Source organism: Prionailurus viverrinus, chromosome A3 (genome assembly GCF_022837055.1).
Source record: "Prionailurus viverrinus isolate Anna chromosome A3, UM_Priviv_1.0, whole genome shotgun sequence".
In the NCBI taxonomy this organism is placed as follows: Eukaryota; Metazoa; Chordata; class Mammalia; order Carnivora; family Felidae; genus Prionailurus; species Prionailurus viverrinus.
The window spans coordinates 125,558,099-125,845,694 of NC_062563.1; the positions used below are offsets into that span (position 1 = coordinate 125,558,099).

Here is a 287,596-nt window from a genome sequence, read left to right on the forward strand (position 1 = left end):
GACAGCCTTCTGCACACGCATCTTGCCTGAGTCTCCCCTGCTCCTGCGTCATCCACATCCCTGAAGCCCCGTCTTCCTGCACCATCATCCAGGGGGGGTGGGTGGTGACTGTCTGTCTCCTCCTCTCTAGGTCAGCTCTGCTGTATCCTTTCTTTTCCCCTCAGCATACTCTAAGTTTTGGGGCACATGGTCCAGTAGTTTCGCGAAAAATATTGCCTCGGAGGGATTGTGATATCACCCATCTAGAATTGTCTTTATTCTCATGCATTATTGGTCATTTGTCCTGATGGAGGGTTCTAGATTGGAGAGCATTTCCTCTACCATCTCGGCTATTCGTTCATTGTCTCCTTGTGTCCCAGTCCTGCTGATGAGACAACCAAAGCCATCCTGATTCCTTATCCTTGGCACGTGGCCTGTGGTCTGCCACCCCTTACCGCTTACAGAAGCCTGCCTAGGGCTCTGGTTGTGTGAAATGCTGCAGAGGTGTGCCTGGTGTGGGTCTGTGTTCACCTTCTCCCCGGACTCTTCTTTCTTTCTGTCACGTGACATTGGATCCCCTGGACTAATCCTCCATTGCTTGAAATCTTTGCTCTCCTACTTTCCATTTCTGTGTCTTTTTTTTCCCCCCATTCTTATTTCTAGGAAAATTCCTCAACTTTTTCTTCCAACTTTGTCCTCCAAACCTCTTTATGGCTGCTATCATGTCTTAAAACACCGACAGTGTTTTATTTTTGTTCTCGGAACATTCATTTTTAAAAGTCGTTCTAGGGTGGGGCTTGCCAAACGTGGCCTTTGTTGGAGAGAGATCTGGGTGGACCCTTTGTCGGAACATCGCCAAATATCAGTACTAAGGTTTTCCTCTTGAGCAGGCCAGACTTTTCAGAGAAGACTCTCCTAGCCTCCTGCCTAGAGGAAAAGCGGTATTGTCCAGCATTTGGGGTGCTTGGAGCAGAGGGAGTGCTGGGGGTACGGTCGCAATATGTGCAGGATCCCCCAATTTTCCCACCTTCTCTTTAGTGCCCCCAAACTGTACCTAATCCCCAGCAGGACAGGGGGAGAGGAAAGGGGTCTAGGGATCTGATTGTTCCTTAAACAACTTCCAACCAATCCCCCCGTTGTAACTCCCTCTTTCCCCTCTACCTGCAGAGGTTTCCCACCCGGCTTCTGAGCCCTCTGAGCCCTACTGGCTTGGTGGGCTTGGTGCCACCCTATCCCCACCACCGGCTGAGCAACAGCCTTTCTCTGTGGGTTGGATCAGCTACAGCTCATCGGCCAGCTTCCCAGGTCTGGCTGTGGCTATTTCCTCTTTAGTTTTCCTCACCCTTCCCCTCTCTTGCTGTTTGAGTGAGATTTGGGGGAAAAGCGAAACTAGCGTACGTTTAAGCTGACACTTTAAACTGAAACCCTTGCATATTTGTCTTACACAAGCCCCCCAGGCATGTCCTGAGCATGGGAGTTTTTCCTCCGGCCCTCTCCTCCCACACATCAACCTGCCCCCACCCCGTGTTGCTTGGAAGCTCCCCCCACCCCTCCCAGCCCCCTCCGAGGCCCTCTCCCGACCCTGGGGTCCAGGCTACACCCCCGATCCTTCTGAGCCTTCTGGCCTTCCCACTTTCCTCCCCTCGTCATCCAGACCAGATCCCTCTCGTCCCCTGAGAGAGGCCATCAGTAGGCTCCACGGTTCCAGACAGCAGAGCGCTCCCACACCCCAGGCAGCAGGGAGCTCCTGGCAGGGCTGTCCTTCCAGAGGAGCAGCGGGTGTGGGCTGACACTTGTGGGTGCCAGGCCACAGCGTCTGGGCCTGCCTGATTCCGGCACAGCTGTGGTGGCCACTGCAGGCACCTTGCTCGGGCCCCGCCCCAGCATTTGCCTCAGCTGCTGTCTGCTTCTTTCCCCGAAGGTTGCCTTTACGGCTACAAAAACCAGGCACTCCCTGGAAGTGGATGGTGGCTGATGCTCCCCAGGGCCACCCTCAACACTGAGGGATAAGTTGTTTCTGGAGAGATGCCCAGACTCTTCCTCAGCAGGATGAGGCTAAGGCATGTTCCACACATTCCCCAGAGGGTCCCCTGTGAAGCTGGGCCCCAGGTGCCTAAGGCAGTAACCAGCCCTCCCAAACCACCCCACTTCTTGGAATCACAGTCCCAATAAATTAGTTGAACCCAACTATCTTAGGCTCTGCTAATGGGGTACCCCAAACAAAGACAGCTGTGAATGGAGATATGGCAGGTAGCCCCTTATGTTAATGTTCTCCCTGGGAACCTTCCCCCAACTCCCAAACCCACATCCTGGGCCACACACAACCACTCTGCCTCTTCCTTTGCCTTCACCCCATGCTCCTCTAGTGGCCAAGTTCAGCCAGCTCCCTCTTGCCAGCCCCACCTCCTATATTTAGGCCTGCCTCATCATCTCTTTTGAGAATGGCAGCCATAGCCCCCTGACTGGGCTCTTGCCCTGACTGGTCCCCTTCAACTTTTCTGCCCCAACTGGGTCAAGTGGCTATGTGAAACTCTCCAGATTTGGGGAAATTTGTGGCAGTAGAAAACAACCCTGGATATGTATGTATGTATGTATGTTTATTTATTTTTGAGAGGGACAGCAAGTGGGGGAGGGGCAGAGAGAGAGGGAGACACAGGATCCGAAGCAGGCTCCAGGCTCCGAGCTGTCAGCACAGAGCCTGACGTGGGACTCGGACACACGAACTGTGAGATCATGACCTGAGCTGAAGCCGGATGCTTAATGGACTTGAGCCACCCAGGCGCCCCAACCCTGGATTTTTATAATGCAAAGGTGTGTCTGCCCCAGACACTTTCCACAGTCCAGCCAGGGAATGGCTCTGGCTTGGCGTGCTAACAGTATTGGGGTGTGGGGTGCAGGGAGGTAGGGCGTGGCCATGGAGGAAGCACTCGATTTTACTTCTAACCCTGGCTCTCTGCTTCTACCCTGCACCCTTCTCTGTCAGGGACAGCTGCCCCCCACCCCAGTTTCAGCACAGATCCAACCTTCTGGGGGAGCTCATGAGTTTGGAGATCCTTCCAGTCTGAGTCTACTCAGATTCATCTGGAACTTCCATGATGGATGGAGGGTCAAGAAGAGAGACAGACTGACCAGGGAAAGACAAAAATGGAGAGAAAGGAGGACCTGGAGGTGGGATGAGGGGAGGGGAGAGGAACAGGGGGATTTTGTAGCCCAGAAGAGGGGCTCAAGTGGAGACCTGGGAAGAAGCGTGAGGTGCCCATTCTCTGTGTGGAAGCAGAGGATGGTTCCCAAGTAGGTTAAGTCAGGCAGTGCTGGCTGGAGCTGAGGAGGGTCAGAGGAGGAAGGAACAAAGGTGTTCTCTGGCATAACACGGGGCTGGGAGCTAGGACACCAGGGCTCCTGTCTGGCTCTGCTGTAGGCTCACTGGGTGACCTTGGGCAAGATCTTTCCTTCTCTGGGCCTCTGAAAATGGAGGCTGGGAAAGCTCATCTTTTATTTACCCTGCATCCCTGTCCCTCCTCTGGTCCTTCCTCTCCCCTTCCTGGAGATTGCCTCCTCCAGGCAGCCTCCCTGAGCTTTTCCCACCTCTCTGGCTGATGTCCCTTCAGCCACAGCCTGGGTTCCTCTGGCATCAGGACCTCAGCCTGCTCACAGTCTGCTCTGGGGTTCTCTGTTTGGGAGGTGGGCTCTCCTGGGGCTAAGAGCCCTCTGAGGCAAGGACCTCCTCTGCTTTCTGTCCACTTTCCTCATGGGGACCCTGTAGCACTATCAGAGGCCTGTACCAGGGAGGGTGGAAGACACTAGAAGGGGCGTCTGCCCTGGGAATAAGGATGACAGGGTCTGGGGAACAGTGGGAAGTCAGCAAAGCTTCTGGTCCCTGGCTCAGATCTTGCCCAGACAGGCTTATAGACAGATACTCTCAATGTCCTGTGGTCAGTGCCAAGATATGGAAAGTACAGGTTAAAGTGGAAGCCCAGAGAAGGTGTGGCTGGCCCAGTGAAGAGTGTGGGGGAACCACAGGGGAAAGTTAGAGAAATGTCCTAGACTGAGCTGAGTCTTGAAGAACGAACAGCTCTTGGTCAGGCGGAGGGAGGGATGGAAGGGGGTGGGTGTTTCAGACAGGGCCTCTGCTGGCCCATATGGTACCTTTGTGTGAATTAGACAAAAGTGCCCCCTCTGGGCAGATGCAGCCCCCTGCATGGGCGCGGCCTGGATCTGAGCCTCAGAGTGACCTCTCAGTCAGCCATTATTCTGCCTGTCACAGTGCAGGGTGGCTTGTATATGCCACGGCTCAGAGTGATCTCTGACTGGCAGGGTAAAGAGTCCCAAAGATGTCCACGTCCTAATCCCTAAGCCCGTGAATGTGCCACTTCACAAGGTGAAAGGGACTTTGCAGATGTAATTAAATTAGGGATCTTGAGATGGGAAGATTATCCCGGATTATCCGGACTGGCCCTAAATGCAATCATAAGGATCCCTTATAAGAGGGAGGCAGGAGAGTCAGCCTTAGAGAAGATGTGATACAGAAACAGAGGTCAGAAAGGATATTGGAAGATGTTCCCCTGTTGGCTTTGAAGGTGGAAGAAGGGGCTCTGGGCCAAGGAAGGAGGTGGCATTTTGAAGTATGGAAATAGATTCCTGCTTAGAGCTTCCAGAAGGAACATCTTGATTTTAGCCTCTGAACACCCATTTTTGGACTTCTGACTTCTGAAGGATAATCCATCTGTGCTATTTTGAGCCACCATGTCTGTGGGAGTTTGTCACAGCAGCCGGAGGGGCTCAGGTGTGAGCCATGGCGTTTTGTGTCCCATGGCTGAGGGACATTGTGTCTGGAGCCCAGAGTAGGTGAGGTAGGGGACGGGGGAGGTATTCCAGGGTCACCAAGGGCCTTCTAAGTCCTAGAAAAGAGAGACACAACAGAGGGCAGAGTCCTCTCCTGCTAGCCTCATTGTTCCCTTCATGCCTCACCCAGGTGTGGGGCCACTTGAGATAAGGCACTGACTTTGGAGGAAGAGCAAATGCTGAAGAACGTTCCTGAGGGCCCAGCTGGGAAAGGGTTATTGGCTTCCTGTGTGTGCCCAGCATGTGAAAACGTTATGCACCCACGTACACAGGAGGGGTTCTAGCACGCCCTGTCTCCTCTTCAGCCTTCTTCCTCACAGAGCCAAGGGTGAGGCAGCTTGTCCTTGGCCATCAGAGGTGCCCTAGGTGTGGCCCTGTGGGGCCTATCTGATGCCAGGTCTCCAAAGGTGACTGCCCTTTGGGGCAACCAGGTCGAGGAGCCGAGGGTGGGTCTCACAGGTCTGAACCCCGGGCGGGATGCACAGCAGGTGCAGGTAACTGATTTTTCATTTACACCTGTGATCGCTGCTTGGGCGAAACCCTGCTCACTTCACCTCAAAGATGAGGATCAATCAAATTAATCACAGAGCACAGCGCCCGTGGTAGGCACACCTTGCTCCATCCACCCAACCTCACATGTGATGCCCCAGTTGCTCTGAGCCATGTCAGTTCTTGAAAAACCTCCTGCTTTTCACCTCTGCAAACATCTGGCTCTTTCTGCACCACTGATCTGCCTGGTCAACCCCTCCTGAGCCTCCTGCTTCTCACCTCTGCGAACATCTGGCTCTTTCCCCATTGCTGATCTGCCTGGTCAACCCCTCCCAAACCCTCAGGTGCCACATCCATGAACCTCCACTCCTGCAGGAAAGCCCCTCCACCTTTGCTCAGTCCCCCTGTCCCCCAACCACCTGCCACATCATGTGGAAGCGGGGCAAAATTTCCTGCCTTCCCTTCTCACGTGGCCCAGGTCTGTGGTCCCAAGGCAGCTGCAAGATGTTCCAGACTGCATATTCTCCTGCTGAATTTGATATTTGAATTTATGCATATTTCATATTTGTATTAGTAATATTATTGTACCATTCAATTCTATTTATACGTTAAATGTGAATTTCATATACAAATATGAAATTTACATATAATATTTGCATATGAAATTTATATTTATAAGATAAAGAAGGAAAGAGGAAAAAATTTTAAAGGAAATGCTGTTTCTTTTCTTCTCCTCTGCTGGCCTGGCAGAAGGGAGTTCTAGCAGAAGATTAGAGGAAAAGCTTTGTAAAGCTTAGTGGTGTGTCTTTTTTTTTTTTTTTTTTTTTTTTTCAAATTTTTTTTTTTCAACGTTTATTTATTTTTGGGACAGAGAGAGACAGAGCATGAACGGGGGAGGGGCAGAGAGAGAGGGAGACACAGAATCGGAAACAGGCTCCAGGCTCCGAGCCATCAGCCCAGAGCCTGACGCGGGGCTCGAACTCACGGACCGCAAGATCGTGACCTGGCTGAAGTCGGATGCTTAACCGACTGCGCCACCCAGGCGCCCCTAGTGGTGTGTCTTTAAGAACTAAATGTCAGATGGAAGGCAGAATTTTATTTATTTATTTATTTATTTATTTATTTATTTATTTATTTTTAAGTTTATTTTTATTTTGAGAGAGAGAGGGAGAGCGTGCACACGAGTGAAGGAGAGGCAGAGAGAAGGAGAGACGGAATCCCAAGCAGGCTCAGCGCTGCCAGTGCAGAGCCCGATGTGGGGCTCGAACCCACAATCCATGAGACCACGACCCAAGCCAAGATCAAGAGTCGGATGTTCCATGAGCCACCCAGGCACCCCTGGAAGGCCGAATTTTATTTTATTTTATTTTTAAAATTTTTTTTAATGTTTATTTATTTTTGAGACAGAGAGAGACAGAGCATGAACGAGGGAGGGTCAGAGAGAGAGGGAGACACAGGATCTGAAACAGGCTCCAGGCTCTGAGCGGTCAGCACAAAGCCTGACTCCGGGCTCAAACTCACGGACCGCGAGATCATGACCTGAGCTGAAGTAGGACGCTTAACTGACTGAGCCACCCAGGCATCCCTGGAAGGCAGAATTTTAAACGCACCTGCCCTTGACCCAACAATTCCACTTCTATGAAAGTATTCTGTAAATATATGACACTTGTTCAAGTAACGTGTTCACAGTCATTCATTGTAGCATGATGTGTAATAATGAACAGTTAGAAAAAAAGCATTATAAGCCATTAATTGGTGTTTGGTTGAACAAATTATAGTATATTCATTTAATGAAATACTATGATATTGTGCTATCATTAGCCAACAATGAGGTATCTCTACAGTGGTATGAAGTAAGCTGTAAGATATGTTGAATAAATTTTTAAAAACCCCTGTGCAGAATATTGTGCAACCATTTACATAAAAACTACATGTGTGCAATGTGTATGTGTGTGTACACATGTGCATCAGATTTGTATTATTCATAAAATGTAGTGTATCTGGAAGGTGCAAAATATGGGCAAGGATGTGTTCCTCTGCGAAGGCTCATAGTGTGGCATTAGCACCTTTTGAATCTTGTACACTAAAATGTACTAAAATAATATACTATACTAAACTAAAATATTACTAAATAATACCGAAATAATAAATACTAAAATACTATACTATAGTAAAGCATAAAAAAATTAAAAAAATAAAATAATAAACATCAAAAAAATTAAAATAAATAAAATCAAGAAGACAAAAAAAATAAAACAAAACAAAATAATGAAAGCATAAATAAAAATAATTGAAGTGCTTAGAACAGAGCCTGGCACGCAGTACTCGTGAGTGAATCTTATCTGTTGGCCTCCTTCCTCCAAGGCTGACCTGGGTACTTCTCAGTGTTGTCACTTCATTATGTCCACACCTTCACTCTGCCATTATATTAGTGTGTAATAACTGCCTAGATACATGCTTGTCTATCCAGCTAGACTAAACATGACTCCAGGGCAAGGACGATATTTTGCGCCTTATGCACCAAACAGAGACACCAGCAGATAGTAGATTGTTGAGTGAATGAATGTATTAGAGGGAAAAATGAAGGGATGGCACCCGCTCTCTAGAAGCTCATGGTTTAGTAGTGGGACAAGAGTCACACGTGACACATTTCAGTGAATACAGGCCACATATGACAATGACTCTGTGAGCCTCTAGATTTAGAAAGAGAAGGAAAGACTCCCAAAGCAGAGAAGTGATCACAGCTGCAGGGCCAGGGTCCAGGTCTGCAAAGATGGAAGTCAGAGGACAGCTGGTCTAGGACTGATGCAGCATGGAGGCTGCAGCAGAAGGACCGGATCTGGTGTGGCGGGACAATTTGGGAGAGACCCAGCCATGGCCAAGACAGCAGAGCTATACTCAGGTAGACTGCTTCTCCACCAGCCAGGCTGGGAGGTGGCTTGGCCATCCTCCCCCTTCACTACAGCTTCCATCTCAGAGCCGCGCAAGGGCATCTGAGTGGCACCTGACCCTTGCCATCTGCCTCTCTGGGCCAGCCCTCCGGCATGGAGCTGGTTAGCCAGCCTGTCCCCGTATCTTGGTCTCCAGCCCTGTGGGAACTGGGTGTTTTGTCACTTTTGGAAGCTCAGTGCTGGAGTCTGACAGCATGTATGCATCCGTTTCTATACTTGTCCTAAAAATTGGCTGGCCTGCTAGGAAAGATTATTAGTATAATTACTTGCCTTGTCATTAACCGAGACCTGACTTAACCTTGTTAGGTCTTGGGGGCGGGGAAGAAGGGGGCACCGGGCTCAGGAATACTGGCCAATCTCCCCAAAGGGAGATTGCAAATCACTCCAACACTCAGTTGCTTTAGCAAAACCACTATTTAATTCTCTCTCGTGATTCTGTGGGTTGACTGGGTTCAGTCAGCTGGTTCTTCTGCTGGTCTTGCTTGGGGGTCTCTGATGCCGGAACCTTCAGATAAAGGCTGGGGCTGGAGTCACCCGCGGGCTGAACAAAGATGCTGAGTCAGCTGGGCCTTCTTCCTCTCTACGTGGCATCTCCACACAGTCCCTTCAACAGTGTAGCCAGATATCTTACATGGTGACTCAGGGATCTCAAAAGTAAACCTTCTAAGAAAGAGGAAGTAGAAGTTGCTATTTCTCTTGAAGGCTAAGGCTGGAACTGGCTCTGAATCACTTCTGCCACATTCTGTTGAATAGTGTGTCACAGGCCAGCCTGGATTCAGTGTGGAGAGACTACCTCATGGCCTGAGTTTGAGTCATTGAAGACCATCGTTGGAAACGAGCTTACACAGCCCTGCAGAGTGATGGAGGTGATAGCTGAGGCACCAAGAGGGAAGTGAGGGGTGGTCTGTAATGACAGGGATAGATCCTGTCAACTGGGCTTAGGGAGCCTCCCGTGCTGATCTTGGCTCTCTGACATGGAAACGCTGAGACCGGACGGATCTCCTTTACACAAAGCCTCCCCACTCCAGCCACATACCCTGCCTGGGCTCGGGGCCTTGACTCCACTGCCCTCTGAACGTGACCCTTGACAGGTCACTTTAATGCACAGGCTGAAAGAAGTCTTGAGCGTGGCAGTGCGTGTCTGGCCACTGCAGGGGTTCCAGCCTCCTATACCCAACTGCTTCCTAGGTTGTTCCCCTGGGATGTTCCAAAGGTGCCTCAAATTCAGTGTCAAGAACTAATCCCCCACCTCCCTCTTCTTTTTGTTTTTTTTTTTAAGTTTATTTATCTATTTTTGAGAGAGAGACAGAGAGAGAGAGAGAGAGAGTAGGGGAGGAGCAGAGAGAGAGAGGGAGAGAGAGAATTCCAAGCAGGCTCTGCACTGTCAAGCATGGAGTCTGATGTGGGGCTTGAACTCACAAACCGTGAGATCATGATCTGAGCTGAAACCAAGAGTAGAATGCTTAACCAACTGAGCCACCCAGGCACCGCCACCCCCTTCCCCCACCTCCCTCTTCTGAGGGAAGTTTTAACTGGAGCTCCAAGGTCATTTGTCCTTATACAGGAGATGGCTCAAGGGACTCCATGTTGATTCTCTATTAGCAGAAAAGAAAAATCAAGTTCAGTCAAGTCCAGAAGTGTTCTTGATATAGTAAAATGTGGGTGACAACCATGCCTGGCTCAAGATTATCTCCTGATTAGCAAATTGGATAAATTATGTGGAAGCATTAAAAAGTGTAAAATGCTGTAATGGAGGGAGGGACTGATATTTAAGGAAGGTGTATTTGACTTCTGTTGATTTATCTGTCTAGTATTCATTCTCCACTTCTGATAACAGAGCCCCCTTTCCCCTTAAGAAACCTATTCCATGGTTTGGACAGGGCTGGCCTGTTTGAGAAGTAGATACATGCCTCAGGCATAGCCATTATCTCTGACCATTAGGATTGGCTCAGAAATGGGCATGTGAACTCAGACAAGACCAATGAGAGTCCTCCAAGCTTTTTCTGCTCAAGTTCTCGGCAAAGGTAGTCTCTATCAACTGAAGTTGCTAAGGTCAGTATGGCCTCCCATGTTGGGGGGAGAATCCATTTGGGAAATACAGAAAGACAGAGCCCTGCTGACATCACCCAAACCTCTGGATCCAACACTGCCTGAAGCCAGAACAACCCTGACTTTTCAGTTCCATGAGTCAATCAATATATTATCTTTTTTTTTAGCCTGATTCAGTGTCTCTAAAAACAAACACACACACACAAAAAACCCTCTTTACCATTCATTTTCACCATCCCATGACTTACTTGAAGACTTGGCTCAAATTCTCTTTTTCCAAGAAGCCTGCTTGAGGAACCCCATCCTGTAGTATACATGTCATTCAGATTTCATTACCTTGTACTGGTTCATCTGTAATATTATAAATGTTTTGGGGAGGGAGCATTTCTGGAACCCATGTGGTCCTCCTTCCAAGTAGCATGGAAGCTTCCAGAGGGCTGGAGTGCTTTGTGTGGGCTGAGTATCTGCATACTGGGTTCACTGCTTGGGGTGGGGTTGGCGCCTATGTGAGGACACAGGCATCTGTGTGAGGGCATGAGGACAGGTGTGGGTGTGTGCATGTGACCAGAGCAAAGGTGTTGTGCATACCTGTGTGTGTGTAAAAAGCCAGTGTGTGAGCACATACACAGAAAGACGGGCAGTGAGACTGGTTCAGGGACAAGTCCCTGCAGGGCTGGCAGGAGTGTCCCTGCTTCAGCCTCGAAGCCCAGGCACATGTGTGGCAGAGGAACCCAGAAGTGCCCTCCGTAGAGTGGCTGTGGTCTCGTGGTGTGGCCTTTGGTGGAGACTTCCTTTACCTTCATAGCTCAGCTTGGATTCTTCAACCACAGAGGCCTCAACCCTTTCATTTCTGACTCCCCAGCACCTAGCACAAGTCCCAGCATGTTGTCAGAGCCCAGGGGTTAGTGTTGAAGGAATAGATGAAGGAATGAATGCTCTGAATCCAGATGATTGCCTCCCCCTTTTTCAAGCAGCCCAGGGAGGAAGTGACACCCCTTCTCCAGTCAGGCAGGCCAGGCGGTCTGCAGGTGCTGTTCTCTGAACCCCTCACTGTGCTCTCACTCTCCTCTGGCCCTTTGCATGGCCAGGTATCCCTGCCTAAGACACACTCCTCTATCTCTCCCTCCCCTGCATGGCCTACCATCCGAGAGGTCTCAACTAGGACATAAGACACAGCTTCCCCAGAAGTCTGCCCCTGCACACGCTCACACATGCTCTTTTCATGGGGCCCCACAGCACTGGTCCTGGCATTTATGGAAGTGCTTAACACACTGCATTATGAATGCCATGTTTGAGTGCCTGGGGGCTGGGATCATGTCAGATTCTGTTTTTGTTTTATTTCCACTGCCTGGTCTCCATTTGTTCATTTACTCAACAGCTGTTTATTGAACACCCATGAATCTGCCAGGCACTGTTCTAGATGCAGGCAACATGGAGGTGAACATGACAGAGAAGTTCTCTGCTCTCATGGAGCTTCCACCTTAGTTGGGGAGGGAGAGACAACCAGCAAGCAAGCAAGCAAATGCTCAAAATGGAAACAGATCATTTCAATGAGGCTAAGTGCTATACAGGAAAGAAATCGTGGTGATGCAGCTGAGAGCTTGGAGAGCCTGGAGGGGTCAGAGAACGCCTCTTGAAGGAGGCAGTGTTTAAGCTGAGACAGGCAGAAATCTGGGGGAGAATATTCTAAGTAGAGGAAAGATCTGAAGAGCGTCCCCCAGGGTGGCATGGTGCCCTGCCACAGCAGGATGAAGGCTGATTCAAAGGAGCAGTGGGGAGAGCTGAGGTCGGAGAGGCAGGGAGAAGCCCTAATTTTGCAGAATTTCTGGCCATGGCAAGGAACCCAGGTTTTATTCAAATTACAATAGAAAAGTGACGTGACCTTATTTAAAATCTTCAAAGATCACCCTGGCTGTTGTAGAATGGCTGGTAGGGAACAAGAGGAGGCTTGGATTGGGAGACCAATCACGTGGAGGAGACTGTGGCAGTCATGGATGTGGAGAAGAAAGGACGGACTTGGACATATTGAGTTGAATTTATAGGACTTGGTGAATCTCATGTGGCTTGGAAGAAAAAGGGGGGAACCCGGGAGGCCTTCTAGTCTTGGGAGTCTGAGTGTGTGCTGGTGGCAGTTTTGAAGATGGGACAGATCAGATCAGATCAGGGTGGGGACAGAAAGCAAAAGTCTTGTTTTACCTGTGTCAATTTTGAAACGCCTGGTAGATATCCAGAAGAGATGACAAGTAGATATGAGCCTGTAGCTCAGTGGAGAGGTCAGAGTTGAAGATGCAAGTGTAGGAGGCATCGACATGCAGATGGTTTTTAAAGCCTTGATGAGATCATCCAGGTCAAGCGTGTTTAGAGAATAGAGAACAATGACCAGGCCCCAACACATGACGACATTTAGAGGTTGATTGAAACCAACATAGGGGCCTGAGATGGTCAGAGAGAGAAAGAGAGAAGAAAAGTAGGAAGATGGTTTTCCTTGAAACCAAGAGAAGAGAACGTTTCAATGAGACTGAGCCAACCATTCCGGCACTGCTGGTAGAGCCAACACATTGGCAGAGAAGTGACACAGGCTTCAACAACGTGAAGGGTGCTGGAGATCTTGACAAGGCAGTTTTAGTGGAGTGTTGATAATGGAAGCCCAACGTGGGGTGGGGGTGGGGTTATGGAGAGAATGAGGGTGAAGAAGTAAGAGCAGTGGATAGGGAGATCTTCCTAAAGAAATTTTGCTGTGCTGGAGAGCAAGCAATTGGAGCAGTAGCTACTGGAGAGAAGGGGCATCAAGGGGAAAATTTTTAAAATTTATTTTTGTTTTGATTTTTGCTTTTAAAGAGATGGGAGCTCCTAGAACATTTATGTGTGCTGATGGGAAAGATCCTGTGGAGAGGGAAAATTATGATGGAGAGGGGACGATCATAGAAAATTTCATGAGCAAAGATCTTGAGAAAGAAAGATGGGATCTATAGCTCAAGACAGAGTTGGCTTTAGACCGGAATTGGGGTGAGTAGATGGGTACAGATGCAAGTAGGCTTATAGTTTTAGTGATGGGAGAATGAAGAGATTCCTTCTAGCATTTTATACTTTCTCAGTGTAATACAGGACAGAGTGATCAGCTGAGGACTAAGTGGCATTTGAAGACAGAGAAGGTAGAGTGAAATGGCAGAGAGGTATAGGGAGGACGCCATGTTGGGCACCCATTTGAGAATTCTGTTAGTTGAGTGTGATCAGTCACCATGGTGCATGTTTCTCTCAGCCACACTCAGCCACACAGGTGCAGGCATAGAGGAAGCAGAAGTTAAAATGCATGGCTTTTGGACAACCCAGGGTTTGGGCCTGACTGAGCAGATGAAGTCTCTTCAATGTTCCCACTGATCTTGGCCTCACTGACAAAGAAGCCTATGCCGTCACTGCCAGCACCCACCATGTTCAGCACTCAAAAGAATGTCAGCCCTTCCAATGACTGGGGGAACTACCTGGGGGCGGGATAGAAGGGTGAGATCACTGTATGGAATGCTCATTCCTGCGCCCCCAACCTCCTCACCTCCCTGCTCCAGCATGACGTAGACGAATCACACCCATGTGGTGGACCCAGGAACACAAAGATAACACAGTGTGGGGCTGGGTCCTGGCCCCTGACAAACAGGCTGCCCTGGGACCCAGCCCAGCCACAAAGAACTTCTCAGAGGAGTTTTATTGGGGTGCATGTGTGTGTCTCTCTTCTTCACTGTCAGGCACCCACTTGCCTCCAGAGAAAGGGCTCCTTCATTCCTGGGGTTAGTCATCCACCCCTGCGCAAACAACGGGCCCTTTCCACAGCTTTCTCACCCACCCTGGGCCAGGGCCTAGCACAGTCGCTGGCACAGAAAGGTGCTTCATAAATTCTTATTGGATACGTGAATGAATGGACACATCAAAGCAAGCATCCATCCAAGGCAGGAAAACCCTTGCCTTTCGCCTGGTCAGATTGAGCAGCCCCTCTGTCATCTCTTCCCAGCAGTGCCGCCTGGATGAACAAGACCAGCTCTGGCAGAGCAGGAAGGTCTCCAGGTTCAAAGGAAGCGCCCCCTGAGAGGGGAGGGCAGAGAGAGTTCTCAGGGGCTGAGGAAAGAAAGAAAGCCTTTCCCTTCCCTGAGTCTAGTACAAAAGGGCCCGGTGTCACTTCAGTTCTGGACACTGTGGTGGGCATCAGCTTGACTGCCTTCTCCCATGACCTTCTGGTCATAACCCCTTGGAGGCCAGAGCAGCCTCTGGTACATAGGCCCTGGCTCCACACCAGCCATAGGGAGGCTCTCGACCTCAGGCTGAGGGCCCTTTGAGCAGAATGACCGCCTCAGCGACTACAGGGCCAGGAGGTCAGCCAGTCAGAGATCGTACCAAGAAGGAATTGTCATTTCCAGCAGGGCTCCCAGGCCTCGATCCAGCTGAAAGAATTGCTGAAGATGACCTACCCCTGGGGGTCCAAGCCTGAGGGGAGACGGGCCGTCATGACCATTCTCCTGCTCCTCTATCCGTTCCCACCTCTCCTTTGTTGCCAGGATTCTCCTGAACACCCTGGTCACCTACGTGAGAAATGGAAACCGCAAGTGGCTTTCTGGAGAAATTCCGAGCAGTCAACCTCAGGGAATACTCACCAAGCCCTCTGGGAGGGGTTCTCGACCTGGCTGGGAGCCAGGAGAAAGAGTGAAGCCAAGAGGGCTGAGGGCCCAGAAGTGGGGCAGGTGAGGGGTGTCCGCACCTGGCTCCGGGCTCCTGCTGAGGTGCTGGGCAGGAGCAGGCCTCAGCTGTTAGGGCCAGGCCCAGGGATGCTTGAGAGAGCTGGTGGCCTGGCTGTGGCTGGTGAGAAAGGAGCCACTGCAGATGTGAGGGCTGAGAGTAGAGCACACCCTGCCTAGCAGCACCCCTGCCAGGGAAATATCACTCATGAGAAGGCCTTCAAGGAGCTTCCAGGGTGGAAGCTTGCACCTTCCAAGCAAGGAGGTCCTGTGGGTGAGCCTGGCGATCCCTTCAGTAACCGTATTAGTATCCTGGGGGCAGCCGTAACAAGGCACCACAGATTCAGGCTTAAACAACAGAAATTCTTTCTCTCACACCTTTTAGCCCCATAGGAAGATAAAGGTGTTGGCAACGTAGGTTTCTCCTGAGGCCTCTCTCCTTGGTTTGCAGATGGTTGCCTTCTCACTGTGTCCTCACATGGCCTTTCCTGGTATGTCTCTCTCTTCTCACAAGCGCACCAGTCATTGGCTGAGGGCCCACCCTTATGACCTTACTTAACCTTCATCACCTCCTTAAAGGCCCTCTCTCCAAATATAGTCACGTTCTAAGGTACTGGGGGGTGAGAGCTTCAGCATATGAATTTGGGGGGTACATAGTGACTATGGGAAGACTATCGTGACTGTGACTGTGCATGTCATGGAACAATTGACTGCTGGGCCAGTTCCACATATACAGCAGGCCCACTTCCTTTGACTCACCTCATTTTTCCCAGAACCTTGGAGAAGAACAGCCATTATTGGCCCATTTGATGGACAGGCTGAAGCAGAGCAGTAAAGGGGCAGCCCTGGAGCCTCGGTGTCCTGGGTGCTCCTCGTCTACTGTCCCGTGCTTTCCAGCAAGGTCATGTCTGAAGATATCACACCACCCAGCTGGAAGAGCCTCCAGCAACCTGCGTGCTCTCTACCTGTATGATGTAGGAGGAAACTGAGGTGGCAGCCTGCTCCCTAGAGGTGAAGTGATTCATGAGGCCCATAAGATTACTAGCTGATGCCATGTCTTATCTCCTTGACTCACTTCACTCAGGCTCTGACAAGCTCAGTGATTTGCTAAGGGTCAGACAGGTCCTGGCACCCAGAGGGCAGAGCTTATCCCCAGTCCCCCTAGAGGTTCTTTGCAGGCTTCTGGAAACTCTCCTGAGTAGGTATCTCTGGGGTGGGCCATCCTACCAAGGCTCCACCCTGACAGCCTCTGCTCCTGCTCTCCAGGGGTCTTTGTACCTCCCATGCCTGAGAACTCTGTATCCCTGGGCCTCACCCTCATCCCTCCACGTGGGTGTGAGGGGGCTCAGCTCACCGGGGTGGGGGGGGCCTCCTGTGGAGGGATGAGGGCTGTGGCAGGCAAGGTCAGGTGTGAAAGGCAGCCAGGAGGCCAGAATGCCCAGTCTCCAGGACACTAGCCAGTTTGTCAGGGAAGCCATAAGAAGTGCTTCTTTGAGTTGGCCCTGCCTGGTCCCACCTAGTAAGGAAGCTTGACCATGAACAAGGGCTAAGCCCATGAACAAAGGGCTAAGGTCTTACTTTGGTTTCCTGTTGGAAAGCTTCATCTAGATACTTCCAAGGAGTTCAAGCTCTCTGGTGTCTTCCTCTGTGGCCATGGCAGATGAAAGGCCAGAGGGCAGATCTTTCCCTAACCTGGCCATGGCAGGTGAGGGGTCCCTGGGAGGAGCACCATGGCCTAGAGATCTGCTGGGTTTTGACTGTCAGCTTCTTCCAGCCAAGCAAGCACTAGAAGGTCCCCATCCGCCACTTTGGGTTTAATGGTGGCTCCAGAGGTCTTCCTGCCTGACCGTAGCAGCCTGAGTCCATCCACAACCGCCAGGTGGCTTGGGCTACTTAGGATCTCTTCTAATCAGCACCAGCATTAAGGCCCATCCTCACTGAGGCCAGCACATAGTGACCAAGAACGGTCCCTTAAAGATCCTTTCATTGACTGTGGAAAATGGAGCCAGAGAACCCACTTGCTCATGTCACGGTGCCACTGGGTTTGTCTTAATCGCTGCTGCATCCCAAGCTGACCATAGAACCTGGAAGGTGGTGGAGTTGAATCAATAAACAGATTCCCCAGACAGTTCAAATCCCCTTCTTCTGGCCCCACCCACCAGGGGTCACCATCAAGGACTTGAGATTCAGTCCATCCATCGGGGCAGGCACGTGGGGGACACCTCTCCATTATCACCAGGAGCCCACAGTGGGTTGTCTGCATGGGAAGAGACTGTAGGTCTGACCAGGGGCATTGCTGTGAGCGTTGGGCTTTTCAGGAAATAAAGAGGCATTGATTGTGTGAGACCTCTTGGCAGGTAATTGAAACTGCCTGATTCCCCTCAGACCAAACCCTGAGGTGCCCCGGGCTGTGAGCTGGCACGGTGGTTAAAGGCACTGACTGGGGCCTGGCCGGACTCCAGCAGGAGCAGCGTGGGAACGTGGCCTTCAGCCCCTGCTGGGCCCCATGTGGGGGAAGTTGGCCACCAGGTGGGGGAAGTCATCCAGGCCCGAATACCAGGGCCGTCTCTGATGGGCACTTCTGGGCAAACCAGGCTTCAGAGGGCTCCACAGCAGCTGCTGCTCCTGTGCCACTTGTCCCTCCACGTGGCTTCCTAGGACTGCCTTTTGGTGGCCTTGGGGACTCACGGGAATTCCCTCACTCCCACACAGGGATGTGGCCATGGCAGCAGGGCTGAGCAGGGTGTACCCCTCACAGGGACAACACCTGGCCCACCTGGAGGAGGCGGGGTTAGAGCAGAGCGATTCCTGTGATGGGTCGTCTGAAGACCCTGGCTGCACCAGCCTGTCCTGTGTTTCTCCACACCGTTGACCCACCAGTGACTATAAGGTGGGTACAGGGTGCCGGGGGGTGCTCACGTCTAGGGGTAATGAGTGGCTGGCCTGGCAGGCAGCGGTGGCCACAGATGGCTTGTTCTGCCGCATATTCTTGGTCTAGCCTGGCTGCTCTAGAGCCTGAGGCCGAGGCCACAGGAAACCTGCCTTTCCTGTCCAGCTCTCCTGGCCCCTGTCAGGCACCCTGGATGAAGGCAAGGCGCTCTCACCAGCTCTCACATGAACCTCTCTTGGGTTGGGTTCCCAACAAACACGATCTTGCCCAATGGGGCCCACTCACTTTTTCCTTCTTCTCTGCCTGGTTCCAAGGAAAATGGTAGACAGTCTCGGGTTTGCATGCTGGCTCTGGCTCTCCCTAACTGAGGCTTGGGGCAAAGCTATTTATTTTCTCTGAGCCTGATTTTCTCATCTGTAAAACAGAGTGGTGGTTGTGAGAATAATTTGAGAAGATATAGACAAAAACACCTGGCACATTGGGGGCTGTTCGTGGTTGATAGTTCCCACCCCCCACCTCCCAGTCCCCAGAGTCCTGAGCCCTGAGTTTGCCTGTGTCCCCTGGCCTGATCCTGCTAGATGTCACCTTGCCCAAAGCCGGGCCAGACTTCTGAAGCCCTTGCTCTTGGCCCTTTCTGTCCCCAGCGAGCTGCTCCTGTGCGCTCCTTGGGACTTACCGGGCTAAGTCTCACCTCCCAGCCTCATGCTGGCGTTGAACCTGCTTGAACGGGGCGGCCCTTCCCCTGGGCACATCTTACTTGTTCCTTCAGGCCCCTCTCTTCCTGGCTGAACCAAACCTCAGAAGGGCACCCTTCTGAGATGGCGGTTCCCTGTTACTGACTGGGGAGTGTCTGTCCTGTGCACCAGCCAGTCCCTGGGGCTTATGGGGGCGCCCCATCCACACCTGTGCTGGATATCTGCTGCTTCTCCACACCTGACCTGGCTTTGATCAACCTGACCGCAATGTCTTGCCCTCTGAGGGCTTCAGGACAATAATGCCAGCATGGTCATGCCTCCTATCAGCTGGGGTCTGAAGGGTTTCATGCCCAAGATTGCCAATAAACCCTCCCAACAACATCCAGATAAGTATTACTATTCTCACTCACAGAGGAGGAAACTGAGGCCCAGAGAGGTTAAGTGACTTTCCTGAGGTCACTCAGCTAGAAAGTGGTCAATCAGGGATTTGACCCTAAAGTCCATGCACTTTCCACTGAAGGGAGCACTTCCTGGCAGGGGGAAGGAAAGGGTGTGGAGCTATCTCATGGGCAGTCATGGGCAGAGGCTCTTCCCCTGGGGTCTGGCTATGCTGTCAAAAATAGACGGCAGCACCTCTAGCCTTGGAGGTTCATCTTCAGAAGTCCCCTCATCTTTGGGGCTTTAGTGTCTGAGGGAGACTTCCCTCCACAACTTCCCATGGTGAGGAGCCCCTCCTCCCACCCACCAAAGCCTATCAGCCTGCCTGCCTCTCTGCCTGACTCCCCTTGCCCCAGCCCCCTGTTCTGGTTCCACCCCATGCAAAGGGGACTAAAGGTGGGATGGGAGGCAACCAAGTCAGGTTATTTTATGGGCTCAGGGGCTGCCTGCCAAGGCCCAGGATGTGGCAGAAATACTTCATGGCTTCTATCTAGGAGTTTGCAAACAGATCTGGATTCATATAGTGGCTCCAACATTTCTTAGCATGACGCAATGAGAAATTTATTTTGCCTCTCTGAGCCTCTGTTTTCTCATCTGCAAAATGGGTGAATGCAAGGATTAAACACTGAAAAGAAAAGAAAAGGATTAAATACTGAGGAGAGAAGATGGCATTTGGTATTGTGCTCGGCATACAGTAAACGCTCAATAAATGGTGGTAGTTATTATTAACATTCCTCTGGATTTGGATATTCTGGGTGAAGTCATCTACTTGGCACTTTAAGAAACTTCTGGATTTCCTCTCTGTATGGAGATTTCACAGTTTGGGGGGGCTGAGATCAAGGGCCATTCACTAGATAGGGGAACCTGCTGTGGGATCAGAAAAGCCCTCAGTGGGTTGAGCATCTGTAGGGACAAGAGAGACAGTGAAATCATAGTCAGTGGCAGTAGCCCATCTCCTCCAGGGGCCTGAGCCCTGCCCTCTCCTCCATCCCTCTGCTCACTTGCAGCCTTACCCCCTGGCTCCAGTGAGCAGGACGGTCTCAGCAGCATGAGCCTTGAGGATGTGATGAAGGCAGTCTCTGCTCTGTGGTGGTTGTGGAAGGCCTCCCTGCCTCTCATTGCTCAGACCAGAAGGGGCAGGACCCAAGACACAGCAAGACCGGGAGGGAGGAGGGCCTTGGATGCTAGGGTTGGGAGGAGGCTGGGCTTTATGCAGCAGGGTCTGGGAGCTAAGGCGAGAGACCAGAAGGAAGCCAGCAGCTGGCTGGGTGAGGGAGTCATGGGGTAGGAGGTCTTTCCCCAGTCCTACAGCTTGTGCTCCATATCTTTGGAGCCACCATAACAGGGCTGCTAGACAGGATTGTGGCTGGTTACCAAGCCCGCCTGGAGGTTGGACATAGGTCCCCTGGGAGCCAGGCCCCGGCACAATTGTGCTCTCCAGCAGGAAAGTTCTCAACTGGTTTGACTTGATTTCCAGAGCTCCCTGGCTTGGGGCTGGGACCTCAGAGAGAGGGGCTGGGGAAGACAGAGCTTTTGTCTGCATAAAAAAAGCTGGTAAGGGGAGGATTTAAGAGCTGTCTACTGGTGGACAAAGTCAAGGGCCTGCAAGATTTCCAGCAAATGGACCCATCCCAGAGGTGGCCAGGCATTCCTACTCACATGCCCTGGCGGCTGTGCTGGTCACAGCATGGATACAAATTACATGTTATTAGAACAGTCCGGATGATGAAGTCACTGCAGCTCTAATCCTATTTATTTCAATGACAGCTTTGGCAGAGCAGTAAATCTTGCTGCCAACCCTGTCTCTTGTGGCCGGTTCCCCGAAGGAGCTACTGTCAGACGTGACTACAGGGAGGGGTCCTTGTCGGAGCCATAATTCATATTACCTTTTTTCTTCAAATGGAAAATTCTTCCAGGAAAGGCTGCCATGAGGTGTACTGTATTTTTAAAAGATGGCCCCTATGATATATGCCATCTTACATGCTCATTTTGACACTCCTTCTGACAAGTAGAGGTATATGTCCCCTTTCCTTGAATTTGGTTGGGATTCGATGACTGCTTTGATGGGCAGAAGTCACTGCAGAAGTCACTATGTGACTTCCAAAGCTAGGTCAGAAAAATGCCATACACTTCCACCCTATTTTCTTGGAGCTCTTGCTCTTGGAACCTAGCAGTCATGCTGTAGGCAGCCCAGGTCGCTTGGAGAGGCCACATGTGGGTGTTCTGGCCAGCAGCTCCCACTAGGTCCTAGCTGACCATCAGCATCAGCCAGACCAGCCAGGTGAGTGAAGAGATGGTCCAGATGACTGGCCCAGCCAGCATCTGACTGCAATTTCATGAAGGACCCTAAGTGAGAACCACCAGGATGAGCCCAGCCAGCCCCCAGAATTGGGACACATGATAATAAAATGATTGTACAGTTCACTCTCGAATAAGGCTGGGATTAGAGGCACTGACACCCTGTGCAGTTGAAAATATGTAGGGGCGCTTGGGTGGCTCAGTCGGTTGAGCGTCCAACTTCGGCTCAGGTCATGATCTCACGGTCTGTGAGTTCGAGCCCCACGTCGGGCTCTGTGCTGACAGCTCAGAGCCTGGAGCCTGCTTCAGATTCTGTGTCTCCCTCTCTCTCTGCCCTTCCCCCACTCATGGTCTGTCTCTCTCTGTCAAAAATAAGATAAATATTAAAAAAAAAAAATTAAAAAAAAAAAGAAAGTATATAAAGGTTTGACTCCCCCCAAACTTAACTACTAATAGCTTACTGTTGACCAGAAGCCTTACCAATAACATAACGGGTTGATTAACACATATTGCGTATGTTGTATGTATCATACAAGAAAGGAAGCTAGAGAAAAGGAAATGTTATTGAGAAAATCATAAGGAAGAGAAAATACATGAACAGTATTGTACTGTATTTATTGGAAAAATCGGTGTATAAGTGGACCCGTGCTATTCAAGTCCGTGTTGTTCAAAGGTCAAGTGTTTTAAGCCACTAAGATTTGAGGGGATTGGTTACAGAGCAATAGGTCACCAGAACACTCACGGGTGATGATAAGGGACAACCTTTGCCTCTCAGGCTTCTCTGCTATGGGAAAACGCAAGTACACTCCTCCCTCCCAAACTTTCCTTCTTAGATTCTGGAACTTTGTCATATCTGGGTGATTCAATCTTTCAAAGCAGGACTTGAGAGCGGGAATTCCAGTTTTCAAAAGCAGGAAGACTACCCTCTTACTCACTTTCCCAAGGAAGTTATTCTCTCGGGCATTTCGACTAAGAGAGGCAGTTACGATGTCCTGGAAAGATCATGACTCAAATGTCAGGTAGACCCAGTCTTCGTCTGTTCAGGATGACAGAACAAAATACCAGAGGCTGGGTGCTATAAACAATAAACATGTATTTCTCACAGCTCTGAAGGCTGGAAGTCCCAGGTCATGATGCAGGTAGGTCTGGTATCTGATGAGAGCCCACCTTCTGGTTCATAGCCAGTGCCTTCTGGCTATAACCTCACGTGGCAGCAGGGAGACTGGTTCTCTGGGGTCTCTTGCGTAAGGGCACCAATCCCAATCGTATGGGCTCTGCCCTCACGACCTAAGAATTTCCTCCAAGGTCCCACCTCCTAATATCCTACACTGGGGGGCACACAAACATTCAGACCATAGCACCCAGGTACAAATTCCAATTCTGCCACCTCCTGGCACTCTGTCCTCAAGTCAGTCACTTTACTTTGTGCTACAGGATCCTCAGCTGCAAAATAGGAAGGCCTATACCTACCTTACTGGATCAGTATGTCAGTTCGAGATTCTTTATAACCAGTCTTGCTCTGAAAAAGGATTTGAGACAGACGATGGAGATGATGTACGTAAACTGTCTTGCATTAGCAATAACTCATATTTGTCAAATGCTAAGTGCCGGGCACAGTTTTAAGCACTTTGCCCATATCGACTTATTTGATAGTTATAACAATCCAGTGAGTGAAATATTACTGTTATGTGCATTTTACAGATGGGGAGCCCCAGGCACAGAGAGACTAAGTAACTCTCCCAAGGATGCAGTTAGTAGGTAGTGGAGCAGGACTTTGTACCCAGGAAATTTGACCTTAGGGCCCACTATGCCATACTGTCTCTTGGTAAATGGTTAACTCTGGGTCAGAGGCCCTGCTGGCACGAATGTCTGGCACATCCCCTTCCTGAAAGACCCTTGTGAAGAGGTCCAGGGCTTGGACCAAAGTGATACCAGTGGTGGGATGCCTGATCCCGAGATGTGCTAGCGTGGGAGACACAGTAAGGGTGAAAATCACGTCGAGGGCCCCCCAACTGCTGTGGGGGAGAGTGACAACCAGAACACAAAGAAACAGCTAAGAGGACATTTTGCAACATCAGGACAGTAACATCCATCTAGAGACCTCGGGGGCTGAAAATCCGGGAGAGAGGCAGCCACGGGGAAGCCACTGAGACTTGCCCTTTTACTTCAGCCAGGGGACCCTCGAGTGAGTCACCTACCCTCGCCCCTCAAGTGGTGATACATTGTGCACTGTCCTAAATGAGAGTAGGTGCACAAAGTGCTCCATCACCAGAAATGGAAGCTGCCACTTTGCTTTCTAGCTAGCAGGGGATGGAATCCTTTAAGCTTCCTTACAAAAAATATAACTGTTTTGCAGGGAAACGAACTAAAAACGAATAAGGTGCTTCCTGAACTTCTTAAACAGTCATTCGAGCACCATTTAACTTTTCTTCGTGATTCAGGGTTAATCATTATGAACATCATTTCTATACTGAGATGTAACGTGACACTGGGTCAGAGGGCACTGCTTTGCCTAGGTGTGGCTCGGTGCCTTGAGCCGGATGGCCCCAGGCTGCGGGGCTTGAGTATAGTTGATCAGTCTCATCCCTCACTAAGGCTGCCAGCTGTCACTTCTCAGTGCCATCAGGATGTCAGCCCAGAGCAGTTTAACGATACTTTGATTTGTTACTCCTAATCTGTTGTGCATTTACTAACCAGATGCCTGCATTAGTTAGAAATGTTCATAAAAGCAGGGATTCCTGGGTATGAATCATGAATTTCAACAGCTCCAGGTGGGGGAGGTGTTACTGTCATTGGTGACCTGTCACTGACCCTCTTTTATTTAGTTTTAAAATTCTTGTTTTTTCCATAGAACTGTTTCTCTTCCTTCTAGCAATGGGTGTTTATTGTCACTCACAGTAACTTCAGGGCCACTACTGCTTCTATAATACCCCGCCCCCATGCAACCTTGACTCACCTCCTGACAAGCATTTTCTAAGTGCCCCCTGGACAGCCAGTGCCTGGGCAGGCACTCCGCAGGGGGTATCACTAGGGCAGCCCAAGCCATGGCCCTGCCTTCTGGGAGCTCACAGTCTGACTCAGGAGGCCAGGTCAACACACAGGAGCCGTTAGGGAACACACAGGAAGGCCAGAAGCAGGGCAGAGGCTGGCAGGCTGTGGCCCCATGTGGCCAGTATATTAGTGCAATAGGTAGTCAGGAAGGCTGCCAGGAGTTTCAGGAAAGGATATGGGGAGACCAGTGGTGACACATGCTGGATGGCTAATGCTAATTCTCAGGTTCCAAAGAATGCTGGCAGGTAGGAGGTGCAGGCCTCCAGGATCCCCTAAGAGAAATGAGGCATGGCTAGTTTGGGAAGTGTGGTTGGAGCCCTTCAGGATTATTGGCCGATGGAAAAACTGTGGGCCTGCCTTCAAAAGATTTGGGGTTGGGGCTGGGGTGAGGAGAACACCAGGAGACAAAGAGCAAGAAGGGAGGGTGCAGACAGGAGGTCAGAGTCCAGGCTGGGAGAGCCCCAGTGTGAAGGTGGCATAGGGTCTAGGAGGGGGGCAGGCAGTATCTGCCCACTGGGGAAGGGTGCCTGAGCTCTCCAGCATCCCTGGGAGGCCGGCCAGGCGGAGCTCAGACAGAGCTAGTTCAAAGCCCAAGGGAGCCTGCCGACTGGTTCTCCGGGGTTCTGGCTATGGTGTTGCGTCTCTCCAGCCTGTTGTAACAGGCGATCATCAAAGTGAAATGGAGACAGGAAGCCTCACATTTGACCACCTTGAAGTTGGTTTCAGGCGATATTAACTGAGAACGCACAAAATCTCTCCCCCACACACCCCTTGCACACACAAAACAAAAGAAGGTTTTCAGATTTACTGCGGGTCCGGAGCTCACTTGCACATGCGCGGAAGGGCCGGCAGGCCGTTGTTCCCCACTCCCCGCACCAGCAAAGCAGGTTGATTTGAGGGCAGAGGTGTCCCAGGAAATACGGTACGAAACGTCCCAAGAAAGGCCCTGGAAGGGTTTCAGAGGTGCAGAGGTGCCTTGTGGGCCCCCTGACTTTGTTGGCAGTCAGATAATCATGCCCATCCCGAGGCTGGCCTTGCCCGGACATGCCCGGCTCCCAGCCCCACAGAGCTCTGAGGGCCTACCAGACACATACCACACTTGCGGGGCAGGGTCCCGGCAGGGGTTCGGCCCTTTGCCCCAGAGACCTTAGGAGTGGAAGCAGGGGCGGCTGCACCCCTCACGCCCTTCACCTTCTCCTAAATCCTCTGGGTAGACCGTTGCACTTCCACTTTGTTCGGATGAGGCCACCCAGGCCCCGAATGGTGCAGCCATTCCTCCAGGGTCACACGGCTGCTAAGTGGCTAAGCACCGACCCACTGCTGCTTTCAGGCCCCACATGACACGCAGAGGCGGCCCGGGGTGGCATGGGCGGGGGGGGGGGGGGGGGGGGGGGGACGGGGGACACGAATCTCACCAGTTTGGAAATACACAGAAACTCCTGTGTTCCACGAGGCGACAAGATATAAAGGCCTCTGGTCATCCCACGCGTCCCCAGCTGGGCGCCATACAGGGAAGGCCCCCTCCCCAGGGTCCCTGCCGGCCAAGCCGGCCCCTTCCCAGAGGGAGGCGCCCCGGTGGCGGAAGCGCCGAGAATTCCGCGGGCGCGGGTACACGGGCCGGCCGTGGCCCCCACCGCGCGGCCGGAACGGGAACTGCGGCAGCGCGTCGCTCGCCCGCCCGCCCCCTACCCGGTCCTGCGAGGCCTTTCCACCTAGGCACAGGCCTGGCCTTCGCGGAGCATCACCGGCTGCAGCGAATCCGGCTTCCTTCCCGCGACAGCCCGCAGTCAAGTGTCAGAATGGGCAGCACAGTGACGGATGCCAAATAGGAGCAGTGACAGGAGAAGAATGTTTGGAGAATGACACCAGAGATCCGGAAAGATCCATCCCTCTGGGACAGGAGCCTTACACAGAGAGAGAAGAGAAGAATTCGGGCAAAGGTTGGAGGAGTGAGGCCCCGGGATCCAAGGCAGGGACACCTGCGGGGGAGTTGGGTGGAGGGATGGAGGGGACTTCAGCACCCCACTGAGGAACTGGGACTTTTCTTGGAGATTGTTTCTCAAGGGAAAGTGGGGTGGCACCCCTGCTTCCAGAGGCGTTTGATGATGCGCAAGGAAATCCAGAAGTCATGAAATAAACGTGACTTAGCTTTCTTGAGTTTGCAGGAGAGCACATAAATAATGGATATTTTACGGAACCTGTAATGCAAAATCCCCATGCACTTAAAGCTGAAATAGACTTCCATTCTGTTTGACTGTGGCGGGCTACTTCGGGATGTGTCCTCAGGCCCGGGGACACCATTCTGCCCACTGTGCCCTGACAGCGTGTCTGTGCAAGTGCAGGCAAAGCCCTGGGAAGTCTTGGGGGGAGAGGGGGTTGGGAAGGTTTTCTCGGCAGGAGAGGAGGTCACGTGGCATTTCACAAAGCTCACTCCTGCTGCGCCAGTAGGGGGAACGGATGGCCGCAGGGGCCTGGGGGCAGAGAGAAAGAGTCCTCAGGTCTGATTCCCTGGAGAGCATCTCATTGCTTTGCAAAAATTATCTCTAAGTCCTACCACAACTGGAAAGGGGGATTCTATTCGTTTTACAGTTTTACGGAGGAAGAAACTAAAGCTGAGAAGGACAAAGAGACCTTCCCAAGGTCATGCAGCTAGTAAGTGGCTGTCTCAGAACCACACCAGCCAGACTCCAGAAATCCCGTTGCCCAGGCCCAAAGTATCACTACTGACCATCTCCTCCTCCCTGGAAATCTCAATCAACACTGTCATGGGGTCAACCTCAGAGGTGAGGAATGCTGTGAACACACCCCAAAATCTTGTGCCTAATGTGTCCTCTTTGGTAGTTCTTCTAGTTTTCTGAAGTCCCCATCACTAGAGATTTCTCTGAGGAGGAAGGTATGGCAGGCCACTGTCTACTATGTGGAAAGAGTGATCATTAAATCTGGGGAAGCTCAGGGTTTGAGGAGGTGGCCAGGAACTTCAGAGGGAGCAGAGAGCAGAGTGCCTGTGCCCGAGCCCTCTGAGCAATGCTTCTGGGTGGCAAGGGTTGGCTCAGGGACAGTTCTATTTCTAGGAATAAGCAAGAAATCCTTCTCAACTTTCTTGTTTTAGAGGAAAGAGTGTCCCCTGCTTCTGCTCAGTGTCCAGGAGTATCCCGAACAGAAGGTAGGGCCCTCTGACAATGTCAGCCACCAGACCAGGCTCCAAGAAGTGGCCAAGCTCCAAGAGGATGGGTGAGAAACACTCTGAAAAGTGCTCAACCAACCGCTGATGACTCCCTGGAAGGCTTGCCTTCCTGCCTGGGTTGGGCCTTTGGGTCAGGATCTTACCAGGCACAGTGACCATTTGGGGACATTTCCTCTTGTCTCCTGTATACAGATCATCGTGGGGGCATGCGCCCCACCCATCTCAGGGCTATGTGTTCTTTGGCTAGCAAAGAAAGGGGAACCCAAACATCAAAGCTGGCCATTAACAAAAATGTTATGTTGTAGACTTGTACCAAGGCCCTGGCTCAAGTGTTCATATTCTTTTTTTCCAATATTTATTTATTTTGAGAGAGAGAGGGCATGCGTGCACATGACCATGCACCCACTCAAGGGAGGGGCAGAAGGAGAGGGAAAGAGAGAATTCCAAGCAGGGTCCCTGCCGCCAGGATGGAGCTTGACATGGGGCTGGATCCCACGAACTGTGAGATCATGACCTCAGCTGAAGTCAGGAATCTGACGCTTAACCGGCTGAGCCACCCAGGCTCCCCTCATGTATCCATATTCTTAATTCAGCAGTTCTCATAGCTCTCTGGGGCCCATTGAGAATCCCTAAGACCCTTTCAGGGGGTCCTGAGGTCAAACATATTTTCACAAAAACACTAAGATGTTATTTGTCTTTTTCAGTCTCATCCTTACACAAGTGTGCAGGGGAGTTCTCCAGAGCCCGTATGACATGTGACATAGCAAGAAACCAAACGCAGAAGCAAATATAAGAACCTAGCTCTCTTCTGCTGAGCCATCGTTTGCAAAAGTGCAAAACACCCTTTTTACGAACTTTTTTGTTTTAAAAAATCTAGTTTTCATTAAAATGTGTTAATATGGGTTTATTGTTGCTATTTAAAAAAATTTTTTTAATGTTTATTTATTTTTGAGAGAGGGAGACAGAGCATGAGCAGAGGAGGGGCAGAGAGAGAGGGAGACAGAATCCAAAGCAGGCTCTAGGCCCTGAGCTGTCAGCACAGAGTCCATCATGGGGCTTGAACTCACAAGCTGTGAGATCATGACCTGAGCTGAAATTGGATGCTCAACTGACTGAGCCAGCCAGGCGCCCCTATTGTCACCATTTTAAGTGAAGTAATGCATAGTTTTAAAATTCTCAGCTTTACTTTCTAATACAGTATAGATCAAAAGATACAACCCATGCCAACAACCTGGATCCTTAATCATTTCTAAGAGCGTAAAGTTGTATAGAGTGTAAAGGGACAAAACGTTCAGTCTGGCTGGAGACACTCTCACACAAGCCTGGCTGCTGCTGCCTCCACCCGCAGGGGCCGGCCACAGCCTGGCGTTTCTCCTCAGGGCACACAAGGTGGACCCACTGACCAGAAACAAGGAGAAAACCCAGGCGGGAGACCGTTGCAGGGATGATGTTGCTGCCTCCAAGACCCAGTTGACATTACACTGTAGTAACACAGGGGGGCGCCCTTACCAATCAGCAGAACTGGATGCCAGGATTACCAATAGGAGTTTTACTGACCGATTTAAACAAATTTAGTCTGTCAGCGATGATGTAATGTTTACCTCTCTTGTGTTTCCCTTGCTCAGTGTGTGCTCCAATAAATTTGCACGGCCTTCTTGTTTATCAGCTCTGCACTGGTAAATGGTGCTCTGGCCCCTCAGGAGAGCCTCAGGAAGGCATGACGTCATGCATGGGACGCTGAGCCTCCTGAAGCGGCCACTGAAACTCCAGCCTCCCGTGGAGTCCTGGTGAGGATAGAGGGATACTTTTACTATACAGAGCTCCCATAGAAGCCACAGTGCTATGGCAGCCACCACCAGTCAGGACTGACATTGGACACAGCTGAGGTCATCCCAGTTACCACAGTCTGTGGATCAGTGCATGAGGTTGCCTCCTCACCAGGCCATGGGATCCTGAGATCCTGATCCTTGTCAAGCTCTCCTACAGGACTGGCACCACTGTGCCTCGCCCCCACTGGACTTGTTGAAACTCAGCTTTTGGCATCAGGGCCAATGTGGAATTGTCCCAAGAGATCCAGAAATCCAAACCCTGGCCTGAGGGTTAGGACTCAGTGAGGATAACTGAATATGACTTTCTCCTGCCCTCAGGACCAAGATGATCCTCCTTCCCCCGCTGGACAGGCCAACAAGCTTCCCCGAAGATGCTTCCCACTGACTGGCCAATCCCAACATCCCCCTCACAACTCTGTCCCTCTGCCTCTAGGTGCTTACCCTCATTACACGGCAAGCTGAGTCAGATTTCTTAGGAAGAGTTGAGGGGAAAATTCACTGAGATATTAATATGCATTCTCCCAGTGTTTTCTTCTCCCCCTTGAAGGTACCCAAGCCCTTGGTAGAGTCTTGCCTGAGGTAACTTTGCAAAGCAGGCCTGATGGGTCTTTAATAAAAGCTCAAACTCACAGATGTCCTGCAGGGGGCATCTTTGAGTGTAGCACTGAAGAGAGATTTTTTTTTTCCCCTAGGTTTGAGGGAGACCACCATGAGACATGTGAACAAAGGACAGGCTCTATGGTGCACCTGGACCTTCTGGACCCTCCACTCTGGGCTTCCAGCTGTGCCAGATATCCCTGAACCAGGAATGTTGCACAGAAAGCACAGAGCCACCTGACTCTAAGGGTCCACGCCAGGCTGCTTCAGTCAGTAGGTGTCCAAGTGGTAAAGAGGCGGGCCTAGTGACTATGTCAGAAGGAAGCTCCAGAAGTTTCCACACGGTTCTTGTAGGGGTGTGAGAGCACTTGGGGTAGATTAAAGTTGATTTGGAAGAATTAAAGATCTATGAGTCAGTAGAGCCATTCAAACCAACGTATGTCTCAGGGCTTACTGGAGTTGAGTATACATGGGTTGGGCTCTGGGTGGAGAGGACCTTTGTTCCTAGAGTGGCCATGTCCAAGAGGATGGCCAGGCCAGAGCAGATGCTGGGTGCCCAGAGGTGGAAAGGGAAAGAAATTACCATGAATGGTTTAAACTAATGAGATTCATCTCTTGAGGATGGGAAGGGGTCCTTGTGTTCATGGCTGCCTGATATCTGACCAAGAAAGGTGGACAGAGAAGGCTGTTGGGTAGGAAGCTACTAGTGTCTGCTCATACCCGCTTCCATGTGTTCTACCTTGAGTATTTCTGAAGCCTGTTGTATATTGCTGTTTAATCTGAAAGGAAGAGAGAAAGCAAAGACCCACCTGATGTTTCTGAGTATCAAAGTTACCTCAGGAGGAGGGAGGCGCATGGCTATCCTTAAGCCAGGGGCTGATGTGTGTTGTGGCCTGCCTGCATCACTGGTGAGAAGGGCCCAGAAATCTTTCTGCCTGGGGGACAGAGAAGCCTTCTGGGAAAGCATTCAAACTTAAGCCAAAGTATGTCCTTGAGAAGAGATCACAGACACAAGTCTGAATCACTTAGAACGCCCCAGCCCTCAGACGGGAGCAACAACGGAAGGTCAGCAGAGTGCCGTCACTCCGTTTTATCCCCTTCCCAGCACCCCCATGTCCTCAACAGTTAAATTAATCCCATCGTTAAAAAAGAGTGAGCTTATAAAATATGGCTTCACCTTAGTTCTGAGTGACTGAGACTCCGGCTGGGAAACCATGGGGCAAAATGAGGCACTTTTCCTGGAGTCTTGTGCTTTTGAGGATCCCAGAGAACACAGCGCACCGGGGCCCCTCATGGAGAGCCCTGCTTACCATCGACGATGTCCTGCAGTGATGGCCATCCATCCAGCAATGTCAGGGGCCCCTGGCAACTGTGGCTGAGCCCACTGGGGTCTGACAACATAGCCCGAGTGGGTAATGGTGGTCACTCCAAGTACCTTTGTCTAGACTCGCCCCCTAGGTAATTTTAGCCTGTTCTTGGCTCACACGTACAGCACCTTTGTGAGAATTAGAAATAGGAGCCCTGTCTGGATGGAAGAATTATGAAAAGGCAGCTCTCCTCTGGTGTGTAGCAAGACTTGACAAGTGGGTCTAAGGCTGCATTTCAGCCTTTCTCCAAAGCCAGGCATTTCTGGACATTTTAACATTTTTAAAATCCAGAAAAGTATAAAGAGGAAAATAGAAATCACCCATAATCTCAATATTTCAACCCTCGGAAAACTTAATGTGGAGAGAAGTTGGATCCAGAGGGTCCTTTAAGGCTCTTCCTTTGGACGATGACGTTGAGTCTTGCTGGCCAAACCAGGGCCTGTGCTAGATGCCAGGTCTCGCTGCTCCCTCGCCAGCCTGGGGCCCTGGCCATGGTGATATACAGGCTGTGCTGAACAACACTCTTGTTTTCTCCACAGCCTTGACCCGGGAATTCGGTTTCTCTTCATAGGATTCCAGGTGTTGCGTTCCTGGGACTCACGGCCCTCTGGAAAACCATTCATTGACTCGTTCTCATTTGAGAATATTTCTGGAGCATCTTCTCTGCCACATTCTTACTCTGGAGAAAAAAAAAAAGTCACAGTTGAGTCCCTCCCCCTCTGCCCCTGTGGGCCAGCTGCTCTGACTCTTGGCAGCTGTCAGCTGTCCCTGTGCTCAGAGCCTTGTCTCCCTTTGGCCTCTCATCCCAAGATACTCAGCTGCATGCCAAAGATCTGCTCTCTGGTGAGTCCCTCTAGTAGCCATTCTTGGTACAGGGCCCCGAACATTCCTTCACTTGGGTCGACCTTTGGCAACATCCTTTATACTGTCTCAGGACCAGGCCCTGCCATGATCTGAAAGGTCCCAGCAGAGGTGCGTTTGGGTGGTTGAGTCAGCTGAGCTTCCAACTCTAGATTTCTGCTCAGGTCATGATTTCATGGTCGTGGGATCGAGCCCCAAGTCATACGCTGACAGTGTGGTGCCTACTTTGGATTCTCTCTCTCTTTGCCCCTCCCCCCCTCATTCTCTCTCTCCCTCCCTCTCTCTCTCTGTCTCAAAATAAAGGAATAAACATTAAAAAAAAAAAAAAGTCCCAGCGGATGGCAGAAAGATCGCAGTGGAAAGAAGGGAAGTGTCAGACAAAACTCTAAGGAGGAGGTAGATTTGAAGGACTGAGGTTCTCAAGAGGTAGAAACTGCAGGCGGATATTTTAGGTACAGGTGGCAGCTGAGCAGAGCAGATGGACCCTCGGGACATGCCAGGGTAGCCTGCCACCGTGTTTCTACACATGTAAACTTCGCGTGCATGCTAATGTCATACACCTGCATGCTCACATCTGTGTACAAGGGTTCTTCCTGAGGCTGAGCCCGAACAGCTTTAACAGGCAAGTGGTTCTGACACCAGAGGTGAGAGCTTCAATTAGCCTTTAGGGCAGACCCTTTCTTCTCTCCTTCCTTCCTCCCTTCCTTCCTTTTTTCCTTTCTTCCTTCTTCTCTCCCTCCCTTTTTCCCTTCACCATCAAAAAGGACCCTTGAGTCCCACGAATGTAAGATGACATTATTCTTGGGGAAAACCATCAAGTTATTCACTCATAAGGGATTGTATATGGATGTGTCTGAACTTTGTCACCAAGGCTGCTGGCAGTGTGTGCGGGTGGGGTGGGGGGGGGCACAGAAGGAATGGAGGGGACAACGGAAGCGCATAGGATTTGTGACAGCATTATCCCTCCACTGGTGTTCATTCCCGAGGAGATGGGTGTTGATGACATAGAAAATAGGAGGATGCTGCACCAGATGTTCTGTGAGTTTTTAAAAAAGATTTTCCTTCAGGAATGTGAAAATTATTTTTTTAATGTTTATTGATTTATTTAGAGAGAGAGAGAGAGAGAGAGAGTGCACAAGCAGGGGAGGGGCAGAGAGAGAGGGAGAGAGAGAATCCCAAGCGGGCTCTGCATTGTCAGTGCAGAGCCCGATGTGGGGGATCAATCCCATGAACCCTGAGATCATGACCTGATCCAAAATCAAGAGTTGGATGCTTGGGGCACCTGGGTGGCTCAGTTGGTTAAGCATCTGACTTCGGCTCAGGTCACGATCTTGAGGTCCATGAGTTTGAGCCCACATTGGGTTCTGTGCTGACAGCTGGGAGCCTAGAGCCTGCTTCAGATTGTGCCTCCGTCTCTCTGCCCCTCCTCTGCTCACTCTCTCTCTCTGTCTCTCTCTCTCTCTGAAAAATAAATAAATGTTAAAAAAAATAAAAAATAAAAAGAGTCGGATGCTTAACCGACTGAGTCACTCAGGCGTCCCAGGAATATGAAAATTCTGAATGCATTAACACTGCATACATGTTAACAGATCATTACATAGCATTATGGTTTTTTTGCTTAAAAAAAATTTTTTTTAGTTTATTTACTTTAAGAGAAAGTGAGCACAAGCAGGGGAGGAACAGAAAGAAGGAGAGACAGAATCCCAAGCAGGCTTCACGCCATCAGCGCACAGCCCCACGCGGAGCTCGAACTAGCGAACTGTGAGATCATGACCTAAGCCGAAATCAGGAGTCACTTAATTGACTGAGCCTCCCAGGTGCCCCTATGTAGCACTGAAGCAAAAGGACTGTTTCTTAAAAATAAGAATATTATAATAGTGGCATCATCAGCAAGCATAAATTAATAGTTGATGTGTTTAAATATATATTGTCAGTAAATGATATACACTTCGTGCCTCCCCGGGCTGTTCCTCTGGCATGTGCATGTGGTCACATCTGATAACCCCAAGTGGAGATGGGCTCTCAGGGTGCACACCATGAGCAGAGGGGCTGCAGTGAACACCAAAACACAACGCTCCCTGTACTACGTAAAAGACTTCACAGACTCCTTAAAACTCATCCAGGGACACCAAGTTCAGAACAGCAAAAATTAGAGGAAACTCTCTCCCATGGAAGAAACACCACAAATCATTTGAATCAAGTCCTTACAAGACAAACATGAAAAAGATGCTTGGCGATCTTGATTTTAATTTAAAAATTAAACTTCATATTAAAAAGGCAATCTTATTTGACTGCTATTGTGTGTGTCCTAGGGGAAGTGGTACACAGAGCAGGGGTTTAAACAGCCATCAGAAAAGTCCTGACTCTACCAGGATGGGACCCGTGTGACACTTCCAGCTTCCCTGACCCCATGTGACACTTCCAGTTGCAGTAAGAATTTCTGTCACCAGAGTCAATGCGGCAAAGATTTGCTGAAGGAAAAAATGTAAACAAACCCAGATCATCTGATTCCAAAGCCTGTGTTTTGGGTTGTTATTGTTGTGTGTGTGTGTTAATGTGTGTGTGTGTGTGTGTGTGTGTGTGTGTGTGTGTTTTCATTATACCACAAGTACCAAATGAGGCAGATCTTTAGTTATTTAATAACTATAATTAAATTGTTGAATTATAATAAAAGGATGTAATTTTAAAAGAAAATCATTGTGTTTGCATTCCCAGCACTGTGCTGAAGGGAAAGCTTAGAAAAAGAACCCTGTACTCTGCTCGGGGAAACGAGAGACAGAGGCAAGACAGCAAGTGGGAACAAGGACAAGGCTGCCGGTCATGAGAAAGAACCCTCTCTGCACGTCCAAGTCCTGGCCAGGAGCCCTTGATGGCTTCCTGGCACAGACTGTGGTTGGGCACCAAGTGTGTCCTTTCCCCTTACCAGGCCTGAGGGTTCTTGTTGTGCCCACCAGGGGATGAGAACAGATTCCCCAAGAGCACTTTCCAGGGCTAAATGTTGCAGGATTTTTTTTTTACCTCAATACCCAGATTCGTCCTCTTGCCGCTGGAAGAATGAGGAGAGGGACACACAGTGAGCAGCAGGCAAAGTTTATTAGAGTATAAGAAGGGAAGAATAGTAAGAAAGCTCTCTTTCCGTAGAGGGGACGTTCGAAGGTGAATACTGGGGACTATAGGCAAGGGTCCTTGTTTTATAAGGTTCTGGTGGACCCCCCTTCCCTTCCCCCTCTTTCCTTTTCAGGTCCTACGCTCATTGGCTGGATAACTCTAGATGCTGGGTTGTCTATTCCTGATTGGCCGGTTTCCATTGTATGAGGGGTGGTCTATGGCCATATCATTCCTTGTGGATTATACATTTTATGGTCTACTATTTACTTTTAGTCAGGTAGACAAATTCCTGAGGGGAACCTGAAGGGGAGTAGGTGGTGTCTCTTACGTTCCTAAGAGGGGCCTTCCGCCCGAGGGGGTTTGCTGTCGTTAAAGGCTCCCAGCATTATTTCAAAATATGTTTTTTTCCCCCACCCAGAGACCTCAGGTCCTAATCTTTCCCTCTCTGCCTGTTTTATCCTATCTTTCCCTATCATATAGATTGCATGACTGCCCAAGGGAATAGCATAAGCAAGAGCCCTGAGGCTGGATGGAGCCACGGTGAATTTCTTGTTCACCTAGGAGCCCTGCCTGCTGGGAGGATCAGATGGCAAAGGCTTCTTGGAAGGAGTTTGAACTTGGCCCTGTAGACAGTCGGAGTCGTTGTAGGTCCAATACGAAGCAGGTAGTAATACATTTAATCCAAACCATTGAAGTCTCAGTGAGGAGAGGGGAGCCTTCCTCCATCTTCCATCTTCTCAGCCTCTGCCCCGGCCCAGCACAAGCAGGGCTCACAAATGTCCACGGAGTGTGAGTTCAGCTGCACGAACATGTGAAAAAGTTCACAGACCTGGCAATTTGAGGGCTTCTGTGCACTGAGTTTCTCAGAAGGGAGAGCTTGTGGAGGGGCCGGGTTTGGGCCTCTGATGGCCCCTGGGGCTGAGTGTAAAATACAGCAGAGTTAACGGGATCATTTGGTGGTATTTCTCCGCTGTCGATACCCCTCCCATCCTCTGGTGTGTGTGTGCCGGGAGATCCAGCTTTGCTGATGCACTCAACACCAGCTTTATCTGTTCCTTATGGGACCCAGCACTGGGAGGTGGGGCAGGCCCAGGGGCTTCCCACCAGATGGCAGACAGGACCACCCACAGCCCTGAGGCACCTTCTACTAGGGAGGGCTAGGATTTGTCCTCGGGGCCACAATCTGGCAGTCCAGTCTGATCTTGGCTGGTTTCTCCTGGGCCACAGCCCACTCACCAGCTCCGGGGTTTTGAGGTGGACTGTAGAAGGGGTGGGGGTGAAGAAGCCCTCTTAGGAAGCTCAGAAGTATAGCTCAGGCACCCTTATCCCTAGGTGGGAGTGGGGCTTCTGATGACCCTGGGTCTGCCGCTGGGATCGGCCGACTTCTGGTTTGACGTCAGACTGGGTGTGGGCTCCAGTCACAGACCACCCAGCACAGGCCTCATCTGGGCTTTGCAAAATAAACAGTTTGCAACACCTGGCCACACAGAGGCCGGACCCCCTCCCGGACTCAGGCCTCCAGGGGTCCCACGACTGAAATCCAGTGCTTGGAGCCAGGCCAGGCCAGGCCAGAGGTAAACCAGACAAGGGAGGATCAGAGCCACCGCACAGATCTAACAGCCTGTTGCTCTGCCATGGGGACACAAGCCACAGACCCACCCCACCCACATCCCAGATGCCATTCTGCAGAGAGGCAGGAGGAGGGGAGAGGAAGCCTGGGTAACATCATCTGGAGGAATAATCGAAGCTACTGTACCGGAAGAAGTCTCTGGAATGGACTAAAGGCATTTTGCTTCTATTTCTGCTCAGTGGACAGTAAAGATTGGATCTACCCTTTACAAAGTTGAAACAGCTGTTTTCTCTGCAAGGCTCTGTTGTGGTGTAGACCAACTCTGGACCCTAGGCCAAATGGAGAAAGTACTGCACTAAAGTGAAGACTTAAAGTGTCAAAGGGCCTGTTGAAGCAGCCAACGGTGCTTCGAGGACAGTCTTGAGGCTGACATCCAGCGCCGCCTGCTTCTCCATCTGTCATGAAGCAGACATGAACCGTGACGCGGAGACCTTCGGAGTTTCCCTGTTCCATTGTTTTAGCGATAAGCTATCTCCCTATGGCCACAGGTCAGGGGCTGAGGACCTGGGCTCAGGACGTGCTTGGAGGTGGCGATAGCTCTGGGGACAAGGCAGTTGCATGTCGCTGTGGAGTTGCTGGAGAGCTGGAGAGGTTCCCACTGACCACGGCCGAAACCCTCCCACTCCCAAACCTCTCCCTGGGTGCATGATCCTGGACCCATTTAGGTGTCGGGCAGAATCTCTGAGAGGCGCATTTCGTCTCTTTTTCAAGGATGGAGGGCCCCTCACCAGCCACCTGGGCTTGTTTTAGGGAGGACCTTGGAGATCATGGGGTGTATCCCTCCTCCCATCAGCTGGTGAGCTCCCCCACTCAGCAGTGGCTTCTCCTCCAAACCTCCGTTCGCTTGCACTTGCGGTGCTGGTTCTATTCCATTTGCCCCCCCTTCTTAGCCCTGACTGCCCTGAGGGGCTGACATAAGGACTGCATCGCTCTTGTGATGCTTTCTGGCTTCTGTTTGGGTTTGGCCGATGGGAGGCCCCAGAAAAGATGGGAGGGCAGGAGAGAGAGAGGGCTAGGTTTCCACCCCCATCTCTACACACACTCACACACACACACACACACACACACACACACACACACCTGCCACCCACACACATCCTCCCCTGGTAACACAGTTCCCTCCCCTTGGTCCCTTCAACCTGGCACCTCACACTTCCTCTGATGCGGTTTCCAGGGTGCTAGGACGTCCCTCTGGCCCCCTTAACTCTGCTCACACCTCTGACCACAGTCCAGTCCTTTAATCTTTTCAGTGAAACCTTGTGAGCTCCTGCCAGGAAGACAGCCCCAGAGAGTTCCTCACTGCTCAGCCAACACACTAGATTCCCCAGGGCCTCTGATGGTTCTGGGAAAGTCCCGGGCTAAAAACTGGGTCTCAGCTGTTGGGCAATGATGATGCTTTCTGTTGCATTTCTCAGATTCCACTCCTTCCCCCAGCCCCTCACCTCGGGTGGTTTGGAGTAGTCTGATTATCCGAGAAGAATTGGGGGTTGCTGCCTGGGCCTGTCTGGGCCTAGCGGTCACCTTTACTTTAGAACAAGACTCTGCTAGTCACTGGGTGCCTCGGCAATACCATGGCAACCTTTCTAGGAGACAGACCCGCTGGACCTATCCTAGGACCCTGGAGAGACATGGCACCACTGTGACCACCATCAGCACCGCTATCTCGGGGACGTGACTAAAATAGCACTGGGGTCAAATCTGGGTCACATGTTGCAGAGGCTGGGGTGAACTGGGCCCCAGAACAACCAAGGGAACCCTACACCCCAGGCTCCTGCAAACTGGAAGCTGAGAGTTTGCTCACTTTCCATCTGACAAGGTTATTCTAGACCCAGCTCAGTTCTCAGACATCTGTGAGGTCTTAGTCCCTTAGCAGAATGAATCATGGATCATGCTCCCTAGGGGTTAGGGGACATCACATTGTGTGAGCTAGTGAGCTGATTCTCGTCCTCCCACCCACTGACATCCCCAACAAGAATGGGAGCTCTTCAAGGACAGACCTGGTCTCATTCACTGCTCCATGCCAGTCGAATGAAAGAATGAGGGAATGAATAGTTTCCTCTTACTAGACTAGAAGTTAAGCCATGTATTTTACTAGCCTTGTAAGGTGACAGAAGGTAGTCACTCTAGTCGTGAGCACAGCACAACATACAGAGCTGTTGAATCGCTGTGCTGCACCCGAGACTAATGTAACATTGTGTGCCAACTACACTTCATTTGGAAAAAAAACAACTAAATCATGAATAGGTCGGATCAGGCAATTCAACATTTTATAGGTAGTCACTGAGTATGGATTACAAAACATGTCTCAGTGGCTCCGTTGGTTAAGTGTCTGACCCTTGGTTTTGGCTCTGGTCATGATCTCACAGTCTGTGGGATAGAGCCCCATGTCTTGTTCCGTGCTGACAGCGTGGAGCCTGCTTGGGATTCTCTCTCTCCCTCTCTCCCTGTCTCTCTTTCTGCCCCTACCCTGCTTGCTCTCTCTCTCTCTCTCTCAAAATAAACAAACTTAAAAAAAAAAAAACAACCATGTTTCTAATTTAATTTGCCTGGGGCGAGGGAACCAGAAACATCCTAGGATTTTCAGTGATTGGGAAATATGTTCACTTCACAACATCTCCTTTGCTGAGTCTAATTAAATAGGCGGAGGAAGCCCTTAGCCTCAAGTCAGGAAGCCTCGGCTGTGAGCCAGGCTTCACGGCTTCAGCACTTGGCTCTCCCCATCTGCGGGAAATAAATGCAATCATGATGTACAGAACCCGTGAAGCTGGAGCGCCTGCCCCCATGGGGAACCTTGGCGAGGACAGCGGTCCAACTCTGTGAGTCCTAATGTCCCAAACCCCACAGGGGCTGCATGCTGGAAAGGAGTGGGGGGTCCCCCAGGAACGCCTTTGACGAAACAGCAGATGGACTGCTTGGACTTGCTTAGTGGAGTCATGAGCAGCTCTGAATTTGGAGACGGAGGATTTGGGGAGGGTGCTGGAGCTATCTGGTTTGCGAAACAAAAAGAGGGGGTTCTGGAGGCAGAGAGGGAGAAGGAAAGAGGAGCTGTTCTAGGGACAAGAATTCAGGGCAAGAACAGATTTATCTTTTCTGAGAGAGAGCAGAATATCATCTCCTCTTCCCCAGGAGACCCTCAGCACATCTACCCTGCACACCAGTGCCTTGAAACTGGATATGTGACCCAAGGGGCTCCGGGGATAAGCTGAGACTGGTCACTGGGCAGATGAAGAACATGGCTGTCCCCGAAGGCCTAGTCACACTGGACTGCCCAGGGCCGGGCTGATTTGGCAAGGAGTGGAACAGGCAGGTACAGCCCTCCCTCCACATATTCAAAGCTTGGCCCACTGGCCTCCTCCTCTCTGGAGTGTGGCTACAGGGTAGGGGGTCGGATCTTGAGTTTCCTTGTAGACACCTGGACTGGAGTTCTGCTCCAGGTACAGGAATGAGGTGCAGGATTGAGACCTAACACATATTATTCCTCCCTGGGTGCATATAGGTGGTAGAAGTTGCTATAGAAACAGAAACCAGTTTCAGAAAAAAAAAAAAAATAGAGGTAATCCAAGGTTAAGTTTTGTGGCTCTAGGAGAAGGAAGGATGAAGAAATGGGCTCATAATGGTTTAGTAAGCCAGACTATTGCTGATCTGAGCTGTAAGAAAATGGTTAATAGTATAGACTTAACTTCCGTAGGACCTGAGGAAAGACTCCTGACACTTGAATATATATCTACAATCTTTGCTCTCCTGGGAATGGTCTTACTTCAAATCAAACAATGAAGTCACACAGCATGGGGGCAACACAGAAGGGGTTATTCTGTATCCCTATCACTCTCTGTGCTCCCATTTTCTGCTAGGGATGGACAGAACCACCTCTCCGACTGTTTAACGTGCCTTTGTGATTTCTGTTCATCTGGATTATTCCTTCCCTGTGAGTGCTAAATGCTCAAGGATTTAAGAGGAGCCAGTGTGCCAGGGAAACATGAGAACTGACATTTACTGAATGCCTTCTGTGTGGCAGGAACCTTGCTGGGTAATTTGCACACACTCTGTGTATTGCTTGAGAAGATGGTGTCTTGTCTACTGTTGAATGCAAGTTTCTATGTATCAAGAACTGTAAAGGGTCTGATGTTTTATCCTACTTGCAGCATAGTGACTTAGCCTGGTACAGTTTCAGAGCTGCTGACAGAAGACACGAGCCTTTGGGATCAGAAACAATGGACTTTATCACCACGCAGCATGTAGTATGAGCTCCCTGGCTCCTTGCCCCTCATGCCCCACAAGGGTGATATGGAGGGGCCCAGGTGGATGCTGGGCATGCAGTGGGTTTCTTTCACAGCCAAGGATCCCCAGACTTAGGAAACCCCAGTGTTTTACAATGGGCTGCAAGTACCAAGTACCAAACCTGCTCAAATTTTGCTCTGAAGGGAAAAAGGTATCTATACTATACTGGACAACGAACAAATTTCTCTTCTGTTCCAGAGGGAGACACAGTCTGGATATTCCAAGGCTGTTCACTACACAAGCATCCTCGAACAGATGTCCAGAGCAAAAGCTGAACTCACAAGATCTGCAGAAGCAAGAGAGACCAATGGAGAATTGTCTCCTATGTGTATTAAATCACACTGGTTATTTTTTTCAAATCTTTCTAATTTTGTGTATGTGTGTGCTTGACACATCAACGCTACTTGATGGAGGTATGTCAAATTTGTTAATTTCTCCTTGTAAGTCTTTCATTTTTGCTATATATATTTTGAAAATATATAATTTTTTTTCACTATTTAAGTAAGTGCTCTACAGGTTTAGAATTGTTATAATTTCCTGGGAGAATTGAACATTTTGCCTTTATTTTGTGATCCTCCTTCCTCCTAATAACGTTTTTGTCTTAAAAATATAGCTTGTCTGACATCGACTTTCTTTTGGTTACTATTCCCCTGATCTATCCATTTCCTATTCTCTGATTTTCAATGTTTTCATTCCCTTATTTCTAGGTGTAGCTCATGGAAAGAGCACATAGCCGAATTTTTTACCCAAGCTGATAATCACGATCTTTTAAATGACAAATCAGGAGCAATTAAATCTATTGCACATTGGATACATTTGGACCTGTGTTTAACTCTCTTACTTTGTGCTATATGCCCCATTGTTCTGTTTTTCTCCCTGTCTCCTATCTTAGCTCTGATGGGATTTTTACATGTGCAGCACAGAGATTAGAAAGAAAATTCCGGGGTGCCTGGGTGGCTCAGTCAGTTATGTGTCTGACTTTAGCTCATGTCATGATCTTGTGAGATTCTCGTGGTTTCAAGCCCCACTTCGGGCTCTGTGCTGACAGCTCAGAGCCTGGAGCCTGCTTCAGATTCTCTCACTCTGCCCTCCCATGCTCTCACACTATCGCTCTCTCTTTCTCTTTCAAATATAAACTAACATTTAAAAAAAAAAAAAAGAAAAGAAAAGAAAATGCCAAAGGATTGCAGTAGAGGGAACTAGGCTAGAATGTTTGTCAAGAAGAAGAAAACAATACTTATTTTAATAAAACCCAACACTAAGCAGGCTAAATGACTGGTTTCCATTTGATCTATCAAAATGAGTGTTAGTCTCAAAAAATGTAATCTGTGTATTCACTGTTTTTCTTTGTAAACTAAGAAAAAGAAAAGGGAAAATTTAAGTTACAAAAACTTAGCCAGTCAGGCAACAGCTCTTTATTGAGCTTTCTGTAAAGCTCTGAGCCAAAATCTGGGAACTTCCATGTGAAAGGGGAGACAGGTGATAGACAAGGCCACCGACATGGTAATTTCTGCATGTGATAAAAACAGCAGCAAATTAAAGAGAATGATATTAGAGAGAGGGACTGGGGTCAGAGTAGAGGAAGCTACTTGAAGGGGATGGTGCCAGATGGTTTTTCCGAGCTGGGATCTGGGGGAGGGTGGAGGCGGCCTTGGGAAGGCTCAGGAGACAGTGGTAAAGTCCAGGCGCAGGAACAAGAGGAAACAGGTTGAGACTTAGGAATAAAGCTGGCCTGTTGATGGCAGAATGGTGACAGGGTGGCTAATGGAAGGGATGAGGCCAAAAGTGGTCCCAGGGCAGAACGGGATGAAGAGGGAGGGAGGTGAGATCCAGGTTATGAGGGGCTTGGAGGCCTTGGTAAGGAATTTGGATTTGAATAAGGGATGTAACATGATTTGACTTTTTTTTTGATGTTTATTTATTTTGAGAGAGGGGGGTGGGGGAGGGGCAGAGAGAAGGAGAGAGATATTCCCAAGTAGACTCCATGCTGTCAGCACAGAGCCTGACAAGAGGCTCAGTCTTACAAACTGTAAGATCATGACCTTGAAACACCCAGAGTCTAAGAGACCCCCAAAAACGAACCACCAGAGTCCAGAGTCAAAGCTAAGCAGCAAGGGTCATTTATTGCAGGTTCGAACCTGGACCTCTGCGCCCCCGTTGCCGGTGACGCCAAGAGGCCCTGAGAGAGGTTTTTACACCCCTTTTATAGACAGGTACAAACAAGTCCACAGTTACAGAGCTGCGATTGGTTGGTGTTTAAAGTTGGACACTTAACAGTATTCGATTGGTTCCTGCCTTTAGGTCAGACCACAACCGGGGGTACGGGTATCACAATGATTGATCAGGAATACACGGATGTGCCAAGCAACAATGATTGATCAGGAATACACGGATGTGCCAAGCAACAATGATTGATCAGGAGTACACGGATGTGCCAAGTAACAATGGTTGATCAAGAATATACGGATGTGCCAGGCAATAATGATTGATCAGGAATACATGGGCGCGCCAAGCAATTGTACAGAAGTGGAACAAGCTGGTTAAGCTTGGTTAGGTTTCAGTTTCCCATAACTTAAGCTTTTAAGTTTCAATTTTCTCAGGCCTCTCAACCTGAGCCAAAATCGAGTCAGACACTTACCTGACTAAGCCACCCAGGCACTCCTGATTTTTTTTTTTTTTAATTTACCATTTTGTAGAAGAAATTTTGAATAGGGTGAACAACTCATCCCAGATTGCCTTTCAGTACCCAAAGTCCCACATTCTGGGAGACCCCTCTGGCCTGAGCAAACTGGGACGACCCTAAGTGTATCATGGGTATGAATCTTCATCCACGTTCAGGTCTTCAGGAAACATTACTGTATTTCGTATAGCTCAGCCTAAATCTGCTGGAAGCCCCTTCCTTCCTGACAGGTCATTATTGAGACCCCTTCCCCTTTCAGGAGCACAAGGGAATCACTGGGCACTCAGAAAACTGGCCAAGGACCTCTAGTTATCTTGGTTACAGCAGATACCCTAACTGTTCAAGACAAGGATGGTCCCCTCGATGACTCTGTGCCCCAGCCATGGGTAAAGATTCCCTTCATTGGCACCCCAGGCTGCTAAGCTGTCTGATCTAGTTCCTTCCTTCCTAGAGTCTTGGCTGGGCTCCTCACTTCTCTCAGGAACCATACACCTCTCTCCCTTCCCGCTCTGGAAACGTCTCATGTGTGTGGCTCTGCTCCTGGATCCAGACACACTCTCTCTCCCCACAGCCTCCAGGGCATCTAGCAAAAAGCCATCTCTGATCCAGGCTCCTGCAAATACAGACACTGGCTGCTTTACAGCCTTTCTGTATTTCCAGAATCATGGAATTATAAAGTCTGCCTGCCTGCTTGAAAAATGAAATGGTGGTTGGGGGCGGCGAGAGAGTGAAACAAAGAAAAGAAATTTATAGAGAGAACTTTTCAATCCATTTTCTGCCACAGGGGAAAGCAGAGAGACTAGTGAGGACATTATTGCATATTCCAGCTGACAGAAGATGGCAGCTTGACCGGCGTGATGGCAGTGGAGGTGGAGAGAAGGGGACACTTGGAAAACCTATCTTGGAGGTGGGATCCAGAGCACGTGCTAGTGGAGGTGGGAGATGAGCAGACCAGGCGTGCAGGACCACGCGCTGAGTAGTCACTTGGGCTTGAGCGTTTGGTGTAAATAACTTCTGTTCAATTTGGAGACGAGGGGCACGTGCCCACACACCAGACAAGAATGTCTGGCAGGCACTGTGTTTCTGCCTCCAGTGGGGAAGCTCTGGCAGAAGGTATATTATTGGGCTGTCCATCTGAGGGACAGCTCTGTCACATGAGCCGCCACTGGCAGTTTCATATCTTGGAAACTCTAAGAGGCCCTGGTTATATTTGTCTTTTAGAATGAGGCACCAGACACATATAATGCAAGACTGTGAAGATACAAGCTGTACGTTTCTCAAAAATGCACAAAAATGTGCTTAAACCTCTTGGAAGAGTTCAAGAAATAGATAAGATTTGGGGCACCTGGGTAGCTCAGTCAGTTGAGCGTTTGACTTTGGCTTAGGTCATAATCTTACGGCCTGTGAGTTCGAACCCTGCGTCGGGCTCTGTGCTGACAGCTCAGAGCCTGGAGCCTGCTTTGGATTCTGTGTCTCCCTCTCTCTCTGCCCCTCCCCTGCTCATGCTCTGTCTCTCTCTCTCTCTGTCAAAAATATATAAAAATTAAAAAAAAAAAAAAAGACCTTGAAGAAAAGCTGGGAAGCATCATTTAAAAAAAAAAAAAGAAAGAAAAGAAATAGACTAGATTTTGGTTATAATTTATATTAAAAAAATACCCTTACATTTTTAAAAACCAGCTAGAGCAGTGGGACAAGCTCCTTTTTTAACTTTTTTCCATTTTGATTTTATTGGGACTTAGCAGCTGATTCTTCCCCCGGGGCCTGAGCCAGGAAATTCTGGTTTAAAAGAAACTGCAACAAAGCAAACAAAAAACTCCAAAGATCTGTTTGAAAACGTGCCCATGGGTTGACGAAGTGAGTGGCGTTTGGGGCTGAGACTCCGTTCACTGCTTGGAAAACCTCCCTCTAGGAGTGGGTGGGGAGGTCAGGGCGAGGTGGAGAAGTGGGGAACCAAGTCAGCCTAGAGTTTGGGGGAAGATGAGAGGGCGTGGAGAAGGGGACTAGGGAGGGAAAAACATGGGGAAGAGGCAGGAGGCTGGAGGAATTTGGAATCACACAGCAAACAACAGCGTGCTATTAACTACTACCATATGTTGATCATGAATTTGCAACACATGCTGGCTTTTTTTTTTCTTTTCCTTTGAAGCAAAGCCCTGTTATTATGGAGTCCAAATCTTTAAGAGCTGGAAAGGCAGAGGGTTTAGCAGTCCAGCCCGTGCAGGGATTTCCTCTGCAGGCCCCTTGTGAGGAGGGGGTATCTTTACACAGATTTGTAAGCCTAAAACGGCAGGGCAGAGTCCATTCTGTAAGCAGAAAGAGATTTCCTCTGGGTGGGGTTAAAGGCTCCTGGGACCTATGTCATCTTGCCGGTCTTCAGACCAAGGAGTGAGCAGGTCAGACTTCACTGCAAAGCAAAAAGCACTGCTCGATGCTCCTTGGCCGACCAGCCTCATCCTGGCTCCCACAAGCCTTTCCAAGCTCCAGCTACAACTTCCCAGCCCCTGGCCTGTGCCTCCACCCTGCACACTCGCACCCTGTCCACGCCACTCTGGAGCACACTCTGGCCTCCATCCCTGCCCCTCCCCCTTGTCATCACTTCTACCCTAACGTGGCTACCCCTGCATCTACGGCCCTAGAGGGGAAAGGCTGGGACATATCTCTAATCCACGCAGCTGGGATCTGAAGCTGAAGTCAAGGCTTCCTCTGCATATACGGTAGAATTTCAAAAAACGCAAAAGGCCATAGAGTGAAATGAAAACTAAGTCTCTTTCTCTTCCCTGTTCCCTGACCACACGGTGCCCTTCTTTAGAGGCCACTCCCTCCTTCCCAACACCAACGTCTTGCTTGTCCTTTAGGATATATACCAATAAATACATTGTGGGACATCCATACAATGGAATGGTACTCAGCAGCAAAAAGGAATGACCCACTGATTCAAGCAGCTACAAGGGTGAGCCATGTAAATATTATGCAGACAAAGCATGTGTAAATATTGTCTGATTCCATGTATATAAAATTCTAGAAAACACAAATTAATCTGTAGTGATGGAAAGTAAATTGGTGGTTGCCTGGGAACTGAGTTGGGGGAGCAAGGAAACATTTGGGGGTGATGAATATGTTCACTGTCTTGATTGTGATGACTGTTTCACAGATGCATACATGCATATGTCAAAACTCATCAAGTAGTACACTTTGAATATGTACAGTTACTGTATTTCTTTCTCTCTCTCTCTCTCTCTGTAGTGTTTCAACATAAAGCTATACAATCTTATCTTGGATGTCAAAAGGTATATATTAATGCTTTCTTCTTTCTCACATTTTTTCTAGAAAAATCGTAATCTTCCTCATGTAAATGAATGCTTCGGGGCGATTAGAGCACGTCACATATTCAGAAAAGCAACAGGGAAAAGCACATTAATATTCTTCCAAACCATCACCCCAAATTTATGTGGTGAAATACAACATGTAGTCCCCACACAGCTCTCCTGCTTCGTCTCCCATCTCCCAAAGGCCAGGTGAGCTACATCATACTCAACTGTCAGTTCCCCGGATACGCCAGCTGTGGTCCCTGGGACCTGCAGAGTGGGCAAAGCTGGGCCAGCTGCAGAGTCTCCAGGGCAGGACCTCACCGCTAGCCTTAAGGGCAGAGCCTGAGGATGTCCAAGGGTGATGCCCTTCCTTGCTCTGGGCTGAGCTCTCCTTGCCCGGTTCCACGCTATGGGGGGAGAAAGGTGAGTCAACGCCACAGAACAGCCTGCAAGAGACCAGGGCACTCCTCCCTGCTTGGCAGCCTGTGTCTATGCCCTTCTGCCAGGCCCAGAGAGGCCCTCGGCAGCTGCCTCAGGATAGGACTGGACACTGGGCGAGCAATCAGAAGCTCCTTTTAGGAAGCAGCCGGTCCCTCTTATGTCACCACAGGCCAGAAGCAAGAGGAATATAGCTGCCTGCTGAAGGTGAGATTTGAAGGATTCAGCACAAGCTAGCTGGTCTGGCTTCCCTTCGAGGCTGCACAGCAGAGGGCCAGGAGCCTTTTCAAAGTCTCATATTCACTGTGCTTCAGTGAGCCCTGAATACCCAAGGCCCGGGATGGTCTCAAGCAGAAGACTCCAGCAAACTTTGCTTGTCTTCTATGTAATTTTCACTGGCATCCATTGTTGCTGCAAGGGACCCCACCCCCACCCCCAACCCTGCCATTCCCCAGCCTGGCCCAGTCTTGTTTTCCCAACCCAATAGAAGGATCTTCTGGCCTCATAATGTTTCTCTTGGACTTCAGAGGGCAATATTCTCAATTTTATGAACCGTACGAAAAAGATCAACACATCCTGCCTGTCCCCTGCTCATCCAGGGACGATGTTAATGGAATCTGCATTGTTTATTACTTTTAAAAATTATAGTCCAGGTGTTTGGCAAGTTCATATTGGCAGGATAAAGAGAGAGATGCCTAAAAGCTCAGATACTGAAAACAAAAAGGCAAAGGACTCTGGGTTCTTTGGTTTCACTTGCCTAAGACTCACAATTCTGTAGACTCTCCTAATTTACAGGATTACTGTAGCTCATAGGCACAGGATCCTTGTATTCCCTGGAGACTCGCATGCTTGGTTATGCTCAGCTATTTGTCTTTATTTTGGATGTTTCAGAATAGCTGTAAAATTGAATGGTGAAGTTGGTGGAGTATTCTATTCTCAGGAAGACGTATTTAGAAGATTCTGCCATTAATAACATTAGGTAAACAACATGTACAAAGAATCCCAAGATCAAGTACATATGAGGCATCAAAGGCATCATTTTATCTTGGCCAGAACGTACCTGCGAGTAGGGGCAAATGTATTCTGCACAGGTAGGAGCTGTTTGATATGCATTGTCAAAGTTATGAGGGCCTGTACGAGAGAAACAGAGGGACCAGATTCATATTTTTCAGAAATAATCTGGAGACTACAGACCAGACCAGAGGTAACATAGGACAGTATATTAAGTCAGGGCCCAGCCAGAAAAACAGAGTAAGAAGGAAGTATATATTAAGTGATTTATTTTAAGGCATTGGCTTATGTGATTGTAGGGCCTGGCTGGGCAAATCTGAAATCTGTAGGAAAGGCCACCAGGAAGAGCAGACTAGAACTCTGGGGATGAACGGGTGATGCCATCCATAGGTAGAATTTCTTCCTTAGGGAAGCTGTGGCTTGGCTTTTAATGCTCTTCAACTGATTAAATCAGGCCCACCAGATTATCTAGGATAATCTATTTTATGTAAGGTCAACTGATTATGGACTTTAATCACAGCTATTAAATACCTTCACTGCAACACCTAGAGTGGTGTTTGAATACGTAGAAACTGTTACTCAATCAAGCTGACACAGAAAACAGCCACCACAACAGCTTCTGCCTATTGGCCTCAGGCTAAACCATGTCCATGGAATCCTGAGAAGTCTGGAGAACCAGTAGGCCAGTGGCGGCTGGAGCATTTGAGGGACAGTCCCCCTGTGTGGGTGAATGGAGGTGCCCCAGCCTGCATGGGACTTTATACCATAGGGTCCCAGGAAGATCAGAGCCTCAGGGCTGAGTGAGCTCTTAAACACCCTCATTCGAACACACTCCCTTTGTCCATTGAGAAAACCGTGACTCAGTTCAGCAAAATAGCCCAAACCAGCTAGGAAAAGAATAGAGGTCTCCCATGTGCAAGGACAGGGAAAGAATGAGAAAACAGAGAAGAGGCAGGAAGGAAGATGGCCTGACAGAGAAGGAAAGGCAAACAAGTCCTCACAGCTCAGAGCTGAGAGGGACCCTGGGGTTCCCTCATTGCACCTGTGGGGAAAATGAGGCCCAGCAGAAGGCCTAAGGTCACTCTGTGAGTTGAGGGTGGAACTGGAACTGAAGCCAGGCCTCCCGGGCCGGTGCTGGTCCCCTGCCCCCCAACCCCCTGCTGTCCTCCCAGGAAGCTGGGGGCGCTAACAGCAGCCCTAGTCACCTTCAGGCATTTGGGGTTTGCCGTTCCAGGAAGAGAAGAATCAATTCATTAATCTGGACAATTAGTTTCAGAATCAGAGGGTGTCATGGGAACAACCCCAAACTCAGCCTCCACCCTGAAAAAACATAACCACCTCTGTTCTGTGTCCACAGGTGACTCCCAGCCTCAACCATCCAGGCTGAGGGCATCAGGGAAGGGCTGGTGGCTCCGTGCAGGCCTCCTCCATCCTGGATCCCCAGTTCTCACCCCCAAAGGGACACATGGCTCAGGACAAGTGTCCCCTGGATGGCGGGGCAGGGCACCATCTTCTTGTTTCTCTCCTGCATCTTGGAGCACAGAGAGATAACTGGCTCAAAGCCAGCCAACAAACTACTGACTGAAATCTCCAGTCCTCGGGATCTCCATTCAGCATCTTGCTTGTGGGTTTCTCCCACTCTTTCTCATTCATTTCCGGCAGGCAGCCCAGCACATAGACAACGCCACAGAAGTGCCTGGAAGTGTTCTCACTGGGTGTTAGCGGGCAGATGAAAGTAGGCAGGCTTGAGAGGGCTCAATAAGGTATAATTTAGTTTCTCAAACTCTTACATTAGGGGAGAGGTATTCAAGTATGGTTTTGAGGCCTCATGCCTCAAAAAAGTCACCCAGAGAAATGCTGTGGGCCTCTGGGAGAAATGTGAGCCTTGGCTGTGCTGTGACTGCATAAACAGTGGTTATGACCATGACTAATCCAAACCCCACTCTGGGATCTGCAGAGCGTGTCAGCTCTCCCTGTGGCTCGTGAAGTCCCTGCTCAAAATGGAACCCTTTTAGAAAGGAGGAAGCTGACGCTTGCAGCAGGGGCAGAAAGCCACTGTGGGTCACATCACACTGCTGCTCGGAGACGCCCTGTGTCACCAAAGGTCACATTTCTAAATGACTAATGTTAGCACCAGATGCCAAAGCCAGGCAGAATCAGGTTTGTGGAGTTCTAAAATAGAGGCTCTTGCCAGATTAAATAGTCCTTTTATCTGTGATTCAGGGTCGATGACCCCATTTCTGGATTGTCCATCCATCGGCAAATATTTACCAAGCTGGGTTTAGCGCTAGGTGGTTTGGTATATAAAAAGATTTATAAACGTGTCCCGGCCCACGAGGAGTAGTCTAGCCGAGCTAGTAAGACAAATCACATACAGATACTGAACAGAGCCAGCCTGGGTGTGCACACAGAATGGTGCACATGAATGATGCCCCCTGGAATTGTGTGTTGTGATGGCCCTAGCCACTGTGGTCCAGGCCGGAGATCTCAAAGGAGGGGCAGATCCCATTGGGCTGGGCTGGTCAGGGAAGATGGCTGTTCAATGACAATATCCCTCCTCTTCCTTTCTTCTGCTGGCAGTCTCTGGCTGGGGCTTTTGCCAATGAGGGCGGGAGCCCGGTGACAGTCTGGCGAAGCGATGGATAAAGGAGGGCATCGGCATGACAGGCAGAGGCCCCCTGGCAAGCCATGTTCTGCATTCATGCAGATTGCCTTGGGCTCTTCCACGGCATCGAGGCCAGCCAGCTTTCAGTCTCCTCCCCTGCGGCCCCCGGCAATGCCCACCCACAGGTTTACCAGAGCCCGCTGTCCACCATGCTTATGGACGCCACTCGCTATTTCCCTTCTCTAATCAAGCATGTGATATAAGGGGCAAAAGTTAGGCATGAGCGTTCCTGAGCACCCCACCCTGTGCATTTTCAGATGGAAAGTTTCACCTAAAATTTTTACTGCAATTTTCCTATTACAGCTTGATTCTGATGGAGTTAAGTGGGACCCTTCCCCATCCCCATCCTCCTTTTTTGAAACACCAACAGGGAAGTGGAAAGGATCAAGCTGCTCTGGATCTCACTGGAAGGGGCCCTACTGAGAGACGATGACCCATTGCCTCCAAAAGACAGAAAAAAGCAGGACGTGGCGAGACTTGAAATCCCATCCTTTGAGGACAGGCTAAAGGAAATGTGTTTTATTTTCAAACCATGTGAATATATTTCCTGGTAAAATAATTACATTTGAAATTGTTCTAAGAAAAAGGGTGGTGTCATCATCACAATGATGTTGTGATGACTGGAACCGTAAGACCGAATCAGGCACCTCACAGGGCTGGTGGACACGGGGCCATGGAGGTGCACAGCAGGACCAGCACGTGACCACATCCTCTCATCAGGCTCCCAGGGACATTTACACGGGGAAGTAAGGACGATGAAGGGAAAGGCACCACTCTTTCAGAAAGCCACTCTGAACATTCATTTCCCCTTTTTTGGCCCTGCTTGGGTCTGATTGCACTCTGGTTCCCTCAGCGTTATGTGCATCTCAGTCCATTCTGCCCCCGGGTGGACGCCACCCCTTCCTCATGGTGGCAGATGATGTGTGTGTGGGTAGACTCAGCTCCACTTCTCTAGCTGATTGGTCTCCCCAAGGTCACCACTGACCTCATACGATGGCACTATCACAGCTCAGAGGAATCTGATTCCACTCCCATGATGCAAGTTTCGCAACACTGAACTTTTATGATATTACATCCACTTCTTGGATGAACCTAGAAGCAGCCAGATCACGCCCAGTTGTGTGCTCTTATTCTACAGAAAGTCTAAGATCAAATGCTAACAAATACATTGATGAAATAAGCTTCCAGGCCTTTTGTTTTCACATTTTTGATTAGGTAATACATTCACATGATTCAACAATCGAAATAATGCTCAGTGCTCAGTTAAAAGTCTTCCTCCCACCCTTGACCCTATGCTCCACCCCCTCCCAGGTTCCTACTTATTAGTTTTATATGTTTTTCCAGAATATATTTATGCAGATATACATAAACATGAATATATATTTTATCCCCCCTTAGTTAAAAGAAATGTTTTTAATGTCTATTTTTTTGAGAGAGAGAAACAGACAGAGTGTGAGTGGGGAAGGGGCAGAGAGAGAGGGAGACACAGAATCTGAAGCAGGCTCCGGGCTCTGAGCTGTCAGCACACAGCCTGACACAGGGCTCAAACCCGCGGATGGTGAGATCATGACCTGAGCTGGAGTCAGATGCTTAACAGACTCCGGATGGGGCACCCCATCCCCCACTTAGTTTTTTTGTTTACAAAAATGGTATATATACATTGTTCCGTATCTTTTTTCTAATATCTTAGAGATCTTACTGTTTCTGTTTATGTACAGAGCTTCTTCATCCTTTCCATTAAAAGGGCGCTGAGGGGCACCTGGGTGGCTTGGTCGGTTGAGCGTCCAACTTGGGCTCAGGTCATGATCTCACGGACCGTGAGTTTGAGCCCCACATTGGGCTCTGTGCTGACAGCTCAGAGCCTGGAGCCTGTTTCAGATTCTGTGTCTCCCTCTCTCTCTGCCTCTCCCCTGCTCATGCTCTGTCTCTCTCTGTCTCAAAAATAAATAAACGTTAAAAAATTTTTAAAAATTTAAAAAAATAAATAAAAGGGCACAGATTGTTTCTTAAACCAGTTTATATTGCTGACAATCTAAACTAGTTTGGATGGCCTCTAAACTTTTCCTATCACAAATACCACCACCACAATGAATAACATTGTTCATGCATCATTTCACACAGGTGCAAATGCATTTGTACTATAAATTCCTGGAAGTTGGGTTGCTAGGCCAAAAGGTGTGAAGACATTTGAAATTTGATGTCAAATTGCCTTTCACGAGGGTTGTATTGATTTATATTCCCACTAGCAACATATGAGAGGGACTAGCTTCCCATAACCTTGTCAAAAGTGTGTATTACCAGGGGGACCTGGGTGGCTCAGTAGGGTAAGTGTCCAACTTTGGCTCAGGTCATGATCTCATGGCTCGTGGGTTTGAACCCCACATTGGGCTCTGTGCTGACAGCACAGAGCCTGCTTTGGATTCTCTGTCTCTCTCTTTGCCCCTCCCCCCCAAAATAAACTAAAAAAAATAGTGTGTATTACCAAACTTTCAGATTTTTGTCAAACTATTGACTCAAAAATGGATTTTAGTTCAGTTTTTTGGGTAATTTTTAAAAAGATTTTATTTTTAAAAAGTCTCTATACCCAATGTGGGGCTCAAACTCACAACCCTGGGATCAAGAGTCATGTGTTCTACTGACTGAACCAGTCAATAGCTCAGTTGGCTAAGTGTCGGGCTCTTGATCTTGGCTTAGGTCATGACCTCATAGTTCGTGGGGTCAAGCCCCTAGTCTGGCTCTGCGCTGACAGCATAGAGCCTGTTTGGAATTCTCTCTCTTCTCTCTCTCTGCCTCTCCCCCCACTCTTGCTCCCTCCCCCCAAATAAATACACTTTTTTTAAAAAAGGAAAAAAATTGGGGCGCCTGGGTGGCTCAGTCAGTTAAGCGTCTGACTTCGGCTCAGGTCACGATCTCGCGGTCCATGAGTTCGAGCCCTGCGTCAGGCTCTGGGCTGATGGCTCGGAGCCTGGAGCCTGCTTCCGATTCTGTGTCTCCCTCTCTGTCTGCCCCTCCCCCGTTCATGCTCTGTCTCTCTCTGTCTCAAAAATAAATAAATGTTAAAAAATTTAAAAAAAAAAAAAAAAAAAAAGGAAAAAAATTGTAAGAATATACAAAGACTTCCTATATATTCTTGGTTTGGCTTTTTGGCTTTAATTTGCATTTCTTCTCCTCCTCCTTCTCTTTCTCCTCCTCCTCCTCCTCCTCCTTCTTCTTAGAGAGAGAGAGCAGGGGAGGAGCAGAGAGAGGGAGAGAGAGAGTCCCAAGCAGGCTTTGCATGGAGCTCAATCTCAGTAACTGTGAGATCATGACCTGAGCAGAAATCAAGAGTCACACATTTAACCGACTGAGCCGCCAAGGTGCCCCAGTTTGCATTTCTTCTAATTAAGAGTTAAGTTGTAAGTAAAGCCAAAGAACTGACCAATGACATCACCAACAAAACTAGGTGCAAGGTGTTCCTATGGATGTCAAAATACCAGCAGGTGGAACAAATCTGCAAGACCAGCTGTAAGACCTGCTGGTACCCATTTCCATGCAGGGGTTGGGGGGAGCAGGGTGAAGATGAGATTCTGCTGGGGCCTCTGCAAGCTGGAGGAGCCGCACTCACTAACAGACGCTCACCAAAGCTCAGCAGGCCACTCGGAGGGTAGCGCCCATACTGGGAGGGTGCTCTGCCGGCTCCAGTTTGTGGGGAAGGTTACCTACGTGTGGCCGGTAAGGTTAGATGGTGCGGCCCTATCAACCCTCAAAATTAACCAACCCAAGATCTCTCCCAAGACAAAGCCCCATGTTAAAGACAACTGTGGGGGACCCCTGGGATGCTCAGTTGGTTAAGTGTCTGACTTCGGCTTAGGTCATGATCTCATGGTTTGTGAGTTCGAGCCCCACATCAGGCTGTGTGCTGACAGCTCAGAGCCTGGAGCCTGCTTCCGATTCTGTGTCTCCCTCTCACTCTGCCCCTCCTCCACTCACACTGTCTCTCTGTCTCTCTTTCTGTCTCTCTCAAAAATAAATAAATGTTAAAAAAAATTTTTTTAAAGAGAACTGCTGGGATACTATGCAACTTGAACAGAATGGGGACAATGGGACAGAGGAAGCAGGAGGTCTGTGGAGGGGAAAACAGAGCCAGCAGGAAAGTACAAGTCCATATTTTTCAACACTTGTGATAAAAGCAAGCCTAAAGACACTGGCAAAGCACAAAAAGGAGAATGCAACAATATTTACTGTAGCACTATTGGCAACAGCAAAAAACTGGAACTAAATCCAAGAGGATCAACCATGGCACATGCACACAATGGACTGCAGGGCAGTTATAAAATGGAATGGGCAATATGTGTTTGCCCCCAGGGTGTGGTGTCCAGAAGACATGATTAACTGAAAATTTGGAGGTTGGAGGAGAGTTGCCACTATTTCGCGAATAAGTGGGGGTGATGGGAACATATGCACACGTGTGTGCTCAGATTAAGTTCTTTTTTAATTAAAATATCTATGGCAGACGGTAGAGAGTAGATGGGGACAGACATAAAAACTGGCTACCTATGAATATATTTTGTTTTGTAGATTTGACCTTGGAAACATGTCAGTTTTACTTAACTAAGAAAAAGTAAACCCAGATGAAAACACAGTCCTTAAAAGTTGAGAAAAAAAAGTTGTATGTAGTTGTGCATCCGTTGATGAGATAGTCACACAGAGAGGAATTACTTCAAGTTACTATATTATTTTTTCGAGTTTATTTATTTTTGGAGAGAGAGGGAAGGGCAATTCCCAGCAGGCTCCGTGCTGTCAGAGCAGAGCCCAATGCAGGTCTTGAACACACAAACTGCGAGATCACGACCTGAGCCAAGATCAAGAGTTGGATACTTAACCTACTGAGCCACCCAGGTGCCCCAGGTGCCCCACTTTAGGTTACTTTAATGCACAGTCATTCGACCTGTGGGGAGAGGGTAACATGCTTCAGGTTTGACTACCTGAAGGCTCTCTCTTGTGTAGCAGAAACAGAGTGGTTCTTGGATATATGATGTTGTGGGGTGAAATGTGAACCATCCAAACTTATTTACTGAAGTCCTAGCTCCCACTCTCTTAGAATGACCTGGTTTGAAAATACAGTCATTGCAGATGTAACCAGCTAAGCTAAGATTCGCTCATTAGGATGGGTCCTAATCCAAAGGACCCAGCGTCCTTACAAAAGGAAGTTTGGACACAGAGACACTCATGTAGTGAGAACACCCTGTGAAGGTGAGGGCAGGGATCAGGGTGATGCTTCTCCAGGCCAAGAAATGCCAAAGCTTGCCAGCAGATCACCAGAAGCTAGGGGAGAGGATGGAGCAGCTTCTCCTTCGCAGCCCCAGAAGGAAGCAGCCCCCTGACATCTCCATCTCGGACTTCCAGCTTCCAGAACTGTGACGATAAACTCTGTTGGTTTAGCCGCCCTGTCTGTGTGCCTTGTTACAGCAGCACTAGCAGAGTAACGCCTGTGGCTCCTCTGCTTACTTGTGTAGGCCACTTACTCGGCTAGTTTAAAATCCGATCCCAAGAGAACGAGTAGCAGCAGCCCTGCTCCCCTAAATCCATCCACAAGGAGATGTGCACCTCCCCTCCCAGGTGAGTCCCTCACCGTAGGAAGGTCTATTTGCTCGCGCTTTCTGGACTCTGCTGCTCTTGCGCCCCACGTCTTTTCATTTCCGCCTCTGTGGCTTCTGTCTATGCTCAGCAGCTCACAGAAGCCCTGATTCATATTTTGAAGGCTATGGGTGTCGGCTCTTAATTTTGCTGAACACCGAGTTCGTTGATTGGGTCATCTTTCCTGATGTTTTTTTGGGATTTAATAGAGAAGAAACAGAAAGGCACTAAACCTATATTAGCATGTTCGTACCAGAAGTCCTTAAGGTTAAAATTTAATTCCACAAGCCCAAGTAGTGATTTTAGCCAAGTACATGGAAAGTAATTTTCCCATGGTGATAATTACATAGTGCTTTTCATCTTCAGGGTACATGGGCAACACTTACCAATTACTCCTTCCTATACTCTGGAGCAATTAAAAATAGAAACCGCATATTGAATTTGGCTAACGGAGATAATTGCCAATATTAGCATACAAGAAAGACCTTGAGGGCCTGGAGATGAATAATTAAACTACGGTAGAAATGTTTCAAGGAATGACTGCCTTCCGCTTTCATCAGAGTGAAGCAATTATGGCTTCCTTAGGAAGCAAATCTTATTTCCGTTTTATAAATGAAGAAACATATTCAGACAAGAAGCTTCTTGCTCAGGCAAGCACCAATTAGCCAATAATCTAAACTGATATTAATGTGAGAACTGTATAAGTCCACAGTATTACAAATTTTGAAAATCCTGAATCCATTTTCTCCTCTGTTTAAAGAAAAAAAATGCTGATGGCAGTCCTTAGTATCCCAAAGTCTCCATTCTTAATATCAGTAGCCATTGTCCACTGTGGTGGTTAGAAGGCTTAGGTTAGTGGTTCTCAAACTTTTTGATCTCAAAACACTTTGTATTTTTTTTTTTTAAGTTTATCCATTTATGTTGAGAGATAGACACAGTGCAAGCAGGGGAGGGGCAGACAAAGAGGTAGACAGAGGATCCAAAGCAGGCTCCACACCATCAGTGCAAAGCCAGATATGGGGCTCGGACCCATGAACCGTGAGATCATGACCTGGGCTGAAATCAAGAGTCAGATGCTCAACCGACTGAGCCACCCAGGAACCCCAAAACCCTTTATATTCTTAAAAATTATTGAGGACACAAAGAGCTTTGGTTTATATGGATTATAGCTATTGACAGCTACTATATTAGAAGTTGAAGTTCAGAAAATTTCAAAATATTTATATATTCATTTAAAAATAACAATAAGTCAATTAATATGTTAACACAGACAACATTATTTTATGATAAGTATATTTTCCAAAATTTAAAAAAAGTCATGAGGAGCGTGGCATTGTTTTATATTGTGAAAGTCTCTTTAATATTTGGCTGGAATCTCACATCTGTTTCTGATTCAGTCTTTTGTGATATGTCCTTTTGGTTGAAATATATGAAGAAAATCTAGCTGCACACGGATACGTAGTTGGAAAAAGGGCTGTATTTTAATAGCCTTTTAAATAATTGTGGCTATTCTTTTATTCTACCCCCCAAATTAGAAAGCGGTTAATTCCTTAAAGGTCAGATGCAATGTAGGGCAGGAAACCACATCAGTAAATTTTCAAACTGCTACATTAAAAATGATTAGTCTTCCTTGTATTTTGATTGGTTCTTTTATTGTGCATGACTTTGTAACATTGTGCATTGGTTATCTGGGAAATGTTGGGTCATTGAGTCATGCAGCTATTCAAATATTGACAACATAAAGCAACATAAAAAAAATCACATTTGTGTATTTCACCTCAAATCTCATCAGAAAACTTTTTTTTTTTTTTAATTTTTTTTTCAATGTTTATTTATTTTTGGGACAGAGAGAGACAGAGCATGAACGGGAGAGGGGCAGAGAGAGAGGGAGACACAGAATCGGAAACAGGCTCCAGGCTCTGAGCCATCAGCCCAGAGCCTGACGCGGGGCTCGAACTCACGGACCGCGAGATCGTGACCTGGATGAAGTCGGACGCTTAACCGACTGCGCCACCCAGGCGCCCCCAGAAAACTCTTTAATTACTGTTAAGCTCACAGTGGTGGATACCAGTCTTCCAAAATTCTGATTTTAAGCCTGAAACCTCTAATTTTATCCTTGGCGACAAATACTCTAGTTAGGACAGGCTCACTTCATTCATTTCAGGAAAATGACTCTGAAATACCTACATCTGAATCTTAATATCTTCCTGTCAGTCATTCTTTCAGGTAAAAATGGTGCTCCGTGGAAAAATGAGTTCTGTTCTGAAATCCAACAGCTGCAGAAGTGCTTATGTGTTCTGCCCATTTTGTTGCACAGAATTTAAAAACAATTTTTTTTTTTACATTTATTCATTTTTGAGAGACAGAGACAGAGCACAAGTGGGGGAAGGGCAGAGAGAGAGAGGGACCCACAGAATCTGAAGCAGGCTCCAGGCTCTGGGCTGTCAGCACAGAGCCCCACGTGGGGCTCGAACTCACAAACTGTGAGATCATGACCTGAGCTGAAGTCGGATGCTTAACTGACTGAGCCACCCAGGGGCCCCATTGTTACACAGAATATTTTTAAAATGTGGCCTGGAGGGTCAACGTGACCCAGTAACTTTTTGTTCATCGTGAACATTCTGAACCCAAGCCAGCAGTTTTAAACTGCCACGGCGCAGTAGTGAGGAACACTTTGATGACCCAGCTCAGGTCAGTACTGGTGATGCTGTCTTGATTTGTGCTAAAGCTCCAGCGGGTTCCTCTACCATCGCTTGTGCACCATCAGTACAGATGTTGGCACAGCGAAAAAGGCAAATGATATTACTATGAAATTAGTTTTGAACTCAGGTCCTCTGAAAGGTTCTTGCAGGCCCCTAGGGGTCAGCGAACCACACTTTGAGAACCACTGGCTTGGAGAATTTCCCTGCGTGAACACTGAGCCCAGTCAGTATTTAAGAAATGGACATTTTGAAACAATTCCTGACATAATAATTAGGAGGACAAAGTGAGGGAGACAGAAGCAAAGGCAGATGACAGATGGACGGGTGGATGGTTGGACAGATTTCAGTCTGGTTTGGTGGTTTGACATGTTCAACATAAAACCAGTACTTCCCTATACCCAGTATCCTATCTTTCTCCCTCACTTTATGATCTTGCTTCTTGTAAATTACAGTTTATCTTTAGTGCTTCTCCTTCTCATTTTTCACTTCCGTCTATGTCCCATCACCACCGCTACATTGAACCTACTCTCATAGGTCTCAGTAAATCCCCCAAAGGTCGGGGGTTTCTAAATCCAACCTTTTTCTTACTTGATACTCTGAGGGATCTGACACTATTGACTACTCCCTCCCTTTTATTTAAATTAACTCTATCTTGGGGCCCCTGGGTGGCTCAGTCAGTTAAGCGTCGGACTTCGGCTCAGGTCACGATCTCGCGGTCCGTGAGTTCGAGCCCCGCGTCGGGCTGTGGGCTGATGGCTCAGAGCCTGGAGCCTGCTTTCGATTCTGTGTCTCCCTCTCTCTCTGCCCCTCCCCCATTCAAAAATAAATAAACGTTAAAAAAAATTTTTTTAATTAAAAAAAATAAATTAACTCTATCAACTTAATAATACATATAGTTATAAAAAATGAAATAGTAGACTTGTTACATCCACACACAAATGTAATGCTGGCAAGAACATGGTGTGACTGGTTATTAGAATATACTTCTAATGGTAAAGTGATACAAATTTTCTGAAAAATAACATATATATATATACTAAATGTAAATAGATATTTTTCAAAAAGCATTAAAATGTTTATACTTTCTTACCTAAGAAACCCACTCCTGGGGCACTTGGGTGGCTCATCTGTTGCATTGGACTTCGGCTCAGGTCATGATCTCGCGGTTTGTGAGTTGGAGCCTTGCATCAGGCTCTGTGTTGACAGCTCGGAACCTGGAGCCTGCTTCAGATTCTGTGTCTCCCTCTCTCTCTGCCCCCTCCCCCCCTCTCAAAAATAAACATTAAAAAATTAAAAAAAGAAGAGAAACCCATTCCTAAGACTCTATCCTAAGAATATAATAATTTTTTAAATGGCTTTAATGTAAAAAAAAGGTGCTTGTTGAAAAGCTATTTGTAGTAGTAAAATACTAGAATGGTTAGTAAATTATGGCTTGTCTACCTGATAAAATATTATATAGCTATCATAATAGATTCCCATAAAGCCTATGTAAGCACAAAGAAAACCATTTTTGTTTTTAGTATAGTTAACACACAATGTTACTGTAGTTTCAGGTGTACAACATGGTGATTTGATAAGTTTACACATTATGCTGTATTCACCCCCTGTCACCATACAACCTTATTACGATATCACTGACTATCTTCCTTGTGCTGTACGTCTTATTCCAGTGACTCGCTCATTCTGTAACTGGAAGCCTGTATCTCTCATTCTCCGTCACTCATTTTGCACATCCCCTCCCTCTGGCAATCATCAATTTGTTCTCTATTTATAGGTCTGATTCTGCTTTTAGTTTATTTATGAATTTATGTTTTTAGATTCCACATGAGGGAAATCATATGGTATTCGTCTTCCTCGGTCTGACTTATTTCACTTGACATAATGCCCTCTTGGTCCATATATGTTGTCACAAATGGCACAATTTCATTTTGTGTGGCTGCATAATATTCCATTGTGTGTGTGTGTGTGTGTGTGTGTGTGTGAGTGTGTGTGTGTGCACGCTCGCGCACGTGTATAACATCTTCCTCATCCATTCATTTATCAATGGATACTTGGGTTGTTTCCGTATCTTACCTATTGTAAATAATACTGAAGTAAGCATAGGGGTGCATATACCTTTTTGAACTAGTGTTTTTGAAAGAAAACAAGTTATAAACTTGTATATATGCTGTTACAAATGTTATTTAAAAGGTCTTTAGAGGCAATTGCAAAAATATATATACAAAACTAAAACTGACTTTGCCAAACAATACAATAAAATAGTCCTAAAGTGTTTATTATAAAGTACCTCCCAGGTCCCCTCAATCCCCTTACTCATGTCCCCTGTCCCATCCTCCCTTCCTCAGATCCTCTCTGTAGAGACAACTACTTTTGAAGCTTACGCCGTATATCCTTTCCATCCCTGTATTTACATCCTTCTGCAATGTGACCTTGCAGCTCTTAACCATCACGACATAGTTTTCCATCCCTCGAATCTGGGCTTAGCCATGTGATTTGTTTGGGCCAGTGGAACTTTAGGGCATGTAAAAGAAGCCATACAAAACTGCATGTGCCTTGGGTTTGCCCTTTCACAGTGCTCTTACAAACCCTGTAAGGACTATATGAAAGAGCCTGGGCCAGCTGCCTGGATGATGAGACACAGATGGCTAAATCATCACCATAACCCCAGCTGACCCGGAACCAACCACCAGATGGGTGAGAACATTCTGGGCTATCCAGACTCAGCTAAGTTCAACAGCTGACCACAGGGTTCAGCTGAGCTGGCCCAAACCAGAAGAAATGCCCAGCTTATCTACAGAGTTATGACAAATAAAAAGATGTTTGAAGCCACTAAGTTTTGTGGTGGTTTATTACATAGCAGAAGTTTACATGTACATGCTTTCGGCTTTTCTTTTTTCCTGGCACACACCTACTTCCATATTTGTAAATAATAGGTACCTATGCTGTATTTTCACAAATCAACTTTTGATACTATCAGTTGGCTTCTATTTTGATAAAGATTTATTACTCTTGCCCTGTCATCTACCCTTCTCCCAAATATACATATTTCAATGCTTTGTGAAATCAATAGTCAGTGTTTACTTGGTTATGCCATGTAATCCTTATCCACATCTAAACATTGTGGTATACTCTGGCTAAATTTCTTTTTCAACTTTGTTTTTCCTGGACTTACAATAATTGCCTTGTTTATTCATGTGCTTGGTTTTCTTTGTGCTTATTGTCTGCTAGGTCTTGCCACACTTTCCCAGGGCCTTTCATAACAACTTAGGCGGTGCGTCAGTTCTGACTCTTTTCTTCCTGATTTACCTTCTGGAGACCTTTCTCTTCCATCTGCGCTGGCTGCTTCCCAGGCCTCCTAAGCAACTGTCATCCTGAGACTTCTCTTTGCTCTCAGCCTTTGAAATTCCTTTTGCTTTTCTCCTAGATTTGATTCCCTATTTCCTGGTTCTCATGTCTTCCTCTTTTTTGGTTTTCTCCTCTGTTTTGGTGGAGAACATCTTCAGGTAGCTTCCTCGGGATGAAAACTCAGCAGAACTGCAGAATGCAGACATGATGATAGCCCCCCATGTATTCTCTGGACTCACAGTGCTTCGGTCGGGATGGGTTGACCTCTGCACCTGACACAGTTTTCACACTGAGCCCTTTATCACCTTCCAGAGTCTTCATCCACATCTCACCTGTGTCGGATCTCTTGTTTTCTGTATCTCACACCTTACTCTTTCATGGCTTCATTTTGATGTGCCACATCCTCTGGTGGCTTTCTGAAGTGGGAAGTAAAAATTTTGAGACTTGTCTAAAAACACAGTTATTCTACCCCCATACTTGACTGGTAGTTTGACCGTGTGTACAAATAAATTGGAAATCATTTATTGCTCAGACTTCTGAAGGAAAACCAATATTGTGTTCTAGGTTCTAGCATTTTGTTGAGAATTTCAAGGCTATTTCATTCAGATTCTTTCCATATGGTTTGTTTTTCTTCCCTCTCTCTGGAAGCTTCTAGAAACTTTTCTTTGTTTCCAGTGTCTTGACATTTCACTCTGATGTGCCTTTACGTGGATCTGTTTTACTCTAAAAGGATGGTCATTCAGTGAACCCTTTCAGTCTTGGAAACCCATTCCTGTAGTTTTGAGAAATGTTTTTATAGTAATGATTTCCTCACTTCTATTTCCTCTCTTCTGGGAATTTCTATGATTTCCATTTGGATATCTTTGACTAATCCTCTCATTTTCTTTTCTTTTTTTTCTTATTGTATATATCTTTGTCTTTTGCCCTGCTTTCTGAGAGATTTTCTCAACCTTCTTTTCCTACCTATTGAGTTTGTCATTTCTGTTCTCCTGTTTTTAATTTCTAAGAACTTTTTTGTGCAGTGAATGTTCATGTTATGGCATCTTATTCTTGTAGTATGGATACTGTAGCTTCTCTTTTTTCTCTCAGGACATTTTCTCTCCTGTCATGGTTGCCATTTCCTCCTCCTCCCTATTTCTTTTTTTTTTTTTTTTTTTCATTTTTTTTTTTTTAACATTTATTTATTTTTGGGACAGAGAGAGACAGAGCATGAACGGGGGAGGGGCAGAGAGAGAGGGAGACACAGAATCGGAAACAGGCTCCAGGCTCCGAGCCATCAGCCCAGAGCCCGACGCGGGGCTCGAACTCACGGACCGGGCTCGAACTCACGGACCGCGAGATCTTGACCTGGCTGAAGTCGGACGCTTAACCGACTGCGCCACCCAGGCGCCCCTCCTCCTCCCTATTTCTGATGGTTTGACCTTTGTCTTGCCTGCTAGAGGATTTTCTTAGAGCCTGGTATGCTTCTGTTCTGTGTTCTACAAAAAGAGTGGGAAATTAAAAGGTTGATTTTAAAATCTGAACACATTGGTGGGATTTGTTAGCTTTGAGCTTCACTATTTGTTGATGTAGGTGGGCCATTAACTGGGAACCTACCTTTCCTCTTGGGCTAGTCATGGGGTGGATTTGGGTTTCTTGGGGTTATAAACTTCTGCAGTTGAGAGAACTTTTTAAGCAAAACAATTCAAAATCACAACGTCAAAATTAAGTATGAAAGTTAATACTTATTTAGAATTAGATAAAATCACAATGATGTACAAATGTTTAAAAGCAGGTAACTACATTGAGAAAAATTAAAAAACCCATAACTTTTAGATGAGTTACTTGACACACAGCTATATACTTTTTTCTTCTAAACTCTTCTATTGCCTCTGCATTTGACAATGATTTTGTAATATCCAAAAATAAAGGAGAAATAATTTGGCCTTTCATATAGCATCATTGATCAAAATTGTTTTTTGGTGGTTTTCTTTGTTTTTTTTTTTTTTACGTTTATTTATTTTTGAGACAGAGAGAGACAGAGCATGAATGGGGAAGGGTCAGAGAGAGGGAGACACAGAATCTGAAACAGGCTCCAGGCTCTGAGCTGTCAGCACAGAGCCCGAAGCGGGGCTCGAACTCACAGACTGAGATCATGACCTGAGCTGAAGTCGGACGCTCAACCAACTGAGCCACCCAGGCGCCCCAAAATTGTTGTTTTTTTATTGATGCTTTAGGAAAGGTTTTTTTTTTTTTTTTTTTTTAAATCAACTGCATAACTCTATTGGTAACTGTCATGTAAGTTTGTAGGATTGTTGTCAAATTTGGGAAAACTGTCAAGTGAGTATATTAGTGGTTGCCTAGGGATGGGGAATGGGGATTAGAGAAGGATAGATAAAGGGAAAGGGTTTTTTTGGGGGGGGGAGATAAATGTTCTAAAACAGATTTGGTGATGTTTGTACAACTCTGTGCATATACTAAGAAACCACTGGACTGTATACTTTAAATGGATGAATTGTTTGGTATGTGATTATATCTCAGTTAAACTCAATTAAAAAAAAAACAACAAAAAACCAAAACAAACAAACAAAAAAAAACCTCTGTCCATACAGTTTCTATCAAAGCTGGAAGATTTGGAAATATTCTACACAGACCAGTTTCTGGCTCTGAGCATTTCAAACCTTGCTTCTCCTCCATGACCCAGGTACTTCCAGAGCCAGTTGTTAAAGGACATGCTTATACGTAGTGAGATCCCTGCTTTGCCTTTCATGGCACAGCACCATGTAAGTCAGCACAGTGGGAATGAAAGCAGTCCTGGAAGCCATTCCTGTGACAGGGAAATGCAACTAAGGCACATGAATTTCCACTACACCCAAAATAATGAAACTTCAACTTCTCCTTACTTGAATGCCCTATATCCCCACAGCCACTAAAACACCACCTGATACAAGAGGAAATGTTGTAAAGGAAAAGGGGAGGTGGAAACAGCCAATTGTCTTAACCATTGTGGGGGGGGGGGTCAAAATCTTTTTTTTTTTTTCAAATTAAATAAAAACATATGATCTTTTTTTAACACACAGAAAGAGGCTTTTCCAGGCCCAAACAAGAGAAGAGTTCTGAAGCTGAAGCTTGTTGGATCAAAGTCTTAAATAATTTGAGAATTAGTAGGCTTAAAGCATTTTGAAAGTCTTAATTTAGAATCAGAATTATAGATCTGGAACTAAACATCATTTACTTTAACTGCTAGTTTTGCACATGAAGAAAATAAACCCAGCTGAACTACTGAGGTTTTGCCCAGGAAAGTGGCAAAATGTAAAACCCTCGAAAGTAATAATAAGGAAATTTAAGCAATTAAGAGAGTTCTTCAGAATACTCAGATAGGGGCTGAGCCAGGACCACAACGTTCCCTACTTATCAAGCTCAGATTGTGGACAAGGAAAACCTTACTCCCATTATAAAAATGATCATAGGCAACTAACATGCTGACCACAATCAAGCTTATCTATTTATCAATTATGTACCAGAAAGGAATAAAGTTAGATTTCTTTTAAAATATTCTAGAACTTGTTCTTTTCACTAATTTAGACCTTGGCTAATAATTTAGTGTGTTTTAAGGTTGCCTGATAATTTATTATAAAATGAGCTTTTGGGGGGCACCTGGGTGGCTCAGTTGGTTAAGTGTCCGACCCTTGATCTTGGCTCAGGTCATGATCTCATGGCTTGTGAGTCTGAGTCCTGCATGGAGCTCTGTGCTGACAGCACGGAGCCTGCTTGGAATTCTCTCTCCCTCTCTCTCTCTGCCTCTACCCCGTACATTCTCTCTCTCCCTCTCTCTCTCTCAAAATAAATAAACCTAAAAAAATATTTAAAAAATAATAATGAAATGAACTTTTTTTAACAACCACACACACACATACTCATTCACTGGAAATAGATAAAAGGAGTATCATAAACCCATAATTTCTACCAGCTTAGCAACCACTGCTTTTCATTTTGATATATTTACTTCTGGTTTTGTGGGGAACAAGCTTAGGAATTCCCTGAGCCTGCATTGATAGTTTAACAAGGCTTAAAGAATTAGAAAGCCATAGGATGTACACACCCAAGTTTGGGTAAGCAAGATTAGGTAAATAAGAATAGGTAAAGTGGGGCAAAGGTCCCAGTATAGGACAAAGGTATAGGAATAGGGAATCTCAGGATGAAAACATCCAAGTTGAGGTAAAGGAGATTAAGTATTCAGGGCAGAAGCCCCCCCACCCCCCAACTCCCTACTATAGCAGAAAGCTGCTTTCATAGGAAGGAAGGGCCAAACTAGGTAAACAGGTAAACAGGGCTATAGACCACTACAGGGTGAAGTTGCCCAGAGTGCAGCTAATTAGCAAAAGAAAGGTACCTTGTTGATCCTGAGGTAGCATGCTCTGTCTTTCTTGTTCCCTAGACTAGTTTAGGTAAACAGAGGTGGGGCTTCAGGTCTGCTGTAAACAGCCTTCCAAGGCCAGGATTTTGTTTTGTATTAACCCAAACCCCTAACACCGCATATCTTCAAAACCCCCTTTCCCTTATGCCCATGAGTTAATGTTCATGATTTCACTGTCTCTTTGTGCATGCCCATCACCACATTTGTAAGCCTTCTGATCCTAATAAAAATGGAGCAAGGACCCTTACTCGGGCTCTTGTCTTCTCCAGGACATTAGCCTCTCTTGCATTTAATCCTGCATCCCGCTTTCTTGCTGGACAAGAAAGAACTCCAGACCAAGAGTCTAAGACACGGCTTATGTTTAGTATTACTGTAAACATACTATAAAGAATTTTGTATTCTCTTTTCACTTAACATTATTTCATAAATATTTTATCTTGTTTCACAATTTTAATGACATTAGAGTATCTCATCATAAGGTATACCATAATTTACTAAATTATTACTGGTCATTTAGGTTGTTTCTAATTTTTTTCTATTATAAATAATGCTGAGGTAAAGGATATCTTTGTGCAGATCACTTTCTCAGTTTCTAGACTTTAAGAACAGATTTTTAGAAATGGCATTACTAGGTTAGAGAATGTGAATTTATTGTGGCTTTAATACATACTATCAAAGAGTTGTCCAAAATGGTTGTGCCAATTTACAATCCCACCAGTTATATACAAAAGTATTAATTTCATGATATCCTTTTCAAGTTATATTCATTTAATAAAGGGAGGGGAATAATCATTTATATTTAATTTCGATTCTTCAATTTATCATTTTCATGTGTGCTTCTTATTCTTAGGAAGCTTTGTCACTGGTTGTGAATTGTTTGTTCATATCCTTCATCCATTTATCTGTTTCTGATGTGATGTTTTACTTATAAATTTCTATGATATGTTTAGATAGCAAAGATATTCAATTTGCTATAGATTACTTTCACTGTTGCCCTTTGCATAGTCATTTCCTTTGGTACTATTCTTTATTCTGAAGCTTGGTTTTGGGGTAGGAAAGAAATCAGTTGATTTATAATACAGTTTAAATATTCTATTGACTTCTAATACACTACTACTCTATGAAGCAGAATACAAAATTCCAGATTTCTTTTCCCTGTTAGGCTTTTTTTCAGGAATATAAGAAATTCATTGAGGCATGCCTGGCTTGCTCAGTCATTAGAGCATGCAACTCTTGATTTCATGGTTGTAAATTCAAGCCCCACATTGGGTGTAGAGATTGCTTAAAAATAAGATCTTAAAAAAAAATCATTGAGTACTATATTAACTTACAGGAAAATAACAACTCTATGAAACCACAGACCTTGGGCAGGCTGCTAAATTGTTTCTATAAAGGTACTTGTGTTGTTTTGGACTTACCATCCTGTGTGATTAAAAGGCAAACGTTTCAACATAACCATGAAATGTGCCAAGTCAGACTTTTTAAAAATTGACAGGACACCAAGAATTCAAAGGAAGGAACCACTTGAGAAGATGGTTAAGGGTGTCTTTTGAAGAAGTGAAATGAAGTTCTTTTTGAAATATTTCAATAGAACATTAAAGGAAAGCAACTGGGCTCTATTTTATCAAGGAGCATTTTTCAATCAAAACAATTTTTGCTTCATGAAGAGGTATGGGGGAAAGATTAACTTGAATATTCCACCCATATTTTCCAGGTGCCTCACAACTGATGAAACAATCTAATGAGGAGTAATGGGGATTTAAATTGATTTTTAACTAATCCTCTTATTTCTTGGAAATAATGAATAGATTTTTTATAGATGAATTCATCTATAAATGCTTTATTATTTTTTTTTAATTTTTTAATGTTTTATTTATTTTTGAAAAACAGAGAGAGACAGACTGTGAGCAGGAGAGGGGCAGAGAGAGAGACACACACAGAATCCGAAGCAGGCTTCAGGCTCTGAGCTGTCAGCACAGAGCCTGATGCAGGGCTTGAACCCACGAACTGTGAGATCATGACCTGAGCCGAAGTCAGAGGCTCAACCAACTGAGCCACGCAGGCACCCCTGCTATAAATGCTTTTATTGGCAGTTAGCTTTTCCTTGGTAGAAGCCTTTAAAAATTGTCTTCCCCAAGAGTGCTATGATGAAAGTTGATAGGGAAGGATAATATAGAAGAGGACTTTTTAACCATAAATTATGGCATGAAAGGTCAAATTAAAATAACATGTTATCAATTGGGGTGGGAATTTCACAGCTGAGGAAATGGAATCTGCTCTTATATTTTGATTGATCTTCCATGTCATCACTGCTCATACTTTACCTCTTTGTCTCTGTGCCAAGTTCTGGATCGGTTCATCAGTGCAATCTTCTAATTCACTAATTTTCTCCCAAAATGACTCAATCAAGAGTTTAATCAATCTATTGAGATTTTCATTGTCTGTTTCATACTTTTCCATTTCAATGGGGTTCCTCTTCCTCTTAAGGCTGACCCTTCATTTGGGCTCAGCAACCAGTCCCTTCTCCCATCCCCCTCCTTTAGTAGTTTATTGAGATATAATTCACATTCGCACACATTTCACCTAAAGTGTACAGTTTAATGGGTTTTTGTATATTCATAGTCGTGCCACCATCACTACAACCTGTTGTAGAACATTTTCATCATTAAAAAAAGAAGTTTTCATCACTGAAAAAGAAACTACATTAAAAAGAAAAGAGAAGAAACTCCATCCCCTTTAGCAATCAACCCTGTCCCTCACTGACTCCAGCCACTGGCAACCACTAATATATTTTCTGTGTCTATATATTTTACTATTCTGGACATTTCATAAAAATGGTCTATACAACAAAACATTGTGGTCTGTGATTGCCTTCTTTCACTTAGCATAGTGTTTTTGAGGTGGATTATGCATTCATTTTTATTGCTAAGTTACATCCCATTAGTATGGATACATTACATTTTACTTTTCCATTCATTGGCTAATGGACATTTGGATTGTTTCCATTTTTTTTTCCATATAAGTAATGCCACTATGAACATTTGTTACAAAGTTTTGTGTGAATTCGATTCTCTTTATATACGTAGGAGTGGAATTGCTGGATCTTACAGCAACTCCGTGTTTAACTTCTCGAGAAACTGTCTAACTTTTTCACAACATGTGCACCATTTTACATTCTCACCAGCAATTTATGAAGGTTCCAATTTCTCCACATACTGGCTTTGTAACCTTGGATGTGAAATTTAACTTTTCTGTGGAGTTAAATAATATAAAATCACCTTCCCTATAGTTATTGTTGAAAGGATGAAATGATTCAAAATAGTGATTGAACCCCTGCACAGAACACAGTAAGGGCTATGTAATTCTGAAGGGGAGAGGGGAGTGTTGGTATGGACTAAAGTGGAGATATGTCAATTCATTATGAGTCAAATTGCTTCCACCCCACTCCATACTTCAGTGTAGCCTGATATAACTATGGCCTCCCATATTGCAAGTATTATCCAAACCAGGATAATTGTCCATGGACAATTTCTTCCATGTTGCAGAAGTAAACAAAGTCTCTGCTCTTCTAGAATTTACATTTTAGTGGGGAGAGATAATCAAGAAATAAATGTATAACTTCAAGCGGTGTTCACTGAAGCCATGTCAATGCAATAACCTTTACTCTGAATTCACTGTGGTCTCCAGCTAAGAATACACTTGGCAGGGTTGGGGGAGGCCTTTCTCTTCCCTAAAAGGGAGTGTACTTTCCCAACAGTTGAACCATGTATTTTTTTTTTTTTTAAGTAAAAGCCTTAAGTCTCACACAAATACAAAATAAACAAGTGGCAAAGATTTTATTTATTCAATGAGGAAACCAGTTAACATGATAGCACCAGTTTAAAGGAGAATTTAAAGTACTTACTTATATTGTTGAATTGTGAATGGGAGATGAATTTACAAATAGATGCAAAATGGCTTTCTCCCAGGAGCGTTAAGATTCATTGTCAAGTTCAATGGACAGGAGTATTTCCTTTTGCTATTAGCTATGTACAATAGAGAGTTGTAGAGAGTTCCTCAAAGAAAGATGGAAAGCCCACATAGAATCAGGGTACCCAGAAAGGTGTGTCAGACTATGGCTGGTTTTTCACTTTAGGAACCCAGTAATCTCTTGGTCCATTTCAACGTGTTTCACAATTTTTCCCAATAAAAATCACTTATCCGTAAAGACCCAGCAACTAAACAGTTCTTCTACTTTATCTTTTTATTTTTCTCAATCCTCTTGCTTCTTAGTTGCTTAAGAGTTAGGTGGTCTTTTCTTTGCTCCCAAAAAGAAGTCTTCAAAGTGAGGGTGCGTGGAAACCTAAACCTGTACTCTTCCAAGAAGTCCCCAATTCCCACCCCTGCATCGAGGAAGGCTCCAGAACGGGGATTAGCCCCACCCCTTTCCCAGTGGCACCACCCCCGGCCAGTCAAATAATCAGGCTGCGCGCAAAGGTCACGTGAGCAGCCTCGGTCCCGTGACGCCTCCGAAGCCGTTCGTGGCGGAGACACAGGAAAGTCCTTCGTGCCCGCTTTCTCCCACCAACCCATCTTGTCTCTGCTTCTCCCCATTAAATGCTTCTTTTATTGTCGCTCTCGTCTCGGGTATGGTAAACCACCAACCTCTCCCGAGCTATTCTAGGCCTACGAGCCACCCCCGGCCCTCTAGTAAGAGGCGGGGATTCATTAGCGCTAAGGCGAGTCGCACTTCTGATTGGGCGTGACGTCTTGTCAATCTCCATGTTTGTCCAATCAGAGGCCGAGTCCACCCAGCTTTCCGCTCTTCCATTGGCCTGTGTGCGGGGAAGGTGGAAGAAGAGGGGTAAACCGAGGTCGCGCGAGAGCGGCGCTCGGCACTTAGTGCGCAGGTGCGAAGGAGCTGGCTGGGGCCCGGGCCAGGGGAGGGCTTGAAGACGCGTCGTTTGGATTTGGAGACTGTGGCAAAGCTATCTGGGTTCGACCTCTGGGCGAAAAGCGTTTGTCAGGGGCCCATCCTAGAACGAAGCCTGAGAGATTCCCGATGGTGTCCATGACTTTCAAGCGGAGCCGCAGTGACCGGTTCTACAGCACCCGTTGCTGCGGTTGTTGCCATGTCCGCACCGGGACGATCATCCTGGGGACCTGGTATATGGTAAGGGCGGGCGGGGCGGGAGGATTGGGGCCCTGGGGCAATGCGCATGGGCGGGAAGTGGGGGAGCCGGGTCTGAAATGTAGGGAGTGTTCACTGGGAGGGGGTGGGACTGAAAGGGTGTGTTGGGTGGGGCGAGAAGGCATAGGGGAGACTCTTTTTAGGGTGTTGTAACTTTGAGAGAGGAGACTGTGGCCTTGAATCAGAGTGGGGTGGGTAGGAAAGGGGAGATTGTTCCTTGGCACGAATTACAGGAGAAGGTCGGGGTGGGGAGAAGCGGAGGCCTTGTGGGCTGGGGGTGGGGAGGATGGAGAGTAGGGGGGTGGTGGGTGGGAGGGATAATGGTACTAGGATTTGGTAAGGAGTTCTGGAAAGTACCCGGTTTAGGCCCTTTTTGTACTTCCGTGATCAGAAAGAACCCTCTTCCACGTACACTCCCTGGAATTTTGTTCCCTACAAAACAATTAAGAGTGGATCCTGAGAAATGTAGCCCAGTTTCGACATTGTCTTACCGGAAAGGAAAACGAAAGATCCAGCTATAACTCAGTTGCCTGTGGTTCTTGGACCTTATTTTGTTATAATATGTGTGTGTGTGATGTAGGCAGAAAGGCCTCTGTTGTGAATCTGGAGGTTCTCTTAGAGGCAATACCTTTTGCCAGGATTTACACGCGATCTGATTTTTCCTGATTCAGCTACCCCTTGCCCATTAGACGCTTTTTATTTCAAACCCATTCCGGTTTTTGAGACCTTTATTGAGAGCCTCCTTTATTCTGGCCACATATGGTAGCATTTTCTGGATTCCAAGATCTATGTAAGTCTGTATCATAACCAAGTTGACAGTGTTATTGATTGGTGGTTCACCAGTAATACTTTTGTGATTTCTTAACCACCATCTCCAGTATTCCTACACTTAGAAGGTAATTATGACCCTGTTGGGATAGCTTTAGGCTATAATGACTTCACTGAAGCTTTGACAAACTTCTCATATTGTTGACTTGATTGGCGGTTCTCACCAATGACTGATTTGTTGTTGTTTGAGGTTTTTTTGTTGGTTTGGTTTGGAAAGGAGGATTGTGGTATTAGTGATACTGTATTGTTTCAGTTAACTTCTGTGAACTTTAAGAAAAAAAAAAACTTCACACATTCTTTTTTGCCTATCTGTGTTATCATTACTTCCCTACCCAGTGCCTTGAAATCATTAGTATTTGGACAAACACCAGCTGACAATAATCTTAGGTAGATACTGTTTCATGGCCCACCTCCAGGGGACTACCGGACCCTCGCATTATTCCTGACTGCCCTGTTTTTTGTTTGTTTTTTTACAGTTTTGCTTTATTGATGTACATTTTAAAAAACAAAACTTCAATGTGTAGGCTTATTTGCTAGTTTCTAGGTTTGTTTTAATGTTTCCTGTACTTCCATATTCAGAAATCTCATCTTACTGGCATAAAATTATATCAAATTTCCCCTCAGAAACTCTGTTTTATATTTTAACTGATTTGTAATATTGGACATTAATCAGCTAATGGACGGTAATAGCACTGTATTCCTAACTTCCTTTTATTTATTCTCCATTTTGCCAGGGGTCTGGGTCTTCCATTTCTTTTGTTCTTAGCTCTGCCTTCCATTCCCCTAAATGAATCTTATACAAGGGTCCTCAAGCCTCTTACTCTACCCTGTCTGCCTTGTCCCTAGAAGATAACCCTCCCTCCTACTAAACTGAGGTGTGTCCACCAGCTGGGACTCTTCCTGAAAACCTAATCGTCCTGTTTCTTCTCAGATCCTTCCCTCCATTCACAGAACAAAGGATTTCTAACTCCTCCTCAAGAAGGAAATAACCACCATCCCAATTTCAACCATCTGAATGTAATTGGCGGTATTTCTTTCCAGTCTTTTCTAGGCAGATTTTTTTTTAATGCTATGGATCAGCTCATAAAAGTGAAAGGAATTGCAGGGGAAAATATGAGTTACAAACAGCAAACCAAAAATGCAGGGAGTAAAACTTTAGTAAGGGTATTTACTCTCCCAAAATAGGGAGTGAGGAGTTTAAATTTACTCCCCACTGGAGGCACTTGATGTGAAAACATTTTACATCTCCTTATTTTCCATGCTTTAGTTTTCACAATTTTAGAAGGATGCCATAGCTGTTTTTCATTACATGGGCTTTTAGGTTAATAGAATATTATAAGCTTCTAAACTCAATCTGTCTTAAAATAAGGGATTTATTGGTCATCTGCAATGTAGAAGGCTTTGGTAGACACAGAAAAAGAGTAAATCACAGGGACCATATGCCATTGTCTATTCTGTTCCTATTATATGCCACACAGAGGCACTCAAATGTTCTGTCTTGAAAATTGTATCTGCACTTATTTTATGGTATTACAGAGGTTTTTGGAGCGCATATACAAAAATGAGACTTAACAGTACAGTGACAAAGGAGAGGAGAAGGTGATCGGTAACATCAAATTTTAATTGGATAAAGGACTGGACAAAGGACATTGGTTTTGTTGGTGACTTTCAAAAGTGTAGCTTCCGTACCATGGCAGTATTAAAAAACACAATTTCTGTCTAGTTGGGAAGGTGTGTACCTTTTAGAAAACAAGACCACCCAGGTAAAGTGTAGGGTAATATCTCTAAACAAAAAGGACTTGTCCAAACAGTGCATTTTGTTGCTAGAAGCTTCTTTACTAAAATAGAAGTAATATGGGATTGAGTGAGGTAGAACGTCCCTTCCTCCTCCAGTACCTTGTCAGGATACGCCCTTCCTAAGTTTCAGGTGGGAGAATATCTATGATGATGGCCTCTGTGCTGTTTGGAATTTGGGGGTGGGGGGTACAGTTCTCTCCCTCCTGCTGGGCCTAGAGGCTGTATCAGTGAATGTATCGGATACAGTGTCATTGCTTTCCGGCAACTGGTCTGGTGTTCAGGAAGTTCCAACACGGTGTACTAAAGTATTAATTCTGTGGTATTAAATAGGACATAGAGAAGTCAGAGCCAGTTCTGTGCACCAGAGGTACCAGCCCTGAAGTGTTAGCTTTTGGCATTTTAACGTTTTTATTTATTTTTGGGACAGAGAGAGACAGAGCATGAACGGGGGATGGGCAGAGAGAGAGGGAGACACAGAATCGGAAACAGGCTCCAGGCTCCGAGCCATCCGCCCAGAGCCTGACGCGGGGCTTGAACCCACGGACCGCGAGATCGTGACCTGGCTGAAGTCGGACGCTTAACCGACTGCGCCACCCAGGCGCCCCTGGCATTTTAGATTTGAAAGAAGCATGGGTGGCTTAATCCCTGGTCAAGTAATACAAAGTTTCAGAATGAGCTCTAGTTTAAATTCTGGCATTCCTAAAATTGTTTTGTTATTTATTGAAGAATCTGAAGCCAGATGATTTCAAACCAATTTGTTACATAGAAGTTCAAATGTTCATTGAATAATTGAAAATAGTCTTAATGAGTAGGTGTCCTCCTTCATGGTTGATGGTGTGTTACAAGAATACATTTTGAGGGGCCACCTGGGTGGCTCAGTTGGTTAAGCGGCCGACTTAGGCTCAGGTCATGATCTCGCAGTTTGTGAGTTCGAGCCGCCCTGCGTCAGGCTCTGTGCTGACGACTCAGAGCCTGGAGCCTGCTTCAGATTCTGTGTCTCCCCCTCTCTCTGCCCCTCCCCTGCTCATGCTCTGTGTCTGTCTGTCTCTCAATAATAAATAAACGTTAAATAAAAAGAATACATTTTGAGCATTTGTAATAATTTTGTTTTGGAAAGATTTAATATATTGCTAATTTTTCATGAATGTCTCAGCCATAAATAATCTAAAGCTAGGTGACTGGGAGAGAGGTGAAGACAGGTGTCCTCAAACTGTATTCTTTTCCAACCCTCACCCCTGACTCCTTTAAATAAGAGTATAACCTATTTATATTTTGAAGTTAATATCTTTCCTCAAACACACTTTTTTTGTGCCTCGGTACTTTGACATGTGCTTTTTTTTTCTCCCCCCAAGTCACATTTTAAAAACAATATATTAAGGAAAATTTCAAATCTAAAGAATAATGAGATAGTATTAACATCTCCCATTTACTCATCACCCAGCTTCCACTGTTAATAGCATTTTGCCAGTTCCATTTCATTTTTTAATGGTTAGCCCAGCTGTTTTCTTGGTGAAGCTTTTCTTATTTCTCAGCCAGAGGGATCTGGTTTCCTCACTGTGTATCTGGAAAAGTTTCTTTATACTATTTGTATGTACTTATTAAATACTACTTATTACATGATTACTAATGATTATCTTTTCATTTTTCTCCCCCACAAGATGTTCTTGAGGGAGAAAGATGATAGGTCTTTCTCTATAAAAGGTGTATAGCAGCTAGCTTGTTAATTAGAACATTTGAAGCATTCATTAGACATTTGTTAAATTAATTGCCACCTCTTAAATATAGTAGGAATAACTCATTTGTACTGCACATTTGTAACCACCAGTAAACAACAGGAGGCTTATATATATGTGAAACATGTAACAGAATTTTTGGAGGTTGGCCATTTTGATCTTTATCTGCTGGCAGTGCTTTGCTGACCGGCTCCCAGTGGAGACTCTCTCTGCCTGTGAGACCCTTATCAGGATGCCCTGAAGCACACACTTTGTTTTATAGTCTCAGCAGATACTGGGTGGGGGCAGAATGTGCTTTGCAAACCTAAAGAATAATGATTTAAAACAAAAACCAGCCCCCAAAGAATCATCTGGGATGGGTGTGGCAGCAAGAGGAGAAAGCAAAGAGGAATTCCTCTTCTGAGGCCCAGGGCTTCCGTGGGCCTGGGCCTGGTAGCCTGGTAACCGTATCTCTGTAACAAGTAAAATCCAACACATCTGGCTTTTGTTAATTCTTTGTTTACTTATACAAGGTGTGCAGAAGGCTTGCAAAAACCATGTAAACCACATAATTTAACCTAATAAATGTACAGGACTGCTTCTACATTGAATGGTATGTTTGTAGCTCGTGCTGTTAACATGTTTGCTGTCTTCTGTACCTCCATATTATGAGGTTTAGAAATTAATCATTATTTAAATTACATTTTTGGGTTTTTTCCTGAATATAGTAAAAGGAAAAAATTGGGAATAAATATTAAGAAATTGTACACACTTGCTATTCAGAGAAGTTTTATACCAAATTTTATATTGCAAAACTGTAAAGTCAGTTTTATATATATATTTTTTAAATGCTACATGGAACTTAGTAGAAGTATCGAGGGACTGTAATTAAATAGCACAGGGCCTAAATATGAGCACAGGGTGGGTGCTCAGTGGTAAGTCTTTTAAGATCACAAGGATGGATTTTCCAGGCTAACATTTAAAATGAAAGTTGCGATTTTAATGAAATATACTGACATAATGGAATATAATTTTTTTTAAATTTTTTTAATGTTTATTTTATTTTTGAGAGACAGAGCGTGAGCAAGCAGGGGAGGGGCAGGGAGAGAGGGAGACAACAGAATCTGAAGCAGGCTCCGAGCTCTGAGCTGTCAGCACAGAGCCTGATGCGGGGCTCGAACCCACGAACCGCGAGATCATGACCTGAGCCAAAGTCAGATGCCCAACTGACTGAGCCACCCAGGCGCCCCTAGAATATATTAACTCAGTGAAGATTTGAAGAAGTGTGAGCTTTTAAAGAAGTAGCACTGCAATTTATTTATCCTTTCTTGGTCCTTTTGATTAGATCTTTGACTTTTGTTTAATACTCAGGGCTGTGACAGTGAAATGAGATTTGAAGTGTCACTACGAGTCTGTGGCTTATCTATGAGAAGAAAAATAGATTTTTAAAAAGTTGTTTTGTAAGCTTTTCTGTTAGATAGCACGAGAGGGGGAGGGCCATGCAGAGGGGGAAAGAGAGAATCCCAAGCATGCTCCGCAGCTGCCAGCACAGAGCCCAACACAGTGCTGCATCCCACGACCGTGAGATCATGACCTGAGCTGCAACCGAGAGTTGGACACTCAACTGACTGAACCACTCAGGTGCTCCAGAAAAATACATTTTTATAAGTCCTACATGCAGTAAAAATATTTAAGAAGGGAAAATTAAACTCCTAAATATTTTGGTTGTGTCATTTCCTTCATCTAGTAATTGAGTTTGCATAGTTTTCTTGACATGAGACTGTTTTTCTGTACTATGCAGAGCTACTCTTTTTTTTAAGTTTATTTATTTTGAAAGAGAGAGCTCACAGGGGAGGGGCAGAGACAGAAGTATAGAGAGAATCCCAAGCAGGCACCTTGCTGTCTGCATGGAGCCGGATATGGGACTCAAACTCATGCATGAACTGTGAGATCTTGACCTGAGCCAAAAGCAAGAGTCAGATGCTTAACTGACTGAGCCACCCAGGTGTCCCTGTGCAGAGCTATTTAACTATGACTGTATAGTGTTTAGCAAAGAATAATTTGCTGGATTGATTTCAAACTGATTTCTATAAGGCTTCAGTAGATACATCTGATTGTTCAATAATTAATTCACCTAGTTGTATTAGCTCCTACTCCTATACCACACACTAGCCAAAACCCATTGCAGTAAAAATGCCCCCCCCCCACCGCAAAGAAAATCAGCCTTCAACTGGGGAGCCACCTTGCAAATATGATTGTCCTATGTAAGACCTTTCAAGAGTTGAAGGATAAAGTACCTTGCTTTTGAGCAATGCAAGGGAAAAGGTATGTTACTGAACATATTTATTTGGACAGTAAAGTATAAACATAGCCTTAGATAATAGTGTCTTCTGGAAAGGCCTCAAAACAGGAGTTGCTTAGGAATTGGTATAAGTAATCCTGTGGTGCTAAGAAGCTGGTTGTCTTAAATGGAACCAGGTTTGTGTCCTAGCTCTAACCTTTGTCCTCTGTAACACAAGTTATTTCACATGCTGAAACTTAGTTTCCTCATCTGCAAATGGGCTTTAGTAATATTTACTTCAGCAGGTGGTTGGGAGGAATAAGTGAAATAATACACTGTATGTGAATATACCTAGTATACAGTATATTCTCAATAAATGTCAGTTGATTCTGAATTTGGTATTGTTTAGATCCCCTAACCTTTTTGAATGATTAAAATTGGTTTGCATGTCACAGAGAATGTGCAGTGCCTCCAGCTGATAAAATCATTTATCATTCATGGTGGATAGGAGAGAGCTATGTAATAGAGTTTGTTTAAAGTACAGTTGATGATCAAGCCTCTAACATATCATAAAAGCATCAAATGTTCAGATTTTTACAAAGGGAGGAGGATATGTTTCTATGCACTTTAGATAGGGAAGCCTAACTCCAAGCCTAGGTGGTTTTCTCTATTGAATCATTAACAGGACTGTTTTTGAGCACTTCAGGAAGCGGTGCCTCCTGGCATACTGCAGGGATTCTTTAACCACTGGAGGCATAAATAATTACCGCTTCAAATAGAGTTACAACCCTGGTAAACTAGAAAAACTCACCAGATACTATGATGGAATTGCAGCAGGAAATTTGACAAAGTCTCAAGATGTTTCTCTGAACCAGATAAAGAATTCTGTTCAAAGATTGCTGATTAATGGGAAGAGGACGCCTCCTGTGCTTGGCCCGGTTCTCTTTTCTAGTGACTGAGGTGGAGATACTGATTACATGCTGATCATATTTTTAAATGCTGGAAGCTAAAAAACAAGATAGTAAATCTGTGGGGTGTCCTCCAGAAAATCTTGACAGGCAAGAATATAAGATGAAATTCCATTGCAAATGTGTCAAGCCCTTATACTAACTGTACAGATTAGAATTCAACTAACTGTACAGGTTCAGGTGGTAGCTTAGCAGGATCAAGTGTGAAAAAGAATGAAGGGTTTTAGGGAGTTGCTCTCATGTAACATTCCAAAAATTTATGAAGCCAGTGCGAATTGGGCTGCATTCATTGAAATTTGTTAGCTTAGGCTCTAGCGGCTGAGACCCTGCTGTGCTCTGACCAAGCTGATCTTAACCTCATTTTAATGGTATGTCCAACAAACTGGAGCATGTGTATAGAGGAGAGCAGAGAGGAGGTAGTGAGGTAAGCCTGCTGGATCACTATATTCTTTTTATTTTTTTTATTTTTGGGACAGAGAGAGACAGAGCATGAACGGGGGAGGGGCAGAGAGAGAGGGAGACACAGAATCCGAAACAGGCTCCAGGCTCTGAGCCATCAGCCCAGAGCCTGACGCGGGGCTCGAACTCACGGACCGCGAGATCGTGACCTGGCTGAAGTCGGACGCTTAACCGACTGCGCCACCCAGGCGCCCCTGGATCACTATATTCTTAACTGATGGTATTACATAAGTAATGTTGGATGAACTGTGGCTTCTTCAAACTCAGAAATTCTGAGATCAGTGTATGAATAAACATGTGACTCTGAACATGAACAATCTGTAATGATTCCTTTTAATCATTTTGCCATTTTGTTGATACTAACGCAAGTTCAGGCAATACATCTTTTCTCTGAAACAATTAAGTTTATACTTTAGGAAATAATTATTTTTCAACTGTTTATCTATGGTATTGCATACTATTTTATCTACAGGTTAATCTGTTATTTTCTGTATTTGTTACTGCAAGTAAAACAGTTTAAATATGGAAAGACATCCGAAGATTGTGAGGACTGTTTCCTGATTAATAATATAACAGATACCAAACATCTTATCTTTCACAGGTGGTAAACCTATTGATGGCAATTTTGCTGACTGTGGAAGTAACTCATCCAAACTCAATGCCAGCTGTCAACATTCAGTATGAAGTCATTGGCAATTACTATTCATCTGAGAGAATGGCTGGTATGTTTTTAGGTGAAAATATATCCTTTAATCACACACAGACACACACATACACACACACTATTCAGAGAATTGATTAAATTATAGTTAAGTTATTTTACTTGCTGAGGCATAAAAGTGTTTTTGTGGGTTTTTCAAATTATTCAGTGAGAATTATAATTGAGTGCTTTTGCCCGGAAAATGCTATGGACTACTAGATTTTTGAGAAATATACATTGTATATCTTTGATTCCTATCTGGTGCTGTGGAGATGATAAGAAGAAATTACAAAAAGACTTGTGAGTCTCTGAAGGTCAGCTAGCAAGTGTAGTAGAGGATGGGAGCAAATAAGCATACGGGAACATGTGAAATATGAATTATTGGAATATTTGGTGATATCTTTTGCTCAGGGTTATAATTCTAAATATAGATCTATCATTTAGATGAAGAAAGACACTGTTGGAGTTAGAAATAGAAGACATTTGTGTAAATTACCTTTTTAAACCTGTTTACTCTCCAGTAACATTTTCATTATTTATCTTTCTCTAAAACACAGGAGCAGGGGTGCCTGGGTGGCTTAGTTGGTTAAGTGTCAGACTTGGGCTCTGGTCATGATCTTGCAGTTTGTGGGTTCGAGACCCGTGTGGGGCTCTGTGCTGACAGCTCAGAGCCTGGAGCCTGCTTCGGATTCTGTGTCTCCCTCTCTCTCTCTATGCCCTTCCCTGCTCTCACTCTGTCTCTCTCTCCTCTCAAAGATAAACAAACATTAATGGGGCACTTGGGTGTCTCAGTTGGTTAAGCAGCCGACTTGGGCTCAGGTCATGATCTCATGGTTCATGAGTTTGAGCCCCGCGCTGGGTTCTGTGCTGACAGCTCAGAACCTTGAGCCTGCTTCAGATTCTATGTCTCCCTCTCTCTCTGCCCCTCTCGTGCTCTCTCAAAACTGAATAAACATTAAAAAAAATTTTTTAATAAATAAGCGTTAAAATTTAAAATACAGGTTCAGAAATATTTTAGTTAAGATTGTATATTATGAATAGAAATTTAATGTTCAAACAGAAAATTATGCCTCAAACTTTGCAGTATGAACAGCTTTTTTGCGTGTTGATTTTTTTAAATTTCACTTCAGAAAAATGTTCTGAGTTCTCATGTGTAAGTTGTATTTATAATATTATAGGATTTAAGTTACCATATTTTTAGTTTTATTAGCTTTTATTGTAAGTTCTTGAGCTTCATTAAATTTATGGTCTTCCCATAAGCTTATGAAGTTGTTTTTTAAAAAAATTTGGTTGTGGGGGCACCTAGTTGGCTCAGTTGTTAGAGCACGTGACTCTTGATCTCAGGGTTGTCGTTCAAGCTCCGTGTTGGGTGTGGAGCCTACTTAAAAATAAATAAATAAAAATTGGTTGTTAATTTAAATAATTTACTGTCTACAGGGCCAGCTGCCTTTTCTAGGATTCAAGTAGAGTTCTGTGGGCATCTGTTGACATTACAGTATGAAATCACTAACAGTTTTTTACACTGTGCTTTAAAAAAATTTTTTTTTAAGTTTATTTATTTTGAGAGAGAGACAGTGTGAGTGTAGTGGGGGCCAGAAAGAGCAGGGGAGAGAGAGTCCTAAGCAGGCTCCACACTGCCAGCACAGAGCCTGACACGGGGCTCAAACTCACGAAACTGCAAGATCATGACCTGAGCCGAGACAAAAAGTTGGATGCTTAACCGACTGAGCTACCCAGGCTCCCCTTTAAGTGCTTTGTAAAAATGTGTCTACTAAAAAAAAATAAATAAATAAAAATGTGTCTACTGAGTGTCCATTCAGATCTTTATAATCCTTTAATTATGTTGTCAAGTGTGGTAAAAGAAATACCAAGAGCATATTAGAAACCTCCCTTCTGGAGTTTGTTTTTTCTTAAGTAGTCTGTTTCTCTATTTAAAATAAAAACCAAAATACAACGGTGAATAAAACTTTAGTTTTTAATGCCTGTTTTTGGTATTTTAGGCTGTAAAATTATATAAGACCTGCTAATGTTGGCATTTTTCAGCATGCAGTGTCAGCTTGTGTTTCTCTTTAAATCAAGGTGTAGAAAAAGATTTATGGCTGTTGACATTCTTATGCTGTGGCTGGAGCTGCAGGGATGAAGCCACAGGTTTTACTGCATGCTGCATGGCTGCCGTGGCCACCGTAGTGGGAATCAGATACGGAGTTAGCATACTTTTGTTGATTCTAGTTCTGCCAAAACCTTTTTTGAGAGAACATAAAAATGTGTAGTTCTTGGTCATACAGTAGTTTGTGTCTCTAATGGAAGTGGAACGTTGACCCTCCCACAGGCGCAGTGTTAAAATGGCAAGTTAATTTCTGATCATTGGCCTGCGGCTGATTGTAAATAATGAGGTTTGCAGTTAGTCAGCTAAACAGAATATGACCCTCAATATATATGAAATGCTTCTGCAACATATACAAGCTGCTTTTCAAATATGAATTTAACCTTAATTTTATTCACTTTGGTAACGGGTGAACACTTGGGGCCCCCTGGAGGAGGTTCTTGAATGTGGTGGTAGATGGAAACCTGAGGTTCATATCTGTGCGTTTAGCCCTCATATTTTGTTTGCTTTATTGAGTCACAAATATTGGAGTGTCTCGTTCTAGGTATTGTGTATGTATTTTTCACCTATTATTCCATTTCTCCCCTTTTTTGCTACAGGGTATCTAAAGGATATCCTATATCCTCTAGAAAAATCTAAAGACGGCCCTTAGCACCAAATACTGATGATGTTTATACTTCCAAGTGACAAGATGATACATGATATCATGTGTGATATCCAGCAGTTATTCTAATCATCCATCATCATTAGTGCCTTTCTGGTTCTTAATATCTATCCAGAGTCAAAGAATTAACTTTAGATCTGCTAAAAAAAAAAAAAAACAAAACAAAACTCTCAAGTGTGGCTTAGTATTGTTGAGATTACTCAGGTGTTTTGTGAGGTAATTAATGAATTTGGATAACCTTGAGGAAGGAGACAACCTGAGACAGGTGAAGAACAAAGAAGAAAATGGGCTTGTTAAAGCAGTGGAGAAATCAAGGGCAAGGAGTGGGGAGCAGGGAGTTCCCATGTTGGTGTAAGAGAGACGAGGTTAATGGAGAACCTTGAATCTCTATATTTTCTCTTGAGGCCAGAGAGGGCAGCTGTAGTGCTCTGAGTTTATGTGTCTTTTAAGCAGATACCAGCCTTTCCCTCCTGTTGAACCCTGCTCATTTCACAAGACCCAACATGTGTCATTTCTTCCATGTTTTTTCCCTGATTCCCCAAGGACAGCTAATCCAATGTAGCACTTGCCACATTGGATTATCATTATCTGCATGCCTTCAGACTCTTAGGCTCTGGGCAGAGACCTGTCTCCCTAGCAGAGTGACTGACTGGTTGATGATAAGAGTCAATGAGTTGTAGCAATTTAATAAACAAAAACAAAGGGGTGAATTCCTCAAAACTTCATTACTTAATGCTGAGATGGATTTTTTTTTTTTTTTTTTAAACTCTCTTGGCTTTAGGTTTTTTTCGGAGGCATTCTGGAAAATACTCATTTTTTTTAAGCTAGCTTTAACACGTAATTTTGTTGGGGTGCCTGAGTGGTTCAGTTGGTTGAGCCTCTGACTCTTGACTTTGGCTCAGGTCATGATCTCATGGTTTCGTGAGTTCCAGCCCCACATCAGACTCTGTGCTGATAGTGAGAAGCCTGCTTGGGAATCTGTCTCCCCCTCTCCCTCTGCCCCTCTCCCCCTTGCTCTCTCTGTCTCTTCTCTCTCTCAAAATAAATAAAAATAAACTTTAAAAGAAACCCCCCAAAAACAAAAAACATTTTGTCATGAAGAGTTTTGGAGTTTTTTTGTTGCATAAGTAGCTTAATTAGATTTTTTTTTGTTTTCTTAGATAATGCCTGTGTTCTTTTTGCTGTCTCTGTTCTTATGTTTATCATCAGTTCAATGCTGGTATATGGAGCAATTTCTGTAAGTACCCTATATTTTTGACTTTGAGTTTGACCTTTACTGAGTGGCACTTAATATTTCATATTTGTGTTGTGATGTTGTGATTATTTTTTTTCTTCAGTATCAAGTGGGTTGGCTGATTCCATTCTTCTGCTACCGGCTTTTTGACTTCGTGCTCAGTTGTCTGGTTGCTATCAGTTCTCTCACTTACTTGCCAAGAATCAAAGAGTATCTGGATCAATTAGTAAGTGTGTATACTAATTAAACTTTTTCTCTTCATTTTAAGTATTTAAATCAAAATTCTGAGTCAGCTTTCGGTGCTATTTTTATTTTAATCTACCCTGTTTATTTTTAAAAGTGTTTCAAAATAATTATTGCTCCTCTTAACTACCTTGTTAAAGCCAGTAATATACATAGGATATTTTCTTACTTGGATATTCTAGCATTAAAAGTCTCTAAATATGGGGCACCTGGGTGGCTCATTCAGTTCAGCTTCTGACTCTTGATTTTGGCTCAGGTTGTGGTCTCATGGTTCATGAGATCAGGCCTTACATTGGGCTCTGTGCTGATAGTGGGGCCTGCTTGGGATTGTCTCTCTGCTCCTTCATCCCTCCCCCAAAATAAATATTTTTTTTGAAAAGCCTCTAAAGGTGGATATCATAGAACTTAAGGAGTAGTTCAACTTTTGTTTTGAGTATACCGGTACTACAATCACTTGGCTATACAGGCTTCCCCTTCTATCCAAAAGCGCATTCTTTTAAAATCTTCTGTAAGCTGAAATGTTGTAAATGTTTGTTCCCAGACCCCAAAAATAATCTTAGTCTTTTCTGACACCCAAGGGCACGTCCTGCTACAGATGCCCAAAATAAATAGAGGTAAAGCACAAAGGCTCACACACCCAGTTCAGAGCTGTGCAGGCTGGATGCTGAGCTGCTGAATGTAGTTCCCAGGGGAGGAGCTTGGTAAGGCCCCTCCCGCTGCTTGGGGTGTGCTTGGCCTCTACACCAGCTTGCTGCAATGCAAACACTGGATGCCATTTTTGCTTCTCCCCTTTTTAATTTGCCGGCATCAATAGCAAATATTTGAGTGCTTACTGTATCCTTACCTCTATTCAAGGCAAATTATTGGTGAATGGTGTAGATACAAACATAAACATAACTTACTCTCTCGAGGAGCAGACGTGAATTGGGGGAGTTAAGACATGAAGATGTTATCTGTGTTAATGAACTATAACTGTTACACAGCATTCAGTGAGGAGCTTAGATTAGTGCCCTGTGATGGAGGGGTAGGGAACCCTCTGGGTTGGAGTAAGGTCTGCAAGGAGGTGTGAAGTCCAGATAAATGGAAGTTCATTTCAAAAATGCTGTCGTTAGGAATTTTCTCCCGACTTGGCAGATATCCTGCCTATTGTATCTTGTGTACCACCAAATTTATTCATTCAGAAAACATTTGGTGGTTGCTGCTTCTGTGCAAGGCATTCTGCTAGGTTCTTGGGATACATCAGTAGAACTCATTTGCTAGTAAAGGGATTGGAAAATTAGACAATCACTGCAGTAAAACTGTGAAGAAAAAGTATTGGCTGCGTGAGTGGATATCATACCGATGTCAGACCTGGGCTGGGAAGTGAGACTTGAATTGCACTCAAGAGTCTAGTAGGAATTAAGATAGGGAAAATACAGGAGCAAATGTCCCAGGTCAGAGACCCCTTGAGGCAGGAAGGAACATGGTATAGTCAGAGGACTAAAAGGGGACGATGGTGGCTGCCACATAGAGAAAGGGAGGGAAGCAGCACATGATGAGCTAGAGAGAAAGGGTTGGGGGCAGGGCCTGGTGTCCTGGTTGGCCGTGGTCAGAAACTTCCTCATTCTAGATCTCTTGTCTTGTCATGTCGTGTCTGACTGAAAGATTGCAAGCTTTCTGAATAAAATCTGTAGCGTTCCCCATGAGCTGGTCTCATTCAATTTTTGTCCTTTTATTTATAATAAAGGTTTAAAGAACAGTTTTGTCCCAAGGAGACAGCTGTGTTTGGAGTTGGTGTGTGGATGCTTTTTTCTTTTTCAGTCCTTTGGGATTTTTACATGCTGCTTATTTTTTTTTTTTTTTTCAACGTTTATTTATTTTTGGGACAGAGAGAGACAGAGCATGAACGGGGGAGGGGCAGAGAGAGAGGGAGACACAGAATCGGAAACAGGCTCCAGGCTCTGAGCCATCAACCCAGAGCCCGACGCGGGGCTCGAACTCACGGACCGCGAGATCGTGACCTGGCTGAAGTCGGACGCCTAACCGACTGCGCCACCCAGGCGCCCCTACATGCTGCTTATTTTTGAAAATTATTTGGGCCTTTGTATTTACATTTCCGTTAAAAACAGATATGTTTTTAAAAATTAAATGAGTTTTATAGGAAAACTTTAGGGTGAATTTTTTTTACTATTCCTTTTATAGACCCCAGTGGTTTCTCCACTCTATCATTATGTTCACTTGGTCTCTCAGAGTGGCAATACTTTCTTTTTTGGCCAGCTTTTAAATCCTAAATTATTCCTTTGTAGTACTCTTCTCCTGGAACCTAGCTTAATGAGTAAATAAAGTTGAACCCTTCACAATGGAACATAGTTAAGTCTGCAGTAAGCCACAGAATCTTACCTGCCTTTATAACCAGGGGCATGCCTTCTTTTTGCCCCTTTCTGATGAGTATTGAGACTGACAGTTGGCTCTTAGAAAAATTAATTTCCCCACGTAGGACTAAATGACCCCTGAAACTTAGGTAAGCCTTAGCACTTCGTAACTTAGCAACTCAGGGACGAGTCTGCAGTCGCATACAGGAGATCATCTTTTTCCAAAGGCCAGTAAAATGTAAAACAGGGAAGAGGAAAGATGAGCTCAGCTCATACAGCAGAATTCAGATGCATTTTAGGTGTTCAGTAGCATGCGTTCATGATGATGAGGCTTGAAGGTACAGCGAGTTCAATTCTGTTTACTAGTTTTTATTAGAATATCAGTTCTGACTTCGGTGCCTTTCTGTTTGTATTTTTAAGATGCTCTCTAGACTGTCACAACGTGCAGCTGCCATAGCTGAATTATGAGTGAATGTGTATGTGTTTGGTTAATAAACTTAATGGTTTCGAGCAGTTTTAGGTTAACAGCAAAATCGAATAGAAAGCGCGCCCTTCCCTCCCTCACTGTCCACATCCCAGACCGTAGTGGTGCATTTGTTACAATTGATGGACCTACACTGACACATCGTTATCACCGAGAGTTCCTAGTTTACACTGGGTTCACTTACATTTTGCAGATTTGGACAAGTGTGTAATGATGTGTATTCATCACTGTGCTATCCTAGAGGGTAGTGTCCCTGCCCTAAATATCTTCTTTCCTCTGCCTGTTCACCTCTCCACCCCCTTTTTTTATAGCCTGATTTTCCCTACAAAGATGACCTCTTGGCATTGGACTCCAGCTGCCTCCTCTTCATTGTTCTTGTGTTCTTTGCCTTATTCATCATTTTTAAGGTGAGTTGCTGAACTAAATATTTGGGCTGTGACACTGTTCATCTAAACCTTTTTGTTTTTTCTCCTCATAGTTCCAACAGTTAAGTGATAGTGTTTATTCGGACATAGTAGTAAAGATAACACCTAGGTGATGTCCTTCTCATTTCCAGAGAGTGATTGGAAATACCAGGATCCTTCCTAAGTGTAAAGAACATCATTATGTTTTTAGAAGTAGCTCATGATTTAATTGAAAATCTGTTCACATTCCAAAGGTTCAGAGACAGAATTTCCTTGGCAGCACCATGGTTATCAGACCTGAATTGAAACCCCAGTTCTGGTTTCTCTGTAAAATGATATTAATAAAGCTTGGGATATTTGAGTGGGAGCAAGTAGGCAGAGGGCCTGGCTTGTGCTAGGTCCAAATGGATGTCCATTCCCTTTTCCAAGGAGAAAGTACACGGAAAAGCATTAGAAGTCACCTTAATTTAAAATTTTTTTTTTTTTCAACGTTTATTTATTTTTGGGACAGAGAGAGACAGAGCATGAACGGGGGAGGGGCAGAGAGAGAGGGAGACACAGAATCAGAAACAGGCTCCAGGCTCTGAGCCATCAGCCCAGAGCCTGACGCGGGGCTCGAACTCACGGACCGCGAGATCGTGACCTGGCTGAAGTCGGACGCTTTAACCGACTGCGCCACCCAGGCGCCCCAGAAGTCACCTTAATTTTAGAGCAGGTAGTCTGCTGAGTTTCTGGTATGTGTCAATTTTGTTTGTGTTCTTTTAGGCATATCTAATCAACTGTGTTTGGAACTGCTATAAATACATCAACAACAGGAACATGCCGGAGATTGCTGTGTACCCTGCCTTCGAAGCACCTCCACAGGTGAACGATCTTTTAATACATTAAATCTTCAGTAGTTGTTATTGATCATTCTTAATGAGCCTAGGTGTTGACTGGCTCTTCAATGCCGTGTATGTGGTTTAGGACACAAATAGCTTAAATCCACAAGATGTAACATTTCCCAGTTGGAAACCTGGCTACATGGGTGAGAGACACCCTGCACTGCTCTGCTCATTCAGTTTGACTGTTAGGTTGGTCTCGTAGGTAGTCTTGAAAAGGGTTGCATTTTGCAGAGGAGATCAGACAGGAAACAGCCGTGTGAGCCATGCCAGGCTTGTGGCTTCTGGAACCTCTAAGGATGGGGTACTGTCGTTTACAGCTTGTGTTGCTTTTAAAAAACATCCACACGATCAAAAGGGGGAGCTGAATTTTCTGTGGGGAGATGAATGCAATGGGTTCCAGGAGTCTGTGGGGAGGCCTCCTTCCTGGGACCCTTTAGTTGCTGCTGTATTATCTTTCCAGGTTTTCAACATGTAGAATACATGTGGCCCATGTAGGGCCCGCCTCTCACACTTGAGTCACTTAGGTTGGAATGCCACTCTTACATAGATGTGCCCTTTACCCTAGAAGAAATGATATAAAAGTACCTGGCCCTTGAATTACAGATTCTGATGAAATTCAGGATCCAGCATCTTAATGGAGGCTTCCTTTAGCATGGGTCAGTGGTGCCCTTAACTTGGATTTGCAGCCCCTGAGGCACTGGTTCTGTCAGTCACACTGTAGGGAAGAGGGGAGAACGGTGCTACCTACTTCCTGTCAAGGTGCCCTGGTGGCCTCCGGTCAGTTCAGAAGCAAAACTCCATCTTCCCTTCCTTTGCCCCTCCCTCTTTAGCAGTCTTGGATCACCTCAGTTACGCTCAGGAACTTTTTATAAACTCGGAAAGCATTTGAATTATTCCAGACAGGAATTTTTCAAGGTGATTTAAGTCTGATACAATTTGTTTCTCTCTTCAGTATGTTTTGCCAACCTATGAAATGGCAGTGAAGATGCCTGAGAAAGAGCCACCGCCTCCTTACATACCTGCCTGAAGAAGTTCTGCCTTTGTCAATAAAGCCTATACCAGCTTTTCGTCTTGTTTATTTTACAGAATGCTGCAATACAGGGCTCTTCAAACTTGTTTGATATAAAATACACTTTCCTTTGTTTAAGCATTTATTTTCAAACACTAACAAGCTTTTTTGACATCTATTCAAAGTCGGTTTTATTTTGTTTTTTTTTTTATCGTTACGTCTATTACATTTTAATAGTGTTTTTGAAGACAATCTAGGTTAAGCAAGAGCAAAGTGCCATTGTTTGCCTTGAAAGGGGGGAGGGATGGGGGTGTTCTCTACACATTTTCTTTTGTAACTTTGCACTTTCTTTATATAATAGTTTGCATTTTGGTTATTTGCTGCCCTGGATACTTTCAGGAAGAATGACTAAAATATTCAGGGTGAGTAAGTTGGGTATAAGATCTGAAGTTTTCGGCTATGAAAACAGGAAAAATCTATACCATTTTAACTTGACTGTGGAAGATGACGGTTGCACGTTTCTAATTTGTATGTGTTTCCATCTTTGTGATAAGATGCTTTAATAAATCTCTTAAATATTTACTGTTGTCATTTTTAAAAAAAAGATTTGTTACCCTGTTTTGGTAGCTAGAACCTCACATTTTCCTTTACAATAAAGTCAAGACTATTGGGATCTTTTGGTACTTTGAGAACACAATGCTAGATTTCACTTGAAAGCATTTCTTCAGTAACACAAATATTTAAAGTTAATACATTACTGGACTCACTGGCCAGGAATTAATATTATGGTTTGTTAGAAAAGTTATATGATGAGGGTAGCAAGCTGTGGGGTTTTTTTTAATATTAAGAATTTTTTTTCATATTTGTGTATTTTTGAGAGAAAGCGTGAGTGAGGGAAGGGCAGAGAGGGAGACACAGAATCCGAAGCAGGTTCCTGACTCTTGAGTTGTCAGCACAGAGTCGGATGCACAGGCCTTGAACCCACCAACTGCGAGATCATGACCTGAGCCAAAGTCGGACGCTTAACCGACTGAGCCACCCAGGTGCCCTGCAAGCTCTGTTTTTATGTAAAGATCATTTAGTAGTTAAGTAATGAGTTCATCAAGAATAATTCAACATAGGGGAGGGGGAGAAAAAGAATAATTCAAGGTAAGACGAGTCTGTTGACCTTCGGAGGGGAACCAAAGAGAAAGCAAGCAGACTGCGGCTTATAAACCACACGACTAAAAATTTTCTCCTGAAAATACACCACTCTGCATCTTGCTGAGAATGTAGCAGTAGTGGCCATGTACACATACATCATATAGACCTAACACAACCAAAAAACATACTTTACACGTTTTTTAAAGGGAGAACAATTGTTTGGCTGCAATCTCACTTATAAACACCCACCACCAAAATGAAGCGTAAACTAGGAAAGTACAGTTGTGTTTGGGGTATGCCCAGTTTGGGGTAGTAGAGGGTATTTTACTGATATCTGTATCGTTTTAGAAGATTTCCAAATCAGGGATAACTTCTCTGAGCTAGGCCTCACTTTGTTTCTGTATAAAAACTGAAATAGAGGGCCACCTGGGTGGCTCAGTCAGTTAAGCATCCGACTTAACTCAGGTCGTGATCTTGCGTTTGTGAGTTCTAGCCCTGCGCCAGGCTCCGTGCTGACAGCTCAGAGCTGGAGCCTACTTCAGTTTCTGCGACTCCCTCTCTCTCTGCCCCTGCCCTGCTCACACTCTGTCTCTCTGTCTCTCAAAAAATAAATGTTAAAAAATAAATAAATAGAGGGGTGCCTGGGTGGCCCAGTTGGTTAAGCATCCAACTCCTGATCTTGGCTCAGGTCATGATCTTGTGGTTCCTAGGATCAAGCTTCGTGTCAGGCTCTGTGACAGCATGGAGGCTGCTGGGGATTCTCTTTGCCTCTCCCCTAGCTTGTGTGCGCACTTGCCTGTTCTCTCTCTCTCTCTCAAACTTAAAAAAAAAAAATTGAACTTTTGCAAGAGAGCCATTGGTTCCTTAGTTGTTGGTTTAATTCTGTTCTGTTGAAGGTCATGCTAAGGTCTATTTAGATATTAACCAAACTTAATAGCTATTTTTCAGTAGTGAGATTACATCAAAATGTGAACACATTAGGTCCCTGACTTGGGCCCATTTTAGGGGTGGGGGTGGTGTTTGCCTGCAATCCACAGCCAAGCTTTGTGGGCCCAACTGGGCATTGTTCCTCCTGGAGTGGAAATGGGCCATCATGACCTTTAATCACGACTTCATTTAAAGCAGCTTTATCTTGTGGAAAAGGACACTGGCCTTGGAGTTTATAGAGAACAGTAACAATGTGTTAATCCCAATCATTTCCCCTAAGGAAGGGGAAAAAACTTAAGATTGTTAAGGGGTCATGTTTCCAGTAAAGGGAAATCTGTTGTCACAGAACAGTTAAATATCCTAGTGAATATATGCCAAAATTGTTTGCCTTAAAAGGTAATTTTTTTTTTCTTCTGTCTGCTAGTTCTGGAGAAAAACAGTAGTAGTTTAGTATATTTGATGCTAAAATTCAGGTAGAGATAACATTGAAGATAAACATTTAAACATTTGGCCTTGTTTTTTTTCTAAATAGAAAGCAACTTTGCCTTAATTAAGTAGCTCATAAATGTCAGCATTCTGACTTCTAAGTTTGGCCCTCCCTCTGAAATTCCCACAAAAAAGTCTCTTGAGATCCTGATGCTGGCCTAAATCCCAAAGTTCTGTTATGCTTTTTAACTTCAGTTTTGGTTTTTATCATCCAACATTGTTGACTACCCAACCTCTTGGCTTTCACAACTTTTTGTGGGGGTTCTCCTACCTTCATCATCTGCAATTTGCTTCTGTCGCTTTTCCACTTCCATCTGCTTCTGTCCACTCTGCTCTGGTTTTGGCCTTCTACACATTCTCAGCACTTACTGCTATGAATGTGGCTGTAGAAGCTCCATAAAGTTCCAAGTGTTTCTGAGGCCTATCAAACAAAATTCAGGTCCTGTGAGGCCCTTGTTCCCAAAACCGAGCTCACTGGAACATGTGTTTTCCTGGCATCATTAGCACATTTTATGCAATGGAAAGAGCATGGTCTTAGGGGTCATCTGCTGAGTTCAGTACCCAGTTCACACTCTGTGGCCTTGAGCAAATGTTTAATTCAACCGATAAATTTTGTATATTTTGTCCCAGGTACAAGAGACATAGAGATGGGCATAGTAGTAAAAATTCCCTGGTCTCCTTTGAGTGGGGAAAGGCAATTTAAAACTACATAGTAAATTAGTGATAGAACTATAGAAAAAAAGAATGGGGTGGGTACAATTTTTGTGGATGTCATGAAAGGCCACACTTAGAATAATGTGATATGTGAATGAAACCTGAAGGAGGAACAACATCTTAGAGGGACCTGCAGGAGAACCCTTGGAGTGTTCAAGAAATAGCCAGCTTGAGTGAAGAGAGTAGAAAGGGAGCAGCATGGAGAGCAGTGGGCTGTGAGCTCAGGGAGGTATTGGGTTGGCCGCTGTATGTAGTTCATCGTGAAGACTTTTAGTAGGAGGGGAGCCTACTGGAGGGTTCTGAACAGATGAGAGTCCTAAAATGACTTGTGGTATAGCTTCTCTGAATCTTCTCTGGGAAAAGTCTCTGATGGCTCAGATTTGTAAATAATAAGTGATACAATTCATGTGCAGAATCTAGAGTGCCTGGCACATAAAAAAATCAGTAGTTCTTATAAAACAGGTTGGGTTACATACAGGAGTTGTTGAGAAATCAGATACTGGATTCAGACAGGCTTGGTTTTCAATTTCAGTTCTGCCACTGATACACCGTGAGTCTGGCCAAGTCACTTAGCCTCTGTGAGCTTTAGTAGCACCATATGACTTCATAAGAGAAGGCATTGTGTACGTGCTTAGCACAACAGCAGACTTACAGCAAGTCCTCAATACATCCATATATGTTGAAAAATTTTTAAATATTAGACGGTTTTAGTAAATTAGGTAGATTTTGTAAATTGGCCATTCTCTCTTCCAATCATTTGGCAAATGGGCTACCAATGAATTAGCTTTGAAAAATGATTTGTTGTGGAGCCCCACAGTGGGAGGTTCGTTCAATCCCACAACCCTGGGATCATAACCTGAGCTGAAATGAGGAGTCAGACCCTCAACTGACTGAGCCACCCTGGAGCCCCATAAAGAAGAAGATAATTTTTAAAATTACAAGTATACCCATTCAGTTACCATTTCTGGTGCTTTTCATTCTTTTTGTAGATCTACATTTCCATCTGGTATCATTTTTTCACACTGAATGGAGCCTGCTTAAGATTCTCTCTCTCTAGGGAAAATGGGTGATGGGCATTGAGAAGGGCACTTGGTGCGATGAGCCCTGGGTGTTGTATGTAAGCAACGAATCACAGGAATCTATCCCCAAAACCAAGAACACACTGTACTTACTGTATGTTAGTCAACTTGACAATAAATTATATATATATATATATATTTAAAAAAAAAAAAAGGATTCTCTCTCTCCTGCTCCATGCTCTGCGTAGAGACTTCCTGAGATTCTCTCTCTCTAAAACAACATTGAAAAACATTATCTTCTTTAAAAGATAATTAACTGTTAACCAAAAATAAGTGTCACAGAGAGTCGACACAAGGAATCTAGTCAGCCACTCATGTGCGAGTTACTTAACTGTCATTCAGCTGGCAGGAGGGCCAGGGAATATAAGTCAGGTTTCCTGATGCCTTGTCCAGATTTTGCACTACCTAACTGAATGACGACAGATACAAAACTCCTTTCAAACAGACCGGAAACTCTTACTCTTTCTGGTTTCCAGGTCAGAAACTCTTCTTCCTTTTCAGTCCTTCCTCTCTCCATTCCTTGCTCACACACCCCCTCGTGACAATATTTACACAGCGCTCTATAGCTGCCAACTCTTCCGTGTCTGTTACCTCCCTTGATCCTAAGAACAACTCCAAGAAATGCCTAGGTCAGGGGTTTGCATCTTCTTGATTTTATGGATGCAGAAACTGAATCTCGGACCAGAGTTAAATTCCCCGGATGAGGGATTCATAGCTTGGTGAAGGCAGGGCTGAAATTTCAATCTTCTGACTCTAGCGTGTGTGCTCATTCCATCAGCCCTAAGTTGCGTCTCTCGTGTGCCTGAATCCCATGTTGCTTGGGCATTCATTTTACTTCTCAATTATTTTCTCACACAGGCCGATTTTGTCCCTCAATATAGAATTCTAGATTGTCAGGTTTTTGTTTTTCATTCAGTACCTTGAAGATGTTGCTGCACTGTCTTTTTGTACACATTGTCTCTACTGAGAAATTTTCCATCGTCCTTAACTTTGTTTTTTTTTTTTTTTTCAACGTTTATTTTTTTGGGGACAGAGAGAGACAGAGCATGAACGGGGGAGGGGCAGAGAGAGAGGGAGACACAGAATCGGAAACAGGCTCCAGGCTCTGAGCCATCAGCCCAGAGCCTGACGCGGGGCTCGAACTCACAGACCGCGAGATTGTGACCTGGCTGAAGTCGGACGCTTAACCGACTGCGCCACCCAGGCAACCCCCCCCTTTTATTTTTTTTTGAGGCGTGGGGAGGGTCAGAGGAAGAGAGCAAATCTTAAGTAGGCTCCACACCCAGCATGGAGCCCAACATCAACACGGGCTCAAACTCACAAACCATGAGATCATGACCTGAGCTGAAATCAAGAGTTGGACGCTTAACCGACTGAGCCACCCAGGTACCCCTTGTTCATTTTTTTTTTTTTTAACTTTTGGTGATTAAAAGTTTTGCTCTGTCACTGGTTTCAAGCAATTTTTAAATAATGTTCCTTGATTTTTTTTAAATGTACAATGTACATTAAAAGATGTAAGGTTTTATGTGTGTGTGTTTCTTGTGCTTGAAGCTCATTGGGCTTACAGGTTTCATCAAGTTTCAATTTTTTTTCGGCCATTATTTCTTCACATATTACTTCTGTCTTCTCCTCCTTCAGGGATTATGTACAGCTGGAAAGATAAGGATAAGCTTCCTATAATGAAGCGATTTGAGATAGGCTTTGAGAATTGGCCAGGATTTGAACTGGTGGAGATGTGGGTAGAACATTTGATAACTTATTATTTTGAGAGACAGCAGAGCAAGCACGAAGTGGGGAGAGGAAGAGATTCCCAAGCAGGCTCTGCACTGCCCCATGTGGAGCTTGAACCCAGGAACCATAAGATTGTGACCTGAGCTGAAGTCAAGAGTCAGACGCTTAACCGACTGAGCCAGCCAGGTGCCCCTTGATAACGCATTTAATACAAGGGGATCAAGAAAGGAAAGAGGACACCAATCTCAGCCCGTGTGGCTGGGAGAATACTGTTTCCACAGGCAGAAATGAGGACTAATGGAGGTTATTAAAGAGGAAGATGTTGAGGGGCACCTGGCTGGCTCGGTCGGTAGAGCATGTGACTCTTAATCTCAGGGTTATGAGTTCAACCCCCATGTTGGGTGTAGAGATTACTTAAAAATAATTCTTTTTTAAAAAAGAGGAAGTTGAGTTCATTCTATGGTTGAGCCTGAGGTGCTTTTGTGACCTGTGACTAGAGAGTACAGCAGGCAGAGTTATTAATGTAAGTCTATTGCTCAGGAACAGGATTGGGATAAGAGACCCGGATTTGGGAATTACCAGTAGAGAGGTGGCAGCTGAAACCACAATGGGTGGAATTCTTAACATGATGGCCAAAGAAGAGGCCAAAGAAGGCCTGGTCATTGAGACATTCTACTTCTAGCAATTTATTATAGGAAAAGATTAATAGTTCACAACAATTCATAAAAGGAGATTCATTGAAGCACTCTTTATAATCAAAAACAAACTAGAAATGACATGTCCCACAATGAAGAATTGCTTAAATAAGTGGAATATACGATAGGATACAATATACCCATTAAAAATGATGATTTAGAAGAATATAACAAAAAATGTTCACTTTACAAACAAAAAGCAAGTAATAAGATCACAATATACAGTGTGATGCCATTTTTAATAAAAAATATATGGCTATACAAGCAGAGAAAAAGAGATAATACCACATAGCTTATCTTTGGACAGAAGTGTTACCTATGGTCTTTATTTTCTTTTTGCTTATCTACAATTGCTAAACTCTCCACAGTATGTAGCATTACTTCTACAGCTAGGAAAAAATCTATGACAATTTCTTAAAAACTGACCTAGAAGAGGGGCGCCTGGGTGGCTCAGTCGGTTAAGTGTCCGACTTCAGCCAGGTCACGATCTCGCGGTCCATGAGTTCGAGCCCCGCGTCGGGCTCTGGGCTGATGGCTCGGAGCCTGGAGCCTGTTTCGGATTCTGTGTCTCCCTCTCTCTCTGCCCCTCCCCCGTTCATGCTCTGTCTCTCTCTGTCCCAAAAATAAATAAACGTTGAAAAAAAAAATTTTTTTTAATAAAAAAAAAAAAACCAAAAACTGACCTAGAAGAACTCTTGTGGATTTCGAGACTGTGTGGAGGATGGCCAGCAGGAAAGGGAGCGGAAAAGGAAGCAGACAATTCTTGGAGAATCAGGATTACATACCAGCCTTGGCCAGAGGGGCTGACACTGGGACACTTACCAAAGTAGAGCTGTCTGAATTCCTGGAAGAGGCTTTGGATTTGGTGCTCTGGGTTTTTGTGACTGCTCTTAAGAAGCGTGATGGAGAGGGGCGCCTGGGTGGCTCAGTCGGGTAAGCGTCCGACTTTGGCTCAGGTCATGATCTCACGGTCCGTGAGTTCGAGCCCCGCGTCGGGCTCTGTGCTGCCAGCTCAGAGCCTGGAGCCTGTTTCAGATTCTGTGTCTCCCTCTCTCTGACCCTCCCACATTCATGCTCTGTCTCTCTCTGTCTCAAAAATAAATAAACATTAAAAAAAAAAATTTTAAAAGAAGCGTGATGGAGAGAGTGGTCACTCCCTGGCCCAAGAGGTCTTATGATCATACAGTCAGTCCCTCAGAGGCCTGTCTTGCACGGGGATCCGGCCTCACCGTGCACCTTCTGGGCTGGGTGGCCACTTCCTTGCACTTGCCCTTGCATCGGATCCCTGTCCAGGCCTGTTGTCGAGACCATTAGAACCAGGATGTTGCAAAGCCCCTCAGGTAGCAGTTTCCTACAGAGGTTGTTAAATGCATATTCCTAGGCCCAGTCCCAAACCATCTGAATAAGAGTATCTGGCTATCTGCCTTGTGAATCCTGAGTATTAGGAATCTGCCTTTTAATAAGCCTCCTTAGGGATTCAAGTTGCAGAACCTCTGCATTCAGGCCTGTGCAATAAACCTCCTTCCCTTAGGTTTCTGGCACACAGAGTCAGAGAGAACTGAATCTGGACGTTTCTGTAAATTAGCACAACTAAGTCTTTCGGTCACGCATCAGAAATTCCAGGATATGAGAAAATATCTTTCTGAATTCAACAGACACCATGGCCTTGCATATGTCCTGGGAGCCTTTTGGAGCTGGGCCTCAGTACACAACCGGAAGGGAAGAATGGGCGTGGCTCTCCCTGGTGACAACTTGTCAGGAGAGGCTTTCAGAGACTTTTCCCAATCGGTCTGAGCTGAGAACTAGTGCAGCTCCGTTCTCAAAGGCCCAAGCAGCCAGAACGCAGAAATCAATCCACTGAGGCACTCCACCTGTGAAGCTGGAAAGCTGTTAGATAGTGGTCAGGAGTAGGGGTGCCTGGCTGTCCCCGTCGGTGGAGCGTGTGCCTCTTGATCTCGGGGTTGAGTGTAGAGATTACCTAAAAATAAAATCTTAAAAAAAAAAAAAAAAGGTCAGAGTTAGATGGGCCAAAGGGAGGGGCCTCTGACGAAAAGCGGATAAGGATTCAGAGGCCAAAGATTATTCCCGAATCTAGACAGGAGACCTCAGGGGGCACCCATCCATCCCATTATAAAAGGTATATAAAAGGTATACGCTAGATTGTATTATGGTTTCCAAGGATTTGATGTAAAATCCTATTCCTCACACGCTGACACTGGCTTGCCCACATGACTTGCTTTGGCCAAGCACATGTGAGCGGGATTGATGTAAGCCACTTACTTGCAGCAACATTAAGATCTGCCATCTGGTTCTGCCATCTCTCATTTCCTTCCTTTGCCGCAAGACCAGCATGTTTCAGATCGGGTCTGCCTCTTGTCTGGGTGCCAGAATGAAGAAGAAGTGGAGAGGGTGCCTGGGTGGCTCAGTCAGTTGAACCAGCCAACTCTTGATTTTGGCTCAGGTCATGATCCCAGGGTGGTGGGATCATGCCCCAGGTAGGGCTCTGTGCTGAGCGTGGAGCCGGCTTAAGACTCTCTCTCTCTCTCTCTCTCTCTCTCTCTCTCTCTCCCACTTGCATGTGATCTCTCTCTTAAAAAAAAAAAAGAAAGAAAGAAAAGAAAAGAGGTGGAGAAGAATTGCAGTCAACCTCTGAAGGACACATAACAGAGCAAGAAATGAACCCCTGAGATTTTGGGGTCATTATTACCATAGCCCAACCTAGTCAGAGCTGACCAGTAAAGAAATAGTTTTTTTTAGGGTTGTGAAAACAAAACAGTAGTATTCCAATGAATTTTTAAGGAAAACTACCCATATTTATTCCTTAGCCTAACCAAATAGTTTTAATGTTTACATATGCCTACATGGAAATGTGCTGAAACAGACCACTGCACTTTATGTTGCTTGTACACTTGGATTTCTTCAGAGAAGGAGCCTGGTGGTAGAGGAGGATCAACTCCCCACTAGAGGAGGCCAGAGGAAAGGGCTGTCCGTGGAGCCAGTGACCAGCACAGAGCCATCTGTTGTGAGGCAGGGAAGTGAAACTGAGCAAATCTATTTCCTTGGCATCGTTAGACCGTTGGAGAAAGTAATGCCAAGTTCTTTCTTTTCTTACAGTCTGTCGTGCCTATTTACTGTCCTGCCAAGGCAGGGGTGGATTTCAGCCCTGTTCTCTGATCTTCCATTTCCTAAAGCCTCAGTCCCACCACAGGCTGGGACCCTGCAGGCCGTAAGGTGGAGTTTAAGGATTCAGCACTGAACAATGCAGGCATCAGCTCTGCCCTCCTGGGGCCTACAGTCTGATGGCGTAGAGAAATAAACTTTTTTTTTTAAGTTTATTAATTTATTTTGAGAGAGACAGAGACAGCCTGAGGGGAGGGGCAGAGATAGAGGGAGACAGAAAGTCCCCAGCAGGCTCTGCACTGCCAGCACAGACCCTGACAAGGGGCTTGAACTCACAAAACCGTGAGATCATGACCTGAGCCGAAACCGAGAGTCGGATGCTTAATCGACTGAGCCACCCAGATACCCTTAGAAATAAATAAATCTATTATGTATCGAATCATTACAAATTGGGTAAGCCCTCCAAATGAGACACACAGGATGCTGTGATGGATTGGAAAAGCACTGACAGTACGCAAGAATCTATTTAAAACAGAATTTTAAAACTGCCAACTGGGGGGGCGCCTGGGTGGCTCAGTCGGTTAAGCGTCCGACTTCAGCTCAGGTCATGATCTCACGGTCCGTGCGGTCCGTGAGTTCGAGCCCCGCGTCGGGCTCTGTGCTGACAGCTCAGAGCCTGGAGCCTGTTTCGGATTCTGTGTCTCCCTCTCTCTCTGACCCTCCCCCTTTCATGCTCTGTCTCTCTCTGTCTCAAAAATAAATAAACGTTAAAAAAAAAAATTAAAAAAAAAAATAAAACTGCCAACTGGGGAACATTAGTCAACCACAAACTCTATTTAGATGTTCATGATCACATCTTAAAAAAAAATGAGACAGAACTGAATGTGGAGGTGAATAAAATAGCATCACATGTGGTAAGTGTAAATATTGTTTCATGCAACTGTCATTTTTGTTGTATGTATGTTATCTATGTAGTTCTTGGCTCATAATCTAAAATGTAGTTGTTACAATGGATGGTGGTAAAAATAAATTTGAAAAACTAATTAAGATATGGCCTCAGGGAAGGCTGCTGTGAGGAAGACATCGCGCTGATAACCAAGGTGGGAACATGCTTGGCGTCCTCCAGGACAGGGGGAAGGCTGGCTTGTTTGAAGCATGGAGAACAGGAATACAGTTCTGGATATGGAAGTGATGCAGAGGAGGAGGGACCGAATCCCTCTTTTTGCCATGAAAAAGAATTTGGATTTTTCTTTTTTTAAGTTCATTTATTTGAGAGGTGAGGGAGGGGCAGAGAGAGAGAGAGAGAGAGAGAGAGAGAATCCTAAGTGCTATCAGTGCAGAGCCCTACTGCGTGCGTGCGTGTGTGTGTGTGTGTGTGTGTGCACTCCATCTCACCAACCCAAACCATGAGATCTGACCTGAGCTAAAACCAAGGGTCCAGCACTTAAGGGACTGAGTCACCAAGGCACCAGCCACCCCCACCCCACCCCACCCCACCCCCAATTTGGATTTTTCTAGAAGCGAAGTTGCAAGGTTTAAGATAAGAAGTGATTTAGGGGCACCTGGATGGCTCCCACTTTGGCTCAGGTCATGATCTCACAGTTAGTGAGTTCGTGCCCCACATTGGGCTCTGTGCTGACAGCTTAGAGCCTGGGCCTGCTTGGGATTCTGTGTCTCCCTCTCCTCCCCCCTACTCCCTCCCTCTCTCTCTCAAAAATAAATAAATAATAAAAATTAAAAAAAGAAAAGAAGTGATTTTAAGGTTACTGCGCGGAGTGTGGATTTTAGAGGGCTAATAGTCTGGAAGCAGGAAGACCAGATAGGATCTGCTGGAATTCATGTTCATTGTTTCATTTTAGGATCCAGCTCAAATCTCACCTGTTTTTAGAAGCCTGTCTGGTTCCTTCAGGGATATTCAGTCTCTTTTTCCTAAATTCACCATGTTCCTTTAGACAGGTAGACCATTTATGCCTTTTTTCTTCCAGGAGACTGAGTTCCTGGAGGGTCCCCTGGGTGGCCTCCAGCCCTGCACCGCCACCGTCTCCCTTCCGGAGAGGAAATGCGATATAGCAGCGCCTTCGAAGCTTCTGTGGGTACAGGCGGTCCTTCCAAGCGGGCGGGGGGCTCCCTGGGGAATGTATGTTTGACTTTCTATTCCTGGTAATATAAGTTCAAATGTTTATGGATGTTTGAAGCTGGGATGAAAGCATTTCTATTCATGCTGCTAGAATCTGAGGCTTTTTTTTTCTTTTTACCGAGAGTCCATAGCAAAAACTTGGGTTACTTGGCTGGGGAAAGGAATGCAGTGTGAGGGGCGAGATGAAACCTCGCCGCAGGCACCCCTGGCCGGAGCGGGAAGGCAGAGCCCTGGGCCTCCTGGGCTGGGGCCGGGGGTCAGGCCTTGCAGGGGCGGGAGGAGGGCGCAGGGCGGCGGGGCTGCGGCCGGGAGGGGGTTCGCAGGCCAGGACCCAGGTTTCGGGAGAGGCGGGGCACGGGCAGGAGGCGCCCGGACGAGCCCACCCAGACGAGGCCCGGCGGGGGCCTCTGCGGGCCGGGCTCCGGGCACCGCGCCGCCGCCGGCTCGCCCAGACATTCCGTTTCTGCCGCCGGAATGCGCGCACAGGCTCCCGCGGCGCCCGGCCGCTCCTCCCGGGCGCGGCGCCCGGCCGCTCCTCCCGCGCTCCGGCGGCCCGGCAGGCGGAGTGGGCGGGGCCGCGGGGTGGGCGGGGCGCGGGGCGGCGGGACCTTTAAATTGGCCTCCTTGGCGCGGGGCTCAGGCCCGCAGCTGCAGGAACCAGCGAGCCCTCGACGACAGACCCCTGCAGGAGTACAGAGCCCGCCATGCTGCGCCACCTCCCGGGACTGCTCCTGCTGCTCTGGCCGCTGCTGCTGCTGCCGCCGCCGACCCCCGCCGCCCCCGGCCCCCTGGCCCGCCCGGGCTCGCGGAGGCTGGGGATGCGCGGCCCAGCGGGCAGCCCCGGGCGCCGCCCTGCCCCCGCTGCCCCCACCGGCGCGCCCCATTCCGGGACCGGCCAGCCCGGCGGGGCCCGCGGCGCAGGTACGGGGGCGGCAGTGGGACCCCGGCTCGGGAGGGACGCGAGCGGGCACCAGGGAGGGACAGCCGGCAGAAGGGAGGGAGGGAAAGAGGGAGGGAAGGAGGGAGGCCCAGGCGGGAAGGATGAGTGGTAAGGGAAGCGGAGCATCGACCTGGAGAAGCCCCGTGCAGCCGCCAAGTGTTCCGCCCATCCCAGCCTGAGCCAGACTGCGATGCGAGACAAAGAATCCCGTTCCCCGATGAAGCCTGTGGGGGAAACCGGTCCAGAAAGGGGAAGGGCGATGCCCAAAGTCACTCCTAGTGGGGACTAGAATTTGGGTCACCTGAAGCTCAAAGTCCAGGCACTTCCGTCTGCAATTTGGGCCTGGAGGATGGGGCAGCGCGGGAACGGCTCTCAGCGTTCTGGTGCCAGCCCCTACCTCTGAACAAACCTTTTCTTCCTGAGATTCTGCCTTTAGTTCTCTGGAAATCACTTCATCGATAGCCCCACTTCTGTGTGTGTGACCCTTCCTCCCCTGGCCACAGCCTTCAGGCTGTCTTGATCCACTCTAGGATCTGGACCAGAAATCAAACTGGACTTCACACGGGGTGGAGGCAGGGGAGGGGGGGATATCGGGGGTGGGGGTGGGGTGGGGGTGTGAGTCTAAGAAGGAAACCTGAGAGGCCCCCTGGATGGCCCCAGACCTGTCTTGTAACCATCCTGGTCTCCACGTCTTCTTCTGCCAAGACCAGGTGTTCTGCTCCAACTGACTGGGTCCCAATCCCAACCTTTACTCACTTAGATCCTCAAACACCAGGACACTGGGTCTTTGGCGAACAATTCCGTTTCCCTGATTGGTCAGTAGTTGGTTCCTCTGGCAGAGGTTCCTAGTACAGCAGAGCTGGAAGAGCATTTGACACAACCTCTAAAAGCACATAAACAGAGGTTTATCAAATGGCTGAGCAAATCAGTGTCAGAGCCCAGAATAAAACTCCTGAGGGCTCTAAAATCCTACACAAGGGTCTTTCCACTGCTACAGTCTACCAAGCTCTTAAAATGGTTTACATACAACTTTATCTTCATTACCAAAATGTCCAGTTTCAGTCTTGCTGAAGACAGGCTGCATCAAACCATTTTCTGGGTCTCCAGTCTCATTCACCCAGTGACGCTTTATGCCTCAGGTTGATTTGTTTTGTCTCTCCCCTTCTGCACCTTCTGGATAATGTTGAGAAGGAGCCAAAGGACTCATTCCTGCATCAGCCCCAGTGGGCTGGATTTGAAATGGTGACAGCATTGGAACCAGGGAGCACCAGGGTTCACAAAGGTTAATTTCAGTGATAGCCTGCTGGTTGCTCCAGGATGGGAGGAAGGGTGGGGTTGGGAGTGTAGGGAAGCCTTTCTTCTAAAAGGTAACCTTACCTCTTGGTCCTGACCCACCTCCCTTGGGGATGGGACTGGGAGAGGGAGGAGGGATTCCGCATGGGGTGTTCATGTTCCTCCAAAGCAGCACTGGTCCTGCATTACTTGAAATCCAAACTGATCTTGAATGCTAAGCCTTTAATAAACATCACATGTCACCCTTTTTCAAATTGCCTTCTTTCTGCACCCAGAAATTGCTACGCTTTGCTATAGGCTTTTATTTCTAGCAGGACTATCAGAAATCAGAAAAATTGGAAGTATGGAAATCTTTTAGGAAATTCGGATTCTCACTTTCTTGGTTTCTGAGAATCAAAGCGCTGCCATCTATCTAGTAAAGGGGAGTGAGATTCAAAACCAGTGATATTGCAGAGGGCGTCCAATCAGGAAGTAACCAGATGTTCACAGAATGTCTTGCCATCGACGTGGAGCCTTCCTGTATTAGTTTTCTATTGATACTGTTATGAATTAGCACAAACTTCATGACTTAAAAACAGCACATATGTATTAAGTAAGTGTTCTGTAGATCAGAAGTCTCACACTAGTCTCAAAGGGCTAAAATTGTGTCAGCAGGGCTGTTTCCCTTTGGGGAAGGTCTAGGGGAGACTGTTTCCTTGCCCGGTTCAGCATGTAGAGGCTGCCTTCACTCTTCGGCTCATGGCCTTTTCCCTATTTTCAAAGCCACCAAAGGCAGGCTGAGTCTCGTCTCCTGCCTCTCTTCCACTTTTAGGGGCCTCTGTAATTACATCAGACCCACCCCAATAGTCCAGGATGAACTCCCTTCTTAAGGTCATTAACTTAATCACATCTGCAAAGTCTTTCTCCCAGATAAAGTAACATACTTATAGGTTCCGGGGATTAGGGCATGGACATCTTTGTGGGGAGGGAGCATGATTCTGTCCACCATAACCCTCTGACACAGGATTCCATGTGAGAAGGAAGGAATCATGCATATTTACTAAAAGAACACAACCGTGGCGTTAGTAAGGACACCATTTGGGTGTTAGTGAAATCATTGTCAAATATGGGCTCACCATGTATTTATCCTTTTACTCCAGTTATGCAGAAATACCTATATCTATGTCCATGGAGGATTTTCAGTATGATTCTTCTTCCTTGTTCCTGATGCATGGTAATCAAGGGATGAAATGAAATTCTGGGTTTTTTTTGTTTTTGTTTTTTTTTTAAAGACTTAATTCCTTTTGACTTAACTAAATACACGACATACAGCATATTTCAGGGTGGTGACTCAGAGACAACAAGCAGGATGTTTACTAGGTACATGAGATAATGTTGATTTTTTTGTGGTGGAAAATACTGCCTCAGAAAGAGGAAGCCATGCAGTGAAAAGCCCCTTTAGGCTGGGAGTCAGGAAACTTGGAATCTAGTCCATGATCTGCTGTTTTCTGACTCCTACACCTCCCTGAACCTCAGTCGTCTCACCTGTAAAATGGGTATAAAAACAACTTCTGCACCTCTGAAGGTTGTTCACAGAGTTACTGTGTTGGTACAATAACTGTGATCTCTAAGATGTTATTGAAAATAAGGTATGGTTTATTTTTTTAATTGAATACCTCCAGGAAGCTGGATAAAACCAAGAGGATAATTTTCAGTTTTTATTTTTTTTTATTTAAAAAAATTTTTTTTAACGTTTATTTATTTTTGAGATAGAGAGAGAGACAGAGCATGAATGGGGGAGGGTCAGAGAGAGGGAGACACAGAATCCGAAACAGGCTCCAGGCTCTGAGCTGTCAGCACAGAGCCCGACGCGGGGCTCGAACTCACGGACCGCGAGACCATGACCTGAGCCGAAGTCGGCCCCCCAACCGACTGAGCCACCCAGGCGCCCCGATAAATTTCAGTTTTTAAAGAAAACTATATAGAGGCTTTTTCTGTCACAACCCGTCTTGCCTAGGAGTTTGTTTTGAATCCATCTTTTCCCCTAGATCACTGTGTAAATTGCCTTCTTACAGTAGCATCACCTTCCAGCCCTCTGCTAAGAAAGGCAAGAACCCTGGTTGATGCTTCATGCTCAAGCATTAGTTACATTTCCATTTAGGACTTGGTGTGTATGATGAGTGGTGTGTGTGTGTGTGTGTGTGTGTGTGTGTGTAGAGGAGGAGGAGGAGGAGGAGGAGGAATGAATTGAAAAAGATGTTTAATACCTGGCTTTTCTCTCAGCCAGTCCTGACTTTATGACTTGATTTTGGTGGCTGGGAGAGGGAGGAGTGTAGAATGAGATTGGGGGAGAAAGAGAAGAAGGCAGAGACGGAAACAAAGCTTTGCGGTGTTACTGCAACTTGCTTGGTACTTTTAAGTAGGAAAGATACAAGCTCCTTTGCTTCTGTAGCCCCAGGGCTTAATACGTGGGAGGCCCTCAAGAAAGTATCTGGTGGATGAAAAAAGTGAAAAGGGGGTGACCATGAGAGGTTGGTGGGGACAGAGGGTGGGCACCAGTGGACGTCTCTGCTTCTGAAAACCAGACACACACACAGAGTTGGAAGCACAGCGGACATGGGTCAGATTTAAAAAAAAAAATTTTTATGTTTATTTATTTTTGAGAGAGAGAGAGAGAGAGAGAGAGAGAGAGAGACCGAGCGAGCAGGGGAAGGGCAGAGAAGGAGGGAGACAGAATCCCAAGTAGGCTCCATACCATCAGCACAGAGCCCAATGCAGGGCTTGAACCCATGAACCGTGAGATCATGACCCGAGCTGAAACCAAGAGTTGGACACTTACCCGACTGAGCCACCCAGGCATCCCACGTGGGTCAGATTAAGTTGTTGTCATTCTTCTTGCCACTCTCAGGCTTGTGGGGCCCCAGAGTTTGCTAAACCTGATGAATGATGAGAAGGAGGGGGCATTTAGGGCTTCCCTTGGGTCAGTTTTTCCTTAGCACTGGAGTAGGAGAAGGAAATCTCCAGAAAAGCAGTAGTGTGCTTGCCTTGAACTGCAGCATTGCCTGAGGTGTCTGTGAGGCCTGGACAGTGTGCAGGTAGGCTGTCCTGAGCTCACCTTTCACACCATTTAGGGACACTGTCCCATTGGCTCATGGCCAAGGTGCCTGAGAAAGATCTGGAATCCATTCATTCCTGGGAGTCAAGAGGAATCTTGGGAACAAAACTTGAAGCAGAGGGATGAGGTTCTAGGTGAAATTTTGGGGTTCAGCCAGCCTGTAGGTGAGATATTTGGAGAAACTTCACCCCCTGATGTGAATTCTTAGTAAGGAATTTGGACGGCCTTGGAGTTTTCAACGTCTAAAGGGAGGATGGTCTTGGGGGAAGATAACAGACAGTGGGGTCTCCAACACCAGGGCTCTCTGGGTGTGAGGATGACTCCATTGCTGATTGGGATCAGATTATTGGTTAGTCATGCCTGTTTTCCCACACCCACCTTTGCAGGTGTTTGCAAGAGCAAGCCCTTGGACTTGGTGTTTATCATTGATAGCTCTCGCAGTGTGCGGCCCCTGGAGTTCACCAAGGTGAAAACCTTTGTCTCCCAGATAATCGACACTCTGGACATTGGGGCGGCGGACACACGGGTGGCGGTAGTGAACTATGCTAGCACCGTGAAGATTGAGTTCCATCTCCAGACCCACTCGGATAAGCAGTCGCTGAAGCGGGCTGTGGCCAGGATCACACCCTTGTCTACAGGCACCATGTCGGGTCTGGCTATCCAGACAGCGATGGATGAGGCCTTCACGGTGGAGGCAGGAGCTCGGGGGCCCACATCCAACATCCCTAAGGTGGCCATCATTGTGACAGACGGAAGACCTCAGGACCAGGTGAATGAGGTGGCCGCTCGGGCCCGGGCATCTGGTATTGAGCTCTATGCCGTGGGTGTGGACCGGGCAGACATGGAGTCCCTCAAGATGATCGCCAGTGAGCCCCTAGATGAGCATGTTTTCTATGTGGAGACCTATGGGGTCATCGAGAAACTTTCCTCTAGATTCCAGGAGACCTTTTGTGGTAAGTCTTTGCTCCTAAATAGAAAAGATGTTGTATTCAGACACTGTGTATCCAAAGAAAAAGAAATAAAAGATTTATTCTTTTTTTTGGGGGGGGGGTGGAAACTCTATGGAAAACCAAAATATAAGCAGTGCTTTTCTTGTGTTTGTTTTTTTTTTTTTTTTTACCAACATAAACACACTTTGTTGGTTTAGGAATATAGAGTTGCTTTATATGTAACTTGGTTTGCTCATAAAATCTTCATGTTTGCATTAGAAATGTGAAGGTCTAGAAATATCCAGGATAAATGATCCTGCTGTTCCCTGATGGGGTCAGAGAAAAATAAAAATAAAAAACTCAAGACACCTCTTTTCTCCCCTCTGCCCACAACTCCATTTTCCCCAGATATTTTCTTTAGCTTTACCATCTCTGGATGTCACAGAATTCTACCTGTTTTCCTACAGAAAACAAGGAGCAGCAGCTGTCTGTCTGTCCATGGAAGGATCAGCTGGCCTGTTTTCCAGTGTAACTGGCAGTCAGGGTTCTGCTTATTCCCTAGATACACTAGTTTTCAGATTTTGTTCTTCCTCTGACTATTCTTCATGGAGGATGGGATTAGGAATTAGGGAGGTTGGGATTTCAGCTCACTTGTGAGGTAGCAAGAAGCAGATTAAAAAAAATCATTGTTACTGTCCTTCTGTCTTTTTCCCTTTAGGATGGAGTTTGAATATGAGTATGTTAATTAAAAAAAAATTTTTTTTAATGTTAATTTATTTATTTTTGAGACAGAGACACAGAGACAGAGCATGAGCAGAGGAGGGGCAGAGAGAGACAAAGACACAGAATCTGAAGCAGGCTCCAGGCTCCGAGCTGTCAGCACAGAGCCTGCCTGACCCAGGGCTCAAACTCACGAACCGGGAGATCATGACCTGAGCCAAAGTTGGATGCTCAACAGACTGAGCCACCCAGGCACCCCTGAGCATGCTAATTTAATTGGAACTTTTAGCAGTCAAATCCATGAATATGAATTTACTTAAGGCTGGGCTTTATTTTTAGTCACTGATCAGAGTTATGAATGTGTGAGACTCATACTTTTTTAAGTTTCTTTTTTCTACTATCTATCTATCTGTCTGTCTATCTTTATCTATCTATATTCATGCTTTAGTTTTTAAAATCATGAAGAGGTATAGTCTTTCAAAGCCCTCCATGGAGTTATCCAAACAGGTATGGGCAAATTTTTAGTTCAGGTGAATTTTATTATTTTTATTTTTTATTTTTAGTTTTTTAATTTATTTTGAGAGAGCGAGTGCATGCATGTATGTGTGTGCGCACGTGCACATGAACAGAGGGGTGGTGGAGAGAGAAGGAGAGAGAGAATCCCAAGCAGACTCCATGCTGTCAGGACAGAGCCCCACATGGGACTCGATCTCACAAACCATGAGATCATGACCTGAGCTGAAATCAAGAGTTGAATGTTTAACCAACTGAGCCACCCAGGTGCCCCTGGTTCAGGTGAATTTTAAAATGTAGATACCGTTTGCTATGTAATCTATTCCCCATCTCTTTATTTGATGTGTATTAATTAATCACTGATGATATGAAGATAAAGATATTCCTTCCCTACTATCAAGCAATAAAAATAGTTTGGGGGTGGTGATGAGACAAACAAGTGAATCAATAATTACAATTGCAAATTTCAAGGAGTCTTTATATCAGAATTAATGTGGAACTCAGCAATCACCAGTTTGTCAGGAAATGGGAGATGAAGTCTTGGTCTGGAGCTAAGTTTGGCCTCATCTCAACCAGACCTGGCTGGTGGCCCCTTGTCTTTCCTGTCCCAAGACACTGGGCCTTCACAAGCTATCCTTGGCTTTGGTGGCATCTACTTAGTATTCATTGGTTTCTCAAAAGAACATGGCTTTCTTTCTCCCAGGAAAACCCCTTATGCTTGTGGGTGAGAGCTTTTCCATAAAGATGCTGGTCTGTGGCAGAGTTGGGTCTCACAGCTAGCACCTGGGTTTGGGCTTGAAGGCCATAAAGTAGCAAGTGGTGAGTGGCAATCTTTTCCTTCTGGTACAAAAGGCCTGCTTGTTCTGGGGGAAAAAATCCCCTCTCTATGGAAAAAAGACTGAGGGCCAGCTTGTTGTAGTCAACGGGTTGGAAAGATCATCCCATGAAAAGGCCCTTCTTGGGCAAATATTAGCCTTGACCTGTTGCCAAAGCAGTCGAGGCTGGGTTACCTGCCCAGGGATGCCAGCCTCCTCCAACAGTCCTCCTTGGTTTCTCAGAAATGACTAAATTCATTGATTCTTCTTCAAGGTGTGTCACTAGGGAAAAAAATAATCCAATGAGATATTAACAACTCCAGGAGTGAAACGATGGGTATGGAGTTTAGCTAACATAATCTCATTTATTCTGGTCTTCCTTTTCTTTTCACCTGCTTGCATCAAGCATGTGAGTTTATTCTCCTTGCAGATATTAGAGGCCCTGAAGTTTCATACATAAACATTTGGGCTCAAGCTCCATGCTGCACATTCAGGCATTGCCCTCCACCATTTGCATGTTCAAATATGTATTGCCGCCCAAGAGTGAGAGAGTTCCAGGCCCAGAGGGATGCCTGCCTGTGACTTCTGTTTTGACACAAATGATAGAGCCCTTGGAAACCAGATCTCTGGCTGCAATAGGCCAGCTAGCTCGTAGACCTTCAAGAAGTACATTGTAGTTCTCCCCATGTCTTGCAGTTGGGAAGTAAAAAGTCTTTTTTTGTGAACAGGTGGATAAATTGAAGACCTGACCCATGTAAGTACTTGGCTTTGGCTCCCAATTCAAAATTTCCTTTCTCTTTGAGAGAGTTGACAATAAAATCTGTAATTTTAAATTCATAACATTATTAGTTGAAGAGTGGTATTTCTAATAAGCCAGAGGCCAAAAACAAATACCCAGTGTTTATAGTGAACTATAATTGGAGAGGAACCCAGAGAGTGATGTCTCTCTGACATGGAAGAGAGTTATCTGGAATGTGTCTTACGTGTCGATACTGACTATTGTAAACTTCCTGTGCACAGCCCTGGACCCGTGTGCACTTGGCACACACCAGTGCCAGCACGTGTGCATCAGTGATGGGGAAGGCAGATACCACTGTGAGTGTAGCCAAGGATATTCCCTGAACGCTGATATGAAGACATGCTCAGGTGAGGCTTGCTCAGGGATGGTGTCTGACTGCTACTTACCTGGGGACCTACTCTCTAGGGTTTGGACTGGCAGTATGCTTTTCTCCTGACTGCCTTTTGGTTGGCTTACTCTTGCTTATCCACGTTTTTCCTCCAAAATTGTTGCAGAAAAGTGAGAGGAGAAAAGTGAGGTAATATCTAAATCAGCTTATTTATAGTACTTATTATTAGCTTTAGAGAAAAGGGTTAGTAGGGAAATGGGTTAGGAAGGAAGGGGGCCAACACTTTTGGTCCTTTTGAGGATTTGGAAATTTCCTGGATTTTACTTAATTAAATACAAGCTTCCCTTTTGTCCCTGTGACCAAAGCTGCTTATTGAATTTAGACACAGAAGAAAGTTTAGGGAGGTTCTCATTCATCTAGTATATGAATACTCACATATAATCAATAAAGATGGGAATTAGGTCTATTTTTTTTAATCCTAGAAAAAAGTTTTTGAGAGGAAGGAAACTTAGAGATTATTTAATTCAACATACTCATTTTATAGACGATGAAATGGAGACACAACAGAGGAAGAAGACTTACCCATGTCATAGGGTCTGTTAGTGAAAGAGCTAACGCAGGACGTTAGTTCCCAACCTCCTGTCCTGTAGTCTTCCTGTTGTGCTGAGCTGCCTTGTTTCAGTAGCAGTATGTGTGTGTGTGTGTGTGTGTGTGTGTGTGTGTAGTGGCTCAATTAATTTACCACGTTTTCTGTGTGTTTACATTTGTCCCGATCATCTTTTTATAGCTATCAATAAGTGTGCTCTTAACACTCATGGATGTGAACACATCTGTGTGAACGATAGAACTGGCTCTTATCACTGTGAGTGCTATGAAGGTTACACCTTGAATGAAGACAAGAAAACATGTTCAGGTAAGTGGGAGAGGAGGGTTTACTTTTGCTACCTCCCTATCTATATGCCTCCCTCGCTGGTGTTGGAGGCGTAGGTCATGCTGACAAGGCACTTGGTTGGTTTTTCTCTCTTGGGGTTTTCCCATTTCTGACTTGTCTAGTAAGTCAGACCAGTCTTATTAGACAAGTCAGAAATGGCAGGATGTATGTATCATGGGCCACACGCATGAGTGTGTTGTTCATTTCCATCTCTGTACCCAGCCCTTTCAGTGCTTTCCAGATGCTGGAGACAGTTTTTAGTAGGTTAAAATCAAAGAACGCTCCACAAGGTATTTATTACCTACCATGGGAAAAACAGTTACTCCATAGCGGAGAAACCTGGCAGGCATTACTTGAACCAAGTGGTCAGAGTGAACACCTCCAGTAATGCCCTGTGGTGACATCATGCATCTCCTGACATGATGTCCTGAGGGCACCATAGTACTTCTGTTGTATTCTTGCTAAACATCCAGAATCATGAGGAAACTTCAAACAAACCTAAACTTGGAGACATTCTACAAAGTGATTTTCCACCGTTTCTCAGAAGTGTCAAGGTCATGAAAGATAAAAGACTGAGCTAGGGACATGTGACAATGAAATGCAATGTGGGTCCTAGATTGGATCCTGGACCAGGAAAACGACGTTAGTGGCGGAACAAATGGCAAAATTTGAATGAGGGTCTGTAGGTTAGTTAATAGTACTGTGTCAGCGTTAATTTCCCAGTTTTGATAATTGTACCACGGTTGTATGGGATGCTAACATTTGGGGAGATGGGTGAGTACAGGAATTTTTGTACTATTTTTGGAACTTTTTCATATGCCTTGCGATGATTTCAAAGTGAAAAGTTTAAAGATAAAAAGTAGTTGAAAAGTATCCTGTCGGGGCGCCTGGGTGGCGCAGTCGGTTGAGCGTCCGACTTCAGCCAGGTCACGATCTCGCGGTCCGTGAGTTCGAGCCCCGCGTCGGGCTCTGGGCTGACGGCTCAGAGCCTGGAGCCTGTTTCGGATTCTGTGTCTCCCTCTCTCTCTGCCCCTCCCCCGTTCATGCTCTGTCTCTCTCTGTCCCAAAAATAAATAAACGTTGAAAAAAAAAAATTAAAAAAAAAAAAAAAAGAAAAAAAAAAGAAAAGTATCCTGTCTGCATACAGAAAAGTGCACTGAGTTTGGGTCTTGAGTTCTGATGCTGCTCTGAGTCAGTTGGTTTCCTTTGGATTCAGCTTCCTCACTTATTTATTTATTTATTTTTCTACTGTTTATTTATTGTTGAGAGAGAGACAGAGTGTAAGCGGGGGAGGGGCAGAGAGAGAGGGAGACACAGAATCCGAAAGAGGCTCCAGGCTCTGAGCTGTCAGCACAGAGCCTGACATGGGGCTCAAACCCACGAATCGCGAGATCATGACCTGAGCTGAAGTCAGACGCTTAACTGACTGAGCCACCCAGGCGCCCCTCAGCTTCCTCACTTATAACAGGAGAGGGCTGAATTACAGTTTCTTCAGATTCAAATTTGATGTCTTTCTAAATCTAGTGTAATTAGCCCCATATTTGCTGGTATCCCTCTGATTCAGCGTAAATACAATAAGTCCTGAAGGAATGCTTTAGAAAGTATTTATGAGATACTTAGATTATAAAAACTCCTTCTTGGTGATTTTGAAGATCAGTTGGGGAAAGATGAAGAATAAGCACTGTGTGTGCAGGATTTTGTTTAACTCAGCCAACGTCCAGTATGAGCCAATAGTACGGATGGCTGTGGAAAGTTTGTAATAGGTTTGCCTCTTATATATTTCTAGCTGCAAGTAAGAAGATTGTTATATATGGATAATCCAAAATTTTTCTCCTTTTCATTTCTCTTCTCCTGGACTTCTGTTTGGCAGCTCAAGATCAATGTGCTTTTGGTACACATGGCTGTCAGCACATTTGTGTGAATGACAGAGGTGGGTCTCATCACTGTGAATGCTACGAAGGCTACACTCTGAACGCAGATAATAAAACGTGTTCCGGTAAGGTCCACTGAACAAATTCTTTCATTGCTGGCTCTTTGTATGGCAGGGAAACCAAGTTCCAATTCACGTAGTGAGTGATTCTTAAAGACAGTTTAAAGAGTCGGACTTTAGACCGTCCACAGTACTTATAGACGAAGACACACATAGCTCAGACAGCAGTGAGCTCGCTTCATTTTGCAAATACAGCTCACTTCAGAAATGGGTAGGGAGGGGGGGAGATGAGAAGAGCTAATTGAATGTAGGGTCTTTATCCAGGAAAATTTTATAGCTCTGTATACTGGGGACTTGTAAAGCAAATGGGAACTTTAGAGGAAGTCATTTGGACAGTAACTATTTGGTGTGATAGGCTGAACTGATCTTTTTCCAATTAAAACTTGGCCAGGAACTTTTCTGTAGTGTTAATCTTAAAGCTGGATCCTTTTAGTAAAGGAGACTTTGTCAATGACTAAATTAGACCCACACAGATCTTCCAGTAAGTTTGAAGTAAGTTGTTCCCTGACAGTTTCTAGATGATCAATCTTCAGTGAATCTGAGCCTTATGACTTGGCCAATCCTCATTAATTTGATTTAAACTCACTGGCAGAACAGGGTGGCATTTATAATGTAAAAACACTTTCTAAGAGAAATTTGTGCCTCTCAAGGCGGTGTTTAATTTTGGCATATTCAAACTTTTAAAAAAGATTTTTATGTATATGTTCCTATCCCTTGAGGAGAGATATTATGTGACCTTTTGAAGAGAGAATAAGGGAAATGGCAAATCACCAATTCCCTTTAAAAAAAAAAAAAGAGGGGCGCCTGGGTGGCTGAGTTGGTTAAGCATTTGACTTCAGCTCAGGTCATAATCTCCCTGCTCGTGAGTTGGAGCTCTGCATCGGGCTCTTTGCTGTCAGCCTGGAGCCTGCTTCGGATCTTCTGTCCCCCTCTCTCTGCCCCTCTCTGGTTCTCTCTCTTTCTCTCTCTCAAAATAAATAAATAAACGTAAAAAAAATAAGAAAAATAGGGGTGCCTGGGTGGCTCAGTCAGTTAAGCGTCTGATTCTTGATCTCAGCTCAGGTCTTGAGATCAGGGTCCTGAGTTCAAGCCCCATGTTGGTCTCCACACTAGGCATCCAGCCTACTTAAAAAAAAAAAAAAAAAGAAAAAGAAAACAAAACAAATCAATTAAAGAATACTGAGTACCTATTTTTGTTCCAGGACTGTGCAAAATGCTGTGGGGATGTAAAGAAATGCATTTTGTGTCTCTGAGCAACTTCTAGACTGGGTGCAAAGAGAACCAACACCTTGAGAAAGCAGAGACTAGCCAGGAAGAGGGATAGACAGTAACCGAGGGCTGTGGATGCTGGGGAGGTGGGCTGCCTGGAGAAGGGTATGGAGTGGGTAGGGCAGGAGGTGAGCCTTGAGGATGGTGAAGGTTTAGACAGAGGACTGGAGAGCCAGATGGCCAAGGGGAGTGGCTTGTGTTGGTTTGCTCGGTGATAGGACTAAGTCCGTTGGGGTGGAGAAGCCTCATGGCTGTACTTCTCAAACTGGTTACAAATATCCCACTTGGTACCTTAAGCCACCAGGAACACTGAAGACCTCGAAAAAGGAAACTAAAACAAATGTACACTTAAATTAACAGATATTATGGAATAAAGTAGAACATTTTATTTTGAAAAAATCAAAGAAAGTGTTCAGTTAGGGCAGACTACCCCAGGCAGTACTCCCAGGTCACAATATCCAACATTCTTCAGTGCCTGCTGTATGCTGTGCATGGTTCTAGGCATTTGCTGTGAGCAACTTTATGAGGAAACAAGGCACAGACAGGTTGAATAAGTTGGCCCTGGTCACTCAGCTAGTGAGTAGCAGAGTGAGGATTTGAACCCAGGCCCTTACTCTGGTGGTTACACATGCTCTCAAACACCAAGCCATACTGTTTCATGGTTGCAAAGGTAGCTAGAAGAGCAAGGCCAGGTTGTGGAAAGTTAGCGTTTATATATTTTAAAGTAATGATGGATACTGTTCTAAAGCTGGGGTACGTAACCTGGGTCACATCCCCTCCAATGGTCTGCTTTCCCCTGCTGGCCGGTAGCAAGGCTTGTAGATTAAATGTGGAGCCCCAGATTGGGGGGGTTGGGGGTGGAGGCATGGCCCGTTGTTGTCGGTAGAGCCGCTGGTAGCCTGGGATGAGGGGAAAAATGAAACATTCTGCTATTTGGCATTTTGCTAGAAAAATCTGAAGTAATGAAGGGGAATATCAATGTTAAAGCTGGAAAGATGATCTATGAATAAATTATGTAGAGACTTGCATTTCACTCAAAGCTCTTTTATTAAAAAAATTGTTTTTAATGTTCATTTATTTTTGAGAGAGACAGAGACAGAGTGTGAGTGGGGGAGGAGCAGAGAGAAAGGGAGGAAGACACAGAATCCGAAGCAGGCTCCAGGCTCTGAGCTGTCAGCACAGAGCCGGATGCAGGGCTTGAACTCATGAATGGTGAGATCATGATCTGAGCTGAAGTCGGACGCTTAACCAACTGAGCCACCCAGGTGCCCCAAAGCTCTTTTATAGGCAATAGTGAGCCATGGAAGTTTCCTGAGTGTGGAGGAACACTTAAGAGTTAGAGGGGGACAAACCAGTTAGGTTGGTCTCCTGTGATGTTGGACGAAGAACCTGTGTTTCCATGAAAGACTTTCTGGGTTTATTAAGGGACACCTGCTGTTTTCATTTGTCCTGGGCCAGTGTGGACATGGGACCAGACAAGCACAGCACTTTTGTCTGCTCTCCACTCAAATCTGGGCAAACCATCTATCTCCTTGTAATATATTTACTGTGACAGATAATAAACCCCTCACTATCCAAACATACACATCTCCTCACCATCATCACTGTTATTGCTATCTCTTTGTGTATGTGTGCATATGTGCTCAGGCTCGTGTTTTCTCTCCCACTTTGTACACTTTTTTTTTTAATGTTTATTTTTTGAAAGAGAGTGCAAGCCAGGGAGAGGCAGAGAGAGAGAGAGAGAGGGAGAGAGAAATCCCAGGCAGATTCTATACTGTCCATGCAGAGCCTGTCGCGGGGCTCGAACACACAAACTATGAGATCATGACCTGAGCCGAAACCCAGAACTGGACGCTTAACTGACTGAGCCACCCAGGCACCCTTTTCCCACTTTGTACACTCTTAAGGCCAGGCCGTTGGTCAACACAGCATCAAATTTAGCTCCATGCGCAAGTAGGTCTCTAATACATTATTTTTGGTGATGGTGATGATGATCCACATGTGGCTGGAGATGTTGGAGGCATTTGTGGTCATCAGGAAAAGCCAAAGGTAAGGTCTGAGCCATATAATCGAAGTCAGAACTGGCCGGGAGCAAGGCAGGAAAGAAAGAGAAGGCACCCCCTAGATATCTGCAAGAAATGAAAGGGAAAAGGGGGGAGCCAGGAAAAGGCGAGGCTAGAGGCATGTGAGATGTAGAACAGGAAAACAGGCCTTTCTCCTGAAAAGTGGGAGATTTGTTGCTGACAACTGAAGGGTTCATCCTCAGCATCTGTTGCCTCCACACCGAAGCTTTTCTCACCCAGAAATCTGTGTTTGGTTTCCTGCTGTAACTTGGGAATATTTTCTTTCCTGCCGTGCTCCTGGCCAGTTCTCAGCAAGTGTGCTCTGGGCTCTCACGGCTGCCAGCACATCTGTGTGGATGACGGGGCAGCGGCCTATCACTGCGAGTGTTATGCCGGCTACACCTTGAATGAAGACAGGAAGACGTGCTCAGGTAAAGACTGGACTTCAAGCCTATGTCATTTGGAAGGACAATCTTCCAGGAGGAAGCCTTCCTCTCCAAGTCTGAAGCACAGTCCTGATTGTTCCTCCCAGTCCGAATCCTCCAGTGGCTCCCAGTTGTCTTCAGAATGAAACCATTCTGCCCACGGCTATTCATCCCTCGTGGGTCCTTCCTCTGTCTTTGTTTCTCTTTCTAATCAAAGTCCCGTCCTAAGTTAGAGTTTCTGTTGTGGTGGTGGTAAGACACATAACATACAACTTCACATTTTAAACATTTTTAAGGGGCGCCTGGGTGGCTCAGTCGGCTAAGCGTCCGACTTCAGCTCAGGTCATGATCTTGCAGTCTGTGAGTTCGAGCCCCGCATCGGGCTCTGTGCTGACAGCTCAGAGCCTGGAGCCTGTTTCAGATTCTGTGTCTCTGTCTCTCTCTGACCCTCCCCCCTTCATGCTCTCTCTCTGTCTTAAAAATAAATAAACATTAAAAAAAATTTTTTTTAAACATTTTTAAGATGTTTTAAAAGTATAGTTAAGTGGAGTGCATTCCTATTGTGCAACCATCCCACACTCCATCCATAGCACTTGATCATTGCAAACTGAAGCTCTGTACCTGTCCCCTCTCTCCCTGCCCCTGGTGACCTCTCTTCTTCACCCGGTCACTCCCTTTATCCCCAGATTCGTTCCTTTCCACGTCCTGTGCTCCACCACGTGGATATTCCGGAAACATGCCCTGCCTGTTTCCACCCTCTGCTGGGATCCCCTTCCCTTGCCGCTTTTGCTCGTCAAAATCTAAGAACCGCATCCTTGCCAACATTTGGTTTTGTTGCATTAATTTTTTGCCAGTCTAATCGATGCAAAAAAGTATCTCCCCGTGGTCTTTATTTCTTTCATTTCCTGGTTGCTAGAGATGTTAAGCACCTCTTCCTGTATTTTTTGGTCATTTCAGTTTCTTATTGGGAAATGCTATTTATGCCCTTATTTTTCTATCTGGTTATTTGTATTTTTCTTACTGACTCAAAGGAACTCTTCACATCTCTGGATATAAATTTTTTTTGTGTGTGTGTTGGAAATATCTTCTAGACTGTGTTTATATTTTTACTAAAGGATGTGTACAGCAGTATTCATAATATTTTCATTAGTGCAGTAACTTTATTAGTGTTTGTTTTCAATATGCTTCATTACCTGCATAAGTGTTCTCTAAATTACTTTGTGTGAATCGAATACTGCAAAAGAGTGTTTGTTTGTTTCTTTAATTTCCAGGCCTAGTTTTAATTTTACCCCCTCTACCAGGGTTCCCCTTCTACTTCTGTTGAGCTCCACCCTCTTTCAACGCGGGATGCCTTGTGTTGTGATTACTTGTGTGTTCCTTCAACCATTCCTTCATCCATTCGGCAAATAGAGCGCCTACTATGTTCTAGGCACTAGGTATATAATTGTGAACAAAATAAGTATGGTCTTCGATAATAGTCTAAGGGGAAAAGACAAGGAAGTGACAATTTATAAATGAAATAAGAGCCAGGGGTAAAGAACAGGGTCCTCAGTGTGGGTTGGGGGAGTGCCTGGATGAGGAAGTGACATCTGAGACCCGAGCATCAGCCATAGTTAGGTTGGGATTGGGGGGCTGGCGGGTGGAGGGAGAGCAATGCCAGTCTGTGCTTGTGCGGTGGTGGCTTTGGTGGGAGAGGAGGGGAGAGAAGCCAGTGTGAGGGAAGCATGACCAGCCAGAAGAAGCGTGGTATTAGATAGCTGGGAGAGTGAGGCAGGGGCCAAGTCCTGCTGATCTACTGGGGTGAGGGCAAGGAGTTTATATTTTATTCTATGGGAAATGGGAAGTCACTGGAGAGTTTTAAGCAGCAGAGGCATTCTGTTTATATTTTCACAAGTCACCCTACCTGCTGTGTGGATTGCAGGGGATGAAAAGCAGAAGACGGGACCAGTCGGAGGCTGTTGCAGTGGTCCCAGTTTGGCGAGGAGGGTGGCAGTGGTGACAGAAGCAAGATGATTTCAGATACTTTTCAGAGGCAGAATGGACAGGAACCAGGGAATAGGGCAGGAGAGGAATAAGGATGATTTTCCTATTTCAGCCTTGAGCAGCTGGGAGGAGGATGGGGTATCTCCGTTGAGGTGAGGTAGACTGAGGCTGAAGCAGATTTGGGGAGCAAAGTCAGAGTTTGGGACTTGTATATTTATGCTCCTGTAGACTGTGAATTCCAATCCCTGAAGATAGTAGATGTCTGTATTCCTAGCATCCTCCATGGCCCCTGACGGTTACTTGGTAATTACTTCTTCATTTGAAGTATGGATGGATCAGCTTCTTGAGGAGGGCGAGGGTAATAGGGAGCAGCTTGCTTCTAGAATTTGAGTATGTCAGGGTACTGTCACCCTATCTAGGTGTTTAATCCTCAGAAACATCAGTCTTGGGCATTTTTTCTTCTCCTGGAAAATGGGGATTCCAGTATAATTTATGACGGGTTAGGTAACGACCTCACTTGTCTAGCCATTCACTTATTTTCTCAGCAAGTGTTCGTGGAGCTACTCATATATCTAGTACCCTGTCAGGTCCTGAGGAAGGAATGGGAGACAAATCAATGTTTTTGTAGTTTGCAGTGTATAAGTCTTGTACTTCTTTTGTTAAATTTTTCCTAAAGATTTTATTCTTTTTGATGATATTGTGAATGGATCTCTCTCTCAACTTTCAATTGTGCTATATCCCAGTTTTAAATTTTCTGTGGAGTGTTTTAATTAGAATACTCCACTAAGCCCTTGCCCTCATAGAGCTTATAGTCTATCAGGCGAGATAACACTGGAAAAGTATTCTAAGTGCCAACTATATGCTCTGTACAGGGATGATGGGCATGTACTTAATTTCAGTAGCTACTTTCTGGCTTACTGACTGACTTGTTTGGATTGGCTATCCCTAAAAGTCAGCAGGATTTGGACAGGCAGGTAGATTATATTTAATCAAGTGAATTTATGGTCCCCTCAATAGCCTATCTTTATGGTCCCCTCAATAGCCTATCTTTGTAGAATGTAGGAGAAAATGTGGGAGCAAAGGACCACTCCCTGTCCTCAGGCGGTGGTACCACCCGACTGCAAGATTGTATACCAGTCTTCAGACCTGGGAAGTTACTCTTACTTCTGTTAGGCAACTTTGGGGGCTGTGATACTGAGTAGGAATAGCTGCCTCACTGTATTTCAGAGAGAACTAGAAGTTAGCATTATCATTCTCCCAGGTTCTTTGCTTAAGTGTTGATACCAACCTGAATTTTTTAGTTCCAAAGTATTTATGGGTAAGAACTAGAACTCTCAATTCAGACCATCCAATAGAATAAGAGTCTGTATAGGACATCAGGAATTATCCTTGAATTTAATCCCTTTATTTCATTTTATTCATTTAATCCTTGAATATTTTGGCCAAAGAGAGAACTGTTTTCCTCATTTTCATGTCTTAATAAGGACACAGTATCATAATAAGATTAATTATCTTAGCTCTGTATGTTTGGCTTGTGCCTACATCAACTTTTTAAAATTTTCCTTCATATCACGGAAAGTTTCCAACGATCACAAAAGTATAGAGAATATAGTGAACTCTCATATAACCAACACCCAGCTTTGGCAACTGTAAGCACTTCCCAACATCTAATTCAATTTCTTCTGTGACATTAGCATTCCAAAGTATTTTCTCCTCTTTCTGTGTGCTTATACCCTTTTACCTCCTGGAAAAGGCATTTAGGTAAGTCTTAAAAATGGAAGTATTGAATTGTAGACTTCCTGACTTGCTATGATTTCTAATTAGCTGTAACATTTTGTATACTGTCATCATCAGCCATTCAAGAAGCACGAAGACTCATCTCCACAGAAGATGCTTGTGGATGTGAAGCCACTCTGGCATTCCAGGATAAGGTCAACTCCTATCTGCAGAGACTGAACGCCAAACATATCCTTTCTGGAAGGTTTTCTGCTTCTGCTTTAAGCCACCCTTGGTAGTACAACTGAGCCAAACATTTTAGGACATTCCATGGGATAAGGGCCCTATTCATTACATTTTAAGATGAGCAATAGTAATACAGTGTTTATTTTTTTAGAGTTCTTTTAAAATATTTTAATAGACTGTTTTGCCCAGTTAGTATTTACATGTTAAAAGCTGCCTATTTGTTTCTCTAGTGCTTTTCCAGTAGTATATGCTAACTGAGTTCTTATTAACAGATGGAGCTATTATGCTAGGATCCCTTAATATGGCTCAGTTCAGAATCTGTGCATGTACAGAATGAGTTAGCTGACTAGTGAGGCAATAGCTCAGACAGCACATATACTGGCTAGCCAAGTGGTCAAAAGCAGATTTCAAAATGTAACATGTAAGAAATGTGTAAGATTTCAAAATGTACCATCTAAGAAACTGTAAAAATCAGTTATTTTATTTTTAATTTTTTTTAATATTTATTTATTTTTGACAGAGACAGGAGAGAGAGAGAGAGACAGAGCATGAGTGGGGGAGGGGCAGAGAGAGAGGGAGACACAGAATCCAAAGCAGGCCCCAGGCTCTGAGCTGTCAGCACAGAGCCCAACATGGAGCTTGAACTCACAAACCTTGAGATCATGACCTGAGCCGAAGTCGGACGCTCAACCGACTGAGCCACCCAGGCACCCCTAAAAATCAGTTCTTTAACCAAAGGAGTAATTCAGGAAAAGTACTTTTTCTTAGCTCAAGTTAACAACACTGTCCCTAGGGATCTTAGAGGAATGGTATTCAAATGGTGATAAGGACATGGGGGTGGTGCACAGAAAATTGTACCAAATTCATTTGCAAATCCTTAAGTTGACCTGCCTAAAATGCTACAGGGACTCAGTTGGCATTCTCTGTTCCCATTTCTCACTTCACATCGCTGTTCTCCTGACTTTACACCAGGAAGGCAGCCTCAATCTTCTACCAGCCTCAATCTTCTAAGGTGAACTTCTTGGAAAAGTAAAATCTCCAGAGAGCCAAACAAAGGGATGGATGGTTCAACAGTTTTTAAATCAAGGCCTCATAAACACCACTCCCCCAATTTATTCCATTAAGAGATACTTTTCCAATTAAAGTTTGCCTTTCATCTTTCATTTTTAGTAATTTTATGCCAAAATTTGTAATTTATTTGTTGTTTGATAAATTACATGTTCATATTAGTTGTAATGAAAACTCAATCCAGATGATTAAAAATACTGGAGGCCTTATGGTCAAAGAAAATTAATTTAAAGGTAATTTCAATATCAATGTTTATGTGCTTGTTTGTGTTAAGTTTATTTCAAAGAAGTGTTAATAGAGATCAAGAAAAGGTTTCCAAGATTCAAAGTAGAATAAAATTCTGTGGAGAAAGTAGAAAGTAAATATAAAGTCAAGGAAATACAAATTCCTTTATTTTAAATATTTTATTTTGGAAGAATGATAGTAGGTATTGATTCAATATGGTATTAATATTACATAGGACATTTGGAAAACTAATTTAGATTTTATTTTAAAAAATCAGTATTTTTAAAATGGCAGAAATTACATATTTTGTAACTAAAATTTATGATGAAAATTTTCATCTAATTTAAATATGCACAAGGCAGCATTTATTTGTCAAAATTATTTTAGGGGATCGGAGCAAAAAGTTTGAAGACAAGGGCTCTGTATCATCTCTGAAGACCACTGCTTTGTAATAGGACTCTAAAGAACAGAACTTAGGAGTTTTAGGTTCAATTAGATTTTGCTGAGAAAATAATTTCACTCTTTTTCTTCTTTATTTACAATAGAATGTAATTATTCTCATTTATCTTGTATTTAAGTGTATGAAACTGTGTTTCTGTTTTCTGATGTTTAAAAATAAGGGTACCTTGGCTCAGTTGGTTGAACGTCAGACTTCAGCTCAGGTGACGATCTCATGGTTTGTGGGTTCAAGCCCCGTGTTGGGCTCTGTGCTGACAGCTCAGAGCCCAGAGCCTGCTTCGGATCCTCTCCCTCCAGGGAGCTCCAGGGAGCCTGTCTCCCTCTCTCTGTGTCCCTCCCCCGCTCATGCTCTGTCTCTCTCTCTCTCAAAAATAAATAAAAAACATTAAAAAAAAAAAAAAGGCATTGGCCTTAACAACTAGTCACTTGATGACATTTTAGGGAAGCTGCAAGAAAATGAATCTGGACAAATACATCATTAAATTACTCAAAATTTTCACCTGGAAATACGGAGAGCTTGGTGTGTTTGATACTTTTGCATACTTCCATGTTCCTGCTAATATCTGCCCTTGCAATTGCCTGAATATTACTGGATAAACAGTATGAGGATCTTCTAGAGAATCAGTGTCATTTTTTAAAGGAAATAAACATTCACATCCTTAAGAGCAAACTTTAGTGTCTCTAAGCTATGACTGTGAAATGATTGGTAGGAAATAGAATGAAAAGTTTAATATTTCTTTATTTACCAATTGAGCCATTTAATTTTTAAATGTTTATATTAGTAAGATAACCATACTTACAATGGGAACTTTTGACCTATTTTCTCTTGACAGTATTTATAGTATAAACCAGACTTACTACTCAGAGTGTAAATTGTATGGAGTATTTACACATAAAAAAGTTCATATAACTAAATTGAGGTGAATATAATTTAGCACTGTTTAACACTTTATTTTTTGCTCTTTTTTTGCTAGAGTATTACTGAAGCTGTGATCAGGGGATTGTAATACACATCTCTAAAAATAGATCAAGTGAACATTACATGAAACATTATAAGAAACATGTAACTAAAGATTTTAGTTTTGAATTAAGAGTGTTATAACTTTATACCAAGGAAAAACTATCCTACTTTATCTTTACTGTTTTACCTTAGGATCCAATCAATAAAATTATATTTTTATAAATATCACTCTAACAAGTAACAAAAGTAATGTTGTCTTTTTAAATTTTAATGATAAGCGTAACCATTCTTCACTTATACATTTGATATATGTATTTTATTTTTCAGCTTGAAAGCTTATAGTTTTTAGAGAAACAGTCCTTTAAATTGTGTATTACTGAATTTTTTTTTTTTTTTGGTTTGTATTGTCTTTAGTATAATAAAATGTTAATATCTTTACATATTATTGTCATGACTTTTTCTGGCAACCCATATCAATTTTGTCTACTAACATATTTCCTTAAATTAAACTGAATTAACAATTATTTTGAATATATAACAGTTTCTTATCAAAGGACACAATGTGGTAACTCTTCCTATAATCTCATAACTTTTAAGGTTAAAAACGTAAATTCAGGTTAAATAAGCTTTAATTGAGAATATTTTGGGAGAGGGAATAGAACAAAATTATCTAAATTTGGATAAAATAATGAAGGTATATTAACATAAGCACCTGAAAAATAAATATCACCTACAGATGTAAGCCCAAAATCAGTCAAAAATCTAAAACAGAAACTTTAAAAGGAAGAAATGAAAAATAAATACATCAAGGAAGTATACAGTATATGAAACATACATGGTTATTTCTCAACATTTTTGAAAGGAGATGACTTAGAGCAGTATTATTTTCCAAACTTATTTCAACACAGAATCCGTAATATCTATTAATATATCATAGAGAAAAGGTGCTATAGAAGGAATAAATGAGAACTCACGTGCAAGCACTAGGGGAAAGTATTTAAAGAGATGATTTTTCGAGTGTGACCACCAACAACCAGTTTCAACTTACCATCTCTTAAACTTGACCAGTTGATTGGAATCCCCTGACTTAGATAGTTCTGGTTTGTTTCATGAGTCCAGTATAGGGAGCTTGTGCACAGGTGCCAACATATCTTCAGAATTCAGCTTGATGCTGAAAAAACAGATACACACATTTGAAAGCAAATATATTGTCTGAATGGGATGGGGGTTACGCTTGGAAAGAATTTCTCAGGGAGACCTAATTTGTACATTCGGCTAGGCACAATTGGCAGAGAAGACAGGAACATCAGGGGATATATAAGATGGCCTTGGAGGCAGAAAGCATATGGACTTGCTTAGAATGGGGGCATGATAGTAGACATTTCGGTATCCAAGGAAAATCTAATTTTAGCTGGGATTTAGATTTGATAGGAAAGGCACTGGGACCATTGTCAATTCTTGAATGTGCTGGGTGAGGCAACAGACTCCCTTCAAAGGATCTGAACATTATTTGCCTGAAATTGGGAAAGACTAGGTGGGGAAATTAGCTGCTGCTGCTACTGCTGCTGCTGCATAAAGTACATTCTAGATTATACAACTCAACAGCAGTGGCCACAGAATATGGTAAAAGGAAAAATCAGATATAAATTAGAAAATGGGTTAGACTAAGTAATTTCGTGGGATTTTCTACCCCGTGCCCAAATTGCTGTGCTTTGTAACTCTCCAAGCATTCAAAAAGGACAAGGGAGATTAAAGAATTAAGGTAGAAAAAGAGAATACAGAATAGTCGTTCTCAGGCCAGGGATCAAACACCAACTTTAATTATTCAAAAACGGAAGGCTATGCCCAAATGGCAATTACATGCTGCAATGGCCCAAAGCTCATATATATATTCCTTGACATGTACCATTGGGCTGCTGTAACACCTGAAATAAGCTGTTAAAAAGTTCTAAAACAAACAGAATAAACGCAATCTCCTAAAAACTGCTCCAGAGGGTTCTCCAATCCTCAAAGGAATAAGGGAAGGTTTACAGACTTCAAAAATGTACGTTGGCGCTTCCTTGTGGCCCACGGCGCCAGCCGGCCAAACACAGTAAATGACTTTCCACAATGCTGGGTCTCTGGGGCTTACAAAATACCCAATCACCGTGACCTCAGGCGCCTTTGCTTGAGTTGATTTTAACACCCCAGGCAAGTTCCACCGCGACCTACTGAGGTTTAGCCTGCTCTACGAGCCGCTCGAAAAGAAAACAGCTGAGGTGAAGGCAAGCCGCTGAGGGACACCGAGCTGGCCCCCCAGGCGTAGGGCAAAAAGGCCCAGAAACAAAGCAACCAGCCCCAACCACAAGTGCCGTCTGCTGTCTGCTGCTACTCCAACACCCCGATCTCCGCGCAGGCGCACGACGCCCGGCGGTGCGACGCCGCCGCCGGAAGTGTCTCTCAGCGCCCCGGATGCGCCTGGGCGGCGGTGGTTGCCAGGGCGACAGGCGCTTGCAAGAGCTTCTGGTACTCGCGACTGGAGACTTAGAAAAAGGTTTCCTTTGGCGGGCCTGGACGGCTGGGGTCGTCTTCTCGGGGTTCCCAGGATGTTCTTTTACCTGAGCAAGAAAGTGAGTTTTCCCGCTGACGCCCTAGCTCCTCCTCTGTTCTCGCGTCCTGCAGGCGAATCCCGCATCCTGTCCCGCATCCTTCGCCTTCCCACCTCGCACCTTCCTGCCTCGTCCAGCCTCGGACCTCCTCCTTCGGGTCCCGAGTCCCAGATAATTCTCGGCGGAGCCAAGAGCCCTTTCGCACGACTCTCTCCCATTCCTGCCCCCTGCCTGGGTCTTTTTGGGGACCTCAGCAGGACCGATCACTGCGTGCTTCCCTACCGCTCCTTCTCCACCTGTTGATCCAGGTGACTTCAATTCACTGGATCGTCATGGGCTGGCGGGCGAGAGAAAAGTAATAACAAAAGGGTATCCTAAGTGTTATGTGTGGAAAGGGAATATGGATCAATGGTATGGATTTATACCTCTTTTCCCCGTTTCCTTCCTTTAAAATTTCTCAGGTGACTCTCCCATTGGGTTCCTCTGCAGTCAGTGCCCTTCTTGTGTGCTCCCCTCTCCCCCCGCCGTCCTTTCGAAAATGGTAGGGCGCCGGGCAGTTCAGGGGATCGTGCCATGCCCATTTTCCTAACAGTACACTGTCTGCAAGGCTGACCATTTTTTATTTCTTGGGGGGACTTCTTCAGCCTGCATCTGTAACTCACTTTCCAACTCCTCCATGAAAAGCTGTGAGAGTGGCTGTGGTTGTTTTTCAGGTCGCCATTCCCGATAACGTAAAGCTGAAATGTGTATCTTGGAACAAGGACCAAGGATTCATAGCATGTGGTGGTGAAGACGGATTACTGAAAGTTTTGAAATTAGAGACACAGACAGGTAAATGAAAGCAAGCCCAAGTGTTTGAACTGGATGGAAAATTGCCTAGTATCATTTGTTCGTTGAGATTTGCTCTTGGTATTTGTCACTATGCAGTTCTAATTATTTTAAAATGAAAAACAAACAAGACTCCAAACATTCAGTGCTGTTTTTATAGAGTATTTTTGCAGTAAAGTTCAGAGAACATCGAATGTAAATATCAAATGGCTTTTACTCAAGTTACTGATGGAAAATGAAAAAGAATGAAGAATGCAAACTAAGTCACTACATTGCCTTGTGCTATGTCTATTTATTCTGCTCTATTATTTAGAGTTTAAGAAAAATGACAATTTGAGTTTTAATAAGGTCACAAAATCTCACATTTTGTCACATTTGCAGGTTGGTGTCATCTTTTCTGCTTATCAGATATGTTAATAATTATTCACCTAGTTCCGGAGAACAGAAAATGAGATGTTTAAAAACATTTTTGTTTATAAGTTCCTTGTGTTTACAGCTTGATTTGTCTTTTTTTAGTTCTCTGGAACCATAGCAGCTTCACATTTCTTTAGCATCCCTAGTGTTGCTGTAGAATGGAGAGCTAGACAGTCCCCCAATCTAAGTTGGAGATGTAGGTAAGGTGATTGGAGTTGGGACCTCAGCTCTGCCATACTGAAAGAATTTCAGCAAGTTGGTGTTTATCTTTGGGCTTTAGTTCACTCTTCTGTAAGATAAAGGGCTGAAGCAAATTACATTTTGGATTCAGAGCTTCTACACTTGACCCGTGGGGTCTTTGCACTTGGTATTTCTGAGTCTGGACTCCTCCTCCTCCTTTCTCCAGAAAGCCTTCCCTGGCTCTCCCTTCCTCCAATCTAAATCAGTCTCCCTCTGTTACTGTCTCTTCTTACGGCTTTATTTTCTCAATTTATGATTTTACATATATGCATATATATTTATGTGGGTGGGTGAGTGTGTGTTTAATATCTGTCCCTTCAGTAGACTACAAACTCTCTTAGGGGAGAGGCCTTAACTATTTTATCATTTTATATTCGGAAGCTTCCACAGTGCGTAACACAATGTAGACATTCATTGAATGAATAAATGAATGAATGAATGAATGCATATAAGATTCTGCAAAATGTAGTAAAAACCAGTTTCCAAAGTCTTTACTTTCTGAGCCCTCTTATGCTTTAGAGCTTTCATTCTATATATCGTAAATATTTCTGTTTGTGATCTTCTGGGAAGGAATAGCAGTAATAATAATTACCAGTATATTTCATATACTGGGTAAACAATGTTTTTAAAATACATTTTGCTTTATTTTGTCAGAATAGTATCTCTGCAAGGGGGTATATATTACTGTCCATGTTTCCACCATGAGAAAAATAGATCAGAATGAGGCATTCTTAAAAAATTTTTTCTAAAATCATCCAGGAAGAAATGTCAAAGTCATATAATCTATTACTTTAATGTATTTGCCATGATGTCTCTTTTTCCTAGATGATGCAAAATTGAGAGGTCTTGCAGTCCCTAGTAACCTTTCTATGAATCAGAATCTAGAAGGTCATAGTGGTGAGTCATGTAATTTTTAAAATCCTATTTGAATGGTCTTATTTCTAGACATTGAGAAACCATCTACTTATTGCAGAAATGATATCATTTTTTATAATGATAATATTTAAAGTAATCATTTCTGTTTAGCCATAGTTAATTGAGCTTAGAGTCCTTCAACAAGTTTTACATGATCAAACAACATCTTCGATAAATCTAAAACTGAGTAGTTCTTTTATATATTAAAAGATACTGCTGTCTATGGGTAGGACATAATCCTTTTTTAGAATCTATCCCATGTTTCCAGATTAAAGTAGACTAAAGAGACACGACAACTGAATGTACTCTATGATCCTAGATCTTGGAATGAGAAAAACAAGTATCTATAAAGGACAATATTTGGACAGTTGATAAAATTTGAATGTAGACCGGGGTTAGGTAATATTATATCAGTGTTAAATTTCCTAATTTGTAATATGGTTATGAAAGAGAATGTCTTCTTATGAAATATACACTAAAGCATTTAGAGATTAAAAAAACTAAAAGAATCAGTTGTTCATATAACCCAGAGGCTTAAGATATGTTCAAGAGTGTGTTACTAATAGAATGGAAAACAAGAGGGGGAAAGAAGAGAAATTAGGGCATACATCAACCACAGACAACCTCTACACCCCTGGAAAGAAACCCCAAGTTCGTAGTATATTGTCCTTTGGGAATTATAATCCTTGGGAATCAGGCCAGTTGGGTAAATCTTACTTATATTTGTTTCTGTCATCAGATATATGGCAGCTTTTGCATTTGACCATAATAGGTGCCTTTGCTGGCCTGAAATAGGAATAAACATGAAAATTAGTATCACACATTGTTGTAGAAAATGAGTGATAATAGTGACTGCATGCTGTGAATATTTTGGAATGATATTAAATCCTGTTTAGTTGCACAGGAGCCATATTGATTTTAACATGCTGTTGGTGTTTATTATAAAAATACAAATTTGAAATTGTAGCCTTTTTTTAGTTTCTGAATTGTTTTATGGTTTTTTAGGTTCGGTTCAAGTTGTAACATGGAATGAACAATATCAGAAGTTGACTACCAGTGATCAAAATGGGCTTATCATTGTTTGGATGTTATATAAAGGTACACTAGGAGAGTTTATGTAATCTTTCACAGATTAGAGTCCGGATTACAGTATTTGAATGGGGAAACAATATATTTGAAATAGACTCCTTTTAACCAGCAGCAGGAATTCATCCTGACCTCACAGGGGTAATATTTCTGGATTTATTGCTGCCTACTTTTCCTTTTAACTTTGTTTTTGTTTTTGTTTTTGTTTTTTTTGAGCTGTGACCTTGCACGAAGAAAGTGAATTAGATGACTGTTGGTTATCTCCACAATGAATTTACGCCCTTAGCTGGATAGTTTCTACTTGAGATCTTTTTTTGCCAGGTTTCCGATAAGAATTATTTTCTGTGTGATCAGTGGCTAGAGTTGGTCCAGTACATAAAAACATTAAGAAGTCAGAGGCAATAATTCATTCTCCTTATTGAGCCATTTAGCATCCTTTCTTTCATGGATACAGATTTTATCTCTGCTCTACTGGCTCATGATTTGTGCCTTTTGCCTACAAGACAGAGCGAGAGAAGGATTAATTTAGGCACATCACTATTATCAGAAAAATAACTCACAATACATGATCTCTTGGGGTCTCATATTTAAATGAGAAGAGTACCTTAGTTCATGTGTGGTGTTTTGAAAACATTCAGGGTATACCATTTAAAAATTCTTAATTGAAAAATTTGGTACCTGAGTTTTATTTATGTTTCTCAAGGTTTATGTGTGTATATGTGTGTGTAGGGATGGAAGGTGAGAGTATAGGAGATGAAGATAAGCTGTATTTTTCCTCTGTGGGTCTTCTCAGGTCCTGAGTTCAGACTCTGATAATGCCTGCTCGACTAGTTCTTCCAAAATACGTGGTTATTTGCTTGGCTGCAGGCCAGAGTTCTGATACCAAAATGGCCTTGTGTTTTGCCTCACATTTGGTTGTACCTTGAGACCTGTCACCCCAGCCCTGTGTACATGAATGTTTTTCAGCATTAGTGATGTGAAATCCCTAAAGTGATTTGAACTGTAGAAAATTTTTGTCAAGCAGGCTTAGAGTTTTTACCTAATATGCTGATATTCAATATACTTGTAATTAATCACTGGAGAGTTTATGCATACATATAAAATTATTGTGGTTATTTTGTTTTTTCCTTTGGTTATCATCTGAAGTTTTTCAAGTGGGAAAAGTTAGGCTTTGAGAGAAGTCAGTTGTTTTGGCCCTTCAAAAGCAAATAAAGTTTTATTTATTTAAAAAAAATTTTTTTTAATGTTTATTTATTTTTGAGAGAGAGACAGAGCATGAGCAGGGGAGGGGAAGAGAGAGAGGGAGACACAGAATCTGAAGCAGGCTCCAGGTTCTGAGCTGCCAGCACAGAGCCCGATGCGGGTCTCGAACCCGCGAACCGTGAGATCATGACCCGAGCCGAAGTCGGACGGTCAGCTGACTGAGCCACCCAGGCGGCCCGAGTTTTATTTTTTAATGGACAGAAAGGAAGAAAGAGAGAAAAGATGGGCATTTATTGTGTTTTCTGTGATAATCTTTGAAGCAGTTGTTGGTCAAGGCCTCAGCTAATTTTTTTTTGTTTGTTTATGTTGGATTTGAAGGTTTTATTGTTTAACGTCTCATGTTGTAGAAAATTTTGCACTCATTTATTCCACAGTGTATTTTGTGGAATGTTTTCAACTCTAATGTGAAAGTTTTGACTTGTAATTTTTGTGTGTGTGTGTGTGTGCCAATAGGCTCTTGGTATGAGGAGATGATCAACAACAGAAATAAATCAGTGGTTCGAAGTATGAGCTGGAATGCTGACGGACAGAAGATCTGCATTGTGTATGAAGACGGGGCTGTGATAGTTGGTTCGGTGGATGGTAATACTTTGTTGCACACAGAACGGAGATCAGGATTTGGCTGGCATTTTTATCTTTAGAGGTTTAATTAATTATCATATGTTAGTCTTCTGACAGAAAAACACAGAGAAAATGGTTGATATACAATTTAATAACATTCAAGAAACATTTACTTTTAAGTATACTCAAGTAAAAAAACCCGTTTTTTATTTTATTTTTATTATTTTTTTAATGTTTTATCTGTTTGAGAGAGAGAATGCATGCACGCCGGGAGTTGGGCAGAAAGAGATGGAGGGAGAGAATCCTAAGTAGGCTCGTGCTGTCTGCACAGGGCCTGATGCAGGGGTGGGGGTTGCCGCTTGATCTCATGCACTGTGAGATCATGACCTGAGTCGAAATTAAGAGTTGGATGCTGGGGTACCTGTGTGACTCAGTCCGTTAATAATGGTCCGGCTTTGGTTCAGGTCATGATCTCATGGTTTGTGGGTTTGAGCCCCATGTCGGGCTGTTTGCTGACAGCTCAGAGACTGGAGCCTGCTTCAGATTCTGTGTCTCCCTCTTTTTCTGCCCCTCCCTTGCTCGCACTGTGTCTATCTCTCTCAAAAATAAATAAACATTAAAAAACAATTAAAAAAAAAAGTTGGATGTTTGGCTGACTGAGCCACCCAGGTGTTCCAAGTAAAAATTCTATTTTTAAAAAATTTCCTACAGTGGCACAGAAAAAAGGTAAATTAATTTTTCAGGATTATTTTAAATATGTCTGCCTAATTATGTAACTTATTTTGTATGTATTAGACTGTATTATAAATACATAGATTTACTTTCAAGTATATAGAGATATAACAATCTATGGTTATTTTGAAAAAATTGAACTGTTAAGTATAATTGACATATAACATTAGTTTTAGGTGTACAGCATAATCATTTGATATTTTTATGTCGTGAAATGATCATCTGGTCATTTTTTTTTTTTTTAATTTTTTTTAACGTTTATTTATTTTTGAGACAGAGACAGAGCATGAACAGGGGAGGGGCAGAGAGAGAGGGAGACACAGAATCTGAAATGGGCTCCAGGCTCTGAGCTGTCAGCACAGAGCCTGACGCGGGGCTCGAACCCATGGACCGTGAGATCATGACCTGAGCCGAAGTCAGACGCTTAACCGACTGAGCCACCCAGGCGCCCCTCATCTGGTCATTTTTTAATAGAACTGAATCTGTTATTGCTACATGTGTTTTGTAGCTTTAAAACTTAGGTCTTTCAAATTTTAATTCATAGCTAACACTGGGGCTTCCGAGGGTCTGTACCTTTGTTTTAATGTGAAATTTTCTCTATAGAGAAATAATTTATTTCAAAATGATTTTCATTTTTCCATTTGTTTTTTTTTCTGTTGTAACTTCATTTATTCCCCAAATGTTTCTGAGAATTCATAAAGTGACAGCTGTAGTTCTAGGCACTAGGTATATAAAAAGTATTTCAGATCTAGAGCAGGAGAGGTGGATTAGTAACCAAGCAGTTACAGTGCCTTGTGATAAGTGCTGAGATGGGAAAATACAGCAAACATGTAGTAGAAGTATCTAAGCCAGACTTGGAGGGATCAGGGAAGGCATCCTGGAGGAAGTGATGTCTGCTGAGGCATTAGCCACCAGGAATGTGGGTTTGTAGAATGTCCTAGGCCTAAGGAAGGCCATAGGGAGGAGGTCCATAGGGGTTGAACTTAGCCATGTTTAGGGTATTGAAAAAAATTTGAGAGTCAGTGTACTATAATACTAAAAGGAAAAGAGTTGTATGTGATGAAATTAGAGACATTAGTAAAGACAGATCATGTAGATTGTAAGTTATCTAAGAAGTTTGAACTTAACTTTAAGGGCATAATGAAAGGTTTTAAGAATGGGAGCAGGGTGATCAGGTTTGTTCTTTGGAAGCATCTCTGTGATTGCAGAGGAAGGAAAGAAAGATGGGGCAGGTGTACCACTTAGGAAATTGATAGGGTAATTCAGGTGAGAGGTGATGGTGGATGGTAGCTGAACCAGGGAAATGACAAAGAGGATGGAAGTAAGTGGACATATGCTAGAGATATTTAGGAGGTAAAATAGATGGGGTCTCATTATTGATGAGTTTGGGACTGAGGGGATGGAAGTGTCCAGAGGAATAGCCAGGTTTTTAACTTTGACAGCTGGGTGGACGGTGATGCCATTGAAATAAGGGATGTGGGAGAAAGCCTGGTTTTGAAGGAAGATTTCAGTTATGGACACGTTGACTTTGTTATGCTGTAGGACAGCCAAGTAGTTAGATATATACATTTGTGGCTCAGAAACATCTGGACTGGAGTCATAATTTTGGGAATCACCAGCATGTAGATGGTAATTTAAACCATTGGAATAGCTGGAAAACTGGGCCATCTTGGAATAAGAACCTGCAACATTTAATGGGTTGGCAGAAGAGAATTCTGTAAAGGATACTGAATTACAAGCATTGGAGATAAAGGAGTAAACAGATTCACAGAAATCAAGAAGGAAGGAAGGGGTGGTTAAAAAAAAAAGAAAAGAAAAGCAACAGGTCATTAACAACCTCATGAAGGCCATTTCAGTGCAGGTGTGGGGCAGAAGCCAGATCAGGTTGGACTGAGGGTTGAATGGGAGGGGAGGAAGTGATGACTGCCTGTATAAGCTCTTTTAAGAAGTGAGGCTGGTAGAGGAATGGTGGAAATAGGATGGTGACTAGAGGGGAACTTGGGGTAGAGGGAGGTGTTCTTTGTTTTGTTTGTTTTTATTTGAGGTGCTGGTTTTCAAGGATGGATCTGAGTATGTTTAAATACTTGTAAGAAAGGGCTTAGAAGAGTTTAAAGAGAAAGAGAAAATGTGCATAATCAGTAGAGGGAGATCTTTGCAAAGCTGGGAAGGGCTTAGACCAAAAAATAGGTGGAGGGATTAGCCCTAGATGGGTGTCTGGTTGGGGACAAAACTCTTCCTTTGTAATGGGGGCGCTAAGCAGAAAGGGTCGGTGTGGATTCACTTAATGTTCTGAGTGTTTGAAAGTAAGAATGAGGGATTTCTTCTTTAAAAGCGTTTATTTAATTTTACAAAGTTGAAGATGAATTTATCTGCTAATTGGGAGTGAGGTCTTGGGTCAGAGTTTTGAAGAGAAGGGAGAAAGTTGGAAACAGCTGCTATTGCAAATATTTAGTAGGGTGTTTGGCACATAGTAAGTGCTCAGCAGATATTTATTGACTGAATAAATTGAACAAACACATGGTTCTGTGAAGAATGTGAGAGCTCTTTAGAGAAACACAGTTTTAGAGCAGTTGTTGGAGAATCGTGACCTTGAAATTTGAATGAAATAATTTTGTTTTATGTTTTACTTTAGGGAATCGCATTTGGGGAAAAGACTTGAAGGGTGTACAGTTATGCCATGTAGCATGGTCTGCAGATAGTAAAATCCTACTTTTTGGAATGACAAGTGGAGAAATACACATTTATGATAATCAAGGGAATTTTATAGTAAGTATATATATATTCGTAGTTTTAGTTACCCAACTATATGGTTATGTTATATATTATATATGTATATGTACATTTATTTATTATGATGGTTTGTGTAATCAAGAAAGTTTTCAATTAATGTTTTTTCCCAATTATTTAGATTTTTTTTTAATTAAAAAAATACTGGGTCTCCTCAAGGTAAATTAATGCTTTTAGTTCTGAATTCCTGGTAACTGGGAAGGACAAGATTTCAGTGTATTGAAGCTGAGGGATAATGAGTCAGATGATATGCAATTTAATCTTTGTGTCGTCATCGTCTTCTTCTTCTTCTTCTTCTTTTTAAAGTTTATTTATTTATTTTGAGAGAGAACACAAGCAGGGGAGGGGCAGAGAGAGAGGGAGACAGGGAATCCCAAGCAGGCTCTGTGCTGTCAATGCAGAGCCAGACACAGGGCTCCAACCCATGAACCGTGAGATCATGGCCTAAGCCAAAATCAAGAATCGAATGCTGAACTGACAGAGCCACGCAGGCACCCCAAATCTTTGTGTCTTCTGATAGCAGAAGCCAAAGTTTATATGAGATACCAATGCTATATTTTTTTTTCCAATGATATTTTTATAGCAAGTTACTCAAGATTGTAAAAGGAATGGAAGACTTAAACAGTAAGGGATAAGAGTCAGGTCCTGGAAAGAAGGCAAAATAGAATAGGCTCAGATAGCATGATCTCAAGGAAAACTCTAGCTTTGTGAGACTGAGCTATGTCAGATCTCTGATCTTACTTATGGGGCAGTTTTGTTTGTAGTGAGGTTGAGGGCATTATACAAATGCACTTAACTGGTGTAAGTGATAATGGCCGACTTCTCCTTGACACCGCTGTTCTTGAGGTTCTTTCATTTACCTCTTGTCATTTGAGTCTCATAAATTCTCTGTGAGTTGTTTTTTTTTTTAATCCCTATTTTGCAAATAAAACTGAAACTCTGCTTGAAGTGGTTTGTCCAGGGCTGGTAAACCAGTAAGTGATGGAACTTGCATCTGAAACCAGATTTTTAAATCTCATTTTCAGTGTTCTTTCTATAATAGTCTATACGGATCTGTTTTAAAATATGAAGTATTAACTTAACTGATTTTGTTTAGATGAAAATGAAACTGAACTGTTTGGTGAACGTCACTGGAGCAATCAGTATTGCTGGAATTCACTGGTACCATGGCCAAGAAGGCTATGTGGAGCCAGACTGCCCCTGCCTTGCTATTTGTTTTGACAATGGGAGGTGCCAAATCATGAGACATGAGAACGACCAGAGTATGTCATTTTTCTTTCTCTTTTCTTTTTTAATGTGGAGAATTTAAAAAAATATTTTAAAATTGTTCTTTATAAAGTTCTTAAGGCTAAGTATTTTACCACAGTTACTTCATTTTTCTTTTTGAGTAGATCCCGTTTTAATTGATACTGGCATGTTTGTAGTAAGTATCCAGTGGAACCACACTGGCAGCGTGTTGGCTGTGGCAGGCTCCCAGAAGGTTGTCACTCAGGATAAAGATGTAAACACTGTGCAGTTTTACACTCCATTTGGTGAGGTAAATGTCTTTTTTTCTTTCCATTTAAATATGTAGTGAGTGTGGTAGGGGAAAAAAGAATGGGGGAAAAGGTATAAACTTGTCACATTGTTGAAAAGGGACATTTTGAGTAAAAATGATGAAAAATATCAGGCATCTTGCTTTAAATAATATTCTCACTTATAAGTCTTAATAGTTGTATTTTATCATGGAATTTAGTTTATACTCTGAACATTTAGAAAATCAGCTGTTTCACATAAGAAATCACTATGCAGTACCTATTTAGGGTATTTTTTCTGTGATCTGAATGCGTATCTCTTTTCCCAGCTGTTTTCTTGAGTTGTTTTTTTTTTTTTTTTTCAACGTTTATTTATTTTTGGGACAGAGAGAGACAGAGCATGAACGGGGGAGGGTCAGAGAGAGAGGGAGACACAGAATCGGAAACAGGCTCCAGGCTCCGAGCCATCAGCCCAGAGCCCGACGCGGGGCTCGAACTCACGGACCGCAAGATCGTGACCTGGCTGAAGTCGGACGCTTAACCGACTGTGCCACCCAGGCGCTTCTCTTGAGTTGTTTTTAATGTGACTTAATTGTTTCAGATTAATATTTTGGATTTTTAAAAAAATTTTTTTTTTTTTAACATTTATTTATTTTTGAGACAGAGAGAGACAGAGCATGAACGGGGGAGGGTCAGAGAGAGGGAGACACAGTATCTGAAACAGGCTCCAGGCTCTGAGCTGTCAGCACAGAGCCCAACACGGGGCTCGAACTCACGGACCGTGAGATCGTGACCTGAGCCGAAGTCGGCTGCTTAACCGACTGAGCCACCCAGGCGCCCCAATATTTTGGATTTTTAATGTGACGTATTAAAACATACGTAGATATCAAACACCCATAACTGTCTCTCCTTACCACGAACTTCTAACGGTTTTAATTTGTGCAGTAATCAACTATTTTAAGAAAATCTATCTTGGGGCGCCTGGGTGGCTCAGTCGGTTGAGCATCCAACTTCAGCTTGGGTCATGATCTCACGGCTGGTGAGTTCGAGCCCCACGTCAGGTGCTGTGCTGACAGCTCAGAGCCTAGAGCCTGCTTTGGATTCTGTGTCTCCCTCTCTCTCTGCCCCTAACCCACTTGCATTCTGTCTCTGTCTCTCTCAAAAATAAATAAACATTAAAAAAAAATTTAAGAAAATATATTTTAATAACTAATCTTAGGTGATGCTACATTAAAATACAAGCATTGTTTTCATAAATGCATGGGTTATCCTTCTCAATAGTGTTACTAATAAATTTTAATTTTTAAGGAGAATTTTGTTGAAGTCATAATGGAAAATATCAAAAGGAGAATTAATATATTGTAAATTTTTTTTAATGTTTTATTTATTTTTGAGACAGAGACAGAGCATGAGCAGGAGAGGGGCAGAGAGAGAGGGAGACACAGAATCCGAAGCAGGCTCCAGGCTCTGAGCTGTCAGCACAGAGCCCAACGCGGGGCTTGAACTCACCAACCGCGAGATCATGACCTGAGCCAAAGTCAGACGCCTAACTGACTGAGCCACCCAGGCTCCCCAATATATTGTGAATTTTAAAGAATTTAGGAAATGAAAACTTAATATTAACTAAGCTTAATAACTTTATACTTGTTTTATTTTCTAACTCTAGGTTCCATTTAGTCCCTGTTGGATTTTATAAATTCACCATAGATTTCAATAATATGTGTTTTTGTTGTACAAAACCCTTCCCCAGTTGTTTTAATATTTTTATGTAATATTTAAAAATATATTTTAATAATTTCAGTGAAAGAAAAAAATGATGTCAGCTCATGCTTTTGTATCAGTATCTCAAAATATGCAGTAGAGTGTGATGTAGAGAGTAGGTACTCTCCGTACGTTGCTGCCTGATAATATTTCTGGTAGATGTTAAAAGCTAAGGAAAACAGAAGTATAGTTCTCAAGGTTCCTAACTATTAAAAATCTGAATTCCAGTTATTTCAATGGTTGCAGCCTCCTTTTTTTTTTTTTTTTTTTTTTTCAACGTTTATTTATTTTTTTGGGGACAAAGAGAGACAGAGCATGAACGGGGGAGGGGCAGAGAGAGAGGGAGACACAGAATCGGAAACAGGCTCCAGGTTCTGAGCCATCAGCCCAGAGCCTGACGCGGGGCTCGAACTCACGGACCGCGAGATCGTGACCTGGCTGAAGTCGGACGCCCAACCGACTGCGCCACCCAGGCGCCCCTGCAGCCTCCTTTTTAATTGATGTTCTTTATTGGTTGTTTTTGTCACATTGGCTTATTGTTATATTGTTTCATCTGCTTATTTTTGTTAGCTCGGCCTTCTCTAAGTAGAAAAACATGGATCCTAAGGCCTGTTTGTTTTATCTTGCAAAACAGTGTGCTATGTGTTAATGTGAAAAGTGTAAGTTGGTTTGGTATGGTTGTAATTAAAAGTATCTAGCATAGTTCCTCGAGGTATATTAGTCACTTAGTATTTTTTTGAATGAGTGAGTATATGGGGGACTTATTGTGGATTTATGTTATGAAGATAACTTGGAAGGAGGTTATCTAAAGATTTAAACTTAAGGAAACTTCAAGAAGCAATTTGCTTTTGATCCTGAAGGCCACAGTCTTCTGGTTTTTATACTGTGGTCTCAGCCGTGGAAAGGGCTAATAGAGCATGCGATTTGTAGTCAGGTTGGCCTGGCTTTGGCTTTGAATTCCATTTCCACAGTGTAGTTTTACTTAGCGAACTTATTTAACCTCTGAGACTCAATTTACTTATGTTCTGAAATAAAGGTAATACTTCATGGCACTGTTGCAAAAATTAAAGGAGGTAACAACGAGAAAAGGCCTAGCACTGTGCTTACTACAAGTCAGCTTATCTCTCCTTGCTGCTGCCATCACCTGGCTGGTTTGCAGAGTGGGGAGATAGCCTTATTCTTCCAGTGCAGGCTGTCAGTACAAAGAGTGCTGTCATGAGAGCCTGCTTGCTCCCTTTGGTTTCCTACAGGCAGCAGGACAGATAGAGTGGAACTTTCTAGGTTAAAACATCTTTACCCTTACCGTTTTCCTGACAAAATGGAGTTTAATACATTAAATTTGACTTTCGAGCATATCTGCTTAAGAACAAAGGATATCGTTGGGGCACCCTGGGTGACTCAGTTGGTTAAGCGTCTGGCTTCAGCTTGGGTCATAATCTCACAGTTCGTGAGTTTTAGCCCTGCATCAGGCTCTGTGCTGACAGCTCAGAGCCTGGAGCCTGCCTCACATTCTGTGTCTCCTTCTTTCTCTGCCCCTCCCCTGCTCATGCTCTGTCTCTCTCTCAAAAATAAATAAACATTAAGAAAAATTAAAAAAAAAAAAAACAGAGGATACTGGTACAACTTACTAAAATTCTTAGGTCTGTCAAAAAAGCATAGATTTAAAATACTTTCTTTTTTTATGACCACCTGAAAATGTCTTTGTATTCATTTATTCACTGTTAACTTAGCCATAAAATGTGCTATGTTAAATTGAAAACTGTAAGTTGGTTTGGTATAGTTGTAATTAAAAGTATCAAGCATGTTGTCATATTTGAAGACATTAATTTGGATGCATGATACATTTATTTACTTAAGAGATATTTATTGAGTACCTGTTTACCAACCAGTCCATTAAGGGATAGGGACATAGATATAAGCATGATGAAGTTAGGGCTCTCAGGTTGCTCACTATCTGAATTCTCTGGACCCACAGAAGGAGGGAGAAGGCAGGAAGCAGTACTAAAGTTGTGTCTTGGAGGATGGAGAGCGGTGCTGCAGTAGGGCAAGGGAGAGTAAGGATGGGAGAGGAAAGGGAGATTTCAGGCAGAAGAGATATTATCTGGGCCAAAGGTCTGGAGGCATAGTGGTCCTCTCATGAGTGAGAACACAAGCATTATGGCCAGATAGTGGGGTACTGAACCTAAGAGTATGGTTTTGGGCCAGATGGGAAGAGGCATTGCATACTCTGCTAAAGAATGTGATGGTGGGGAGCTGTTGATTTTTAAAAATTATTAAACATTTTTTAAAGCAGGGTAGGACATGATTGGATTTGTGTCCCAGAAAGGTAATTATGACAGTAAAATGAAGAATTTGGGGGATGGAGGCTGGGAATGAGGAAAGAGGTGAAAGGTAAAAATTGCAGTTCGACCGTTACCATCATTGACTCAGGAAAAGAGGCCGTGGCAGTGGAGGATGGATGTGAGCGGAAGCGATGGGACTACTGACCCACTGGCTGTGGGGGGGTGAAAGAGAGGCCAGCCTTAAGCATTGTGTTTACTGCCACAATTCATTGATTCCAAGAAGCACAGTTTTTTTAAAAATATTTTATTTTTAAGTATCTCTACACCCAACGTGGGGCTCGAAGCACGACCCTGAGATCAAGAGTCGCGTGTTCCACTGACTGAGCCAGCCAGGCACCCCCAGGAGGCGCAGTTGTTTTTTTTTTTTTAACAACTTCAAGATTGGGGTGCATCGTATAGTCAGAGTTTCTATTTTAATTAACAATGTATTTTTTTCTTTCCTGAGTTGTACATAAAAGTAAAGATGCGGGGCACCTGGGTGGCGCAGTCGGTTAAGCATCCGACTTCAGCCAGGTCACGATCTCGCGGTCCGGGAGTTCGAGCCCCGCATCAGGCTCTGATGGCTCAGAGCCTGGAGCCTGTTTCTGATTCTGTGTCTCCCTCTCTCTCTGCCCCTCCCCCATTCATGCTCTGTCTCTCTCTGTCCCAAAAATAAATAAACGTTGAAAAAAAAAAATTTAAAAAAAAAAAAAAAAAAAAAAAGTAAAGATGCATATTTAAATCTCTGGGTTTCAAATCTTAGATTTGATGAAATTTGATACTGAATTCTTTGGTTATTGTTCATAAATTTCTCCTATCGTATGTATGTTTTTCATTATAAAAATTCAAGGAAAATGATTATGAAGTGAGTGGTAACTTTTCACAAAATAATTTTTATGCCACTCTTGATGTCTATGAAGTGGTGGGTGGTAATTTATATTTTATTTAATTGCAATACTTTAGGTTAAATATAATCATTTTTTTCAGCATTTGGGTACTTTGAAGGTTCCTGGAAAGCAGATGTCTGCACTATCTTGGGAAGGAGGAGGACTGAAAATTGCACTAGCTGTTGATTCTTTTATATATTTTGCAAACATTCGACCTGATTATAAGGTGAGTATTATGAGCAGTTGTAAAAAAAAAGGCTGTTTTTACTGAATAGTTTTGTTGTAGCTTGAAGTATAATATGTTTCTTGCATGTATTCACAGCCACTTTATTTTAGAAACCAGATGAAAGGAGGTGTTTTTAGTGTGGAGACTTTAGAACCAGAAAGCTTTTCTAGAATACTATATATAATTAATAAAATACTCCCAACAGTCAGGGTCTCAGCAGGAAATGCATGGCACACACAAAAGAATAATTGAAAACAGATTGATGAAGGGTTTATTACAGAGGTGTGGGCAAGGTTAAGGGGTTCAGTAAGGGTTGACAAGGCAAGCATCCAGGTATTAGCAATGGTGGGCAAAATAAGGAAGTATTATTGTTCCTGGAACCCACTGGGGCTGTGGGTATACAAGAGAGACTGTCCTGTGGGAGTGCAGCTTCTGCTGACTGGCTGGACAGAGACAGCTTTGGGGAGGGAGTACTTCAGCCATCTCTCCACCTGCTGGTGCCTTCTATTGGCCAGATCCAGCTGGAAACTAGAAGGCAAGGTAGTCCACGTGATGGAGTTCATAGAAGTTAGTTTCCAGGGCATAGTGTAGGGTAAAGAAGGGGAGAGGATGGATCGGAAGAGGAAAATGAAAATAAGCAGCATAATACTAATCAGTACTTTATCCTAAATTTAACATTTGACCCAAAACAAATTCAGAAGTATGAGATTAATTGAGCTGCAAAATACTAAGAATATTTGTTATGTGTGAAAAACTTAATTCATTTTTTAGAAGGCAAAGCGCCTTGGAGAGCTGTCTGATTCTAGGACTAGGGTGGGAAAAATGCAAGATGAACCTGGAGCCTCTGATAGTGGCAGAAAGTAAGGAAGTCTCAAACAAAAGGATGGGGGCATGCCAAAGAGACAAAGGAGCCAACCTGAAAGAGCTCCCAATGGCCCAAACTGGAACAATTTGAGCAACAAAATAAATGATGTAACATTGGATTGTAACCCAAATTATAAAAATAAGTGTCCACAAGCAAAACCTGATCTAAAATAGATTATTTAAATACATAAATGGGGGAGAAGAAACAAATCTTCCTTACAGAAGTATTTGAATTACTTAGACACTACCCCAGCTGGTCCCCTGCCCTCCTAACTTGAATGTGAGTTGCATTTAGTGACTCACTTCCAAAGAGTAGAGTATGGAAAGGGTGAAAAGCAAAGTTACTTTACAGTGGAGGAACCTGGCAGACACCACATTGTCTAGGTGATCAAGGCTAGCATCATCACCGGTGTCACATAGATATCACGTACCCCTAATGTGGCACATGAGAAGAGGTCATCACTTCTCTGATGGTCGTTCTGAAAATCCCAGTCTGAGCAGGAGAAAAACATCACACAAACCCACATTGAAGGACATTCTGCAAAATACCTGGCCAGTACTCCTCAAAACTGTCTAGGTCATTAAAAATGGGGAAAGACTGAGAAATCATCACAGACCAGAGGAGCCTAAGGAAACAAGATGACTAAACATAATGTATTCCAAGTAGGATTCTGAGATAGAAAAAGAACATTGGAGAAAAACTCATGAAATCTAAATAAGGTGTGGAGTTTAGTTAATAGTACTGGATCTGTGCTGGCTTCTTAGTTGTGATGAATGTACCACAGCAATGTAAGGTACTCACAGCAGGGGGAAATGGAGAGGACTATAGGGAACTCTGTATTATCCTTGTGACTTATATATAAATCTAAAATTATTTTAAAGTAAAAAGCTTATTTTAAAAACTAACCATCCTATAAAAAGTAAATATGCCTTAATTTTGAATAGTAAACATAGTCATAATATTAACTTTGAATATTGCTTTATTCAAAATTACATTATGAATATATTGGGAGAGTTAGCCCAAGAGAAAGACATTCCATAAGCCGTAATCAATACATACGCGATATGGAGGTAGATAACAAGAGTCAAAGCTCAGAGTTACAAATGGCTACCACTGGGAGGAAATTAGTCAGTGGGGTCTGCATTCTATTTTTGTTTTAAATTAGCTATGTAGAATTATTTGATTCTACACTATGTGCATATGTTACTCTGGTAAAAACAAATGTAGAAAATGTAGATAGGGGAGAAAAAGCAAAGCATCTGTTTTTGAAATTTGGCTTGGGGACCCAGAAGTTAAGCTTTTGACAGGGGTCACTCCTCCTGTTGTCCCTCACGCAGCTGTTACGGACTACTGAAAAATCCGAGATTTTCACCACTGAAGCGTGAATCTTACAGTGAATCTAGAGTGAATCTTACAAATGGAAATAAGGAAAGTTAAACTAAACTTATTTTTGCAGTACATTCTTTGTTTGATAACTGTGTTTCTCTTAGATTTTTTGTTATTTTAGTGAGAAAAGGTATTGTGCTGAATGTTCAGTCTTTCTGTCTTTTACTCCTGAAGGATATATTTTGTCAGCACCAAAAAACCACCTATCTGCAGTACATAATAAGATTTTTTGTTCCCAGTGTTAAGTGTTCTTTTCCTCTTTCTCTCTCTCCCTCTCTTCTTCCCTCCTGTTCTGGCCCTTTGCTCCTTCCTTTCTTCCTAGTGGGGTTATTGCTCCAATACTGTAGTATATGCTTATACCAGACCTGATCGTCCAGAGTATTGTGTTATCTTTTGGGATACAAAAAACAATGAGAAATATGTTAAATATGTGAAGAGTCTCATTTCTATTACTACCTGTGGAGATTTCTGCATTTTGGCTACGAAAGCTGATGAAAATCATCCTCAGGTAAGTGTTCCTTCATTTGTTAAAGCTAAGATGGGTATGGGTTAACCTCTCCTTCTCAGGTATAGCCTCTCTACTGGCAGTACAGCAAAGTGTTGGGTCTATTGGCCATGTCTGTCTGGACCTCTGTTTTGGAAAATTATGTGATTCCATTGTGACTCTATTTTTTTTTTCCAATTAGCTAATCCATTAGCATTTCATACTCACCAGTTCAGTATGGAAGCTTTTTGTCTCTGAAACATATTTAAAATACTACCGTCTTTTTCCAAGTTAAAATTCCACAAGGAAAAATGAATATCCAGATGTCTAGTATAAATGCTCAAGAAGTTATGTAACTATGATCATTATAACACTTTGGGTAGTTTTGACATTGAGAAGTATACTTTTACTTGGAGTTACATTGCTTTAAAAATAACCGTCTCATAGTGTAAAATAAATAATATAAATAATGCCTTAAAAAGTATGAAACAATTTAAATATTTGCAGAAGCATATACATTTTTCAAAAAAGGATTATCATTATCTTTGGCTGTGTTATAAATTACTTTATTCCATTAAAAAGCATAAAGTTTTTGGTTTAAGGTAGCCATTTGAACAGCCACCTTTGGCTCTGTTCTCTCTTGAAACTTACTAAAATAACAGTAAAGGTATTTTTTTAAAAGTCATAAGCCCATAGGGACCAGAAAGAGAAAGGAAATGGTAACATAGTTTTGGGGGTTAAAGAGTGGGTGGATTAGTGGTGATTACCTTAGCAGACCTAAGAAAGCTGAATCCTAAGTCATCAATGGAGAAAGCAAAGAAGTAACCAGTTTTCATCCCAGAATCCTGAAGAGACACAGGACTTAATGGTACCTGGTAGGAGAAAGAAACAAATGGAAAAACAATTTGGAAGTACCAGAGATTATGCAGGAAGGAGAAAATTAAAAAGGCATATAAAGAGTCCTGTCTGGAGAATCTGACCAGTTCAAGAGAAAAGACCTCTAAAAGTTCTCCTATGGGGAGTTCCCAAGGAAATATCCCTGCCTCGTCACCTTACTGTGAAGACCAGTCATGAGGCTCACCCATAAACCAATAGATTACAAGCAGCTTTCAGTGTCATACTCTGAAATAGAAGCAGATAGACAAGGATTGTCAGACGTTTGAGGAAAGCATCTCATTTAACAGACACACACAAAAATAAACACAAGGAGAAAAGAATGGGGAGGAAGCAGAGATTCGGCAGGGAGAAGAACAATTCAGAAGAGTCTTTCAAATTATTAGAGTTAAGGGATACTACATCCATAAAACAAGGAAGGGATACTATAGAAAAAGTTTTTGGAAATTACAAATATGATAATAGCAATGAAAAATTTGGCAGAAGAGTTAGAAGATAAAATCAAGGAAAACTCCTATAAAGTGGAGCAGAAAGACAAGGAAATGGAAAACAGGAGTGAATAGGTAAGAAAATCAGAGGACCAGCCCTGGAAGTTCAGTGAATAGGTAGGCAAAGAGGAGGGGAGTAATCCAAAGAGAGAAGAGACTATTCAAGAAAATTTCCCTTCGGTTTCGAGATTGAAAGTGTCTACCTCAGTGAATAAAAATATTTCCAAATCAAAACACATCATTGTGAAGTTTCAGAACACGGGATAAAAAGAAGATCCTATAAGCTTTCAGAAAGACTTCATTCGGTCAGGCATCATAATGGCATTCATCTTGTCAACAGCAATACTTTGGAGAATTGCTTTCAAAATTTTGAGGGAAAATGATTTCCCGTCTTGAATTCCATATCTGCAGCAGACTAATTAAAATGAAGGAAGGAGACTGATTGCACAGTGCTTCCAGCCTGAAGGTTATGGACGAGATTGTGCTGCTGGTGCAGGTCTGACCGCTCCTCGAGCTCGGCTGCTCCTCGGCCCTGCTCCTTGGTGTGGCCTACAGAACCAAGTGCTATAGGTACCTGAAACCTTGGGCAAAAGAGGAAAGGAGGATAGCAGCCGAGGATAAAAAGAAGCAGGTTGAGCGGAAATGGATGGAGAGAGAACCGGCAGGAGACCAAGACAACAGCATACTAAACAGCATACCTGCCTTTCTCTGGACTAGTGTGGATGAATAGAGCTTTCTGTGTTGTGTGGAAAAAAGATAAAATGAAGGTAGGACAAAGACATTTTTAGATGTATAAGGTCACCAAAAACTTACCTCCCAAGCTTTCTTAGTTACTTCAGAATATGGCCTACCAAAACGAGGAAAAGACCAAGAGGAAGAAACTGGATAACCTGACAGCAGTGGTGCATAGTGGTACCAGTTGACAGTGTGCGGCATGCCTAGGGAGTCATCAGATGACAGCAGATCACGTGGCTCCAGAGGAAACTCAAGATGAAATTAATAGAACGCTTAATGTGGTTGAACTCTTGAGAGAAGATGTACATAACTGGGAGGTAATTGGGTATAGAGAAACCAAGCAAAGAGAAAAAAGAAAGGCAGTTACCAACTACAGGGAAACCACAATGTGATTTAGAATAAATCGTGACATACTTACAGCTCAGCCGTGGATAGCGTTTACATAATCAAAATGATGCTTTTTAAATTAATTTTGTAATTAAATGGATATTATAATTAAAAAACTTTTAATTAAAGTATAATAACCATATTAACCCCTAAAATCCCGATCTAACAAAATTGTAAGTGGAAAGCCGGAATGGTGGAAGTGTACCCCTGTGTGATGGGAGGCTGGAAAGGGGACTGAAAGATAGTGGGAAGTGATAGTGAGAAGTCAGTAGATACTGCTCCAGATCGAAACAGAACAAAATAAGAAGTAGCATTATCAACGTGTTACTTAGGTTTGTGGAGGTAAATATCAAAAGGATGAATTAAAGGAGCTGAAAGTCATTACTCCAGGGAGCAGAAAATGGGAAGTTTTAGGGGAGGACTTCTTCTTACTCTTCAGTAAGAAGAGTTCTTAGGAACTCTTCCATTCTTTAAGCTATGAGCACGTAGATGATATGTGGATTAACAAATACAAGTTACTTATGGTATTTTGTGGCAGTAAATCAGCTTATTTTAAGTAGTGGAAAAGTAAATTATATTTTAGTATAATTTTTGTCATTTAGTTTGTTTTTTTAAAAATTAAATTGTTTTCTTTTTTAAATTAAATTTTTATTTTAATTCCAGCATTATTAACATACAGTGTTATGTTAGTTTCAGGTGTACAATATCGTGATTCAACACTTCCATACATTTCTCAGTGCTCATTCTGATGTGTATTCTTGATGTGTAATTCCTGTCACCTGTTTCCCCCATCCCCACTCCTTTTCCCTCTGGTAACCATCAGTTTGTTTTTTATAGTTAAGAGCCTGTTTCTTGGTTTGTATCTCTCTCTCTCTGCCTTTTTTTTTCTTTGCTTATTTGTTTTGTTTCTTAAATTCCACATATGAGTGAAATCATGGTATTTGTCTTTGTCCGACTTATTTCACTTAGCATCATACTCTCTAGCTCCATCCATGTTGTTGCAAATGGCACGTTTTAATTTTTTTATGACTGAATAGTGTATGTGTGTGTGTGTGTGTGTATAACACATCTTCTTTATCCATTCATCTATTGATGGATACTTGGGCTGCTTCCATAGCTTGGCTATTGTAAATAATGCTGCAGTAAATATAGGAGTGCATGTATCCCTTTGAATTAGTGTTTTTGTGTTTTTTGGGTAAATACTCAGTAATGTGATTCCTGGATCATAGTGTGGTTCTATTTTTAACTTTTTGAGAAACCTTCATACTGTTTTCCACAATGGCAGCATCAGTTTACATTCCCACCAACAGTGCACAAGGGTTCATTTAATTTACATTTATGAAATTAAAGAAGTTTTTCTTGAGAAGCTGAAAAAAGAAAGAGAAAGTCTGCATGTAAGTAGTACGTAGAGAATTGGTTTATTTGAAGTCGTTATTCCAATCGGGAGAATATCTAAGTAAAATAGTATTCTTAGCACAAGATATAGAAAAGGTGATTAACAATAGAAGAATGAAATTATCACTTTAGTATGGTGTAAAGTGTGCATTATGCTTGATTATTTTACTGAATATTAATTATTGATAATTAATTGTGTACATGTCATTTTTATATTGCTTCAAAGGAGGAGAACGAGATGGAAACATTTGGTGCAATGGTAACAAATTAGTTCTTATATAGCTGATTATAAGATAAAAATGAATTTTGAGGTTAGAGCTGATCAGGAATTTTAGAAGTGTAAATAATGAAACGTAGCCAGTGTACTTGTGTTTCTTAGGTGAACTCTTAAAAATGACAGTGTTCCATTATATTGAGAAATCAGCCTTGGTTTAATTTTAATTCGTATATCTTTATGTTTAATGCTGTAGATTATATTTGTCTGCTATTCTTTGCACTTAACAATTTTATCAGTTATTTCCCTGTTGTGATACTTTACAGAGATAAGCATGATATATTAAGCATTATTTCTTTCATTGTACAGAAGCAGGAATTCTGATACTCTTTGTTTTATTTGTTCACAGTTTGTGCTAGTTCTTTGTAATTCTATTGGCACACCTTTGGATCCCAAATATATTGATATTGGTAAGGAAATGTTAATGTCTATTCCCTCTTTAATCAAGTTTTATTTGTACAACTAATTTAAAAACCTAGCTATGGCATTATTAATTAAAATGGTCTTCTAAACAAGAATGACCATTTTTCCTGGTTTGCCAAGTCCAGCACCAGTTTATGCCAATTATCGTAGTCAAATTATCAATAATGCTCCACTTCACCGCATAAATATCCTGTTTAATACAATAAATTATAAGTTTACTCTAAAAGCCACAGTAATCTCATGACTATTATACTGCCATTATTTGCTTTCAATGGGAAATATACTTGTGTAGGAATTGGTATGCAATGTAATGATTAGCATGTAATAAATGGGATTATAGAAACAATTTTGCTGTTAAACCACTTTTATTATTAATAAGCTGCTTGCAAATACCTCTCTTCTATAAAAACACTTTAGCTGCTTGTAACAGTGCATTTTCTCTTTCCAGATTTTTCTAATGAAATCAATCTATTAATAGAGACAGCTTTCAAAAATTCCTGATTTTTTTTTGTTTGTTTTCAGAAGACATTTGTTACTTTAGAGTTACCATTCCCTCTATCCAACAATTATGAAAGTAACCATTAAAAAATTTCTCATCTAACTCTTAAGTTTTTTTGTTAAAAATCATTACCAAATATTTTGTGGCGATTTCACTTTAACTTCCAAAAGTAATGTGTTTTAAGTGTGGTAGTTTATTGGATATGGTATTAGAAAAATTATTAGACTTCAAAAATTGAAAACCCATTGAATTTTCTGAATCTGAGAGCTAGTCATTTTTTTTTTTTCAGATTTCATATTTAACCTTCATCAAATGTTAGTGTCTCCCTTCTAAATATATTTTGCTAAACTGTTTGGGTGATACAAGCAAATGTGAGAAATACTTAATGGGCTTTCAAGATTTTATGCTGTTTAGAGTTTTGGTAACTCAATTTTATATATTGACACTTCAACTTCATATCTTACGTTCGTTGTTATAGAGGTATGTTTATATTTGTACCTGCATATATATGTATGTATGTTAGTGTTCCTTGTTAAAAGGCTTAGCTTAAAATTATTACAGACTCTTATCACAGGAATATCTTGTATTGGAAACATAACAGTCTCTAAGGGATGAATTATGTCAGTCTTTAGATTATATGTTTTTTCTTTTGATATCAAAAGTTTTAACAGAATAATGATGGTAGGGTTAGCCTCAAAGTAATTTTAATCATAGGTAGTCTTTTTTTTTTTTTTCATAAAGCCAGATGTAAATCCTTCACCTTCATAAAATGGCAAATACTTGAGGGCATGATTATTTGTATTTTTGAGTCTTGAAACTTTTTTTTTTTTTTTGCAGTCTCGCTGGCTGAAATTTTAACAAACAGTTCTTTCATTGGTTTGCAGTAAACCGAGCCAAGGACTCAACATTTTTGTTTCATACATATCCTGTAAAATTCCTTTTTTAAGTTTGTATGCCAAATTTTTGTGAGGACTGGAGGGTAAAACGAGAAAAGTGTGTAACTGATGTTGCTCTGGAAAGTGTAATTTTTGTGCTGCTCTTCCTCCTGCCAATCTCTGTAGAAACTCTTTAAAAGAACTTTATGCATTATTATACAAGTTTAGTCTGTGGGGCTTTTGTACTATGCATGGAGGAATTGCGTGCCCTTTTCCGGTGCTCTTCCTTTGAGCTCTTAAAATACCTTTAAGAGGTATTTTAAAGGTGCGCTTCTGTTCAGAGTACTACTTTTTACTCCGCACTACAATTACTGATTTTCTTGTTTGCCTTCCCCACAAGATTTTGGACTCCTTAGAGATCTATGTCTTATTAATTTCTGTATTCCTCTAACACTGTGCCTGCCCTATAACAAATGCTTATTGAGCATATGGAAAGTACTTATTTCTATCATGAAAATGGAAAATGACACATTTATTTAGCAAAACTTCAGTGAGCTTCTGGTACTGTACTGGGTATCTGGAGTTATAAAAAATTGACTATGAAACTTCCTGTAGGATATCTAAACAAATAATGAAATGTAGTTAATCCGTTCGACACTGGTGTACTGTTCCCCCGCTGTGTGCTAGGTTGGTATCGTGCTAGGTGTTGGATAAGTGGATATTAGTGAGTAAGGACATCAGATGTATCTTTGCTACTTAGAGATGGTTTCATTTGAGCTGAATTTTGAAGGATAAGTGTTTATTCAGGTGACATTTTAAGGAGAGAAAGAAAGCAGCATTTGCAGAGAAACGAAGGCATGGAAAGTGCCTGGAAAGTACCAGGTGCCTGTGCTTTAGCCATTTTGGTGGGAGCTGGTAGGTGGCTTTCTAATGATGGTCTCTACCACATGCCTGGAGTCATGCATAGATTCTAGAGAAAGGCAGTTTGATGAAAACATGTCAGTGCAATTTCAGTTTACCAGATTTTTTAAGAGGCTGAGAAATTAGTAAGTAGGAAAGTAAGGGAACATTACAGATGTAGACATTTATTTCAGGCCTCAGCATTAAAATATTACAAGCAAGTTTTACTTATATATGAATTCCTAAGTTGTTTTAGGTTATTTTATATCCTTTGCCTGCCTAATGACTTCTACCTATAAGTGTTAACAAAGTTCAACTAATGGAAGCGTAATTATTTCCTTAAAAATTTTTGTTTCCAATAATCATTCTAAATATTTGAAATTTTTCTTTCCAAATAATGAGTAGTTGAGAGGAACATGGAATGCTTTTATCCTGGTTGTGTTCTTTTTCTAAAACATTCTGTCTGTTAAAATTTGGATTCCTAACTTATTCCTGGGGGCTTAGTTCTAGGAAACTAAGAACTAATCCACCAGGATGGGATGGATCTTTTAATGAAAATCTAGCATAGTTTTTGTAGGTAGGATTATCTACACATATGAATTTGCTGAATTTACTCCCATACTGATCCAAAGAATGTATGTTTTAGATATATTTGTATTTGTATTTTTTTTTTGTATTGACTGATGGGTTTATATGTGACTTTATTATAAAAACCTATATAGGTAATAAAAATAAAAACAATACTAGTATCCACATCTAATACTATTATTAACCCTTAATTGGAAGCAATATGCCATCGTGGTTAAGAGCACAGATTATGGAGCCAGATTAATTGGGCTTTTGTCTCACCTCCGGTTTTCTAGCCATGCACCTCAGCAAGTTATTTAACCCCTCCCTCTTTCAGTTTCTTCATCTGCCCAGTGGGATAATAATGCTTATCTCATAGAATAGTTGTGAGTGTGAGTGAGAATATATACTATGTAATATTTTCATTATATATTAACACAATTATATATTATATAAACCAAATAATTATAGTTAATGTGTTTATAGTATATGGTATATGTACCTGATATATATATTTATTAACTTAAATATATAATTAATATATATAATATATGTAATGTAATATATATATTTAAGTTAATAAATATTGGCTTTGACATTATTATTAAGTGTTTATTCTATTCCAGAGATTTTGCCATGCTTTGTTATCTCTTTTAATCTTTAAAGCAGCTGTCTAAGATATTATCATTTCCAACTGCAGTAAGTAAACTGAGGTTCAGAGAGAATAAGTGATTTATCTAAGGCCACAGAGTTAAGCAAGTACCTGTAGTTTGAATCCAAAAGTCTGACTCTTTCCATGAACCACTAACATTTTAATTTAACCAGGCTAATGATAAGGTATTGTGATTATTTAGGATGTATCAGAGAGGAACATGAGTATAATTTATAGTTGTATGTAAATGTTGGTTAGAGGAATGCTTTTATATATGCTTAGAAAAAATTGTATTTTATTAGAAAATATTTTTTTTAATGTTTATTTTTGAGAGAGAGAGAGAGAGAGAGATTGAGAGAGAGAGAGGGAGAGAGGCAGACAGGTAGAGAGACAGGGAGACAGAGGATCCTAAGCAGGCTCCGTGCTGACAGCAGAGAGAGCCCAATGTGGGGCTCGAGCTCATGGAACCACGAGATCATGACCTAAGCCAAAGTCAGACACTAAACCCACTGAGCCACACAGGTGCCCCATATTAGAAAATAGTTTAAAGTTGTGAACTTATTTCAAATCCCACTAAAGGCATTATACTCATCAGCATTAGAGTGTCTGTGGTAGAATTTACTAAACATTTAGCAAATGTCTTATGATTTAGTGAGAGTGGGGTCAGAGAAAGCTGAGCAAAGCCTGGGCCTGGCATGCTCATTCTTCTCACTCAGCGCTCCCCAGGCCCTTGCTACTTTTCCAGGATCGCCTTTCGACCACTTGTTCCCTATAGGAAAGGCTTCTGGCTCCCTCTAGAGTTCAACAATAGTACGTGTTTCATATAGAAAAACCTTGACAATTGTAATGAAAAATGTTTTTAGCATGATTCAACTATACTGAATTACTTTGTATATAAAAATTCTTGAATTTGAGGGGCACCTGGGTGGCTCAGTTGGTTAAGCGGCCGACTTCGGCTCAGGTCATGATCTCGCGGTCCGTGAGTTCGAGCCCCGCGTCGGGCTCTGTGCTGACAGCTCAGAGCCTGGAGCCTGTTTTAGATTCTGTGTCCCCCTCTCTCTGACCCTCCCCTGTTCATGCTCTGTCTCTCCCTGTCTCAAAAATAAATAAAAAACGTTAAAAAAAAATTCCTGAATTTGAATCACAAAGTTGGTAATCTACTCAGTTACTCTTTTATCATTAGCCTGGTTTCTGATTCTTTGTCCATTTTTTCAGTCTTTTAATGCCTTAAATGTTTACTTGGACCATGGCCAGTACTCTATAAATGGTAGCTGCTGTTAACACCATTCCTTTATTCTGGCCATATGAATAATTATTTAGCTTAATATTTAATAAAACACAAGTTTTATACTATTCTAATTATTCATGAGTTTAGAAAATGGGTACTAAAATGATCTTTTATGATGGAGTTTTGTTTTGTTTTTACATTGTGTGAATGTGTTTGCTTAGTTTTATGGTATTTAGTTTGTGTTTTGTGACCTTGGACAAGTTATTTTACTTCTTCCTCTACTTTTTAATCTTTAAGCTGATTTTATAAGGCTATGTCAAAGGGTACGCAGGTCCTACAAAGGGTAGGAGCTTAAATGTTCTCTAAGAAAAGGAATAGATGAACAAAGTTATATGGTTAGGAGAATATTTTCCTAAATTAGGAAGGAACTTTGGAGAATTTTCTTTTCTTTTTTTTAAACAGACAAAAATTAATTTTAATGATACAGCTGACTCTTGAACAACACAGGTTTGAACTGTGTGGGTCCACTTGTACACAGATTTTACCATACAGTACTCTAAATCTAGCTTCTCTTCCTCATGATTTTATTTTTTTTTAATATCTAATAGTTCTTTTTTTTAAATCAAATTTATTTATTTAAATTCAAGGTAGTTAACATACAGGGTAGTATTGGTTTCAGGCGTAGAACCCAGTGATTCGTCACTTACATGTAATGCTCCATACGCATCCCAACAAGTGCCCTCCTTAATGGCCATCACCCATTTAGCCCATCCCTGCACCCACCTCCCCTCCAGCAACCCTCAGTTTGATCTCTGTATTTAAGAGTCTCTTATGGTTTGCTTCCCTCTCTGTTTTTAATCTTATTTTTCCTTCCCTTCCTCTATGTTCGTCTGTTTTGTTTCTTAAATTCTATATATGAGTGAAATCATAGGATATTTGTCTTTTTCTGACTAACGTATTTCATGTAGCATAATACACTCCAGTTCCATTCATTTTGTTGCAAATGGCAAGATTTCATTCTTTTTGATCGCTAGGTAGTATTCCGTTGTGTATATAATTTGGCTATTGCGATAGTGTTGCTATAAACACTGGGGTGCGTGTACCCCTTCAAATCAGCCTTTTTGTATACTTTGGATAAATACCTAGTAGTGTAATTCTATTTTTAATTTTTTAAGGAGCCTCCACATTGTTTTCCAGAGTGGCTGAACCAGTTTGCATTCCCACCAGCAGTGTATCTGTTGTTTCCTGAGTTGTTAATTTTAGCCATTCTGACAGGTGTGAGGTGGTATCTCACTGTGGTTTTGATTTGTATTTTCCTGATGATGAGTGATGAGCGTTTTTTCCTGTGTTTGTTAGCCATCTAGAATTTTCTTTTATAACTTAATGAGGAATTATAAGATGTGAGATCAGAGGGAAGGATAAAGGCCCAAACCAAGCAGTAATAATAATGGGGATGGGAGGAGGTAGTGGGATTGGATTTATCTCTTCATCAGTTAATTGGACATCTGGGCTATTTCAACTTTTTGGCTATTATGAACAATGCTGTTCTGAACATTTGTGTGTGAGCTTCTGTGTGGACATTTTTTTTCATTTCTCTTGGGTATATACCTAGGAGTGGAGTTGGTGGGGCCTGTGGTAACTCTATATTTAGCAAATGGAGAAACTGCCAAACTATTTTTCAAAGTGGATGCACTACTATTTCCCTACCATTTCTCTACGTCCTTGGCAATACTTGTTATTGGCTGACTTTTTGATTGTAGCCATTATAGTGGGTTTGAAGTGGTATGTCATTGTGGTTTTGATTTGCATTTGCTTGATGGCTAATGATATTGGACATCTTTTTCCTTTGCTTAGTGACTGTATATCTTCATTGGAAAAATGTCTATTCAGATCCTTTGACCATTTTTTAATTGGGTTTTTTGTCTTTTTTATTATTGAGTTGTAAGAGATCTTTATATATTCTAGAAATAATTCCTTATCACATATACGATTTACAAACATTTTCTTCCATTCTGTGGGTTGTCTTTTCACTTTTTTGATGGTGTCCTTTGAAGCAAAAATGTTTTAAATTTGATGAAGTCCAGTTTATCTACTTTTTCTTTTGTTGCTGGTGCTTTTGGTGTCATATCTAAGAAACTCTTGCCTAATCCAAGGTCACAAAGATTTATTTCTAAGGTTCACCCCCCGCCCCCCTAAGATTTCTACAGTAATTTTAGCTCTTACATTTAGGTCTTTGATCCATTTTCATGTAATATTTTTGTATGGTCCTACAAGCTTTTGATTATGTTTTTTGATTTTAGAGACTGCATGTTGGGTATATTGTCTGAAATGAGGAGTTGAATACAGTGGTCACTGAATTCCTTTGCAGCACAAACATTCTGTGATTCTGTGTAACTGTAACCTAATTGTTTTAATGCTCTTTTAAATAGTACCATTATTTGTTGCAATGACCAAAACCCATGTGATAGCAGCTTCAAAAGAAGCATTTTATACCTGGCAATATCGTGTGGCAAAGAAGCTCACAGCATTGGAAATTAATCAGATCACGCGGTCTCGGAAAGAAGGGAGAGAAAGGTATATCTTTTGATACATAGTTTTTAGTAGCTCAGCCGTATCACATTTAAACCAGACATAGTTAATTCTAAATTGTCATGCTTGAGAACTGTAAATTGTTTTGATTACTAGAAATAATACTTTCCAATTCAAAATCTTTCAAAATCTTTCAAATTATTTGTTTAAATTGATCAAAATAAATAAGAAGGGGTGTGGTATAATAAAAGAAAGCCCTTAGAGATTAAAACTGGACGTCTGTGGGTTTTTTTTTTTTATAAAATTTTTTTTTAACGTTTTATTTATTTTTGAGACAGAGAGAGACAGAGTATGAATGGGAAGAGTCAGAGAGAGAGGGAGACACAGAATCTGAAACAGGCTTCAGGCTCTGAGCTGTCAGCACAGAGCCCAACGCGGTGCTCGAACTCACAGACTGCGAGATCGTGACCTGAGCCGAAGTCGGCCTCCCAACTGACTGAGCCACCCAGCCGCCCCAGAAGTCTGTGTTTTTATAAGGAAATAGCTATTCTCTCACACCTACTCTCACCATGTTAGGGTTATTATGCTATACTTGAAATACGATTATTCAACTGAATGTCTGACCAAAGCTTCATTCTTATGGGTTAGTGGCACAGGTTGTTCTGGGAGAGTGGGGGTGATCCTAGTATCAGCCACCATAGGATAGGCAGGTTCTTAGACACAGATAAGGAGGAGGTCTTCAGGTAGGGTGAACTGGTTACTTGGGCTTCTTTTTCTTGCCCTGGATTCCAGGGAGTTGGGTTAAATGATAGAGAGGGCTCTACTACATAGAGAAGTTAGGATTAGGATGGGGGGATTCCTGTGATAAGTTTCAAGGTGTAGATGTGTTTACTGAGTTTTTGTAAGTTATATTATCTCTGTTGCTGATATTCTGTATTTTACCCACTTGTTGTTACCCTAAGCCTGCCTTTATGTATGTATGTATGTATGTATGTATGTATGTATGTATTTTAAAGTTTATTTATTTTGAGAGAGATAGTGCGAGCAGGGGAGAGGCAGAGAAGGAGAGGGAGAGAGAGAGAATCCCAAGCAGGCTATGCACTGCCAACACAGAGCCCTACACAAGCTGGAACCATGACCCTTGAGATCACAACCTGAGCCAAAATCAGAGGCTTAACTGACTGAGCCACCCAGATGCCCCACCCTAAACCTTTAAATAAAGCATTTTGTTGAGTGCTTTAACCTAATAATTCTTAATCAGGGCTTAGACCTCTGTTGGGAGTGGGCACTGGAGGTTATGTCAGAAACCCTGGGTTGCTTTTTCAGATCATCTTCCCTCACACATGCTTGCTGTCTTAATGCAATCTTCCCTTGCCTTTAAGATTCACTCAGGTACTAAGATAGGAGAAATGTCCCTAGTAAAAATATTCTGGATGCATGAATTCATGTGGAAGCAAAACAAACAAACAAAAAAATTGAAAAATACTCTATCTTCTCAGTAGTTCTGAAAGTTTAGATAGGAAGAATCTTTGGCCTTTTTCAGGACAGCATGTGGCAGTGGTAGCAATAATAAGCAAGAGAACTGCCATCTGCAGGGAGAAGGCAGATCTAAGGACAAAGTTGGGACAGAAAAGTCTAGCCTCTCCATAGAGTGAGTGTCCTGGGAGCCAGCTGAAGATATTCTGGCTTTAAGATGGCAGCATTTCCTTGTATTTCTATGTGGGATATGACTGGGCAGGTTCTCTCTGGACCTCACTTTCCTCATCTGTAAAATATCTTTGATGATAGTGATAACAGCCAACACTGAATACTTCTTACCTGCCAGATACTCCAGTAAGCCTAGTGAGTACTCTCATTAATCCTGTTTCACAGAGAAGAGACTAGACACGTGAGCTTAAATTATTTGCCAAAGGTCACTAGCTGATAAGTAGAGATGGGACATAAAGCCAGGTTGATCTGGCTCTGAAGCACTTCACTCAGATTGGCCTTTCTTGTAGTACCGTGCTTGTTTTAAGAGGGGGAAGGGGGTCACGTGATCTCTTGAGAGCCCTCCTAACCGTTGACTTTTATTTTGTGATAACTAGTAGAAATAGTGGCTGGATATACTTAATAGAAATGTTGGGGTGCCTGGGTGGCGCAGTCGGTTAAGCGTCCGACTTCAGCCAGGTCACGATCTCGCGGTCCCTGAGTTCGAGCCCCGCGTCAGGCTCTGGGCTGATGGCTCGGAGCCTGGAGACTGTTTCCGATTCTGTGTCTCCCTCTCTCTCTGCCCCTCCCCCGTTCGTGCTCTCTCTCTGTCCCAAAAATAAAAAAAATTAAAAAAAAAAGAAATGTAGTAAAATACAGAAACACGGCACCTCTAAATTATTTCTTTTTAAAATATATTTTCTTTCTGTCTTTAATACATTTCTGTTAAATTTAACATTTAATCTCCTTATTGATCAAAGTACAATTATGATTTCAGTTTAACAATGATAAAATCTCATGATATTTTCGAGATAGAAAATGGCTTGATTTTCTTATGATTATATTACATTTATGATTTCTTGATGATCAGGCTTTGTGCATATGTACTTTACAAACATCATTTTATTTATGCCTCTTAAAAAAAACCCTGCAAAAGGTTGCCCTTATTTCCACATAGAGAAATTGAGGATCAGAGAAGTTAAGTGACTTGCCCAGGGCCTCATAGGTACTCTATGTTGTATCTTCCCTGTTCACCTCCACTTGTTTTAATGATTTTCCAGCAGACATAGAGCACCTGGCAGTATATGGCACTGTGCTAGGCACTAGAGATACAGCCTTTGGTTCCGGGAAACCCACCAACTAGAGAGAGAGGTAAACTAGTGGAGATACTATGGTGTGAATAGTATTATAATGAAGGTATCAGAGAGATGGGCAGAGTCCAAAAGTAGTCATCATCATCACACAGGGAACATAGGGAACAATTCTTTAGTTCAGAACAAAAATTCCATTAATTAGAGCTTCCCAAATACATTTAGGCTTTACCTTTATGTATTTTTTAAAATTTTTATTAATTTTTTTAATGTTTTATTTTATTTTTTGAGAGATGGAGAGAGAGAGCACGAGCAGGGGAGGGGCAGACAGAGAGGGAGACCTATAATCCGAAGCAGACTCCAAGCTCTGAGCTGTTAGCACAGAGCCCAATGGGGGCTTGAACCCACGAATGCGAGATCATGACCTGAGCCTAAGTTGGACACTCAGCCAGCTAAGCCACCCTGGCAGCCCTAAATTTTTTTTAACATTTATTTATTTTTGAGAGACAGAGACAGAGCAAGCAGGGGAAGGGCAGAGAGACAGAGACAGAATCCGAAGCAGGCTCCAGGCTTTGTGCTGATAGCTCAGAGCCTGATGCGGGGCTTGAATCCACGGCATTGTGAGGTCATGACCTGAGCTGAAGTCAGACACTTAACTGACTGAACCACCCAGACGCCCCTAGGCTTCACCTTTATTGAGCACATTATTAGACAGGAAATTACGGAGAAACAACAGAGAAACTTACTTAGTGTATCAGAAGTTATTCCTGACATTCATTTGGAGAATAAGGTAAAATAGCTGTTGGGTCTTAATGAAATTCATTGAAAATATGTGATTCAATGTTCAAATATATTTTCGACCTAGCTTTCAGGAACATATTACTTGCATAACTAGGAAACACCTGGTAGGTAGTTTCTACCTTATTATGATTGAGTTGTGTCAAGAACTCTTTTTAAAAAAAAATTTTTTTTAATGTTTTTATTTATTTTTGAAGGAGAGAGAGACAGAGCATGAGACGGGGAGGAGCAGAGAGAGAAGGAGACATAGAATTTGAAGACTGGAGCAGGCTCTAAACTGTCAGCACAGAGCCCTGTGCGGGGCTCGAACTCACGAACTGTGAGATCATGACCTGAGCCGAAGTCAGACGCTTAACTGACTGAGTCACCCAGGCGCCCCAAGTTGTGTCAAGAACTCTTTAAAATAATCAGGACATTTATGTTACATAACAGTATTCATTGGTGACATTCAACCTAATTATTCTAGAGATTATGAAACGGTATAACCTGTACTTAGACTATCTTTGAAATTCTGACTTTTTTTTTCCAGAATTTATCATGTGGATGATACTCCTTCTGGATCAGTGGATGGGGTGCTTGACTATAGTAAAGCCATTCAAGTAAGTGATCTTATTGCCAGCAAATGTTAATATCTGTAGATTTGGAAGTACTGTAATTTTAGTTTAAGATTTGAAAAAGAATTTGTTTTTAGTGAATAGCATCATATTCTGGTAATTCTTAAAAAAAATTTCTGTTCTGAAAACCTTTTTCTAGGTGTGCTGTGATTTTTCCTTCTTTGGATTTTTAAAAACATTTTTGTTTTTTTTCTTATTCTTTTTTAAAATTTTAGAGAGAGAGAGCGTGAGAGGGGGAGAGGGGCAGAGGGAGAGAGAGAATCTTAAGCAGGCTCCACGCTGAGTGTGGAGCTCCAATCCATGATGCTGGGCTCAATCCCATAACCACGAGATCATGACCTGAGCTAAAATCAAGAGTCGGACACTCAACTGACTTGAGCCACCAGAGGCCCCTAAAAACATTTTTGAAATAATTATAGGCTCATGGGAGGTTGTACAGATAGCTTAGAACCTTTTTACCCCACTTCCCAATGGTGACATCTTCTATAACTGTAGTATAATATCAAAAGCAGGAAATTGACATTGATAATGACACCATTAACTGGACTCCCACCGGATTCCTTACTCAGTTTTCACTAGTTTATGCATGTACATGTGTGCGTGTGGTTTTATGGAATCTTACCATCATGAAAGAACTTGCCTCATGCTGTTTCTTCATTTTCACACTTGTTCTCCACCCCATCCCTGCTCCACTGGCAACCACTCATCTGTTTCCATTTCTGGTTTTGTCACTCTGAGAATTCTTTAAATGAATGGAATCATGTGGCATGTAACCTTTTGAGATTGGCTTTTTCTCACTAAGCATAAGCTCTTGAGACTCGTCCAGCTTGTTGCTGTGCCATGCTGTTTCCCCTTCCTCATTCTGGCACGGTCTGGCCCTTCTGTCATCTGTTCATCTTTTATGACTGAGCTCAGGTTTCCATCTCCCTGCGTACTTCTGTGTAAATGAGATGTTCCTTCCTCTTGCTCTCCTAGATCCTGAGCGTACCGCTACTTTTATTAATTAGGTGTTCAGCTCGCTTTCTTCCCCAGTAGGCTTTTGAGTAATCCCTGAGGGGAAAGATTTTATTTGAGTGTCTTCAGTGCTTAGTTCAGCATCTTGCACATAGTAGGTGCTCAGTAAGTGAATGTTTAAGTTAATAAATATATTGAAGTATTCTTCTTAGTGAATTGCATACCACCTTATACCAGATTAGTCACTCAATAAATATTTGTTAAAGAATAATAATTGATTTATTTTAGGGCACCCGGGATCCAATTTGTGCCATAACTGCATCTGATAAGACACTGATCGTGGTAAGTTCTTAAAAAACTGATTTTATGAATAATAATTGTTTAAATTATAAAAATAGAGTAAAGTAATATGTTTTGGATTTGAATATCATCTTGTGGGCACCAAGTTTTCTAAGCCCAAAGTAGTAAATAAGAAATTTTTAAAGACTGCCTCACAAATTGTTAATTATTTGCAAAAATAACTATTAATAAATGCAGTAGAATAGTGGCCAACTGGGGAGAGTTTGACACCGGCTTGCATGAGCCACACAAGGGTTGGCAGGTGTCGAGTGGATTGGATAGCGGTAGTAGGTCTTAGAAAGCTTCCTTCTGTATGTGGCCCACTATTTGGTGTTGGAGAAAGTGTTTTGGCTCAGCTATTTTCATAAGACTTAAAATGAAGAGGTGGTGTGTTTGCTAACCAGTAAAAAAAAAAAAAAAAAGTCTAGGGCAAATTTTTGCTGAATTTTTCAAATAAAATGAATGTAATGGTGGCTTTTCTTGAGCTCTGGCATTTGAAAATACTAATTTTAGAACTAAATGTTTACTTTAATATAATGGTGGTGGAGTCATTGAATTTCAGTTGTGTAAACATAGCCTTAGTGGTGTATGTTTACAGTTCTAGTTATGTTCTTTAGCCATTAGATAATTTTTGGGGGGACAAAATCTTAAGAATGTATTATTGTTTTTCCTCATCAAGTGAATTTGGTGTATTTTTGAAGCAGTTTGTCTTACGGAGCCTCTTTTTTCTTTTTAGAGTCTTTGCTCAATGGCAGGGGTTTTTGGTTATGCTAGTGGTGTTTCTGACATTAGCAAAAATAAAATAACATGCAACTCATATCAATCACGAAAATTGACATAATTCCCAAATGACAGTCTACCTATAACATACACACTTGAATGGTTTTAATACCAGCCAGAAAGTTTAATGGAGAAAATATCTTCTGCATTTAAAATTTCACTGTTGAAATGTAAAAGGTTTTAGAATCATTACTTTTTCAAACCTTTAAAGCCAAAGGGCCCCCTTTTTCAAAAACAAAATCTTTTTTCCTACCCCAATATGGTAAATCTTCCAAAACCCATACCTCCCTTTTATACACTAAACAATATTCTCCCCCTCCTCCTTCCACCCTTTCTGATAGGCCCTTCTTGAGAATCACGCTGCAAAAGCGGTGCTCCACTGATTAAAAAGGGGAGAGGGAAAGATGGCCTGAGCCGAGCCTTCCGCTTTGTCCCATTGCCATGGCCAGAGGAACAGAAGGGTTTGGAAACCAGAGTTCGCTCTTGTCTGTTATACCAACTATTGATCTGTCAGCATTAAGTTTGCACAGAGTTACACTGAAACTTCTATTCTTTTATTTTTTATTTTTATTGTTTTTGAGTATTCTTTTTTTTAATTTAATTTTTTATTTTTTTTTAATTTTTTTTTTTTAACATTTATTTATTTTTTTTTTATTAAAAATTTTTTTTTTTCAACGTTTATTTATTTTTGGGACAGAGAGAGACAGAGCATGAACGGGGGATGGGCAGAGAGAGAGGGAGACACAGAATCAGAAACAGGCTCCAGGCTCTGAGCCATCAGCCCAGAGCCCGACGCGGGGCTCGAACTCACGGACCGCAAGATCGTGACCTGGCTGAAGTCGGACGCTTAACCGACTGCGCCACCCAGGCGCCCCAACATTTATTTATTTTTGAGACAGAGAGAGACAGAGCATGAACGGGGGAGGGTCAGAGAGAGAGAGGGAGACACAGAATCTGAAACAGGCTCCAGGCTCTGAGCTGTCAGCACAGAGCCTGATGCGGGGCTCGAACTCACGGACCGTGAGATCATGACCTGAGCTGAAGTCGGCCGCTTAACCGACTGAGCCACCCAGGTGCCCCTTATTTTTAATTTTTTAAAAATTTACATCCAAATTAGTTAGCATATAGTGCAACAATGATTTCAGGAGTAGATTCTTTAGTGCCCCTTACCCATTTAGCCCATAGCCCCTCCCCCAACCCCTCCAGTAACCCTCAGTTTATTTTCCATATTTATGAGTCTCTTCTGTTTTGTCCCCCTCCCTGTTTTTATATTATTTTTGTTTCCCTTCCCTTAGGTTCATCTGTTTTGTCTCTTAAAGTCCTCATATGAGTGAAGTCATATGATTTTTGTCTTTCTCTGACTGACTAATTTCACTTAGCCTAATACCCTCCAGTTCCATCCACATAGTTGCAAATGGCAAGATTTCATTCTTTTTGATTGCCAAGTAATACTCCATTGTATATATATACCACATCTTCTTTATCCATTCATCCATCGATGGGCTCTTTCCATAATTTGGCTATTGTTGATAGTGCTGCTATAAACATGGGGGTGCATGTGTCCCTTTGAAACAGCACACCTGTATCCCTTGGATAAATGCCTGGTAGTGCAATTGCTGGGTCATAGGGTAGTTCTATTTTTAGTTTTTTTGAGGAACCTCCATACTGTTTTCCAGAGTGGCTGCACCAGCTTGCATTCCCGACTGTTTTATTTTTAAACATATTTTTTGGAATCTTTAATCAGCTTTTAATGTAATATTTTATGTCTTGAGACTTCCTTACATATTCTAGAGAGATACCCACTTTGTTAGGTACATGATTTGCAAATATTCTTCCAATTTTTACTTTGTCTTTTTTCTTCTCCTAACAAGGTCATTCACAGAGAAAAAATTTTGATTTTTGTGAATTCCGGCGTATCAGTTTTCTCTTTTAAGGATCATGCTTTTGGTGTGTCAGTTCTAAGCTTCTGCCTAGCCTCATTTATATTCTTTTTAAAAAATTTTTTATTTAGGGGAACCTGGGTGGCTTAGTCTGTTGAGTGTCTGACTTCGGCTCAGGTCATGATCTCACTGTTCATGGGTTCGAGCTTCGCGTTGGGCTCTGTGCTGACAGCTCGGAACCTGGAGCCTGCTTCAGATTCTGTATCTCCTTGTCCCTCTGCCCTCCCCCACTCATACTCTGTCTCTCTTTCAAAAATAAATATCAAAAAAAATTTTTTTTAATTTATTTAAATCCAGGTCAGTTAACATAATTGTAATAGTGGTTTTGGAAGTAGAACCCAGTGATTCATCACTTACATGTAACACCCAGTGCTCATTCCAACAAGTGTCCTCTTTAATGGCCATCACCCACTGAGCCTACCTCCCACCAACGTCCTCCATCAACCCTGTTTGTTCTTTGTATTTAAGAGTCTCTTACGGTTTTCCTCCCTCTCTGTTTTTATCTTATTTTCCTTCCCTACCCTTATGTATATCTGTTGTGTTTCTTGAATTCCACATATGAATCAAATCATGCAATGTCTTTCTCTCACTGACTTATTTCGCTTAGCTTTATACATTCTAGTTACCTCCACATTGTTGCAAATGGCAAGATTTTAGTCTTTCTGATCACCAGGTAATATTCCATTGTATATATATACACCACATCTTTTTTTTTTTTTTTCTCCACTATTCATAGAACAGTTTATTGACCTACCTCATCTGGCAGGCCGTGGGCCCCTTCTGACCAGGAGAAGTGTCAGTCTTATAACACATCTACTTTATCCATTCATCAGTAGATGGACATTTGGGCTCTTTCCATAATTAGCTATTGTTGATAGCGCTGCTATAAACATTGGGGTGCATGTGCCCCTTAAAATCAGTCTTTTTGTATCCTTTGGATAAATACCTAGTAGTACAACTGCTGGGTTGTAGGGTAGCTTTATTTTTAATCTTTAAAAAATTTTTGAGGAACCTCCATACTGTTTTCCAGAGTGGCTGCACCAGTTTGCATTCCCACCAGCAGCACAAAAGAGTTCCCCTTTCTCTGCAGCCTCACCACATCTGTTTTTTCCTGAGTTAATTTTAGCCATTCTAGACATTTAAACTAATACTCATTGTATCACTGCTTCTGATCATCTCCATTTGCCACTAACTAGTATCAGGTAGATGGCTATAGGATAAAAACGTGGACTTTCAGAAACCACTGTTTCATATGGTGATCTTATATTGATTTTTCATTCATGGTGAAATTTAATGCAATAAGTGCTTTATATTTTAGCTTTTATTTCTTTTTTTTTTTTTTAATTTTTTTTTTTTCAACGTTTATTTATTTTTGGGACAGAGAGAGACAGAGCATGAATGAGGGAGGGGCAGAGAGAGAGGGAGTCACAGAATCGGAAACAGGCTCCAGGCTCTGAGCCATCAGCCCAGAGCCCGACGCGGGGCTCGAACTCCCGGACCGCGAGATCCTGACCTGGCTGAAGTCAGACGCTTAACCGACTGCGCCACCCAGGCGCCCCTATATTTTAGCTTTTAATGTACCTTAAATATTAACCTAGACAACAACTATAAGTCACCTTTGTTATTTCTTCCTTGTGGTATAAGGAGTTATGTATTACTGAACAGCTAAGTTTCTGACTTCTTTCTTGAATGCTGCATGAAAAAAAATTACATCACCTTCAACCACTTTTAAAGGGGTTTAATTAAATTAGGAGATAAATATGTACTCGGTAACGTGATTTAGTATCAGAATTGGGAATTAGTTATGACACATTCACTTTGGTTTGGAAACAAATGTATGAACATATAGAGAGACCTGTAGTTGTAATTTAATGTTATTTTGTAAATATGCTTTAGTAATCAAAAGTAATTTCCACAGGGTCGTGAATCTGGCACCATTCAGAGATACAGTCTTCCTAATGTTGGTTTGATTCAAAAGTATTCCCTTAACTGTCGAGCCTACCAGTTATCCTTGAATTGCAATTCTAGGTAAGTCTGAAAATTCTCTTCATATAGATGCTGGGTTTAGAAGTTATCAATTTGGATTGTTGGATTTATGTAATAAATACAAAGATGTGTATTTGTTTTAAACTTGTCTTATGGTTCAGTGTGGTTTTACTGTACTATGTTTATATTTAAATGTTTATTTATTATACGGTATTTAGATGTTTTCTCTAATTGGCAAAATATAGAAATTCAAATGTAATACTTTAAATTGTTTGCATGCCAGTTGCTTTAATTCCTTTGGATACTTTTTCCTCACAAGGAAGCAAAATAGAGAGTAGTCTATGTCTTCTATCAAATTTAAGAAATTTTTAAAACCAGTTGTTTTTTTAAAGCCATTTCTTTTTTCTTTTTCTTTTTTTATTAATTTTTTAAAAATGTTTACTTACTTTTGAGAGAGAGAGACAGACAGAGAATGAGCAGGGGAGGGTCAGAGAGAGAGGGAGACACAGAATTTGAAGCAGGCTCCAGGCTCTGAGCTGTCAGCACAGAGCCCGATGTGGGACTTACGAACCATGAGATCATGACCTGAGCCGAAGTCGGACGCTTAACCGACTGAGCCACCCAGGTGCCCCTTAAAGTCATTTCTGCCTTCTTCCCAGATTTGGATGAACTGATTTTGCACAAGAAGGGTAATAGGTAATTATATTCGTGATTGCTGATTGTCATTTTACCATCTTGTTTCCTTTCTCCAATTTCAATATTTGTAGTCGTCTTGCTATCATAGATATCTCAGGAGTTCTAACTTTCTTTGACTTGGACGCTCGGGTAACAGACAGCACAGGACAGCAGGTCATTGGCGAGTTGTTAAAATTGGAGCGTAAAGATGTCTGGGATATGAAGTGGGCCAAGGATAATCCAGATTTGTTTGCGATGATGGAGAAGACAAGAATGTATGTTTTCAGAAACTTGGATCCTGAGGTAAACACAAGAAATGAGCATTAGCAGTACATAAATAATGAGCCAGATGTGAAAACCTGGCTATTTCCCTTTTGTTTCCTTAAGAGGTTTGTTGGTGTTGGAGGCGTAAATTTCTGAAAATAAATAGAAACATATCTGTGGATTTGTAAAATATTTGGTCATAAGTGGGAATAATACTCATCCTTTAAAAAGTCTCTGCTTTCTCTGAAAGGCACTTCCTAAGCATTTATCTGTACTTTTTAAAAGATGGAACCATGGTCTCTAATACATAGTCTTTATTTTTTCCTTGTCAAAGTTAAGAAAAAAAGAAAATCAGTAGTAATATTTACCAAAATTGCTTAAAACAACCTAACCAAAAAAGTGTAGGCTTTTATTCTCCTTTGCCTCCCTGTCCACCTTAATCTGTGCTTCCTTATTTATGTTCACATGACCTCTATCAGCCACTAATCCTGGTCTTTCTCACTCTGATGATTTTATGAATATGCAAGTGTGGACTGATTAATCTGCCCTCTCTGGAGTATCAGGAAGCCACTTGCTCACTAATTTTAAAGTTACATTTTGATTTTCTACTTGTGGCTCACATTAGCTAATTGTTTTTTTTTTTTTAAGTTTATTTATTTTGACAGAGCAGGGGAGGGGCAGAGAGAGAATCCCAAGCAGGCTCCACACTGCCAGCGCAGATCCCGATACAGGGCTCGAACCTATAAACTGTGAGATCATGACTTGAGCTGAAGTCAAGAGTCGGACACTCAGCCGACTGAGCCACTGGGGTGCCCCACATCAGCTAATTTTTAAGTTTGGAACTTCCCTGTCAGTCTGCTCTGGACCAACTGTTAGCATTTGTGTTTAGGAAATTCATTGTAATTTGAGGGGTAGCCTAATCAAAGCATCATTGAGATAAATTTTTATGTAATTTTTGAATAAGTAATGGTTTCCAGTTGGGAATTTTCTGTATGGTTGTTGCACCCAACAAATGTAAATGATAATAAATAAGTTGATAGATATCATTAATTGATGTATGGGTTTGCAGTTTCCTTTTTGGAAAGAAATTGCATGCTTGGACCACTGAGCTGCCAAAAATCTTCTAGAGTGATTTATTTAGTGGTAAACTATTACACTGTCCCTTTAATATCTTAAATTATTTTCACATTTCCCCATTTTAGTGCTACTCAGGATCTTTGGGCTGGGAAATGACCTCATGTGAATTGTTCTCAAAGGCTTTGTCAGGAATTTTAAGGCTGTTTGTAATTTTTAGCCCCTGGGTAGGGTTTAAAGGAAAGGCATTCAGGGCTGCTGCATTTAACTTGTAAGCAGGGGCTTCTTTCAAGGCTCCAAGGGAAATTTGACACTTGCCACAAAGTAAGTGTAAAAATTTGACAGGTAACCACAGGCTAACCTTGAGGATGGGAGAATACTTTTTGAATGTTAGGGTCCTTTTTCCATCCGTGTCCCCATGCGTACTAAGTCAGAAATCATATGCCTGGGCGAGTGTTGTTCCTGGCTGTTTGTAACGTGTGTGTAGCACACACGCTCAGTCTAGCACCAGGGGACGTCTTGGCCTGGTGCAAAGTGCTTCTTGAGTAGTTTTAACAGAATAGCCTTCCCCTCCTCTCCTTTTTTAGAGTCATTTTCAGGCTTGGCAAGTAGTTCAGTTTCTATCGGATTTAAAGCTAGATGGATTTCTTTCAACCTCACCACTGACTCGATTTCTTTATAAGTCATGCTGTGCTGTTCTGTCCATTCATGAGGACACTGGCTGGCTGTTGTCCCTGCTTGGTTAGTTATTGGTTAGTTACTCTGCTGTTCATTTCTTTGGCTGCTCATTGACTGATTAGGTAAGGACGTACTCTTTAAAACAGGATTTACTGGAGCTCCTTTAGGGCATAGTATTCTTTTACAATTCAGGAGATAAGCTGTTACTTGACAGTTAATACTGAATCCATTTTTGTCCATTTGAGTGTTAGGAATTCTAGTTTCATACCTTCCTTTAAGTTGTAAACCTTTCTTCAGATTATAGATGAAAAACGGGTGCCATTTGTGTGTGAAGTTGTAATTCACTGATAAAGCACACTTTCTGAGAATTTGGAAATGAGTATTTAATGTGGATATTCCCTGCTTGGTCATTTTTATCTCCAGTGACCCTCTAAAGGTACCAATTCAGCTTTTCTAGTCTTTTTCTTGGCTCTTCCCTTTCATTGGTACTACTTCATATTCATATTCCTTTCATATCTCATATTTTTACCACTCAGCTCATTTTTATACACTTCTTTACCAAACAAGAAGTTTCCAAATTTTTGAACCCATATCTTCATCTATGCATAATTATTTATTTAGAAATGATATACGTGACTTACCGTATTAATACAAGTACTTTAGGAATCATGTCCCTAAAATAGAAATTCTGAAAGAATGAGGAAAAAAATACATTTAACAGGCTGAAGTGAACTTTATTTTGAAATGTCAGGGTGCTGTAGTTCTCACTGCCGTTAGCTAGTGTCTGAGCATCGTGCACACTTGAATTATTAACTTCGTAAAGTCTTGTGTTTCAAATAGTCTTCTTGATAATTTTCAATTGTTTAGCTGACTTTCTGTCAGATCTGATTCGAATGTGATTGTTTTCACTTTCTAATGTGGCTCACCCCAGAGTTTGTGCCAGGAGTAAAGGGGGTGACTGTTCTGCCTCGTCTTGCTTGCTTGTGCTTGCATTCCAGTATTCCACTTCATTCACGTATTCTTTCCAGGGAGATTTTTAAACCACTTGTCCAATTTATGAGAGTTAGCTCAAAATTAGAGACTGTAATCCCTGAATCCGCTTAACTAGGTATATACGAACTTCGGTATGTCACAGTATGCTGCAATTAAATGGATAAGCGCTCAAGATACCTGTTATACTGTACATGTTCTGAGACCTTCTGATGTATGTACTGGGTAAGAGTACTTAATACAGTATAGATTAGTGGAGTTTAAAATACTTTCTTGATAAAAATAAATTTCTTATGTACTGAGTAGGGGAGTGTATCCTGCTTTTGTTGACCACTGGTCTAAAACTTCATATTCAATGGAAATATGGATGGATATCTAGTGAATTTTGGAAAATAATGAGAATTAGATGAGATAATTCAAGTAGAAGTTGACTTTTTAAAATCCGAATAATATAAATATATTTGCATATTTACTTGTGTGCCAATAATCATAGATTATTTTGGAAACTCTTAGTTTTTTTTTTGTTTGTTTTGTTTTTTTTTTTCCAACGTTTATTTATTTTTGGGACAGAGAGAGACAGAGCATGAACGGGGGAGGGGCAGAGAGAGAGGGAGACACAGAATCGGAAACAGGCTCCAGGCTCTGAGCCATCAGCCCTGAGCCTGACACGGGGCTCGAACTCACAGAGCGCGAGATCGTGACCTGGCTGAAGTCGGACGCCCAACCGACTGCGCCACCCAGGCGCCCCGGAAACTCTTAGTTTTTAACCTTCCTTCCAATCTTTATTTTCTCCCTTTCTCTTTATTTTTGGTATAACTTTTTATCCACACATCATCTTTTATGACTTCATTTTTTGGCTACCTTGCTTTGTTTTTTGCCTAGTCAAAAATAAAGCAATTTTCTAATGATAAACATTTTTATACAGGTATATTTGGATACATGTTGTATTCAAATAATTAAAATATATGAAAGGCCTCTATAATTTATAAGAAGTATGTTATTATATACTTAATTCTTGAACTAAGTTTTATCCTTGATTCTTTCTGTGTGATCATTGCTCATACTTGCCTTTACATAATACAACTTTTTTTGAGGAAATAAAGAAATTTGGTAAAATTTTCTCATATAATCAACAATTTTTACTTAAAAAAATTTCTTTTATGTTTACTTATCTTTGAGAGACAGAGACAGAGTGTGAACAGGGGAGGCAGCAGAGAGAGAGGGAGACACAGAATCTGAAGCAGGGTCCAGGCTGAGCTGTCAGCACAGAGCTGGACATAGTGCTTGTACTCATGAATGGTGAGATCATGACCTGAGCTAAAGTCGGATACTTAAGCAACTGAACCACCCAGGTGCCCCAACAATTTTTACTTTTTAAGAGAAAATGTCACTTTAAGACTCAAATGCATATAATGTGCACACAGAGCCCCATTCTTAAACCTTGACATACTAAAACTAAATATGATTCAATTTTTAAAAATCTGATTCAATTTTTACCTCTAATTTCCATCTTTTTAAGTATCTTCCTGTAGTTTCTATCACATGAAGAACTAAGTATCAGAGTTATAAATTTGATACATTATTTCCTTTGAATTTTGCTTAACTTTCTATTTCATGACACACACACACACACACACACACACACACACACACACACACACACATTAAAAACACATTCCAGGGGCGCCTGGGTGGCGCAGTCGGTTAAGCGACTTCAGCCAGGTCACGATCTCGCGGTCCGTGAGTTCGAGCCCCGCGTCAGGCTCTGGGCTGATGGCTCAGAGCCTGGAGCCTGTTTCCGATTCTGTGTCTCCTTCTCTTTCTCTGCCCTTGCCCTGTTCATGCTCTGTCTCTCTCTGTCCCAAAAATAAATAAACGTTGAAAAAAAAAAAAAAAAAACACATTCCAGGGGTGCCTGGGTGGCTCAGTCAGTTGAACGTTCGACTTTGGCTTATGTCATGATCTTGCGGTTCATGGGTTCGAGTCCCGTGTCGGGCTCTGTGCTGACAGCTCAGAGCCTAGAGCCTGTTTTGGATTCTGTGTCTCCCTCTCTCTCTGCCCCTCCCTGACTCAGCTTGGTCTTTCTCTCTCTCAAAAAATAAATAAACATTAAAAATTACATTCTGGTATTATTTCCATTACCAGACATTATCTTAACCTTTTCATAGTGCTCTTGGAGGTAGTAAGTATAGTGAGAGTTTATTTCTTGTTATTTATATAATATTTATATCTCCTTTTTCTACTAGAGATTTAGGGCAGCTACTTTACATTATAATATGCATTTGCTACACTTTATTTCTATAAGCTTGCGTAATACTAAGAAAAGAGACAGACCTGTAACAGACTTGTGTATTTACATCTTGGCAAATTAAATCTTATGTAGAAAATCTATCAGGAATGCTCTCTGGCTAATTTTATAGAGGATGGACTTTGCAGTATGGGGTAAGATTTCTTTGATATATGTACTTACATACAACTGTAGTGTTGGTTGGTTTTATTAAGAATTAAATTTAGGGGCGCCTGGGTGGCGCAGTCGGTTAAGCGTCCGACTTCAGCCAGGTCACGATCTTGCGGTTCGTGAGTTCGAGCCCCGCGTCGGGCTCTGGGCTGATGGCTCAGAGCCTGGAGCCTGTTTCCGATTCTGTGTCTCCCTCTCTCTCTGCCCCTCCCCCGTTCATGCTCTGTCTCTCTCTGTCCCAAAAATAAATAAACGTTGAAAAAAAAATTAAAAAAAAAAAAAGAATTAAATTTAATGTTGCATTGCATGAGTAAGAATTATCAAGTGGTATAAGGCATTTTTGGATTAATTGAGAAAAATTGGACTGATGTTAGATGCTATTAGGGAATTAATATTAATTATATGAGGTGTAATAATAGTAATGTGGCCACTTAAAGAACATCCTTATCTTTTAGAGATATGTACTGAAATATTTAAGGGTGAAATGTCATGATGTCTATACATTTTACTTGATTTACTTTAAAAGACTTCATCCAAAAAATCGACTGAAGCATATTTAGCAAAATGTTAATAATATTTAGGTGATGGACATATGGATGTTAATGACATTCTTTCTAATTTTCTGTTGGTTTGAAAATGTTGAAAATAAAATACAAAGTCATATGTTAAAGGAAGGAAAATTTTGTACAATTAAGCATAACATTTGTCTTTATCTTTAAAGGAGCCCATTCAGACTTCTGGATATATTTGTATCTTTGAGGATTTAGAAATTAAATCTGTTCTTTTGGATGAGATATTGAAGGTAATTCTTAAAAAACAATTGTATTTTTGTTGCTGGCTTGACTGGGATTTGTTTTATTTTATGCCCAGGCATTGTGGTGTTCCTGTTAGGAATGTGGATTGACCCTGCTTGGTCACTTGTACCACTTTTAGACAGGTTCCTTCATCTTTTTTGAACTTCATTTTCCTTTCTTGTTTATAAGCCTCAGTTATTTTTTTCAATTTTTTCCTCTATAAAATGTGGATAATAATGGCTCCTATCTAACAGGATTGTTATTGTATAAGGTAATCTGTGAAAAGCACTTACCACAGTGTTTGGATCAAGAGCTCAAAAAATAGTGGCTAGTTGTGGTTGTCATTGTTTTTGTGTCAATAACAAAGAGAAGAAATACTTCACAATTAATTTACTTTGTTCTTTTGAGCTCTAAGACAGGTACTTGAGTAACTTTGTTTGCAGGGCCACTATCCTCCTATTTTTTTTTCAGGCTTTATAAAATAATCCAGTTCTGATTCCAGCTATCTTTTTGAACCCCTACTTTGGCCTTCATTGACTATCTTTTGAGAATTTCTTTCTCTAAGAATATATTAAAAACATTTTTACTTTCATTTTATACAAAGCATTTACTTTTTTCTGTATACTTCATATATTTTTTGGAATTGGGTTAATAGAGTTTTACATTTCTGAAGTTAGTTGCAATTTGTAGCATGGTTTCATGTTTTGGTTTGATATGTAAATTGTAGCCCTTTAAAGCCCTTTGTTTATGAGCCTGTTTTTTTTTCCCCCATGAGAAATTTATTGGAGCACTAGAGCTGAAGGAATACGAAAGGAAAAGGAAGGGAATTTACTAAATTTACATTCACTAAAGTGCCTTCGTAGGAGGTGTTCAATTGTCATTTGTCATTGCATGTCACTCTTCATTTGTCATTACAACTGTGCCCGGTAGATAATACACAGACCTCATTTTTAGTGGAGAAAGCTCTTCGTGAGTAAAATGATTACCAAAAGTCTGTCTGTTCACTGACTCAGCAGATGTTTATTGGCAGTCAGTAAGGCAAGTTCCTGGCCTCAAGTAGAGGGGTTGGGGAGGTAGACAAGAAATTCAGCAACCAGCAAAGGGGCGGGGGCTGGCGCAGTTCAGTGGGCAGGTGCGTCTGTCAGAGGTCTGTGGGGAGAGAGCGCTGGTACAGTTCTGAGACTGTGAACCACGTGAGTAGTACAAGGCTGGCATTGTGCTAAACGTTTGATACGTGTTATCTCATTTAATCCTCACAATTCTAGGAAGTCAGTCTGATTATTATCTTCATTTGTTCAGATGAAGAATCTGAGGCTTGGAGAGAGAAACTCATTTGCCAGTGACACCCAGTTGGCAGTAGGCAGAGACGTGAATGATTTCACTCCAAGCTGTCTGGCTTCAAAGCTGGTGTATGTAATTGGTAGCACTGGCGGAACTGAAGGGGAACAGTCGTGGGAGAGGTTGGCCCCAGTCATACGAGGCCTTGTGTGCCTTCTGTGGAGTTTGGACTGCCTCCTGGAGTCACTGGGGGAGTAAAGCAGGAGAGTGATGTGATTGGGGTTATTTGGGGAAGATGGCTTTGGCTTCCTGGGTGGGCACAGGACGGGGGTACAGCAGGTTTTAGAAAGAGTTGTTACATAGCCAGTAGGCTGAGGAATTAGGATCTAAGCTTAGATCTGTTTGAATCCAAACCTCATGCATTTTCCATACTACTTTCTACTTTGTGCCAGGGATTTCTGGGAGAACTTTTCAGTTTCTAAGTACAGTGGTTTAGTTGCAGGTGGGGAGGGCCAGATGCAGCTTAGTTCTGGGAGCCATTGCTGTTTTCTGTATGTGGGGGCGGGGGGCTCTAATTTTCTCCTGGGCTTCACTTTTTCTTTACTTGGAATATGTAGGATATTGGTGAGTTCATTATAACTTTTATTTTCTTGGCCATTAGCTAGCTATTTCCTGCAAGATTGGCCTTCAGAAAAAAAAATTTTGGAGGGGTCAGCTAGCTAAATTAACAAAAGGAAAGAGATAATGAAAACTAGCTCTTTCTTTTATTTGCTTGTCTGCTGCCCAACAGCACAGGGGACAACTGTCTCATTTCCCCCCCGGCAAGGAGAGAGTAGATTAAGGAGTGAGCTGGTAGAGGCCCCTGCACATGTCTTTTCTGCAGCACTTTGGGCGAGAAGAGAATAGTAGCTCCTGGGAACATGAGAGTTAAGCTGAGGGAAACAAGGCTGTATGATTGTAAGACAACCCTTCTTCCACTGTCCTCTTTTCCCTGTGGGCAGCCTAGTAACCTCAGGAGGAACTTCACCTGTGGATTGTGGCTGTTTTCCAGATAACTCAAAGACCCACACATTGGAATATCTTTTCTTCCCATTTTGGTTTACAACATGATACAGTTGTTTGTGTGTGTGCATGTGTTTTACTGTAAAAAAGAAACACATACTCTAACAGCAGGTATTTGCATTTCTTTTCATCTTTATTTTTAGAATCCAGAACACCCAAACAAGGATTATATAATTAACTTTGAGATCCGGTCCTTGCGAGATAGTCGAGCATTGATTGAGAAAGTTGGAATTGAAGATGCATCTCAATTCATCGAGGACAATCCACACCCCCGACTTTGGTATTTAAAAATAAAAAAATCCTCCCAAAATGTCTGGTGTATGCATTTAAAGTCTCAGCTCTGTTGTCTCCCACTCTCATGGTAGCCTTCATGGGGGTAGACTTGCATTCTTGTTCTTCTTTTTATTTAAAAAAAATGTTTATTGTTTTTTATTTATTTTTTGAGAGAGAAACAGAGAGTGAGTGGGGAAGAGGCAGAAAGAGAGAGAGACACAGAATCCAAAGCATGCCCCAGGCTCTGAGCTGTGAGCACAGAGCCCAACGCAGGGATGGAATCCATGAATCGTGAGATCATGACCTGAGCTGAAGTGATGCTTAAGCCACCCAGGCGCCCCTTTGTTCTTCTTTTTATTTATTTTTGAGACAGAGAGAGACAGAGCATGAATGGGGGAGGGGCAGAGAGAGAGGGAGACACAGAATCGGAAGCAGGCTCCAGGCTCTGAGCCATCAGCCCAGAGCCCGACGCGGGGCTCGAACTCACGGACCGCAAGATCGTGACCTGGCTGAAGTCGGACGCTTAACCGACTGCGCCACCCAGGCGCCCCATGTTCTTCTTTTTATTTATTTTTTTTTTTTTCAACGTTTATTTATTTTTGGGACAGAGAGAGACAGAGCATGAACGGGGGAGGGGCAGAGAGAGAGGGAGACACAGAATCGGAAACAGGCTCCAGGCTCTGAGCCATCAGCCCAGAGCCCGACGCGGGGCTCGAACTCAAGGAACGCGAGATCGTGACCTGGCTGAAGTCGGACGCTTAACCGACTGCGCCACCCAGGCGCCCCATGTTCTTCTTTTTAAAATACAGAAATTAAATTCAGATTTGGAAGTACTCAAAATAAGCATAATATTAAGTAAAACATACATAAATATGTTAAAGTAATCACTTCCCACCATGTTTAACTAGAAACAACAGGTATAATAATTAAATTCGGGTTCAAGACTTGTTTATCAGTAATAGCAATAAGCTTTTCTGTTTCTTGTTTTAATAAAGGCGCCTACTGGCTGAAGCAGCTCTTCAGAAACTAGATCTGCAAACGGCAGAGCAAGCGTTTGTGCGCTGCAAAGATTACCAAGGCATTAAGTTCGTGAAGCGCCTGGGCAATCTACAGAGTGAGTCCATGAAGCAGGCCGAAGTTGCTGCCTACTTCGGCAGGTTTGAAGAGGCAGAAAGAATGTATCTTGATATGGACAGAAGGTGAGTAATGAAGGTACAGGCATTCTGGAGTACTTCTGGCATTCATGCTTTTCTTCTGTACAAATGAGGAATGTACAGTAGACTAAATGTGTCATACCACTTCTTTCAGAAAATAATCTCAGTTTAGTTACAACCTGGATATTCCACGTGGCCCTTACATTAATTTATGTATTGAAATTTGGAGGCAGTTTCCTTTTTCTTTTTTTCTTTTTTTTTTTTTTTTACATATATTAATGGCTGGCCATGGGAGGTTTTCTCATTTGGTAGAAAAAAAAACATAAGACTGCAGAGACTGGGGGCTTTTATCATTTATTATGCAGCTCAACGTTTGGGTTTTCTTTTTTGATTTAGACCTTTATTTAATTTTTTGTCGTCAAGGAGCGTGAAATAAAAATGAACGGTATATAGGGATTGAGTTTTATTCTTTATGTTCATTTTAGATTTGCATAAAATAATGTATGTATTTCAGCTATAAACATTATGTCTAAATTTTGTTAATATTATTTGTACTTCAAGGAGATCCCTAATACTGCTTAAGCCCTGAAAAGAAAGATAAAACCAAATATGTGTTTATATGTATGGTTTGTTTTTTTTTTAAGTTTTTTTTTTTTTAATGTTTATTTATTTTTCAGACAGAGAGAAACAGAGCATGAACGGGGGGAGGGTTAGAGAGAGGGAGACACAGAATCTGAAACAGTCTCCAGGCTCTGAGCGGTCAGCACAGAGCCTGACGCGGGGCTCGAACTCGCGACCACAAGATCATGACCTGAGCCGAAGTCGGACGCCTAACCGACTGAGCCACCCAGGTGCCCCAGTATATGTATGATTTTTAAATAAGCTTGATCCTGTCTCAATAATTGATGAAAAGAAGTTATTATTATTTAAATCAGTATTTTGCTAGGAAAATTGGAAGGCTAGGAAAATAAAAGGCAGGAAGTTATTTCCTTTTCCTGATTTCAAGTTCTCCCCATTGCCTCTTTCCTGGTCAAATTTCTAAAATGTTTGGGGAGGTAACTTGTCTGTCTGTTCACTGCTGGGTATTCTCAGTACCCTGGAATTTACCCTAGCATGGGGTAGGCACTTCACAAGTATTTGTCAAGTGAATGAATGTATGCTGTTGTTTACAGAGATCTCGCTATCGGCCTCCGGCTGAAATTGGGAGATTGGTTTAGAGTACTCCAGCTCTTGAAAACTGGATCTGGTGATGCAGATGACAGTCTCCTTGAACAAGCCCACAATGCCATCGGAGACTACTTTGCTGATCGGCAAAAGTGGTAGGCGACCTATGTGAACCTCTTCATCTGTTCATGTAGCACTTGATATGGTAGCTGCCTGAGTACTTCCCATTGGCACAAAGCTGGGGACATTGAAGGCCGGCCCCCTGGATTCTTAAATTCAAGCAGATTTAAATTCCCAATGGGGAGCAAGAGATCCTTGATAAGTGTTATAAAACTTCGGAGTTTCCAAACTCACAAACGTGTGCTTAGTTTCAGGCAGGATTCTACTGTTTAAGACCACAGTGTGCATTTCAAAGACATATGATTTATTTCTGAAAAAAGGAAAAGTATTTTATGTTTTCTTGTTTTCTTGTAGATTATTTTCAGAAGTCATTGGCTTTTATTCTTAGGTTTTCATTTGGATCAATACACTTATTTATGTCCGTGTTTGGAAGCACAACTGTATATCCAATTACAACAATTTTTCTTAATAGCCAAAGAATGTTGCAACTAAAATGTGCTTCAGAGTCTTTAGATTTTATCCCCCCAGTTTATACACTTCAAAGACATGCTGTAACTGAAGATGGTAACTAGAGTAATACTAGTAATTCTAATGAGCATTTTTAATGAGAGTGTTTATTTATCAGGAGATTCACATTAGTTTTAGAAACTGTTCTTTTTTTTTCCCCCATAGGTTGAATGCTGTACAGTATTATGTACAAGGGCGGAACCAGGAACGCTTAGCTGAATGCTATTATATGTTGGAAGATTATGAGGGATTGGAGAATCTTGCCAGTTCACTTCCAGAAAACCACAAGTTGCTTCCAGTGGGTATTAAAAATTTTAGTTTTTAGATTTGTTAGGTTATTTTTGTTAGGTTTTGTGTTATAGTCAGGAAATAACTTCTGCCACAAGAAAATTTAAAATCTATAATCTCATAGTTTCTTAAATGTGGAATGATACTTTTAATTGTTAAAACAATATATCAATATTACAGACTGCTTGAAAATAGAGGGAAAATTAGTCATATTCCCACTACTTTAACATGTTCACAATCTCCTATAGTATTGTCAGTTTTATAAAATTGCTTTTAAAAGTTAGCTGACACATGAAATATTTACAGTTAAAATCTCTTGTCAGGTTTGCTTCAAAATTATCTGAGCTGGGTCTGGGGATTAGTGTGTGTGTATGTATGTTTGAAATTTGCTGTAATAAAGGTTTAAAAAGATAGCTTGACTTTTATTAGGTTATGTTAACAAAGTATTTAGTGTTAAAAAAGAAAAAAACAGAGTTCTCTGGAAATTTGTTTTGAATGTCCTTTTTAAGCCTCTTAATTCTTGAATGACGTTAATGAGTTTATATTTTATTTGTTTTATGTAAAATGTAAATCATTGAGCTGTATAGTACCTGTAGAGTTAGCATCTCTCAACTGCAGGGTCGGGACATGTATCGGTTGTGAGTTCTACCACAAAATTTTTGTTTGTTAATTAGTAGATGATAGAATTCTGATAATTCAGTTTTGTCTCTTGTGAATTAGAGCCATTATCCCTGTAATATGGCATTTTCATGTACTTTATTCTCAGTCCTGTGTTTTCTTGAGTAGGAAAGAAACTGAAATTAGTTATAACCTTGGATATCGGGACAGTGTGTCCTGCATTAATGTCATCTGTTAGGTGTGTCTGATGATGCAGAAAAGAGTATTGCTGTAGGATATCCAGAATAGTATTATTACTGAGTAAATATTAAGTTATTATAGCTATAGTAATAATTAATTAAAATGCTTAAAAATTTTTAGTAGTGCAAATGTTTTTTTTTAGTATTGCAAATTTTAAATCAAGTTTTTGAAGGAGTTTTTAATATGGTAAAATTTACATAATGTTTAATTGAAAAATACAGAGAACGGAACTATATATAGTATGAACACAATACATACACCAGCTCACACATACATATAGATTCCTAAGACACAAATGTTAGGAAATGACATCAGACTATTGAGAGAGATTTCCTATGGGTAGTAAGATTGTAAGTAACTTTTGTGCTTTCTAATTTTTATTTACCATTACAGTCTATTACTTTGTAACCAGAAAAATATAAACATTACTTTAATTAATTAATTAAATGCTTAGTTTTATTTTAGAGAGAGAGAGAGAGAGAGAGAATGTGAATGGGGAGGGGCAGAAAGGAGGGGGGTACAGAGGATCCAAAGCAGGCTCTGTGCTGAGAGCAGAGAGCCTGATATTGGGCTTAAACCCATGAACTGTGAGATCATAACCTGAGCCAAAGTTAGACACTCACTGAGCCATCTAGGTGCCCCTAAACATTACTTTTAAAAAGACAGTTGGATCTAAAACATACTTTTATGATTTTCCCAAAATATTTTATTATTTTTTTTAATGTTTATTTATTTTGAGAGAGAGAGAGAGAGACAGCACAAACAGAGGAGGGGCAGAAAGAGAGGGGGAGACACAGAATCAGAAGCAGGCTTCAGGCTCTGAGCTGTCAGCACAGAGCCCGACGTGGGGCTTGAACCCACAAACTGTGAGATTATGACCTGATCACAGGCTCTGTGCTGACAGCTCAGAGCCTGAAGCCTGCTTCCAATTCTGTGTCTCTCTCTCTCTCTATCCCTCCCCTGCTTGTGCTCTGTCTTTCTCTCTCTCTCTCTCAAAAAATAAATAAATGTTTAAAAAATTAAAAAAAAAAAAGAAGTAAGGGTAGGGAGAGGAAAACTCTTGCCAATTAGATATTCAGAAGGAAAAAAAAAATGATTTTCTGAAAATGGAGAGTGAGCCAGATGGGTATGGTGGGTTTGTGTTGTGGTTCTCCTTCCTTCCCACCACCCATGGAGGGAGCTCTGTTTGGGATCTGGCTTCCTGAATTAATGAATGGCCTATCTGGGGCATTTCTTCAGAGAGGTATTAGAGAGCTCTGTGAATGTGAGATTTTCCTTAAGCCTCTAACATTACCATTGTTATACCATCAGTTGCCTTAAATGTTTTTTTCACACACCAGTATGGGGTTTGTTTCCCAGCTTGACGTTTCTGTGCCCTAGCTACTAGAGGAGCAGAGTGCAGGATGTTCCGGACCTGGTTAAAAAGTAGATCTGCAGCTGGAGCCAGTGAAGCACCGGTTTTGTAGACAGTGATGCCTTAGCCTCCTTTCTGGTTTGTAGCCTCTGCCCCTGTGTATGTTGCAACGAAAAATTACTGTAACCACCAGTAAATTTAATATTCGTATGTCCCTATGGAGTTTTGTAAATTAAACTATAAGTGATTTCCTTGGTCTGTGAGATCTGATAATATTGTTCTGTCCTTACAGGAAATAGCACAAATGTTTGTGAGGGTTGGAATGTGTGAACAAGCAGTGACCGCATTTTTGAAATGTAATCAGCCAAAGGCAGCAGTAGATACCTGTGTACATCTCAACCAAGTAAGGAACTGAAAATTAAGGTCCCTAGTCATCCTTTTAGACTGTTGCCACTGTAGGGTTGAGGTGGATTTTGTGAAAGAAGCTAGATGCTTTCTTACTTTGTTGAGGACCTAGCAAATACTAGAGTTTGCATTTACCTCTTGAAGTGCTACCGTTAAGGGTGACCCACTCGTAACTAAGTCAATATAGGCGCAAACCCTGTGCTTTTTATTTTTAGTCAGGCAACTTGTTGTCTGGAAGTAATTTCATAATTTTCTGCATTTTATTAGGGTTTTGTTTCCAAAGAAGGACTAGTTAATGGTCATTGCAAGAGGAAGGAATTGAGTTACCTTATCAGTATTTATTTTGGCAATCTATTTTCCTGTCTCTTTAGAGAAAACATATATTTGATATTCTTGGGAGCTGGAATTTAACTAAAATTAAAGTGCAGAATTGTGGAAATTGTTGAATATCAGTATATTCCTTTAAGTGTTTTCTTGAAGTATTTTATAAAGCTCCATTTGCTTTTTAAAAATAACTTTTAAATGTTAAATCTGATAGGACATTTTCTTAACCGAAATGACATATTTTGTTCTACTATAAGCAAGTATAGCTTTTCCTCACTTCTAGCTGGTGCAAAATTGAATTATAATATTGTAATTATAAACTTTGAAGCTTTTCTTTTCTGATGTCCTTCTTAAGCAAATCACAGTCTTGGGCCATTTAATCATTTTGACATGTTTGACTTATAGAACTTATAATTGCTCTGATTTTAATTAAAGTTACTGTAAACTGCCTGGCAGGCTCAGTCGGTAGAGCATGAGACTCTTAATTAAAGTTACTGTATTAAAAGAAATATATACTGGTTTTTAATTTTAATATAGTGTTATTTATTACTATAAACTTAAATCTTTATTGTGTGAATTTTATGACATGTATGACTATAAATGCTTCAGTAGCTGAATGGCATATTTTTCCCCCTCAGTGGAACAAAGCTGTTGAGTTGGCTAAAAATCACAGTATGAAAGAAATTGGATCCCTGTTAGCGAGGTATGCATCTCATTTATTGGAAAAGAATAAAACTCTTGATGCCATAGAACTCTATCGGAAAGCCAATTACTTTTATGATGCTGCTAAACTGATGTTTAAGGTAATACAATAATCTTGGTGAGTATTTGCTACGTTCTAGTTACCAATGTTTTCTTATGTACTGAAGAACACATTTTCCATTTTCTTTGAGAACAAGTACTTGCTATAGCAAAAGCCCTCTTGTTTTATTACTGCTATAACTATGCATTATCTTAGTATTATTACCTTTTACTAAAAAAGCTATTCATTAGTGTTAGCACCTTACTGATCCCTAAACAATTGAACATTTACTTAATACTGAAGTTAACAAAGAGTTAATAGAATTTTCAGGGACCATAAAATACAAATTCCCTTAATAATGGGAATTAAATCCTGTTGATAATAGAATTTTGTCCTTTTAAATTACACATTTTAAGGGGCATCTGGGTGGCTTAGTTAAGTGTCTGACTCTTGGTTTTGGTTCAGGTCATGATCTTGTGTTTCGTGAGTTCAGGCCCCACGTGGAGCTCTTGCGCTGACAGAGCAGAGCCTGCTTAGGATTCTGTCTCCCTAGCTCTCTCTCTCTGCCCCTACCTCACATACGCATGTGTGCACGCGAGTTCTCTCTCCTTCTCTCTCAAAATGAATTAAAAAACTTAAAAAAATAAATGTACACATTTTAAATACATTACTGTTTCAGAATATGCATTTGGAAGGAAAAGGACTAATACAGTATTAATGTATATACATTTTATATTCTGTTCTATTTTTTCCCGTTGATTTAATAAAAAAGGGAATATTCCCCTCAATCATTTAGATAAATCCTTCTTTCTGAAGTCTGTACCATGTTAAAGTCCTCTTATCTCAGTATACTTGGAACACCGTTTTTAAAATCTCCTTATGGAAAATGCTACCTCTTCCATGAAAACTTTCTTCATTTTGACTTACTTATTTAAGAGCATTTGTTATGAGTTGTAACTCCAAGGGCTAATGCCAAGGAAAGAACTGAGTACTTAGAAGCTAAGGAAAAGGAAATGGGCTTAAAAATATTTATCATAAATGGGTGGTATTTATGTTCCATCCTACTGGTTTTTTCTTTTTATTAAAGAATCAAATTTTAGAGATGATTGTATGTGTACAAATAAAGATTAAGAAATGTCTTCCCCAAGTTCTTTAAATGTTTAAAGATTGCAGATGAAGAGGCAAAGAAAAGAACCAAACCTTTACGTGTCAAGAAGCTGTACGTACTGTCCGCTTTGCTTATTGAGCAGTACCATGAGCAAGTGAGAAATGCCCAAAGAGGAAAAGTGAAAGGAAAGAGCTCAGAGGTAAGGTGGAACATTACAGAACATGAAGTCATCTGGGGTGTTTAAGGAAAAAAGACTATCAAACTTCTCTTTAGGGACAGGCCATTTAATTTGCTTGTCTGCATTTATTTTCTTAAATGATATGAGGAAAAGGAGTGACTGACTTGGAATTAGTACTCAAATTTAGAAATTTCTGCTGAGGAATATTGGAAACTTTTCCTGCAAGACTAATTTGTAGACTTTGCTTTAATTTTTTTTACTTGGTAAACCCTTTCTAACCAGTGAGTTTTAAAAACCTTGCTAGAATATGTATATTACTTTATGTGTAAACGAATCTCTTACTAACTTAAAGTTTATAATGAGTTCTATTAAAAAATTTGACCACACCATGGGGAGAATTGTTTCACAGCGTGTATGTTTGTCAGATCACATCAAGGTGCACTTGAAATAATTTGCAGTTTTATTGGTCAATTATAGTTTAATAAAGCTGAAAGAAATTTTTGATTACAGCAGCTTAACAAAATATGACTTCTAATGGAGAAATGAAGTCTGTAATGACAGCTTTGTAAATGATAAAATCTACTTTCCTTAGTTTAATGTATAAACCGTCTCAGAAGTTGTCTTCGTTAGGGTGACTCATGGTTGCACTGACAGAAAACGTGGCTCTGCTTGACTCATAGGCCACATCTGCTTTGGCTGGTTTGCTGGAAGAGGAAGTTCTGTCTACAACTAGTCGGTTCACAGATAATGCTTGGAGAGGGGCTGAGGCTTACCACTTCTTCACACTTGCCCAGAGGCAGCTCTATGAGGGATATGTTGACACTGCATTGAAGACAGGTGGGCCTTTGACCCAACGGGTACAATGTGTTTAAATTGAATGTGAAGAGCCAGCTCCTTCAGATTGCCCATATATTAACTTCAGTAACACTTTTATTCATGGGTTTATTTTCATGTTTGAGATTTGCTGTCTATAGTCTATTTTGCACATTCTCCTTTGTTTTTGAAGTTCTTTTGATTTTTTTAAATACATACGGTTCACATTAAAGTCAGAGGTTTGAGATAAGCAAAAAGAATGTCTATAGCATTCACTATTCCTTTCATTAGAAGTTAAAGTTTTGAATATATATGAAAGTTTGTGTTTTTTATAATATCAGGAGTATAACATATGTCCTTTTTAAAAAACATAATATGTTGTAAAATATTTCCATATTAATAGATTTCTATAGTATTTAACTTGTTTTTTTGTTAAAATGACACTGTAAAAAATAAAATGTCACTTCTGTAATGATTACAGTCAAAACAGAAAAAAATAAAATAATCTAATAACTTATAAAATAATCTTATAACTCAGAAGTAATGATTACTGACATTTGGGCGAACTTCATTTTAGACATTTCTCCATGCCTATAAAATTGTGGACAGTTTTCCTTAAGCTAATATCATACAATATATGTTGTTCAGGGGCTTGCTTGCTTTATGCCCTCTGTTGTATATTGCAGTCATGTTTCCATGTTGGTAAACACAGATCCATGTTATCACTTGTATTAGCAAGGGGACTGTAACAGTTTTTTTTTCTAATTGGTTGTTATACATAAGAATTATTTTTATTTTTACATGTTTACAACTGACCTTTATTTAATTTTAACTGATTAATATGTGGTATAAATTATGCAGTTAGGTTTAAGATAGTTCTATTTCATATAACTTATACACAGTTTCTAAACTTGAAAGATAAATTAGAATTTTAACTTGAGAGTTTTCATCTACTGGGTGAAGAAATCCAATATACAATCTATTAATTCTACAGTACATTTTAAAGAAAGATTATATCTCTAGTATAGAAAAAGTAAAAATAAGATATGGCAGCTATCAAAATAAATGTCTGAACTGACAAGAGGCACATTGTCACTTCTCTCTTCTCAAAGTTCTGTTTCATTCAGTAAGACAAAAAAATCTCTTCAAAGAGATGCAAGGAAAAGACACGATTTCGTACTGCTTTGCTTTTTTATCAGAAAGAAACCTGATGTTATTTTGAGTACTATGACTAACAGTATAATATTCATTTACTTTTTTCTGGAATGCCACAGAAATTTCTAATATATTAACATGAAACAAAAGATGTGGGTTTTGATACCAATTTTTATTTTTATTTTGTCTTTGTGTGTGTTTCTGAATGGCAGAGTGTGCACATCATTTGATGGTGGTTGTTTTGTAGGACCTGAGCTGTTAGCTAGCGTTACAGAACTGGGAACTCACGTAACCTGCTTCCTTCTACCAGTGCTTCGATCTCCCACCGTTATTTTAAGTTTGTAAGAGTTCATGTAGGTTAAACTAAAGCAGCTTAACATAGACTCTTTTCCATGCATGGTCATACTAATGATTTTGTTTCAAAATCTAAGTTGTCCTCTTTTCTCTAGCTCTTCACCTGAGAGACTATGAAGACATCATCCCTGCCGTCGAGATCTACTCTCTGTTAGCGCTCTGTGCGTGTGCCGGTAGAGCTTTTGGTACTTGTTCAAAAGCTTTTATTAAACTTGAATCTTTAGAGACCCTCAGTTCAGAGCAGAAACAGCAATATGAAGATCTCGCTTTGGAAATCTTCACCAAACATACTCCAAAAGATAATAGAAAATCTGAATTGGACAGCCTTCTTGAAGGGTAGGCTAATTGTCATTAGTATATGTTATACACCCTATTAGAAGCTGAGATTTCTATAAGTGTAGTAGTGTGATATAATAATTTAAGCACTAAATTTTGAAGTAATTTACCTTAATATTACAACCTATTTTATTTAGTCTTGTGAGTATATTAATGCTTTATTTTCTTATTGTAAGAAAAGTTTTTAATCGAAAGTTGCCTTGAGATGTTTTTCATTCCTTAATTTTTTAATTGTGATAAGTAGTTTAAGTAATTAGAAGTTTTAAAGTATAATTAATTGTTTTTCCTCTTGCTTTTACAGAGGGGAAGGGAAATTGCCAACATGTGTTGCCACGGGAAGCCCAATCACAGAATATCAGTTCTGGGTGTGCAATGTGTGCAAGCACTGTGTTCTGGCTCAGGAAATCAGTAACTACAACTTCTGTCCCTTATGCCATAGTTCAGTGGGATGAAGAAATGACAGATTGTATCTAACTGTAACATACATGTAGCATGTATACATAGCTCTAACTGGATATACAATAAAGCTGACTTTCATACATTTTATATAAAAATCAGCACCATTATTTCATAGTTGTATATTCACACAAAGTTACAAATTATGTGTATATAACATCTATATTATATATACATATATGTATTATGTATACATACAATTTTGTGTAAAAATACAACTATGAAATAATCATGCTGATTTTCATCTAAAATGTATGGAAATCAGCCTTATTTCCTACCTGCCTATATCTATCTCTCTGTCTATAAATTATGGTTACATAATACTATGAAAAAATTCCAAATAAGAAATTTTTCTCACAGTTTCAAGGTTACTAATTCATTAAGAAACCTTGGCAGGGGGCAGGTGGGGGAAGCATGGGAGTGGGGCAAAGTTGAATTTAGGGAGTTGACATAACCTGTATTAGAAGAATGTTAAACAATTGTGATACTAAAATTAGCTCTATTGCTAGCTGTATTTAATTAAATAAGTATTGAATGTCTTCTGTATTTTATTTTCAGAAATGAGAAGACACTTAAAGATATTTTTTATAATTTGAATTGTTTCTATTAGCCTTATTTTTTTATATAGCTTTTCCTTTTTTATCTACCCTTTTAGCCTCATCTGAAAGATGGCATTTGGCATTACTCTTTATATTGTGCAGAAAAATTGGCTGTATTTATAATGATATAAATTTATACAAAAACATCCATTTTATAGTTATAGTTTTATTTGAAACATTGTCTCCAAGCAGGGCCCTTCATTTAAACAGCTCTGGGGCTGTGGGGAATGATCCTTTCTTAATAATGTGTCTGTTTTATCATTAATTTAAAAAGAAAAACTTGCAAGCATTACAATGGGTAATTGCTTACCTGTTTTATATAGCTAGAAGTGTTCTCCACTTCTTTCTCATGAATTTATGTCCTTTCATTTTGTGGCTGCAGGCCAGACTCTAGCACTGTTTCATCACAGTTATTTGCTCAAGTTTGGCTGATGTTTAGTAGAGGCAATAAATAAAGAGAAATATGCCACGCTACTATTGCAGCTATAATACTTAGGTTAGTTACCACAATGTCTGAAAACAACCATTATACCTTGTAGACCTAGTTATCACATATGTCTACATGTGTATACATACATATATACATATATGTGTAAACACATACATATATATATAGAGAGAGACATGTCTTTTCTACTATTGTAAAATCTTATGCCTGTTTGGGATTTATATCTCGGAAAGTTTTGGTGATCTTCCATAATGTCTTAAGGACCTTTGTTTTGCATACAAATAGTACTAGAGACTAAAGACCCACAGTATGAACTGACTTAATTTGGTTTATTCAGCATGAAGGAAATTTCAGAATAACAACACCAAAAAACTCTCCCCTGATGAAAGGAGCAAAGAGAAGCAAAATTGTCTATATATAACAAGTACTTGGAGAGAAGTTGGACAGAATGAAGCATATAATGAAAACAGTATAATGAAGCAGTTATGTTGTTTCTTTTCCTGTAATAAGCATGTACTGACTCCATTTAATTAATGCTGAGTTGTTCTTTATCATAAAACTTGGCCTGAATTATGTGAGGTTTCAAAGTATAATTGTATTACATTTCAAAGTTTGAAAATACTTTGGTAGGCCAAAGTATTGAGATGATGGGACCAACTGATAAAATTTATGGTGATAAGCAATGTGCTTAACAAGCAACAAAGATTGTTGACCTGCTATCATGACACAAATGCTAATTTTATTACACACGTTTTTTTGTTTTTGTTGTTTTTTTTTTTTTTTTTTTTGCTAAATACACTTTGAAATGATCTTTTTGTATTCCAAGAGCTGAGATTTTAGGTTTTACATGGCATTAAAAAAAAAAAAAAAGGAAAGACTAAATATTGACTTGTATTTATTCCTAGTTTCCTCTATGTATAACTTAAGGGTAATGTGGTATTTGTTTTGTTTTGATTTAAATTTTTCAGTGGGGGTTGTTTAGGAGGGTGTTGGGCTCCAGAGTGGATAAGAGGAGAAAGGGACAGGAGGTACAATAGATGTAGAATATCATTTTTACTACCAAACAGAAAAAACAACTTTGACAGGTACTAGGCAAATGTCCGATGATTGGAGGTTGCAGTGAATTACTCTAGAGGTCATATAGAGTTCTCATTTAGAAATGGGGGAAATTTTTACCAGGTTTTTAAGAGAAAATCAGAAGTACTTATTTGATAATTTTATAGCTCTAAGATATTGCTACTGAGTTTCTAAAATGAAAATGACAATATTATGTTGCCCCCTACTGTCTATTCTTAGGATTAATTCATTTTTAAAAATAAATTAATGCTTTTTTAAAAAAATAAACATATTTTTAGAAAAGTAACATATATCCCTGGTAGAAAACTACAAAAATACATAAAGGGTATTTATGAGAGATGGGAAATGAAAATGGTCTTAATAACCTCTTTAAAAGTAGGAAGAAATCACTGTATTGTAAGTTTTCTTCATAATAAGAACTACTTGTTCTTAAGAAATTTCTCTAAAATTAAGAGAAAAAGTAGCCATTAAGAGGCTTGGAGTTAATATTTTATTTAACTACTAATTATTTGGCATAGCTTATATTTCTAGTAAGTAAAATTTAGAGAAAAATGAGATACCTCTCACAGATACCATAATAGCCAAAATTAAAACTGCCAAGTATTGGTCAGGATATGGAACAACTGAAACCCCTATATATTGCTGGTGCAAATGCAAAATAGTACACTCATTTGGGAAGAGTTGAGTTTCCAAAGTTCTCTATATATTTTGGGGGGGAAATATGTATGTGTATGTGTGTATGCTTGTATACATATGTATTTGTGTGTATGTATATATATTTTTAACTGGTCCAGTCAATGAAAGTGAAGCTTTACTGAGGCCCCAGGATCATAGGGTCAGGCAAGAGGCTGCCCTGTAGGGGAAGGAGGAGCCCATTGAGGGACCTTATTTGATTTTTCTTCTCAGGGCTTGGGTTGTTGGTGTGGCCATACTTTTTTCAACAGTTGACAGTATGAAGTTGCAGGGGAACATAACACATTCAGCAGATTATCGTGTTGCAGTTGTATTTCTGGGTGAGGAGGCTCATTGATGCCACCCCACAGGCAAAGCACCACATGCAGGTGGACTCTGTGGAAGCCGGACTTGAGCATCAGAGAGGGACAGCAACTGAGCCTAGCTCCAGCAATGAAATTACAGGGCAGGCCCTCCAGTGTCATGTAGACCAGAGCTTCTCAAGTGTGACAGAGACACCAACTCAGAATCTTGTGTGTCCTATCAGTAGATGGACACATCAGCCCAGCATCTCTCACTGAACATGATTTGCAGATATTTCCTCCATTCTCTGGGTTTTTTTTTTACTCTGTATAGTCTTTTAATGCACAAAAGTTTTAAATTTTCATGAAGTCCAATTTATGTTTTGTCTTTGGGGTCACATCCAAGAAGTTGCCAAATCCAGTGTCACAAAGCTTTTGCTTTATATTTTCTCCTAAACATTTTATATTTTAGCTCTTACGTTTAGGTTTTTAATCCATTTGGAGTTAATTTTTTTATATGGTGTTTCAGTCCAACTTCATTCTTTTGCATGTGGATATCCAGTTTTTTCAGCAACATTTATTGAAAAGGCTGTCTTTATGCTAATACCAGTGTTTTGATTACTCTAACTTTGTAGTTGAGTTTTGAAAACAGGAAGTGAGTACTCCGACTTTGTTATTTTCAAGATTGTTTTTGGCTGTTTGGGATCCCTTGAAATCCCGTTATTAATCTTAGGATGGATTTTTTCTATTTCTACAAAAGTATCATCGGCATTTTGAAATGGATTCCATTGTATCTGTAGGTCCTTTTAACTTGAACATGGGATGTCCTTCCATTTATTTATGTGAAATTTCTTTCAGCAGTGTTTTATAGTTTACATTGGACAAGTCTTTCACTTCTTGGTTAATTCCTAAATATTTTATCCATTTTTGATGCCATTATAAATGGAACTGTTTTCTTAGTCTCCTCTCTGGAGTGTTCACTTTACGTAATTCTTACTTGAACTAAACATCTACTGTACTTAATCAATTACAATCTGGGTTTCCCTTTAGCATCAACAGCCAGAGAATGTAAACTAACATAACAGACCAAATTTTTAGCACAACATATTACTTAATGAATTCTTACACTATTCCACAGATATAAGAGGTTTGCAATCTAGGATCTTGGAGCTAATAAATGGTAGTTTGAATTCGGACACCTTCTCGACAGTGTGTCCGAATGGCCCCAGCCTATTCAGATCATCCTCTACCGGGTGTTTGGCTGAGAGTGGTCGCTGGAACCCCAAAGGCGTGCTACAATAAATCTGCTGGCCAATTAGCCATTCGTAAAGCAAACCAAGGTTTCTTCTGCTTCCGGCACAGTGAGGCTCTCTCCCCCCATAACTCGCTGTAACAAAGGACAAGCTCCTCGCAACATAAGTCCACGGATTTGGAAACCAGTTTGGAACCATCTGTCTACTGCTTTCTAGAAAAAGAGGCAGGCAGGACCAGCAGTAACACCAGAACCGCACTCCACCGCAGTCGGTCCGAACTTTACCGGTACGACTGAGCTCCCCGCCAGCACCGGCTCATCGATCTCGCGAGATGATGGGTCCTCGAAAGGCACAAACTTCCCCCTTTGCGAGCGCCGAGGTTTTGCTGTCAAATTCCGGGAGTGCGGAAGTGGCCCCGTGGTGCTGCCTCTAACCGTTCAGAAGTCAACTCCTTTTCTACACGAAAAGCTAGGCCTCAGACCGCTATGGATGGGCAGCAAGGGCAACCAAGCCAAGCATCGCTGGCACTCGCCCAAGCTCACTTCAACAAGGGCGAATACGCGGAAGCCGAGACGCTGTACTCCGCTTACATTCGCCAGTGCGCCTGTGCAGGCTCCGAGGGAGCTGCGCCCGTGAGGTAACTATCGCGAGAGGTGGGGTAGCTGCACCTCGGGGAGGTGCGAAGCAGGGGTCGTCAAAGCCCGGCGCTCAGCCGCCTGACTTTGGGGTACCGAGGATGCTGGGGGCGGATGCTTGCCTTTTCAGAAGGGCAGCAAGGGTCGCGTTCTTCTGGGACACCCGGGGCACCCGCTGCCTTCTCCCCCCGCCCCTGGGAGTTCTGTGTTACTCACTCTGACCCAGAGCGGCAGCTACGCTTTTCCGCCTGTCATTTTAACAGGCGGATATCGGAGACCTTGTGATGGCGATTGGACACGACTGGGTAGTGCCACGCGAGTACGTGGGACTGCGACTCCAACCGCCACATCCCAGCGAGGGTGTTTCCTTTTTCACTTGTGTGTGTGTGTTGCGTGGGGGGGGGGGGGGGGGGTTGGAGATCACTCGGCCTAAATATTATTTCACCCACACATCGTTCATCCATCGATATTTCAAAATGCATTTCTAAATATTAAGGGTTCTTAAACAACCATAATATCATTATTGTCACAAAATTCCTTAATGTGAAATACACAATTAGTGTTGTGTCCTGATTAATAACGTCTGTTGTTGTTTGTTTGTTTGATTTCTTGGTTGGTTTGTTTTTTTATAGCATTTGGTTCAAGTCAGGATGCACCAGGTCTCTTAATCTATAAGGCTCCCCTTCTTTTTTTTCCCTCGAAGTCTGTCGAGGAAGCCATCGTGTGTTTTGAGTGTTTACTGAATTCATCTCCCTGATGTCTCCCGCACTGTTTGTGAGTTGGCATTTAAATCCCGAGGCTCTATCCAATTCAGATCCTGTATTATGGCAAGACTATGTCACAGGTGGTGGTGTGGACTTCTGTCAGAAAGCATATAATGTTTTTCTTTTTGTGATGTTACCATCCTCACCTGCTAATACCTGCTTGCCCCAAGTACTTTGGATTTATACCTGGATGTGTAGCATTTGTTGTTATTCCAAATTTTGTCTGTGTTCTTATTGACGGAGTGGGGTGGACGAGGATGAGAAAAGAAAGAACAGAGACGGGTGGAATGAACAGCCTTTTGCCAGTTTTGTGTCTTCTGCACCATCACTCTTCTCTCTCTTCAGGGTTTTGGTTTTTCTTGACAGGATGCCAGTTTGTTTTTTGAATGAGCCTTATGATTCTTCTCCAGGTTGTTAAACTCATATGGAATGAAACCAGAAAAAATGAATTTGCTTTCTTGTTTTGATAACACACCAAGGTAATAGTTAATAGAAATTTCTGAACAGGCAGGAAGACAGTAGCATCATTCCCTGAGCTCCCCCGACCCCGCCAGCCATGGAAAAAAAAAAAAGATTAGTAAACATAGAAAATGTAGTTTTCTATCATTGTTTCAAGCTCAAAGAATAGACTTACCTAGTAGGTTTCAAAAAGTATTCATCAGCAACAGAAATATTGGGCCATCTAGTCTCCTTTGCACATCCAACCTGAAAAGCACTGACTATGTTTGTAGCAAATGTAGTATCTGCGTCTTAACGAAGGCAGGACAGAACATCTGCCAACATTTGGTAGAAGGTGGTCAGCGTGCCTGAATGAACCTTGTTTCCTTACAGTTCTGAAAATCTTCTAGGATCTCATGAATTTACAATGAATTCTGTCATTTCAGATTTTTTTCCATCAAATATATCTTTTAGCTTCAATTTATTTTTTAAAATAATAGGTCACTGAACCATTTTGAAAAAGTATTTGCAATTTTTGCATTCCTGTCACTCTGAATGGTTTACAACATTTTGTTTTCATATCCCAAAGTGCAGTGTTAGCCATAAACCTAACTTCCAAATGTATTATTATTATTTTTTATTTTTGTTAAAGTGTGCAAATGCAAAAAATCCACATTTGTGTTAGGTAATTAAATTCTAGTATGATAAATACTATCATTACTAAAATCTCAATATTGTGAAAATAAATTTCGGCTTTGACTGTTAGCCCGTGTGTTTAAAATATGAAGCAATTTCCACATGAAAAGTACATTTTTAGAATTTGTTGTAATGAGATCTAATTCTGAACCAAACATTTTACGGACCTCTGAATATAAGAAATTTGTAACAAAGTTTTAAAGCTTAAAAATGGAATGACCTTCCTGGAGTCCTGAGGCTGCATTTTTAAAAAGAAACCCTTTACTGGACGGCAGTTCACTGAGTATCGTAACAGAGATAGTTGTAGGGAGCATGCCCTCCTGTTCCCCAGGTTTCAGCGATGGTGCTGGTGGCATCCAGAGTATTCTCGCACTCAGTCTCTGTCATAGTTCACGGAAACAGAAGTTTTCTCATGTTGCAATGTTTCTGTCCATAGTTAGTGAACTTAGACTTTGAAGGAGACCCCCGTGAGGACCTCTGGTGGAAGCCGTGGTTGCAGTGCCTGTCAGATCTCAAGGATCTCGATATTAAGAGAATGTCACTTTTAATATCACTGACTGCAGTCACAGTGTTTTCTGAGGACTGTACTTTGCACCGTGGGGCATCACAAGGAAATGAGAGCTGAGTGTAGCCTGTGCCTTTTCTATTTGGCTCAAATTTGAGAATTCCCCTGGAAAAAAAGAAAGGAAAACAGAATTGTCTCGGACACGGAGCAGCGTCCGTTAATGTTCTCTGTGCAAGTGACTCCTCTGGCAGGGGAGGGGTGACCCGCTGAGTTGGTGGCTGGTCTGGCTGCCTCGGCTAAGCCCTTAAAGAAAGTCTGCTCACTCAGAGCCCCTTAGGCAGCCTCTGGAGGCTTCAGAAGCAGAGCCGATTCTGCACACAGGACCCCCAGAGCCCTGGGGGCTGATGCCCTCCTAGCAGAAGGCCCGTGTGGCCTTGGGGGCGATCCCACCTAAGATGGGAGGGAAGGCAGCTTTGTCCTGAGAAGCCCTCCTTGGGGGACAGCATACTGAATTTCCAGTCAGGGTCAACGTGTATTTCTTTATTGGTGAAAAATGATTAGAAATCTCATTTTTGGGGGGATCACTTAAAAATTTGAGAGTAACACTGATGATTCAATCTGCCGTATGTCTGTTGCAGACTGGAACTTTAGGCTGGCTTTTCCTCCTTGCTCAGCATGTCGTCTTTGCCCTGCTGGTATGTGCTGAGAAAATGAACAACGATTTTAATATTACATTCTGCAAAACAAGTAGTCAGTGAACAGGGTCTCTGAACATACTATGAAATTAATGTGTTTTTTCAGACTGACCAGGTAGCGCTATCTCCCTACAACGTGGATAACGGGATTAAACAAAAACTGATTCCACTGCTTTATTTCTTCGCATTTCCTTTCTTCAGCGTGGTGTTCCAGTGTAGATACTGCATGTTATAGGCGATGAAGTTTGACAATACCCAAAAGAGAGTGAAAGTGGAAGCGGGAGGCATTTGGTAACACACGTTTTTAATGGGAACTTTTTGTTTAAAGCAAATGCAGCCCGGAGGATTTGGCTACTGCGTATAACAACAGGGGGCAAATCAAGTACTTGAGGGTTGATTTTTATGAAGCCATGGATGACTACACATCTGCCATACGAGTCCAGCCCACGTTCGAAGTTCCGTATTACAACAGAGGGTTGATATTGTATAGGCTGGGTAAGAATTTTTTCCCCCTTTTGTCTTTGACTATATTCTGTGAATTCAGAGCTCTCAGATGCTGTGAAACTAATGTAGTAATCACCAAGTCTCCAATTTATGTTAAAATTGAGGCTTAGAGCCTGGAACAAAGAAAGCTTTTATTTTGGGCTTTTGGTGGGCTTTACAGACCGCAGTGGAGCCCTGGGGTGGGGATTGGACCTAGGCCGGGTGAGGGTGAGCCTGTCACTGGGCGCCTGTGCCTTCCCAACTGCTACTTGAGGGCAGTGCTGACGACCACCTGGGAAACTTGTCTGAGTTAAAATCTATTTTTTAAATGTTTATTTATTTTTGAGAGAGAGAGAGAGAGAGAGAGCAAGTGACGCAGGGGCAGAGAGGAGGGGACAGAGGATCCAAAGCAGGCTGTGCGCCACGGACAGCAGAGCCCAATGTGGGGCTCAAACTGGTGAACTGCGAGATCATGACCTGAGGTGACACTCAATCGACTGAGCCTCTGAGTTAAAGTCTTTAAAGGCACCTGAGACAATATAAAGTGAAAGGGTTTTAGATCCTTGCATTAATGAGACTGTAGGTACTGTTTTTCTTTTAAAGTGTTAAAAAGAATACGAATTTCCTGTTTTTAATTTTACTGTCATTGTGTAAAATCGGTGTTAGGATTTTGTTGAGATTTTATGATGATTTATGCTGTAAATAAATAAACCCAGAGCTAATTTTAAGTGTTAATTTAAATTGAATTTAAAATTTTAATTTTAATGATGGCGTAAGGACATGCAAAATTACTTTGATATACACATGTGTATGTCATTACTAAGAGAAAAACAATCCTTTACTAGGAGTGGTTGAAAGCTCGTAAATATAAAAGCCAAAGTGTGTGTTCTCTGAACTCTGCTATGAATAATGTATAGAAATACTCAGTTTTATTACTCTTTTTCATTTTTTGCGTTCTGGTACAGGATACTTTGATGATGCTTTGGAAGATTTCAAGAAGGTATTAGACTTAAATCCTGGATTCCAAGATGCTACCTTGAGCTTAAAACAGACTATTCTAGACAAAGAAGAAAAACAAAGAAGAATTAATGAAAAAAATTATTGAAAGTTTTAGCATAATTGAAATATTAACTCATGATCCTTATACCTGGCATCTCGTTGCTTGTAATGTCAAGTTAGGTGTTGAGCTATTTCGATTTCTATTTAAGGTAGAGATTCATTATTAGCACCGAAAGTTAAGTGATGTATTTAAAGTAGTTAATTTCAGATTGAGTAACTATGTTGAATAAGTTGCTTTTTATAAAGTGTAAATAAATAATACCAAGGTATAGTGTGTTATTACAGTAAAATATTTAAAGAAGAGTGTGGCATTTTCTTCAGTAAAACTATATTTTTTGTTGTTTTCTATTCTCAACTTTGTATTTAAAAAATTTGGCATTTACAGAAAAGTTGAAGTACAATACAACGAACATCTATAAACTCTTCACTTGGATTCGCTAGTTGTTACCATTGGACCACATTTGCTTTCTCTCTATATTTAAATATATAAATTTTGCTAAACCATTTGAAAAGAAGTTGCAGATATCCCAATACTTTACCCCTAAATGTTTCAGTCTGCAGCTTCTAAGAATCGAGACATCCTCCACTGCAGCTGCAATACCATTATAGTACCTCATAAAATTAATAATTCTATAATATCGTCCATACCCAGCCCGTGTTCGAATTTCCCTGATTGCTTCCACCGTGTCTCACGTAGCTTTTTATTTCTGGACCTGGAATGAATCAAGTTACGTTGCCTTTTGTTGTTGTATCTCTTTGAGTTCTTCTAATCTAGAATAATTCCCTGCCATTTTCTCCCCGTGGCATTCACCTGGCGAGCAAAGCTTTTTTATACAGCTAAGCTAAAGAGATGCCACATTGGGGCTTAAAAACAAACACATGTTCTACATGCGAACAATTTGAAACCAGTCTAGATTTTCTCCAGAAATCATTGATAAGATAGGTTGATATTTAAATATGTAAGTCTTCTGTCTCTGGATAATGACAGGAGTTATCGTCATCAACATTTATTGACTACTCACTACAAGCCAAGTACTCTTCAGACTCTGTGTAATGAATTAGGAATTGGAAGGGGGTGGAGAGAGAGGTGAGGAACTGAGAAAAGCACTTCATAAACATAAGGCTTAAAAAAAATCTGATTTATTTGGGTGCTGTCAATAAACAGGCTGATAAAGCTGTCTAGAATGGGCAAGAAGGGGGAGACAAGACAATGCCGTATCTCCTCTACGTTTTTTGTTTGTTTTTATTGTTGAGGTTTGACTTTCAAAGATACATATCCTCCATCTTGGGATCGCCCACACCGTTTCACTGTTGCCGTGGGAAAAACCGTTTTGGGGTGGCAGTGACCCTCGGGAGGAGAAAGGCCAGGGCATTTGCCCGGTGGCTTTCGAGGAAGATGTGCTGTTAGTTCTCCGGCCGGCCCAGAGGCAAGCACCGGATCGGCCTTAAAGGGTTGTTTCGAGTTCAAGAGGTCTCGTGAAGCAGAAGAAGTAATTGCCCAGCTTGTAGCTCATAAACAACATCTGACAAAATACATGGAGAATTTGGGCTGCAGGTGAATGAGTATTTTTGAAAAGAAGTTTGAAAGGAAACTGAAAGTATCCATATCTCTGGAATTCCTCACATTTTCCAGCGTGGCTTCTCTTTCCATTTGTTGGAAATGTCTTTAAAACAATTTGTAAAGTTGCATTAAAATGTGAAAAAAAAAAAATCTCTCTTAAAACTTTTATTTAAAAAGCAAAGTCCGTAGGCCTTGGGAGAACTTCAAGCCCTTCTATCCAGAATATCAAATATTTATATAACGCTCCAGTAACTTTGTTTTCTCTTGGCTTCTATTCTCTTTTCCCTACTGTTGACTGGGGTCAGAAGTAATATGAAAAACAAAAACCAATCCCCCACCCCCACCCCGCCCAACTCCGTAAAAGAATTTATTTGGTTTTTTAGATTCAACATTTCTTCATCCTTTATCGGAAGAAAAGAAAATCACTGAAGGTCTGAATCAGCACTTGCTAATTAGAACCCAGGCACGGCTTTTTCTCTTGTTACTGGAAATAACTGAAGAATAATGTATTTTTATCACTTCAAAACTTCAGGCATTATGCATCCAGATTGTAAATTTCTGATTGACTAAATAATACCTTTGCTATGTGCCTTAAAGATATTCTTTTTTGTATGCTATTACTCAGATTTCTCGTATTTTAGTATTTCTACTAGAAAAGTACCCAAACGATGTCATTTTCCAGTTTTTCTCTCTGCAAAAACAAGGCAGAAAATTGTGATTTGTTACAAAGTACGGTAAGAGAATAAATGGACGTAAGTTACTTTTGAGCTTAGAAAATAACTCTTCCACCAGTTGAAAGCCGGGAACTATTTATCTTTGCTGAAATCTAGAACTGAATGAAGCTTGAGGACTTAACTTTCCGACAACAGACTACAGTCTGCTAGTGGAACAGCAAACTAAATTTCCAGGTCAGCTTTTAATCATTATCTCTTTGCCCTCTCCTGGCTCTTCTCTGGTGTTTCCTTCTTTCACTGGCCTCTCTACCCTTCCCCCACTCTCAACATAAATCTTGCCCCCTGTCACCGTCCAGGTCTTAAGTCTCTTCTCAGTGGGTGTGATAGATGTCAACCTGCCTTCAGGGCAAATCAATTTGGCATTTACACTGATCTTCATCTCAGTACCAAGTCTAATCCCCCTTAAAATTTTAACTCAGTTTCAAGTAATTAATTAAGCCTCTTTCTTGCTTAACAGCATTTATTTGTCCCTGAAAATGTTTATAGTTGAAAAGCTACTATAAAAAAAAAAAAATCCATTCCATTAAGTTTAACTGGAAAAATTATGAATGCCATTTTAGCCCAAGTTACCCAAATAGTTTTCACAGGTAGAAAAATATATTAATTGAGCAATGAAGACAAGTTTATATAAGTAATAGGAATTTGAAATCACATAATTACATTTACAACAATTACATCAAGTGTTATGCCATGAATGTTGACTTATACTCATTTTTTTCTTCCTGTACTATTAAAAAAAAAGCTTTGTTGAGACATAACTCACATATCATACAATTCACCCCCTTAAAGTGTACAATTCAATGTTTTTTTTTTTTTTTTGAATATATTCAGTTTCTGTCCCGCTTTTAAAAGCAAGTTTTCAGCATTTTTGGGTTTCATGGTCCTCTTGTAAACTGCACTTACTGAAGTTATAACAGAAAAACACTTTTGGGCAAATGAAGGGCTAAACAGTACCTAAGAGCTTACACACAAAACAGATGGGGAGTCCTGAAGGATCGTCTCATCCCCTAAGTAGCACAATGCCAACTGAGTACACGGGAGGCTGTGGCTCTGCCCGAAGCTGACATCGGAATTTCACTTCTGCAGCACATTTACCGTGTTTGAGTGAACAGGTTGTTATTTTTAAAAAGTGCTGACAAACACATGGTATAACGTTTCAAGACCCTAGTGAAAAGCCAACAGTCGCTACATGAGCTAAGTGTGTTATTATAACAGCTTCTAGATGAATTCATGTTTTGGTGTTTTCCATACTTCTCAAAAATGTGACAATAAATTATGGGAAAGGGATTCCAGTTAAAATGGCATTTGGTCAGAGACAGATTTGTTGAATTTCACATCTGATGTCCGAGGGCTTAAAAACAAACAAACGCCATTACATTCTTTACAAAAAGGAAAGAAGATGAGAAATACAATTGTGTTTTTTTGAGAAGCAAAGCAATTGGTAAGATTTAAAAACACAGTTTGTATCTTTTAAAATCACAAGCAGATGAAAGGACACATCCAAAAGGCAAATGATAAAAGAAACCCAAAAGGGAAGCCCACAAAGAAATTCTGACCTGAGAATACGCATAAACAGAGTGAACTCAGAGCACAGCAGTGTCCTCCCAGGTTTGTGTGTCTGTCAGCATATAATCTCACGTGCAACAACACAATGAAGGAGGTCTTGTTTTTCATAAAGGGTGAAGCTGGGGCTGAGAAATTCAGTAACTTGCTCAAAATGATGTTCCAAAATCCATGTAAACATTCAAAACTGCAGTTAGTTATCAACTGATTTTTGTTGCTAGCATCAACTCAAAGCAGACATGAGAATTTTTTTTTTTTTTTTTTTGCCTGCTACAAAATTTAAATCGCTGGTAAATTGTTTTAGTGTCCATCAAGGTGAGTACCAAACCAATATTAAAATTGGTTTTTACAATGGAACATTACTGCAATTCTAGAGTTCCTTGTTGGTAATTTTCCTTCTTGATTGAAAACAGACACAAAAGATGGTGAAAAGCAGATTAATATTATGAGCAAACTGCATTTGGAAAATGGAAAGCCACAGCTGCCAATATGTAAATTTGTATCTTATGTTAAGAAAAAGTATCCAACATCTATAAATAAGGCAAAAGGAAGATTGCATGTCCTTTCAATAGCACACTGAGCACAGCCTAACAGACCCACCCAGGGACTATTTAATTCTCTGGGATTACATGTAATTTACAGATCTCTGTCCAGAGGAGAAGTAAGTGATTTCTGTCTGATAGAAATGATAACCCTAAAGATCATGGTTTTATCGCCCTGGCGGACATTAACCAGTTTTGATTCCAACCTCGTAACTTTATTCCCCAATTCTTTCTTCATTGACTGTAAATACTCAGTTCCTCAAATGCTCTTTTACTGTCTTGGTGTTTCTCTCATTCATGAGTTAAAAAGACATTTGTCACGTGTTCATTCTGTTTTCTTAGAAGAGTCATGCATAGTTATAAAAAAAATTTTTTTTTTTTTAACGTTTATTTATTTTTGAGAGAGACAGAGCACGAAGAATAGAAGAAGACACAGAATCGGAAGCAGGCTCCAGGCTCTTGAGCTGTCAGCACAGAGCCCGACGCCGGGCTTGAACTCACAAATTGTGAGATCATGACCTGAGCCCAAGTTGGTCACTCAGCAGACTGAGCCACCCGGGCACCCCAAGTTGTGCGTAGATTTAAACAATTTATATTTTTGCACTTCCATTGAAAAAACAAAACCAACTTTAATAGAGTTTGCCATTATATAGTCTCTTAAATTATTTCTCGCAGGACTACGAGAAAGGAGGGACTGGAAATTTCTACTGCCTGCTTATTTGAAATTTCAATAATTCTTGTTTGGATTATGTTGAGGTTTAATTGAGCTCCGAATGAAGTGGAGTATAGGGAAGGCCCTAACCTTAACTCACATACATGTAAGTACTCCCTTTAAAAGTAGGCAAAAGCTGCAGAGAATGTGTTGTAAAAAAAAGGAAAGCGCCCCCCCATCCCCCATCCCAACCCCCAGGCCCTTTCCTGCTCTCACCCTGCAGAAGGAGCCACTGTTACATTGTATCTATCCTTCCAGACCTTTCTGGTTGTACAAATAAACACACAGACACACGTATGCGTATGCATACGGCTTACGTATCTTTATAAGGTAATTTAAATTATTGATTGTCTTGGACATTCTTCTTTGTAAGAACAGAGATCTGCCTCATTCTGCTTGGACCCATGATTTTAAAATCACATGAAGAATGCTTGCCAATTTTTTGTTATAAAATTAATAATGCATATGGTAATAAAAATTAAAAGCGCACCGGAGGGATAAATGGAGAGTAAGACCCTCTCCTCCGCATTCCCCTCCAGAGGTGACCGCCTTAACCAGAACAAGGGGAAACAGTGTTGAACAGCTCACTTTCCTGTTCCTGCCGCTCACATCTTTAAAACATTTGTTTTAGTTCTTTTCACCACCTTTATGGATCTGTGCCCTCGAAGCGGTTTTGGCCAGTTTGTACCAAGAATACCTCTGAGTATGTAGCCTTTTGACAACACATCTGCCGGAACCTATTTCCACTTCTTCAGAGCGCTCTTTTTAAGGTTACAGTTGCCACAGCGCAACCTGAGCTTGTGAGAATCTGAGCTCCTGGGCCTCCCCACTCCGCTCCCCGCTGCTGCTGGAGCCAGACCCCAGCCCCAGACTCCTCCGCCCCTTATCCACGCTCCAGACCCCTGCCCCAGACCTCCACCGACCCCAGAACGCCCCCCCACCCCCTCACCCCCTCACCCCACCCCACCCTGCTCGAGACCCCTGCCCCAGACCTCGACCCCAGAACACCCCCCCACCCCCTCACCCCCTCACCCCCTCACCCTACCCCCTCACCCCAGACTTCCCTGCTCCAGACCCCTGCCCCAGACCGCCCCCGCCCCCTCACCCCAGACTCCCCTGCTCCGGACCCCTGCCCCAGTCCCCTCCTGCCCCAGGACGCCCCAGCCCCAGACCCCGCCCCACAACGCCCCTGCCCTAAAACCCGTGCCCAGAACCGTCCCCGCTCCAGACTCCCCCGCCCCAGACCCCGCCCCACACCCCAGATCCCTCACCCCAGAACCCCCGCTCCAGCAGCTGCACAGACCCTGAGCCACGTGATTCTCTCCTCCTCCTCTGCTACCACCCCAGGCCCCCTTACTGCCCCCTCTTTCTGTGCAGGTCTCCCAACTGGTCTGCCTTGGCTCTCTCTCACCCCATAGTGGCTTGTCAGTAGGAAAGCAGGTTTCTCCCAAAGGCACTTTGTGCTTGCGGCTCCCTCCCGCCCCTCATCCTGAGGCCCTCCCCTCCTAAAGGCCTTTGATCACTTCACCTCACGGTGGCCCTCATCTGCCCTGCAAGTCCAACTGACCCCCTCATCTCACTTTCTCTGCCGGCACCGGCGCAGTGTGTGTGGATTCCTTGTGCCTCCCAGTCTTCTCCCACTGGAAGGTAAGTCTCCTCCAGGGTAGGGGTGTTTGTCTGCCCTGCCCACTGCTCCATCACCAGCAACTACAACAGAGCCTGGCACACGGAAGGGTCTCCAATGTGTTGAATGGATGAATGCATTACTTATCAAATCTGCTAATTCACTTGCTGTTTAGCTCTGGCAGATTCGTTGGTGGCTACTAGGTGTGGCATGAACAAGTGTTTGATCCCTTGTTTCCCGATCTTGGAAAGAGCCTGATGTATAGTTGTTTTTATTTTATTTAAAACAGCTCACTGTTCTAGTTTAGAGGAAGAAGTCCTCTAGAAGGCAAGGTTAATTCAGCAGGGACTTTATGTATTAATATGGCTTTATAACAGGTACCTGTTATGGGTTGAATTGTGTCCCCCAAAAAGATATGCAGAAGTCTTAACCATCAGTACCTTAGAATGTGAAGCTATTTGGGTAGTGGGCTGTTGCACATGTAACTAGTTAAGGTGAGGTCATATTGGAGCTGGGTGGGCCCTTAATCCAATATGATTGATGTCCATAGAGGAAGGAATTTGGACACAGACACGGGAGAAGGCCGTGTGAATATGGGAGCAGAGACCACAAGCCAAGGACTGCCTGGGGCCACCATAAGCTGGGGGAGGGCAAGAAAAGATCCTCTCCTAGGGTGTCCAGAGGGAGCATGGCCCTGGTGAACCTTGATTTCAGACGTTGAATCTCCAGAACTGGGAGAGAAAACATTTCCGTTGTTATCAGCCACCCAGTTTGTGGTGCTTTGTTACCAAAACCCTGGGAAACTAAGCCAGCACCTAATGACTGTTAGTTCAGTTTCCAAATGATCTGTGTTTTACACATATGCCTTTGTGTTCTACTCTGTAGAAGGAGCAGCAAACATTTTGTTGGAATGAACCTGTAAAGTAAAGATTTCCAAGGGAGGGGAGGGAAGAAAGGGACCTTCCTTCCCTTTCTTCAGGCTGAATCAGGACAGGGGCTCGTGACTAAGCACCCTCCAAAACATTCTGGGTTTTCCTGGCTGTCTGCTGAGAAGTCCATAACCACCCCATGTGCCTTCAAGACACTCAACTCTTGGAGGACAGAGGCTCCTCTGGTTTGAGGCTGAACAGAAAAGTGGGAGTCCTTTCAGACTGCCAAGCAACAAGCCATTACAACAAGCCAGGTGAGACGCCATCCAAGTTGGCTGAGCCGGCAGGATTGGGAGCTGTCAGTGGGGCTCGCAGAACGATAATCATTTCCATTATGAAGACCAGCTGCCAGTAGACTTCTTGGAATTGGAGCAGCCTCTTGAATGGGGAGGAGAGGCGGAGGGAGAATGGAGTGAGGCGTCTGCATGCGGAGCCCAAGCCTGCATCTGTCGCAGATGCCAGCATGTGGCAATGGCCCGTGTCTACTTCTCTCCCCTTGTTATTCCCACTCCCACCTGTCTGTCTCTGCTCTCAGTGTTCTCTCTCAGTGTTGCTTCCCTCATTTATTCAAATCCTGCCCATTCTTTAAGCTTCGAGAACTACCATTAGCCCTTCCCTGCCAAGATCAGCCCAGACTCCTCTCCTTATTCTCCAGTGTTTCATTATGGTCTAGACGGAGCATCGTTGCCACTGAATGTGGCCCACACAGCCGTGGTGTTGGCATCAACTGGGTCTGTATCTCAGGGTTCCCAGAGTGTGCTCACTGGACCAGCAGCACCAAGGAACCTGTCAGAGAGCAAACATCTGGACCCCACCCCAGGCCCACTGAACCTGACTCCCTTGGTCAAGGGGTAGGCAGCCTTCTGCGTTTCACTGGCACCCCTGGAAGAGGCTGCTGCCCACTCAAGGTGAGAGCCACTTGCCTATATCCTTCAGCTCAGCATTTAATTTTGCTCTTTCATGTTCTGGGTGTTTCTCTCCCCCTTCAAGCGGAGGACCCTGAGGACAGGAACTGTATTTGTGTGTGTGTCTCTGGCACTTGGCCCAGGTGTGAGCATGGATGCCTGATGTCCAGAGGTGACTGATCAGTGTCGCCTCCCCCATCTGTTCTATTCCAGCATGTGGAGAAGGGGAGAGGAGGAGAGTACAGAGGAGGGAGACTTCCCTTTGTTCTGTTGAGTCTCTCACGGATTTCAGGTTTTTGGAGAGGGTGGGGTGTTGTTTCCTGTCTCCAACTGGAGACCAAATCGGTACCACAGAATTTTGCACAATGGGTAATACTGAGTTATCACGTCGGGATCTGCCTTGATCCAAAATTTTGTCTCCAATAGTTTTATGTGGGATTTCCTCTCTGGAAAAAAGGTCATTGCTATTGACCAAATAAAGCAATGCTGGCTAACTGTTCCTTTTACTGGATCAATAAGTCCTTCCTCTGGGCAAGTACCAGTGGCTAGTTCTGTTGGCTTCCAGCATCAGCGAGAAGGATTTTCAGACATGACTAATGTATAGCGTCCTCAGGCTCCCTACTCACGGGCTCTCATAAAACACTGCTGTGTTCCATCATCATCAATTAAGGCCACAGCCAGCAGTCCCGGGCTTGTGGGGGGGGGGGGTGGGCCTTGCCTCGAGTGCTCTTCCTCCTCCGTCTGCTAGCTTTCACATTTCTAGACATCATTCCTTTTGAGTTGCTTAATGGGCATATAATTTTAATCGGAGTCATATGACACTTGAGCTGGAAGGAACTTGAGAAATCATCTACTCCTTTATTTTTATTTACGTATCATTTGCTTATTTAAAAGACTTTATCTTGTAGAGTTTTAGTTTTGCAACAAAATTAAGAGGAAACTACAGAGATGATGCATAAACCTTCTACCCCGACACATGCACAGCATCCCTTGTGATTGACATCACTCACCAGGATGGTGCCTTTTTAAATTTTAAATTTTTTTTTTTTTTTTTTTTACCAAGCATGAACCTAGCTCATGCTCTGCTCTGCTAAAAAAATGTTAAAAATTTTTTAACGTTTATTTATTTTTGAAGGAAAGAGAGACAGAGCGTGAGTGGGGGAGGGGCAGAGAGAGAGACACACACAGAGTCCGAAGCAGGTTCCAGGCTCCGAGCTGTCAGCACAGAGCCCAACGCGGGGCTCGAACTCACGAACCGTGAGATCATGACCTGAGCCCAAGTGGGTGGCTTAACCGACTGAGCCACCCAGGCGCCCACGTTAAACATTTTTTTTAAAAGAATAACAGTGACTTGCAGTTAGTGAAGCACCTCTGTTTATACTTGCTTTCATTGATCCCGACGCCATCTGTAGACTGCTTCAAGATGCAATTCTTTGCCCGGGGCCATCCCCAGAGTGGGAGCCCATAGGCCCAGCCCTGTGATGAGTTGTGCAAGAGTTCAGAAACGCGATGCAAAGAAGCATTATGTACACAGGGACCCAGCTCACACCCCTGAGTAGAAAGGGTGCCCCAAGGCCCAGGTAAGTTGTGGGGCCCTAGCTGGGGACTGCGGGAAAGGAAGCTGCTATAAAGAACTTCGGGAGGGTAGAAGAGAAAGGGTAATAGAGACTTAATGGTGTTTCCACCCATGTAAATGTGGGTTATAATTTTACCTGTGAACATGGGAAGGAGAATGGAAATTCACATAGAACTGGAGGTGCAAGAGGAGGAATGCTACTGGGATTAGGGTCAAGGACTAGTTAGAGAAACTTCTAGTAAACAAATGCCTGTCATCTTCCATTGGTTCTCACTTAAGCCTCATGATATCCCTTCCAAACTGACGGTATTTCTATTTTACCAAAAAGGGAAGAGTCCTGACTTAACTTAGGTTTCAATTAGCCTTTAATTAGGCAGGGGTCAACGTTTTAGAAAGTCCCAGGTTCTTCCTCTCCTTGCACCTGAGCTGCCTCTGGGGCGACCAGCTTGTGCTGCTTTGCCCAGGACTTTCTTGATTTTGAGACGGGAAGTCCAGCATCCTTGGAACCCCCTCAATCTGAGCAAAAGTACTCCTCTTTTTGCTCCTCCTCGTCCCAGGGTACAGGCAGTCTTGACAGGAACCACTCTGGCTGCCACAAGGCCTGAGTCAGGCCTGCTTTGCTCAGCTGACTGTGCTGGCCCCAGGGCAGGTGGCTGCCTCCTGATTCTTTGGTGACATGGGATGGAGTCCACAGCCCCAGGCTGCCTGCTGATGGCCAGCTCCCATCACACTGCCTTCATCCATCCATCTATCTATCTATCTATCTATCTATCTATTTATAATACAATTTATTGTCAAGTTAGCTAACATACAGAGTATACAGTGTACTCTTGGTTTCAGGAGTAGATTCCCACGATTCATTACTTCTGTTCAACACCCAGTGCTCATCCCAACAAGTGCCCTCCTCAATGTCCATCACCCATTTTCTCCTCTCCCCGGCACCCCCATCAACGCTCAATTTGTTCTCTGAATTTTTTTTTTAATGTTTATTTATTATTGAGAGACAGAGCGTGAACAGGGGAGGGGCAAAGAGAGAGGGAGACACAGAACTGGAAGCAGGCTCCAGGCTCTGAGCTGTCAGCACAGTGCCTGATGCGGGGCTCAAACTCATAAACCGCAGGATCATGACCTGAGCTGAAGTCAGACACTCAACCGACTGAGCCACCCAGGCGCCCTGTTCTCTGAATTTAAGAGTCTCTTATGGTTTGATTCCCTCTCAGTTTGTAACTTTTTTTTTCCTTCCCTCCCTCCACGGTCTTCCGTTAAGTTTCTCAAATTCCACATATGAATGGGAACATATGATGTCTTTCACTGACTGACTTATTTCACTTAGCATAATACCCTCCAGTTCCATCCATGTTGCTGCAAATGGCAAGATTTCATCCTTTCTCATTGCCGAGTAGTATTCCATTGTATATATAAACCACATGTTCTTTACCCATTCATCAGTAGATGGACATTTGGGCTCTTTCCATAATTTGGCAATTGTTGACAGTGCTGCCTTAAACATTGGGGTACATGTGCCCTTATGAGTCAGCACTCCTGTAGCCTTTGGATAAATTCCTAGCAGTGCTATTGCTGGGTTGTAGGGTAATTCTATTTTGAATTTTTTGAGGAAACTCCACACTGTTTTCCAGAGCGGCTGCACCAGTTTGCATTCACACCAGTAGTGCAAGAGGGTCCCCGTTTCTCTACATCCTCACCAACATCTGTTGTTTCCTAAGTTCTTAATTTTAGACACTCTGATCAGCGTAAGGTGGTATTTCAATGTGGTTTTGATTTGTATTTCCCTGATGATGAGCAATGTTGAGCATCTTTTCATGTGTTGGCCATCTGGATGTCTTCTTTGGAAAAGTGTCTATTTGTGTCTTCTGCCCATTTCTTCACTGGATTATTTGTTATTCAGGTGTTGATTTTGGTAAGTTCTTTATAGATTTTGGGTACTAATCCTTTATCCGATATGTCATTTGCAAATATCTTCTCCCATTTCACTGGTTGCCTTTTAGTTTTGTTGATTGTTTCCGTTGCAGTGCAGAAGCTTTTTATCTTGATGAGGTCCCAGTAGTTCATTTATGCTTTTATTTCTCTTGCCTTCAGAGACGTGTCAAGTAATAAGTTGCTGTGGCTGAGGTCAAAGAGGTTGTTGCCTGTTTTCTCCTCTAGGATTTTGATGGTTTCCTGTCACACATTTAGGTCTTTCATCCATTTTGAGTTTGTTTCTGTGCATGGTGTAAGAAAGTGGTCCAGTTTCATTCTTCTGCATATTGTTGTCCAGTTCTCCCAGCACCATTTGCTAAAGAGACTGTCTTTTTTTTCCATTGGGTACTCTTTCCTGCTATAGAAAACTTATGAAAGAAATTGAAGAAGACACAAAGAGTTGGAAAAACATTCCATGCTCATGGATTGGAAAAACAAATATTGTTAAAATGTCGATACTACCCAAAGCAATCTACACTTCCAATGCAATCCCAATCAAAATAGCACCAGCATTCTTCCCAGAGCTAGAACAAACAATCCTAAAATTTGTATGGAACCACAAAAGACCCTGAATAGCCAAAGTAATGTTGAAAAAGAAAACCAAAGCTGGAAGCATCAGAATCCTGGACTTCAGCCTGTACTGCAAAGCTGTAATCATCAAGACAGTATGGTATTGGCACAAAAACAGACACATAGACCAATAGAATTGAATAGAGAACCTAGAATTGGACCCACAAATGTATGGCCAACTAATCTTTGCCATCACCCTGCATTTTAATGCAGAACACTGGTCTCCAAGAGTAGAGTGCTGTCTGGTTGTACTTTAGCCCAGACTAAGAGGTTGACAAACAAGAAGACAAGTAACTCAGCCATTGGGGAAGACAACCCCTGCTGTTTCCACCTTGGGACAAATTTAGGTGCAAGGATCAAAACTTATTCAGATTCAGCTTAAGTCAAAAGGGACTTTATTTTAAGGATACAAGTTTCATGGGGTCCAAGAACAAGCTGCCTGAGTGGGCCTGGGGAAGGGGAGGTGTGGGAGTGGCCTGCCTGCCTTCCAGTTCTCTCAGCCAGCATCCCTGGTGTCCCGAAGGGCCCAGTAAATAGCACTGGGGTTTGAATCAGACAGACAGGCACATTCAGAGGGGATGCTGGGCTTCTTTGGAAGAGGGACTAGGTTGGAGGATTTAGTTTAGAGAGAGTGGAATGCTTTTCCGACAATGGAGCCTTAGAACTAGGATGCCTCACCTGCCCACACTGCACTGCCAGGCTGTGGTGGGGAGGTTGCTATGGTCCCAGGTGAGACTCACAGTGAGGAGGGGACGAGAGAAGCACAAGCTGAACATGGGCTTCTCCCGAGACAGTGAGGGAAGGGAAGACATGGCTGGGCTCTAGACGCCACTGCTCAGGGAGGTGGCTGAGGGGTGGGGGCACTGCACGAGATTGGGGGGAGAGGGATGTGAGGAGGGCACTGCTAGGCAGGCCCCACCCACCTGGGAGGAGGGCTCAGGAGCCAGGGAGTAAGCCTCTTCTGTCCCTCCCAGCAGTCTGGCTGCAACAGCCTTGGGTCATGGCCACCATCCACACACCATGAGCAGGGTGTGCTTCACCTGGCCCTCCTCAGGCTTAGAGCCCCCTTCCTCCCCCCCCCCCCCCCTCCCAGAGAAGGCTCTGGATTACTACTTCTTTGCTGAAGCCTTTCTCATGCTCCTCAGAGCTCTTCTCCCTTCTCTGAGTTCTTATACCCATCAGTTTATCCCCGCTACTTAGGGCCTTTTGCTTTTCAAAGCACTTCTTAGTGATCACATGCAAATCCTGTCTTCTTAGGGCCCCTGTAAGAATCTCCTTTATATAAACTAATATTTGTACTTAAACTGTCTTCTTCCTCTTCTTCAATACTTCTGGTGTTTCTAAAACTTTGATCATGACCTGGGGGCCTGAGGTCCTCACCAGGGAGAAGCCAGCCTCTTAAAGCCCTTATGGCCCAGCAGAGGTTGCAGCCCCAATAGGGACTTCTGAGGCCAGGGCTCTTAATCGCCAAGGCTAAGAGCTGCCCCCCAGCCATCCCACCTTGGCCCTTATAGCTAACCAACACATGATGCTCAGCTGGGTTAACAAGATGGACCACCCATTTTTATAGTGCGAAACATTGCCCTCCTGAGAAAGTTACGTGGGCCAGGAAGCAGAGTGGGGGCCGGGTTGAGGGCTCAGTCCATTACAGCATCATCTGGAAGTGGGACAAGCTCTGGAATGGGCCCCAGAGAGACGTTCTTACCACTCTCTTCTGAGACTGCTCCAGGACCTGGCCAGCAAGGGCCCCAGAAACAATAGGCCCACATTTCAGGCACCAGATCACATGTTCAGGAAGCAAGAGCCATGCCAAAGGTAATCTCCAGAGCTGTGTGCCGTGAATTCCCAGAGTTGAGTTAAATATTGACCCTAGGGGTTGAGGATGGTTGTGTGGGCACCCCTGGCAAACACTCATGTGGAACAGTGGGATAGTTGGACTTATAAGTAGTCTCTATAGGACATGACTGTCCCTCACAGGTGGGCAGAGTCGTGAGAAAGTGGGGTCAGGGTGACCAAACTGCTGAAAACTCTCATCGGAAGCTACGTTTCCTGGGCAGTTCTCTCCCCTGCTGATGGCCTGTAGGCCATGAGCCCCACTTGGAGGGCCTCTGCTATGGAGCACGGAGAGCTCTCCTTTGTTAAGGAAGGAGGCAAGATCCCTATGGTGTAGCGGGGCCACTGTGTGCTTGGATAGATATGTTTATCATACTTAAAATCAGTTGTCATCCATGGAATGACTTACAGGCCATCTTGGATAGGTTCAGCACAGTGGCCACCACTGTGATGAGGAAGCAGATAGCCAGCCAGGACCACGGCCAAGACTTCTGGGTGCTGCTCTGTGAAGAGGCAAAAGACAGAGTCTTAGCGTTGGCAGGGGTCTCAGGTGACATGCTTTCTAAAGTCTCCCCCTCAGATCTTGACCATCTGGCTAGCAGGCACATTGCCCCCACAGTCACAACCCAGGATGGATAGTCAAGTACATTTTCCTGGCCTGAGTTCAAGGTGGATGTGGGGTGGGGCTGTCACTGAGGCAGGAAGACTGAGATTTTGGCCTCATGTGGACTTTCTTGCAGGACTTCCTTCTCCTAGATGGATAACCAGACTTGTTAAACGTCTCATAAAATGCCTGAAAATTAGCATAGCCAGACACTAGACAAGCTTGATGGGTGCGAGCCAAGTGGTTTTGGCCAAAGAGTCTTTAGAACTCACCCGGATCAGCATGCAAGCCCCCTTCAAGCAGGAGTTCCTTGGGCTGACAGAACAAAATGGGCCTGCGCAGATGCAGCATTGATGCAGAGTGCTATTCAGAGAGCTCTGAAGAAAGGTTAGTGTAGAGTTCAGTCAGGGCTCGAGGCAGCTCTCAGAAGGTTGGGCTCATCTGGGAGGATGGAAGGGAGAGGGGGAGATGTTTGTGGGAGGACTGTGGACAGAACTTCTCAGTGTCACCACTGTACAACATGAGAGGGCTTTGCTCTCACCTCTTCTTCTCCCCTGAGGAGAGCACTGGCCCAGAAAATGCCCCATAGGGTTCAGGTATAGGCAGACTGGGGCCAGGCAGTGTAGACATATGTGAGAACAAGAGTGAAGAACAGTGGAGACTCCCTAACAGAAAGTCAATGTATTGAATGCTTTACCAACACTTCTAAAGTCTTCAGTAGCCTTAATGAGGTTCAAGTTACTATTTTGCAGAAGGAGGTGGTAAGGTTCAAAGTGGAGAAATGACTGTTCCAGGTCACACAGGTAGTAGCTGGGTAAGCAGATCTCCTAGAAGTCCAACTTATGGCAGACTGCCTCCCACCATGCTTAATCCTAGTTACTAGTTACCTACCATCTGTTGGACCTGACCTCTGGACATTGATGCCAAATCACAAGCAGTATGTGTGAGCCAGATCTCTTACAGAAAACCTAGAAAGTACACGGGACCCGGGGCTCCACAGGGACTTTCCTCAGTGTTACCAAACTGTCCATATAACTGGGAGTCTAGATTCTTGGTTGGCCCTTTGTGGTTTTCCCAGAATTCCCCTTTCTGGGTCCAGATGCCACATGCTTTACCACCAGCCTCCTGACCAAGGAGGGGTGTAGGACTCTCACTCTGGGAAAGAGGGTAAAAGTCTACCTCCAACAGGTTACTCTCTGCAGCTGCCAGGAAGAATTTGGAGACAAGGTGTGGGGCACTCTGGAGAAATCTTGCATCCATCAGCATTTGCCTTCAGTCCATCCTGGCCCCTTCTTTTTACTCAAGGAAGCCTGCACAGGGCTGGAGGGAACTACTTGGAAGTCAGGGGAAGATCTTGATTGAGAAATTGCTCAGAAGGAATGGATAGGTCTTTTGGTAGGCTCAGGTGGCACTGAGATTCACTGGAAGATTGGGGGTCTTGCTCTGACACATGACATGTCCTTACGGAATCTTGGGCTATCATATCCATTAGGATTGGCTTTCTGGTTCTGCCCCCCTCAGCTTTTAGGTGAGTGTGTTGCCCATTTACAATGATGCTCCACTTGGGGCTCCTGTCAAATTCTGGTGACACTGACAGCACTTGTCCAGGAGTAATTCTGCCATGGCATCCACAAAGTTCATTAGTTCCACCTCAAAGAATACCAACTCCAATGGCTGACTCATGGTGTCATTTCCCCACTGTAGAACTTGGTGAAGGACTCATCCTAGGAAGGGAAGCATTTGGTATATTCATGGAGAACTTTCTTTTTCTGCCATCTTGCCTCCAGAATACCCTTACCTTTGGCTACTCTTGTGTGGATCTCCAGTGTCTGTTGGCCCCTCCTGGGCCCTGCTGAATGAGTGTCAAACCAAGGGCAACTGGGTGGAAATGCTCAAGGGAAGTTCTACCTCAGTCCTCCAGCCATCCACTGACCTCTGATCTGGGACTGCAACCCCACTGAGCCATCTCCTGGTGGCAGAACAGTTTTCATCCTTGGCCTGTCCTCATGCCTGCCCACTTGGGTTAGTGTTTCTTTAACTGAGTAGTAGCAGAATAGCATTAATCTAGGATGAGAGTGAAACCAAGAGCAAGTTCTTTGGTTTATGGAATTGCAGAACAAAAGAGGACTCAAGGTAACTCGCTTCATGGTCAGGGGGACCTGAGGACCATACAGGGTTAGAGATGTCACCAAGGTCTCAGCTTATAAATGACAAAGATGACAGAGTTGGGGTTTGAGCCCAGTACAGACAGCTTACTGCAGAGATTTATTCTACTGGTCTTTTCCATTGGGTGATTGGCTATATTCTTGATGGATCATGATCTAGTCATGTGATAATTTGTTTTTAGCAACATCACTTAATCTTCTAAAGGAGAGGGTCACTCAATATTTTTCCAATTTACATTATACCTCCAACATGAATAAGTATCTGATGAGGAAATAAGATGAAATAATAGCTGAAAAATAAAAAGAAAATCAATAATGGAATCTAAAGCATTCTGACATTTTGAGTTCCTTCCACAAACTCTTCTTCAGTGTTCCCTTCCATAATCAGGTGGGATTCGCTTTAGATGGAGGTGGGGATAACAGTAGCGCTAAGCTTAGGGATACAACTGACCTTCATGCAGAGAGTGGCCATCTTACCTGTAGTCAGGGTCTCTGGTATTGTGGGCCATCCCTTTACATTAAGAGCTTTCTTCTCATAGATGACGTCATTTTCATATAAAACATAGTCACCTTCACAGTAATAATACAAGGTGTTAGGGTATACTGAGAACATGGGATGGAGAAGGAATACCATCTAAGCTGTTCCAAGGACTGGAAAGAGCAGGTGACCCTTGCCTTAACTCCACAGAGATACTGTAACAGTGATATGAACTGGAAGAAGGCTTGGTTTCTGCTAGACTCTCTTGGTTTGCAGGTGTGGTCCTTCAGTGTGCCCTTGCTCATGTCAGTGGAAGAGTCAGAGGCCATCATAGTGGAGATGGCCACATTCCCGTTGGGGAAACACACTAGTTCCCATGGCCATTTCTGCTCCCCAACCATGCTCTGACCAAGGCCTTTCCCACTTTATCCGGGACTGTGTGGACAAGATCTGGACTGAACCTCTTTGCTGCTGTCATATAGGATTGGCTCCCTACCTGAAGTCTTATCACAACTGACCTCAGGCATACTGATTTAGGTTGTATCCTTAGGCCCTTGAGTTTGGTGAACAAACAAGGCACTTGACTCATTTCCACACACATTTTAGGAGTGGAATGCCAAGGCTAAATGTTATCAGAGGCAGAGATCATGGCCCTACCTTCAAAGAAATCCATATGAAAGGGAAAATAATGGTAAACAATTAAGGACAAATAATCAACCAAGGTAGAATATGGCTGTGACTCTGTGATTACAAGAGTTTAAAGGGAAAAGAGTTGGGAGTGAGGAAAGGAAGAGGAAGAATTTGTGGAAGAGACAGAATATGAGAATTCACCTAGGAAGAGAGGGGGGTACTTTTCACAAAGAAGGTATGGGAGTGATGTAAAGTGAGTTTGAGATGTGATGGTCTAGTTCATCTTAATCAGTGGGGCAGAGAGACCAGTGAGTCTGCAAAGAGATTCCACCAAGGCAGATGCTCAAAACATTCTTTCTTCATCCAGCATGAAAGCTGATGCTGTGGCTTATGAAGGTGAGCAAGCAATGGTTCTGAAGACAGTGTTGGAAGATGGAACAGGCAGTGTGAAGATCATGGATCTAACAGGACACAATGATGTTGGAGGCCAAGGAGTCCTCTTGAAACACCAAGCAGGAGGCCACATGAGTGGAGAGCCAGAGGCCTATCTACTTAAGAATGAGGTCTGAAGAGGGATAGACATACTCCATAGAGAAGGCTTCTAGGGTCTCTAGTGTATCTGCTTTCTTCAGAGCCACCTCAAATTGGGCCTGCATCCTCTGGAGGAAAAGATCCTGGGACCCTCCCCACAGCTGGGTCCAGCTTCTTCATCAGAGGGAAACCCAGAAGTCCTCACCACAAGGGCAGATTATGCCCATTGGGCCCCGGGTTTCCAAGAGTTGCCTGCTTGTCTGAGGGGTCCAGGATCTAGAAGCCACTTCTAGTTCTATGGGTTAGAATGGCACACCATGCACTCAAACACAGGCCATTCCTCATGATCCTGACCCTGGCTTATCTTAGAGACACAGGACACTCTCTCCATGAGAGCACCCAGACAGAGATGGCTCAAGCCTGCACCTTGCTGCTTGGACACATGCTTCAGATTCTGGCGACTGCCTTGTGGCCTGCCAACACATCCCTTTATGATTGATGGCCCCAGACCCTGCCGGCACACCTTCTCCTTGCCCTCTTTGGCCCACCAGCTCAACCGCTCTCAGGACTCACCCATAGCACCCCTGGGGAAAAGAGTTGTACTGTCAACAGCAGACACGGGGAGTTATTCCTCAGGAGGCCTGAGGTCCCAGCCCAGGACTCAGGTCCAGGTAGAGCTCCCCATAGCAGAACAAGCCAGTCACTGGGATGGTCACACACTGGTTCTCAAGATTGCAGTGCTAGTAGCCCAGGTAGCTCTGTGGAATGTGCAGAGTGGGTACAGCAGACTCAGGTTAGGGTCATTCTCCTTGTTTATTATCTAGTCCTGGCCCTCTGAGGCTGAGGTGTTAAGTATTCATTTGTCATCATGCTCTTTGGTCTTCCTTCTCCCACTAACGCTAGTGAGAGGGCCCTCAAGTGATAGGGTTTGGTCTTAACAAAGAGGATTTATCTTGTGGGAAATCTGTAGGAGAGCTGGAGGTGGGGACATGGCAATCTGTGAGAAATCCATGCTCAGCCCTGGGTTCTGAAATGCCAGTGGGGAATCAGGGGGTGGGGGCTCTGGTGCCAGCTGCACCCCACACCAGCTACGTGATGAAGCCCCTCTTAGTCCAGTGCCACCACAGCTTCTGCTTGTCTTGCAGAACCGTGGGGGCAGAGGAAGGAGAATCAATTTCAAGGGTGCATCTTGGTGTTCAATATGCATTTGCTTTCTCCTAAAGCCCCTCAGGGGGAACTGGTACTAGAGAATTGGGGTTGGAGAAGTGAGGTTCCTGAGTTCTATGCACTCAGAGCTCTCAAAAGCCAACTACAAAGTCTTTTCCAGAACTACCCCCTCCCTTGCTCCGTGAGGGTCAGAGGAAGCTCACCCAGGTTACTCCAGACTCATTCCTGGAGTAGGGCATTTCAGGAAGGCTTGCGTGTCCTTGGAGCTGTAGCCCAGTTTGGCTGCACTGCTCACCAGTACCATCTTCCTCCCAGCAGGGGCTCACACCCCATCTGCCATAGCTTGTAACAGCTTCCAGAGCCTGGCAGACAGAAGTGGTGTTGACCGTGTCATTGGATTTAAGAGCTAAAAGCTGAATGCAAGGCAGGAAATGGGCATTGGTTACTCACGTCAAGTGAGTATGAGCCCATATGTGTTCTTCCTAAAGAGGTGGTGATGCCCACTTCTCCCACTTCTTTCAAACTCAAGGCAACTACTAGATGTTTTACTAAGTCAATGAGGCAGAGCACTATACAGCCTAAAACTTGTGACTGTAATCCCCCCTAGGGAATACTGGGCACAGGGCCACACTTGGAGTCCTATATCCTATATGAGCTGCACAGCTACACTCTGCAGCTCTTGCTACCCTAGCTTGAGCAGAGCTCAGAGGAGAGGTCTGGTGAAATTGGCCTGCATGTGGAACTTTCTGGCCCAAATGGCAGTTTCCTAATTGGAGGGAAGACTGGTAAAGGTGAGGACCTCCCAGGTGGGCAAGGTGAAATAGGTGTGGCTCCCTTCTCCAGGATTTCAGAAGACCACAGAAGTGATGTGGTTTACATCTGGGTTTTGAACGTGCCCTCTGAAGTGGGGCCATCTATATCTTGTATTGGAAAGAGGTAAGTAGATTAAACCAAGCTGGACGAGGATTGCCCAGCCAGTCCTTGGTCCTCCCTCTGAGAGTGCAGCCGGCCAGTGCTCTGAGATCCACTGCTCTGGGTCCTGAGCTTCAGAGGCCATGGACACATAGCTCTTCATAGACACCTGACACCCAGTAGAGTTCTTTATATGGTAGATACACACAAATATGTTCTTCTTCCATCTCTGCCCAAACAGCATCCACCCTTCAAGGCTCAGAGAGCCTATCTGTGTACCTCATGAGCCTCCCTTGCCCACAGTCTTGTGCATTTGGCCTCTCCTTTGGGTCACCTCCTCTGCAGGGCCTCTGCAGTTCACTCACATTCCCTGGACTTTGCCCAGAAAATGCCTACAATGATCCTGTTACATCTTCCAGAGTAGGAAATCTGCCCAATGTGACAGTTCATTCATGTGAATGGCCTTTTCTGTTGGGACCTAGATTCTCCCGAGACATCCTAAGGGGGGAGGGCCTGGTTGGGGCACCAGCTTTGACACTACTTTTGTGCCCAAGGGAACAGTAGGAAGCCACCTGATGGGTAGAGATTGCATACAGCGCTAGTAGGCCTGTGACCCTTCACCTTAAATACTCTCTTTTCTTCTAACACAATCAACTGTTGCTTCCAGGAAAAGATCTAGTTCATGGCTGATCAGGCCTAAATACTTAGGGACTCTGTTCCATGGAAATATCATATTCATTCCATGGAATGAATGAAGTAATTTCAGTCCCTGGAGACACAGCATTCTGGCTGACACTCCTTGAGCTTACTGTACCCCACTCTGCTCTGCTCACCTCCACGTAGTTCTCTTCTCAGAATTTCCTTGGGGTCCATGTAAAATAGGAACCAGACACGGTGTAGCTGTAGATGGTCGCGTCACCAGGTTCTACAAACCCACACTTTTATGTTCAGTGAGTGAGAATCATTTATCAACGTTCAAGAAGAGCAAGAAAGCACTTAAGTCCCAGGGTCAGGGAAGACTTGGTGAGAGTTGAGTAGAGAGGTCTGACCAAGTCCTACATGTGTTCGTGGGACTGGGGTCCTAGTGTCTTGTTAGTAGATAGACAGGCGGAAGTGTGCAGGGAAGGAACATACGATAGAACAGAGCAGGTAGAGAAGCACAGAACAGGCTCAGGATTTAAAGATCTAATTTCTGGGGGCACCTGGGTGGCTCAGTCGTTAAGCGTCTGACTTCAGCTCAGGTCATGATCTCATGGTTTGTGAGTTTGAGCCCTGTGTTGGGCTCTGTGTTGGTGGTGCAGAGCCTGCTTTGGGTTCTTGCTCTCTCCCTCCCTCTCTCCTCTCTCTCTGTTCCTCCCCCACTTGTGCTTTCTCTCACTCTCAAATAAATGAGCTGACAAGAAATAAAGATCTAATTTCTGGCTGCCTGGCTGGCTTGGTCAGTAGAGCCGGTGACTCTTGATCTCGGGGTCGTGAGTTTGAGCCCCACATTGGGCATAGAGATTACTTTAAAAAAAAGATCTAGTTTCTAATCTCACCTGCTCTGTTTAAGAACTGCCAGCAGCTCCCTGTGTCCTCAAATCCCCAGACCCCACATCCAGGCCATGCTGGGGCTCTGGTCGGGCTTCCCACCCCCCTTACGTTGCAGCCAGGCCAACGGCTTCGCCATCCCACCTCGATCACTGTCACCTAGAAGATCAGCACCCCTAAGCTCACCTGAGTGCCAGCCTCCTGTGGGCTGCCTCACCTGAACTCCTGCAGTGGTCTTGGGGCTGTGTAAGTCACAGCCACTAGAGGTGGGACCCAACTTTTCTTGGTGCATCCTACAGAGCTGCTGGGCTCATTAAGTTGGCCCCGTCAGGGCAAAGATGGAGCCATGCATGCTCTCTGCTCTTAAAACACAAGAGGACTCTGCAGCTGGGAAAACAGCCTGTGTGGAGCTGAGGCAGAACGTGCCCAGGAGGGAATGCCGGATTCCCCAGACGTCCCTAGCAACAAGGGCAGGGCCTGGTGTTCTTCCACGTTGTTATGTGTGACTCGCCTTGGCTATTGTTTGAGTTTGGGACTTGGGCTCCTGTTTGTTGGGGCAGTTGAACAAGAGCCCCTCGGAAGTCCCCTCAGCTGGTCGACCACGTGACAGCCCAGCACAGAGGCCAGGAACACAGGGTTTCCCCGGGTGTGTTCACACAGCACACAGCCACAGCGGGAGGACAGCTGGGCCTCTGGGGGGAGAGCAGCCCCCAGAGGGGTCTGAAATGGGAGAAGTAGGGTCACCTTCCAGCATGGGGGAATGTGGCAGCCCTCAACGCCCCTGGTACCAGGATCACTTAGGGCAACACTCCAGGCTGAGGATCCTGGGGAGCAGATTCCCTGCAGGTGGCCCAGTCTCTCTCCTGAATGGGGGGTGGGCAGATGGATGGAAGGACAGGTGCTGCCCAGCTGGAAGGTGGGTTGTGGTGGGGGCCTTTTATTCGCCATCCCACCTCCCCCTTGCCATGCCAGTCTGGCCCAGTTGGTTGGGGGCAGAGAACTCTGCTGAAGCGGGGGACAGGAGGCTGCCTTGGGTACAGCTGGCTCTAAGAACCCACAAGAGCTCTTCCCTTCTCATCCACAAGCTCTAGGTGGAAGGTTTTGCTTTTCAGAAAGCTTGGGGTAGATGCATACAGAAGATCCTGGCCAGTCAGCTGCTCTCCAGGAAGCCTGGGAAGATCCTGTGAGAGCGTCCCCTCGTGGCTACCTGTGTGGAAACTTCGCAAGGGCACTTCCATCCCATCGTTGATGGACCTGGGGGCAGTGAGAGGCTGGCTTGGGTGCCCCCCCCCCCCCCCGCCAGAGCCCTGGTGAGAATAGGAGCAGCAATAGTGAGCCTGGGGCAGAGGAACAGAGGGGTAGTGGGGCGGGCACTTGCCCTGAGAGCAATGGTGACTTGGGCAGGGCCATCCAGGCCATCCAGGTGGGAGGGTGGGCCACCTGCAAGGGGTCGGCTCCAGGTGCGCTGGTGGGCTGCAGACCATTTTTACTTACAAAGACCTAAGACCTAGGGACTTCCTTCCATTCATCCTCATCAGGACCGTGTTGTGTCAAGGGCCACAGACTTCATGGAAGTTCGGGGAAGAAATAGCTACAGTGAATCATGTAGCGGTTCTGGGGGCCCTTCGAGGCTCTGCCCCAGATGGGGTTCGTGCTTCTGGGGCAGTTGGTGTGTCCTAACAGTTCTTGAATCTACCTTTTAAAAAGAAAAAAAATAATCTCTTTCTCTCTCTCTCGCCATCCATATATCTATTGTAAAACATGACATAAGTGTAAAAATGCATGCAATAAATGCACAGTTTAAGACAATTGTAAAGCAAACACATCACGCTCTGGATTACCCACGATAAAACACTGCTTACTTTCCAGAAGCCTCCCCTTCCTCCTCCACAGTGATCCTGATTTATTTACTGCATCTTATCTGTTTTCCTGGTTTTGTTATTGCTTTCGTGGCTACAGGGTGTTTGTGCAAAACTGTGCCTCTTCTTGAGTTTGCAGTGTTTAGATGTTATATATAAATAAGGTGGAGAGAAACATTTGCTCGTAAGGATGCTTTCCTTAAGATGAATTCACAACAGTGGCATTTTTAGCCAATTATTTATTTTCAAGGTTCTTGGAATACGTTGCCACAATTCCCCACTCCCCCAAAGAGTTTTGCGAATTTACACATCCATGAGCAATTCCATTTAATAAGTGTCTACAGTGGTCCAGTCCCTGGGAAAAAAGGGGAGTCTGTGTATTAATTGCCAGGTTCATCGCACCCTTGCCAGCACTGGGTTTAAGTTTTCTTAGACCATCAGATCGAAGGTTCATCTTAGTTTGCAGTTTTTCTGACACTGGAAAGCAGAACATCCCTGTGTGTCTGTTTACTAATTAGAGCATCTTCCAATTGTATGTAAAAATCGTCCATTTAGCTCTTGGGATGTTGATATGCTTACCTACCTGGATGCATTCTTTATGTAATAGAAATAGCTGCCCTTTGGCATTCTGTGTCAGAGACTTTTAGAGCTGAGGTCTGGAGTTCATTTGGTCCAGGCAGCTCCCCAAAAGATATATCTATGACCTAACCCGCAGAACCCGTGAATGTGACCTTAGTTGGAAGGAGAATCTTTACAGTTGTAGGTAAGGTAAGGATTTTGAGATGAGGAGATTATCCTGGATTATTTGAGTGGACCCCAAATCCAACGACAAATTGGATTTTTTTTTTAACATTTATTTATTTTTGAGACAGAGAGAGGCAAAGCATGAATGGGGGAGGGTCAGAGAGAGGGAGACACAGAATCTGAAACAGGCTTCAGGCTCTGAGCTGTCAGCACAGAGCCCGACACGGGGCTCGAACTCACGGACCGCGAGATCATGACCTGAGCCGAAGTCGGCCGCTTAACGGACTGAGCCACCCAGGCGCCCCAAGTTGGATTTTTTAAAATCCAGAGACAGAGAAGAGAAGACCACATGCAGTCAGGGGCAGAGAATGGAGTGATACAGCCACAGCTAAGGTGTGCCAGGAGCCAGCAGAAGCTGGAGGAGGCCAGGAGGATTATCCCCAAGAGCCTCCAGAGGGAATGCAGCCCTCCCAACACCTTGATTTCAGATTTCTGACCTCCAGAACTGTGACAGAATAAGTTTCTGTTGTCTTAGGCCACCAAGTTTGTGGTACTTCATTACAGCAGCCCGAGGAAATTAACACATCCTTCATTTTACAGATGAGAATAGTATGGGTGGCAGGACTTGCTGAGGGTCAGGTCCAGGGAGAGACTGGCTGGGACATTTGCCCTTGGGTGCCCTGTGGCATATGACCTGGCCTTCCTAGGGAGAGCTCACACTGTAGGAAATGGAGTTGGTGGTATCTCACATGTTAGGTCAGAACATACAAGAAGCTAGGCTCCAGTCCCGCTCAGAATCATCTGTGGTCTGGACAAGTGTTACTCTTCCAGATGGGCCTCTGTTCCCTCACAGCTGTCTGAATACCACAGTGGCAGCTGGATGGGTCCCTTGAGTCTGTGAGATGAGCAGACAGGCTTTACCTTAATTCTTTACAAGTACGGACTCTTTGGGATAGCGGCTTCTTGCTCAGAATTTGCACTATGTTTTCTTTCCTGTTCTCTGAATACTTTTCTTTATGCTTGATTTTTGATTGCTGCTCATACTTGTGGGTCATAAAAAGGGGCTTGGGACACACTATAGCCAGCCCTATATGTAAGAAGCCCAAACACACTGAGTTCTTGGACAGGGCAAGAACAAAAGACATGGGTTTTTAAGTTCTTTGTCTCTGAGTGTGATCTTATTTAAGAAGTAAAGGATCTAGAGCTAAACTGGATAAATTGGTAGACACTAGAACATGTGACTTTTAACACTTGAAATGTCTTCTGCTGCTGAAGAATTAAATTTTAAATTTTGTTTGAATTAAGTAAAAAAAAATAATCGGTTTAATTCCTGGAAAAATTTAAAGGATTTTTGGAGCAACAAATGCAGTCTGTGAATCTAATAAGTCTACTAATCTAGTAATAAAGTATGTGAATCTAATCAGGTATGAAAATGAATTGGAGATGTAAAAATGTAAAACATAAAATGTAAAAAATAAAATTATAAAGTAAGTAAAAAAATAAAGTATGTGAATCTACTTTTCCAGCTGCAGAGTTTATGAAATCTAAATACAGATCCAGTATTTTCGATGAGAATTTAGTGTCCACATTGAGATACACTGTGTTATATTTATATATACACCAGATATTGAAGAGTTAGTACCAATGAGAGAGCATAAAATAATCTCATTAATAATTTTTGTACTGACTATGTGTCAAAATTATAGCATATTTGGATATGTTGGGTCAAATTAAATAATATTAAATTTAGTTGCACCTGCTTCTGTTACTTCTGAAGCTCTTGAGGGTAAGTTGCTCATAGTGACTCAGAGAGCATGTGAGCTGCCAATGTTCTTGGAAGTGGTTTACTATAACTCCATCATCTCCCCCTCTTCAGGGATAAGGTGCATCAGGTGAGGCGAGGCGGGGGGGCGGTTTATACACGTCTGGGTGCAGAGCCTGGGCTAGAACACAGGTCGTTACTGAGTTCCCGCCACCACGTGATGCTGGGCCTGCTGGAGACACCAGGAGTCCGGCTGTGGGTTTTCCCCCAGGGGAAGAACCCTGTGAAAGATCAGCCCCACTGTCCACACTCAGCGTGACAGGTCTGAACCTCAGGGCTCAGCTGCCCCACTTTTATAGATGGTTTGTTTCTTTTAAATAGCTGTGCAGGCCATTAGCTGGTTCTGTGAAAGTAGAGGAGTGCTTGTTGTCTCTCCTAGGATCTGGAGTCTCAACTTGGAGCCCAGAGGATGTGGGACTCAAATCTGACGCTGCCACTTACATTTATGCATGGCCCGAGGCTGTTTTCCTGCCCAGCACCGCCCCACCCCCGCTCCCGGGGCCTGAGAATGTCATTTCCCATACGGCCACTAGGTGTCGCCATCGCCCCACAAGTGGGCCTTCCTTTCTGCAGTCTAAGGCTCCTTGAGGGCGTACTGGGTGCTGACCTGAGATAGGGGCCGGGAAGGTGGGTCCCTCCTCTGGCTGTGAGCTCAAGGCGGTGGGCCTGATTTGATCTCCTGTGATCACACTTTGATAGCGATGTTGCTCCCTGAAAACACAAGCTGTTTGTAGGCAACATCAGGAGTTTATTGGTCTCGTTCAATAGAATGCTTGCTCTCTGTGGAGGTCTCAACCACGTGGTGTCAGAGGCTTGCCCATGAGTGGTGTACCCTGCAGTGTCCCAGCTCCCTGTCTCTGGAGCTTGGAAGCGTTGGTGACTTGGCTCATGTCATTATTTGAGCAGGGATGGAAGGTCCTGCAGGATCTACTCAGGGGAGGTCTTGCTGAGACACTGCCCAGGTGCCTGCAGAATGCAGGCCTGTCCTCGTGGACCCTCTGTGCATGCAGGGGTCAAGTGGAAAGGGACCGTCACCCACTTTCCCTGGGCCACAGATGAGTAAATGACAGACTGAAGGATGTCTTGCTCAAGGTCACTTAGCTAGTCAGGGTTGAGCTGTCTTCTGTCCCAGCTCTATCCCAGAAAAGCTGCCTGTTATGGGTTGAATCTGTCCCCTGCACCAATTCATGTGTCCATGCCCTAACTCCCAGTACCTCAGAAGTGACCTTACTTGAAAATACGGCTACTGCGGATGTACTCAGTTACGACGAGGTCATACTGGACTGGTCTGGGTCCCAATCCAATATGAAGGTGTCCTTGTAAAAGGGGGACATTTGCACATAGACAAGCACACAGAGAGAACACCATGTCAAGGTGAAGGCAGAGGTCGGGGTGATACTTCACCAGTGCCATGTTGCCAACGGTCCCTAAAGTTGCCAACACACCAGCAGAAGCTAGGGGAGGTGCCTGGAACAGATTGTACCCCATAGTCCCCAGAAAGAAGTGGCCTCACTGACACCTTGATCTCAGACTTCTGGCCTCGAGATCTGTGAGACAATAAACGTTTGCTGTTTCAGCTGCTGGTCTGTGGTACTTTGTTATGGCAGCTCTAGCACACTAAAGCAGTGCCCAAGTCTGAGAGGCCCTTTTGGATCCTCAATTCTTCCCCGCAGGGCCTCTGATGTGATCACAGTCTCCTCTCCTTATTCTCCTTGTTTGGCCTTCTGAACAAGTCCTCTTTCTCTCCCCCATTCTTCCAGCTTCGTAATATGCCCCTTGCTCCAAAATGACCCACCCTGTATCAGTCCCCAACGGAATCCGTTCTTTTCGGAAGTTGAATTCGACCAGAAGGTACAGGAAAGCAATCTGATTAAGCTGATTCATACTAACAGGTGAGTGACTAACACCTAAGTGATGTGACTGATTCTAGGGAAAGGTCTCACTTAGTTTTCCCAAGGGCAATTATGTGTTCGAGAGGAGTTTGCTAATTATTGAAGAAGACACTTTGTTGAGTGAAGAATACTTTTGTTATGTGAGTGCTCCTAAGTAATCCATTAAACATGTCATATGTTTTCCTTACAATGAGGGCAGAACCCTGGAGCCTGTGTATGTGCTGCTATCCTGGAAGTCCAGGACTGTTCTGGCTTCTTCACAATGGAGGCTGTCTATGCGGATCCACCCCTAAGCCCAGCCCAAGAGGCGAGAGCCGGTCTTCCTACCTCCCTCTGCAGTGGAAAGGACCAAGACCTGAGCTCTGCTCAGGCTTAAATACCTCTTATCCCTATGTCCCACAGCTCTGCTCTGCCCCTGTAAAAGTGGTTTGCTCACAGGGCTAGGGCTGTTTCAGTTGCTCTGACCAGACAGGTTGCTCCTGGGGATGGATGGTGCTGGCAGCCAGGCCCAGTTGGTCTCCTGGGAGTGGAGCTGCCTGGGTATGATGATGCCAGCTGCAGGCCACCCTGCCTGGCTTCAATGAGTGGTGGCCTATGGTCTTTATCTGAGAAGGGCTGGCATGGAGTGGGAGCCAAGGGCTTCTGGGAGGAGGCAGAAGGTGGGGCTGCCTTCTGAACTGGGTGCAGGAACCCCTTTCTCCAGGAGCCTTGAAGAAGGAGCTAGAAGCTCTGGTCCCTAGGCCAAAGGCTGGGAACACGAGCAGAGTCCGTGGTGGGTAGAGAACTGGGTAGGTAGGTGCTGGGGTGGCTGAACGGTCCCCTCCCATGCCGTTCTCCCTCAGGATTGGCAGTCTCTTCCGCAGTCCTGGTGCACCCTGGGGTAAGCCACACTTACACCATACTGGAAGAAGTGGTCCTTCTTCCAGTAGAATGCGGTCCACTGTGGTGATGCTGTGAACCCATGAGATGTTTGCCCCACCTTGTCATGGCCCTCAAAAGGTGGGCAGAACAGTAGTAATTGGAGTGAAGGGAATTCAGGGAAAGCTTCCTGGAGGAGGTGGAGTTTGAGAAGGGCCTTGAAAGATAGATGGATTTGTCCTGGAGAAAGGAGCAGAGAGGCCATGCTGACGAGGAAACCCTTGAGTGTGGATCCTGTGGGCAGCAGGCTGCCCCTCCAGGACCTTCTGGAGCCCTTCTGGCACAGGCAACATCACCGTGGATTTACTTATCCTAACCGCTGCACCCACTTCTGGATTCCCTTCTCATCTCCAAAGTGCTCATCACATTGAACCCCTGCTCTTCCTTCCGCACGCTCCCACCCCTGCCCGCTTAGCTTTGCCATATTCCCTCCGCCTTCATGCTTTCCTGCCCTTGCTGAAATCCTGCTGTCGTGTCCAGGCTCCACCCCCAGCTTGTTGGTGAAACTTTCCCCAGTTTCTTTCAGCCCATCCTCCACATCGGAAAGCACTCCTTTGCCCCCATGACCTCCCACAGTCACCATTCAGCAAACATCGGTTGGGCCTCTAGCTTGCTGGGCTTTGGGGCTCTGTGCCCCCAGCCCGCAGAAGGTCACAGTCAGGGGACAGGCAGACACACAAATCAGTCCCCATGCAGCATGGCCAGGCCTGGCTCGTTGTAGACGTGGCCATCTGAAAGACTGGGTCCTTGCTGAAGCCTTGGCCACCTCTCCCGGCATCTCTTGGGAAGCCACCGTGGGGGGGGGGGATCCCAATTAGCAAGTCCCTGTTGCTTGGGTATTTTCCCTGAGGTATTAGGTCACTCAGGTTTTAGCAGGGACCTTATTTGGAAAGCCTGGCTTCCTGGTATGAAATGGGAAGCCAAGGAGCGTCAAGCCTGCTGCTCTCAAGGGCAACACCATCAGGAACAAGATCACGTTTCTGTTTCCCCACAAGCCTTGGGAATTGAAGTATGTGCAGAAATACAATTCATAAATCGATGGACTTTATTTTCACTGTTCCCAGGCTTTAATTTCCAGAAACAAAATGTGAGTGTTATGGCTGAAATTCTCCTAGTTTTAGGAACCCCACCATAACCCAGATTGTTTATGCATAGTTCACATATTATATGACAGGACTGGTTTGAGGAGTAACGAAGGGTCACGGGATTGCGGTCACACTGGAACAAGACGATCTGAGTGTGGTGACCTGTTATTTATACTATTTAGACCGCAAACCCTGCCCTTACACTCCTCCCCCCACACCCCGGGGAACACTCAGGGAGCCAGGGAGCGGGGCCTCTCCCGGAAGCCGAGGGTGCAGGTGACTGGCCGCCAGGGCACGTCAGGGTCTGTCACTCACGGAGAGCCGCGCATGCGCGCGTGCGCACGCGCATGCGTGCGAGCACGTGTGCTAAGCGGGAGAAAGGAGATGGCTGAGTCGGGGAGAGGGCTTCTTAGCGGTGCCAGCCCTCACCTCAGTCTCCCCGTCTGGAATATGGGTGCGTCACAGGGAATCCCCTGGGGATTTTGATACCTGTGTGTAAAGAGGGCAGGAGAAGGGCTCCCAGGTCTGCCTGCGGATTCCCAAAGTGCTTCCTGGGAGCCGACGGGTGTTAGGCACTGAGCCTTTCAAATGACACTATGACCCGGGGGTTACTCAGGCACTGGGGCCTCTTTACCTCCCTCTGTTCCATCACCCCGATTTTCAGGAGGCTGCTCCGTGTGCACACCCGTCAGGCGGGTGGGGTGAGTGCTGCCGTCACTTCTGCTCCTGGCATGAGACCCATTGCCCAGGGCACCTTCTCTAGCTCCGCCTTTTAGCGTTTATTTGTTTTTGAGAGAGACAGAAACAGAGCGTTAGCAGGGAGGGGCAGAGAGAGAGGGAGACACAGAATCCGAAGCAGGTTCCAGGCCCTGAGCTGTCAGCACAGGGCCCGACAAGGGGCTAGAACTGGTGAACCCTGAGATCTTGACCTTGCGGTGGTTTAACCGACTGAGCCCCCAGGCGCTCCCTAGCTTCGCTTTTGAGCAGCGCCTCAGTTTTCTCCCATCCTTTAACACCTGCCCCCAAATGAACACTGAGCATCAGCTCGGTTCATTTTAGTAGAGTGCTCAGCCTTGCTGCATGCCTTTTGTGAGGAGGGGCCACTGCTTCTCAGGAAATCCGGGCCTCTGTAGTGCGAGGCAGATGCCAGCTTCTCTCCTGAGACTATGGCAGGGATCTCGTGTGCTCTGCCTGAAGGTGTGCTCTGGACAGGTCGGGGGGGCGGGGTGCTGGGGGCCTCTGGCCAGGACCCCTCCCCAGGTGTAGAGCCTCCAGTGCGTCTGCCTCTGCCAGGATCCTCAGCTCCCCACTCCAGCCTTTTTTCAGACCCCAGAAGAGGGTTTTCAAATGGCAGAAACTGGCTGAAGCACTCAAGATCGTAATATGGGTTGTTTTGACTTAGTTTTTGCTTTCCCTTAACAGAACTCCCAGTGTGCTGCCCTCAGTGGAACTTCACCTATGTCTCCAAGGTGTGCAGGGCACCTTTCCGGGAGGATGGAGCCTGTTGTTCTGGAGGATGGCTTTCTGTTGACGCTTGCAGCTGTCCCCACTCACCATTGCATCCCTGGGAAGTGCAGGGACAGCACAGGGGACTCCACTCTTCAGAACTGAAGAGGGCACCTTCCAATGATAAGAATCCACTTTGGCCTTTGGCAGATGTGCTCTGGATGTGATTGATTGATACACTGGTGTCCTTCCGGGACAGTGTCCCATCTTGACCAGATACATGCCCATCCTTTGGAACCGAGGGCCAGACTGGCCTGGCTGGCTGAGATAGATAAGGAAAGGACTCAAGGTCTGTCTGAGCCCCCTCTCCCTGCTAATCACAAGCTGTCTGGGAGCACAGTTGGAAAATCAGGCAAGTCAGAAGGGGTCGAACCTCATCTGCAGCAGACTGGATCAGGAAGGAGGAAGAAGAAACTGGGAAGTCACCAGGCTGCTTCTCACCAGCCCTGTGTCCTCACCCTTGACGACTCAGGTGTCATTGCTTTGACAAATGGACTGTGAGCTCAGTCCCTGTATGTGAGCGGGTGTGGAAAGCTTCTCCCTTCCAGATGCAGCAGCTCAGTACTTGCCTTGTGCCCAGGCACGGCTTTCTTCTTGGAGAAGGAAAAAAGGCCATCCTCACAGTGAAACTTGCTTCATTTGTCTCAGGAGTAATGGTGAGCCTCTCTCTGAAAGCCACTTAATTATGTGGCGAGGGTCCTGCTGTGGTGAGTGCTGCAGAGGCCGTCCAGCCAGGCACGCTCCCCTTGTAAGTGGTAAAATATACAGTACGATTAAGTAGCATGAGAAACCTGAGTGTTGTTTCTGAAGACATCAGTCCGTGTTTGGACTGTTTTGATTTACTGTTAATTTGGGGAGGCTGGCTTCTCCTTGAAAAGCATGGAATGTGCACTTTTAAAATAATTGCAATCAAATCTCGCCCTGATAGGGGCTTTCTGGTTCCCTGGACACTGGGCAGCAGTACTCTGGGGGCGGGATATATTCATTCTGCAAAACATTTTCCCGAGTGTTCTTTCAGCCGATTCCCCCACACTCTTGTCAGGAGCAGGGTTGCATTGCTTCCCACCCCCAGATTCCTTCTTCATCTTTAAAGACTTCCTGGGTCTGAAGAAGGGAGCTGGGGGCCTGGCGGTGCCTAATCTAGGCACCTAATCTAGGTTGTGGAGCCTGCCCTCCTAGTGCCGTTCTTGTAGGATTTCCTTTAGTTGGAGTGAACAGGGAGGTGGGAGCACATCTGTGTTCTATGAAAACTGACCCAGCACTCCTCATGCAGCAGGGTCTGCCTTAACTTCCCTCTTGCGGTTGGAATTGATAAAATGGGTTATTGAGTCATCCTCTTGATGGGGCCCACAGCGTCGGAACCTGTCCAGGGGCCAAGAGGTGAACTGAGGCAGGATGCATGCTTTACTCCATCTGATTATGTAAACCAGGCACTAGGCAAATCCAGGAGATGTCAGTATGAGGGGCAGCAGGTTTTCAGCTGAATCGTTTAGGGGAGTAAAGTGAGAACCCATATTTTAAAAAAGTTAATGCTAGGAGAGGAGACAGAGGAAGCAAAGAATTTTTACTTTTTCATTTTGCCTTACAAGGTAATTTGAAAATAAAAATTACCCTTTGAAATGTTGCCAGCAGTGACTGAGTGAAAACCAGTGAGGGTTCAGAAGTTAGAGTCCTACTCTGGTTTCAAATAAGGTACTTAATGGGCCTTTCCCATCATTGAGCACAAATACATATCCCTAACATTTCTCCAAAATTTGATTTTGTTCTCCATTTCAAGGAAAAAGTGTTGTGAACGGGCTGAGCCTGGTTTCCCTGGCCATGACAAATTCTCATGAAACCAGCATACAGGAACTGGATTTTCACAGCCGTCTTTGGGTGGGTGGGGGGGGGGGGGTCCCCAGGTGGTGGGGAGCTGCCCCTGATGTGGGTTTCTGGGAGTGGGAGTTGGGAGTGGGGGAAGCTCCATACAAATTGGATGCGAATATAATTGATATTTAAGTCTCTCTCTGGAAACTTAAACTTTGATAGTTTACATCTCCGCTTAATAGCATATTAAATCATTTTATAACCCTTAACAACTGTTTAATCTTTTCATTGTTGAAAAATGAGGTAATTGATCTAAGCCATGTCAGAATATGCCAGGAAAAACTTATTTAAATGTACCACCCTTCGCCATGGCATTCAAGGGATTCAAGGGACCTGTATGTGTTTTAGGGGAGCCCTCCTCTCCCACAGTGGGTCTCACCCTGAATGGGGTCAGAGACAAAGAATCCTCAGTGGGCAGAGGCTGGGGGAGGCCAGTAGGGGGGAAAGGCAGAGCCTGAGATTTGGCCCTCAGGCTATGGTATTGTGGCCATCCAGGATTTTGGCTTCTAATTGGGCATTGTTTAAAACACGCTTTTCTGGCCGACAGTATGTTCTATGATCTCTCACTGCATTCAGCAAGGTTGTTTGTGGGCCATCACAATTGGAGTGCTCGTGGCCCAAGCGAGGGAGAGTGAGAACAAGAACAAGAACAAGAGAGGAGAGAGTAAGTGCTCTGTTATTCCAAAAACAAGTATGCCTTCTCCTTGGGAATGACACCAAAGAATACCTTCTAAATGAAGTATGTTTCCCTTCAGAGATTACAGCATCAGTGGATCAAAGTCCCCTGGAAATAGCTTTTGGCAGCTCTGAGGTTCTCTGTAACTCTTCTGTGACTTGAACAGGGCAGCCCTGTGCTGGGAGCAGCGGCTGTCCTGCCTTTGGAGGCCGCGGAGCCAGGGGTAGGGACAGATAGGTGTCCTGTGGATCTGCTGACCACTCTGCAAACCCTGTGGCCTCATGTTGGTTTGGAGTTGGTTTGGTTGGATGTGGTTTTGTTTCTCTGGAAAATTGATTGTGGCGCACGGGCTGGCTCCCTCTGTCCAAGTAATGCAATACAGGCATCTTCTAAACTTAAACAAGGCTTTGGCAATGCTGGTGAAATGTATTGTCGTCAGCTCCGTGTCCTGACGTCCTCCATAGACTTGAGGAATGTTTGGACCTTGGCCCCTGAGCCCTTTCTGGTTTAAGTTTAATGAGAGTCCGGGCAATCCAAATGTCTACCTGGCAGCAGGGAAGAGACCCTTCACGTTAATTATTGCTAAGCTCAACTGTCTCCTTCCAAGCCCCATATACAGCCCTACACATTTGTATACATTTTATATGGTCTATTTCCATTATAAATTGCCCATAAATTAAATACAGATTTTCTTGGGAACATCTTAAAAAAAAGGGAAAAGATCCGTGTGATACATGTTTCTGGTATTGGAGGTGATGTGGGTTACAGAGGGGGAGCGTGGGCCCGTGTGCTGACTCCCCAACACGGAGGTCATGCGTCTGGGTTAAGGCAACCTGAGTGGTGTGTGAACGGATATGCAGCGTGCCTTTTCTCCATCTTTCCTGTTGTGAGCTGCACATCGTGATTTTGAAGAGAATGGAGACTGATTGATTGACCTAGACAGGCTGGAGCAGGTCCAGAGGAGGACAGGAGGACAGTGAGGGATGGGAGAGCTCCCCTCTCTCCTCTAAGAGAAGGCTGGGCTTGTTGCATTCGTCTGCAGGGGAGTGCTCTCAGCACCGTGCAGCGATGCTTTGGGGAATCATCTTCATTGCGAGGTGTGTTGCCAGCGTAATCTGTTGCTAATAATGAAGTACTAATGTACGTTAAATAAGAAATTAGAGCAGATTCAAGGTTCATCTCTAAAATGTCCTTCTTGTTCCCTTCCATTCCCAAAAGCTGTGCCCCAGCCTTTGCTGCCTCAGGGACTTTGCACATACTGCTTCTTCTACATAGCTCGCTTGCTCTCTCCCCTCTTTTTGGTTTGTACTTAATAATTAAGTCTTCCTTGACTACTCTATTTACAAATGTACCCTGAGTACTCTCTCTTCTTCCTTTATTTCTCTTTATTTAATTTATTTTTTTTAACGTTTATTTTATTTTTGAGACAGAGACAGAGCATGAACGGGGGAGGGTCAGAGAGAGAGGGAGACACAGAATCTGAAACAGGCTCCAGGCCCTGAGCGGTCAGCACAGAGCCCAACATGAGGCTTGAACTCACGGACCGTGAGATCATGACCTGAGCCAAAGTCGGATGCTTAACCGACTGAGCCACCCAGGTGCCCCTTCCTTTATTTCTCTTTAACTATCCCTGTTTGACATTTTGTGCATTTTATTATTTTTTTATTATTATAAGCAATAGTAAATATAGGGTCTATGAGGTAGACCTTTTTTTTATCTCTTTTTTTCTTTCTGTCTCTTTCATGCTCTATTCTATTCTGGTGCCCAGCACCTGGTAGGTGCTCAGTAAAATATGTTAAATGTATATATGAATGCCCACGGATATGTGGATATGTGTTTGGAGGTCATTAGTTACATGTTATGGAGGAACAGATATTGCAAACATTGCTTTAGGAGACTAGACTTGAACCAGTTACTGGAAATTACAAAAAGGTAGGTTCTAGTCTAAATTTGTTTTTTTTAATGTTTATTTATTTTTGAGAGAGACAGACAGAGGGCAAGCAGGGGAGGGGCAGAGAGAGAGGGAGACACAAAATCTGAATGAAGCAGGCTCTAGGCTCTGAGCTGTCAGCACAGAGCCTGACACAGGGCTCTAACTCATGAACCATGAGATCGTGACCTGAGCGGAAGTCGGACACCTAACCGACTGAGCCATCCAGGTGCCCCTAAAAAATATATATATATATATTTTTAAAGAAATACAAACTTCCACCAAGGACTGAGCTGACCTCTAGGGGTGGGAATGCCTGTGGAGGAAGTATCTAAGACAAGTGAGGATGGCTGCTCATCAAGGGGGCTGTTGAGAGGACACCTGTCCTAAGGTAGGATTATGGGATCACAGGTATCCTGACTCTCCTTCTCTGTGATTTTGTTCAAGGCCTTAAAATGCTCTATCCTGGGCTCTCCTAAAAATCAGTATGCTTTCAGGAATTTGTGCTGGATCACACAGCTCTGGCTGGGCTGAGCCCAGATGGCACAGGTTTCTTGCTTAGAATGTGAGCCCCCAAGGTGCTGTCATCCTGCTGTGGCTGGGGTGGCCTCTGTACCTCCAGCAGGTGGTCTGGCCCTGGTGGTCTCCGGGCTGCCTTTCTCATGGTCTACTGGACCTTTTCCCAGGGCCCAGTGGTGCTGCAAGTTAATTTGTCCCCAAATGAGATATTCGTGTCTTTATTCTCCATTCAAGTAACTATTAAGTGTTATGTTTCCCCTGTGGATCTGCTCTGGTCATTAGGGCCCCATCCCCCAGGCACTGGACTTGACACTAACTCCCTCTTCCTCCTTGTGTCCCGCCAGCCCCAGCTCAGACTCCCACAGAGTGGGGAGAAGGGCTGTGTAGAGACTTAGTGGTCAGCACACCAGTCAGGATGCCTAGACCTGGCCTGTACAGCTTCAGAGCTTAGAGGTGGATGAGAGAGTTTCTAGTAGGGCTTCACTGAGGGAGCTCTGGAGGGGGGCTCAGCTGGAGTCTCACACTGGAGCAGGATGAAGCCAGCCCCAGCAGGAGCCCCAACAGGAGCCCCAGGAGGAGCCAGGGCTGCAGAGCTGGGAGCGGAGGAGCCTGTTGGTCAAGTCCAGGGCCCTGGGCCCCACGTGTGTGCAGGAGGACTAGAAACCATCCCCCTTTCCCATCTTTCTTCAAGGCAGGCCCTGCATCAGTGTGGGGCTCAGGAATAGACAGAAGGCATGTTGCACAGCCCAGCACCAGGATGCAAAGTGTAGAAAATGCCATCTGGAGGCACCACTCACTTGAGTGGTCAGAGCACCTGGGCTCCATTACACATGAGCCGCGTGATCTTGGATAAGCCATCTGACCCCTCTTATTGCGGTGTCTGCATCTGTATAGTGGGGACTAGACTCTAATCATGAGATGGTTCTCTTGATGTTAGGTGGGGGTGTGTGGCTTTTTCTTTTCATTATATGACTTCGTGTGCTATTTGATTTTTCTAAACTCTGCATAGGCATATGTTTGATTTTAATAATAAAATAGATATTCGGAAACTTCATGAAATGCTATGTGAGTATGTCAGTCTCTGCTTTCTCTCCTGGGGGCAGAGACAGTAGTAACTGGCTTCTGGAGCCCTGAGCTTCTGCCTAAGTATTCTGAAGCTGTGACACCCAGACCTTCCCAGGAAAGCCTTTGTAGAACTAAAACATCTCTTCTGTGTTGGAGCCTAGAAGAGCATGTTTTGAGGGGGCTCCTCTGTTCTAGCCTGGGGCCTGTGGGGCTGTTGGGGAACAATCATGCGACCCTGTGCTTTATGGCCCTGCGTGGTGCATGAAATCTTCCCCACTTGGGCTTCATAAATTATTCTGTGGGGTCCATTAGAGCTGGGTGGGGAGCAAGAGAGTGATTTTATGGGTGATTTACACATGGCCTTTGTCTGAGATCCCACATGTTGCCAGCTGGACAGCGGCTTCTGGCTGCTTCCATGGCAAAGCCCTGGCCCTGAGGGGCCCCCACAGTGTGAAATCATACCACATGACCTGTGGCTGGGCAGAGGGGCTCTAAGACCCCACAAAGAGGTCCGCCTCCAGAAAATCTAGGAAGGAGGTAAAGTCATGTAGCCCTGTCTCTTCATCTGTTTTCAGGAGGACTTGGAGTTCAGTCCCTTATGGCTTGTCCCCCTGGAGTAAGAGTCCTCCCAGGAAGAAATCATGATTTTGGAGCTTGCTGTGCCTTTGAGATCATAAAACCCAGCTTTGGATTTTACCATGGAAGAAACAGGCTCGAGACCTTTCAGAGGGTCATGTAGTTGGTCAATAGCAGGGCTGAGACCAGCTCTCTTTCTCCTACCTCATGTTGCCTCTTTGGACCAAAGGGAGCTGAGGATGGGGGAGATTGGTGCCTCTCCATGCCTAGATGGCAGTCTTCTAGAGACCCTGAGCTTATGGGAATGTGGTCCTTCTGCCTGGGTAGGGAGTCTGAGGCATCAGTTGCCTTCCTAGCCTGGGACCACATATCCCCCTGCCTCCAGCACTGGGCCTGGTGCTGCTGGGATGTCCTGGTGCCTTCTCTGAGGCTGCCTGGTATTGCCCAAGGTTGCCAGAGCACTCACACCATGATTTCCTTCCTGGGCATGGCTGTGGCGTAATGACTCATCCCTCACATGTTCTGTTGATGGTGGCAACAGTTGGGTACGGGGTGTTCATGGCTTCAGCTCCATCAGTGTCCCATCTGACGTGGGGGAGTTGGGGAGGCCTGGCCTGGGGAGTGCACTTGTGCTACTACTCACTGCCTGTGTGGCCTTGAGGGAGTCCCTTTCATTGAGCTTTTCCAGGAGCTATTGCTTCTCCTGGGAGCATTTTAGGAACATTGGTGTGACTCAGCCTTGGTGGCATGGAGACCTGTGTGATACCTCACTCCTGCGAGTGCCTCTGTCTTACCGCTTCCCCACTTCGCGGGCTCATACCTGAGCATCCATGGAAGATGGACATCCATCTTGAAGCTCTTTATAAGTTTTGAACAAGAGGACCCACATTTTCAGTCTACCCCAGGCTCCTGGAATTATGTAGCTGGTCCTGTCCTCACACCCAGCTGGTCTCTGATACCCTTCATGCGGTTCAGATGGATGACTGGGGAGGGATAGAGTAGGGGCACAGCAGAGGGCACTTCCAGATGGTGAAGGATACTTGCTGGCTGGGATGAAAGGGTAGGATCTATTTCCAGAGACTATGAACTTGGCAAAGCTCTTCTTGGAAACTCACAGGCCCTGCTTTCTGTGGCTTTTCTCCCTGTGTTCTCCATTTAGGCTTTCTACATTCTGCTAATTTCTTACCTCCAACCCCAAAGGTCTTGTTTTTAGGGCAGGTTTTATGGGGTTCGCCATTGTAGTAGTTAGAGTAGGCTAGATCAGGTAGTAAATTAACCTGGAAATCCCGGTGGTTTAATACAATGTTTTATTTCTTGCCTGTGCTTTCTGTCTATCACAGATTGGGGGTGGAGATTCTGTTCTACGCAGTGACTCAATGTCCTTAGCTCATGGAATCTCTGCCACTTGTATCCACACCATACAGAGTACACAGTTTCTCTTGATTGCTCTGGCAGGAGAATGGGATGAAGGAGGGTCCCCCAACTGTTCTTTTATGCTTCAGCTTGAAAGTGACCTGTATCACCTCTGCTCATAGCCCATATGCCCAGAATTAGTTCTGGGGGCTCCATCTAACTGCAAGGGGACTAGAACATGGGGCCTTCTACTTTCAGGGGGAAGAAAAGAAATAGATACTGTTGAACACCAGATGTGTCTGGTCAAATGGCCCCAGAAACTTTTGTCAAATAGGTGAATGAATGGAAGGAAAGAGAAATGCTATGCTCACATCTCTTCATCTGAAAAGAATTGTGTTGAATCTTTACGTGAGAGTATTTTCAGTGTTCACTTATGGATTCTTAAATGTAAAGCCCTCAGCCAGGCTCTAAATATCCCTTGTGGCAGAAAGACATTGCCCATTGCCTGTTGTGGGGTCTGGAATGTCAGTGAGCCAGGCCTTCTTCCTTGGGTGTATAGGGTATCTTCTGGGGTTGAGCAAAGTGGGAGAGAAGCTGATATAAAGTGGTGCTTAGTATCTGTGGGTGTGGACTGCTGGCAGACTTTAATTCTGATAAACTTAAAAACAGGTGTAACCAATACGAACTTGATCCATGCCATTTGGGTGTAAGAAATGTCACATTTATGTTTCTAAACCATGAAGCAAATCCTGTGGCTACAGCTAAGGTGGACTCTGTCTCCTTTTCCCCATGCCTCTCCATCCCAGAACGTTGGTCTGAAGCCCCTGATCTGTTGAATGTGCTAGCTCCCAGCCCCATGGCCACTTGATTGGGGTTCTGCCTGCCTGTCTCCATCATTTCCACCGACACTCAGAGGCATTAGCCACCAGCCACAGTGTAGCCAGAAGATTTAATTATGAGTTACCTCATTTCATTCACATTTACGTGGCCAAAGCCCATTGCAGACAAAACACCAATAAAAGCCCAGGCCCAGAGAAACACAGGGCTGTAGAGCAGAGGAAGCAGGGTTGTTCTCATGGCCCAAAACTTGTGTCTTTCCCCCCGCCTCCTTTTTTGGCAAAAGAGAAAATGAAATAAGTTTAAGAACGACGTACAGTCCACATTTGATGGCTGTAGAATGTGTATGGCCTTCAGCTGCTTCCAGCAAATTATTCATGATCTATTTGAGCATTAGCTAGACGCTGACACCATGTCTCCCTACACTGACTCAGCCCCCGCTGGGGCCCTACTTGGGGCCTTCTGACTGGGGCCTTGATGGAGTCTATACCTGAGCCAGGTAACTCCCCTTAGGAGCAACTCTATGCTCACGTCCACTGATGGGCCCTGGAAAGTGAAGCATTTGCAGGACCTCGAAGTAGGCCCTGACACCTGGCTTGGGACATGGGGGCCGTCGGTCTGTCCTGGGAACAAAATAGCACAGGCACCCGCCCAGGCCCCAGGCACCCTGGCCAAGCCTGGATTGTGTGTGGTTTCCATCTAAGGAAAAGAGCCCATTTATTTGTATTACTTGTGGTTCCCAATAAGGGAGTAATTGCCCCTCACCTCACTTTTAGTATCGCTGTGCAGCACTTTTGCCCTAAAGTGGTCCTAAAGCTTGGGTAAATTGGAACTCTGGTTGGACAATCAGGAGATCCCCGCAACCCATTTTGTGACCTTTGCCAATTCCCTTCTTTCTCCGGGCCCTGGTTTTATTTTGTCTTTTAAAAAGCAGGAGATATCCAAAAAAAAAAAAAAAAAAGTCTTTTTTTAAAGATCCATGAGAGCCGTTCTTCAAACAAAAAGCTCCATATATAGAATAGATAACCTCTGAATTGCTCTTTTGAGACTGTGGGGCAGGGATAATGCTGCTCATGTCCCTGATTCTAAATTTTTTTTTTTTTTTACATTTTTATTAATCTTTGAGAGAGCACAAGCAAGGAAGGGGCAGAGAGAGAGAGGGAGACACAGAATCCAAAGCAGCCTCCAGGCTCTGAGCTGTCAGCACAGAGTCTGATGCGGGGCTCGAAGCCATGAACCGTGAGATCATGACCTGAGTTGAAGTCAGACGCTTAACCGACTGAGCCACCCAGGTGCCCCTCATGTCCCTGATTCTACCTTACACCTATGGTCCACTCCCCTGGCATCCTGTAAAGGACTCTGTACCCTGAAGGACTCCATCCGGCCTAGTTTGAAAACCAGCAGGGTAGGTCATCTGTGAGGACATGGTGATATCCAGCATTCTGATTTTTACCTCATCCCTCCCTTGACAAAACAAAATAAAGCCAAAAGGGCTACAGAACTCCCATAAGACCCGAGAATTAAGGCAGAGAAGATGGGGCCAGTGTCTTCATGAGAGTTTCCTCTTTCTCCTCTGTGGTTTGAAGCACTATGTGTTGACCACTGGACCGCCTCCATTCCCTGGGCCTCCCCTTGTCAGCCAAACAGGTCTGTTTGGGCCCTGGGAGAGGTGGTGGCCCACCCTCTTCTGGTCACCCTTCTATTGACCTGGTCCCCAGGCCTTGAGACTCTCAGGATGGAACACTTGGGGGTGTTCTGTCTCCTCTGGAGAGGCCTCTAACTGCCCTCCCCCACCCCCATGTCAGGAGTAGATGAAGAGGTGAGGTGAAGAGGGGAGTACTGGCTGCTGGGGATTCAGGAGAGTGTAATTGTCCTCTTCAAATTCTAGTTGGGTAAGGACCGTCTGCTTCGTTCGTAGTAGATGATTTATAAGTATTTGTGGAGTAAATGTAAGTGTGGTGGGGGAAAACAGGAAAGCAGATTTCAACACATGGAAGAAAATGTTGAGATTGTGATCATTCACAAGTCTTGGTCACCGGTGGTATTGAGTCAGTGGTCGATGGCCCTGTGGCAGAAGCTCGAGGCTCAGAACACTGGATGGGCTTGTACTCGAACACCTCCAAGTGTGCTCTCACCTCACCATGGAGGTCTTAGAATCCAGAGAAGAAAGATGGCCCACTTTGCAGCAATTTCCTGGACAAAGTGACTTTCTTTGTCCCAGGAAAGTTGCCTTACTCTTGCCCAATTAGCCTGGTGAGGACTAGCTGAGGGAAATCTCCACTTGTTAATGGTGTGGAGACTGAGCGGACAGAGATGTGTGTGTCCTGGGAGGCTCAGCCTGGAATGCTTCACTGCAGGCGCCAATCACAGGGTGCACGCCCCCCCCCCCCCCCCCCATCGGGTGGCCTACTTCCCTCACTGGGTCAGTGCAGTAGATCTTACTTTTCTAGGCTCATGTTGCAAGTGAGTTTTCAATTTCTGGATTGAGGAGGGAGGCTTGGCATTTTAGCTTTGCAGCTAAGTCTAGGACATACCTGGCCTAGGAGGTTTCCTTTTCTGAATGTCATCAAAGCAAAGAGCTTCTTCCTCTGTGATGTTTGGGGCTGTCCTTCAGTTCCCTGAAACTTGATGGAGCTGGGCAATAATCCCATAATGGCCTTGAAAACACCTGGGTCTGGAAAGGCCCTTAGAGGCATCTTCTTCCTCCCTTGCCTGCTAGAGAAACTCCTGGTGCAATCTTTGGCAGGTGGTCCTCCAGTACCAGGATCCATTTTGGAGTCACCACCTTTTCAGATGGCCCGTTACACTCTGCACTGAGCAGATAGATATGGGCGCATCTTATGACCCCAAAAGTGGCACAGATATAGTAGTATCACACTCCTATAACTTCCCAATAACTTGTAGCTGTCCCTGGGTCCTGGCTCTGCCTTCTGGGGCCCTGAAGCCTGTGTTGTGCTCCCTCTGATCCAGGAAAGCCCTTCAGGATCTGCAGGCAGCAAGGTCCCTGTCCAGCCCCTCAGCCGATCTAGGACTGCATGATGCTGTGAATCAGGATACTCTCCTCCTCTTCTGAGGGAGGGTTACCAAGGCCACCAAATGAGGAGGGGTCTCCTGTCCTGGTACTGCTGTTGGACAGGATTGGAGCCCCAGGGGAGAGGTGCAGCAGGCTTAGGGCTCTAACCGGCGGGAGTGGCTTATCCAGCAGTCCTGAGAATCTTGGAGTCTACCTGGTTGTGGCATTGGAAGGGGGCTGACATGCTCTCATCCACTGGGGTAACCTTTTTGGTTTGGCCATATCTTCAAAAGCATCATCTAGTCAGATGTTGGGAAGCAGCTAAGGCTTTGCTGCTTGGCCGAAGAAGGTAGGAGCAGAAAGAGGTAGAGCTCTGTATTTATTAAGTTCCTATGGTGTGCTGGATTCTTCTGTGTAGTGTCCCATTTAGCTCTCACCTAACTCTATGGGCTAGTGGTGTTTTTATTTCACTAGAGAAGTCGGTGTTGGCCCTCGGCCACAGTGAAGTTTAGATTGAACTTAGGACCACCTGCCCCAAAGCCTGTGTTCTTGGTTGCTGTCCCAGCCTGGCTTCATGGTCTAGCTCTGCACCACTCTGGACAGACCTGCCTTCTCTCTGGGCCTTAGTTTCCCATTTAGAAAATGAGGAATTGGACTGTATTTCCTTCCAGAGCATCATCTGTGAATCTTACCCTGGAGTTTTTCTGAAGGTGAGTGTAGCCAGCAGGTGTTTTGGGAAGGAGCAGGCCTTTTCTCAGTGGACAGCAGCATGTTCTAGAACTTTCTGGTCTGGAGAACAGCCAGTTTCTGGGTTTACCTCTTTCCTCTGTCACCATTTGTGTGTTTCCCAATCATAAAAGGATCTTCAGCATCCCTGTTGGCACGGTGCCCCTCTCCCTAAGCTGGAGAATAACTGAGCTGGCTCATCCTCTGTGCCCACAGTGGGTCTCCTGTGCTGGCAGTGTTGACTATACACTGAGCCCCGGGAGTCTTTCAGCTGGAGGAGCCCCAGGGCAGAGCTGATGAGCGGATTTGCAGCTTGTAGGTGGAAGTGTGTGAAGGCTGGGCATCTGGGGTACAGGCACTTCTGTCTGGGAAGGAAGATACACTCAGGCAGGGCTCAGCTCAGAAGCCAGGAAGCATGGCCCATGATCAACTCCCGATAAAGAACATTCTTGTTAGGATCCTCTGGTGGGAAGATGTGTTTTGGTACTACACTCTGGCTGGGTTTATGCCTTTGCTGGCTTTAGGATATGGTTAGAAAAAAGCCACCGTTTGAGAGAGGAGCCCATAGGAGCCTTTTGGCCCCACCCCCTCCTTTTACTTCCTGGGAGTTTCTCCCCTGACCTCTAGTAGCTACTTCTAGAGGGAGCTTGCTGGAGCTCACAGAGGCATTTATTCCTCTGTGTGTCTAAGGGCTTTGGTGTTTAATGGGCACATGTTTGTGGTTGCAGACATGTACCTGGGGAATAGTTGCCAACTGCAAAACTCCATCATAGCACCCGGGCTCAGTGAACACAGATCCTCTCCTGTAGGCAGCTGTCATTGTGGGGAACACATGACTTGCTTTAACTCTGCGCCTGGATTTGTGAGTGGGAAGAGGGCCATTAACTCCTGGAATATCTAAAATGACTTTTCATGACAATGGACTTCTCAGGAGTGTATGTGTGTAGCAAGATTCCATGAGCTGGTTCAATATCCCATTCTCAGATAGCTGGGAAATCAGAGGTGTCCCAGCTGCAGGCAGAGGCTGAGCTCACAGGGACATGCCCATCCATGTATGTGTGTGTGAGGTGACATCCATGGGGGCTGGTTGTATGTGGTGTTGTCCATGTTGTTATCTATACCCACTGACATGCATGTGTCCATCATACTTAGCCTACTCCTAAGGCTTCCATTCGGACTTTGACTCCATGTGACATTTGTCACCACATCTCTGTCATGTGTGATCCTCTGTAGAACTTTCTGGCTCAGTGGGGGAAGGTCACCCAGCGGGAGCAGCTTCCTGGGAGGCTGCACAGAACTCCTTCAGACCTCTCTTCTGGCCACTGGCCAGCCTCAGTTGGAAGGGAAGGGGCTTTGAAAAGACTTTTGCCTGTTGGCCATCCAATACGCCTGAAAGGATACCAGCCTGATGAGTGAAGTTGCAATAAATCAAGACCATGTGGTCGGCTCCCCCTTGAGATGCTCCCTGTTAAAGAAATTGGTGGGTGGGAAACATTTTTGGCAATCAGCCCTGAAGCTTCTCTTATATCCCCTTTCTCTTTGCTCTTCCACCCTCAGATCTGAAAGAGTCATATGGTTTATTTTTAAAACAGAAACAACCCTAAACTCTCATGTCTCTGGGGCCAAGAACATCGCTTCCCATCACTCAGGTCTAGACTGGGAGCAGATTGCATCCCTGGTGTAAGTGCTGGAGAATTCAATGTCATGAGGCTTGGAGTAATTGGGGGGGGGTGGGAAGAGAGGGCATCTTTTGTGCTTATAGTGGGTCAGATGATGTAGGAAATCCTGGAATTTGGGTGCTATGGCATTGGGAAGGGAACTAAAACCCCAAAGAGGAGGAACTGGCCAACACTGTCCAGGGAAGCAGACCCAGGATTGGCTCCTACCCTCAGGTTTCCTGCTTTGAATTTAGGCTTCTTTCCATTGAAGAGCCTGAGATTTGAAGGTTGTGTTGGAGTTTGGTTTGAAAAAGAAAAACCATAGCAAAAGAAGGGAGAGGAAAGCCCTTAGGTCATAGAAATGGGAGAAGGAATTCTGGGATGATGGGAGAGAGGAGGTCTAAATGGCCAAGGGATTTGCTCAAGATGTGAGGGCATTGCAGGATCTTAGTGTCACAGGGATGGCTGAGCTGAGGGTGAGTCAGGAAGTACTTGTATCAAGCCTGGAAGAAGATTACATGTACCTCATAAAATGGCTGTTTCCAAAGGGAGGTAGGCTGTGGTGGTCCAGGACCCTGTTCTATGACAGTTTACATCATGGGGAGCCCAGGAGCCTGGTGCTCATGTTTGGTGGGTCATTGGGTTGTTAAATAGATCATGCCTTTGTCCCACTGTTCAGGAATGTGTTCTGACTTACAGTGGATTAGAAAGAACTGGCATGGGAGTTTGTGAACATTCCTGGCTCTTTCTAAATTGTTCCCAGCCCTGCAACAAAGGAAATGGGTGAGCAGGGGAAGTATCCTGAACCCTGGGGCTGGGGTTTAAGCTGTGCACCTTCCTCCCCTAGTGACTGGGCACATCTGTTACCTTCCCTAGGTCTTCCTTTCCTCATTAGTTGGTGGTAATGACCCTCCTTGCCCATGACCTTTGTTGTGCCTGCGTGGCTCTTAGTTCCCTGTTCTTCCAATAATGGTTCTGTCTTCCTATGGCATGGACTCTCTTCCATGTTAATTGAGTGGTCTTACTGGAGACCACCACTATACTTTCTCTCCTCCCATTTATGCTGATGATCATAAGAGGATCAATGGATTTATCCCACCCTTCTGGCCACGGTCATTTAACAAGAGTGTGTTTTAAAAGAACATGACCAGAACTGTTGCTAAACGCATATAAGATGCCCATGTGGGAAGTCCCCACCAAGTAATAACTGAGGAAGGAGCACCTGAGTAGCTCAGTTGGTTAAGTGTCTGACTCTTGGTTTCTGCTCAGGTCATGATCTCACGGTTTGAGCCCTGCATCAGGCTTTGTGCTGCTTGGGATTCTCTCTCTCCCTCTCTCTCTGCCCCTCCTGTGCACTCTCTCTCTCTCTCAAAATAAATAAACTTAAAAAAAAAAAAAGAAATAACTGAGGTAGCCTGGGAGTGGTGGTGCTGAGTCCCTGTAGGTAGAAGTAGAGGTGGAAGCTAAGAGCCACTATTCTGTTATTGATGTGACCAGATGTCTCTCATTGACTGGTGAGGCCTGAGATGAGACTGAACGCAATAGGATTATATCCACTTGGGCTCTTGCTTTTCAGGGACAGAAATTCAAACCCACACTACCTTAAGCAAAAAGAGAATTTATCATTTCACTTCTCTGAAAAGGGCAGAGGTTGGGCTGGTTTCAGGCTTGGATTCAGGCAGGACCTTAGTCAACATCACCAGGATTCAGCATCCTTCTCTCTCTCGTTCTCTCTCTCTCTCTCTCTCTCCCCCCCCCCCCCCCCCCCCCATCTCTCTCAACTGTTTCCTTTGGGCTGATTCTATCTGGAAGTGTAATCCCTCCCTCAGGGTACTAAATGACTGCCTTAACTCCCAAACTTACATTTCCTCAGATTCAAGGCCAGCAGGAAATAGTAGCAGTCTCTTTCCTAGAAACCTCAGTCAACCTTTTACTGCCCCTCATTGGTTCAGACTGGGTCTTGTATCTGTCTCCATATTACTGTGATGTGATGATATAGTTGGCTTCAGCTTAGATTATAGGCTTCAGTCCTGATTGTGGAGTGAAGCCCACCAAAACTCAGCATCTAAGATTTGGTGAGAGGATAGTTGTCAGCAGAAGTGTAGACGCCAGGTGGCAAAGCCCACAGATGTCTCTACAGTAGAGCTTTAGCACCCAACAGGCAGCTCGGATCATCGCAGGGCAGCACATGTCCTCTGTTCCTCATTGTGGACACTGTAAGTGTTAGTTAAGACACTAATTATGAAGTGGTTACAATTTGGTTTCTATGTGAAAAATAATGACTACTAAAGAATGCCAAAAGCCATTGCTGGTGGTAGACATGAACTGAAGTGGGCTAAGAAAATGAGTGTCCTTAGAAGTTTTGGACAAATTAGAAGATGGAATGTTGAATTCAGCAGAGGCTTGCACCAGTGGTGTAAATGAACTTGCCATGTGTTTTATGCAAGACAGGAACAGGCACTTCCTAAAACCATTCCAACAGCTTCTGTAACTGGTCCAAAACGGTTCACCAACTGGGAGAAAATGAATGACAGCTGGGAAAGCAGTCACCTGTGATTCAGGAGAAAGCCGGGATCCAGTACACACATTGTTGTATATCTTTGACTCTAGGGGGTTCACAGCATCTAAAAATGCATTTCTCAGGAGAGTCAAGGGCCCATCCTTCCTTCTGCTGTGCCCATGGCAGAACCAGTCCTGGAATCACACTGGAAGGTCATCTGTAGTAGACTCTGCTGCCTTTGCCTCCCAGCATTCATTTCCCCTAAGGGTGTCTCCCCTAAGCCCACAGGTTGCTGGCCTGCTCATCTGGAAGATGTTGAGGTCACTTAGGGACTTTGGTTGGATGTAATCGTTTGCCTGACACTGAAGGTTTTGATGAATGAATATGATAGGGAGTAGTAGTGAATAGCTTGCCTGAAGGTATGAGCCTCCAAAGAGCTGAGATTTACACAAAACAGAGTGAAGAAGTATTGCACTGGAAGAGCCTGAGATAAATGAAGATGTGACTCCACCTCTTGAACTTGAAGATAAGCAGCTTCCTGTGGAGGATGCACCAGGGGAAGTACTATTCTTGGGGTTGGGGAGCCATGTGCCCCGTGACTATTCCCAGATGACCACAGCCTTGGGACTAGACACACTTATTGGACAGCAAGTCTAGCCAAGTGTGGTCAGTCCTTTGAACATCTGCCATGGATACACTGTTCCCAGCACCTGCCTGACATCTCCTCTGTGCTCTTGCCAATGACCAGGCCCCCCAGAAGTCCCTGCACAATGTTCCTTCATGTTTGATGTCCCTGAAAGAAGAGGGAACACATAATCATGATTTAAAAATAAACAGCAGAAGACAAAGTATTTTGGTTCTTGGCTTTACCCTAGGCTGGTGAAGTCATCTCTGAGCAGACTCTTGCCACAGCGTACTTGGAGGCCTTTGGGGTTTGGCAGTGATTGGGCTTTGTTGGCAGAAGGCTAGGCCTGTTCACAGATGACAGCGTCCATTTCAACCACAGTCATGATGAAGCTGGGGCAAGACCTCCAGCTGGCAGAGCCCTGCCATGGGCTTTCCCCTTGCCGATCCACCTGTCCCTCTGTCTTCCTGTCTTCTTTATCTTTTGAGGATGGGACAGAGCATCCCCTCTATTGACCAGAGAGACACTTCAATGGGCTTGCCAAACACAGGCCAAACCTATGCCAGGTGCTTGGTGGTGCTTCAGGATTACTCAAACAAAGGCACGAGGGCAGAGGGCTAAGTTCCAGTGCTAAAACTAAGCTTTGGAATGTAAACAGGAGTCTTGGAAGGGGATGATCATGTAGATGGCTTCCATTATGCCTCAAGGAGGGCTTTGCAAGTCAAGGAGAGGAAACTGGGAAGGGGAAAAGTATGGAGGCAGGAGGCACAATGTCCCCAGGGACATTTAATCAATGTGTTATTCTCCCCAGAGCTTAGACCATTGCTCCTAGAGGGAAGGTTGCCGTATCTGTGGGTTATTTATAAGCATATGGGTCTGATTTAATTTAAATATGTAATCATTTAATCAGAATAACTCTCTACAGGTTCCTAATATGTCAGTTTTACTTAACAAAATTGAAAAGCGTCTGCCCTGTGAAAACCAGTTTAAGATCTAAAGCTGGATGACAAACTGGGAAAGGTATTTGCAACATTAATGGTAGGGCTACTAAGCCCAATAGATACAAGCCCTTTACAAAACAAAAGGAGAAAGAAAAACAACTCACATAGACAAATGGAATAGGCAGTTTACAAAAAGGAGAAATAAAGTGGTCAGAACATGTAAAAACATGTGAAATCTTGCTAATGATGAAAAAGTATGAGTTAAAAACTGAGATACCATACTGTGTCTGTTGGTGAAGGCAAACAGCTTGGGTTACAAAAAGTGACAATAATCATCAAGGTGTTGAGAAATGCTTAGTTCAGAAGAATATGAATTAGTACAGCCTATTTTTAAGGCACTTTGACAACAAGTATCAACACATAAGATACCACATCCTTTGACCCAGAAATTCTGCTTTAAAAAATTTACCCTAAGAAGGAAATTGTTTGAGTGGGGGAAAGTTGTATGAGAATGCACTAGAATATTCATTAATTTCTGATTAATGGAAAAGTGGGAAAACTCCTAAATGGCCATTAATAAGGGAGCAATTAACTGAAGTATGGCTCAAAGGAAAATATATCTTTTTTCCTTTTCAAAGGCAAAGTATCCTTTGCATACTACAAAGGAAAATAGGCAGTCATTAAAGAATGATAATGTATCTTCAAATCAATTAGAAAAGATATTAATGACATGTTTTTTTTTTAATTTTTTTTTAACGTTTATTTATTTTTGGGACAGAGAGAGACAGAGCATGAATGGGGGAGGGGCAGAGAGAGAGGGAGACACAGAATTGGAAACAGGCTCCAGGCTCTGAGCCATCAGCCCAGAGCCTGACGCGGGGCTCGAACTCACGGACCGCAAGATTGTGACCTGGCTGAAGCCGGACGCTTAACCGACTGCGCCACCCAGGCGCCCCTAATGACATGTTTTTGAGTGAACAAAACAAAACCAAACCCCCAAATCACCTCAATATGTAACCACTCTTCTAGGTGGATCTTGCCCCAGTGTGGGATCATCCATTGGCTCATAAGCCATCCTGGGATGCCATGGTCCAGGTGAACAGCCAGTTAGTGGCATTTTTAGGAAGAGTCATGTCTCTAAATTATGTTCTCAGAGACACAGGGACAGAGCGGATGCTGGGTGGTGTCGGACTTTGGGGTACCACAGAAGAAGATGAGGTTCTGAGAGGGAGGTGAGTGAGTGGGAAAACTCTGGCCCTTGACCTAGTTCATCCATGTGGGAGCAGGTACCCAGTGTGTATCTTGTATTCTACCCCTGTGATTTTTTTGGAAATGCAACTGTTTTAGAGGACCTATGGTCAATTGCTGAAAAGTCTCCTCCTGTGTGTGTGTATCCCCATCTTAGAGGTATAGGGCTAAGGGCACAGCCTCTGGAGGCAACCTACCCAGGATGAGATGTAGTCACAGGGCCTTTCAGTAGGTGATTTCACCTTCCTGTGCCTCAACTTCTCCACCTGTAACACAGTGCCTGGCTCATTTTAAGTGCTATGTTTTCTATCATTATTATTATTTTTCTTGCTGTTTTCTAAGTATCTTTTTCTTAACCAATCATAAAACACAATCTATTTTGGACACTGTATTTTTTTTTTTTTAATTTGAGTGAGAGAGAGAAAGAGAGAGAGAGAGAGAGAGAGAGAGAGAGAGAGAGCAAGTGCAAGTAGGGGAGAGGGGCAGAGGGAGAGAGAGAGAGAATCTTAAGCAAGTTCCGTGCTCAGTGCAGAGCCTGATGTGGGGTCAATCCCACCACCCTAGTATCGTGACCTGAGCTGAACTCAACAGTTGGATGCTCAACTGACTGAGCCATCCAGGCACCCCTGGATACTGTATTTTTAAAGGAGGAACTGAATTACTTCTCTTTAAAGTGAAAACTGATGATGTGGAATCTCTAACATTTTTCTGTTTTTAAGCCCTGACCATGAGCAAGACTGAAATTTATATGGTTTTTGAGCACCTTCTTTTCTGGGAGTGAGAAGTTTATCTTCCATTCTCGTTCAGTTTTCACTCCCCGTCTTACTCAGCAGCTTACTGCGTCTTGTATAAAAAGCCTCTCTTCATTTGCTGCCTGGGTACAAGCTCAGCCTTCCTGCCCACTGGCTTGCAGTGCCTTTGCTGGTTCCTCATCTTTTGACTTCCAGACACTGGAGTGCTCTTCTCTATCCACTCATTGCCTTGGGGATCTCACCTGATTTCACAGCTTTAACATTTTCCATGGACAGGATGGCCATCTGTCCAGGTTTGCCCAGCATAGTGCAGGTTTTTGCTTTGTCAGTTGGCATAATTAGCACTTTCAATCTCAAGTAAATCCCAGTTTGAAAGCTAGATTATACGTTTACCTTGTCTACAGACTGATGACCCCTCAGGTTTCTATCTCGAGTCCTGACCTCTGCCCCTGCACTTCAGACTTGTATATGCAGCTGCTTACGCAGTATCGCCACTTGAATAGCTAACTGGCATCATCAAAGAGACAAGTCCAAAATCTACCTTTTGATTTCTATTCCAAGCACATCCTTACTACATTGTTATAACTGATGACTTCGTTCTTCTGGTTGCTTGGCCCAAATCCTTGCCTTCTGTATTTCTCCCAAACCCAATGTCCGATCCACCAGCAGCTCCAGTGGGCCACATCTCTGGTGAGTGTTCAGAACCCACATAATACTCTTCTCTATCACCTGGGTGACCACTCTGGTTCAACCATTGGCCTCTCTCACTAGAGTATTTAGAAGCCTCTTGACTCCCCATTTCCTCTTGCCGTCTATACATATTCTCCCCATAACATGCCAGGTCTTGGCAGTCTCCTGCTCATGGCTTTGCATGATGTACTCAATAAAATCTCCAATCCCTGCGTGATTCAGACCCCTGAGACCTAACTTTCCTGCCATCTTTTGCTCTTTTTGCTCACTCATTCGCACTTCATCTACATTATCCATTCTGCTATTTCTCAAGCTAGTACACTCATGCCTCAGGACCTTTGCACCTGCTGTGTTTTTTTTTTTTTTTGCCTGGGATTTTTGTCTCTGCTTTACCTAATGGCTCACTCTCTCATTGTTCTCAGGTCTCTGTTCAAATCTTTTCTTATCAAAAGGGTCTTCACTAACTATCCTGTAAGACAAACTTCCCTCATTACTTTCTCTCCTCAGGCTTTGTTATTTATAGAATTTATCAGCACCTGATGTTACAGGATAACTTTTCTTTGTAATTGTCTGCTTCCCCTGACTAGGATGTAACTTCATGAAGTCAAGACTTCAACTGCTTTATCTGCAGTGCCTAGAACAGTGCCTGGAATGTAATAGGCACTCATTAAGATTTGTTGAATAGATAGATTCAGAAGGTACATATCAAGCACATAATGTGGGTGGTTTTTTTTTGACATTTATTTAGGCATTTAAAAGTTTTTCTCAGCAGTGCAGTATTTTAACATTCTCACTGAGAAGTTTTGGCATACCATTGTTTAATTTGTTCCTAAGTGTTTTACATTTTTTTAACATAATAATAAATGAAAATTTTTTAACTTCATTTTCCAATTGTCTGATGCTAGTACATAGAAATGCAATTGGTTATATGTATCAACCTTATGTCCTCTGGTGTTGCTAAACTTATTTATTATATTACCTCTAGTAGTTTTTTTTATCTTAAAATTTTTTTTTTTAAATTTTTTTTTTTTCAACGTTTATTTATTTTTGGGACAGAGAGAGACAGAGCATGAACGGGGGAGGGGCAGAGAGAGAGGGAGACACAGTATCGGAAACAGGCTCCAGGCTCTGAGCCATCAGCCCAGAGCCCGACGCGGGGCTCGAACTCACGGACCGCGAGATCATGACCTGGCTGAAGTCGGACGCTTAACCGACTGCGCCACCCAGGCGCCCCTATCTTTAAATTTTGATAATTAAACAATCATGTCATCTGTGAGAACTTTATTTCTCCCTTTCCAGTTTTTATGATCTTTCTTTCTTTCTTTCTTTCTTTCTTTCTTAGAAGTGTTGAAAATGGTAGTCCTTATTACTGATGTTGGGGACAGCTGTTTGATGATGAGGTGTTTGATGCCAATCTTAGGGAGAAGTGTTTCATCATGAGGTATGATGTTAGCTGAAGGGTGGGTTTTATTTGTTTGTTTTGTAACGGCCCATTATGAGATTGAAAAAGTTTCCTTCTGTTCCCCATTTGCTTATAATTTTTATTTTAATCCTGAGTGGGGTTTAAATTTTGACATATGCTTTTCCTCCATCTTTTGAGATAAATTACTTAGGTTTTCTCTTTTATTGTATTGATAGGGTGAATTTCTTTGATTTTTGAATGCCAGATCGATCTTGGATTCCTAGTATAAGCTCACTTGTTCATGATGAATTATCTTCATTTTTTCTCTTTTTAATAATTTATTTATATTTAAATTTACACCCAAGTTAATTAGCATATAGTGCAACAATGATTTCAGGAGTAGATTCCTTAGTGCCCCTTACCCGTTTAGCCCATCCCCCCTCCCACAACCCCGCTAGTAACTGTTTGTTTTCCATATTTAAGAGTCTCTCATGTTTTGTCCCCCTCCCTGTTTTTATATTTGAATTATCTTTTTTATACATTGCTGGAATCTGCTTTCTAATATTTTGTTAAGGGATTTTTACATCTGTGTTCATGGAGAAATTTTCTTGTAATTTTTTTTCAGGCTTTGGTATATCAGAGTATGCTGAACTCATTAGGTGAGCTGGGAAGTGTTCTTTTTTCTATCTTCTGTAAGAGCTTATGTATGATTAATCTTATTTCTTGTTTAAATATTTGATAGAATTCAGCACTGAAATCATCTGAACTTGGGAGTGTTTCATTCTGAAAATGTTTTTGATAACAAACTCAGTCTCTGACAGATACAGAGCTATTCAAAATTTCTATTTCACCTTGTGTTAGTTTTGACAAGTTGTGTTTTTCAAGGAATTTGTCCATCTTATCTAAGTTGTCAGATTTATTAACATACCATGCATGGTGCATAATATTCTACTATTGTCATTTTGATGTCTATGTGACCTGTAGCAATATTCCTCTTTCATTTTTGAGATTGGTACTTTGTAGTTCCTCTTTTTTCTCCCTATCCTTCCTATGAGGGTCTTTTCAATTCCATCAGTCTTCTCAAAGATAAAATTTTTGGCATTGTTTTTCTATTTTCTATTTGATTTCGATTCTTACCTCTATTATTGCTTCTATCCTTCTATTATTTTGGGTTCCATTTACTCTTCTTTCTTTTAGCTTCAGTTGAAATGTTATATCACCAATTCTTTACCTGTTTTCCTTTCTAATATAAGCCTGTAAAGCTATAAAAATGTCCTCTACGTGGTCTTGAACTTCCTCTCACAAATTTTGAGACATTGCGTATTCATTTCAATTCAGTTAAAAATGTTTTCTTATTTCCCTTGTGAGTTCTCTGAGGCTTACTTAAAAGGGTATTATTTAATTGCCAAATACTTGGGGGATCTTCTAGCTCCCATATTATTATTGTTTTCTAGTTTAATTTTGTTGTGGTCAAAGAACTTACTCCATAATATTTTAATATTTTGAATCTGTTTCAACCTGTTATGGCCCAACGTACTGTGAATCGTCAGTGTGCATGTGACAAGAATGTGCCCTCGGCAGCTACTGGGCACGGTGTCCCGTGTCAGTTTGGTCCGGTGTCTCATGGTGTCTGTCACGTCTTCTGTACCCGTCTGGCTGTCTGTTTAATCATTCCATCAGTCGCTGAAAGAGGGGTAATAAAATCTCCAGCTCCGATTATCAATTTGTCTATTTCTCCCTTTACTTTTTTCAAATTTGGTTTATAGTTTTTGGAGTTGTCAGCTGCATGCACATTTAAGCTTGTATGAAACTGAAACTTTTAACATTGTAAAATGTCCCTCCTTATCTCTGCTAATACTCATTGTTTGGAAGTCTGTTTTGTCTGTTGTGACTGTAGCCAGTTCAGCTTCTTAATGATAAGTGTGCGTGGTTTGTTTTTTCCTTCCCTTTCACTTTCAACCTATTTGTAACTCCACATTTTAAGCATATGTCTTATGCATAGTATAATGAAGACTTACTTTTTTAGATTCACTCTAGCTAACGTGACCTTTTAATTGTGTTTACTACACTGGTACTTAGTATAGTTATTGAAGTAGTTGGATTCCGGGATGCCACTTTGCCATTTGTTTTGTATTTGTCATATCTGTTTTAAATTCCACTTTTCTTCCTCTCTTTCCTTCTTTGGGTTAATTGAATAGTTTTTGGTATTTCATTTTGACTTCTCAACTGCATTTTAGCTATCTAGTTTGCATTATTATTTTAGTAGTTACTCTAGGAAGCACAATATGTGTCTTGACTTTATTACTTTATAGATAGAATCAGTAATATACTACTTTATATAAAAGCTTGGCCCCTTGCTCTAGTACACTTCTATTTACCCAGTTCCCTTTCCAGGCAGAACATAAGTAACACCTACCTTTAAAGGCAGCATGCAGGGTGCTCTTGCTTCTTGATATAACAGTGATTGGACTCCTGGTCTTGGGTGGCAATTAGGGAAATTCATCTGATAATCCAACCAGCTGTAGTATGTCAAGTGCCTCAGCTTATGAAATACACAAAGTCTGCCAGGCCACAAATCAGTGGGGTCACTGGAAAATGAGGGAAATTATATGTTGGGTATATGTGAAACATCTGTAGGAAATAGAGGCTGAGAAGTTCTGCTGTACAGCAAAAAAGAAGTCTGGATGGATACTCTTTCAAGAATGGTTTTAGCATATATTTTTGGTATCAGTTATTAACTATTAATTGTTCAGTAATGCTTAAAATTTTTTTTTGGTAATACACTCTTTGTAACAGTGAGTTGCAAATCCAAAATGCATGCTTAATACAAAATTAAGTACTGATTTTTTTTTTTTTTTTTTTTTGGTGTTTCAAGAAAGTTCATGATTAACGATTGCTGGGAAGTGTTTGCTGATACCATGGGTGTAGTAACACCACTGACCGCATGGAAACCAGCAGATGCAACAGCATCTCAAACATCTTGTAGTTAAGCTTGTGCCCAAAGATAATTAGGATTAATAGCCATAAAAGGTGTGTTTATATATCATCTTATGACTCATTTAGACCACATGTCTGTTCTACTAAGTTAATTTCCCTCATTTTTAATTCCAAAATTTCCTGGCCACAGATGGAGAGTGAAGTGATAGCAGTGGTGTGTTGGCTCCATTAGCAGAAGGAGAACTTCTCAGTCGCGCGAAGCCAGCGTTATATCAGTGTCACAAGACACTTCAAATAGAATATCCATTCAATTAATTTTGACACTGGTTCGATTTTTCACCCAATTTATGCAATAAAAGTAAACTTTTGGAAATTCATTCTGTCAAAGATGGAACAACTGAAACCAATGCAATTATAAGTTGTTAAGAAGTTGAACACTGAAGATTTTTTTTTTCCTGCAGTGATAATAAAAGTACAAATTTTGGTGGAACACACGGTTGTAGAACAAATACTATTCTTACTAAATTAGGACTCTTATAGACTAGGAATGTACTTGGAGTTCGTTGGGTGCACACATAATTAAAGAACCGAGTTATTCTATTAATTGAATTAGAAGCTAGAGCTGTAAACAATGAAATAATTTTATATACCCTAAGAAAAACTGAACTACGAACATTTTATGTCAAAACTGATTTTGAGTACAGAAGGATGCTTTAGCATGGCAGAATACACTTTCTCCTTTTGCTGTTTATCATTAATCAGATTTTATAAATCTTTGAACTTTTTTTAATTAAAAATTTTTTTTTAAATTTATTTTTGAGAGAGAAAGAGTACAATCTGGGGAGGGGCAGAGAGAGAGAAAGAGAGAGAGAGGGAGAGAGAGAGAGAATCCAAAACAGGCTCCAGGCTGAGCTCTCAGCACAGAGCCCGATGTGGGGCTCAAACCGACAAACAGCGAGGTCATGACCTGAGCCAAAGTTGGACACTTAACTGACTGAGCCACCCAAGCACCCCACAGATCTTTGAACTCTTAAAGAATGACTTTGTCAATCAACTTAAAGTTCCTGAATTATTGTTGATATTTTGTATAGACAAATTCTCTTAAGTTTTGGTTCATTTGTTCAAGACCAGCTGGAAATATTTAATCAAAATTAAATGAATGGCTCACCTTACCGCATCAGCTTTTGAATGTTTTAGTGAATCACAGTGATTGAAAGCAAAGCTTTCAAGTTTTATCTCTGTCAAAGGAAGGGGAGGGGGTGGGGTGGGGTGGAAAAATGAAATAATGAGAGCTTATGTGGTGTGAGGTATTTAACATTCAAATTCTTTGGGAGTGTCTGGGATATCTTGGTTTATGGGAAGAGCCCGTGATGGTGTTCATATGGTAATGAAGTAAATTTGTATTCTGCCCTGAAAGGCAGTGAAAGGCAGAAGGCCTGTGCTTTTGCAGCGTCTAAAACTGGTGAACCATTCAAAAGGATCATAAATAGAGACAACTTATTTGACATGTTTTGTCAAGGAAAACTACTCTGAGGCAAAAAGAATACCTCTGTGAAAATATTTGAAATGAAATATTTACTCATTTCAATATAAAAAATAATTGAAATTGACAATAGTCTCCATTTAGCCCAATTTTCTCTAAGCTTACCAGATATCTCAGGACCAGGAGGCAGAATGATTTCTAAATTAAAAAATTGCAGTCTACAAAGAAGGGTCAATTGAGAGTCAGCAATTTCAAATTTATTAATCATAACTTGCAACTAAGTCTGAAGAAAACTATAGTCAATTTTATGGAAAAATCTAAAATGATAAGGTCATATTGAAAAAATTACATTCTTCTGAAAAATTCAGTGATACAATATTAAAGAGTGATATGTCTAAGACACTGATTAAAATACATGATTATGCACCAACAATAAACTATTTTGCTTCCACTATTTTTTTTAATGTTCAGATTATCAACATAAAGGAGATTTTTTTTTGACTGGTGTATGTAGATATGTATATATTACAGTTTTAGAAAGAATTTTGTTTTTGAAATTAGGTTTTGAGAAGAACACTTTTATGGCCCATCAATAAAATAAAATCAAGATGTTAGTCAATATATAAATATTTTTAAAAATTATATAGTGTTTAGTACTTTTAGTTCTTCCTGTTACTCTTGAAAGTGTCCCAATTTAGATGCTACCTTTTATGGTCACTCTTGCTATTGTGTTTGTTGTTAGCAAAGTTCACAAATATTTTGGTTTCCTACCTTTCAGATTATTGGTAGTTTGGTACTTTCCTGCCCTTTCTGTAATTAGTCATGATTGTGTGGCTTACTTTGGCCAATGAAATGAGCAGAAGTGATGTGTGGTGTTTCTAAGGGCCAACACGTGACTTAACCTCTTTATCCTGCTGCAGTGATCATGGAAGCATGTATCAAACAGGAACTTCTATCCACGTACCAACCTTGAATGATGATGATCTGGAGCATAGCTCCCAGCGAGGCTATGTGAGAAACACACACACACACACACACACACACGCACGCACACACGGATCTTTGGGGTATTAAACCACTGAGATATTGGGATTATTTGTTTTCGTAACAAAACTGAACCTACCCTAATTGATAAGGCTATAATGAGTAAATCAGTAACTTGATTGATTAATTAGTTAATTGAAAGACCCCAGTTTGTTCCAAAAGAACTTGGGGACAGTTTATAACAGCAGGATAAAATAAAAAGACAGGTGATTGGGTCCAAGGAAAAATAGAAGTATGAAAAGAAAATTCAGAGGTAAGGTTAGTCTTCAAATGCATTCCTATGTATTTCCTCGTGGTGGGTTGACAATCTATAATATAATCTTAGCTGCCAAGGTAAATAAAGAAATCTGACCAGTAGCAGGATTTACAAGATAACAACAAACTATGAAATATTATATATACATGATACTTTGTATATATATATAGTATCATATATATTACATATAATATATATGAAACTATATAATATATATGATACTATATATGATACTATATAATATATATGATACTATATGGTGTGTATATATATATGTGTGTGTGTGTGTGTGTGTATGTGTGTGTATATATATATATATATATATATATATATATATATCAGCACCTAGAAGGTACTTAGGGAAAATTATAGACAAAAACAGGACACTGAAATGGTGGACAGATGTCCTCCCATAAATAAATCAGAGTGTTTCACACAGCTCTCTCTAATCTCAGCTCTGAATGCAAGCAGACGACATAATGGCCCAGTTTATATCAGGAAAACCTAATGGATGTTGATGTGAAAAGTGATGGTCAAACAGAACAGCCTGGATAAATAGCTCTTGACCACCCGGCCTAATTCAACATGAGCTGTATAGAATCTACAGCCTGAGTGTATATCCTTCTGTCAATTCTTTAAGAAATATTTTTCTTCTTGTCTTGAAGCCTCTCTTAATAAAAATTGCATAGGAGAGATGTTGGTTATAATTTCTGGCAAGTTCCTAGTGTGGAATCAGACCTGGCTCCCACTTCACTACAATGACAGACAGGGCAAGATATATAAATAAACACCCACAGAATAGAATGAGTTAAATATGGAATGACCTGTACAAATAGTGTGCCCTTGGAGCCCCCAGAGATGGTGGCAGCTCTCCTCAGTGATGACTGAGTCATGCCTCATTACATGATTGGCGTGAGTGGTCTGCACCTTGGCCACTGTTTAAGGTGCCTGGCTGGTTGGCATCAGTGTCTCTGAATAGCTTCGTATTCAAGGACCATTGGGGATGGCCTAAAGGAGCAATATTCTGTGTTGAATCAGGCCACAATGTCAACTAGTTGGCTGTGCCCCGTTAGCCATGGTGTTCTGAGTGAGCTCAGAGGTAGGGACCCTAGCCAGGGCTGGACGAAGCCTATGAACCAATGACCCAAAAACTGGAATGTTTACAAGAGTCTATTTTTGTTTCAGATAAAACTGGAAATGTAGGGATTTGGGGGAGCCAACCTCCTGGAGATTAATGGTGAAGGAGTGAGCTGAAGCTCATCAGGGAAGTATGTGGGGCTCTGAGAATACTGATAGATTTCCCTGCAAAGCAAAGGCTGGGTGATGGAGAATGGCAAAGAAGAATAGCAATGAATTCAGTCCAGCACAAGGAGGATGTGCAGAGGCCAAGCCTCCTTCCACAAAGACAATCAGTGTCTCCATCCATCCACCTGTCTGCCCATCCAACCTGGGCTTCACCAAGCACCCAGCTGGTGTCTGGTCCTGTTCTCAGATACAGGGCTGCCACATGAGAAAGCACATAGAGCTTGTTTTCAGGTGCAGAGAAAATGCACAGCAGAACAGGACTGAAGGAAGGTACCTGGCTCATTTCAGAAGTGATTAGAGTTCAGAGTCCTGGGATTTCCTCTCTTGTTAACCCACCAGCAATGAAAAGGCATGTTTTCCCATGTAAAGCGTTTTTCTACCTGGTCAGTCTAAGAGCTGTTGATGGAGAAACTGTGTGTCTGGCCTTAGTTTGTGCTGTTGGGGTATGTGGGGGGTAGGAAGTGAGAGGGAGCACCTCACCAGCCAAAGATTCCAGCTCTCTGAGGAGAATTAGAGCCCTAAGCCCAGAGGCAGAAATCCAGGCACCATTTAATTGACAGAGGACTGCCTGTCTTCCACCGTGACATGGACCAGGATGTCCAAGGATGTCCAAGAGCCAACCAGCTGGTAAGAGGCAGATGTGACTGCAGACCTGTGTTCCTTCCCCCACATCAATGACAGGCAAAGCTTGCTCCTTCCATCCTCTGAGTCCAGGAATCTGGATGTGGGGGCAATGTCCCTTCCCTCTCAGGCTATTCTGTAACCAGCTCTCTTTTCTTCTCTCCTTCCTGCCCATGTGATTCCTTGGTCCCACACCCCACACCTGTTAAGTTGCCCTCAAGCCTGGAGTTTTCTAGGGCTCCCAACAAAGAGGTCTGGACTTTGCTGGGGAAATCTGGCCTCCCCCTACTGTGAATACCAGGCCTGTCCTCATCCTGAAACTGAGCGGGCCGGGCTCTAGATGTCCCTGGCTGATGGCCATGTCACTGCGTATTTCAGCTCAGGCTGCTCTCCTGGAGTCTGTCTGAGAATCGGGACGCGGGGAGAGTCAGCTCACAGTGGGCACTCCTGGCATGATTCAGTGTCTGGAGAAGCTGGTCAGTGACTTCGCAGTGCCGGGAGTCATGGGAGCCCCTTGGTGAATGCTTCACTGCGCGGGCCAGGTCTGACTGCAGGCGTGTGGTCGGGAGGCAGATGTGTATAGCTTGCAGGGTTTTTGGGTCTGACATGCAGGAAGAAGTCAGCTTTTATCCTCCAAACCCGTACCAGAGTGAGGAACAAGAGGACTCCCAATGCAGTGTTCAGACCCTGACTTAGAGGGGCTTTGAGCCAGGGCACTTAAGGGAAGGAAATGCCTTCCGTTGTCGGTTACTCACTGAGAGATAATCAGCAGACCGACCCACAGAAGTTTTTTCAAGGTTCTACCCATAGTACCAACGTGGTGTTAAGTGAGATTGGTGCTTATAATCTTTAACTGGTTTTATACATGTCTCATCTCCTTGTGAAGAAAACACACCGGACCTGCCTTAAAACTCTGCTTTGTATGTTCAAAGTCCTGTTGAAAAGATGTCTTGAGACAAGCAAGACCCAGTCAAGAGAGGAGTTCAGGTTGATCACTAGGCCCTTGCAATGGTCATTCACTCTTTTGTTCCATTAATACTTACTGAGTGACCTTTGCTCACCCTGGACTGGGCAGTAGGCTACAAAGATGAATCAGAAGTGAAGTGATTCTGCCTTTGAGGTGCTCAGAGGCTATTAGGGGATGTGTGACATGTTTATAAAATGTCTACAAAGATATGGAAAGATTGTCACACCCACTAAAAACAAGAGTAAATGCAAATTATACTGAGATACTATATTTTTCAGCAGCATTTGGCAATGATCAAAATGTATTACAAACTGTGTTTTTGAGACTTGCCCAGATCTCCTAACTGGTGAGTGGTGGAGTTGGGGCTTGAACCTGAGGCCTGTGACTTCAAATCCCCTTTTCATTCAGTGGCATGGCCCTCATGAGAGGTGCCTTGCATAGTTGTTTGGGTGTGTGGCATGTAGCCTGATCAAACTCCCACACCTTGTTCTGGATCTTTCTGGAGGAGGCCAAGAGGAGTGATAGCTTTACATGGAAGAGAGGATGAATCCCTCTGTGGCCTGCAGCCAGTACTGGTCATTTTTTGGTTTTCCAGAGGGGTCATAGCCATCTGGTAGTCATTTCCAGACCCTTGACTTGTGTCCAGAGGCCTGATGGATCAGAATCTTCCAGGAGGATGAGGTGGTGCTGCTTTCAGCTTGGAGAATTCATGGGCTTGGAGAGCATGATAATAAGTACTTCAGGCTCCAGTGCCCTCCCTCTGATTCTTGAGCCCTGATCCTGAGGAAGAGCAAGGCCAGGCGTGGAAGAGAGAGGGAGGCAGAGAAACTCCAAAGGAGTAGGTACCTTGGTTCTTGGTCTGCTGGTATGACCCAGGTTCAGCATGGGCACCTGAGGACAAGTGAAAAATAATGGGGGTAGGGTGAGAGAGAGGTGTTTAGGGAGAGAGGGAGAGGAAGGGAGAGAGGTGGAGAGAGAAAGGAGAAGGAGGAGGAGGAGGGGAGGGAGAGGAAAAGAGATTTACATAAAGCAATTCACCTTTGAGATTGCTCTTCTGGGTTAGAGCACAGATGGAGCAAACGTTCTTCTTCCTTCCTCTAGTACAGAATGGGGCATAAAATCATTTCATCGTGTGTACAGGATTTCTAGTTACATAATGACTAAAAGCAGATAAAGATCCAGCCAAGAGAACAGCAAACCACGGACATGATGCTCATAAAAGTCCTTAGCCAGTCTCAGGGCTTGGCTGCCAACCTGCTTTGGGGCGATAGGGGTGGATAGAGCCAGGCATGGAGCCCTCCAAGAGCCCTGAGGAGGTGGTGGTGGTGGTGGGGGGAACAGCAAGGAAGGCCAGCCCTTGACTGCCAAGAACAGCAGGTTGCAATGCTTAATGTCCACACTCATGCCAGTGTGCTTAGGAACTGTTGTTATTTTTATGAGAAAAATGCAGAAAGGCTATTCTGTCTATTTATGTCTGTCTGGAACCATGTAATTACTGAAGGGATGTTCTAGTGCCAGGATCCAGTTGTGGCTCTTCCTCTTCCATGATGTCTTTGGGAGGCTGGGCCTGATGCCCCAGCTCAGCTCTACAGAGGAGCCTGCCAAAGGTTTTGGGCACCAATGGGATGGACAGACAGACAGTGGGAAGGGGACCTGGGAAAACCAAGATAATTGGGTCAAATACTTTTATCCATTTTAGAGTTTAAGCGAGTGGTTATTTTAGGATATGTTTATGGAGTCTATGACTGCTATGTAATGGAGGTCTTTTCTGTGGATATTTATTGTTCAAGACAGAGTCTATCATGCATTCATCTCTCTGTCCAGCCATCTAACTATCTGTCTCTCCATCCATCCATCCATCCATCCCTCCCTTCCTCTCTCCCTTCCTCCATCTTTTGAACAAGCATGCCATGTCAGACATTTTGCTGGCCTGTAGAGATACAGGGGAAGAGAGAAATACCAACCATTAAGCACAGTGAATATCACAGGTACTATAGTAGACTCTGTGTGGGTCCTGTGGGTCAAGGAAGGACCTATGCAGTTGGAAGAGCTTCAGAGAGTAGGTGACCCTTGAGCTGGGGTGTAGAAGCTGAGGGTATGTTTGCTATGTAGGCCTAGAAAGCATGTGCAACTTCACCAGGACTCCAGAGGACGCTCTGGGATAGCTTGTACCTCCTCTGAGTATATCTTGAATTCTAACAAAAACCTGTGCTTTGAAAAGGCTGGGGTGGGTGACTCTCAGCCTGGTATTAGGTACTTTTGGTGACCTGACCTCAAGCTACTATTTTAATTTCTCTCCTGTTTCTCCCCTATACCCTGCTACATTGGGCCATGTCATGTTGTTCCCTGAGTGTGTCCTGCCTCCTTACCCATGACCAGGTTGGTCTGCCTGCTTGGACTGCCCTCCTTTACCTCATTGGGTTTTGCTTGAGACCTAGGATGTTGCTTTCTTGGGGAGTTCAGTGACTGGTGAATTTATGAATGCATGAGCAGGGGACTGAGTAGTAAGGAGACCCCTCTGAGTGCAGCACTGTGTGTATTGAGCTGTGTGCAGCAAAGTGGGGGCCTTTTGGGGGTTAGGTGTAGGCTGAGAAGGGGGTGGTGTTTTGTAATGGTATTAAGCAGGCCAAGGGCCTATTGATGAGAAGAAAAAGGTGGTAGGCATGTCACCCACCTCCTTATACCCTTGTCCTGAGGTCCCTCTACCCAGCCAAGAGAATCATCACTATAGGAAGGTAGGTCTGAAAAGGTCATAGGAGTTTCTGTATTCTGTATTCTTAAAATTTTTTTTTTTTCAACGTTTATTTATTTTTTTTGGGACAGAGAGAGACAGAACATGAACGGGGGAGGGGCAGAGAGAGAGGGAGACACAGAATCGGAAACAGGCTCCAGGCTCTGAGCCATCAGCCCAGAGCCTGACGCGGGGCTCGAACTCACGGACCGCGAGATCGTGACCTGGCTGAAGTCGGACGCTTAACCGACTGCGCCACCCAGGCGCCCCTGTATTCTGTATTCTAAGGCTTTCTAAATCTGTAGTTCTGATATTTCCCCAAGTTTTGGAGGAATTGCTTTTTCACAGTGCCATTCCCTGAACTATTGGAAGTGGGTACTACTGGATTTTGAGGGGCCTCCTGAAAGGACTGAGCTAATTCCTTGGTAGCATGGGAACATGCCCTAGGAGGGGGCAGGCATTGGTTATGGAGGGCAGTTTGCTCTCCAGCTGGGGCCAGCTGGGCTGTGACAGTCAGCCCTAGGCTTGGCTTCTTCCAGCTCAGCGCAGGCTAACCTTCAAGCTGGCCGGGATTGAGATGCATGCCGACTGAAGCTGCTGTGGATGTCCTTGGTGCTGCACTGGCGTCGGGCAGAAGTGCAGGGTAGAGCCACAGGGGCCGGAGATACAAGGGGAAGTTTTCTGTCAGTACCTGGAGTCAACTGGGTGAGGCCCTCACCACCGGGGGCCTCTGTTCTCTCCTACCTGTGAAGTGATGAGGTCAGACTAAGCATATTTCCATCTCTGCTGTTCCTTGGCTATAGGCCTGTATGAAGTGGATGGTCCACAGAGCAGTACTGGGGCCAACTGTCCTTAGGGAGGACAGTCAGGAATAGAGAAGTTGGAAAGGCTGGACTGTCACCTACTCTTGTCCAGTCTCCTGGAAGCCCCACATCTAGTAGCTGGTCAGCGCATAGGCTCAGGGCCTGAGGAAATGACGGAGAACAACATATGGACACTGTACTTCTTTGGGGTACCATATGCCTCCCTTTAGCAGGTGTTTGTTTGCTTATGTTTCCTGTGTGTCCAGTTGTGTGCCAGCTGTGCCGAGGGGGACCAGTTTTCTGTACTGAGAAGGGGCAGACTAGTCACTGTCCCCACGTGGCCTAGGGCTGAGGCAAGTTAGGTTGTGAGCATTGATGGGGTTCAGCACCAGGAGGAGCTCCCATGGATTAAACAGGCTGGGAAAGCCTTTCTGGAGGATATGGGACCAGAGCAGGGCCTAGGATTTGGCCAGGTAAATGGCAGAGAGGGCTGGGGAGGCAGAGGCACAGTGATCTTTCTCCAGGTGGGCTAGGAAGGGAAGGGCTGGGAATTGCTTTGCACATTTGTTCCTTTGTGCTTCTGGGGTTCGGAAATCCATCTGGAAGTTTGCTCTGATAGGCTGTCCTGGAGACTTGACAGGGGAGACTACAGGTAGTGTACCAGCCAGCTCAGCACCGGTGTCAGGGGCCTGAGGACTCAGGCCTCCCTCCCCAGGGCCTAGCTGGGCATCTCAGCTCCTCCTAGAGGGAGGGAGACTGGTATTGAGGGTTGTGGGTGATCAGAGGTCACGCTGCATCCAAGGCAGAGCGGAGGCTGGAATTTAAAGTCTGGATATGCTTCTTGGAGCCCCTCAGCATGAAGGGCCTGTCCTGAATCAACCCTCTCTGCTTTTGAGCCATATCTCTGATCCTTCGCCCACTTCCTCTGCAAACTGTGCCAGCCTCCATGGCCCGTGCTCTCCCTCCTCTCAGCCCTGTGCCCACTTCTGCCTCTTGGAATGCCCTTGCCTCCCTTCTCTGCCAGGGGACTTCCTTTACTCTCTGCTCTGGCATTTGCCATCCTCCGAGCTGCACCACCTCTGTGCTCTGACTTCATAGCCCACACGTCTGCAGCAGGGATATCCTTACCACAGGTGCGAGGAAGTGGTCACTGGCCTGCAAATTCCCTGTGGGTAGGCCTTGGGTCTTACTCATATTGCTGTCCCCTCAAGTGTGAGGCAAAGGAAGAACGTCTCATGCCAGTGCTTAGAGAAAGCGCTAGAAAAACAAGTAAATGCAATTGTCATGGCCACATGCTCTGTGTCCCTGCTTTCACCTTCCTCTGGCTATGCCCCTCCCTGGAGGACAAGGGTTCAAAGTGACATTCCCAACCAGATCCTGGTTCCAGGCTCTCCCACCATGGGGGAGATGGAGCTGGGGACAGGAGGAGGGGGGTTGGGCCACAGCTTTCTGCTGTACACCTGCCACAGGCCCCACGTGAGTTAGAGGTGGCTTAGATGGATGACTTCATCCTGAGTGGAGCTGTGTGTGTTGGGACCTGTGGAGTACTGAAGCCAAGAGGTGGGTGCAAAGGGAGGAAAGCTGATGGGTCTGAGGCCAACCAGCCTTTATCTGTGGGTTACTGAGTCTTTGGCTTTAACTCATATTAAATAGGTAATGTTCTCGTATTAATAGGCAATGTTTGTGAGCTCCAGCTGTGGGCTACACCCCATGCTAAGGGGTTTGTAGCATTTGTATGTTGCAGTCTTCGCAATGACCCTTTTGGCGGGGACTCATACTGTTCCCAGTTTACGGGGGAAGGAACTGAGGCTCAGAGTTACACAGCAAGGGCTTAGACCTCCATCTATCTGACTGTGTTTCCTTCGGAGCTTTCAACCACTCTGCACATCACCTCTCAGAGGGAGGCCTGTGGTGAGTACACTCACTGTCTCAGTGCTTCCAAGCCCAGTGCTGCCTACCCAGCGTCTGCCCTTGGGCAGGAAAGCTGCAGCCTCAGTGGGGCCTGGCTTTGGGGGGGCTGCTGGGCTCCCAGGCGGCGGGGGGATGTTTGAGCAGCTTGACAGTTGGAGGGTTGGAGGAGCTCAGAGGCAGGGGCAGGAGGTCGGGCCTGGTGTGGATCTGTGACCTGGGCCTGTGGGGGCTGAGAGCTTTTCATTTGCCACCTGGAAAGCCAGCATTTGCATGAAAGGTTCTTCCTTCCCCTCACACTTGAGTTGAGGCCTCAGTGTCAAATTTTAGATTCTCTTCCCATGGGGATATCCAGAAGCTCAGCATTTCTGTTGTACCAAGGAAGACTGCATGGTAATAATAGTGTAATATTATATTATGCTGACTGTTATTTTTACAAAGGCCCCTAGGCCTGAATTAGCCTCACTTCCAGGTTTTTGCACCCAGGCTGTACAGATGCTTTTCTGGTGTGCTGCCTGGATATGCAAGTCATTTTCACACCCTATGTCCTTTGAGGTGTCACTCCTGTTAGGGGCCAGGTATGGTCAGTAGGGATGGAAGGCAGTCAGGCAAATGGCAGGAGTGTGGCCTTTAGACTGGGACTTTGATGGGTTCATGTGGCACTCATGACCTCACCACCGATGCTGCTGAACGCTCAGTCTCTCAGAGCCTCAGTTTTCTCATCTTTCTGGAGGTGTCGTTGCAGGCTTCAGTGGTGGTACATGGTTGACGTTTAGTGGTAACTTACTGTGACTGTCATTCTTACTTTCTGGAACAGTTTCTTGGGCTGTCAAGGGAAATTATTCTTAGAAGCCAAGCCACCTGCTCCCATGTGGGATCTGGGTTTTCTTTCTCAGTGGCAGGTGCATGTGGGGAACAGAACAGGATGACTTCTGCCCGTTAGCCTGTGTCTCATGAAGGAGATGGGCCCTCACAAGGCACTGGCTGAAGGCACTGCTGGAAAGCCTACATTTTGTCCACGAGAAAGACTGTGGGAAGTAGCACAAACTTCCCTAATGACTCTTCTGATCTTGGGGATTGTTATTCGTTATGGATCTTTTTTTCCTTCAGAGAGGGAAAGAACACTGGGTGTGCCAGAGCACTGTCACGGGCAGGCAGAGATTTATTGTCTGCTTTGTTTTTTGGGTTTCCTCCTGTCCTCATCCAGCCTCTGAGAGGAGCATGGGGCTGCTGAGTGGCCCGCAGTGGGTGGGTTTGGAAAGGAGAGAGGCAACCCTTTCGACTTCAGGGCAGGCGTAGCCTGAGTGTTTTGGACTGTCTTCCCTGAGCTCTGCTTGAATAGCCACGAGCTCAGCTGGCCTGGCACTTGGAACCAGCCATTGTGTCCGTGGTGACTCACTCACACCAAACTCCCCTGGAAATTCTGGATGAAGTGGGTTCCAGGGACATTTTCAACTTTATTTCCAGTGGTAAAACATTTGGTGTTTGTCTCATGGTTCCCTCAAATCCCTGGTTCCCCTGGGGGCAGCTGCCTTGTGCTGGCGGGCCATGGGGAGAGCAGCACTCCCCACTCCCTCCCCAGGCTCCCGGGCACCCACAGGCCAGGAGTCCCCCCGAGGGTTGGTGGGGTCCCAGCACCCAGGAGGTGCTCAGCAGACTAATGGAACTTTAACAGAGAAAAGGCCAGGCCCAGCCAAGTGCGCACCAGGGGCTGTTCCCGTTCTCAGCTGGATCTTGCAGGAAGGACAAAGCAGACATGGCCTCAGGCAAAAGTGGGGCAAACAGGGCAGAGTCGGGGAGTCGGGTTTATGGCGGGAGGGGTGCTGTGGGGTGGGAGGCCCAGGAGGGACCAGTGCTTGTTGCCTGTCCCTGGAGTGCTTGCAGTGTTCTCATCTTCTCAGCACAGGCTCACAGCATGGGAGGGGGGAGGGCTGGGGCCAGCACGGGGGTTTCCGGACGCCTCCTGCTGGCCGCCTACTCCTGTTGGCCCCTCTCCTCTCTCACCCTTGGGACCACAGCAGCCCAAGGGCCACTGAGTGGCGTCTGGCCTGTGTAGCCCTTGCCCTCTGAGCCAGTCTTGGCTGCCTTTGCCTCATCTTCCCCATCAGCTGGAGCACCCTTGAGCTGTAGGGCCCAGTCTGGCTCAAGTACTCCCTCTCCCAAGATTTTTCTCTTTTTCAGACCTCTTTTTCCTATATGAGGTCTGGGGAGGGAGAAGGGTATGAGTGTGAGGACAAAGTTGGGTGAACCACCTCCTCAGTGAGGTGATGGGTAGGCAGGCAGGGGAGGGTTTTCCTTCTACTGGGTGCATGTCTGACCCCAGGAAGCATCTACTAGTGGCTTGGGCTCTATTCTTTGAGGCTCTGAATGAGCACCATCTATCACTTTGCCCAAGTAGTGGTCAGCTGGACTCCAGTTCCTAGGGGAGGGTCTAGGGTCATTGCTGCTTTGCTGGGGGTCTGAGAGGGGCACAGCTTCTGCTTCTTGGCTTCTTAAAAGATGGGAACTGCTTTTGTGGGCCCCTGGAAGCAGCCTGGGCCTGCTGGCTGGGCCCAGCAAGGGCTCTCTTCCCACTACTCACAGGACCTCCCCTGGTTGGGGGTTTGAGGGTGGAGGGGTCTGGCCCCCAGACATGGGCTTCCACTGCATTGCATTGATTCTCTCGCTTCTGCTTCATCTCTGCCACAGCCTCGCGATTTGAGGTTTAGAGCAGGGATGGTTCCATCTAAGATCACAAAGACAGTAAGATCAGACCTCTACTACCTGGACTTCCAGCCTTGGGCAGTTTCTTCCCTCCTTCCACAATGATCTTGCCTACCCCATTGGCCTAGTTGCTTGTTCCTGTGGGGCCAGTGAGAGTGGAGGCCCCAGAAGATGACCCCTTGTTGCCAGGCCCAGGGTGGGATGGGGGTGAGGGGGACTTTCCTGACTACACGTCTGTCTGAAGGCAGACCTTGTCTGGATTCCTCCTTGGCTTCTCTTTCCACTGAACTTGCTTTCCCATCCTTGTCTCTTAGACTTTGGTTTCAGGTTTTCCCCTCCTGTGTTACTTCATCAGGTTCTCAGGTCTGGAAGGATAAACCCATTTAATGGGTTGTTTCTTTCAAAGTGCTGTAGGACATGTGTGGCTGAAGCCAAATGCCTTCCTCCCAGCTCAGACTCCCCCTCATCCCCCAGCCCGTGTTAACTGCTGTAAACCAGTGTGGCTTTGGGGCAGCATCTTCTGTCACCTTTTGGTTTTTGCAAGAGCCTTGGGGAGGGCACACCACAGGGGCTGCTGGCTGAGAGCTCATGCCCTCCCTGGTGTCCTCTGTTTTAGGTCAGCCTGTCCTCTCTAAGCCCCTTCTTCTCAGGAAGCTCCTGTTAATATGTTCCATTTCTTGTATCAAGCAACTGTCTTGCTAACAGTGTTGTTGGTAATTCATAGGAATGGCTGTTATTTTTGGAGGCTGGAGCCCATAATGACCAGCCTAACACCGGCGGCTTTTATTTTTTATTTTTTTCAGCTTTCCTCATATTATTGTAGAAATTACAGAAAAATATTTGGCTCGTCGTATTCAACAATATATATGGCTGATTCCTTGTCATTGTGTTAATCCTAGAAAAATAAACCTTTTGGCATCTTGTAGATTTTCCCGGCGTTCCCATGCATATTGAAAACTGTTAAATGTCTTTCTGTGTAGCATTGTGCCTAGGAAGATACAGGCATGATTAATCGGACTGGGTTGGTGTTAAACGTTGTCATGTCTCGGCTGTGGCTGAGTGTGGGGTGTATTGAAGCTGTACACAGTCTCCAGGGACTGGGGTGCTGGGACAACTGACAGCCTGAAGGCCAGAGTCCGAGCTGGCACGGGGGATGCTGGACTTCCATGCAGTCGGGCTCATTTGAACAGGAGGAGAGAGGTCTGGCTTGCTATACCAGGAGAGAGGCAAGGAGTGTCAGTGACAACAAGGTCCCCTGGAGGTAGTTTTCCTAGTCCAGAACATGCTGTAAAGTGATTTTTGCTGAAACCTGAAGGCAGGCTCACATTTTTTCATGGGAGTCTGTGAAATAAGTAGAACAGGTATCACTCTGTCCATTTTCTGGATGGGCAAATGGAGATTCAGCCAGGCAGAATGACTTGCCTAAAGCCACATGGGAACTTAGGTGAAGCAGACACTTAACTGTAAGCCTTATGATTCGAGGACAGCCTTACTTCCTCCTCACACGGCCGCACTTTCCCCTTGTCCACTGCCACGTCTCTGTATCGCTGACTGCTCCTTGGCATTTCCCTCATTTTCTCTGCTCTTGGAGGTGCCAGCAGACAGCTGTTTCCTGGTTCAGCTGACTTTCCTAGCAGGTGCTGCTCTCCTTTCAACATCTACTCTGCTCCCTACCGAACTGTTGTCTTCCTTAGGTGACAGGTGTATACCATCCCTAAGGCCTGGGCTTATCCCCAGCCACGCCTGCACTCAGTGGGAGCTTGGCCCCTTGAAGCCTGCAGTCCAGCTTTTCCTTAGAGCAGCCGGAAACATAACTCTTATTTCCTGGCCCCAGGGTCTGTCCCTTTGAAGGCAAAATTACCGTTTTCCTCCTTGAGAATCATCTGAACCAAAGCTGTATTTCGGTTTATTGACTTGGCTTGAACATAAAACCACAGGTGGGGAAAATATAACCTTCCCAGCTCAGGGCCCATTCCTTTGGGAAAATGGGGAAGGAAAAACTGGTCTTTTCATGGCCACTGTCCTTCTGCCGCGAAGGAAGGTATTGCCAGGTCTGAAAGCTGAACCAGACTTTCCTTGGAGCCGTTTGTGGCTCACAAAATTGCAAGAGTTTCCTTAAATTGTTTGTAATGTTCCTTGGAATTTACAGTCTGGGATGTTCCCTAGGGCACAATTCTCTAGCAGGATCCCCACATGTGATCCCCACATTGTCCAGGGGAGTGGGGCCAATAAGAGGCAAGGATGGGCACATTGGTCCTTTCCCCCGTGTAGAAGTCAGCACTGTGTGTTCTCAGGGCTCTGGGGGTTTTGAACTCGGCTTCTAATTCAGTTGGCTGTTCGCTGTGTGTGTGTGTGCGTGTGAGTGACTGTAGGCAGAACTCATTCACTGAGTTAGAAAGAAGCCTGATGGTGGGGGAATAATGAATACTTTGGGAACATCTATTTGTTTTTAATTCATCTCTGTCATTTGTCTAGCTCCCCTCCCCTCTCCTCCCACTCTTTCTTTCTTCCTTCCATCTTTCCTTCCTTCCTTCCTTCCTTCCATATCTACATTTTTATTTTTTTTTTTTTTTTTTTTTTTTTTTTTTTTCTGAAATTTATTGACAAATTGGTTTCCATACAACACCCAGTGCTCATCCCAAAAGGTGCCCTCCTCAATACCCATCACCCACCCTCTCCTCCCTCCCACCCCCCATCAACCCTCAGTTTGTTCTCAGTTTTTAACAGTCTCTTATGTTTTGGCTCTCTCCCTTTCTAACCTCTTTTTTTTTTTTTTTTTCCTTCCCCTCCCCCATGGGTTCCTGTTAAGTTTCTCAGGATCCACATAAGAGTGAGACCATATGGTATCTGTCTTTCTCTGTATGGCTTATTTCACTTAGCATCACACTCTCCAGTTCCATCCACGTTGCTACAAAAGGCCATATTTCATTTTTTCTCATTGCCACGTAATATTCCATTGTGTATATAAACCACAATTTCTTTATCCATTCATCAGTTGATGGACATTTAGGCTCTTTCCATAATTTGGCTATTGTTGAGAGTGCTGCTATGAACATTGGGGTACAAGTGGCCCTATGCATCAGTGCTCCTGTATCCCTTGGATAAATTCCTAGCAGTGCTATTGCTGGGTCATAGGGTAGGTCTATTTTTAATTTTCTGAGGAACCTCCACACTGCTTTCCAGAGCGGCTGCACCAATTTGCATTCCCACCAACAGTGCAAGAGGGTTCCCGTTTCTCCACATCCTCTCCAGCATCTATAGTCTCCTGATTTGTTCATTTTGGCCACTCTGACTGGCGTGAGGTGATACCTGAGTGTGGTTTTGATTTGTATTTCCCTGATAAGGAGCGACGCTGAACATCTTTTCATGTGTCTGTTGGCCATCCGGATGTCTTCTTTAGAGAAGTGTCTATTCATGTTTTCTGCCCATTTCTTCACTGGGTTATTTGTTTTTTGGGTGTGGAGTTTGGTGAGCTCTTTATAGATTTTGGATACTAGCCCTTTGTCCGATATGTCATTTGCAAATATCTTTTCCCATTCCGTTGGTTGCCTTTTAGTTTTGTTGGTTGTTTCCTTTGCTGTGCAGAAGCTTTTTATCTTCATAAGGTCCCAGTAATTCACTTTTGCTTTTAATTCCCTTGCCTTTGGGGATGTGTCGAGTAAGAGATTGCTACGGCTGAGGTCAGAGAGGTCTTTTCCTGCTTTCTCCTCTAAGGTTTTGATGGTTTCCTGTCTCACATTTAGGTCCTTTATCCATTTTGAGTTTATTTTTGTGAATGGTGTGAGAAAGTGGTCTAGTTTCAACCTTCTGCATGTTGCTGTCCAGTTCTCCCAGCACCATTTGTTAAAGAGGCTGTCTTTTTTCCATTGGATGTTCTTTCCTGCTTTGTCAAAGATGAGTTGGCCATACGTTTGTGGGTCTAGTTCTGGGGTTTCTATTCTATTCCATTGGTCTATGTGTCTGTTTTGGTGCCAATACCATGCTGTCTTGATGATGACAGCTTTGTAGTAGAGGCTAAAGTCTGGGATTGTGATGCCTCCTGCTTTGGTCTTCTTCTTCAAAATTCCTTTGGCTATTCGGGGCCTTTTGTGGTTCCATATGAATTTTAGGATTGCTTGTTCTAGTTTTGAGAAGAATGCTGGTGCAATTTTGATTGGGATTGCGTTGAATGTGTAGATAGCTTTGGGTAGTATTGACATTTTGACAATATTTATTTTTCCAATCCATGAGCAGGGAATGTCTTTCCATTTCTTTAAATCTTCTTCAATTTCCTTCAGAAGCTTTCTATAGTTTTCAGCATACAGATCCTTTACATCTTTGGTTAGATTTATTCCTAGGTATTTTATGCTTCTTGGTGCAATTGTGAATGGGATCAGTTTCTTTATTTGTCTTTCTGTTGCTTCATTGTTAGTGTATAAGAATGCAACTGATTTCTGTACATTGATTTTGTATCCTGCAACTTTGCTGAATTCCTGTATCAGTTCTAGCAGACTTTTGGTGGAGTCTATCGGATTTTCCATGTATAATATCATGTCATCTGCAAAAAGCGAAAGCTTGACTTCATCTTTGCCAATTTTGATGCCTTTGATTTCCTTTTGTTGTCTGATTGCTGATGCTAGAACTTCCAGCACTATGTTAAACAGCAGCGGTGAGAGTGGGCATCCTTGTCGTGTTCCTGATCTCAGGGAAAAAGCTTTCAGTTTTTCCCCGTTGAGGATGATGTTAGCTGTGGGCTTTTCATAAATGGCTTTTATGATCTTTAAGTATGTTCCTTCTATCCCGACTTTCTCAAGGGTTTTTATTAAGAAAGGGTGCTGGATTTTGTCGAAGGCCTTTTCTGCATCGATTGACAGGATCATATGGTTCTTCTCTCTTTTTTTGTTAATGTGATGTATCACGTTGATTGATTTGCGAATGTTGAACCAGCCCTGCATCCCAGGAATGAATCCCACTTGATCATGGTGAATAATTCTTTTTATATGCCGTTGAATTCGATTTGCTAGTATCTTATTGAGAATTTTTGCATCCATATTCATCAGGGATATTGGCCTGTAGTTCTCTTTTTTTACTGGGTCTCTGTCTGGTTTAGGAATCAAAGTAATACTGGCTTCATAGAATGAGTCTGGAAGTTTTCCTTCCCTTTCTATTTCTTGGAATAGCTTGAGAAGGATAGGTATTATCTCTGCTTTAAACGTCTGGTAGAACTCCCCTGGGAAGCCATCTGGTCCTGGACTCTTATTTGTTGGGAGATTTTTGATAACCGATTCAATTTCTTCGCTGGTTATGGGTCTGTTCAAGCTTTCTATTTCCTCCTGATTGAGTTTTGGAAGCGTGTGGGTGTTCAGGAATTCGTCCATTTCTTCCAGGTTGTCCAATTTGTTGGCATATAAGTTTTCATAGTATTCCCTGATAATTGTTTGTATCTCTGAGGGATTGGTTGTAATAGTTCCATTTTCATTCATGATTTTATCTATTTGGGTCATCTCCCTTTTCTTTTTGAGAAGCCTGGCTAGAGGTTTGTCAATTTTGTTTATTTTTTCAAAAAACCAACTCTTGGTTTCGTTGATCTGCTCTACAGTTTTTTTAGTTTCTATATTGTTTATTTCTGCTCTGATCTTTATTATTTCTCTTCTTCTGCTGGGCTTAGGCTGCCTTTGCTGTTCTGCTTCTAGTTCCTTTAGGTGTGCTGTTAGATTTTGTATTTGGGATTTTTCTTGTTTCTTGAGATAGGCCTGGATTGCAATGTATTTTCCTCTCAGGACTGCCTTTGCTGCGTCCCAAAGCGTTTGGATTGTTGTATTTTCATTTTCGTTTGTTTCCATATATTTTTTAATTTCTTCTCTAATTGCCTGGTTGACCCACTCATTCGTTAGTAGGGTGTTCTTTAACCTCCATGCTTTTGGAGGTTTTCCAGACTTTTTCCTGTGGTTGATTTCAAGCTTCATGGCATTGTGGTCTGAAAGTAAGCATGGTATAATTTCAATTCTTGTAAACTTATGAAGGGCTGTTTTGTGACCCAGTATATGATCTATCTTGGAGAATGTTCCATGTGCACTCGAGAAGAAAGTATATTCTGTTGCTTTGGGATGCAGAGTTCTAAATATATCTGTCAAGTCCATCTCATCCAATGTCTCATTCAGGGCCCTTGTTTCTTTATTGACCGTGTGTCTAGTTGATCTATCCATTTCTGTAAGTGGTGTATTAAAGTCCCCTGCAATTACCACATTCTTATCAATAAGGTTGCTTATGTTTATGAGTAATTGTTTTATATATTTGGGGGCTCCGGTATTCGGTGCATAGACATTGATAATTGTTAGCTCTTCCTGATGGATAGACCCTGTAACTATTATATAATGTCCTTCTTCATCTCTTGTTACAGCCTTTAATTTAAAGTCTAGTTTGTCTGATATAAGTATGGCTACTCCAGCTTTCTTTTGGCTTCCAGTCGCATGATAAATAGTTCTCCATCCCCTCACTCTCAATCTAAAGGTGTCCTCAGGTCTAAAATGAGTCTCTTGTAGACAGCAAATAGATGGGTCTTGTTTTTTTATCCATTCTGATACCCTATGTCTTTTGGTTGGCGCATTTAATCCATTTACATTCAGTGTTATTATAGAAAGATACGGGTTTAGAGTCATTGTGATGTCTGTATGTTTTATGCTTATAGTGATGTCTCTGGGACTTTGTCTCACAGGGTCCCCCTTAGGATCTCTTGTAGGGCTGGTTTAGTGGTGACAAATTCCTTCAGTTTTTGTTTGTTTGGGAAGACCTTTATCTCTCCTTCTATTCTAAATGACAGACTTGCTGGATAAAGGATTCTTGGCTGCATATTTTTTCTGTCTAGCACCCTGAAAATCTCTTGCCAATTCTTTCTGGCCTGCCAAGTTTCAAAAGAGAGATCAGTCACTAGTCTTATAGGTCTCCCTTTATATGTGAGGGCACGTTTACCCCTTGCTGCTTTCAGAATTTTCTCTTTATCCTTGTATTTTGCCAGTTTCACTATGATATGTCGTGCAGAAGATCGATTCAAGTTACGTCTGAAGGGAGTTCTCTGTGCCTCTTGGATTTCAATGCCTTTTTCCTTCCCCAGTTCAGGGAAGTTCTCAGCTATGATTTCTTCAAGTACCCCTTCAGCACCTTTCCCTCTCTCTTCCTCCTCTGGGATACCAATTATGCGTATATTATTTCTTTTTAGTGTATCACTTAATTCTCTAATTTTCCCCTCATACTCCTGGATTTTTTTATCTCTCTTTTTCTCAGCTTCCTCTTTTTCCATAACTTTATCTTCTAGTTCACCTATTCTCTCCTCTGCCTCTTCAAGCCGAGCTGTGGTGGTTTCCATTTTGTTATGCATTTCGTTTAAAGCGTTTTTCAGCTCCTCGTGACTGTTCCTTAGTCCCTTGATCTCTGTAGCAAGAGATTCTCTGCTGTCCTGTATACTGTTTTCAAGCCCAGCGATTAATTTTATGACTATTATTCTAAATTCACTTTCTGTTATATTATTTAAATCCTTTTTGATCAGCTCATTAGCTGTTGTTATTTCCTGGAGATTCTTCTGAGGGGAGTTCTTCCGCTTGGTCATTTTGGATAGTCCCTGGCGTGGTGAGGACCTGCAGGGCACTTCCCCTGTGCTGTGGTGTATACCTGGAGTTGGTGGGCGGGGCCGCAGTCAGACCTGATGTCTGCCCCCAGCCCACCGCTGGGGCCACAGTCAGACTGGTGTGTGCCTTCTCTTCCCCTCTCCTAGGGGCGGGATTCACTGTGGGGTGGTGTGGCTCGTCTGGGCTACTTGCACCCTGCCAGGCTTGTGATGCTGGGGATCTGGCGTATTAGCTGGGGTGGGTAGGCAAGGTGCTCGGGGGCAGGAGGGGCAGGCTTAGATCGCTTCTCCTTAGGTGATCCACTTCAGGAGGGGCCCTGTGGCAGCGGGAGGGAGTCAGATCCGCTGCCGGAGGTTTGGCTCCGCAGAAGCGCAGAGTTGGGTGTTTGCGCGGAGCGAGCAAGTTCCCTGGCAGGAACCGGTTCCCTTTGGGATTTCGGCTGGGGGATGGGCGGGGGAAATGGCGCTGGCGAGCGCCTTTGTTCCCCACCAAACTGAGCTCTGTTGTCAGGGGGCTCAGCAGCTCTCCCTCCCTTTGTCCTCCAGCCTTCCCGCTTTCCGAGCAGAGCTGTTAATTTCTGACCTCCCAGACGCTAAGTCGCGCTTGCTGTCGGAACACAGTCCGCCCGGCCCCTCCGCTTTTGCAAGCCCGACTCGGGGGCTCTGCTTGGCCGGCGAGCCGCCCCTCCGCCCCGGCTCCCTCCCGCCAGTCCGTGGAGCGCGCACCGCCTCGCCGCCCTTCCTACCCTCTTCCGTGGGCCTCTCGTCTGCGTTTGGCTCCGGCGACTCTGTTCTGCTAATCCTCTGGCGGTTTTCTGGGTTATTTAGGCAGGTGTAGATGGAATCTAAGTGATCAGCAGGACGTGCGGTGAGCCCAGCGTCCTCCTAAGCCGCCATCTTGCCGCAACTCCTCTTCCATATCTACATTTTTAAAGGCTATTTTTGACCAGCTGGCACAGATATACACCAGTTCATAGACCGTGTATACTCAATAATGTTATTTAAACAACTTCAAAAAATGTTATCTGCATTTTCTTTTCAGGCCTCATTTTTTGGAGCATAAATTTGAACCTAGAAATCAGTTGATCATGTAGTCCTTTGTGGTTAAGAAGGCCATTTTGTCTTTGAGCAGAGCCTTACACATGGGTGTTTGCTGTCACACTCATTTATAATTTCATTTATGGGTGCTTTTGTACTTTCTTTTGAACTATAAGCATGGTTGCAAGGCCCTGGCCTCACTCTCTAGTGTGATGGCTATCAGTTCCCCATACACATTCCAAGCTTAAGTCATAATGCCTTGGTTATGGTTCCCAGAACACAGTATACTCTTCCATGCTTGCATACATTTGCACATGTTGTTCCTGCTGCCTGAAATGCCCTCATTTATCTTATCACTTGATGAGCTCCTTTCCACCCTTCAAAAGTCATCCTGGATACTTCTTCCTCTGTGAAGCTGTCCCTGGTACCTGTAAGCAGTGCTAGATTCACCCTTTGTGTTCTTACAGTTCCTAACACACTGCACTCTATTTCCTGTGGGCTCCTTGAGGCCAGGAAGTAGATTTCAGTCATCTTGATTTCTTCCACCAAGAATAAACTTGTACAGACTAAAAGCAAGTCAGTTCTATTGGAGAAGTTAATGAATTTTAACAAAAATGTTACACTTAAATCCCAAACCATGCTATGTGCACTATGTTGCCTCGGGTCATGGTGTTACCGGGCACATGTACTGAGTGGGAATGTGTACACCTGTGGATCCTGGGAAGCCTCTGAGGTCAAGGTCTCTCTGCCTCGTTCTCAAAGAATTTACTGCCACAGGCCTGAGGCTGTGGCTAACAGGAATGTGGGTCCTTCTAGATTGCATGTGATAATGTAAATCAACAGCAAGTGCACAAAAAGCAGCATGCGAATGTCAGACTCTGATGTTGATCTGCCACAGAAGTAGTCCTCCCTTAACCCATACATCCTTCTACTCAAGTTGGCACTTCTGCTCTAAATGACTCTGAATGGGTTTGGGGTCCTGGCAGCAAATAGATGGAGCTAATTGAGAAGAGTTTAATAAGGGACTATACACAGTCTGAGAAGGACAAGGGCCCTGAAAGGGATGATGAGCACCCTGAGGTGGCAACCGTGGGGAGCAAGAAGAGGGAGGAAGAGCTCTAGCTATAGTTGTAGCTCACCACAGGAGCTGGGGACTCTGGCAGAAGAGGCCAAAGCTTGGTGGCATAGTGGTGGGCGTAGTAATAAGTATCTTGATCTTCCTCACCACCACCCCCTGCTCTAGGGCTAGCACCTCCCACTGGCCAAACCCACCTGGAAGCCAGAGGACAAGGGAGCCCATTTATGCAGCCCCACGGCAGCTTTCATGGCACAGGGCAAGGTGGCAGGCAGGTCTGCTGCCCCCTGGGCAGTCAGTGCCCACCTGGCCACCTGCATGTTGCTATGCCCATCTGTAAATGAGCAGGCACACTCCTAAGGACCATCTGTGTCCCTTCAGTGACCTTTATGTACAAGAGTGTGCTTTTATTCCAAAGTGGGTTCATGTAGGGATCTGAGGAATGGAGTCTTGTACAGACTGGTAGGGGTCAGTGATTTCCCAGGAGGACATGATGGTTGATGAGCTGGGCAGCGCCTCTTTCATCTTCTGTCTTTCCCCAGTGAATGCAGTCAGGAGGCTTTGGCCTCAGTGGTTGGGAGGAGCAGGAATGGTGGGAGCAGACAGCCTCGCCAAGAAGATAGAGGAGGCCAAGGATGCTGCTTACGAAGACACCGCGGCATGCTTGGTGACCTATAGGTATGTGTCAGAGAATGGGCAGCTCTCTACCCAGACATGCTGGGGCTGAAAGTAGAGATGCCGTGTGGTTTAGTCAAGGGGTGGAAGCTTTGGGATCTGAGCATGAATCCTCGTTCCAAGGCTTAACTTTGGGCATGTTGCTTAACCTCTTTGAGCCTGTTTTCACAACTGTAAAATGGGAAAATAAATCTGCCTTTGCAAGCTTCTTGTAAAGGTTAGAAAGATACACACACATATCCTACATATGGTAGAGAATGGCAGCTGTTGTCTGTTAAGTACTCATTTAAGCAGATCTGGACACTTGACCTTGTGCTTACTTTGGTCCATGGACTCTCTGACACATTTTCACTTTGGATCTTCCCCAGGTAAATGACCTTGGGAGAAACTAAAGCAGCTCAAGAGTTATGAAAATGTTCAGGGCCTAAAATGGACTTGTTTTTCACTTTCCCACAAGGCATACTTACTAGGAAAAGTCGCGGAAAATTCGATGCTCAGTTTACAGTCCCAAGAACATGAAAAAGCTCCCCTGCCAGCTAAAAAAAAAGTAAAAAAGAAAAAAAAAGATGGATGTTATTTCTGGGAGAAGGAATTTCATACAGTGGCTCAGGCAGGAGACGGTGAGTCAGATGTGCTAAGAGCTGGGCCAGGCTGGCCCCGCAGGTCCCCCTCGTGAGTCAGTGCTGCCTGTGAGGCTGAGGCTGGGCGGGCAGCAGGCCCGACAGGCCATAGAGCCAGGTGTGGTCTGCTTGCGAAGCTGTGGCTCTGCTGTCCCATCACCCCCTCAGGGACATTGAGAATACCTTCCGCTATCAGTGTCACCAGCCATGGCAACTTGGGCAGTTGCTGATATGATCGTACCCCCTCACCCCCAGACTGGCCTTTTTCTGTGAAGATTATCTGCTTTTAGAGGAAACCCTCAACCTCCCTCCCCAATGTGACCGCAGACTCCCGCAGCCAACCCAGAGTTTCTTCTCCTCCTGTTTACCTCTGGGGACCTGTTGGGGGTGGTGCACGGTCTGGCAGAGCCTGGGGTAGAAGAGAATGTTCTACTTTGGGGGATTTGAAGGGTGAACAGTAAATGTACCTCGAGCTGGAGTCCTTCCAGCTGTCCCAGGGCACCATGCTGCAGAAAATCAGGACGCAGGAAACCAGGCATTTGAGTCATGAGAGGAAGAAAGCCTCCATGGGTGAAAAGAGGCCAGCCTTGACAAAAAGTGTGCCAGGGAAGTGGGCAGAGCCAGAAGTGTGGGGCTTATTTGGGAGATCTGATTTCAGTTCAGACTCTGACCCTTACTCAAATAAATGTTGATCTTTCCGTTATTCCTTATCTGCAAAATATGGAGACGGTTCCTATCTCACAGGGGGATGTGAGGATTAAATTAAGATAGTTTATGTAAAAGCACACCGTGATCTAAAAATTAAAAACAAATCAATGTAGAATATTACTACTAATGGATAGGGAAAGAAAGGGTCAGAGAGGTTAACTGACTTGCCAGAGGTCACACGGTTAAGTATAGAACCAGGACCTCAACACTAATCTCTTCTGTCCTCTGTTTTCTGTTGTTTTGGTTTCTTCCATTTTTAGGGGAAGACATGGAATGTTGTAGTTATTTGATCATTTTGAGCTCAGAGTTCCTTGTGGGTTAGCAGCCAGGGGTCTTGGCCTCTGGCTTGCAGCCTCTGGACAGTGGATAGGTGTCACAGGCAGAGGGTGCTGTGGCTGTTGAAGGAGCTCTGCCCCCAGGGGTGGATTTCAGCCCTGCGTGCCCACTTCAACCTTATTGCTCCTCTCCCGACTCCTCTGCGGCAGGGTTTGCCTGTCTTCTTCCCCTTCCCAGAACCTACTTTTCCCTTCCGTCACGGCGTCTGCCATGATGTATTGAGCTCCTTGGTTTTTGTCTGCTTCCCTCGTCAGCCTGGGGGCTTCAAGGGGGCTGGGACAGACCTTCCTCCTCTTGTCCTCCCACCTCTGTGGGTGGACCCCTGAGCCAGGATCTGGTTTGCAGGGAGTACAGGAGCCACTGGCCAAGCTGTGTGGAGGGTCTGTCAGCCGTTGAAAGGGCATTGTCCACCCTAGGATCTGGTCAGGAGAGGAGGATAGCTTATGGATGGATGTCCCCGGTTGGAGGTGGCAGCCTTTTTAGGTACAGAAAACATCTACCATTCTGCATATTTGATGCATTTTCAGGTAGGATGTAAGTGTGGGAGTGACTTCATCCATGCCAGTTAGGGTTAGCTGTGTGGGTCAGGAGAGGCCCTGTCAGCTTCTTCCTGTTCTACTGTGAAAATGCGTCCTTCACGGAGCTGAGCTTCTGACCAGCCCCCGTGTCATTTATGATCATGGCACTCAGGCAGGCAGAGTAGGGCTACCTCAGAATCTAGCTGGTCCTTTCCCTCAGGACCTTCAGAGGAAGAGAGGGGGATGGGTGGGTGGTCTCCACTCCACTCCACCCTCATTTCAAACAACACCTCTGGTTTGCAATGGGAGTAGAGTCTCCATGTGACTGTTTGAAGACAGAGATCCATGAAACCACAGGTCAGAAAGACACGGGACCAGTGTAAGACCACTTATGGTGAATTCTTTTAGGCCCAGGGCTAGAATTCTGGTTCCTGTTTGTCCAGCGCAACTAGTATTGCCTCTCAATTTCTCCTGCCCTTTCATCCTTGAGGTTCCCTTCCCACTAAACGTGGGTTGGATGGATCGATGTCCAGGGCAGCAGATGCTTGAAGGGGTTTCCAGGCGACATGGACGGGGAGCCAAGCAGGCCTGAGTGTGTAGAGACAGAGTGATTCCCTGGAGCCACAAGTGTTGACCCCATTTTCTACCCTCATGCCGTTTTAGTTCAGTTCCGTGCACGATGTGGGGGCTTGGAGCTGGGGAAGTAAAGTGGTTGGATTTGTTTTAGAAACATCGTCCCACATGGAATAGGTGGTTGGGACAGTGAGGAGGAAGGGGCTCTTGTGGGAACATGGATGAGGAGGATGCTGTCAGGTTGCTCTGCACATTGTCTGGGTGCAGCTGGCCAGCCCCCAGGTAGCTGGCCATCAGGGAAAGACTTCCTTGGCCTGGTTTCCGGAGGTAGAGGCACAGCTAAGACCAACGTGCTATTGCCATTTTGTCTAAAGTCCCTTGTAGCTTTTCATTCCTTTTATTTTTAAATTTAAATTTTAGTTAGTTACCTTGTAGCTTTTAAAATGCTTCCTTTTTTTCTTCTTCCTGTATCCAAGGTCCTTTGAAACCCAGTCCTTGCCATCTTTCCAAGATGTCTTCCTTTGCTTTGCTACATACACACTATTCCTGCACAGCATCTGTGACTGCCCCTCCAGGTTTTGCACATCCCTGGAGCGAAACACATGGACAGGAGGAAGAGCAGGGATAAAAGGGACACATGTCCCTGCATCATGCCTTGGCTGGATGGTTGGCTCCTGTAGGATGGCTGGGCCTGTGTTTCTCTCTCAGTTTTCCAGCCTTCAGGTAGGCTGGAAATCCATCTGGGGTTCCATAGATCATTGTCGTGCAGGGGTTCAAGATGCCACTTCTGTCAGTGGTATTCTGACCATTTCTGTAGTTCCTGTCCTGACCCGAGGCTGAGAACATAGTATGGAGTCAGTTGGTGAGTGTTGGGTGAATGAGTGATGGGTAATTTAACCTGTCCACAGTTGCTGCCTTCAGCAGGGTTACTATACTGGAATAGACAAGTTCTTCCTTCTGCTGGCTTTCTGTATAGTGCGTTCCCTGTATTTGGTGGGTCTCATATTTCCTAGGAAATTTCCTAGCAGATCTTAGGGCCCTCTAAGATGGTACTCTTCTTCATTAATAAAGTTTAGTTAGTCCTCCAGTTCATCCAACAGATACATATTGACATGGCCACCATGTGCCTATCTTTCTTTTTAAGTGTAGTGGATACAGTGGTGAACAAACCCACATCCCTGCCCTCATGGAACTTATATTCCAGCAGAGGTAAGACCCATTTAGATGCTCCATGGATCAATAAATGTCTGCTGGCTGATTTATCCTTCTATAATATATCAGTTTAGAAAATATTTAAAGCTGCATTGTACTCATAACCTTTCAACTATCAGGTTATGGCTCCATTTTAGGAAGAACATTTACCTAACTACTAGATCATCAAAACTCTGCAGGAAGACTTTTCTTATTCAGAAATATCCCCCTGACATCTGTGATTCATACTGCTTGTTTCCTGTAAAGCAGGGATTCCTGCTGCAGACGGCAGGCTCGTTAGATTTGGCACAACGGATGTACATGTTCGGGATGAAGCCTCACTACCGCAAGGTCACAGAAGGGAAAAGTCATTAGCATATTCATGATTCCCATGTCTGCTGTTTATAGGTCTGTTGCAAAGCTAATGATTTTTCAGCTTTTGTGAAACCTTCTAACTTCTCAAGGGTTCCTGTTATAAAGTAAGAATGTAGGAAATCCAAAGCTATCCTCAGATTGTTAGGTACTAACATCTTCAGAAAAGATAGGCATTCTTAAAATTGGCAAAAGATTGCTGGAGCACCAGAAATCCAAATTCATGAATTTGCTCATTGTTCTTCCCTACTTTTCACAACTGTTTGTGTTTTGGTCCTTAACCGTAGAGTACAGAGGTGCAGCTATGAAATCAAGATTCTGCTTTTCATGTGTGGCTTGGGTAAACTTCCTTCTGATGTAAAGCCATTATATTTTTAATTTAATTGTTCCCCCAGGCAGCTAAGCGGGGGGATGGCATCCAAGTTTCACCTCGGTTTAGTTGGCTTTGCCTGCTGGAGGTGTGAACTATTTTGGACAATGGTAGCAGTGAAGGGTCCAAACATCTCGATGCTTTCCACTTCTTGATTTGAGCTGTGAGATATTTCATGAGGCTTTATATGTAACATTGGGGTCCTTTTTAAAAAGAACAAAAACATCCCTTCTTCTGCTCTCATTTTACTGGTTTGGTTTTGCCTGTGAATTACACATGCCCACCCAGGCACTGGGTGGCTTGCTCAGAGTGGGGTCTCTGCTCCCACCCTCTGGCTGTTGGCTTGAAGCATCTCTGGCCTTTTTGCTCTTTTGCTGACTGGGGCTCCAACATTTTGCAGCTGATGTGTTTGGAGTAAAAATGTTTACAGGCCCAGAGGAACATTAGCAGCATTGCAAATGCTTTTTATTAAGACCAAAAATGAAGCTGAATTATAACTGTGTGAATAGAAGAAGGCAAAAGGCCTTTATCCCTGTGGTCTTGAGGGCTCAGATCTTTCTGTTTTGCCTTCTATATGGCTGAAAGCAGGAGCTTAGTTCCTAATTAGGGAACTTGCTGATGTTAATACAATCTGATGTTTACTGAGGATCAGAGCCATAAGGTAGTTACAGAAGAAATTCTTTGAGCGTTTTAAGGAGATGATGACCACTGGTCAGGAGATAAAAGAGATGTCCTGGAGGAAGCTTTGATGGCTCTGGAGGATGAGCAAGAGCCCTGCAATTAGCAAGGGGGGGTTGGGTGTGGTTTGATGAGGAAGAAAATTCCTGGCAGAGGACAAGGAAGGAAAGCCTGGTGTGGCTGTAGCACTGAGTAAGTGATGGTGAGCAAGTAGGACATGGGCTGAAAAAGTAGGTTGGGCTGAGATTGTAGAAAGATCTACAAATGAATGTATGTATTTGTAGTGGTCTTCAGAATTTTGTATGAGAGTCTACATTTTGAAAGGATAATTTGTTGGCTGTCTCTAGATGCCGTTGCCACACAACTTAGCTGTGTGTTGAGACCTGGAGTACAAATACACAGGGGGCCTGCTAGACTCAGCATCAGGGGGTCCCTGCTGGGACACCAAGGTTGGGCCTGTCTGGCCAGTTGAGAGATTTGCATTGAGAATTTCATACCATAACAACATCTGAATGGCATTCTTCAGTGTGTGATGTTGAGCACAGGTACAGTGTGTAACACAGAGGTGGCTGCAAGCCCTCCCAGCTGGGGGTGTCTGAAGGCCTTTGCTTACATGTCTTTTTATCCAGATTTGCCACATCTCGGAGTGGAAGACTGCCCACACAACTGACTGCAGCCATTTGTAGATTCCACCTACATTTGTCTGGGTCTCCCGTAGAGTCCTGCTCTTCCATCATATTTGGGCAAATGTAGGAAGGAGCAGAAAGGCTCATGGGACAGACAGGTGCACTGGCCATCCGGAGACTCACTGAGAACCTCTCAGCTTCAGCTGCCAGGAAACTCCTAGAGCACATGCAGGGGCCCTGGAGAGATGCCACCTCTCTGCTGACAATGAGTCCAACACCTCAGTGGGCTGCTTGCTGTTGAACCAAATCAGTGGGCTGCTGGCCCCCTCGTTCTCAGGCCGTAAAAACCCTGCAGCCATGTCATTTGCCTTTCCACGTGGTCAGCAGTCTTATTAAGAGCACTCATCCCAAAGTGTAAGGTTTATCTTGTGGATTGCAGGTTATGTGCAGGGTAGGTGGAGCTGTGGATGGCCTGGGTGTATGTTCAAACTGGTGCTGATTTCGACCCGTGTTTTATTTAGTTTGGTTAAATTTCCAGATGCATTGTGATTAAATCAGAAACAGATCACGGCACTATTTGTACAGGAAAAGTGCCTGTGTGGGATTTTTATGTTCTAACCTACTTGTAAATAGCAGTGTGGGGAAAGGTAGCCATTCTCTCCATGATCTAATTAATCATGACGTAGTGGAAAGGTCATTAGAGGAGGGGTCCAAAGTCCTGGATTCTTGTCCCAAAGTCACTCATTTGCTAAGTGACCTTGAATGGTTTTCTTTTCATCTACATGTTTCCGTGCTCTGTGGAACAAAGAGGTGGGACGAGGGGGGC

The 287,596-nt window shown here is 43.8% G+C and overlaps 4 protein-coding genes, 4 long non-coding RNA genes and 1 pseudogene across 11 annotated transcripts; 6 read left to right on the plus strand and 3 right to left on the minus strand.

Moving 5' to 3' along the window:
- Positions 1 to 17,032: 17,032 nt before the first annotated feature.
- On the minus strand, positions 17,033 to 25,963 carry LOC125162315 (uncharacterized). Its single transcript, XR_007150984.1, has 4 exons — positions 25,816 to 25,963; positions 22,820 to 22,868; positions 18,204 to 18,332; positions 17,033 to 17,112 (listed from the first exon to the last, which is right to left on the minus strand). It is a non-coding gene; the product is annotated as an uncharacterized LOC125162315 (long non-coding RNA).
- Positions 25,964 to 26,054: 91 nt separating this feature from the next.
- Positions 26,055 to 33,113, plus strand: LOC125162312 (uncharacterized). 2 transcript variants are annotated; one of them, XR_007150982.1, is made up of 6 exons: positions 26,055 to 26,340; positions 26,990 to 27,183; positions 27,510 to 27,631; positions 29,210 to 29,371; positions 30,106 to 30,283; positions 31,917 to 33,113. It is a non-coding gene; the product is annotated as an uncharacterized LOC125162312 (long non-coding RNA). The 2 variants fall into 2 exon arrangements; XR_007150981.1 differs by having other exon boundaries at positions 31,949 to 33,113.
- A 39,156-nt stretch (positions 33,114 to 72,269) lies between these two features.
- On the plus strand, positions 72,270 to 91,287 carry LAPTM4A (lysosomal protein transmembrane 4 alpha). Its single transcript, XM_047853200.1, has 7 exons — positions 72,270 to 72,567; positions 81,232 to 81,352; positions 85,259 to 85,335; positions 85,436 to 85,558; positions 88,722 to 88,817; positions 89,580 to 89,678; positions 90,651 to 91,287. The coding sequence occupies exons 1-7, from the start codon at positions 72,457 to 72,459 to the stop codon at positions 90,723 to 90,725; spliced, it is 702 nt and encodes a 233-aa protein (XP_047709156.1). The 5' UTR covers positions 72,270 to 72,456; the 3' UTR covers positions 90,726 to 91,287.
- Positions 90,334 to 94,538, minus strand: LOC125162313 (uncharacterized). Its single transcript, XR_007150983.1, has 3 exons — positions 94,454 to 94,538; positions 93,535 to 93,684; positions 90,334 to 90,413 (listed from the first exon to the last, which is right to left on the minus strand). It is a non-coding gene; the product is annotated as an uncharacterized LOC125162313 (long non-coding RNA).
- An 8,905-nt stretch (positions 94,539 to 103,443) lies between these two features.
- Positions 103,444 to 125,680, plus strand: MATN3 (matrilin 3). Its single transcript, XM_047851192.1, has 8 exons — positions 103,444 to 103,660; positions 108,453 to 109,019; positions 112,064 to 112,189; positions 112,958 to 113,083; positions 114,972 to 115,097; positions 118,729 to 118,854; positions 122,686 to 122,796; positions 124,972 to 125,680. The coding sequence occupies exons 1-8, from the start codon at positions 103,444 to 103,446 to the stop codon at positions 125,025 to 125,027; spliced, it is 1,455 nt and encodes a 484-aa protein (XP_047707148.1). The 3' UTR covers positions 125,028 to 125,680.
- LOC125161528 (uncharacterized) lies at positions 119,403 to 127,892 on the minus strand. The gene is made up of 3 exons (XR_007150655.1): positions 127,718 to 127,892; positions 126,555 to 126,677; positions 119,403 to 121,421 (listed from the first exon to the last, which is right to left on the minus strand). It is a non-coding gene; the product is annotated as an uncharacterized LOC125161528 (long non-coding RNA).
- A 91-nt stretch (positions 127,893 to 127,983) lies between these two features.
- On the plus strand, positions 127,984 to 189,537 carry WDR35 (WD repeat domain 35). 3 transcript variants are annotated; one of them, XM_047854043.1, is made up of 27 exons: positions 127,984 to 128,115; positions 128,808 to 128,925; positions 130,402 to 130,473; positions 131,497 to 131,589; positions 133,294 to 133,422; positions 136,766 to 136,899; positions 138,017 to 138,182; positions 138,312 to 138,457; positions 143,504 to 143,629; positions 146,203 to 146,388; positions 150,887 to 150,947; positions 158,111 to 158,255; positions 162,315 to 162,384; positions 163,642 to 163,695; positions 168,331 to 168,440; positions 169,166 to 169,376; positions 175,259 to 175,339; positions 177,815 to 177,951; positions 178,940 to 179,143; positions 180,271 to 180,417; positions 181,055 to 181,187; positions 183,682 to 183,792; positions 184,757 to 184,921; positions 186,027 to 186,167; positions 186,827 to 186,983; positions 188,564 to 188,804; positions 189,106 to 189,537. In XM_047854043.1, exons 1-27 carry the CDS (start codon positions 128,092 to 128,094, stop codon positions 189,254 to 189,256), a joined length of 3,513 nt encoding a protein of 1,170 aa, XP_047709999.1. In that variant the 5' UTR covers positions 127,984 to 128,091; the 3' UTR covers positions 189,257 to 189,537. The 3 variants fall into 3 exon arrangements, with proteins under 3 accessions (XP_047709999.1, XP_047710000.1, XP_047710001.1); XM_047854044.1 differs by lacking the exon at positions 175,259 to 175,339; XM_047854045.1 differs by lacking the exons at positions 127,984 to 128,115; positions 128,808 to 128,925; positions 130,402 to 130,473 and having other exon boundaries at positions 131,498 to 131,589; positions 133,294 to 133,384.
- On the plus strand, positions 147,666 to 149,425 carry LOC125162713 (ATP synthase subunit e, mitochondrial-like; annotated as a pseudogene).
- Positions 189,538 to 193,977: 4,440 nt separating the features above from the next.
- TTC32 (tetratricopeptide repeat domain 32) lies at positions 193,978 to 199,667 on the plus strand. Its single transcript, XM_047854389.1, has 3 exons — positions 193,978 to 194,248; positions 197,673 to 197,839; positions 198,793 to 199,667. Exons 1-3 carry the CDS (start codon positions 194,097 to 194,099, stop codon positions 198,930 to 198,932), a joined length of 459 nt encoding a protein of 152 aa, XP_047710345.1. The 5' UTR covers positions 193,978 to 194,096; the 3' UTR covers positions 198,933 to 199,667.
- Positions 199,668 to 287,596: the final 87,929 nt, after the last annotated feature.

Coding starts and splice junctions, on each gene's coding strand:
- LAPTM4A (XM_047853200.1), top strand. CDS start 72,457: ATGGTGTCCATGACTTTCAAGCGGAGCCGCAGTGACCGGTTCTACAGC. Junction 85,336..85,435: donor TGGTATATGGAGCAATTTCT/GTAAGTACCCTA, acceptor TTTTTTCTTCAG/TATCAAGTGGGTTGGCTGAT. Junction 88,818..89,579: donor CCTTATTCATCATTTTTAAG/GTGAGTTGCTGA, acceptor GTGTTCTTTTAG/GCATATCTAATCAACTGTGT.
- MATN3 (XM_047851192.1), top strand. CDS start 103,444: ATGCTGCGCCACCTCCCGGGACTGCTCCTGCTGCTCTGGCCGCTGCTG. Junction 109,020..112,063: donor ATTCCAGGAGACCTTTTGTG/GTAAGTCTTTGC, acceptor TCCTGTGCACAG/CCCTGGACCCGTGTGCACTT. Junction 113,084..114,971: donor AGACAAGAAAACATGTTCAG/GTAAGTGGGAGA, acceptor TCTGTTTGGCAG/CTCAAGATCAATGTGCTTTT.
- WDR35 (XM_047854043.1), top strand. CDS start 128,092: ATGTTCTTTTACCTGAGCAAGAAA. Junction 179,144..180,270: donor TATCTTGATATGGACAGAAG/GTGAGTAATGAA, acceptor TGTTGTTTACAG/AGATCTCGCTATCGGCCTCC. Junction 188,805..189,105: donor TTGGACAGCCTTCTTGAAGG/GTAGGCTAATTG, acceptor TTGCTTTTACAG/AGGGGAAGGGAAATTGCCAA.
- TTC32 (XM_047854389.1), top strand. CDS start 194,097: ATGGATGGGCAGCAAGGGCAACCAAGCCAAGCATCGCTGGCACTCGCC. Junction 194,249..197,672: donor GAGGGAGCTGCGCCCGTGAG/GTAACTATCGCG, acceptor TTTTGTTTAAAG/CAAATGCAGCCCGGAGGATT. Junction 197,840..198,792: donor GTTGATATTGTATAGGCTGG/GTAAGAATTTTT, acceptor GTTCTGGTACAG/GATACTTTGATGATGCTTTG.